The sequence below is a fragment of the Schistocerca serialis genome, chromosome 5 (genome assembly GCF_023864345.2).
Source record: "Schistocerca serialis cubense isolate TAMUIC-IGC-003099 chromosome 5, iqSchSeri2.2, whole genome shotgun sequence".
Taxonomy (NCBI): domain Eukaryota; kingdom Metazoa; phylum Arthropoda; class Insecta; order Orthoptera; family Acrididae; genus Schistocerca; species Schistocerca serialis.
The window spans coordinates 631,160,007-631,448,364 of NC_064642.1; the positions used below are offsets into that span (position 1 = coordinate 631,160,007).

General features: G+C 43.4%; 1 protein-coding gene and 1 pseudogene across 1 annotated transcript; one reads left to right on the top strand and one right to left on the bottom strand.

The window, feature by feature from the left end:
* The first annotated feature begins 28,223 nt into the window (after window positions 1-28,223).
* Window positions 28,224-239,684, top strand: LOC126482148 (uncharacterized). Its single transcript, XM_050106124.1, has 7 exons — window positions 28,224-28,415; window positions 169,201-169,434; window positions 183,251-183,403; window positions 201,347-201,526; window positions 221,649-221,820; window positions 236,008-236,232; window positions 239,449-239,684. The coding sequence occupies exons 1-7, from the start codon at window positions 28,224-28,226 to the stop codon at window positions 239,682-239,684; spliced, it is 1,392 nt and encodes a 463-aa protein (XP_049962081.1).
* On the bottom strand, window positions 37,961-38,077 carry LOC126483000 (5S ribosomal RNA; annotated as a pseudogene).
* Window positions 239,685-288,358: the final 48,674 nt, after the last annotated feature.

Here is a 288,358-nt window from a genome sequence, read left to right on the forward strand (position 1 = left end):
TGCGGCTGAGAGTCAGTGTGGAGGCTGTCTATGTTGTCCACCCATTCCCCCTGTGTGTGGACAGGTGGTCGCTCCTTCAGCACGGTCCAAGCAGGCACACGGGGTGAGGTGGGAGCTCCTGTGTTAGGCGCATTACGGAGGTCCCTAGGGAAATAACGTCCAGGGTAGCAAAGAAATCCAATAAACACTCGGTACGTGTGTCAGGGGCCTCATCAGAGATGTGGAGTCGGCCCTGCCTGCGACTGTCGAGCGTGTAGGGTGCAGTCGTCTGCAAGTCGTGTCTCTCGTCGACACCAGTGACGTCTGTCGCTTAGATTCTGAAGTCATGCTCAGTTCATGTAGGTGGCTCGTGGGACTGGAGAAGACTACTGCTGGCATCGTGTGTGTAGTCAAGGAGAGAGAATTGATAGGAGTTCATTAGTCTGGAGCTGAGTGGAGGATCTCAACCAAAGGTTACGTTGATTCTGTGACGCTGTTGGCTGCCGTTTTCTGGCCCTGTATTACGGTGTAGAGACTTTTAGTACCCCCCACATCTCCTTGATAGGTCAGGAGAGCAGCTACTTGGGTAGCAGAGCACTAGTGGAGTGCACATGGGATTCTGTAGGCTAGGCAGTAGTTTGGGATACTCTGATAAAATCTCGCCAGTTAATATGCAGAGGGCGAAATCAGACCACGTACAAAGTAAAGACACTTCGACAGTCAAAATTTTAACAATCAGTTCTCGAAGTATTCATAACAAAGTTTCTGTATTTACTACATTTGTTTCGGAACCGAGAGATTGCAGAAACGGGAAGTAGAGAGCTCTGAAATATTTAAGGAGGCATAGAGCATATATCAAAAGGACAGATTAGAATTCATATGAGGGGGAGTGTTCACTGCAGTCGACAAAAATATTGTGTCTATCGAGGTTGACATTGAGTCTGACTGCGAAGTTATCTGGATACGTGTAACATGTTTCAGTGAATTCAAATTAACTATCGGATGCTTTTACAAGCGACCCGATTGCGCCGTGACAGTTCTAGAATCATTCAAAGAAAACTATGCATAGTAGCGCGGAAATACTTCGATCATGCATGTCGGTTGGGGGCTGGATGTCCATGGACTCATTGCAGGTCGTACGAACAGACAGTCTTGTGAAGTACTTTTGGACACTTCGAGCAGCTGGTTCGAAATATTTTAGGCCTTGTGGCATCAAACGGCCCTGAGATTATCGAAGATGTCGTTAATATAGAGATAGGGATTTGTGATTATCATGTCATCATAGAGACGATAGTTATTGAAGTTAATAAATCCTTTAATAAGGCTAGGACAGTGTTTTTGCACATAAGCAGTTGTTAGCATCCCACTTAAAAAATGAATCGACGTAATTTAGTACCAGCATAATGGATGTAGATAGATTGTGGGCAAAAATTTAAATGGATGGTAAATCATATTCTGCTAACATGGATGAAGAGCCACCGGTAGATTCCATATTCCCACGTTTCTGGAAAGCGGGAGAACATTTGACACGGTGCCAGACCTGAAACTGTTAACAAAGTTACAAGCATATGGAACAGGTTTCCACATATGTGAGTGGCTCGAATACTTCTTACGTAATAAGGCGCAGTGCGTTGCCCACGATGGTGAGTGTTCATCAGAGACAACGGTATCGTCAGGAGTGTCCAGGGAACTGTGACAGGGCCGCTCCTATTCTCTGTATACATAAATGATCTGTTTGCTGATGATGCCGTCGCATACGGGAAGATGAGATCTAGGAGGATACAACATGATTGCACAAAATTTCTAGTTGGTGTGATGAATAGCAGGTTGATCTACATTTAGAAAAATGTAAGTTAATGCTGTAAGTAGGCTGTTTAGGTTTTTATGTTGGTAACGCCACGAAGCGCTCTGTATGAAAATCGCTGACTGTGCTGTGTGCAGTCTGGCTGGTTGGCATTGTTGCCATATTCTGTATTGTAGTGTTGGGCAGTTGGATGTGAACTGCGTGTAGCTTTGCGCAGTTGGACGTGAGCCACCAGCAGTGGGGAGAGAGATGGCAGAATTTTGAGAGCGGACGATCTGGACGTGTGTCCGTCAGAAAAAGGAAATTTGTAAGACTGGATGTCATGAACTGATATATATATACTTTTGAACACTATTATAAATACATCGTTTGTTATCTATCAAAATCTTTCATTTACTAACTATGCCTATCAGTAGTTAGTGCCTTCAGTAGTTAGAATCTTTAATTTAGCTGGCAGTATTGGCGCTCGCTGTATTGCAGTAGTTCGAGTAACGAAGATTTTTGTGAGGTGAGTGATTCATGAAAGGTATAGGTTATTGTCAGTCAGGGCTATTCTTTTGTAGGGATTATTGAAAGTCAGACTGCGTTGCGCTAAAAATATTGTGTGTCAGTTTAGTGATGATCAGAATAAGTAAAGAGAAAACTGTCTGAGTACGTTGAGTTTTGCTCAGCTGTTTGAAAATCAAATAACGTAATAGGTTTACCAGCACAGTAATTCATAAATTTTTCAAAGGGGTGTTTCATATGTCGACCCTTAGCCAAGGATACCTCACTGGAATCTTCTGATTTTTTCTTGTAGTTTGTGTAATTAGTGTAGCTATTGTTTATTGCTAGCACGTAATTGTAGAGAGAATTTCATTTGTAGTTGTTTTTCATTGTTGTACTGTAAAACAGTTGTGGTATGCTTGTAAATTTGCACCAAGTATTTCGCAGATGCGCCTGCAATTAACTAGATATGATTTTCAGTGCCATGTTAATGTGTTTTCTTGTTTTTGCTCTTCAAATCGTGCTTTTCTTGTTATTGTGTGAAATACGTGATAATTATGGCGTGTGAAAAACGTAACACCAGGCTCCTAAGTAAATTAAGAAATGATAGTGACGACGATTGTAGCTTATCAGCATCACCCGTATAATGAATTAACAAACATTCAAAGTAATAATCTGGTAACTGTGCGTAGGGAAATGGAGCGGGCGGCAAATAATGGTGCAGACAATGACACAGTTAGTGAACAGGGAAGCATTATCGATCGATCCGTCGGCAACAGCTCGCTTCAGGATTCCGAAATAACAGGACACAATCTTGCAAATGCTGTAGATTCATGTTTTGCGTCCTCACCTTTTTCTCAATTAAGTCAAGACACATCATCTGCTTTTCAAAATGCGAATGTTGGCAGTGCAAATGCACTGCCGAAAAGCGTAGAGGAACAGATTACAGACACTAATACATTATTATTGCAATTAATGCAACAAATGAAACAAAATCAGATACAAACACACCATAGTCAGTGATTTTCATACAGAGCGCTTCGTGGCTTACCAACATAAAAACCTAAAAAGGCTACTTACAATGCAGACGAGTAGCAAAAACAATACCGTCATGTTCTAATACCGCATAGTAGTGCACTGTTCGACAAAGTCACATCGATTAATTAGCTGGGCGTGAGGTTGTAAAGTAATATTAAATGGAATGCACAGGCAAGAGTGTAGCAGCGAAAGCGAAAGTTCGATTTTGTTTTGGTGGGAGAATTTCAGGAAAGTGTGGTTCATCTGTGAAGGAGACCGTGTATAGAACACTAGAGCGACCCATTCAAGAGTACTGCTCGAGTGTCTGGGGTGGTGTTCGCACCAGATCGGATTAAAGGAAGGCATCGAAGCAGTTCAGAGGCGAGCTGCTAGATTTTTTACCGGTAGATTCGTTCAGCACGGCAGTATTACAGAGATATTTGGTGAACTGAAGTGGGAATCCCTGGAGGGATACGAAATTCTTTTCGCGGAACACTATTGGCAAAATTTAGAGAACGGGTATCTGAAGCAGACTGCACAACGATTCTACTGCAGCCAACGAACATTTCGCGTAAGGACCAGGAAAATAAGGTAATTAGGGCTCGTACAGAGGCGTATAGGCATTCGTTTTCCGGTTGTTTTATTTGCGAGTGTGAGCTGTGCGCGGCTCGCGGTCATGCCGTTTATTGCTCGTCATCTTGTTTTTATGGTTCTGCCACCTCGTTTTCTTTTAATTCGATTTACTGACGTCGCTAGGTTGCTGGTTTGCTTGCTCGTGAGTGGCAGCAGCAGAGCTTATCAATGAGTGCACTGTCGCACTATCTCTGGAGCAACCGCTAGTATTTCCGGGTCGTCGTGTGTCTGGAGTTCAGTCCTGGGCGGAGCGCCAGTGAGGTGCGGACAGCCAGTGATCGCCGACCGCTGGCGACACACATGATCTGTCCGACGGCTGGAGCGGGATGACCTTTGGTTGGTCGTCTCATTGGGAGACGTGTCTTTGGTCTTTTGATCGTTTCTTGGCCTCGTCAGTTGGTCATCTTGCCGGACGTGGGTCGGTTCCTTCCCTGTACAGAGGTGTCGTGGCCAATGGGCAAGGGTTACCTCTGCATGGCTGGGTCCGAGCCAGTGTGCCCGGGTCGCCGTCTCTCCAAGTTCCGAACAGACATGGAGTTGAGTCGGGTGGAAGCTGCAGTCAGCTTCGGACGGCCAAGACTCGCCCGACCGTTGCTGACACACGTCACTTGAGTGGCAACGACCTGGGTTGGTCGTTCGGTCGGTCGTCTCACCGGACGACGTGTATCTGGTCGCCGACCGCTTGTGGAAACTGTGTGTGTCGAATTGAATCGTGTGGTGTCACCGCCAGACACCACACTTGCTAGGTGGTAGCCTTTAAATCGGCCGCGGTCCATTAGTATACGTCGGACCCGCGTGTCGCCACTGTCAGTGATAGCAGACCGAGCGCCACCACACGGCAGGTCTAGAGAGACTTACTAGCACTCGCCCCAGTTGTACAGCCGACTTTGCCAGAAGGGGATCACTGACAAATACGCTCTCATTTGCCGAGACGATAGTTAGCATAGCCTTCAGCTACGTCATTTGCTACGACCTAGCAAGGCGCCATTACCAGTTATTATTGCTATTATACTTCTGTATCATAAAGAGCGATGTTCAACAATTATGAATTAAAGTTAAGTATTCCAGAAGCTATGTACTATTTTTGGCTACTATAATTCCTTGTCATTTTCCAGACCTCACGCCAGCCTGCGTGAGCTTAAACGCGTGCCTTTCGGCTACCCGTCCTAGTGGATTGGTTGTCAGGTCAATCCACAACAAATCGTCCTTGTTGTTCCATAGTGATTGCTTTTAAAATTGTTCGAGTTCTTGTGCAGATGTGTTTACGTGGAACTGTGTGTAGCTGTTGTGATTTCCAATGAGCAGATGAATGCTGTCTGCGTACTGGAGTAGGCAGTTGGTCAGTTTCGACAGAGGGAATTGAATAGGTTGTTGGTTGGTTCTTCAGCCATCCCTAGGTCGTGCTGTCACCCGATTCTTTAGTGTTACGCTTGGCTGCCTGTCTCACCTAAACTATTGTTGAATTTCCCTCCCCAGGCCGACCCTTGAAACACTTCTGAGCACCACTGTTCTGCTGTTTGTGATTGAGATTTTCTTCTGTCACAAGTACTGTGCTAGGCCTTCAGCCGTGTATTAATTTAGTCTGTTCTATGTTCAGTGTATGGCCTTCAGCCGAACCTTATGTGAAGTATTTCAAGATTAGGCCTTCAGCCGTGTTTTATTTAAAATTCTTGTTTGCTTTGTATTTAGGCCTTCAGCCGCGTTTATTTAAAATCTGTGTCTGTCAGCTCGTAATGTGTAAATTCCTGTCTGTAAGGTTTCTCTTTAATTATCTTGAAATCTTAAAATGGCCTTCAACAGTACTGTGTTAATGTTTATCTTAAGGTTTTTCTTTAATTATTTTGAATAATTGTTTGGGCCTTCAGCCGTCAAGATATTTCAGTTTTTCTTAAGATGTTTTTCTATTGTACTGTGTAAATGCTTGTCTTGAAAGGTTCCCTTTTATTGGGCTTTCAGCCGAGGAATTAATTTAAATTTTCCTAAATATGGCTTTTAGCCGAAATTTGTAAATGCTTGCCTTTTAAGAATTTCCTTTACTGATCTGAAATATTATTTGGGCCTTTAGCCGAGAAGATATTTTAATTTTATTTAAGTAAGGTCTTAAGCCGTTTGCCTAAATTCTTGTGCCTTAAAAGGAATTATTTAAGGATATTTTAATTTTACTTAAGTAAGGCCTTCAGCCGTATCTCTAAATGCTTGTGTTTTAAAAGGAATTATTTAAACTTTATTATTGAGAAGTTACTTGGGCCCTCAGCCGTGAATTGATCCTTGTTGTTTCAAAGAGAAAACTGTGCATTGTGTTTTCGAGGAATAAAGTTGTGTGATCTTGGGTAAGTAACAGTAACTGGTCTTCGCCCCTTTCCACAACCTGATTCGCTCTGTCCTGCAAAACAGATTCCAGAGTGGAACAGGAAAGGAAGTGGCTAGTAGCAGAACAAGGTATCCTCCACCACGCACCCTGTGGTGGCTTCCAAAGTACGTATGTAGATGTAGATGCAGGTTACAGTTTGGGAGGTGGATTTTTTTGCAGTTGCCGGGAGAAGTATTTGCAGTGCTGGATTGATAGTATAGCTAGGAACGGAACGAGACAACGAAATACAGGCACACGGAATGCACAGAGAATAACATGGTAAGGCAATTCGCTGTAGCAATTAACAAGCAGAAAAACTAATAAACAATGTGAGTGAAATGATGTAACCAATAACATGTACCGCACTAAATCCAAAATGAACGAATAAAAACCCACAGTCCGCAAAGTACACATCAGCCAGCACAGTTCCAATAACAAGCGGGCAGGGTGTTAGCAGTCGTCATGTTGCGAAGCGAATGAATTTTATTTCACAGCAGTTAATCACGTAACTTGTAAAACTCTGAAAAACGTACACAGAAACGTATTATAAATTCCGAACGACCTTAAAATTACTCAAATGAGAGAAAAAGGGAAACATGGTCGCTCGTATCCGATTCTTATCATTGGTACTGTGTTTATTCGTTCAAATAAATTCATTTTGTGGAATTTTACTGAGTTTTCAGTTCCGTTGTATAATATTTGAAGTCAACGACACAAAATTACTATTAATAATATTAACATCATCTAAAGAGAAACATTAAAAACTTTTAGTGTTTTCTGTTTTAGCTCTGACTTCGGAAAACAGCTCATTTATAATGCCGTGCTAATTCCTTATCGCTTTCTTTACTTCAAGAAACGAAGAAATGAAAATAATAACGAAAACAAAGAAATAAATTAGAAAAATTGCATTTTTCTTCATCAGTTCTTCACTTTTAAGCCAAAGCAAATTTCTTTCATTTTGTTACTGCTTCACTAGAGAAATTTGGGTCCGCAAAACGATTAAAAAGTTGATATGAGGTATTCTTTGACAAGCAAATTATCGGTTCTACCGATGACTTCATGGAAAACCAGTTCCAATATCTTTAAAAGTATGAAATGCTGTACAAACAAAATTTGGGGATGGAGGCAAGGCAGCGAGTTATTACTTTGTTTCTGCGTATGTTTTCACGAACTAGCCGAGTAACTCTTCTGGTTGTCAGTAGCTGGGGTAGGTCCCAAATGCTACACTGAGAACGAAATTTCTCGGCTGTATGTGTACAGTTAACAGAATGACAGTGGCGTGTCAGGATGGTGCAGATTGGTGGGCAGTTCTCTCTCTCTTTTCCCCTCATCAGTCTTCCCACTAATTTGATGTGGCTCGTTACGATTCCTCTCCTGTTCCAACCTCTCCATCTTGCATGAGCATCTTGAGCCCTACACCCTCCAATATTTTTTGGATTTAGTCCAAACTGTATTTTCCCCTACATTTTTTAGCTTCTTGATCAACAGCTCCTGCTAGTATCATGGAAATTATTCCCTGGTATCTTAACACAAGTCATTCCATCTTGATCCTTCTTCTCGTCGGTGTTTTCCATGTGTTTCTTTCCACCCCACTGCTTATCTATTCAATACATCTAATTTCCAACATCCTTCTATATCACCAAATTTCAATACATAGCACCACATTTCAAACCCTTTGATTCTCCTCTTCTCTAGTTCTCCCACCCTACATGATTCACTACTATTGAATTCTGTGCTCTAAAAGAACATTCTCATAAATTTCATCCTCAAATTAATGCCAATGTCTGATATTTGCAGATTACTATCGACCAGTAATGCTTTCTTTGTCTATGCTAGTCGTTTTCTTGTGTCCTGTTCGCTTTGTTCTCTGTTATGTGTCTCGCTGTCTTCATTTCTTCTACTAATCATTACTTTCGTTTTTCTTATGTTTACTCTCAAACTATATTCTGTGCTCATTTGACTGATCATTCCATTCAACAAGACCTGCAGTTCTTCTTCACTTTCACTGAGCGTAGCAATTTCCTCAGCAAATCTCATTGTTGATATAATCTCATCTCATCGCTGATATCTTTTCTACCTACATTTCAATCTCACTTTTGAATCTTTCACTTCCGTCATTCCTTTTTCGAAGAATAGATTGTACAGAAGGGGCGAAAGACTGCGTCGCTGTCTTATACCACTTTTAATCCAGGCACTTCACTCTTAGTCTTCCAGTCTTACTGTAGCCTCTTCGGTTTTGTACAAGTTGTCTTTTTCTATAGCTTACTCCTGTTTTTCATGGAATTTTAAATGCCTTGTACCGTTTTACATTGTCGACCGCTTTTTCTAGGTAGATATATTTTATAAAGGTACTTCGAATTTTCTGCAGTCTTGCTTCCATCAATAAGCGCAACTGAGAATGCATCCCTGGTGCCCTTACCTTTCTTAATGGCAAACTCATCGTCATCTAACAGATCCTCAGTTTTCTTTTTAGCTGTGTATGTTATTCTTGTCAGCAGGTTAGATGCATGAGCTGTTAAGCTGTACGAGGTGCATTCAAGTTCGAAGGCCTCCGATTTTTTTTTCTCCGTACTGGAAAGAGATAGAAACATGTGCATTGTTTTAAAATGAGGCCGCGTTCACTGTCAATACGTCCCAGAGATGGCAGCACCGTACAGCAGATGGAATTTTACCGCCAGCGGCGAGAATGAGAACTGTTTTAAATACTTAAAATGGCGACGTTTTCCTTACTTGAACAGCGTGCAATCATTCGTTTTCTGAATTTGCGTGGTGTGAAACCAACTGAAATCCATCGACAGTTGAAGGAGACATGTGGTGATGGAGTTACGGATGTGTCGAAAGTGCGTTCGTGGGTGCGACAGTTTCATGAAGGCAGAACATCGTGTGACAACAAACCGAAACAACCTCGGGCTCGCACAAGCCGGTCTGACGACGTGATCGAGAAAGTGGAGAGAATTGTTATGGGGGATCGCCGAATGACTGTTGAACAGATCGCCTCCAGAGTTGGCATTTATGTGGGTTCTGTGCACACAATCCTGCATGACGACCTGAAAATGCGAAAAGTGTCATCCAGGTGGGTGCCACGAATGCTGACGGACGACCACATGGCTGCCCGTGTGGCATGTTACCGAGCAATGTTGACGCGCAACGACAGCGTGAATGGGACTTTCTTTTAGTCGGTTGTGACAATGGATGAAACGTGGATGCCATTTTTCAGTCCAGAAACAAAGCGCCAGTCAGCTCAATGGAAGCACACAGATTCACCGCTACCAAAAAAATTTCGGGTAACCGCCAGTGCTGAAAAAATGATGGTGTCCATGTTCTGGGACAGCGAGAGCGTAATCCTTACCCATTGCGTTCCAAAGGGCACTACGGTAACAGGTGCATCCTACGAAAATGTTTTGAAGAACAAATTCCTTCCTGCACTGCAACAAAAACGTCCGGGAAGGGCTGAGCGTGTGCTGTTTCACCAAGACAACGCACCCGCACATCGAGCTAACGTTACGCAACAGTTTCTTCGTGATGACAACTTTGAAGTGATTCCTCATGCTCCCTACTCACCTGACCTGGCTCCTATTGACTTTTGGCTTTTTCCAACAATGAAAGACACTCTCCGTGGCCGCTCATTCACCAGCCGTGCTGCTATTACCTCAGCGATTTTCCAGTGGTCAAAACAGACTCCTAAAGAAGCCTTCGCCGCTGCCATGGAATCATGGCGTCAGCGTTGAGAAAAATGTGTACGTCTGCAGGGCGATTACGTCGAGAAGTAACGCCAGTTTCATCGATTTCGGGTGAGTAGTTAATTAGAAAAAAAATCGGAGGCCTTAGAACTTGAATGCATCTCGTATGATAGATTATGCACTTACCACTTGGAATTGTGTGAGTGTTATTTTTCTGAAACTGACTTACTGCAAATCTCATAGATTCCACATATCAACTTGATTAGTCTCTTGGTTGCCACTTTCCTCCAATGATTTTAGAAATTCTGAAAGAATGTTATTTATTCCGCGTTCTTTATTTGATCTCAAGGCTACCAAGTGTCTATCGGATTCTTACTACTACTACTGGATCCCCGATGTCTTCGATATAGATTCGAGTTTCTTATTTTGTCACGTCATCAGACAACTCCTCACCCTCATAGAGGCCTTCAGTATAATCTTTCCACCTATCTACTCTTTCCTCTGCGTTTAACAGTGGGATTCCGATTTCACTCTTAATTTTACCAACCCCGCTTTTAATATCACAGAAGATAGTTTTGACTTATTTGTATGCTGAGTTAGCCGATTCAACGTTTCAGCGATCATTTCTTTTTCGACTTCTTCAAGTTCTCCCTAAAACCTTGGCTGCCCTGTACTTTCTATTAACTTCATTCTCAAGCGACTTATATTGCATACTCCTGTCTTTTCCTGGACATTTATGTATTTTCTGCTTTCATCCGTCTGTTAAAGTTTTTCTTCTGTTACACAAGGGTTCTCCGTAGTGACGCACCTTTTTTTTTACCTATGTTAGTCTTTTCAGCATATGTTATTGCACTTCTTAGGAATGTTTTGCTTATTGGGGTATTGCTTATCGCAACATCAACATCGATAGAGAACTTCAAACACGTCTCGTCTTTCCCTAGTACTTCAGTATTCCATTTTCTTCCATATTGATTCTCCCTGACGATTCTCTTAAACGTCAGTCTACTCTTCATCATTGCTAAATTGTGGTTTGAATATACAGGGTGGTCCATTGATAGTGACCGGGCCAAATATCTCACGACATAAGCATCAAACGAAAAAACTACCAAGAACGAAACTCGTCTAGCTTGAAGGGGGAAACCAGATGGCGCTATGGTTGGCCCGCTAGATGGCGCTGCCATAGGGCAAATCGATATAGACTGCGTTTTTTTAAAATAGGAACCCCCATTTTATTACATATTCGTGTAGTACGTAAAGAAATATGAATGTTTTAGTTGGACCACTATTTTCGCTTTGTGATAGATGGCGCTGTAATAGTCACAAACGTGTAAGTACGTGGTATCACGTAACTTCCGCCAGTGCGGCGGTATTTGCTTCGTGATACATTACCCGTGGACAGTTTACAAATTGCAGAAAAGGTCGATATCGTGTTGATGTATGGCTATTGTAATCAAAATGCCCAACGGGCGTGTGCTATGTATGCTGCTCGGTATCCTGGACGACATCATCCAAGTGTCCGGGTCGTTCGCCGGATAGTTACATTATTTAAGGAATCAGGAAGTGTTCAGCCACGTGTGAAACGTCAAACACGACCTGCGACAAATGATGATGATCAAATAGATGTTTTAGCTGCTGTCGCGGCTAATCCGCACATCAGTAGCAGATAAACTGCGCGGGAATCGGGAATCTCAAAAACGTAGGTGTTGAGAACGCTACATCAACATCGATTGCACCCGTACCATATTTCTATGCACCAGGAATTGCATGGCGACGACTTTGAACGTCGTGTACCGTTCTGCCACTGGGCACAAGAGAAATTACGGGATGATTACAGATTTTTTGCACGCGTTCTATTTGGCGACGAAGCGTCATTCACCAACAGCGGTAACGTAAACTGGCATAATATGCACTATTGGGTAACGGAAAATCCACGATGGCTGCGACAAGTGGAACATAGTGACCTTGGCTGGTTAATGTATGGTGCGGCATTATATGAGGAAGGATAATTGGCCCCCATTTTATCGATGGCAATCTAAATGGCGCAATGTATGCTGATTTCCTACGTAATGTTCTACCGATCTTACTACAAGGTGTTTCGCCGGCCGGTGGTGGCCGAGCGGTTCTGGCGCTACAGTCTGGAACCGCGCGACCGCTACGGTCGCAGGTTCGAATCCTGCCTCGGGCATGGATGTGTGTGTTGTCCTTAGGTTAGTTAGGTTTAAGTAGTTCTAAGTTCTAGGGGACTTATGACCTCAGCAGTTGAGTCCCATAGTGCTCAGAGCCATTTGAACTACAAGGTGTTTCACTGCATGACAGAATGGCGATGTTCTGCCTACATGATGGAAGTCCGGCACATAGCTCGAGTGCGTTTGAAGCGGTATTGAATAGCATATTTCATGACAGGTGGATTGGTCGTCGAAGCACCATACCATGGCCCGCACGTTCACCGGATCTGACGTCCCCGGATTTCTTTCTGTGGGGAAAGTTGAAGGATATTTGCTATCGTGATCAAACGACAACGCCTGACAACATGCGTCAGCGCATTGTCAATGCATGTGCGAACATTACGGAAGGCGAACTACTCGCTGTAGAGAGGAATGTCGTTACACGTATTGCCAAATGCATTGAGGTTGACGGACATCATCTTGAGCATTTATTGCATTAATGTGGTATTTACAGGTAATCACGCTGTAACAGCATGCGTTCTCAGAAATTATTAGTTCACAAAGGTACTTGTATCACATTGGAACAATCGAAATAAAATGTTCAAACGTACCTACGTTCTGTATTTTAATTTAAAAAACCTACCTGTTACCAACTGTTCGTCTAAAATAGTGAGCCATATGTTTGTGACTATTACAGTGCCATCTATCTAGTTTCCCCCTTCAAGCTAGAAGAGTTTCGGTCTTTGTAGTTTTTTCGTTTGACGCTTATTTCGTGAGATATTTGGCCCGGTCACGATCAATGGACCACCTGTTCTTGCATACGCCTTACAATCGAAGGTCTGATTTCGGGATCCCTGCCAGAAATTATTTAAACCAGCTGCAACCATCCCATGTCCTCGAGCCTTTTCCAAGTATACCGCCTCTTCTTGCGATTCTTGAACACAACATTCGCTTTTATTAGCAGAAATTTGTTGCAAAACTCATGTAGTGTTTCTCCTCTCTCACTCCTAGTATCAAGCCCACATTCTCCCGTAATCTCTTCTTGTATTCCTTACGCTACAACTTAGTTCCAATACTCCACTATTATTCGATTTTTATCAATATCCTAAAATACACGCATCAAAAAAGTTTTGCATCACTTCGGTTTCGAGAGTTCCGGAAACTGTACAGAAAATTGAAATGGAGAGCAACATAAACATTATTTTCGCCCTTTTTTTTTTGCTCATGGAAACCACACATTGCATATTATACCACCATACAGCGAGACCTTCGGAGGTTGTGGTCCAGATTGCTGTACACACCGGTACCTCTAATACCCAGTAGCACGTCCTCTTGCTTTGATGCATGCCTGTATCCGTCATGGCATACTATCCGCTAGTTCATTAAGACACTGTTGGTCCAGATTGTTCCACTCCTAAACGTCGATTCAGCGTAGATCACTCAGAGTGGTTGGTGGGTCACGTCGTCCATAAACAGCACTTCTCAACCTATCGCAGGCACGTTCGGTAGGGTTCATTTTGGAGAACACGCTGGCCACTCTAGTCGAGCGATGTTGTTATCCTGAAGGAAGTCGTTCACGAGATGTGCACGATAGGGGCACGAACTGTCGTCCATGAAGACGAACGCCTCGCCAAGATGCTGCCGATATGGCTGCGCTATCGATCGGAGGATGACATTCCCGTATCGTACAACCGTTACGGCGCCTTCCGTGACCATCAGCGGCGTACGTCGGCCCCACATAATTCCATCCCCAAAACAGCAGGGAAGCTCCACCTTGCTGCACTCGCTGGACAGTGTGTCTAAGGAGTTCAGCCTCACCAGCTTGCCTCCAAACACGTCTCCGACGATTGCCTGGTTGAAGGCATATGCGACACTCATCAGTGAAGAGAACGTGATGCCAATCCTGAGCGGTCCATGCGGCACGTTGTCGGACCCACTTGTACCGCGCTGCATGGTGTCGTGGACCTCGCCATGGACGTCGGGTGTGAAGTTGCGCATCATGACCCTATTGCGCACAGTTTGAGTCGTAACACGACGTGCTGCGGCTGCACGCAAAGCATTATTCAACATGGTGGCATTGCTGGCTGGGTTCCTCCGAGCCATAATCCCTAGGTAGCGGTCATCCACTGCAGTAGTAGCGCTTGGGCGACCTGAACGAGGCATGTCATCGAGAGTTCATGTCTCTCTGTATCTCCTCCATGTCCGAGCGAGCAACATCGCTTTGGTTCAGTCCGAGACGCCTGGACACTTCCCTTGTTGAGAGCCCTTCCTGGCACAAAGTAATAATGCAGACGCGATCGAACCGCGATATTAACCGTCTAGGCATGGTTGAACTACAGACAACACGAGCCATGTACCTCCTTCCTGGTGGAATGACTGGAACTGATCGGCTGCCTGACCCTCTCCGTCTAATAGGCGCTGCTCATGCGTGGTTGTTTACATCTTTGCGCGGTTTTAGTAACATATCTCAACAGTCAAAGGGACTGCGTCTGTGATACGATATCCACAATGAAAGTCTATCTTCAGGAGTTCTGGGAACCGTGGTGATGCAAAACTTTTTTTGATGTGTGGTATTTTATTTCTGCTTGCGACGTCGGCATATATATCTGAAGTGTTGGTGTTGGTTTGCTGTCGATTCTGACGAGAACACCCCTATCACTGAACTGTTCACAGTAACTCACTCTCTGTCCTGCCTTCGAATCCTATTCCCGTTATACGATTTTCTGTTTCTATTGATATTTACGCTATACTTATTTGGCCAGTAATCCTTGTCTTCTTTCCATTTCACTTCACTGACCCCTCATTCTAACTAGATTGACACTTTGCAACTCTGTTTTCAGATTTTCTAGCTTCAGTACCATCTTCAAGCTGATATTCCAAGCTCCGACTAATAGAATGTTACCCCTTCAGTATTTTTCTCATAGACACGTTCCCCTTGGCAGTCCCCTCCCGGAGATCCGAATGGGCGGCTAATACGGAATCTTTGGCCAGTGGAGAGATCATCATGACACTTTTTCAGTTTAGACCACATGTCCGATGGATACACGTTGTCTGTTTTTAATGAAATGGATTCCATTGCCTGCATAACCATGCCGTTGATCGATGCTGATTCTTTCCCCTGTTAGGAGCAGTTTCCTACCATAAGGGCAGGAGAGTGCCCTCAACCTCTGCCCCCGCCGAAACCTTCTTTGACAAGTCCATTGGCAAAACGAGGGTGACATCTTTACGCTGTAAGTGTTCGGTCGCCATTGCTGGTAATTTGTACTGAAAATTTTTGCAGGAGCTGTATTCTTAAATGCTTAGGATACGGTGATCCATGAGTGGTGAACAACTGAGCCCAAACTTTGCAGAAACGTTTTTACAATTTCATTGTAGCACAAACAAATTTACACAAGGCACACGCTGGTAACTTGGAAAGTTTATTTAAAGAAGTCAGATAAGTACTGAATTGTAAAAGCACAAAAAGTAAAACAGTTTAAAATCGGATATTTTATAAAAACGCCTCCAGTTACATTCAGTGTTAAAGGATTAAATAGCTTAAGGCGCCAACGACAGTTAACATAAAAAAATTATTTAAAGCGCCAATAGTATGAAAATCTTTAAAGACCAAAGACCAAATTAAACAATGTAATTTCAAAATTTTACTGTCGCCAACATTTAGAACGAACGCTGTACCGTTCCTTAGACAAACAGACTTCAAATGACACAGGTTAAATTACAGCTCAGATTTTTTGCCGACGGGGAACGTCAAGGCCGCGTCCTGCAAACTTTGCCTAGAAGCTGGCATTTACATTCGACATCGGTCGCAACAGTTCGTCGCCCTAGTTCTACACAGGTAGAATAAAGTTGTTTCAGAGCTCTAAAACAAAACAAATGTTAACATACACATAACAGCGTCTTACAACAATTAGATATCGGATAAGTGAAGGAGTTAGTTTTGAGCCTGCCAGACAGGCAGATCATTTGAGATTAGATTCAAGGAACACATGGCAGCACTAAAAAACAAAAAAAAGTACCACACATCAGCAATAGCCACTCACCTGCATGAAACAAAACACCATGTTAACAACACAAGTATTAGCATCCTACACATCCAACCAAAAGGCAGAAAACTAGACATCCTTGAAACACTCCAAACATACAAACACCAAACAAAACAACCTGAATCCATCTTAAATGGCAATATTTACCATAGTATCATCTCTGTTTTTAGGAACTGCCTACATCATTAAAAATGCACACACACACACACACACACACACACACACACACACACACACACACACACACACGCTCGCGCGCACCTTAATATTTACCATAAATATTGACAGCCGCCAAGAGTACAAGAGATTGACCTCATTTACAGATAATTTATCACACCAACAGCTTGTACCCCTTGTCAGCTTGAAACTATATGTATATCAACTGCTGGCACAAATTGTGTATCTGTCTGTATATTTTAAAGCATTAACCAATGTATTACCCCACCCTTTAGGCAGCTAATATATGTAACATGTAATCTTAAGACCCCTTGCCATGTAAAGTTTGCTCTCATACAATCACTCTTTTCACCCTCTCTCTCTCTCTCTCTCTCTCTCTCTCTCTCTCTCTCTCTCTCTCTCACACACTTTCTCTCTCTCTTGCTCTCTTCTGCCTCCAGCCTCTCACACCTGTCTATTAATCCCAATCAAATATCTTAATTTAGGTATAATTTTACTGCTGTAGTCAATATGATTATTGTACTTAAAGTCTGTAACATTTCACCTGATTGTTATTAGTAAGTATGAAGTTTAAGCCATTTTAACATTTCACCTGAGTGTACAAACGAGTATGAAGTATAAGCTGTTTTAACTTGTCAAAATCGGATTTATATGCCACCTGAAGTACACACACATGTATTCGACGCCTCAAAACAAATACCTCCAAATCCTTTAAATAATTATTCTGTAATAATGTTGTTACGATGTATATTCTGTGTACTTTGCGATTATGTCTTCTCTTCTGCTATACAAACCTTGCACCAAGCAGATTCCAGACGCCATATTTGTTTACAAATATGACAGTATACATGTGACGCTTTATGACAGCGAAAGGAACCTGTGACCACTGGAGGTACTCTATTTTACTTATTTTATGTTTACCGTTAGATATAAGTTTAATTTTTTGTCAGAAGAAAACCAAAACCATGTTCTGAAATAGTGCCTTGTTCCTCCACTAGACAGTACCACAAGTTCCTCCAAAAAATCGTAACACAACACACACGCAAATGTCATACTAACTAATGTACACTCCTGGAAATGGAAAAAAGAACACATTGACACCGGTGTGTCAGACCCACCATACTTGCTCCAGACACTGCGAGAGGGCTGTACAAGCAATGATCACACGCACGGCACAGCGGACACACCAGGAACCGCGGTGTTGGCCGTCGAATGGCGCTAGCTGCGCAGCATTTGTGCACCGCCGCCGTCAGTGTCAGCCAGTTTGCCGTGGCATACGGAGCTCCATCGCAGTCTTTAACACTGGTAGCATGCCGCGACAGCGTGGACGTGAACCGTATGTGCAGTTGACGGACTTTGAGCGAGGGCGTATAGTGGGCATGCGGGAGGCCGGGTGGACGTACCGCCGAATTGCTCAACACGTGGGGCGTGAGGTCTCCACAGTACATCGATGTTGTCGCCAGTGGTCGGCGGAAGGTGCACGTGCCCGTCGACCTGGGACCGGACCGCAGCGACGCACGGATGCACGCCAAGACCGTAGGATCCTACGCAGTGCCGTAGGGGACCGCACCGCCACTTCCCAGCAAATTAGGGACACTGTTGCTCCTGGGGTATCGGCGAGGACCATTCGCAACCGTCTCCATGAAGCTGGGCTACGGTCCCGCACACCGTTAGGCCGTCTTCCGCTCACGCCCCAACATCGTGCAGCCCGCCTCCAGTGGTGTCGCGACAGGCGTGAATGGAGGGACGAATGGAGACGTGTCGTCTTCAGCGATGAGAGTCGCTTCTGCCTTGGTGCCAATGATGGTCGTATGCGTGTTTGGCGCCGTGCAGGTGAGCGCCACAATCAGGACTGCATACGACCGAGGCACACAGGGCCAACACCCGGCATCATGGTGTGGGGAGCGATCTCCTACACTGGCCGTACACCACTGATGATCGTCGAGGGGACACTGAATAGTGCATGGTACATCCAAACCGTCATCGAACCCATCGTTCTACCATTCCTAGACCGGCAAGGGAACTTGCTGTTCCAACAGGACAATGCAAGTCCGCATGTATCCCGTGCCACCCAACGTGCTCTAGAAGGTGTAAGTCAACTACCCTGGCCAGCAAGATCTCCGGATCTGTCCCCCATTGAGCATGTTTGGGACTGGATGAAGCGTCGTCTCACGCGGTCTGCACGTCCAGCACGAACGCTGGTCCAACTGAGGTGCCAGGTGGAAATGGCATGGCAAGCCGTTCCACAGGACTACAGCCAGCATCTCTACGATCGTCTCCATGGAAGAATAGCAGCCTGCATTGCTGCGAAAGGTGGATATACACTGTACTAGTGCCGACATTGTGCATGCTCTGTTGCCTGTGTCTATGTGCCTGTGGTTCTGTCAGTGTGATCATGTGATGTATCTGACCCCAGGAATGTGTCAATAAAGTTTCCCCTTCCTGGGACAATGAATTCACGTTGTTCTTATTTCAATTTTCAGGAGTGTATATCCACCAGATGATGGAGGTTTAAACCTTTGAAATGCATCGTGGAAATAAATAAAACGGTGACTGGTAACAGTAAACTTGTTGTTTCATGTAACATAAAATGAATTTAGCAAAAGAGTAAAAAGTTTCTAGACGGCCCCTTTCGCCGAATCGCGCACATTTGATCGAGGGCCAGCTCAGGCTGTAAAAAGCAAGCAGTTTATGACGAATTACGTCCAAGCGGCGTAATAGTTACAAACAAAATGAGATCATCCAAAACATGGCCAAGTTATCGCTGGGACTCCCTTGGAATTCTGAAGAAAAGAAGAAACACACAAATGATGGGGCACGGTGAGCTCCCAAGGTGAGGAGTATGTTCACTCACCTTTGGCGCAACTCAGTTTTTCGCAATGCAGCAGAAAGGAGCTCACCATAACTTCCATTATATGATGGTAATAACTGCCAAATAGCCCCGCAGCAGGTAGACCTCGATGAAGTACTTTTGTGGCGGATTTAAAACCTGTCTTCACCCCACTGAATGTTCGACAACAGCAAATGGAGCTAGTAACCATCTCCCAACAGGGAAACTCGCCACCTTTCAATATAAACACTCTACACTGTACTGGGAAACTATCACGTATTCCTGCCTGCCAACAGAATGGCTGACTATATCTTGCATATGCTCGTCTTTCTTCGCACAGCATTTACACATTCGCCTTCCAAGGCAGCACATGCGGAAGTGGCATCATCTCGTGGCGTGCCGAGGAAACTTAAAGTCAAAGCACCGTCAATAGCTTACCAGAAACATCGATACGAACGTATCAGATCCGAATCCAGGACTCACAGTATTTCGACTGCCAGCCACTATGTCGTGGACTAGAATACGAGGGTTGTTTTTTAAGTAAGGGCCGTTCGCGCGTATAGTCCCGTAATTAGCGCGGACGCCGCAACAAGCCACCGCGCCACTTGCCGGCATCCTTCCCGTTCACACTGATGCAAGTTGCAGCTCTGTAGCTGACGTGTACGCATCGCTGTGCTACTTTATAACGTTTACGATTATTGAATCGCCCGCCGCGTGTGAGATACGATCAGTGATACGTTTTTTGACCGCGAGAAGCCTATCAGCTGCAGAAATTCATCGTCAGTTAACAGAAGTTTATGGCTTGAATGCAATGAGTGAAGGTAAAGTGCGTCAATGGGTTTGAGAGTTTACAAATGGCCGTCAAAACGTCCATGACGAAGAACGCTCAGGCTGGCCCTCTGTGATCACTGATGATTTGGTGGCTGCAGTCGAAACAAAGATTCGTGAGGACAGAAGATTCACAATTTCCACTCTTTCTTTGGAATTTCCACAAGTTTCAAGATCGGTTTTGCACAAAATTGTGTCTGAAAACCTAAACTTGTGTGTTCTCGGTGGGTACTCAGACTCCTCACAGAGGACCACAAAGGGAAGAGATTTGCCACTTCATTTGACTTTTTGATTCGTTACGAGGAAGAAGGGGATTACATGTTGAGTCAAATTGTCACTGGAGATGAAACATGGGTATCCCATATCACTCCCGAAAGCAAGCGACAATCGATGGAATGGCGACACACAACCTCACCCGTCAAGGTCAAAACCAAACAGACGCTGTCAAACGTAAGATTATGGCAACTGTGTTCTGGGACCGGCGCGGTGTTTTGCTAGTGGACTTTATGCCACGAGGAACGACAATCAACTCAGACGCCTACTGTGCAACTCTAAAGAAGCTCCGCAGAGCAATTCAAAATAAAAGGCGCGGCATGCTGACAAAAGGAGTTTTGCTCCTGCACGATAACGCTAGACCTCACACCTCTCCAAAGACTCGGGATTTGATTGATTCTTTTGGCTGGTAAGTTGTGGACCATGCACCATACAGCCCCGACCTTGCTCCTAGCGATTTTCACCTTTTCCGGTACCTGAAACACCATCTTGGCGGGCAGCGCTTCAATGACGACGATGAAGTGAAAGCGGCCGTGAACTCTTGGCTGTCGGAGCAGGCGGCCGAATTCTTTGAAGAGGGAATTAAAAACTTAGTTGTATGGTATGACAAGTGCTTAAATAAACAAGGCAACTATCCAGAAAAATAGGTAAAAGTGTGTAGAATCAGAAAATAAAAGTTTTTTTACGAAAGTATTTGTTTTTTTTTTTTTTAATAAAAACGGCCGTTACTTAAAAAACAACCCTCGTAGAATGTTATGTTCCATCTCTTTTGTCGATTACGTTTCTGTTTGATGTGATTTCACTGATTCTCTGTTTGGCTAAGAGTAACAGGTTCTGTCCTCTTTTGGTTGCTGTCAAGTAGCATTAAGCTTTTATTGATTGGATATTGTATATATTTTATTGTACTATTTAATTTAGTGCATAGTTTTATTGAATGTTGCCACCCATAACTTGTGTCAAAGCAGTTAATGCGCCGCTGGCGCCACATATTATTTCAGTTAAAATTTTATCCTTTTATTCAAGTGTTCTGATAAAACAGGTTTGCTTTATATCAGGATACGTGAAGTCTAAAATATGTATATGTCTTGACGATGCAGTGTATGTAATTTATGAATATGTTATTGAGATTTAATTTTTATATATTGAACTGATCTTATGTAAGTGTCAAATGCCTCGAGTTTTGAGAAAGGTTAAGTGCATTGTTATTTTGTGTGCTTAATTAGTTGTTAACTTGTGCTATCCTGAATATTGTACAGGAGCTCCTGGGACAAGTGTAAAATTTTAGATTTTTTGAAATAAATTTTTAAAAGTGTAACTTGCCCAGGAAAATTCCAGCACATTCCATATCATGTACCCATTCTCACTACTGTCTCAAATATTACTTATCTATAGTGGCTTTATATGTACTCAGTTCATAGCTGACCATATGGGAGGTGGGAAGTGTGTTGGTCCATCGTTTGTTCCACGAAAATTGTCTTCGGACTCCGACGAAACAGCGAGTTTGCCAGGAGGATTTTGCAACAGCAACCCACAGTGCTGCCATTCGAGTCACGACTGATGGGAAGCTTTTGGAGACATCCACCAACAGGCCTCCTGGAGGTCTAACTGGTGAGACTAGGGAGCAGCCAAACAATGATTATCGCTTAGGGGCGTGTCGCAGGTGCCGCTTAATTCCTTCCCCATAGATGTACTCCGATACTGAGGAACCCCCACCTTTCGAAGGCTGCATTGTGACCCAGCTCAAAGTCGCACACTCTGTGCAGAGACAATGGGTGCTTACCAGGATGTCGTTTACGATGTAAGTGAGAGCACTCTGGTTACTCACCAACCCAAGCTGCTAACACATGAGGCAGCACGGAAAACACCAATCAAACTGTGGCCAATGTGCCTCGACGTCACAGAGCACTGAGTCCGCATCTTCACAGCTGCAGTGGTGATTGTATCAGCTTGACAGTGCACCCTGCCATGAAGCAGCTTGTTTGAGGCAATGGTTTGTGGCCAATAACATTCCTGAAATGGACTGGCCTCCTCAGATTACCGACATCAACACAGTGAACACCTTTTGGGATAAGTTAGAAGCTCGATTTCGTTCCTGATCCCGGTACCCAACATCACTGCACTCTCCGGTTTCTACTTTTGAAGAAGAATGGGCTGCCATTCCTCGACAGACATTCGTCCAAGTCATTGAAAGTGGGCGTAGCAGAATTCAACACATTGTAAAAGCGAAGATTTTAAAATTTTGTACATGGCTGAAGCAGCAACCGTAGGATGAATTCTTCGTGTAGAAACAGTGAACAGCCAACAATTTGCAAAATGGAAAGTTTGTTAAACCCTCGTTATCACAGTTTCAACGATTATGAAAACGTCTTCTTCAGAACGAAATTTTGACAACCTAAACAAGTTAACAGTGAAAATCTATATATGCTGTGTGTGTTATACAAAAAAACTATTCAGACATATTGGATGATATGTTGTGGTAGACGTAAGTTAAAATATAGCGCAAAGACGTCAGTCAGATATGAAATACAACCTCCATAGCCGGCCGGGGTGGCCGAGCGGTTCTAGGCGCTACAGTCTGGAACCGCGCGACCGCTACGGCCGCAGGTTCGAATCCTGCCTTGGGTATGGATGTGTGTGCTGTTCTTAGGTTAGTTAGGTTTAAGTAGTTCCAAGTTCTAGGAGACTGATGACCTTAGAAGTTGAGTCCCATAGTGCTCAGAACCACTTGAACCTCCATAATAATTAAAACACGCACAAAATGGTTGTTGCCATTTGGTATTTCCTCACCAATGTGCAGCTAGTGTACTAGCGTCACGTACACATCACTTGGGCTAAGCAAAAACCTCTGGCAAGTGAGGGCGTGATAGTGACAAACTTTATCACGCTAAGTTTGATCAAAACGTTCAAATTAAAATTATGACTTAAAAACCAGATCATATGTAGCTGTGTACATATTTAAAATCAATAAAATGACAATAAATAGTAAGTTACCATCTCAGAAAGGTCATTGTGGTAAGATCAAGTAGTAAAACAGTAAGACAGAATAATTTTTTGTATTCGTAATGATATACATATTTCACTGTTAACTTGTTTAGGTTGTAAATATTTCCTTCTGACAAAGATGCTTTAATAAGTGTTGAAACCATGGTAAAGAGGTGTGCTCCCTGCCGCCGTTGGATAAGCAGCTGCAGCAGCAAGTCGTATACTCCTAGCTCACTCATTTGTTACATAGTTTAATTCTTAATTTCTTTGCGTGTTTTTGGTACTTGCATTGTGTAATTCATAAATTTCGGGCGTATTATAGTATTTGAGAGTTGTAGCATCGCGTTTTAGTACCTGAATAGTGTAAATTCGCGTAGTCGTTTGTCTACTGTTTTGTTTTGAACGGCCAGTGTCGGTTGGTCGCAGTCAGTGTGCTCCCTGCCGCCGTTGGATAAGCAGCTGAGCAGCAAGTCGTATACTCCTAGCTCACTCATTTGTTACATAGTTTAATTCTTAATTTCTTTGCGTGTTTTTGGTTCTTGCATTGTTTAATTCATACATTTCGGGCGTATTATAGTATTTGAGAGTGTAGCATCGTGTTTTGGTACCTGAATAGTGTAATTTCGCTTAGTCTCCTTCCGCCGCCGAGCAGTGTCAGCAGTGCGCAAGTAGCAGCATTACTGCATTTACTAGGCAATCTTGTATTTTAATAACCGTTTAAATTTTGTCGATTTGTTTGCGCTCTCTGTAGATTAGTTCAGACGTTCTTAGCAAAACAGTTTTTAGCATGGATAGGGACTGCAACTGCTGTGTTCGGATGCAGGCTGAGTTGGCATCCCTTCGCTCCCAGCTTCAGGCAGTGTTGGCTTCGGTCACACAGCTTGAGGCTGTTGCCAATGGGCATCACTGTGGGGGTCGGGATGGGGGTTTGTCGGGGACGGCCAGCTCGTCCCACGCATCCCCTGATCGGACTACGACTGTGGTTGCCCGGGATACTGCCCGCATTGAGGCTGATCCGTCACCTGTGGTAGAGTGGGAGGTCGTTTCAAGGTGTGGCAGGGGGCGAAAGACATTCCGGAGGGCTGAACGGAAGGCCTCTCCAGTTTGTCTGACGAACCGGTTTCAGGCTCTGTCTCAGGCTGATACTGATCTTCGGCCTGACATGGCTGCTTGTCCTGTTCCAGAGGTTGCCCCTCAGTCTGCAAGATCCGGGCAGTCGCAGAGGGTGGGCTTACTGGTAGTTGGGAGCTCCAACGTCAGGCGCGTAATGGGGCCCCTTAGGGAAATGGCAGCAAGAGAGGGGAAGAAAACCAATGTGCACTCCGTGTGCATACCGGGGGGAGTCATTCCAGATGTGGAAAGGGTCCTTCCGGATGCCATGAAGGGTACAGGGTGCACCCATCTGCAGGTGGTCGCTCATGTCGGCACCAATGATGTGTGTCGCTATGGATCGGAGGAAATCCTCTCTGGCTTCCGGCGGCTATCTGATTTGGAGAAGACTGCCAGTCTCGCTAGCGGGATGAAAGCAGAGCTCACCATCTGCAGCATCGTCGACAGGACTGACTGCGGACCTTTGGTACAGAGCCGAGTGGAGGGTCTGAATCAGAGGCTGAGACGGTTCTGCGACCGTGTGGGCTGCAGATTCCTCGACTTGCGCCATAGGGTGGTGGGGTTTCGGGTTCCGCTGGATAGGTCAGGAGTCCACTACACGCAACAAGCGGCTACACGGGTAGCAGGGGTTGTGTGGCGTGGGCTGGGCGGTTTTTTAGGTTAGATGGCCTTGGGCAAGTACAGAAAGGGCAACAGCCTCAACGGGTGTGGGGCAAAGTCAGGACATGCGGGGACCAAGCAGCAATCGGTATTGTAATTGTCAACTGTCGAAGCTGCGTTAGTAAAGTACCGGAACTTCAAGCGCTGATAGAAAGCACCGAAGCCGAAATCGTTATAGGTACAGAAAGCTGGTTGAAGCCAGAGATAAATTCTGCCGAAATTTTTACAAAGGTACAGACGGTGTTTAGAAAGGATAGATTGCATGCAACCGGTGGTGGAGTGTTCATCGCTGTTAGTAGTAGTTTATCCTGTAGTGAAGTAGAAGTGGATAGTTCCTGTGAATTATTATGGGTGGAGGTTACACTAAACAACCGAACTAGGTTAATAATTGGCTCCTTTTACCGACCTCCCGACTCAGCAGCATTAGTGGCAGAACAACTGAGAGAAAATTTGGAATACATTTCACATAAATTTTCTCAGCATGTTATAGTCTTAGGTGGAGATTTCAATTTACCAGATATAGACTGGGACACTCAGATGTTTAGGACGGGTGGTAGGGACAGAGCATCGAGTGACATTATACTGAGTGCACTATCCGAAAATTACCTCGAGCAATTAAACAGAGAACCGACTCGTGGAGATAACATATTGGACCTACTGATAACAAACAGATCCGAACTTTTCGAATCTGTATGTACAGAACAGGGAATCAGTGATCATAAGGCCGTTGCAGCATCCCTGAATATGGAAGTTAATAGGAATATAAAAAAAGGGAGGAAGGTTTATCTGTTTAGCAAGAGTAATAGAAGGCAGATTTCAGACTACCTAACAGATCAAAAAGAAAATTTCTGTTCCGACACTGACAATGTTGAGTGTTTATGGAAAAAGTTCAAGGCAATCGTAAAATACGTTTTAGACAGGTACGTGCCGAGTAAAACTGTGAGGGACGGGAAAAACCCACCGTGGTACAACAACAAAGTTAGGAAACTACTGCGAAAGCAAAGAGAGCTCCACTCCAAGTTTAAACGCAGCCAAAACCTCTCAGACAAACAGAAGCTAAACGATGTCAAAGTTAGCGTAAGGAGGGCTATGCGTGAAGCGTTCATTGAATTCGAAAGTAAAATTCTATGTACCGACTTGACAGAAAATCCTAGGAAGTTCTGGTCTTACGTTAAATCAGTAAGTGGCTCGAAACAGCATATCCAGACACTACGGGATGATGATGGCATTGAAACAGAGGATGACACGCGTAAAGCTGAAATACTAAACACCTTTTTCCAAAGCTGTTTCACAGAGGAAGACCGCACTGCAGTTCCTTCTCTAAATCCTCGCACAAACGAAAAAATGGCTGACATCGAAATAAGTGTCCAAGGAATAGAAAAGCAACTGGAATCACTCAATAGAGGAAAGTCCACTGGACCTGACGGGATACCAATTCGATTCTACACAGAGTACGCGAAAGAACTTGCCCCCCTTCTAACAGCCGTGTACCGCAAGTCTCTAGAGGAACGGAGGGTTCCAAATGATTGGAAAAGAGCACAGATAGTCCCAGTCTTCAAGAAGGGTCGTCGAGCAGATGCGCAAAACTATAGACCTATATCTCTTACGTCGATCTCTTGTAGAATTTTAGAACATGTTTTTTGCTCGCGTATCATGTCATTTCTGGAAACCCAGAATCTACTATGTAGGAATCAACATGGATTCCGGAAACAGCGATCGTGTGAGACCCAACTCGCCTTATTTGTTCATGAGACCCAGAAAATATTAGATACAGGCTCCCAGGTAGATGCTATTTTTCTTGACTTCCGGAAGGCGTTCGATACAGTTCCGCACTGTCGCCTGATAAACAAAGTAAGAGCCTACGGAATATCAGACCAGCTGTGTGGCTGGATTGAAGAGTTTTTAGCAAACAGAACACAGCATGTTGTTATCAATGGAGAGACGTCTACAGACGTTAAAGTAACCTCTGGCGTGCCACAGGGGAGTGTTATGGGACCATTGCTTTTCACAATATATATAAATGACTTAGTAGATAGTGTCGGAAGTTCCATGCGGCTTTTCGCGGATGATGCTGTAGTATACAGAGAAGTTGCTGCATTAGAAAATTGTAGCGAAATGCAGGAAGATCTGCAGCGGATAGGCACTTGGTGCAGGGAGTGGCAACTGACCCTTAACATAGACAAATGTAATGTATTGCGAATACATAGAAAGAAGGATCCTTTATTGTATGATTATATGATAGCGGAACAAACACTGGTAGCAGTTACTTCTGTAAAATATCTGGGAGTATGCGTGCGGAACGATTTGAAGTGGAATGATCATATAAAATCAATTGTTGGTAAGGCGGGTACCAGGTTGAGATTCATTGGGAGAATGCTTAGAAAATGTAGTCCATCAACAAAGGAGGTGGCTTACAAAACACTCGTTCGACCTATACTTGAGTATTGCTCATCAGTGTGGGATCCGTACCAGGTCGGGTTGACGGAGGAGATAGAGAAGATCCAAAGAAGAGCGGCGCGTTTCGTCACTGGGTTATTTGGTAACCGTGATAGCGTTACGGAGATGTTTAATAAACTCAAGTGGCAGACTCTGCAAGAGAGGCGCTCTGCATCGCGGTGTAGCTTGCTCGCCAGGTTTCGAGAGGGTGCGTTTCTGGATGAGGTATCGAATATATTGCTTCCCCCTACTTATACTTCCCGAGGAGATCACGAATGTAAAATTAGAGAGATTAGAGCGCGCACGGAGGCTTTCAGACAGTCGTTCTTCCCGCGAACCATACGCGACTGGAACAGGAAAGGGAGGTAATGACAGTGGCACGTAAAGTGCCCTCCGCCACACACCGTTGGGTGGCTTGCGGAGTATCAATGTAGATGTAGATGTAGATGTAGATATACCTCCCAATTTGGAACTGATTGGCTATTTACTATTTCTACAAGAAGATAAAAGCAAAGGGTGAGCTCTTGCTCTCGCAATCAAAATCATTCAGCAGCGAGGTCTGATTTCGAAGAGCCTTACCACATTAGCGAATGAAATAGGGAAAGCCGTTCTTGGTTCCCCACGTGTGGTACACAGGACTGCGCTCTTGCTCTTCGAACAGTACTGACGAATTTGGACGAAGACTGAAAAAAGAAAGGCACTCGGAACAGGAATGGAACCTGAGCCCTCTGCTGCTAAGACTGGCGCCAAGTAGTCGCTCGCCACTCAGGATGCCGGCTCCCGACAAGACGGGCGAACTGTGCCCCTGCAAAGTGGCGTGGCGAGCAGTGTATAATCCTCTTAGCGTGCGGCGCGCATCTCCAGCAAGTAGTGCGCCCGCCACTCAGGCAGCGCTCCGGCGCGCCGGCGGCGTCTTACCGAACTACTGCTGCGGTTACACCCGGCAGTGCGGTTCCAGCCAGGTGCGCAACTTCTGACCACTAGTTGCCACCTACTCTGCTCTGAATTCCTGCTGTCTCCTTGTGCAGTTTACCGTTAAGTGGCTTTCCATCTGATCAGATGGCGAATGCCAATGGTAAACAGCTGCCTCATGACACTGATTTCATGCAATTGTTCCAGCGAAGGGAAACTGATAAGAGTTTTTGGAAGGAGTTAAATGAACTTAAATGAAATGAGTGGCTCGATGGAGATGCCACAATAACAGTAATATTAGGAGTTGTTGTTGTGTCACCGCAAGACACCACACTTGCTATGTTGTAGGCTTCAAATCGGCCGCGGTCCGTCAGTACACATCGGACCCGCGAGTCGCCACTGTCGACGCTAGCAGGCTGAGCGCCGCCACTCGGCTGGTCTTACGAGACAAGCTAGCGCACTGGCCAGTTCTACAGCCGACTTTAATAGGAATGGTTCACTTGTTATAGCTTCAGAGATCTCATTCGCAGAGACGCCGGTTAGCATAGCCTTCAGCTAAGTCAGTAGCTACGACCTAGCCAGGCGCCACATACAGTTTATGCATTGACAATTGATCTATATGGGTGAAGCAATCAGAATTGGAAAAAAGTATTCGCAGTTCAGTCTATAACTGCACTTGTAAATATTATTGTACAAAGTCAAGATCGGCGTTCACCGCTGATGCTGAATTAAAGCTAAGTATTTAATTGTATTCCAGTCTACTAACTTTCTAATCATCTAAGATGTTCCAGATACATCCCGTCAAGTATAGTTCATGGATCCTCACGTCAGCCTACGTGATCAACGCGTGCAATTAACGGCCACACCTCGTGGTCAGGCTAAGAGTCAAATTGAGTGACTCAACCAGGTCACCCCTTTTTCCATGAGGCCCATAGTTCCGCCTCATACATAACAATTTTAATAGTGAATATGTGGTACCGCAGTATTGTCAGTCCTGTTATTATTGAGTTCAGTATTTTTTTAATTACACAATGTTCTGTGGACTAGGAACAATGACATGCGGAATGGGCGAAATAAAACTGGTCCAGAAAATACACTCCTGGAAATTGAAATAAGAACACCGTGAATTCATTGTCCCAGGAAGGGGAAACTTTATTGACACATTCCTGGGGTCAGATACATCATATGATCACACTGACAGAACCACAGGCACATAGACACAGGCAACAGAGCATGCACAATGTCGGCACCAGTACAGTGTATATCCACCTTTCGCAGCAATGCAGGCTGCTATTCTCCCATGGAGACAATCGTAGAGAAGCTGGATGTAGTCCTGTGGAACGGCTTGCTATGCCATTTCCACCTGGCGCCTCAGTTGGACCAGCGTTCGTGCTGGACGTGCAGACCGCGTGAGACGACGCTTCATCCAGTCCCAAACATGCTCAATGGGGGACAGATCCGGAGATCTTGCTGGCCAGGGTAGTTGACTTACACCTTCTAGAGCACGTTGGGTGGCACGGGATACATGCGGACGTGCATTGTCCTGTTGGAACAGCACGTTCCCTTGCCGGTCTAGGAATGGTAGAACGATGGGTTCGATGACGGTTTGGATGTACCGTGCACTATTCAGTGTCCCGTCGATGATCACCAGTGGTGTACGGCCAGTGTAGGAGATCGCTCCCCACACCATGATGCCGGGTGTTGGCCCTGTGTGCCTCGGTCGTATGCAGTCCTGATTGTGGCGCTCACCTGCACGGCGCCAAACACGCATACGACCATCATTGGCACCAAGGCAGAAGCGACTCTCATCGCTGAAGACGACACGTCTCCATTCGTCCCTCCATTCACACCTGTCGCGACACCACTGTAGGCGGGCTGCACGATGTTGGGGCGTGAGCGGAAGACGGCCTAACGGTGTGCGGGACCGTAGCCCAGCTTCATGGAGACGGTTGCGAATGGTCCTCGCCGATACCCCAGTAGCAACGGTGTCCCTAATTTGCTGGGAAGTGGCGGTGCGGTCCCCTACGGCACTGCGTAGGATCCTACGGTCTTGGCGTGCATCCGTGCGTCGCTGCGGTCCGGTCCCAGGTCGACGGGCACGTGCACCTTCCGCCGACCACTGGCGACAACATCGATGTACTGTGGAGACCTCACGCCCCACGTGTTGAGCAGTTCGGCGGTACGTCCACCCGGCCTCCCGCATGCCCACTATACGCCCTCGCTCAAAGTCCGTCAACTGCACATACGGTTCACGTCCACGCTGTCGCGGCATGCTACCAGTGTTAAAGACTGCGATGGAGCTCCGTATGCCACGGCAAACTGGCTGACACTGACGGCGGTGGTGCACAAATGCTGCGCAGCTAGCGCCATTCGACGGCCAACACCGCGGTTCCTGGTGTGTCCGCTGTGCCGTGCGTGTGATCATTGCTTGTACAGCCCTCTCGCAGTGTCCGGAGCAAGTATGGTGGGTCTGACACACCGGTGTCAATGTGTTCTTTTTTCCATTTCCAGGAGTGTATTTGATGCCCCTTAAGATACGCTACCCGTCACACTTGTTCTGGCCTAAATGCAGATGATGTAAGTTTGTATGCCTGTCTTAAGGTGTACGAAATATTTTCTGGCTCTTTTTTTTTTTTTTGTCTACCCAGTATAAACAAAATGTGTTGTAACTGTTATGTATGAGGCGGAACTATGGGCCTCATGGAAAAAGGGTGACCTGGTTGAGTCACGCAATTTGACTCTTAGTCTGATCACGAGGTGTGGCCATTAAATGCACGTGCTGATCACGTAGGCCGACGTGAAGATAAATGAACCATACTTGACGGGATGTATCTGGAACATCTCAGGTGATTAGAAAGCTAGTAGACAGGTTGTTGTTGTTGTTGTTGTTGTTGTTGTTGTGGTCTTCAGTCCAGAGACTGGTTTGATGCAGCTCTCCATGCTACTCTATCCTGTGCAAGCTTCTTCATCTCCCAGTACCTACTGCAAACTACATCCTCCACCCTCCACGCTGCCCTCCAGTACTAAATTGGTGATCCCTTGATGCCTCAGAATATGCCCTACCAACTGATCCCTTCTTCTAATCAAGTTGTGCCACAAATTTCTCTTCTCTCCAATTCTATTCAATACCTCCTCATTAGTTATGTGATAGGAATACAATTACATATTTAGCTTTAATTCAGCATCAGCGGCGAACGTCGATATTTGTACAATCATATTTACAAGCACAGTTATATACTGAACTGCAAATACTTCTTTACAATTCTGATTGCTTCACACATATAGATCAATTGTCAATGCATAATCTGTATGTGGCACCTGGCAAGGTTGTAGCTACTGACTTATCTGAAGGCTATGCTAACTAGCGTCTCTGCAAATGAGATCTCTGAAGCTATAACAAGTGATCCATTCCTATTAAAATCGGCTGTAGAATTGGCCAATGAGCTAACTTGTGTGGTGTCACCGCCAGACACCACACTTGCTAGGTGGTAGCCTTTAAATCGGCCGCGGTCCGTTAGTATACGTCGGACCCGCGTGTCGCCACTATCAGCGAGTGCAGACCGAGCGCCGCCACACGGCACGTCTAGAGAGACTTCCTAGCACTCGCCCCAGTTGTACAACCGACTTTGCTAGCGATGGTTCACTGACAAAATACGCTCTCATTTGCCGAGACGATAGTTAGCATAGCCTTCAGCTACGTTATTTGCTACGACCTAGCAAGGCGCCATTATCAGTTGCTATTGATCTTGTGATTAATGTATCGTCAAGAGCGACGTTCACCATTTATGGATTAAAGTTAAGTATTCCACCAGCTACGTCCGTTTTTCTAAAGTCTAATTTCCTTGTCCTGTTCCAGACCTCACGCCTGCCCGCGTGAGCTAAAACGCGTGCCTTTCGGCTTCCTCTTGTATCCCGGTGTTGGCTTTCCTGCCAACCCACAACAGCTTGTTTCGTAAGACCAGCCGAGTGGCGGCGCTCGGTCTGCCAGCGTCGACAGTGGCGACTCGTGGGTCCGATGTGTACTGACGGACCGCTGCCGATTTGAAGCCTACAACCTAGCCAATGTGGTGTCCTGCGGTGAGACCATAGTAACAGTACAGAAGCAATATCTGCAGAAATACGCTGTTTCAGGAAAACGCTGAGAAATAATAGAATAAAGCTACCTTATTACGCGGAAAAGGAGGAGGTAGACATCAGGAAAGCTGCGCACGTCGATGAAGTGGTAAAAATATTGATTCGCTGTTGCAAAGAATGAAGACAGCTGGGATATGATAGAGAGGAGCTGCTTTGATGTTTACAGTTCAAGCTATAAGCTCGTCTTGAGTAAACCGTGGTCCTGGATTGCACTCATGTTACTGGTGTGTTCTAGGATTACAGCGAAGTGCTGGATGTATCAGATCTTGTATTGGAATTATGAATTTATACAGGAAGGGCCCAATAAAGCTGGCCCAGAAGACCTTTCATGCACCTTAAGAAAGCAAATCAAATTGCATCATCTGTATCTGTCGTATGCCATCTTAGGCGATTTATAACACTTAAAACACTTGGTAATGGCACTTTGAAGCCGAAATCATGATTGTGTAAGTGTAAATGTAACGCTGTAAGTAAAAAACAGTCTAATGGTGGTACTGACTTTACAGAAATTAGAATTGTCATAGACAGTAGCTCCATACGGTGTGTTCACTGTGAGATTCAGAGTACAACTGGTCTAGTTCACAGCATCACCATCAGAGGGCAGTGTCGGCCATCCCCTTCTACCGTCCCATGACATAATCCAAGATGGCGGTCTGGGGGAAAATAGTGGGAGATTCGCTCAGTCTGTGTCTAGCTGCTGGACTGGGAGGACGGACGTAATTATTTGCTTTGTTCAATGGATGAGATGTCTGTGCTGGAGGAGGAGTGTAATGGGTGTATTAGCTGTAATCTTCCAGCTCAGGGCTGTGTCGATAGCCACCTGCATAATATTTGGAAAGCAATGATATTTTTGAAGACAAATACGCTTTATGATATACTAAAGATGCAGCAGGATGGGGGTAAGTTGCACTTTGCAAGTCATACTGATAAATGTGTGTGCTGGAACTGTAGATGATTTGATAAAAGTCCAGTCAGTCTTCCAAAGCGCAAGAGGCAAGACATTCACTCCAGTGCGCATGCTCCCTGCCCCCAGCGACAACGCCGTCTTATGGCACCGACACGCTGTAGCCGTATGGGTGGCCACATACTTCCTGTCGCTTTGGAAATACCCGCAACCTTCCTCTTTCCCATCCCCAACGCAAGGATACACGAACTGCTTCAGGAGCTATTACATCTGGTGTTGCAGAATACTGGCACATACATAAATTGAAGATGTCACAGGAGTTAAAAATAACAGTGCACAAAGAAAATGAGAGAGCTTTGCAGACGACCCAAGAATATTTAAACAATTTTCGATGTAATTGCACGTTTTGTTCCGAGGAATGCCACCACCGCACTTGAAAACAGGCTCTAAAAAAAGATCGCGATACGCTTGTCAAATCGTCCCTGAGACACTTCGTGCGCTTTTGTGGGAAATACCACAGTCTTCCCTTGTCTTTGAGCACGTGCTCCCTCGGGACTTACTTAACCCAATTGAATATGTATCTAAATACACTTTCAAAAAAGATCGCTGCTCAGTAGTTTGCATCAATTTTTCGACATATATTGCCGCACTCGAACACTGACTCTAAAAAGACCACTGCACACTTGTGACACCTACCTGAGACCCTTCACACTCTTTTGTGACAAAAAGGTCCCGAAACCGATATCAGCTATAATATCTGATTTTACACTCCAAAATGATGAAATGGAGAAGTCGACATAAATATTTCTGTAACTCTAAACAGGACACCCACCACTTTTCGAGATTTAGCTGCTTGTTTGAAGGCACTAACAGAAAGCTAAAAATTTCTGAGTCCTACAGCTACTGTAGTGTTCACCACTTTTCTGAAATGGTGAGTGGTGACACACACAGTGGTTACGGTTACTACAAGCCACACCAAAAGTTGGGAAACGGGGCCAAACTTCTAATAGTTTACTGTCGAGTTGAGATTTTTACACACAAATGTTTTATTCATATCTTACAGAAACTAACAGTACGGGAATAAACGACCTTTTAAACAGGCCGCTAACGGCAATCAAATCATTTATAGCAATACATCAATCTTGAAGTACGGCAATCAACAACCTTTCAAAACGCGCCGCTAACGGCAATCAAGTCATTTACAGCAATGCAAAAGTTTAGAAATTTCTTTTAAAAAACGGCAATCCAGTCATTTATAGCAATACAACAGTTTAAAATTTCTTTAAAAAAAACAAAAACAAAAACACAGAAGCTAACAGTACGGCAATAACAGCCTTTCAAAACATGCCTGTAACGGCAATCCAGTAATTTATAGCAATACCACAATTAAAAAATTTCTTTTTTAAAAAAACACACAAGCTAGCAGTACGGCAATAACAGCCTTTCAAAACACGCCGCTAACGGCAATCAAGTAATTTATAGCAATACAATAGTTTAAAAAAATTAAAGAGCATTAGTAAACAGGCTACTAAAGTAAATACAGAACTTTGTTAATAAGGTACGGTGAGGCAGTGAAGCTACCAAAACCGCCATTAAAAAAATCAAAGGTCTCAGCAAACACACGATTACTGGCGTCACCACACGAAGTTACCAGATCTCACTTCCTCCATAGCAGTTTCCCGGAAGCAAACGCAGATATCGATAGCAGAGGGAAAAGACAACCAAGCAGCCACTTAATGACAGGCAAAACATGTCAGGGGAAGAAAAGGAAAACCAATGCAATCTAAACACAAGGTGTAGCACGAGTCGATACACGGCTCAAGTGGGGTTAGTTTATATTTTCCGGTTGAGTCAGGGAAGTTATTTTCCTCACTTATCGAAGCACAGTCTAGTGTCTAAGCACAGACGGGAAAATCAGAACAATTACACAAACAGAATTCGAAGGACTGCCCTACAAATGAGAAAAATGGCTGGGCTTTTCGGTGAACTTTCGACGTCCTACAGTTGCTGGTCTGGGGATGCTCTAAAGCCACAATGGCAGGTGAGGGACAACATCCCATCTGACCGAACCAGAGGAGGATGGTCTGCTTGGACGTGTCACTGAACACTCGAACAAATAAGACAACACGTGACTCTCAGATGTCGCAGAACTTTCTTCAGATACCTTGCCCCTGTCTTAATCGAACCAGTTTGTAGAGGCTCCTATGCCCTGCACAAAGGATGTTGTGTGACTGTCTGACATCATGGAACTTCTTATGAATGGAGCAGTCTACTTGGTTCTTACTGAAGTTTAGCTACCAAACTGCTGCTGCTGCCGCCGTTGTAGGAGCACTGTCCGGCATTTTCTGTGGAAAGACAAATTACGAGACTTTCAGCTCCAAATCTCTTTTGTGCAGATCGGATAAAAGCATACAGCAGCATACAGCGATAGTGAGGCTGCAGAATAAAGTGACAAAACTAGGGAACGGGGACCAGACAATTTATTAGTTGTTTTTAAGAAATTTCTAGTTTTACACTGACCCGGAGCTATATTTTAGCCAGTCAACCAAAAAACGAACTGACGTACAAAAATCACAAGACCAAAAAACAGTTAATGTAGTGTAATGAAATTTCGGGAAAACATTTGTCTAGGTAATGTATTGAAGTGACTGTCACTGCAAGATCACAGGTTTATATAAGCCATTGAAAATGTGAAATGCTAGTTCAAATGGTTCAAATGACTCTGAGCACTATGGGACTTGCCATCTGAGGTCATCAGTCCCCTAGAACTTAGAACCACTTAAACCTAACTAACCTAAGGACATCACACACATCCATGACCGAGACAGGATTCGAACCTGCGACCCTATCAGTCACGCGGTTCCGGACTGAAGCGCCTAGAACTGCTCGGCCACACCGGACGGTAAATGCTAGTACATTAGTAGCTAGTGTAATCATCATGTTGTTGAATACAAGTACGAAGACGTGCATGTATTGCGTTGTACGGACGCCAGTTTGTGGGAAGGAGTTCCAAGCCCGTTGCACTTGGTCATCCAATGTAGGTACAGTTAACGCTGGTTATGGATGACACTGGAGTTGTCGTTTGATGACGTCCCATGTGTGCTCGATTGGAGACAGATCTGGTGATCTAGCAGTCCAAGGGACACATCGAAGTTCTGTAGGGCATGTTGATTTGCAACAGTGGTATGTGGGCGACCATTTACGTGTTGGAAAACACCTCCTTGATAGCTGTTAATGAATGGCAGCACAAGAAGTCGAATCACCAGACTGACGAACAAATATGCAGTCAGAGTGTGTGGGATAGCCACGAGTGTGCTCTTGCTGTCATGCGAAATCGCACCTCAGACCATAACTCTAGGTGTAGATTCAGTGTGACTTGCATGCACACAGGTTGGTTGCAGGTCCTCAACTGGCCGCCTTCTAACCAACACGGCCGTCAGTGGCACCGAGGCAGAACAAAGTTTCATCAGAAAAACCAACAGACCTCCATTCTGCCCTCCAGTAAGCTCTCGCTTGACACTACTGAAGCCGCAGATGGAGGTGGTTGGGGGTCAGTGGAATGCACGTAATCGGACTTCTGTCTCGGAGCTGTCCTTGAAGTAACTGATTTGTAACAATCTGTTGTCTCACTGTGGTGCCAACTGCTGCTCAAATTGCTGCTCCATATGCCATACGCCGGACTTGATGGTCTTCCCTCTCGGTGGTGCCAGATGGTCGTCCAGAGCCCGGTCTTCTTGCGCTTGTACATTTGCGTGACCACGCCTGCCAGTAATCATACACACTGGCACGTCTTTCCACAGTATCGCAGAAGGAACATTCAGCACCTTGTAGCCCTATTATACGACCTCGTCCAAACTCAGTGGAGTGTTGATTAAGGCGACTGTGTCGCCTTAAAAAATGGTTCAAATGGCTCTGAGCACTATGGGACTTAACTTCTGAGGTCATCAGTCCTCTAGAACTTAGAACTACTTAAACCTAACTAACCTAAGGACATCACACACTGTGTCACCTTGAAGGTACTCATGACAAACATCAGTTCACCACGTCCAATCACAAAGATAACTAACGCTCACGACCATTACAGCGTGCATTTAAAGCAAACCTGATTTGCATTCTCACAGTGGCACTACTAGCGCCACTCTTACGCGTCTGGCGCGGAAATTTGAATAAACATGAAATTTCAGATGTTGAAACATGACTGCTAACTCTTGTTTATGTCGCACAACTCCTTCTTGGTGCTGAGTTTTTTTCCCATCATTGTATGTAGTTCGCAATACACATTATCCAGAACTTTAGTAATAGCATGTCAGTCCACCCTTTAAAGAAATAGAAATCATAAGAGTAAATCAAAAAAAGCACTCCGTCTTCAGGCCACAAGTGGCCCATCGGGACCATCCGACCGCCGTGTCATCCTCAATTGAGGATGCGGATAGGAGCGGCGTGTGGTCAGCACACCGCTCTCCCGGTCGGTTTGATGGTTTTCTGTGTCCGGAGCCGCTACTATTCGGTCGAGTAGCTCCTCAATTGGCATCACGAGGCCGAGTGCACCCAGAAAAATGGCAGCAGCGCATGGCGCCTGGATGGCCACCCATCCAAATGCCGGCCACGCCCGACAGCGCTTAACTTCGGTGATCTGACGGGAACCGGTGTATCCACTGCGGCAAGGCCGTTGCCAAGAGTAAATCAAAAAATTCATTAAAAAAGTCATGTGTGGAATTCCGTATGTGTTATGAGAATTGAATAAGCGCTTTTAAAGTTTTTCTCAATTTCGTCACTTCAAGGAGCATTAATATGGAATTTTTTGTTGGTTATTTTTCTTGATATTCAACATAATTTTCTCAACTGTTCTTTTTTACAGCTCGGATTTTAAATATTTAGTGTAAACCTAACATCACTGGAATATGATCAACTTTTTTGTGAATGTATTCTAGTAACGACACTGCCGGAAAAAAAATTGTACACCTCGAAAGACGGCATCGATATTGATCCGACGATGGCATATGCCACCTGGGGGACAGCAGATGTACTGATAATGGTTTTAACATTGTCCGCCAACAGAAAGGATACTAACATAGCTACCAGAGCGCCACCGTGCCTATTCTTTAACAGGGAAAGAAGGCTCAGTGTGGTGCAAATGTTCAAGAAAACAGGCAACCACGCCACGATGATGCAATCCTGCTTCCTACATCAAACTGAGCGAGTTTGGAAGGGTCTTCCGAGTAGTCGGATGGTCCTTTCGGAAAACTGTCACTCAGGCTGGATGTGCGGCATTAATTGTGCAACGATGCTGGTATCAGTGATCATATGAACAGTCTCACAACAGTAGACGAAGTTCTGAACGTCCAGGCAGCAGAGACACCCGCCAGGATCGTCATATTCTAAGGGCAGCAGTGGCAGATCGTACAGCTACCACAGCACAGATAAGAGGATGTTTCTAGAATGAGATTTTCACTCTGCAGCGAAAGGCAAAGGTCCCGAGTTCGAGTCTCGGCCCGGACACAGTTTTAATCTGCCAGGAAGTTTCATATCAGCGCACACTCCGCTGCAGAGTGAAAATCTCATTCTGGAAACATCCCCAGGCTGTGGCTAAGCCATGTCTCCGCAATATCCTTTCTTTCAGGAGTGCTAGTTCTGCAAGGTTCGCAGGAGAGCTTCTGTAAAGTTTGGAAGGTAGAAGACGAGGTACTGGCGGAAGTAAAGCTGTGAGGACGGGGCGTGAGTCGTGCTTGGGTAGCTCAGATGGTAGAGCACTTGCCCGCGAAAGGCAAAGGTCCCGAGTTCGAGTCTCGGTCCGGCACACAGTTTTAATCTGCCAGGAAGTTACAGATAAGAGGGTTTGGAAGCCCAGACGTGTCAACACCAATTGTTGCCAACCAGGCAGGTTATTAGCAGTGTGACTGGGCACTCACACCTCCAGCCTGTCTTCCACTCACGCCACAGCATTGACGTCCACGGCTCGATTGGTGCTGTCATAGGATCACTTGGAATGGCGCGAATTGGTCTTCAGCGATGAGAGCAGATTCTGTTTGCACGCAAGTGATGGTCGTTTGCGCGCACAACGTAGACCTGGTGATCGCTATCACATAGAAGGAATTCGTCCAAGACAAGCTGGCTCCACCCCAGACTCTCGTTCACCATTTGTGTTTATTGAGAGCACGCTAGCCAGCGCTCCGTATACTTGCAGAGTTTTCTTATACCCGTTCCTTTGCTGTCTTTGCAACAGGAAGATGATGTGTTGTTCCAACAGGACAATGCCCGCTCACACACTGCCCGCGAAACTCAGCGTGCTCTGCAAGACGTTTAGCAACTTCGTCGGTAAGTACAGTCCCTGGACGTGTCTCCAGTGGAGAGGGTGTGGGATATGATGTGGCGAACAGTACTCGTGCGACTCGTCAACCAACATCTTTCATCACGTAAACAGGTCGAGCAAGCATGGAATAACGTATCCCACGACAGTGTTCGTCATCTATACGGTCGACTGGATGCCAGAGTCAGCATTCGCATTGCCGCGCTTGGAGGCTACACCACTCACTAATATGGGTGTTTCAGCGTGGGCCGAAACCTGTTACCTCAGAACCGCCTGTGCTATTGGTCTGTAAATGTAATCATTTCATGCACTGTGGCAACAATAAATCTTGAGTGTACTAATTTTTTCCGACAGTGCATACATTGTTATCTCGTTGGATACCCTGGGCTTAGTTATTTCAGTATATAATCTTAAGGCCGTTGAATCAAAAAGGTGGCATCCGGATTCATACTAACACAACATAACACCGTCCGATCAGACCTCGAGGGCCCAATGGTACTGACCGGCCGCCGTGTCATCCTCAACCCTTAGGCGTCACCGCATGCATATGTAGTTGGAACTTGTTGCCGTTTAGGTATCAACGTAATCTTTCTTACCGGTACTGGGTGGGTAATTATCAATTGTTAGATACATCATAAGTTTGATATACACTGAAGAGCCAAAGAAATTGCTACATTTGCCTAATAGCGTTAGAGCCCCCACGAGCACGGAGAAGCGACGCAACACGACGTAGCATGGACTAGGCTAATGCCTGAAATAGTGCTGGAGGGAAATAACACCATGAATCTTGCAGGGATCTAAACCCGTAAGAGTACGAGTGGGTGGAGATCTCTTCTGAACAGCACGTTGCAAGGAATCCCAGATATGCTCAATAATGATCATGTCTGTGGAGTCTGATAGCCAGCGGAAGTGTTTAAACTCAGAGGAGTGTTCCTGGAGTCACTCTGAAGCCATTCTGGACGTGTGGGGTGTCGCATGGTCCTGCTGGAATTGCCCAGGTCCGTCAGAATGCACAACGGACATGAATGATCAGACAGGATGCTTACGTTCCTGTCACCTGTCATAGTCGTATCTAGACGTATAAGGGATCCCATATCACTCTAACTGCACACGCCCCACCCCATTACAGAGTCTCCACTAGCTTGAGCAGTCCTCTGCTGACATTCAGGTTCCATGGATTTATGATGTTGCCTCCATATCCGTACCCTTCCGTCCGCTCGATACGATTTTAAACGAGATGCATCCGACCAGGCAACATGTTTCCAGTCATCAACAGTCCAATGTCGGTTTTGACGGGCCCAGGGAAGTCGTAAAGATTTGCTTCGTGCAGTCATCAAGCGTACACGAGTGGGCCTTCGCCTCCGAAATAGCATATCGATGATGTTTCGTTGAATGGTTCGCACCCTGACACTTGTTGATGGCCCAGCATTGAAATCTTCAGCAATTTGCGGAAGGGTTGCACTTCTGCCAAGTTGAACGATTCTCTTCAGTCGTCGTTGGTCCCGTTCTTGCAGGATCTTTCTCGGGCGGCAGCGATGTCGGGGATTTGATGTTCTATCGGATTCCTGATATTCACGCTTATTTTTTGCAGCAGGATAGATGTTCAGATTCCGCTTGTATGGAGAAGTGACAATTTAAGACCCTAGCTCCCTCTCGGTTAAGCTTCTGCGGACGCCAGTGATGAGGAACCTCCTGCTGTGCAGAAGCATCGGGCGACGACATGTTGCGAAGCTGATGAAGTGACAGGGAAGTGTGCTGCCACGTTCAGACGCAGAAGAGCAGCCGAGTGATGGAGGAATTGGCCCGAGATGGGCGCTCAAGAGGTGCGCGATCTGCGGATGACGGAGCCGGTAGCTGACGCTCACATGGCGGACGGGCGGCTAATCCGGCGATCAAAGGCGCGGCCACGTGGGACCCCCCGGCGCGGGCCCCAGATTGGCCAGCTGATCAAACGCCTCGGCCGCGCCGCGCCGCGAGCTGCGCTTTGAGCCGCCAGCGGAAGCCCTACCTTCCCCCCCCCCCCCCCCCCACCCTCCCCCTCTCCACCCCATCCCCGGCCACTTCGTTCCTTGCACGTATGCCCGTCTCGGAACGAGTGCGTCCCCGGGGTGCGTGCAAATGATTACATGCGGGGGCGCCGCGAAAGCGTTTTTATCGGCCGGGTGAGGTGTGGTGAGGTGACGCGGGGGTTAAGGCCATCGCGCTCAGTAGCACACGACGTACCTACGAGCTCTGTATCGCCGATTGTTGTAACCATTCGACGTGATTGGTAGAGGAGAAGGAAGAGATGTAGTTTACATTCAAAGAAATGGTATCGACGGCAAATGAAAGACTCACACCACGTAATAAGAGATGGTACTGAGCCTCCACGGTACACAAAACAGGTCAGAACACTGTGGCATATGCAACGAAAGAAAACGAGCCAAACTTAAAAGAACGCAATGTCCTCATGACTTGTAAAGTCTTACAGAAGCTCGAAATTTAGCGCGAACTTCAGCGCAAGGTGCTTTTAATAGTTTCCACAACTAAACTCTCTCTAGAAATCTTGCAGAAAACCCAAAGAGAGTCTGGTCATATGTAAAGTACACCAATGGCAAGGCGCGATCAGTACCTTCACTGAGCGATAACAATGGTGATTTTACTGATGACAGGGCCACTAAGCACACTTACTAAATACACTTTTCCTTAATTCGTTTATCCAAGAATATTTCAGAATTCGAATCAAGAACAACTGCCAGCTTGAGTAGTACAAGCAGATATCCTCGGTGTAGCAATGCACCTTAAATCACTTAACAAAGGTATGGCTTCCGGTACAGATTGCATAGCAGTCAGGTTCACTTCAGAATACGCTGATACAATAGCCCCTTATTTAGCAATCATATACAGCCGCTCTCTCGTCGAAAGATTCGTAAATTGAAACTTGCACAAGTCACACCAATACCCAAGAAATGGTATATGACAGCATCATCTGTCACATGTCAGTTCTAGTATAATATATTTGTCCAATGAATACCCGTTTATCATCTGCATTTCTTCTTGGTGTGGCAATTTTAATGGCCAGTAGTGTATTTACATTTCTTCGTTTGATCCTGGTTGTCGCTTTTGGGACATGCCCGCGAGCAACAAAGTGTGTGTATACAAGTCGGCTAAGATTCCAGATACTAAAAGGTATCAGATAGATTACATAATGGTAAAACAGAGATTTAGGAACCAGATTTTAAATTGTAAGACATTTCCAGGGGCAGATGTGGTCTCTGACCACAATCTATTGGTTATGACCTGTATATTAAAACTGAAGAAACTGCAAAAAGGTGGGAATTTAAGGAGATGGGACCTGGATAAACTGAAAGAACCAGAGGTTGTACAGAGTTTCAGGGAGAGCATAAGGAACAATTGACAGGAATGAGGGAAAGAAATACAGTAGAAGAAGAATGGGTAGCTTTGAGGGATGAAGCAGTGAAGGCATCAGAGGATCAAGTAGGTAAAAAGACGAGGGCTAGTAGAAATCCTTGGGTAATTTAGTTGATGAAAGGAGAAAATATAAAAATGCAGTAAATGAAGCAGGCAAAAAGCAATACAAACGTCTCAAAAATGAGATCGACAGGAAGTACAAAATGGCTAAGCAGGGATGGCTAGAGGACAAATGTAAGGATGTAGAAGCTCATCTCACGAGGGTTAAGATAGATACTGCCTACAGGAAAATTAAAGAGACCTTTGGAGAAAAGAGGACCACTTGTATGAACATCAAGAGCCCAGATGGAAACCCAGTTCTAAGCAAAGAAGGGAAAGCAGAAAGGTGGAAGGAGTATATAGAGGGTCTATTCAAGGGCGATGTACTTGAGGACAATATTATGGAAATGGAAGAGCATGTAGATGAAGATGAAATGGGAAATACGATACTGCGTGAAGAGTTTGACAGAGCACTGAAAGACCTGAGTCGAATCAAGGCCCCGGAGTAGACAACATGCCATTGGAACTACTGACGGCCTTGGGAGAGCCAGTCCTGACAAAACTCTACCATCTGCTGAGCAAGATGTATGAAACAGGCGAAATACCCCCAGACTTCAAAAAGAATATAATAATTCCAATCCCAAAGAAATCAGGTGTTGAAAGATGTGAAAATTACCGAACAATCAGTTTAATAGGCCACAGCTGCAAAATACTAACACGAATTCTTTATAGGCGAATGGAAAAACTAGTAGAAGCGACCTCGTGGAAGATCAGTTTGGATTCCGTAGAAATACTGGAACACGTGAGGCAATACTGACCCTACGACTTATCTTAGAAGCTAGATTAAGGAAAGGCAAACCTGCATTTCTAGCATTTGTAGACTTAGAGAAAGCTTTTGACAATTTTGAGTGGAATACTCTCTTTCAAATTCTAAAGGTGGCCGGGGTAAAATACAGGGAGCGAAAGGGTATTTACAATTTGTACAGAAACCAGATGGCAGTTATAAGAGTCGAGGGACATGAAAGGGAAGCAGTTGTTGGGATGGGAGTGAGACATGGTTGTAGCCTCTCCCCGATGTTATTCATCCTGTATATTGAGCAAGCAGTAAAAGAAACAAAAGAAAAATTCGGAGTAGGTATTAAAATCCATGGAGAAGAAATAAAAACTTTGAGGTTCGCCGATGACATTGTAATTCTGTCAGAGACAGCAAAGGACTTGGAAGAGCAGTTGAACGGAATGGATAATGTCTTGAAAGGAGGATATAAGATGAAAATCAACAAAAGCAAAACGAGAATAATGGAATGTATTCGAATTAAGTCGGGTGATGCTGAGGGAATTAGATTAGGATATGAGGCACTGAAAGTAGTAAAGGAGTTTTGCTATTTGGGGAGCAAAATAACTGATGATGGTCGAAGTAGAGAGGATATAAAATGTAGACTGGCAATGGCAAGGAAAGCGTTTCTGAAGAAGAGAAATTTGTTAACATCAAGTATAGATTTAAGTGTCAGGAAGTTATTTCTGAAAGTATTCGTATGGAGTGTAGCCATGTATGGAAGTGAAACATGGACGATAAATAGTTTGGACAAGAAGAGAATAGAAGCTTTCGAAATGTGGGGCTACAGAAGAATGCTCAAGATTAGATGGATAGATCACATAACTAATGAGGAAGTATTGAATAGGACTGGGGAGAAGAGAAGTTTGTGGCACAACTTGACTAGAAGAAGGGATCGGTTGGTAGGACATGTTCTGAGGCATCAAGGGATCACCAATTTAGTATTGGAGGGCAGCGTGGAGGGTAAAAATCGTAGAGGGAGACCAAGAGATGAATACACTAAGCAGATTCAGAAGGATGTAGGTTGTAGTAGGTACTGGGAGATGAAGAAACTTGCACAGGATAGAGTAGCATGGAGAGCTGCATCAAACCAGTCTCAGGACTGAAGACCACAACAACAACAAGATTCCAGCCGTCTTCCTGTGGAGTTTAACTTAATTTATTGTTACTGAAGTTGACCAGCGGTATCTTCTGCCTGGTGGCCGTTGACGTTCCGGTTGTCTGCCCTGGTCGTTGACGTAATTTTCGGCAGTGTATTTTCCTCGTCGGGTAGTTGCTGTCCAGTGCGGCGTGTAGTTCGACAACTGAGGTGTTGTTTATCGTTGTGGGCGCCACTATTTTGTGTGTCGTTGTATTGAAATCTTGTGGTCGTTTTGCTGGTTGCATGGAGCGGAACTGATGTTGTTGATTGATCGGTCGGCTGTCTGTCGGTTTGGTTGCCTTCAGATTAAGAAGTCGTTGGGCAGGCTTCCTGTCTCACCTAAACAGGCTTTAGTGTTACAATCCCAGGCCGACCCTGGGAAAGTTCTGAGCGCCGTTCCTTCTGTGTTACATTGTAATTTCCCTGTTTGGGTTTTAGTTATTTAGTTGATGTGTGGCCTTCAGCTGAGTATCAATATTTCTTAAATTAATGTTCTTGTCTTTCCCTTAATGCATCTGATTGTTATTCTTTTATATGGGGCCTTCAGCCAAATTTTACATGAGATGTTTTAAGATAAGGCCTTCTGCCTTTTAAAATTGAAACTCTTCTTTCTAGGGCTTAAGCCGTTAAATTATTTGATGCTGTGCGGCCTTCAGCCGAGTTATAATCTCTCTTTAATTAATGTTCTTGCCTTGCCATTACGGGATAAGATTGTTATGCTTTTGTATGGGGCCTTCAGCCGAATTTTGCATGAAATGTTTTACGGTAAGGCTTTCTGCCTTTTGATTGTAACTCTTCTTATTGCTTAATATGCGGCCTTCAGCCAAGTTCCATTAAAATTAAATTGCTAAGGTCTCAACTATGGTTCTTGTGCTTGCCGGCAGGCTTGAAGCTCATCTGTGTTCTGCTGTTGTAGCGAGCAGCGTAATGTATACAATAGTCGAAAAACTTAACATCGTTTATGGTGAATCTCGCCAAACTATTAGAGCAGCGATGTGGTTGTATGCTGAAGAGTATCACGATCTGTCTATACAGACATTATAAAAACAGTTCTGGAAACTGAAAGTGTAGAGAATAAAATATGCCAAGAAAAAAGAGCAACTGATGAAAGAAATGAAACTGACATTTTAGCAGCAGTGACGTGCAATAGAAAAGTAGTAATACAAGAGGGACCAACCAGAGTCCAGTGCTTAGGCTGCTGTGAAAACAAACAACTGCAGCTGTATTTAGAGTGATGTCGCGACCGAGAAGCATGGGTTACTTATGAATCGCGTCTCATAGTTTTTTTTCCTGATGCTGCTTTTTTCTACTGGAAGCCTCGGAGTTGAAGTCTAATCTAAAAATGAAAAGTTGTACATTCCACACACAGTGTTCCATCCGTTGCCACTGCAGCTACGGTCGAGGAACTTACAGCCAGTCTCAGCACAGAAGCGATGAAGCAACTGATTTAGAAACTCCAATCGGCTCCAGACCAGAGTTCGATCAGTCCTCGGGCCGATGCCGCAGTTCGACATCTGTGCAGAGGCCTCACGACTGAGGATAGCTGCCTACAATCATTTCCGCCTGCCTCAGGAAATTTCCAAGAACGGAGACGACAGACATCGTTTGTGCTTGCGTAGAGCTTCTGCATTCAATTGTTTTTTGGATAGCCTCTTTCACATCATGGACAATTCTTCCCGGGAAACACACTGAGTGCACATTTGATTTGTTTCTCTGATATGGTACTATTTTTCTAAGAGGATCCATGCGCGTCTAACATTGGAACTGTCTACCACTAATAGCAATTTCTTTCTTCAGTGTGGGTGTTCTGATCGAGATGACTTCTCTTAACAATAAACTTTCCCGTGATACAAAATGTCGCTCACCTAGCGTCCACAACTGGAGTTTCGTGAGAATCTTTGATGAGAATCACCATAATGCACTTGCACCAAATTAATGAATCCTTCACTCTTCGTTGAAGTTTCTCTTAACTCTTCTATTAATCGAAGCTGGTAAGAATCCCAGATGGACGAACGAAACTCAAGAACCACTGGAACGAAAGTTTTTCAAGCCTCTTCTTTTGGGACTGTATTAGCTTTAACATTAGTCTAGTTAATCTCAGTCTGGCACCTACATTTCCAACGATTTGTTTAATATTATCATTTTTCTTTAGTGATTTATAAGCAATAATGTAATCCAACAGTAATGAATGCCATCCAATATTTATATGAAACACTTTATTTGCGTTCAGGGTCAACAAACAGTATTTGCACCAGTTTTAGGTATTGTGTAAATAATCCTTCATTTCGGTAGTCTTAAGGCGTTCCAAATTTAGCATGGACAACACGGTCGTCTGAACAGTCTCATAAGGCTTCCGACACTATGTGCTAGATTAATTTGCTATATTATAACGATTTCGTGCCGTCAAGAACGATGGGCTCAGTTCTCTGAGCTAGTAAGTCTAGAATCCAGTCACAAATCCTGCTCCGACTCTCAGTAACTTCATATGTCGTTCGTTAAACAACGGTGCAGGACTGTGGACAGTTACAATGTCAACCGCAAGTCCAGGAGCGAACTCTCAGCTTGGACACCATTTTCTGGATCTCACGGACAATGTGAGATGAGTTTCGCAAGTGCTCTCTCTCTCTCTCTCTCTCTCTCTCTCTCTCTCTCTCTCTCTCTCTCTCTCTCTGTGTGTGTGTGTGTGTGTGTGTGTAACCTGCAGTTCCGTGGGGCCTACGCCTAATGTAACTGCAACCAACACCACATCCAAGTTAAGCGGGAAGCCAGCTTTCTTACAGCCAACACTCGAGGGCTGCCACTTTACATACGGCCACCAGACGCCGACCGAAGCGCCAGCAGAGGTCGCTGGCCCCACAGACCTCGTTCCTGCATCGAACACGTGACAGGAAGCAAGAGCGACTGTACCCAGGCACTGGGGGTTATGTTTAGGCCAGCACACGGGCCCTGACCGGGCATAGCTTCTGGATGGGTTTCCTGGTTCAAGAAATGGCTCTGAGCACTTTGGGACTTAACAGCTGAGGTCATCAGTACCCTAGAACTTAGAACTACTTAAACCTAACTAACCTAAGGACATCACACACATCCATGCCCGAGGCAGGATTCGAACCTGCGACTGTAGAAGTCGCGCGGTTCCAGACAGAAGTGCCTAGAACCGCTCGGTCACCCCGGCCAGTGGGTTTCCTGGGCCAGGCGCCAAATGCTTATGCATTTCTTCAATCAGGAGGTCACTCTAGAGGCGTCACTACGCTGTCACCACCGTCCGAGCCATCTTTCTCATTCCGGATCATGCAACGGGGCCATACAGAAGATGTGATCCTGACGTAGAGACCGGCCAGTGGAATTTTAATATTTCAGAGTTTATCCTTAATTCTGATTCTCCAGACTTAATATTTTTCTCATTGTCAACTTTGACTCTTACTGGTGCATACGGGCTTTTTTTCTGAACAAAGTGTGCCAAGAACTTTTAATCGTGCTTCGTTTCCATACTATTTGTGGCAAAAACTTTTAATTTAGAACTTAGTTTGTTCCATTACCAGGGTACTGCCTGAAGTAGTGCTTTGTGTTCAACCCAGAAGAGTTCATTTTGTTTCAAGCCTCGTTTCCAAGAAGGAAATTTGTAATTTTAAGTCAAATAAACTTGGTGTCTTTTTTCACCTGGACCTCTACTTTTTGACCGCCTGTGGTCAGAATCCATTTTGATATTTATAGGGGAGGTTTTCGCCCTCTAAAAGTTCATAATGCAAGAACATAAAATAGAGTGCAATAGACTTAAGTCAGTGATATAGACCTTCGATTACGTACAACTATATGACGATCCTTCTCGAAAACGGGAATGATTTGCGCTTTTTTTCTTTAGCTCGGTACCTTCCGTTCCTCCAGTGCCTGAACAGATGGTTTAGATCCGCTTACTGACTGGACGTAAGACCAAACCTTCGTAAGTTTCTTCGTCAGATTGCTGAAAGCTTTCGCAATGCTATCCTTATGGTCATTTTGTCTCGGTTCTGCTTTTGTTTGTCAGAAAAGCTTTGCCATCGCTTGCATTTGTGATGCAGCTCCCATTGCTTTTGCAAAAACTATTTAACAAGGCTACTTAATCTCGATAAACGTTTGCCATCCCTCTCTACCTTGTTGCGTACATACTGGTCTAAGCGTGTTGCACAATGCCTTTGTATTTTATCCGTTTGTGCGGTGTATCTTCGTCTTCAGTGCTGAATAATTGATGTTGTCTGTTCGCAGTGTCTGCAATTTGTTTCCTACTTTCATGCAAGACAAATATTTACCTGCCTTTCTTAAAATTCCCTGTTACACATCTTAATTCCATAAAAGCGTTAATAATAACTAAACAGCAAAAACAACTGAAAATTAAATTAAACGCAGTAGTATAGATCATTATGACTCCGAGTAACGTTCAACGACACAACTGAACTACACTCCTGGAAATGGAAAAAAGAACACATTGACACCGGTGTGTCAGACCAACCATACTTGCTCCGGACACTGCGAGAGGGCTGTACAAGCAATGATCACACGCACGGCACAGCGGACACACCATGAACCGCGGTGTTGGCCGTCGAATGGCGCTAGCTGCGCAGCATTTGTGCACCGCCGCCGTCAGTGTCAGCCAGTTTGCCGTGGCATACGGAGCTCCATCGCAATCTTTAACACTGGTAGCATGCCGCGACAGCGTGGACGTGAACCGTATGTGCAGTTGACGGACTTTGAGCGAGGGCGTATAGTGGGCATGCGGGAGGCCGGGTGGACGTACCGCCGAATTGCTCAACACGTGGGGCGTGAGGTCTCCACAGTGCATCGATGTTGTCGCCAGTGGTCGGCGGAAGGTGCACGTGCCCGTCGACTTGGGACCGGACCGCAGCGACGCACGGATGCACGCCAAGACCGTAGGATCCTACGCAGTGCCGTAGGGGACCGCACCGCCACTTCCCAGCAAATTAGGGACACTGTTGCTCCTGGGGTATCGGCGAGGACCATTCGCAACCGTCTCCATGAAGCTGGGCTACGGTCCCGCACACCGTTAGGCCGTCTTCCGCTCACGCCCCAACATCGTGCAGCCCGCCTCCAGTGGTGTCGCGACAGGCGTGAATGGAGGGACGAATGGAGACGTGTCGTCTTCAGCGATGAGAGTCGCTTCTGCCTTGGTGCCAATGATGGTCGCCAATGATGGCGCCGTGCAGGTGAGCGCCACAATCAGGCCTGCATACGACCGAGGCACACAGGGACAACACCCGGCATCATGGTGTGGGGAGCGATCTCCTACACTGGCCGTACACCACTGGTGATCGTCGAGGGGACACTGAATAGTGCACGGTACATCCAAACCGTCATCGAACCCATCGTTCTACCATTCCTAGACCGGCAAGGGAACTTGCTGTTCCAACAGGACAATGCACGTCCGCATGTATCCCGTGCCACCCAACGTGCTCTAGAAGGTGTAAGTCAACTACCCTGGCCAGCAAGATCTCCGGATCTGTCCCCCATTGAGCATGTTTGGGACTGGATAAAGCGTCGTCTCACGCGGTCTGCACGTCCAGCACGAACGCTGGTCCAACTGAGGCGCCAGGTGGAAATGGCATGGCAAGCCGTTCCACAGGACTACATCCAGCATCTCTACGATCGTCTCCATGGGAGAATAGCAGCCTGCATTGCTGCGAAAGGTGGATATACACTGTACTAGTGCCGACATTGTGCATGCTCTGTTGCCTGTGTCTATGTGCCTGTGGTTCTGTCAGTGTGATCATGTGATGTATCTGACCCCAGGAATGTGTCAATAAAGTTTCCCCTTCCTGGGACAATGAATTCATGGTGTTCTTATTTCAATTTCCAGGAGTGTATTATTTTAACTTTTGATCATACTCCTGCCAGCCATATTGTGCATAGTACGCAAAACAGGAGTAATATGAGCAGATAACGTCTGGTTATTAATAAGTCGCAGCACACAAAGCTTAAGTATAAAATTCTAAAACACGGCAAAAAACATTCCATTAAATCAAGAGCAATGTCCAATACTAAGCTGAAAACTGTTCCCAGAGGAATATTTTATGGACAGACACAAATTCCGTGACGAAATACCATGATGTGCTAACGACACCTTCAGTTAACACGTTCCGCTATTATCTCTTTTATCAACTGATTACAACATCCCGCGCGCGCGGGAAGAGTTGGCCCTTTAGAGCAAAATACAGTCCCCTCCAAATATCAGCTCATAACTAGAGTGCTGCAACGCTCAACGTTTGACCGGTCACGGCTAGCCTGTTGACGGGTGGACCGAGCCTCTCGTGTCCTGCCCCACACGACTCGGCTCGGTCACGTACTCGCCCCATGTCTGATGTCCGGATTCCGGACACGCGGATAACCGAGCATGACCGGTCACCGCTGACGTCTCACCTCGCCTCGCCCCGGCTCGCTGCACTCTACTGTGCAAATCCAACGCCTCTCTCTCTCTCTCTCTCTCTCTCTCTCTCTCTCTCTCTCTCACACACACACACACACACACACACACAGACACACACACAATGTATTTATCTCTGTCTCTCTTTCTCTTTTAATACAAAAGTAACGGGTACGTAACACAGCTAAATTCATAGAGCACTTTCTTTTATAGTATTTACTCCCGTCTTCTTAACGTCCGGGAATTTTGTTGTAAATAAAACATTGTTCACAAGAGACCAATCTGTGCTAATGCAATGTGTTGTAAGCGTCAAATAGTGCACCTGATTATGCGAATCAGTCCACATATCAACTGTCGCAGCACATGTTTTATTAACAACTTCCGCAGTAACAGGAGGCAGTATGCTGTTTCGTATTGCATCAGCTTGTTTTTTGACATGTCTGCTTATAGTAGAGGGATGTGGCATGACATCTGCCACGTTAACTCCTCCATAATGCGCACCTAGATGTATTAATTCTTGGCCTAGTTCTCTGGAACCTTCACCGGAAACAGCATTAAAAGGTCTCATATCTTTAGCACACATTGCAACACACTTTGCTGTAATACTATTTTTTATTACTGCCGTTATTCCTGAAGGAACTGTATCTTTGTGAGATTTCTTGCAACTGTGTTTCTTTAAATGAGTGGTTCCCGATTGGAAATACAATAATGTGGAGCAGTTTATGCATCATACGTACCCAGTAGATGCACTGTTTTCGTCTACAACAATGTGCTCCGTACTAGCTTTTTAGACCTTCCCGTCTCTTCAGTGTGTAAACATTGGTTTCAATCTTACGTCTTACTGCACTGGCTTCCTCGCGCTGCATGATTACAGAGACACACACACACACCACAAATGAGAAGCCCGTACTGGCTGCAGTCTCACACGGATAATGACACGTGTAATGTGTTTGAAGTTACGTGCTACGCATTCGGTCACGGCATCTATGCTCGGTCACTAGAACTAGTGCGGGCAGCCTATCTAGTTAGGATGTGCTCGCCCCATCTCGTATTTTGTGCTTTTACTCGGTCATGCAGGACTCTACTCATAACCGTCTACATACTTCAGCTGTACGCAATACTATCAAGATGTCTCCAGGGGGCGACAAGTTCCTTGGTCCGGGATGCTTTTTGCACTGCATGTAATTATATACTGAGGTGGCAAATGTCATGAGATAGCAATAGGCACATATACAAATGGCGGTAGTGTCGTTGACACAAGGTATAAGTGGCAGTGCATTGCTGGAGCTGTCATTTGTACTCAGGTGATTCACGTGAAAATATTTCCGACGTGATTACGCACCACGACGGGAATTAACAGACTTTGAACGCAGAATGGTAGTTGGAGCTAGACGCATGGGACATTCCATTTCGCAAATCATTATTATCTATTAATTTGTTCACATTACAGAGTTTTTAATTATAGTTGGTGATTTGCTACTTCAAACTACACAATTTCCAGAATGTTAGTACTTTTCTTGGTTTTAAATTAAAGAAAGAAAAACAAAACAAAAAACGCAAGATACGTAAAGAACAAATTGGGAAAGGAAGGGGAAAAAATCACTATATTTTTAAGAAGAAAATAACACACGAAAGGGAAGATTTAGACAGCAAAAGAGGTCCCTTTACGTATCTGTTTCAATGGGAGAGCTTCGATAAAAACTTCGAGCCTATCTCATCTAAATTAACATATTCTATTCTGCTACAGCTAATACTGTATGTACGTATGTAGTGATGCTAACTGTACGTGATTTATGTATAAGGTATGACAGTGCGATTTGTTACTACAGTTGCTTCCTCTACTTAACAGCGTTAGTGTTTGATTTCTAGGCCGACCCTCGAACATCTATGCGCCCATGGGTGTACTGCGCTTTTTTTAGTTGTTCTTGTTGTTTGTAGTTGTATGGCTTCCAGCCGGTTTTTTTTTTAAATTAAGGTTGTTTTTCCCTTAAGGCGTAAGATTCTTTAGGCCTTCAGCCTAATTTAAAGAACTGTTTCACGTAAGGCCTTTGGCATATTAAAGGTTTTAATGTTGTTGAATTTTAAGTGTTGGACCTTCAGCCGATATTGAGTTTGAGTTGTTTTGCCCTTAAGGCCTTCAGCCTGGTTCAAAGAACTGTTCCACGTAAGGCCTTTGGCATTTTAAAAATTTTAATGTTGTTTAATTTTAAGTGTTGGGTCTTCAGCCGATATTGAGTTTGAGTTGTTTTGCTCTTAAGGCCTTCAGCCTAAATTAGAGAACTGTTGTAAGATAAGGCTTTCCTTTTAAATTTCTGATTATACTTGCGTTTTAAGTTATGGCCTTCAGCCGTTTTTAAATTAAAGCGACTTTCAGCGGGTAATTAAGTCTCAAAGATTAAAGCTGTGTGTTTAAAAAACAACAATTTTTTGGGCTCTTGTAATGTTTGATCAAATAATAAAGTTGTATGTTCGAGTGTAACTGACAGCCCCTTATTTTGGTCCGTTTCCACAAATTAAACTACCTGTCCTGCCCTGCGGGTTCAACAGGGCGTCTCAAGAATAAAACATTTTACTCTCGCTTTCCGCTTTTAATTATTGAGCAATCAGCTTCATTTTACCCACACATGAAGATGGCAGACTAAGGGTCTGCGTCACAATGCGTTACCAAGTCCTAACTGACTAAATGATCAAAATTACGAAAATTACGCCATGTTCTGATATTTCCCTAGAAACGTTGAATCTAATAAACACGATTCTATCCTGATCGACGATCATATAGCTCATTTTCTTTAGAATTCTCTTATCAAAACGATATATGGCGTGGAGAAAAATGCACACATCAGCTCCCTTCGACAGAGTGATGAACAGGGCTACCTGGCCGCCAACGAACTCTTCGTTCAAAAATGAGAATGGAAGATAGTCCTCATTTGCTGGCAATCTTAAATCCCTCTAGACTATCGATACAACCCGAAGCCTGTGTTAGCTTCTTTGCTCAACCTCCCCTTCTACTCTATCTTTGTAAGCCACGACCTTAGTCGTCTGCTAGTTGACTGCACACATACTTTCATTCATTGATACACCTACCAGAAAGGGGAGGACGGAATGAAAGAATGACAAAAGAGATAAAATAAAACAATGTTTGCAGACATTTCCTCATTCTAATGCCCACAGTGTAATGAAATATTGCTTTGTAGCTTGCTATTTTGCTACCAATATTATTGTCATACAAAATTGCTTGCAAATATTTAAATGGAGTGTATTTGCAGTACCGCTTCAAGCGCAAAGACTGAACATTTTTCTTGTTGTGGCTAGAACGCCTGCAGAGTAATCGACAGTTATGGAGTACTCTTTGCTTTTGAAACAAACAATGGATGCGAATAAAGACATTTTACTAATTCATTAAATTTAAGTGTTTATTTAGAACCCGTAATTAGAAAACCTGTATCCCCGAAATTAGGAACCGTATTTCCGGAGGTAAAAATTCCACATTTTAACTCTTTGTTCAGATATTCGGAAGTAGTGTAGTACATGGCGTTGAATGCACCTACGGCTCAATAAGGAGTTTAACCCGCAATGTATGGAGAAAGTACTTCAGACCGGTGACGGTTATGTGAAGTTTTGGGGGTGCTCGTCGTGTCAGGATTTGAGTCCACTCAAGCAGGCTTCCGTGAACATGAAACAGGTGTTTTCGTCAATATTCTCGGTGTAAATATTGTCCTTTCTTCAACATCTTCATGGTGAAAATTCCACCTTTCAAGATGACAGGGCTGCACGGATTCGGGTACGTTCTTGGTTTACCCAGCACTAGTGGACCTTATAGAACTTATCATACGGTAAAACCGTAGCAATCAACATCCCCACAGTAACTGTACAGCATCGAATCATCAGTGAGCGGCTTGAACTAGGTGTGGCCTAGCTGAAAATCTTGTGCACTCTCTCCCTGGCCTGGGAACATTATCAGATCCTAGTCGTCCTATAATGTATCGAAATTAACACAAATTCTGTCCACACTAGGTGTGTGTATGTATCTTATGCCTTTCCACACAAAGTTCACATGAGTTTTTCTATACGTTGGCATTGTTCGCCGTGAATTACGCCAAGACGCAAATCGTTTTCAGAGAAATACTTTAAGGTCAGACCCAAATTCTGTGAGCAAATATCACTAAACGGTAACCGACACTTTCATCAGTGAAGCGTTGTAGGTCTCTATCACCGAACTCAATAACTTTACTGGTTCAACCATTGTCCAGCACATAAACGTCCCACGTACGAAAAGCATCGGATCTTCGTAGCGATCGGCGCTGACCTCAAGAAATCATCTGTCATATTCCTATTACAATAACAGAAGCTGAACCAAATGACTTTTTTATTCTGAGTCATCAGTCTTCTTACTGGTTTGATGACACCTGCTGCTGTGAATTGGCAGGAGCCAATTCACGGAGTTTGGAGGAAGCCGAAAGGCACGCGTTAAAGCTCACGCAAACTGGCGTGAGGTCTGGAACAGGACAATGTAATTAATATAGCCAATAAGGTACGTTGCTTCTGGAATACTTCACTTTAATCCATAATTTGTGTACATCGCTCTTGATGGTACATAATTACAATCTCAATATAACTGGTAATGGCGCCTTGCTAGGTCGTAGCAAATGACGTAGCTGAAGGCTAAGCTAACTATCGTCTCGGCAAATGAGAGCGTATTTGTCAGTGTAGCATCGCTAGCAAAGTCGGCTGTACAACTGGGGCGAGTGCTAGGACGTCTCTCTAGACCTGCCGTGTGGTGGCGCTCGGTCTGCAATCACTGACAGTGGCGTCACGCGGGTCCGACGTATACTAATGGACCGCGGCCGATTTAAAGGCTACCACCTAGCAAGTGTGGTGTCTGGCGGTGACACCACACCTGCCACGAATTCCTTTACTGTGCAGAACTTTTCATCTCAGAACAGCACTTGTAAACTACGTCCTCAGTTATTTGCTGGATGTATCCCAGTGTGTCTCCCTCTAGAGTTTTTACTCTCTATAGCTCCCTCTAGTCCCATGGAAGTTATTCCCTCATGTCTTAACAGATGTCCTACCGTCCTGTCTCTTGGTCTTGTCATTTGTTTCCCATATTTCTCGCCGATTCTTCGGAGAACCTCCTCATTCCTTACCTTATCAGTCCACCTAATTTTCAGCGTTCATCTGTAACATCACATCTGAAATACTTCGATTCTTTTCTCTTCCGATTTTCTCACAGTCCATGTTTCACTGCCATACTAAACTGTGCTCCGAAATCACAATCTCAGTGATATCTTCCTCGAATTAACACCTGTGTGAAGATAGGTTTCTCGCTGTTCTCATTTCTGCTACTTCTCATTACGATCACCTCTTGTCGATTTAATCTCAAACTATATTCTGTACTCGTAAGACTTTTCATTCCATTCAACAGGTCCTGTAAACTTCTTTCACCTTCTCTGAGGAGCGAATATTAATACTGATATCATTTCACCTTCAATTTTAATACCACTTTTAAACTTTCTTTTATTTCCTCGAGGTATAGATTGAGCAGTAGAGGCGAAAGACGACATCCCTGTCTTACATCTTTTTAATCCGAGCTCTTCGTTTTTGGTTTCAAGTCATATTGTTTCCTCTTGGTTCTTGTAAATATTGTATATTACCCGTTATTCCTACAGCTTATCCCTATTTTTTTCAGGATTTCGAACAACTTGCACCATTTTACATATTCGAATGCTTTTTCCATGTCAACAAATCTTGGTTTTGCTTCATTCTTGCTTTCACTGTCAACCGTAATGTCATAACTGCCTCTATGGTGCCTTTACCTGTCCTAAAGCCAAAATGGTCGTCATCTAATAGATCCTCAATTTTTTTCCGTTTTTCTGTATATTATTTTTGTCAGCCACTTCGATAAATGAACTTTTAAGCTGATTGTAGGTTCTTCCAAGCTTTGGAATTATGTGGATCATGTTTTCCCGTAGTTCTGATGTTACATCGCCAGTCTCATACATTCTACACGCCAATGTGAATAATCGTTTTGTTGCCAGTTCCCCCAATAATTTTACAAATTCCGATTGAAAGTTATCTATCCCTTGCGCCTTATTTGATTTTTAAGTCTGCCACAGTTATTCTACATTCTGTTCCTAATACTGTATCTCTTGTCTCTTGTCACTCCCGCTTCCTCTTCTATCCCCTCGTCAGGTAAGTCTTTCCCCTCATGGAGTCCCTCAGTGTACTCTTTCCACCTATTCGCTCTCTCCCCTGCATTTAACAGTGGAACTTCCATTGCACTCTTAATGTGACAGCCCTTTCCCTTAGTTTCACCGAAAGTTGTTTTTACATACGCTGAGTCAGTCCTTCAGACGATCATTTCTTTTCCGATTTCTTCAAATTTTTTATGCAGCCATTTCGCCTCAGCTTCCCTTTTTTGAAAACGGAAACCACCTGTGTACGTGTACCTCACCCCTCATGGTAATGTACATGTGCGTCAGTGAAAAAGACCAATAAAAAGGTGTTAGCATGTGGACGTAATGTGCTGTTCCAGTCTCTTCTGTACCTAAGGTCCATCACCGTTCCCTTTGGATCCCTACGTAATTCGGTGCTCTCCGATACACACAATCGAACAGCGGAGGAGTGGTACTCAAGCGTCAACTTTAGGTTACAATATCTCCGGATGTAATTAACATTTTACAATGCAACAAACGGCACTGATTACGTATTTGTTTATATGTTCTGATGTGCTAACAAAACTAACGGGGTTCCATTTAAAAAAACGTAGGTTTGTGTTAAAAAACATACTTCCGTGCATTTTTTTATGGTTTGTATTAACTAATTACACTAGCCCCTCTCCTCACGTTCGGTCTGTGGAATCGATCCGTCAGTATTTGATGTGGTTTACGAAATATATCCAGCGGTAATGTTAGGTGACTCACCCTGTATATACAAACACAAGCGCGCAACATAGGTGAGAAGCGCCCTTCGGGTAGACGTGGTTAACACTCGCTTGGGTGACACAGGTAGTCGGCCCAACCATTGTCGACCCGACGACAACCCAACCGACAGACAGTCAACGGACCAAGCGACAGGATAACTAATTCAAACGACACAATGTGACCAGTTGGGGCTGACTGGTAGATTAAGTAGACTCAACCTTCGTGTCCGGGATCGGTGAGCCACCGACCTCGTAGCAATGGGAGCAGCCCCTCACACTCCGACCGCGCGTGGAAGCCGCCAGGCCCCCGACAGACACGCGCCATGGAGACTTCCCCGCTGCTCCACGCCAACCAACGAACTGCCCAGGCCCGGAAATGGTGAAGACCAAATAAACGTCGGCAGAAAAGACGACCAACCGAACGAGCAACCAACGGTCGTGCCGCTCCGATCTCCCTTCGTCGGAGAGTTCGTGTGTGTCGCCAGCGGTCGGCGAGCACTGGCTGTCAGCGCCTCACCGGCGCTCCGTCCCCGACTTCATTGCTGCTGCGTGCCCACTGCACCGCCCGTCCGTCTCGAACTGACTGTCAGACACACGACGACCCGGGAAAATATCGCTCGCTCCAGAGATGGTACGACAGTGCATTTATCGATAAGCGCTGCTGCTGGTGCTCACGGGCAAGTAAGCCAGGAAGTTAGTGACGCCAGTAAATGGAATGGCTGCAGTACAGTAATAGGAGATAATAAACAATAAATGGCATGAAGACGAGTCGTGCACGGCTCAATTCTGATATATGGTTATGTAGGCTTCTTTATCAAAATTAACAATATTTTCATTGTGTAGTTGTGGTGTCATCGCCAGACACCACACTTGCTAGGTGGTAGCTTTAAATCGGCCGCGGTCCATTAGTACATGTCGGACCCGCGTGTCGCCACTGTCAGTGATCGCAGACCGAGCACCACCACACGGCAGGTCTCGAGAGACGGACTAGCACTCGCCCCAGTTGTACGGACGACGTAGCTAGCGATGCACACTGACGAAGCCTCGCTCATTTGCTGAGCAGATAGTTAGAATAGCCTTCAGCTAAGTCAATGGCTACGACCTAGCAAGGCGCCATTAGTAGTTTATTGCCTGAATCTACAGAGTCTCACTTATATCGTCAATAGCGATGTACAACAAGGATGGATTAAAGTTAAGTATTCCAGCAGCTACGTACTTTTCTTTATAGCATTCATTACGTATCCTGTTTCAGACCTCACGCCATCCTTCGTGAGCTTATAGCGTGCATTGCGGTCCCCTCAAACCACACTGTGTCGGCACTTCTGTCGACACATCAGTAGTAGTTGTACATATGTTTGACACAAGGTTACTAAATAATAAGGTTGGGCAGTAAGCGCTCTGCTCTGCCATTGGCTGGCTCAGTGACGTCGGCGTGGAAGCAAGCGCTCACAAGCAGACGACACGGCATGCGCGTTTACGTCAAGTTTTTGGCGGAAGATTTTGTTTATACCAGAAATGAGATGTCTAAACTGCTTTTCTGCTGCTAAAATATTACAGTTAAAACTGATGAGTTATATTCTTTCGCAGCTTATGCCTCAAACATCGGTAAAATGTCAGATCACAACCACACTGACACACACTTGAAATTCGAAACCTCGGCTCAAATAAATCAGAAACTATTCATTTAATCGCATTGAAATGAATTTACTTAAGAGCTCGAAGTTGCACAAACTTGTTTGTAAGAACAGCATTCCTTCTTTCTAAAGCCGCTATAGTATTCATCAAAGTAACTTTATCTGTGTCTCAAAAAAAAAAAAAAAAAAAAAAAAAAAAAAAACTGTCATCTGTACATGTGCTCTTATTATGATGTTTCTTATTTGGTGACAGCTTTTCCAGAGTTTCCAGAGATTTCTTATGTAGTTCTCGTTTCTTATACCGTTTGGTTCTGTCTTCTGTTGCGGGTGACACATTGACAGTCGCACTACTGCACGGCAAATTGCGCGAAGGAACTGCATCTGGCTTGAGCATTCTTTTTCGGGGCAAATTAAGCAATTCAGACTGAAAATCCCTTAAGTAATCTGTTTCTGCGAAATGGCGAGAACGTATTCTTGCATGCGCAACATTTACACTGTCTTTCCCTCAACATTTCGACAACCATGGTTTTTGTAATGTTTCATTACGCGGGAAACTGTGATACATTATGTCAGTTCCCTTTGTGCTCCAGTTGTAGGAAAAACAGCCCGTTACAGCACAGCCTGGCATTGTAAAAATTAATTTTCTCACTCACTTGTAGCTTCTCTAATAAGAATTTCACAGGACGAACCATAAACTATAGAGCTGGCGAACACAATGTTGATTCCGCTGTCCACTATCGCTAACTATTTCAGTTCCGAATCAAATATCAGTTACAGCAAAAACCGTTAACACTCCCGAATTCCGAATGTTTCCGCTGTTGACTGAGTACCTCAGAAGAAAGAATTCAATCAAAATACTCCTTCAAACACAAAACAACACAAGAAAAACAATCACACAATTCGAACTGTGTACTGTTTGGCACAGCTGCTTCCACCGTGACGTCATGCGCACAACTGAGAAAACACGTTGCTTTCTGCGCCCCCCCCCCCCCCCCCCCCCCCCCCCCCTGTGTGGGATTCCTAATTTAGTTACCGGCTTCAAATGTGCATTAAACGTATGGAAACTTTGTCAAAGTAGCGATTCGGGGTAAATTTTCATATTTTTGCAATTTTCTTTGTTCTGGGATATTGTTCAACGTACCACACCACAGAACACGGCTGTAACGGGCAATGAACTTCACTATTATTTGAGATAAAATTGAGTTACCCGCTATGTTAAGCGTTTAGCTGAGCTCAGAGTCATGTGGAATAACTTTGAAGAAATTTTGTTTGTATTTAAAGTTGGTTCTCTTTGTGGAGCGAGGACTTGGACATTTCACGCCAAGTGCGGTAGACACGATTCACTGTAGTTGGTGCTCAGTAAAATGCTTCTTGGCTATTGTGTGATGTGTATGAGGAAGTGGATGCGAAATGAAATTTGAATAGGAATGTTTGTCACAGGTTTTGATATCACGTGCTTGTCCATGTTAGTTCTCGCTACCGTAGTGGGGAGAATAGAAGCTTAGATCTTGCCGTAATAAGTGGGTTATCATACATATAAATTAAAATTATGACGTGTGAAGTCTTTAAGAGCTCGGTGTTAACATAAGGTGTTGAAATCTGGACGTTAACGGAGTTCAGTGAACTGCAACTTGGCATATGTCGAAGAAAGACCCTTGGGCCAGTGGAAGAATATGGTGTCTGGAGGAGGAGATTCAATTATGAATAATATAATCTTTGTAATGAAACAGTCATTGTCATTTACATTAACATAAAATGGCTGGTATGGGCAGCATACATACTCAGCGATAATGACAAAATGATTAAGAAGATATTTAACGAAGTGCCTGAGAGAATCAGGAGATTTGGAAGACCATGTCTAAGGCTCGAGGAAGGTGTCACAAAGGAAACAAGGAAAACTGGAGTTCAGAATGGAAGACCAAATCTAAAGTGTGAGGAAGATGCCAGAAGGAACATATGGACAATTATATTGAAAACCTGTTGCTTTATCAACTTGCCAACAATAGAGTGAAATTAATACGGAAAATTGAAATTCAGAATTTAAGTTAAGCTTTAAACAAAGAATGGATAGTTTCTTCTGCGGATATCAAGGCTCATAAACTACTGCCGTGCCACTGATGATGTGATCATGGCACATCACATTTATCAGCGTTAATAAAATGTAAAAAACTGTTATGTTACAATTATTAAATTTAATCAGTTGCAGGAAGAATAACTATTGTATTACACACTTTGGAAAGTTTTCCTTGGGAAATTATTGCCATAACTTGCAAGTTCTGTACCGAGAGATGAGACCTGGTAGTCAGGAAGAGACAGGATAAGGCGACGATTGTGGATGGGGCCGTAATCAACTATCGTTGGCTACGGTAAACACATACACTTTATTTGAGAAAATAATTTTCAACAATCATTTAGAAAAGGAATTTACTATGCTGACGGCTGAAGGCCTTACCAAGAAAGAATTCAAAATTATTTGTCGGCTGAAGGCCACAAGCAACTTCAGAATACTCGACATCTGAAGGCCTGAATTACGAGAGAGGCAAACAGTTACAAGTTAACAAATACGAAGATAATTTCTTCTTAAACAATTAAAAAACTGTAACAAGCTATAGTAATGGGTGATGGCCTTATTAAGAAAGAACTGCAAATTATTTGTCGGGTGGAGGCCACAAGCAATGTTACAAACAATCAACGGCTGAAGGCCTGATTAAGAAAAAATTCAAAAATTATTCGTCGGCTGAAGGCCACAAGAAATTTCAGAATACTCAACGGCCCAATGCCTGAATTACAAGTGAGGAAGGCAATTACACGTTAAAACATTAAGGTAAATTTTAAACAATTATGACAACTTGAGACGGAGTGATCCACAGACAGTGCTCCACAGATCGACCTGAGGAAGGTCACTACAGCCGTGCAAGCCATGAGACTGGCAGCCCAAGAGTAATGTTCACCCAAGGAGGGCAACTCAAACTAGAGACGGTTTAAATGCCGATCAACCCTCTTACTAAATCCACCAAACGCCAGATAACCAGTACAATGATGGAATAATTCAGTCAAGGGTGAAGTGACAGACAGCACTGCATCTCCAGAATCTGGTGTTTAAAACACCAAACAGCAGAAGGAACCACTATAACCAAGGTAGACAAGAAAAACAATTATCCATACCCCAATCAAGGAAGCTGTCAAATTACACGCCATGCCAGACAGCATCGGCAAGACGATGAAAAGTACGCTGCCGCAAATTACGCTAACCTCCAGGGCAGGTAACTGGGGCATTAGCAGCCACCAGGCAGTAAAATAACGCTGGTTGCACTTCACCAATAACAACACCAAATTCAAACTAATATCAAGCAGTAGAAGGCGGCTAATAGCTTCCGCCAACCTGACTGACTCCACTTGTTGCGATTGGTCTCACCAACCGTGGGAGCAGCAACACGCAAACAAGAGATCTCAAACAGTAGAGGTTTCACTACTGGGTAAGGTTCACTTAACTTCAAACATCCTGGGTTCGGCCATCGGCTACAGCCCCTCGATCCGACAGTGCCTGCACGCCGCCAGCAGTCCCGGCCTGGCCTCGTGCTGTGGACCTCCTCGCTGCTCCGTCCGAAGCCCAACTGCCTGACACACACACGATGACCCTGAAATACAAGCGGTCGCACCAAAGATAGTATCACAGTACTGGCTATCGATAACAGCTGCTGCTGCTGCCACTCACGGACAAACAATACTAGCAAACTCAGTGGCGCCATTAACACAAGAAGGAAACGAGACGCCACTACCGCTATTACAATACGCCAGGTATGGATAGCAAGAAACCGAGCCGCACACGGCTCAAGAGATTATGCCACAGATCCATATACACTTCACTATAACATAAAAATAGACTATCTGTGTCAATTTTGGAACATAAATGCTAAACAGCCTTCAGCACAACAGCAGCAGATCGTGGATGTCACGTTTCGTTGCTGAAGACACTTTAGAATCGCCTTGTTTCCCACTGACAGGAAAAGTTCTGTTCCACTAAATTCTGAAGAGATTTGGACCACTTCAGAGTATCCGCATTGTTGATATCTGCCATTCTTCTTGGTGTTGTAGCTCCCTGGGACACTGTGGGATGCTCTCTGAGTGTCTGCGACGCCCCTGTGTCTATGTGTGTTCTGTGAGTGTGAGTGTGTCTCTGTGAGCCGTAACTCGTAGCAGAGTTAAAGAGGAGTTGTGTTAAGTAGCGCAACCGCTCATAGAAGCTCTTAAGGTAGTGGGACTTAGTTTCTGGCGAGGCAGGGCGTGGCATGGGCCCCAGATGGCTCAAATGGCTCTGAGCACTATGGGACTTAACATCTATGGTCATAAGTCCCCTAGAACTTAGAACTACTTAAACCTAACTAACCTAAGGACATCACACAACACCCAATCATCACGAGGCAGAGAAAATCCGGGCGCGGGAAGCGAGAACGCTACCGCACGACCACGAGCTGCGGACATGGGCCCCAGTATTAACATACCTGTGAAGGAGAAAAATTCATTTCCGGTTGCGCAACTGGCAGGAAGTTGCGACTCTTTGTCGTAGTAGCACTGATCGAGTTCATCATCATCATCATCATCATCATCATCATCATCATCATCCTCGGATTGATACAAAACCCTAGAGCTGTGAACACAGACTCGCATGGGTCTGTGGCTATGAAAGTTGTCAGCCTTCTTTGAAGGTGCAACACAATCGTGAGATAGTGACCAACGCAAGCAACAACCACAAACCGCTGCCTGGATAGGTCGCCATGCTGTTGCAGTCGAGTTCGGGTAAGTGCTTGATGATGTTTCTCCTTGTAACACGAGGCATTGTACACCGAGCACATCGTAACTCCTACACACCTGCGTCTGTCATCCGAGAACAAATAGTGGACCCCCTGCAACATTCTGTCATCTCACATCATTGGTCGGAAAAATGGTTCAAATGGTTCTGAGCACTATGGGACTTAACATCCGAGGTCGTCAGTCCCCTAGAACTTAGAACTACTTAAACCTAACTAACTAGGACATCACACATATCCACGCCCGAGGCAGGATTCGAACCTGCGACCGTAGCGGTCGTGCGGTTCCAGAATGAAGCGCCTAGAACCGCTCGGCCACAACGGCCGGCCATTGGTCGGAGACCAACAGCAGTCGGACTAGGGAACTATCATCCTGTGCGTAGGCTGCTGTCATGATCACAACACAAACGGCTGCATTAGGACTGGTACCGTGCCGGGAAGCACGGGCTACTGATGGACGCCGTCGCACTGCGTTCACCCATGAATAGGAATTCTGTACTATTCCCCACGGCCTTCGCCGGCGAATATGGCGTTCTTCCAATTTTTAGAGGGGCACAGTGATGTTACTACTGGCGTCAAAGTTTAGGGAGCCATCGGGTGTGATTACACGTCACGGCTGGTAGTGACTGAAGAACCTCTGACGTCACAGTGGTACGTTATGAACATCCTTCGTCCTCCTATGTTGCCTCTCAGGAGACAGAATCGTCGTGCCATTTCTGAAAACACAATACTCGTCCACACACGACACGTGTCTGTCTGCATTATGTTGAGGTAATCCCATGGCCAGCAAGATCCGCATACACAACCACGACAGAAAATGTGTGGAACCAGCTAGAACATCATACCCGTCCAAGTGTTAACGTCCGGTATTTCAAGGACTAATTGCAACAGCTGGGGGCCAGCTTACCTCATGAGAGGATACAACGTCTTTAGTGCCAACCTTTTCATCTCAGAGTAGCACTTGCAACCTACTTTCTCAATTATTTGGTGGATGTATTCCAAAATACCCTCTACAGCTCCCTCTAGTACCATTCCCTGATGTCTTAACAGATGTCCTCTCATCCTGTCCCTTCTACTTTTCAGTGTTTTCCACAGATCCCTTTCCTCTCTGATTCTGCGCGGAATCTCCTCAGTCCTTACTTTATCAGTCTTCCGAATTTTCAACATTTGTCTGCAGCACCACATCTCAAATGCTTCGGTTCTCTTCTGTTCCGGTTTTCCCACAGTCCATGTTTCACTACCATACGATGCTGTGCCCCAAACGTACATTCTGAAAAATGTCTTCCGCAAATTAAGGCCTATGTTTGATACCAGTAACCTTCTTTTGGCCAGGAATGCCCTTTTTTTCCAGGGCTAATCTGCTATTGATGTCCTCTCTCCGTCCGTTATTGGTTATTTTGCTGCCTAGGTAGCGGAATTCCTTAACTTAATCTACTTCATGACCATCAATCCTAATGTTCAGTCTCTTTTCTCGTTGTTGACATATCTGCTACTTCTCATTACTTTCGTCTTTCTCCGATTTATCCTCATTCCATATTCTGTACTCATTAGACTGTCCATTCCGTTCAGCAGATCATGTAATTCTTCTTCACTTTCATTCAGAACAGCAATTTCATCAGCGACTCGTATCTTTGATATCTTTTCACCTTGAATTTTAATTCCACTCCTGAACTTTTTTTTTAATTTCCATCATTGCTTCTTCGATGTACAGATTGAACAATAGGGGTGAAAGTCTACATCCCTCTCTTACACCCTTTTTAATCTGAGCACTTCGTTCTTGATGGTCCACTCTTTTTATTCCCTCTCGCCCTCTTGGCCCTTGTACACATTTTATATTTCACGCCTCTCCCTATAGCTTAACTCTATTTTTCTCAGAATTTCGAATATCATGCACCATTTTATAGTGTGGAACGCTCTTTCCAGGTCGAGGAATCCCATGAACGTATCTTGATTTTTCTTTAGTTTTGTCTCCATTATCAACCGCAATGTCAGAATTGCCTCTCTGGTGCCTTTACCTTTCCTAAAGCCAAACTGATCGTCTTATACTCATAAGAGGGCTCAAATTGGCAAGATCTTTCTAAACATAAGCTGATTTTTTAGTCACTTTATTAACATCTCATACCCTCTGAACCAGCGGAGTTTCATTTCGTTTCCCCTCCCCTTCCGGCTACTTCAGATGTTCTTTTCAGGCAGTACATTATGCACTTAATTACTAACGACGTCGGACGGGCAAGTTCGATCAATGTGATACTTTGCTAATTCGCAGTACATGTCAAGATGACTGCACTGATATGATTCCAGAATGAGATTTTCACTCTGCAGCGGAGTGTGCGCTGATATGAAACTTCCTGGCAGATTAAAACTGTGCGCCCGACCGAGACTCGAACTCGGGACCTTTGCCTTTCGCGGGCAAGTGTTCTACCATCTGAGCTACCGAAGCACGACTCACGCCCGGTACTCACAGCTTCACTTCTGAAGGTCTATAAGGGTATGTCCATGTTTTTAGTAAATTTATATTCACTGGTTCCGACGTCGGTCCCGCACGCGGCAGTTCGGCAATGACGTTAAACTGTTCACATCAGTCGCGTAGTGCGGCGTAGATGCGTGCGTCAAGTGCGGACACGATTGGATTTTTGGCGTTCGCTGACATCTCCGTTCTTGTGGTCCCATTACGTAAGACTAGTGCATTTCTTCAGAACCGGAAGCCAGATAGCGCTTAACTTGAGGCGTTTCTACTACCGGTTACAGTTTTCGACGTGCTTAACGAACTGCAGCCGCCTCTCTATACAATCTGTCGTAGAAACCGCTGACAGGACTAACGTTATCTCAGATAAAGCACGCCGACAACTTTAACTGTATAAAAGAAGTCGTCAGACTCACAAAATATGGCTTCCGGTTCTGAATAAGACGAGAAGTCCTCATTGGGATGAGAAGGATGGGCACTTCAGCAACCGTCAACGGTCGAACAGCTTCTGCAGTCAAAACCCACGCCTCCGCACCGTATAGTACGCCACAGAGCATTTGATGGCAGTCAGTTGTGAGTCGCTGTGTGTTGCAGACCCCGTTACGTATATTTTGTCCGCAGACATGGATGACACGTTTGGTTATCTTACATATCCTAGAAGACCATTGAGTAATAGCGCAGAGGATTTTAGTAATTTCGGTTTTTGTCTTTCGTTTTCGTAGTCACTATATTAATCTGGTCAGTTTACTAAGTCAGCAAAACCTAAAACAGCTGAAAATTATTATTATTTATTGTCGAAGTAAATCTTAGTTTGCCTTCCTACCCTACCTCGTTTGTTACGTTACTCGCACATTGGGGGAAGATAAAGGAAAAAAGAAATCTGTTTCCGATGCAACACAATTTTTTAATTCCAAGCTTGGGAAAATATTATTTAAAAAAATACGTTTCATTAGATAGTTCTGAGAAGACTCTGCCAGGAATCTAGCCCCTCAATAACAATATTAAAAGCTAGGTAAAATTCGAAATCCAAATTTCCGACCACGTAATATTATTTTTCTGCTTTTTCGTCCATCAAAGATTTTGTTGTGACGGTAAAGTACTCTATTGGTACCTGCTAGATGTGACTATTTCTACATCTTCTCTGTTTTCCTTCCTGAAGAAACTCCTTAAAAACTTGAAGCGGGTAACGCTCTTGAATATTGATCTACCTGCAGTTTTCCTTACTTGTCATTAGGTACACTGTCTTAATTAATTCTGTCCTGCCTTCGCAAAAAATTTTATAGTAGTTTGCATTAATTTGGTTACTGATGTTATGCAATTCTTCATCAGTATTACGCCATTCGCTGATTTGAGAACAGTAACATTTTCACGCTGCAGTTGAATTTCTTTGCGGTCAGTTTCGCTTAATTCTCAAAGATGAGATTAACAAAAAAGGTGAAATGGCGTCCTCCAGTTTCAGTCCAACGCACACTTTAAAATTTGTACCGAATATGCAGAAATTTATTTGCTTACAATAGATTGTTTAGTCACTCCTCTCTTAGAGCTTATCTAGTTTCGATATTCACCGTTTCATTTTCAAGTGTACTCCGCCGTACGTTTACTGTATCTAAAAGAATTTGTCGCTAAACCGTAAAGTAACTTCAGGGGCAGATACATATCTTCTACACCCGTCACATACACCTCGACGTGACTCAGCCGATGTTCATAAATTATGTCAACGCAGAGATTGCAGCTGGTTTCCACAAACCTTATTACTTGTCTGTATCGTTCGAGCAGACAGCCTCTGCGCTAACAGTATTTATTAAGAAAAACTGGAATAAAGCAACATCCTGTAGTTTATTCCGTCATTTTTCGGTCGTGGATCTGGGGTAGTACTCTTTCTTCTTCCAATATTTATCCTGATAACCTTACAGCCCTCTTCAAGATCAGTCTCTGGCAGAATTTAAGGTTATCAGCCGAAATAGCGGAAGAAGAAATAATACTATTCCGGATTTACGCCAGAAAGATTAAAATCCGCGTGGAAAACTTCAAGAAATTTTGTACTTTATTTGTATCAATGTACCCTTCATATTCAGAACTTTTTGTTGATATTCGTAACGTTTCTGAACTCTGTAGTACATTAGTGTAAAATCGATGAGAGATCCTATTCTAGCAATATAGTTTTTGTAAAATTTTAAACCAGTTTCAGATTCTGTTACATGAGAAACCATTTCCGCATATTACAGATTTTACAGTTTAGTATCCTACTCTTCATTTTTATGGAGATAGAGAGAATTAATCCGTTCAGTTTCCCCTAACAATGACTTTATTGGGCAGTAAGTTTCATTTTATTCTAATTAATTCGATTAACTTTTATACTCTCTAAAATTATTTCTTTACCTTTGGTGGTGTGTGCTGCTCTAGGCGTTTCTGGATTCTACAAACAGTATATATGGATAATTTATATGGAGATTCCCACACTACCTCCGTAATTTCGTCTAAGGCAACAAATGATTCGGGATATGTCTGTTTTTGTGGAACACAAATTGATAGCCCGCAGTTAGCTCTTTAGTTATAGGGATCAGACCATTCAAAGGCAGTTCTACAAGACTGTCAGTAAGTTCAAGAAATGCAATTCCTTTCTTGTTACTGCACACAAACTAAACATTTTTTATGTGGAGCAAATGAATGTGGTTTTGCGATCTGTAGTTATGGTTGCTATTTTATAAATTGCCTCTATTAAGGATCTTAGTTCTGATTCTAACTGTAGCCCACCGTTTCTTTAATAGGTCAACACTTAACCTAGTCTTCACAGAATGTCTTATTGTTCTTTACTTTTTTAATTGCTTCCCATATTTGGTTCAATGAAGATGGGATGGCTTGTGTAATCTGACTTCAATTTTCTATGCAACTGTGAAATCAAGCAGTTAGAACAAAAGCAAAATATTTCAAAAAAACAATAAATGTTAAAGGCAATTCCCGCAGAATTATTGAAATGGCGGAACAAAAGATTATAAGAGATCTACACTTGCTTTTTGATAACATTTCGAAAACAAAAAACATTTCATAACAGTTAATCCACCAGCTACATAAAATGGGAGAAAAACGAAATATCAGCAATAACACAGGAATGCGATTTTTGCCACTAGTATACAAAATATTATCAAAAATTGTCGTCAACAGAGTTGAAGAGACAAACAACCTCGAGAAAATCGGTGTGGTTTTAGAGAGAAAAGATCCTTCACGAAACAGATTTTTAACTGAAAATCAATAACTCACCACAGTATTTTATGAATCACCAAACTCATAATAGTATCATTCATTGATTTAAAGACAGCATTTGATTGTCTCGACAGCGCAACGATAGATAAAATAGATTTGATTTTGGAGAAGGTCTGCCTTGACCAGAACACAATTTTTTGTTTTTCTTTCTATTCCCCAGACAAGTTTAGCTGAAGTTTTAGCATCATTAGTGGGTTTTTTGTTATCTTCTATCAAATAGGAAAAATGCTTTTTACTACTTGAACACTTACAAATTTGAGTTTTTAAGACAGTATTTACATAGTTAGAAATAGACGTTTTGTATATATAACTTGTTACCACGTACTGTAGATTTCTTGGATTTTATCAACTTAATACAGTTGTTTTGTATGACAGTTTGTCGTCTACAACAATATTGAACTTAAAGTAGACAGTCATTTTCTTCGAAAATTTACAACTGGGCATATTATGGTTATCCCTACCATTAAATAATACTAGGAAGATTTTGTGTGTGTGTGTGTGTGTGTGTGTGTGTGGGTGGTTGTGTGTGTGTGTGTGTGTGTGTGTGTGTGTGTGTGTGTGTGTTTGCAACATATTTTACTTACTTTTGCTGGTTTCCTATTTTCACTGTGAAGGCCTGCACTAAGTAATTCTTCGTGTCACTGTTTACAGACTACAGAACCAAGATGGACGTCTTCTGGATCGGAGTTCTGAATCTTTGTGGAATGTATCTGTCATTGTCATCGTGTGTGTGTGTTTGTGTGAAAATAGGTATGAGTTTTATTTATTTTATTATTACTTTCTTTATTTTTATTTATTTATTTTGTGTATGTTTGCGTTTGTTTGTTTGGAAGGGGGGTTTGGGGCGTCTATGGATTGGTGTAGTCCGGTAGTTCTTTGAGGGCAGAGGACAGAGTTCCACTGCAGAGAACTGTGTTTTCATTGCCGGCCGAAGTGGCCGTGCGGTTAAAGGCGCTGCAGTCTGGAACCGCAAGACCGCTACGGTCGCAGGTTCGAATCCTGCCTCGGGCATGGATGTTTGTGATGTCCTTAGGTTAGTTAGGTTTAACTAGTTCTATGTTCTAGGTGACTAATGACCTCAGCAGTTGAGTCCCATATAGCTCAGAGCCATTTGAACCATTTTTTTGTGTTTTCATTTACCACTTGTTTTGCTTCAATTATGGCTTTTTGTATAGATAGTTTTCTTCAATTATTAGTTTTTGTGGGGGCTGTTGCTGCATTTGAGAATTTCACCCTCATTGTTGTTTTTTTGGGGGGAGGGGGGCGCTATGTTTCATGTCTATGAGGTGTTCAGCAGATGTAGAATGAGAGCTGTTACTTTTAAATGCTCTTCTGCGTTCTGCGTATTTGGTGTTAAAGCTACTTGTCTGTCCAACATAAATTAATCTGCAGTTTTGACGTAACATTTGGTAAATACTAAATCTGAGGTCATCAGTCTCCTAGAACTTAGAACTACTTAAACCTAACTAACCTAAGGACATCACAAACATCTATGCCCGAGGCAGGATTCGAACCTGCGACCGTAGCGGTCGCGCGGTTCCAGACTGTAGCGCCTAGAGCCGCTCGGCCACCCCGGCTGGCTGTTTGTGTTCGTTGCTCTTAGTTTTCCCTGTGTTGGATTGTCTCTTTTGTAGGCTATTTTTAATCTTTGTCTTATGAATATGCTGCCTGTTCTATGGACTGCTTTATTGTTGCAAGTGACAACACACAGAAGAAAGAGCTTCAATCTCAAGATGATGAATAGACAAAATCATTAGAGAGCTTGGTGTTAAAGCAAAATTAGCGAACATAATTTGTGGAAATCTAATAAATACGATATCCAAAGTAAAATTTGTGGGAGAAGTGTGTCAGTTATTTGAAATAAAAACTGGTATTAGATAAGACGAAGACTTATCACGTTTATTATTTAACAGAGTTTTAGAAAAGAATTGTAAGGATCTGGCACTTGAAACTAAAACAGTCACAAAATAAAACCAATAATATCGAGAAGAAATTTAAACGGATTTAAGGGAAGCTTACTTGCTTTTGCAGAAGATTTTGGAATAGTTTCAGAAAATGTGACAGAGGCAGCTGTTCAAATAAATGTTCTGAAAAACACAGCGAAATGAACCGGTCTCAGATTTCCAGCTGAAAAAAAAAATCATGATAGATATAAAAAATGCACCAAAATACATGGCAACACAAACAGGTAAAATAGAGTGAGTTAGTAAATTTAAATATCCTGGAGAAACTTTACATCAGAAAGAGTTAGAAAAATTGCAACAGATGTAATAGTTAATAAAATGGGAAGGACATTACTTCAACAACAAAAATCTGCAACAAGTAACGTACATCTAGAACAACAAAACTTTAACACTGTACTACAGTGGTAAACTATGCGTGTGAATGCTTGTAGATGAATTATAAGCTGGACAGTGTAGAGGTACTTGAAAGATGGATTACTAGAAAACTAATGGGTGAAATACAAACAACAGATGGTTGAAACTGAGAAGTAAAGAAAAGCTCTACGAAAGCACAGAGAAAATACCAGAAGTAACGAAAAAGTGGAGATTCAATTTCTTTCGACAACTCCACCAGATGAATGAGAACAGACTAACGAAACAAATATTCATTTATTCCTGTAAACAGAGAAAATACCAGGAGTAACAAAAAGTGAAGACTGAATTTCTTTGGAAAACTCCATCGAATGAATGAGAACAGACTAACGAAACAAATATTCATTTATCCCTGCAAAAAAAAAAAGAAAAAAAAGGCTTTCAAGGTAGAAGAAATAAGAAGTCGTGAACAACGTAGACAGAAGAAAGGAAAAGACAACTTGGAGAGAAGATGAAGGCGTACTGGACAAAGATGAAACAATGACAAAAGAAAGAAGAGGAAGTGAAGCTGTTACGTGATCCTAGTTCGTCAACACGAAGATTAAAGCAAAATGGAAAGAAATGGACGATTTACAGAAATAACGGGAAACATAAATCTGAATTCTTGGCGGGGATATGAAACTTCCCCCCACCCACCACCCTCTCCCAGAGCGAGTCCAGTACTTTATTTTTTGCACGAACTCAGTGTCCTGTCATTTCAAGAAGTGTAGTTTGCTCCTGAACAAAATATCAGCAGCAGAATGGAAACGTTGAGCTGCAGCAGATATTATAAATGACGCGGTATAAATGGAGATTTTGTATCGCCGTAGCATAGAAACAGACTCTTAGGAGGGGCGACAGAAGACTTGTACTCTGGATAATTATGAAACCCAGAACGTGAATGGGCTGCTAATATTTGAGCAATAGAAGTTGTTTCAGTATTTTATCGTGGTCTGAGACTGATTTTATTTCCTTTCTATATTTATTACTTTACGTTAAATGTTTAGTCCCCTTGAAAATAAATAAAAGATAGAAAATTTTGAGGCTTCACATTTAAAATATATAGAAGAATATAGACTGGTAGGGGGTCATTTGCAGATTCTAAGCCTGCTACTACCTCTTGTCGGTCAGACGTTTACTACCAGAAGAGTGAGTAACAGCGATGGGAACAATGCAACATCTTGCGGGTCCTGTTTACTCTTTGTTGCCACGAGTGCCCTGAAACAGAGATCTCTGGAACAGTTGCAACGTTTTAAAAATCTCTGCTCCCGAACGGTGCACTAGTCATTGTGCTTGGAGAGCGTCCTCTCAGAAGAGTTGCGAATCGATTGACAGACCACGCACGACCTTTTGGCGGCTGCGGAGCATTGTTCGCGAAGAAGACACAGACGCCGTCAGAGGCAGGCGGAGCTGTTTTGTTCCCACAATGGCGGCTCGCAGCGGCTGGGTGGTAAGTAGCGAGGCGCTCTCGCGACTGCTGATGCGCTGCAGCGGCTATTAGCACGGTGTGGACACTGCGAGCTGGGGCGCGCGCGGAATTTCGCGCTATTACGGGAGCGATGGACGCTAGGACAGACTCGCTTCTGCGACCACTCGAAATGTTTCCACATCTACCAACCTGTCCACAAGACAACGACCAGCATGGACCAAGAGTTTTGATATGGAGGGTATCACAGTTCGCCACTTCTAATGAACGACGGATACCTATGATTTTACAAATAACAAAAGACTTAAGTCGAGGTCGGGGCCGGCACCAGTCAGGGAAGTGTTTCTCTAGTGCTCATAGGTTGGCAGCGCGTCAGTTTTGCGTAGGCAATGGAGTGATAATTCCACATAACCAATGAGTGGCGATAAAAAAAGGCAACGTACTTCTACGAGCAGCAGTGAAATTTAATAAAAGTATAGACACTGCCTAACACAACAGTCGCGACACTATGTCTCGCTCAAGGAGGTATACAAACCACATAGAGTGGCTATCTGTGAGGTAACAGCGCTCCCAGCGGCAGCAAAAAGCAACACCGGCGGCCGTTTTTTGAAACGTCTACATGTCGGTATATTTACATTTGGTGTATAGTACTGGCGTTAGAAAATCACTGTTTTCCGGTTGTAATTTGTTTTAAAAGTCTTATTGACCGATCGCGAATCATACCCAGTGTATGTGCAGTGTACAATTCCGCTAATAGAAGTGATAAAACAACTAGAATATCATATTTCGGGTGAGTATCTAAATGCGTGTTGTACTTGGCGTCTTGTGCATCATTTTCGTGTTTATGCTGTATACAAAATGTAAATAAGCTACTGTATACACGTCTCTTTATTTTTAGATTTCCTCTGAAAAATAAAGAGCTGTTAAGTCGATGGGTAGCCAATATGAGGCGAGATAAGTGACAGCCAACTCAATATAGCTACATATGCTCGTTTCACTTTGAAGATAGATACATGTATAGTACAAACGAGAAAAGGCGACTTCTGACAAACGCAGTACCGATAATATTTACGTTTCCTGAACATCTGCAGAAAACAACTATAGTATAGAGACAACCAAGGAAACGTCCTGTCAGTGAAGAATGAGCTTCCTTATCAAATGAACCAGGTAAAATAGTTTGCTGTTATTGATTTGCTATATGGGTTATGTGTGAATTTTACTATTAATCAATGTATGTTTAAAGGAAAATAAAGCTTAATGATAATACTTCATTTTTGTAGGTGAAAGAGTGAATCAGAATGATCATACAGATCCTTCTTATTGTTTGCCTAGCCCGAAAAAAATTGAAACAGAATTATGAGGCACTACAGAAAAGGATCGAGAAGCTGAGGAAGCAAGCGAAACATGCAAGGCAAAGTGTTTCAAGAAAGAAGAAACAAATTGTGACATATAAAACAGTGGTTGTAGGCCTAAATAAGAGACTTCAAGAGTGTGCTTCTGAAGTGATAGGATGTGACAAAAATAGTGATATTCTGAAGCAACTTTTTGCAACGCAAAACAAATGTTGAATTCCTGAATATCCTCAATAAATAAGACAGTTTTCCCTTACACTCAATTTTTACTCCTCCAAAGCTTATAATTACTTGAGGAAGTTTGTTAAATTACCCCATCCTCGAACACTCCACAGGTGGGCAACTACAGTAAATGGCAGTCCTAGATTTACAGAAGAAAGCTTAAAAAATTAGCTGATGAGGTTCAACGTAGTTCAGGACCTATTTTAGCTGCACTTATGTTCGATGAGGTGGCTCTTAAAAAAGACTTAATATGGGATGGTAATAAGGTCTGGGGTTATGTTGACTTAGGGCAAGGATGTGAGGAAAGTGATGATAGCCAAATAGCAAAAGAGGCACTAGTGTTTATGGTCACTGGGATTAATAAGAGTTGGAAAATTCCTGTTGGCTATTGTCTTCTTAATGGTTTAACAGCAAGTGTGAAACTTAATTTACTGCAGCAGTACCTCTGTAAATTGAAGGAAACTAATGGAAAACAGGTTTCATTGCAATAAAATGTATCAAAAATAGATTTATACTGCTTCAAAGGGTGTATTCAAATTGTTAACAGTGGCAGAAAGGGTTTTCAGGGACTGTCAAACCTTAATATCGAAGAAGAACTTCCTTCAGTAGTTGTGTGTGGAATTGTTCAGAATGTTGGGTGACAGGCCAAATTTATTTACTCAATTCTGACCATCTAATGGTGCCAGCTGAGTTTGGAGAAGAGTCACATTACTCTTTTCTAGTCAGGATACTGTTAAAATAGTATTTTAATTGTAGGTTACACCATTTGTGCAAAAACCAGGCCAGTGGAAGAAAGAGGGAAACATATTCGCCAAATATATACAAACTTATATTGTTTAAGGGACAATGAAAGGTCCTGCGCTGTCAATTGATCGTTTTTGGACCTACTGAACTATTTGACCTATATGGCATTGCAGCGAAATAAACTGCAACATTTCGTAATAAACATTTCAATTAATCGATGTCAGAAGTGTGTTTCATTTCTTTTAGCCTTCATCACTATATGTTTTACAGTAGAGAAATCAGATTGTCAGTGCAGATTGGCTTTTATTTTACGCCATGCGTAGTAAACAATAACAACATTCAGTATTAGCAGACGACGTGTAGGCTGCGCCTTGACGTTACAAGACATGGCGGCTCAGTTTTCAAGTTGCTTCAAAGATGGCGGTGCCATAGCCAGTCTATGTTGTTTATATAGGTCGTTGGTCTCGCTTTTGTTACCCAGAGCTACAGCAGCGCCCCAAGCGGCCAGCGAGCACACTTCTGAGCGATAGCAGCACCCCAAGCGGTCAGCAGGTGACACTTCTGAATACGATATCGGACGAGAGCGAATACTGACATTAATATTGATATGTAACATAATTTTTACAATAGGAAGGGTATGTAGTGCCTCCAAAGTTGATAATAATTAAACCAGAATGACACCACATTTATCATTATTTAGTTACCTAGAGGCCCAGGGAGGTACGAATCGGTACACTACATTAAAATTTATTTACGATTGTTGTGTAACGTACAGACATTTACAGAATAATGTCGCATTCATTTAATAACAAAAAATTGCAAGCAAACACCAAAAGACCCGACATTTTGCAGAAAGATGTCGTATATCTACCCAACAAAGCAGAGGTTGGTTTGCTAAATTTCCAGCCAAATCAGTAGGAAACCTATATGGTATGTTAATACATGTATTATTTAACGTACCGAACAAGACACTACACTTGAGGCTTAAGGGAAGACCAGAAACACTTGATAACAAATCGTCAAAAGCAATAAAACTGTTACCCAACACAGAAGAAACAAATCCGCAATCGGTCTTGAAGGAAAAGTAATTACATTTACCAAATTATCTGTATATTTAAAAGTCGAGTGAAGTGTAAGAACAGGCGAATCATCAGACTGCATAAAAAATTTTAAGTGTCAAGGAAAGTGTCCATAATAAATGCTTCAAATGGCTCTGAGCACTATTGGACTTAACTTCTGAGGTCATCAGTCCCCTAGAACCCAGAACTACTTAAACCTAACTAACCTAAGGACATCACACACATCCATGCCCGAGGCAGGATTCGAACTTGCGACCGTAGCGGTAGCGCGGTTCCAGACTGTAGCGCCTAGAACCGCTCGGCCACCCCGGCCGGCTGTCCATAATAATAACAACAGATAATAACAGAAATATATGCTTTTCAAGCGTGAAAAAGGTGTTTATATTCTCTTGCTTTCAGCGGGATTAGTTGCAAACATACACACATTCGAAAGATTTTCTTCTTGGATCAATTGTAGCTTATGTCATTGAATCTGTGCGATTCGGCTGTTTTTACATCTATTTCATGATCATTTCTAGATCTACATCTATACTCTGAAAAGCACCGTGAGGTGCATGGGAGAGGGTACGTCCCATTGTACCATTAACGTATGGAGTTTGAATGCCTCTGTACCTGCAGTAAATATTCTAATCTTATCCTCACGATCCCTTTGTGAGCGATAGGTAGGGGGTTGTAGTATATCCCTAGTGTAATCATTTAAAACCAATTCTTGAAATTTTGTTAATAGATTTTCTCGGCATGGTTTACGTCTGTCTTCAAGAGCCTGTCATTTCCATTCCTTCAGTTTCTCTGTGCCACTCTCCCCTGGATTAAACAAACCTGTGCCCTTCTCTGTGCGCGTTCAATACCCCCAGTTAGTCCTATCTGTTACGCGTCCTACACCCTTGGGCAAAATTCCAGGATGGGTTGCACGAGTGATCTGTAAGTAATCTCTTTAATAGACTGATTGCACTTCCCCAGTATTCTGCCAATAAACCGAAGTCTGCCACCTGCTTTACCCACGTCTGAACCTATGTGATCGTTCCATTTCATATCCCTCCAAAGTGTTACACCCTGGTAGAAATTCTTCCAATCCATCTGTGGCATGAATCAGTGTTTAGTAGTATTAGTTGAAAACAGTCTTGGTTGCAATTTTAGTTTTTTTATTTATCAACTACGCGTTTCACCTTATTTAGGCATCTTCAGGCTGATCTAGATAGAAAACAAAGAACAAATACATCTATTTAAGGACCACGATCGCGTTGTGCAGACATGGATAACCTAAAAGCATGTACAAACAGATCAAATACTGAAAGAGCAAATACCTTAATTTGGTATTGCTTAGGTCGATGCTTTAGACAGTGTAGCTAAAGGGCATCGTCGGGTACATCAGGCCAACATCGCCTTCGTTAACCTCAGTAAATACTAGAAATATAAAATAGTAAAAACGGATAAGAGAATTGCCCAGTGATCGGACACTCAGAAATGCAATTATATTGCCGGACCTTTTGATAAGGCCTTACCTTTCTAGATGGACGTGAGTGTCTCCTAGATCTGCATAACGCGTACTCGTTCATAGAAGCAAATAATAGAATAAGATGGGGCTTAAGTAGTTAGCATAATACACCACAGCGTCGTGTGTCAGTACTGACGCCTAATACAGAATCACCTCATTAGATGGCGCTGCCACGTAGCGGCTGGTAAGAATGAAAGATCGTAAACCGGATATCTATTGCCACTAAAACTTTATAAATGTAATGTACATAAAACATTAATAAGACAGAATTACTAGAAGCAACACCTGTGCATTAATTTATCCAAAAATTATGACGGAGTAAAATACAAAAAAAGGCGGTAAATTTAAAATATAATACCAGGGGGGTGTAATACAACACACAGATGCCGTCCCTAAATAGGTATTACGTATCATATATCATTAGAACGAGAACATTACTAACACAGGACCATAATTTCGGATGAAAGAAGTTCACCCGCATTACGTCTTCCTCCCACGCTCGTCTGTATCTTTCAAGCGTAATAATTTTACTATGGTATTTTTATAAAAAGAATTTTATTGTTTAGTTAGAAGATCTTGCTCCGTATGACGCAGTATTGCGTGTTATAGGTGGCGACTGTTCTACTGGGTATATATCTATCCAGTGCATGGTCAAGTATTCTTTCAAACTTGAGACAGAGTTCCTGTACATACTTCTGACCTGTGCTGAAAATTTCAAGTTCCTCACTGAGATAAGACAATACTGATTTTTTATCTAGTGTTCTGAACATATATACTGAATAGCCAAAGAAACTGGTACACCTGCCTACTATAGTGAAGGCTCCCGAGAACAAACAGAAGTGCTGCAACACGACGTGGCATGGACTCGACTAATTTCTGAAGTAGTGCTGGAGGGAATTGACACCATGAATCCTGCGGAACTGTCCATAAATCCGTAAGTGTACGAAGGGGTGGAGATCTTATCTGAATAGCTTGTTGTAAGGCATCCCAGATATACTCAGCAACGTTCATGTCTGGGGAGTTTGGTGACCAGCGGAAGTGTTTAAACTCTGAAGCCACTCTATAGCAATTCTGGACGTGTGGGGTGTTGCATTGTCCTGCTGGAATTGCCCCAATGCGTCGGAATGCACAATGGACATGAATGGATGCAGGTGATCAGACAATATGCTTTCGAACGTGTCACCTGTCAGAGTCGTATCTAGACGTATCAGGGGTCCCATATCAGTCCAACTGCACACGCCCCATACCATTACAGAGCCTCCGCCAGCTTGAACAGGCCCTTGCTGACATGCTTAGTTCATGGATTCATGAGGTTGTCTCCATACCCGTACACTTCCATGCGGTCGATACAATTTTAAACGAGACTCTTCCGACCAGGCAACATATTTCCATTCATCAACAGTCCTATGTCGGTGTTGACGTTCCTAGGCGAGACGTAAATCTTTGTATCACGCAGTCATCCATGATACACTAGTGGGCCTTCGGCTCCGCAAGCCCATATCGATGACGTTTCGTTGAATGGTTCGCACGCTGACACTTGTTGATGGCCCAGCATTGAAATCTGCAGCAATTTGCGGAAGGGTTGCACTTCTCTCACGTGGAACGATGCTCTTCAGTCGCCAACAGTTTTGTTCGGACGGCTCGCTTTAATATGACCGGGAATAGTTCCTACTTCCAGAAAACGTTTTACTGCCTGCTAATACATATTCTTCGTCATTGCATCTATCACTCAAAACGCCAATACACGCTACGCAAAAGTAATTGTAGTTAGCCGGCAGGGGTGGCCGAGTGGTTCTAGGCGCTTCAGTCTGGAACCGCTCGACCGCTACGGCCGCGGGTTCGAATCCTGCCTCGGGCATGGATGTGTGTGATGTCCTTAGGTTAGTTAGGTTTAAGTAGTTCTAAGTTCTAGGGGACTGACTGATGACCTCAGATCTTATACTGATGTCGAGAAAAACATTTGTTCGAAAGGTTTTGTGAAACTCAAGTTTTATGTAAATTTGCTGTAAGCCTATTATTCTCAGCACGCAATACGCGCTTGATACACAAAAACCTCGTTCTTACTACTGCAATGTCCCTGTCTTGTGTTACAAATTTCGTCCATCGTTACACTTTCTGAATTAAAGACCAAGTGCGCGGAGAAGACAGTGCATTGAAGTGACTGGCCAGAACAATCTCTAGCCATCATATACTATCCTCTGTCATACGAAAGTAATACAATTCTACCTTCTAGCTTTTTGTAGAAGTCGTCAAATATCATAGATTTCTATGCTCTTCTCGGAGAATCAGAATAGGTGTTGGGACTGTTCTGATGTTACTGCACTGTTTATACATACAGTCGATACAGAAGCACCACAACGTTTTGTCATTTAATCAACTGCATTACCCTTACTACGAAACAGCCAGTAAATCCTTATATGAAAAAAAGGAGTTAAATTTAGAATGTACAAGTAAACCAAATGCAGTAAGATTATATCCGAATGTAAAACCATTCGATACAGGTTTTTAGGAAAAACTGTTGTTAATTAATGCAGAATTGACAATATTATTTTGATTTATAGTTACTGTCGGGTAAACTAATCGCCACCGCCTGTGATAAATTTATCAGACGTCTACTGTAAGAGAAAAACATTCGCAGTATGTCCTCTATAACTAAAATGAATTGACAATCCTTTAAATCAAGTCAGCTTTTTACGTAGACGGCACTTACCTAAACTGAAGGGTCTTCTGGCTCCTTGTCTTCAGATTCACAGTCGCTTGTTTCATCCAGGTGTTCAAAATGGTTCAAATGGCTCTGAGCACTATGGGACTTAACATCTGTGGTCATCAGTCCCCTAGAACTTAGAACTACTTAAACTTAACTAACCTAAGGACATCACACACATCCATGCCCGAGGCAGGATTCGAACTTGCGACCGTAGCGGTCACGCGGTTCCAGACTGAAGCTCCTAGAACCGCACGGCCACAACGGCCGGCACATCCAGGTGTATCATCACACATTCCACTATGGTGTCTCTTAAATCCTGGTTCAAGAAGTCAGTTTCTTGCAATGCTTCTGCGTGTTTTACGCACCTTTCCCTGTCCTGCTAAGTAACGTTTTCAAGAGCTTCGTGTGTTAGCGTATCGACATCAGCAAGTTTCAAAGTAGTATTTCTTTTCTCTACTTCTCGCTTTACTTGGGCCCATATCAATTCAATGGGATTATACTAGCAGTGATACTGTGGTAGACTACCACATGGTGTCCCATTTTGTTTGCCAGTTGATCTAATTCGCAAATCTTGTTGGCGCCTTCGATTTCTTCCTTAGACTGGAGTTCAGCCTTCGTTTCATCGACTGAAAATGAAACATTCCTTCTCTTTAACCACTCCATAATATCTGCCTTGCGCCAATTTGAACGTTGCAACAAAATGGCTCTGAGCACTATGGGACTTAACATCTGAGGTCATCAGTCCCCTAGAACTTAGAACCACTTAAACCTAACTAACTTAAGGACATCACACACATCCATGCCCGAGGCAGGATTCGAACCTGCGACCGTAGAGGTCGCGCGCTTCCAGACCGAAGCGCCTAGAACCGCTCGGCCACACCGGCCGGCTTAACGTGTCAGCTTTTCTATCTCAATGGAGTGGTAGCTGTCGTTATCCCTCGTGATAACTGACCTTTCTTCCAGCGCAGATAACAGTCGAATAAACCAATTCTTAAAAACTTCTCCAGTCATTTATGAATGGTAATCAAATTGCCAAGAACTTTTCTCACCACGAAAAACAAGTTTGGTCTCTGGTATGAAGCCTGTGGTTAATGAATCAGCGTGGGCGATGATTAATCGGCCACCTCTACCAGTAGGCACTTTCAAACCGCCGTTTCCTTTGGAGTCGTGCCATATATACTTATTGGTGTAGTTCTGTGAAACCCAAGTTTCATCCAAGCACACTAGAGGCCTGGTGTCTTCAGCATGCAAGAAATGCATTGTACGCGAAAACTTTGCTCTTGCTGCTGCAATGTCTCTGCTTTCCGTTAAGAATTTCCGTCCGTCATTACGCTTCTTGAATAGAAAACCAAGGGAGCGGAGAAGACGAAGAACGGAGGTCTCTGAGCCCGAGTAATTAATTTTTTCGCCGAGGTCAGCCTGTATTTTTTTGCCATTGGATACTCTCCTCTGTCGTAATATCCAAGTACAGTTCTATGCATGAGCTCTTTGTTAAAATCGTCAAAGTCGATTGATTTCCGTTCACGTTCGTATCCCTTTCTTCAAGAATCGAAACACTCATTCATGTCTGGAGATTCTGCCAATGACAGATTTGCTAATACGGCCTAAAAAAATGGTTCAAATGGCTCTGAGCACTATGGGACTTAACATCTATGGTCATTAGTCCCCTAGAACTACTTAAACCTAACTAACCTAAGGACGTCACACAACACCCAGTCATCACGAGGCAGAGAAAATCCCTGACCCCGCCGGGAATCGAACCCGGGAATGGTAGAAAAAAGCAATAAAATATTTTTAAGATTAATATTCTAAATGTAGTTTGTGTTATGGAAACTCTAAGATCCGAACATAACCTAGTCCAAAAAATCAGTCTGTCACTACAAATAGGTTATTTTGTTTTCAGATTCGTTGGCTTCGCCAACTCACAAGCACAATTTCACATCCGACTTTAACCAAAACTTCGAAGAGACTGAGGTTAATCGCGAAAAATAGTCAAATATTTGTGGCAAACAATAATATTAATAGAACTCTTGATAGTATTAGGAATAACAGTTAACAGTGAAAAGAAAGCGAAAATGAAAGTGCAACAGATCTTATTCTTTTGGATTGTAGTCTAATACAGCAACCCACAAGAAAACATAAAAACTGGTCTCGCTCATGTCGATTCTGTTTCCTCCTCACATATTCGAAGAGGGAGCTATCAAAGAAATTATTGCACTGTCTTGTGCCATGTAGGGATCGTTTGATCGTAGCAATCCGCCCTCTATGATATTTTCATGGACAGCTGTCTCTGAATCCTTGAAAGTCAGTTTGTGATTGACTCTAAGGTGTTGGAAACCTACGTTTTTTAAATTTTTATATGTAGGGAAACAGTCTAATATATTTGTTATTCCCCGTAAAATATCCTCTTTAATAAGTATGAAGAGAACAACTTTTGGACGCCTATGCACAACATGGAAAAAAAACGCTTATATGTATCTCAGTGAATAGCATCAAACACCCATCTTCCTGCTCTTTCCAAACTGAGATTCATCGATCTTCACAATCTGCCCTTCGCCACCAAGTCTGTCACTCTGTCTCAGGCAATTTTTATACAAACCTCTCTACAGAACTGTCTCCAGACCACCACAGTTTAATTGGCCAAATCCAGTTCTCGAGACAAATTTCGATTTGCGTTCGTCAAAATGGTAATAATTTTCAGCTTGTTCGAGAAAACCCGGAATTCTTTCTGATGGAACACTTGGAAAAGTGGAGGCTTTTGCTACACTTCCAGATGATTCCATCTAAACAAACCTTTGGCCCTTTAAGAGCCATAAAAGCCATTTCACCGCCATATTTGATACATTTCCCTATCTCTGTAATTAATCCATTAGACATGCACAAACGGACAACGTCTCCGCGCAGAAGTACATCATTTAAACCAGCCCACTTTATAGCATTCCCTGTTATAATCACAAAATATTTCTCTCCAAAACTCACTATTACACTGAAAAACAGCAGACAAGACAGTGGTTTCAATGTCTGCGTTATTGTGTTGTCGCACTACTCGCCTCTCATTGGCTACGCGAAGTTGACGTGTTGCCAACCTATGAGCAGTAGATAAGCACCGCCTCGTCTACCGCTCGCTGTGAAATTTATACTGCTTGTACATTTTCTAAGGAGCTTCGCCCTGGTGAGCGATAGGAGTCGCTGCGTCGATAAAAGTCGAAAGATTGTGCAGACTTCGTATTGATAATAATAACACGTCTTCGATCGCTATGAGCCTTAGCTTCCAGTAGCGTGTGATAGTATACTGATATTGTTGTAGACATTTGTTTCCGGGTTAACTTCGCGGCGCCTATTTGAGACTTGTAAAGTGATTTGTATTAGTCTGAAAATGAGTGATGAGTTTGATGCTGCTTCATCGAGGGTGACACCTTCAACTCCTTCCACTCTTGTTCGTAGAAAGAGAGCTGTGTTTCAGAGGCCAGTTCGCAAAATGATGCTAAATGTTATAAGATGCTGCTATACTGTAAAGCATCAGAACAAACTGTTACACCCGATTGCTCAGTCTAGAAATCTAGCTGCTGACTGCACACGAAAAACCGTGGCCAGCCTAAGATCCTGAAATTTAATAACACTCATCCCGGCAATTTGTACAGTACCTTCTATGCATATTGTAGCAAAAGCAGCTTGATTGAATATATCATCAAACTTAAACCGTTTCAATTTAAAATACGTGCAACATTTCAATGATATCGAACTCCATCTGTTACGTCTGCTTTTGTTTACGACTACGAAGACGCACTGAACACACTATCGTTTGCTAACTATGGGTTGTTACACTGTCCGTGCGGAACAGCTGTTTGTACCGACTTAGAAAGTAAACAAGTAGCAGTCTTGGTTCTCAAAAATATTTGGCTGTTTCTTCGATCTCATAGCAAAGCACTGAAATTTATAATCTTGGTTGTTAAAATTATTTGATTGTTTCCTCCGAATATATTACGATTTCCTACATGGTCGTTCGGGTGTAAGCTAAGTCCACATCTGTGTAGTACCCAGTGCGCAATGGTTCACGTATACAGGGTGATCCATTGATAGTGACCGTGCCAAATATCCCACGAAATAAGCATCAAACGTAAAAACTACAAAGAACAAAACTCGTCTAGTTTGAAGGGGGAAACCAGATGGCGTTATGGTTGGCCCGCTAGATGGCGCTGTCATAGGTCAAACGGATATCAACTGCTTTTTTTTAAAAAATAGGAACCCCCATTACCTATTACGTATCCTTGAAGTACGTTATAGTTGGACCACTTTTTTCGCTTTGTGATAGATGGCGCTGTAATAGTCACAAACGTATAAGTACGTGGTATCACGTAACATTCCGCAAGTGCGGAGGGTATTTGCTTCGTGATACGTTACCCGTGTTAAAATGCACCGTTTACCAATTGCGGAAAAGGTCGATATCGTGTTGATGTATGTCTATTGTGATCAAAATGCCCAACGAGCGTGTGCTATGTATGCTGCTCGGTATCCTGGACGACATCATCCAAGTGTCCGGACCGTTCGCCGGATAGTTACGTTGTTTAAGGAAACAAGAAGTGTTCAGCCACATGTGAAAAACGTCGGTGTTGAGAATGCTACTCCAGCATCGATTGCACCCGTACCATATTTCTATGCACCAGGAATTCCATGGCGACGACTTTGAACGTCGTTTACAGTTCTGCCACTGGGCGCAAGAGAAATAACGGGACGATGACAGATTTTTTGCACGCGTTCTATTTAGCGACGAAGCGTCATTCACCAACAGCGTTAACGCAAACCGGCGTAATATGCACTATTGGGCAACGGAAAATCCACGATGGCTGCGACAAGTGGAACTTCAGCGACCTTGGCGGGTTAATGTATGGTGCGGCATTATAGGAGGAAGGATAATTGGCCCCCATTTTATCGATGGCAACCTGAATGGTGCAATGTATGCTGATTTCCTACCGAATGTTCTACCGATGTTACTACAAGATGTTTCACTGCATGACAGAATGGCGATGTACTTCCAACATGGTGGATGTACGGCACATAGCTCGCGTGCCGTTGAAGCGGTATTGAATAGCATATTTCATGACAAGTGGATTGGTCGTCGAAGCACCATATCATGTTTTACCGGATCTGACGTCCCCGGATTTCTTTCTGTGGGGAAAGTTGAAGGATATTTGCTATGTTGGTCCACCGACAACGCCTGGTAACATGCGTCAGCGCATTGTCAATAAAATGTTCAAACGTACCTACGTTCTGTATTTTAATTTAAAAAACCTACCTGTTACCAACTGTTCATCTAAAATTATGAGCCATATGTTTGTGACTATTACAGCGCCATCTATCACAAAGCGAAAAAAGTGGTCCAACTAAAACATTCATATTTCTTTACGTACTACACGAATATGCAATAAAAATGGGGGTTCCTATTTTTAAAAAACGCAGTTGATATCCGTTTGACCTATGGCAGCGCCACCTAGCGGGCCACCATAGCGCCCTCTGGCTTCCCCCTTCAAGCTAGACAAGTTTCGTTCTTTGTAGTTTTTTCGTTTGACGCTTATTTCGTGAGATATTTGGCCCGGTCACGATCAATGGACCACCATGTATACGTTGATGTGATAATATGACAATATTCCTGCGTCTCGTACTTCGAAGCACTTCTTCTGGTCGCTGCTCTCTCATTGGCTGTATAGAACCAGCAGCTGGTTCACAAAATGTTTTACACCGAGGTGACAAAATTTATTGATTTCTTCCTAATATCGTGTCGGACCTTCTTTTGCTCGGCGTAGTGCAGAAACTCGACGTGGCATGAACTCAAAAAGTCGTTGGAAGTCCCTTGCACAAACAGTGAGCAATTGCTGCTTCTACGGCCATCCATAAATGCGAAAGTGTGGCGGGTGCAGGATTTTGTGAACGAATAAACCTCACAGTCATGCCCCATAAATGTTCGGTGGGATTCTTATCGGGCGATGTGGGTGGCCAATCACTCGTTGGAATTGTCCAGAATGTTTTTCAAAGCAGTCAGGAACAGTTGTGGTCCGGTGACATGACATCGTTGTTTTGGAACGTGAAGTCCGTGAGTGGCCGCTAATAGTCCCCGAGTAGCCGAACATAACCGTTTCCAGTCAATGTCGGTTCACATGGGCCAGAGCACCCACCCCATTCCATATAAACACATCACACACATTATGGAGCCAGCACCATGTCGCACAATGCCTTGAAGACAACTTGGGTCCATGGCTTCGTGGAGTCTGCGCCACACTGCAATCCTACTATCAGCTCTTACCAACTGAAATTGGGACATATCTGACCTCGCCACTGTTTCCAGTCTCTAGGGTCCAATTGATATGATCACCAGCCCAGGAGAGTCACTGTACTGCTGACATAGCCCATTAAAGACGAATTTCGCCACAATGTCCCAATGGATATGTTCATCGTACGTCACACTCTGACTTCTGCAGTTATTTCACGCAGTGTTGTTTGTGTGTCATACTGACAACTCTACATAAACCGCTGTTCTCGGTCGTTACGTGAAGGTCGCCGGCGACTGCGTTATCTGTGGTGAGAGGTAATGTCTGACATTTGGTGTTCTCGGCACACTCTTGACACTGTGGATCTCTAAATATTAAATACCCTAACGAGTTACGAAATGGATATCCCATGCGTCTAACTCCAACCACAATTCCTCGTTGAAGGTCTGTTAATTCCCATCGTGTGGCCACAGTTAGACGGAAACCTTTTGACATGAATTACCTGAGTGCAAATGACAGCTCCGCCAATGCACTGCTCTTTTTATGCCTTGTGTACGGCGTACTACCCCTATCTGTATATGTGTCTATTGTAATCCCATGACTTGTCACCGCAGTGTCTTATAGCAATAATAAATCATTACTTGCAATATAACATGCAAAATGTTTTAATACGATAAGCATTACAATATGTTCACATTTGGGCTTAGTTCATCACCTCAACATAACTCCTAAAAATTGTATTTCAGAGCAATTTGGAAAATGTTTGCACGAAAATTTCGTTTAAAAAATACAATAACAAAACCTCTCATAACTTTCACTACGTTGTAATTTACGTAATATAAAATCGAAGTAATCACTCACCATTATCAGTAGCCCATTTAGCACTACGATTTTGAACATGGGCCTATAGAATAAGGCTATGAGAGCGAGTGAATAAAGGAGAATGCTGTCTCTTAAGTACAGTCGTTTCCGCCACCATTCGAGGGGTTAGTTTTTCAGTCATTTTTTTCTTACTGGAGGATTTTTTTCCATTCTGTCTCGCCTTACCCAACTTGCTATGGTTTACTGATGTGCCTATATACTCACGGACCGTGTTGTTGGCAGCAAGAAATTTGGAAATTTGTGGTAAGTTCCTATGGGATCAAACTGCGGAGGTCATCGGTCTCTAGGCTTACACACTACTTAATCTAACTTACGCTAAGGACATCACACACATACCCACGCCCGAGAAAGGACTATAGCCTCCGACGGGGGCAGACGCACGAACCGGGGCAAGGTGCCCTTGACCGTACGGCTACCCCGCGCGGCCAGCAGGTACGGTTAGCCTGTGAATGGGCGACTTTATCTGGCTCCAATGTTACACGTCACACTGCATGTCCATCCATGTGGGCCGGGGTCAGGCAAAAAACTGGAAAGTTTACTTTGTTCATTGTGTACTGCGTTCATCGCAGCTTGGAATTTACAGAATTCCTTACCATTGTCGTAACTTAGATTTCATGCTACCTCACTCTCTGAAAATTAGCTGAGAAATTTGGAAGTTAGTATACGGAACAACACAAATTCTTTTCATCGAAAGACGGTTTTAGCTTGTACGAGTTTTTAAACATTGTATCGCTGCAGTCTTCGAACTGATCATGTCACTCATTAACAAATGCTTTTATTGAAAAGTTTTTTGGGAAACGGGGCTGGGGGCCCATGACGTCACCAAACTTCAGCGATGTATCACTTCTCGCTCCATCTATATTTAAAATGCGCTTAGTAATCGCAAATTTAATTTAGGCTACAGAAATTATTTAGTAGGAGGCGAGGAAGTTACGTACAGGTCAGCGGCAGGAGTATAAGACACGTGATTGTCTTCCTATTATTGGTTGGGAAAATGTTTTACATCGAAATTTATTAGATGATACGAGGGGGTTTTAATAAATAATGCAACACCTTTTTTCTCGGCCAATTTCGTATGAAAAAACGCTGAATCTGTTGGGGGACATTGTTGAATACTCCCACTTCAGCTCCTACAGCTTCATGAAGTTCCCACAGGTGGCGGCGCTTCAAAATGACGTCTGTAACGGAGGTAAATTCCAAAGAGAGAGCTGTCAGTGAATTGCTTTGGTCGGAAAACCAGAGCATCGCAGATATCCACACGACCCTGCAGAATGTCTGCGAATACCTGGCAGTTTTAACATTCTTTAATCTGAATGAAATAATAAACATTATGATTACGTTGAATGTAGTCTGAACTGTGGAATGGATACAGAACTCGAATTGTCGTGTTGCTAAGTGCAAGTGGTGAGCTCGCTCTGTGTTATTGTTAGCAAAACGTTACATGAATCGACTGGGAAATGTAACTCCCAATATCAATAACGAAATACAGTCACTGCAAAATACATTCAGCCCCTTAAGCACTGAATCCTAAGGCCCTGTTCAAAACTAATAAGTTTGGTCCCTGTGCACATAACAAATACATTGAATTGTCTTACCTCTAGAGCAGCAACGGTGGAACGCGATATATTCCTCTCTCTCACAAAAAATATGAATGCTACCTACAGGCTCAGCTGCGTGAAATGCACATGATATTCTTTTGGCTGATAAACGAGAACATTTAAGAAAATTTAACTTTTGAAAATTATATGACCTGGACTGGGAGGCGGTACTGATTATGGTGAATTACTAACACTCAGTTTTTTTAGCAAAATTATATTGCAAGTTAACTTTGGCTTTTCAAAAACATCTGACAATTGAAGCTCCATTACTCACAATTGATTCACAAACAATCATCTAACTTCATTACTCAACATAAATGCAAATCATCAAATTACACATAGCTCTATTAACAAATCTTAAAAGCATTACAAACATGAAATAACTAACTAGTCTTTTTCTCAAAACAGTTTACGTACATTTTGGGGTTATTCAACAATTACAAATTATCAGCCAACTCATGTGTACTAACGCGCTGGCAAAAACAGAAATCATAATTATTGAACATCTTTACCTAAATGCATGAAGACTTCTGCTTCCATGTTCAACAATATTGACATACCTACATTAATCTATCTTTTGGTGGCTTTACACCGCACACCACATAAGCTGGCTACTCCATCGTCTTTCCCTCACAGACAGCTACCTACAACTGTATGCCAAGCGCTCTCTTACTCTTACTTTGGCTCTGCGGTCGCGCACAGTTGGTGACCCGCATTACCGAGCCTATCAGAGACAGTCTTTGTTTATAGTATACTAGTTTCACCTTAATTCATTACTATTCTTACCTTATTCTGCGCAATCTCCTTGCCGTCAGATCACCGTAGTTAAGCGCTGTCGGGCGTGGCCGGTACTTGGATGGTTGACCATACGGGCCGTCATGCGCTGTTGCCGTTTTTCGGGGTGCACTCTGCATCGTGAAGCCAATTAAGGAGCTACTCGACCGAATAGTAGCGGCTCCGGTCAACGAAAACCATCATAACGACTGGGATAGGGGTGTCCTGACCACACGCCCTTCCTATCCGCATCCTCACCTAAGGATGACACGGCGGAGCTGAGGATGACACGGCGGTCGAATGGTCCCGATGGGCCACTTGTGGCCTGAAGATGGAGTACAGTGCAGTGCAGTGTTACCTTATTCTGGTGCCACAAACAAGTGTGCCCCAGTATACTCCTTACACAGTGAACAAAAGCACGGTGAGTCGTCTTTTACCATCCCTACAAAGTCGTGCAAACCTGTCCGGTCTCCCTCTTGCCGCCCAGCCGCACACAGCTGTGACTCCTGCATTGTTGGAACGTGTGGACACTCTTATTCGAGGTGATCGACGGATCACAATCAAACAAGTCGGTGCACAATTGGACGTCTCTGTCAGTAAAGCTCACACTCTCGTTCACCAGTTGCAGTACTCAAAGTTATGCGTCCGCTGGGTTCCTTGCCGCCTAATAGAAAGCATAAAGAGCAAAGAAGAACGATCTGTGCGAATTTATTGCGCGTTCGAGGCTCATCGTGACAATTTTTGTGGATCATTGAGATCATCTATAACTTATTGATGTAGCAAGATGTTGGCTCCGACGTCGACCAGTAGAGTGGTACCATGCGAACATACAGGCCGTCCCAGTAAGATGGCGTCTTATGGAAGGGAGATTATGTTGAAAAATAGGGTTTTGTAGCCAGGGTATATTGGAAACCTGCATAAAATCAATCTGCTTTCAGAAAAGTGTTGCATTACTTACTGAACGCCCCTCGTATAATGAACTTTGTTATAGTTAATAATAAGTACTTGCAATTAAAGTCAATGAGATGGAATGGGAGCTTTCACACGTCGTATCATGGACTGCCTCACTCTTTCGAATGTTCCAGGCTGTAGCCAGATAGCGCCATAGGCTTCACGGTGACTGTGATCAAGGGTCTGCACATCAGCAACTGGTTCAGAAGGAAGCATTTTTAGATGCCCCCACATGTATAATTCAGGGTCGGTTGATCACAATACCGTTGTTGTTCTAGAGCTAATGCGCGGGCTTTCCGCGGCTGCTCTTTGAAAGGATCCATACTTACACAAACGCAGAAAAATGGATTAAAAATGGACGCTAACTTTTTGTGAGTTAGGTGGTGCTCTCTATTAATGTAAGTTACTTGGTAAGTCCGTGCGGCCTCTCGACAGTCTCCACGTGCTTTGACTGTACACGATCACCATCTCGACTTGTTCCTGAATTGAATAACGGGCTATTTTGCTTCGACTTGGTTGAAATCACACAACCTGCAATACAGAGAATAACGTTGTTCATCGGTGCCATGTTTGTTGGTAAAAATGCGTTAGTTAAATAATAAATCAATATCATGTAATGTTGCTGCAATGTATCAGTACGAACTGCAACCTTATAGTCCATTTCCGGACATACGTTCATAACAACTTTTTTGTTCTTTTTGCTGTCAGGAATCACCTCCTGATGCTTGTCCCTGTAATATTCACCATGTATAGCTAAAGTTTATTTTACGATACTGCCTTCGATCTCTTTGCGATATTTTATTTTATATCTTAGTTGGTTTTGGGTATAGTTGTTTGTCCTCCAGCTGCAAACCTGTTTGGCAATACTCGATTCATTTCCATTCGAATCAATAATTAATGTTCCATTTGTTGTGACTAGACGAATCTACTTTAGTCTGGCCGTAACTGTGGGTTCCTTGGTTCGCTGTGGGAGAAGGTTCATTAACTAGAACACATGGAACGTTAGTTCACTTTATTACATAAATTAATAAAAGATTTTCTTAAGTTTGACACAGTTCTTTTCCACAGGAGTAATGGATAATTTACAGCTGTCATAGGCTATGAAAGCATCACTTGATGCACAGAATAACAAATTGTTCTCTTGAGGCTGGCAGGTGTGGCCGAGCGCTTCCAGACGCTTCAGTCTGGAACTGCGCGACCGCTACGGTCGCAGGTTCGAATCCTGCCTCGGGCATGGATGTGTGTGATGTCCTTAGGTTAGTTAGGTTTAAGTATTTCTAAGTTCTATGGGACTGATGACCTCAGATGTTAAGTCCCATAGCGCTCAGTGGCATTTGTTCTCTTGAAGTACTATGTTCGACCTTTATAAGAGTCAGAAACTTTCACAACTGATTGGTCATGCTCGACGATGCTGACTGCTTCAGCTGAGGTGCCAAACTGGGGCTGATCTCTTACATGCTCGAAACTATATTGACCTAGGTGTGAGGGCGATGCTGTGCTGAGAGGGGAGGCGTTGTCATCAGGAGCGCCTCACATACGCCATTGCGGAATACACTGAGCCCTCGTTAATGACTGTGGTATCGATTCGCATTGTCGACTTTCGTGTGGCGCCACGGTCTCTGGTCGATGCCACGCCTTTTGCGATAAACGCTTCAATATACTCCCTGTTCATACATCGTTACTGTGTCTCCCAGTCTCCCCTTGAGCTATACAGAGTGCTTCACAAGCCTTATTATAGGCTTCTAGCGGCTGTGAAGGAGACTTAGTGGATAAAGTTTTGATACGGAATCCACGTCCGGAAATGTGTCGTTTGTATGTGAAGTAAGCTTGAAGACAGGGTAACTTTCAAAACTGCCACTTCACGGTACACATGAAGTGGAGACAATGAGCTCTGACATGTGTGCCCTACAGAAGCCGCTCCACCCCGTTGTTCGTTGCTCGAGACTTTGATATATATGGTCCAAAATCCTAGTGCGCTTTCGTGGAACACCATAGACCAACCTCCTGGCTGCGAACGTACCACTCCCTCGCAGCCATTTTTGTGGTCAGATGAAAACGTTATGTGACGGACTGGGACGATCCGGGGCACGTTCTCGGCGCATGGCGTTGTGCAACTTTGCCATTACGTACTGTGCCGTGAAAGGGACATTTGAAAGTAATCCAATCTTTAAACTTATTTTATATCCAAACGGTACGTTTCTGGGCATTGCTTACGTATCATTCTTTATCTACCAAATTCCCTCTAAACCCCTAGAAGTCTGTAAAAACGAATTGTGAAACATCTTGTACAACTTACGTTAATTAAGAAACACTAGCTTCGATTTCTCTACGACGGTTATTGGTCCAGTTGGAAGGAAAGTTAGTAGTCTTACTTTGTGGTAGTATCGCCAGCTCTTACGGATACTGATTATCGATATTTCGTTCTTGCAGACTTTACCAGACATAACGATTACCACAGCGACACGTAAACACTTAGTCAAAATGGTAATCGATTTTGTTAATGCAAGCCTTTACAAAGCTCACGTCTCCTCCGCTGACCAGAACACATACGTTTGGTATCTTAGGTATATTTCACGAAATCTCACTGCCAGTTGATTTGTGACGCATTTCTCAGGTTTCTAGTTAGTACTAATGAAAGATGAAGGTTACGACAGAACGAATGAAGCTGAACGTGACGTGGGCGCCACATATGTTACTGTGTGGACAGTCACAAGAGAATCGCAGCTACAACCGTACTATTCACAGCATGTGTTGGCTTTGACTGATTCTGCCTTCGGATATCGCGACGAATTTAGGAATAATTGCTGCACTACCCTTCGTATGTATTTTCCTCATCTAAATACTGTTTGACCACAGACGGAATTCTCAACAGTTGCCATAGTTGAGTGTCATAGTGTTAACAATGCTACAGTTGTGAACTGCCAGCAATACTGATTTGCAGTGAGGTTTCAGGTGGGGAGAGGGGCACTCAGTAGTTGTTTAACAGGTCCTTATCTGCTTCCTTTCCGCTTAACTCACCACTGTACACTGTATATCTGAGAGACAAAAAGCCATATTGTTGGGAGACACCCCATTTGATTTACCTGCATGTATGCGGTGCCAGCATGATGGAGCCCCAGTTAACTATGTACATTTCATAAGGCATGCGTGAGACGTACCCTGAAGAGCATGAGAGCTCCACTATAGAAGGTGTGTACACCGCAACAGCCGATTGATTACATTAACACATATCTCGGTTATTTTCGGGAATAGTTAAAAGAGTGTGCTTGTTCCACACCCCATTCTCAATTTATTTCATTTTTTACCTTGCGATGACATGATTTTGTTGCTCTTAATTTGCTACATCGAAGTCATGCTTATGCTTGAGGGCTAATGGGAGCAAGGTAATTTATTTTATTTTTCGTTAAATGCGGCAGTCTCCCTAATGTAGCTATGTTGTTGTTGTTGTCTTCAGTCCTGAGACTGGTTTGATGCAGCTCTCCATGCTACTCTATCCTGTGCAAGCTTCATCTCCCAGTACTTACTGCAACCTACATCCTTCTGAATCTGCTTAGTGTATTCATCTCTTGGTCTCCCTCTACGATTTTTACCGTCCACGCTGCCCTCCAATGCTAAATTTGTGATCCCTTGATGCCTCAGAACATGTCCTACCAACCGGTCCCTTCTTCTTGTCAAATTGTGCCACAAATTCTTCTTCTCCCCAATTCTATTCAATACCTCCTCATTAGTTATGTGATCTACCCATCTAATGTTCAGCATTCTTCTGTAGCACCGCATTTCGAAAGCTTCTATTCTCTTCTTGTCCAAACTATTTATCGTCCATGTTTCACTTCCATACATGGCTACACTCCATACAAATACTTTCAGAAACGACTTCCTGACACTTAAATCTATACTCGATGTTAACAAATTTCTCTTCTTCAGAAACGCTTTGTCCCCGATGTTATTCAATTTGTATATTGAGCAAGCAGTAAAGGAAACAAAAGAAAAATTCGGAGTAGGTATTAAAGTCCGTGGAGAAGAAATAAAAACGTTGAGGTTCGCCGATGACTTTGTGGACTTGGAAGAGCAGTTGAAGGGAATGGACAGTGTCTTGAAAGGAGGGTATAAGATGAACATCAACAAAAGCAAAACGAGGATAATGGAATGTAGTCGAATTAAGTCGGGTGATGTTGAGGGAATTAGATTAGGAAATGAGACACTTAAAGTAGTAAAGGAGTCTTGCTATTTGGGGAGCAAAATAACTGATGATGGTCGAAGTAGAGAGGATATAAAATGTAGCTATAATGGTTTCCTTTTCCCGCCTTGTCTGTTTAGTTTGAAAGAGTGGATGCCGGTCTGAATCCTTCGTAGGAGCCAAAGAAGTCCCTTTACTTTTCTCCAAATTAGCAGAACCAACCGTTAGACTTTTGCTTTACTCGTATATTTGATATCGCAAAGAGGTCTTCCTGAACTACCTTCTCGCCTCGTTCGAGTCGTCTGCTAAAACAGCAAGTACATCAACCGGCTTTTCTACCCATCCTCATTGGCTAGTGGAACAGGCGCAACCACCCTCTCGTAAAAATTCCGGCTTCTGCTCTGAACAAGTGCCAGAGTTTGACTCTGTGTGGTACAGTCGTATTCCAGCTCTTAGTCGGTAAGCATGTGTGTTCCCAGTGGACAGGAAATTAGGTTAAATCGCGATGTGTTTGAGTTAGGAAATCAATAAACTTGAAAGCATTAGCGCTTCTTGTTCCACTGTAAACTCCTTGTGTACTTTTTAATTATTGTGATTGAAATTCAATTATTTTGAGCCGCTTTGAACCCCGTGTTCGTGCTTTGTCCGTTACTCAATTTTCATACAAGTGGACTCATTGGGTATCCACGATAAGTAAACGTCTTTCGCGCGTACTTTGATCAGTTTTTCTCTAGTAATTTTCCCCCCTGTTTCTCAAGTTCTGTGCGAAATAAATACTTCCGAGAAATTTTTCCGAAGACAGAATGTTGTTGCTTTGTGCGCGACCTTGATACCACTTGGCGAGTGTCTAATTCGTTGCTGTAGTGGAGTTCAATGATAAATGTCTGAGTTCGCGACAGCAGTAATAATTTTGCTTCCCAATGATCCGAGCATCGTGTGAAGAATATTCTCTAAAGTTCCATAAAAATGCGAAAGAGAGGTCTCTTTGTTATTTTAACCATCCTGTATCAAGTTCTGTCGATGTAGTCTGCATGCGTATTATTCCCATTTCCTTGTAAGCACTGTCAATTTTCTTCTCGCAACAGCCAAGCTCCATCACATGCTCTCTTTTTCCCATCTAATCGAAAATGATACCATGGCTGAGATGATATCCAGACAAATCAGATTAAATAGTGGGGTCATTAGTGAATTACAATAACTAGCTTTTCTTATCATTTGTATCCAGAAGTAAGATACTTTGTGTAATGAATTTGCCTATGAAATCTCCTTCTCAATGATCGTACCACCCCCTAAGAGAAGTTAACGTATGAGAATTTGCAGAGCACTTGTTAAGAATTTCATGTTACTTGCAAAGGAGATAACGAAAATTGAAGCATATCTGCCTGTGATCCGTCGGATCTAGTGTTACCATTGGGTATTGTTTGATGAATTAGATTCACAATTGGGTTTACGCTTTTCCCTGATCCGCCACTCCCATGGCACTTGCGACAGACATTTGTAGATGAATTACTTGTCATTCTTACTCACAGATTCATATTAGGGCTTAAGTCTCTTATTAATTGGCACTAAACCAAAATTCACTTGATGTGGTGAAACAGAGTGGGTTATTAGGAGAGTTACAGTGAGACGTATTCACTATAGTCATCTCAGGTAGCTACTCTGTCCTTTACGTAAAATTCCGTATCCCTTTTTGATTGAGCAACACCACCCAATGAACATAATCTGTCCTAGGAATCACATTAGGCCTATGCTACTTTTCACTATCAGGCACCTCTTTCACAGTTTCAGTGCCAACATCACTCTACCGATCTTTCCCAGGGTTTTAGAAAGTGGTGAAATTATATCATCTCATTAAAAAAAAAAACTTGATTCAGTAGCTCAATTGAAAAGAGAGATGCGAGGAGTAAATATTCAACAAAACTACGAGCTTTTCTGAGTACTACCATTTGCCGAATATCTCATTTTGAGATCTTGGGCCGTTCGTGAAACGGTTGTCATAACTTACGCGACCCTCGAATCCTGCCTCGGGCATGGATGTGTGTGATGTCCTTAGGTTAGTTAGGGTTAAGTAGTTCTAAGTCTAGAAGACTGATGACCTCAGATGTTGAGTCCCATAGTGCTTAGATCCATTTGAACCATCTCTCTCTCTCTCTCTCTCTCAGACAGACACACACACACACACACACATATATATATATATATATATATATATATATATATATATATATATATATATATATGGGGTTCTTGATTTTCCGAGCTTTTTAAAAGTGTGAATGCAACGCTTGCTTCACATCGCTTCCCACATTAGTGATTACAGTGTGCAATAAGTCAGGAAAATGGTGCTACAGTGGAAGAGATGCTTAAAATGCAAATCGTATAGGTTCGGCACTCAACTGATGTCAGAAACTACACTGCATGTTCTATCAACCTTTTCTAAAATAAATCTCTCGTCTCTCTAAACGTTAAAAAAAACGTTTTCGTTTCTACTCACTTAAGTATGATCACGATACCTATTCTCGACTCAGAATAAATCTGCTGCAACTTATGTTGAAAGGTTGATATATGTAATCGGAACAGTGTAATTAATTAACGAAAACCCACCTATGTTATTAATTTTGTATTTCACTAATCATAAAGTAGGACCGGTTGCCAACAAGTCTACGTCTACATCTGCATGGATACAGTGCAAATCTCATTTAAGTGCCTGGCAAAGGGTTCATCGAACCACTTTCACAATTCTCTATTATTCCAATCTCGTCTAGGGTGGAAAGTATGAACACCTATATCTTTCCGTACGAGCTCTCATTTCCCTTATTTTATCGTGGTGATCGTTCATCCCTATGTAGGTTGGTGTCTACAAAATATTTTCGCATTCGGAGGAGAAAGTTGGTGATTGGAATTTCGTGAGAGGATTCCGTCGCAACGAAAAACGCCTTCCTCTTAATGATGTCCAGCCCAATTCCTGTATCATTTCTGTGACACTCTCTCCCATATTTCGCGGTAATACAAAAATTGCTGCCTTTCTTTGAACTTTTTCGATGTACTCCGTCAGTCCTATCTGGTAAGGATCGCACGCCGCGCAGCAGTATTCCAAAAGAGGATGGACAAGCGTAGTGTAGGCAGTCTCCTTATAGGTCTGTTACATTATCTAAGTGTGCTGCCAATGAAACGCAGTCTTTGGTTATCCTTCCCCAAAACATTTTCTATGTGTTCCTTCCAATTTAAGTTGTTCGTAATTGTAATACCTAGGTATTTAGTTGAGTTTACGGCTTTTAGATTAGACTGATTTATCGTGTAACCGAAGTTTAAGGAGTTCGTTTAGCACTCATGTGGATGACCTCACACTTTTCGTTATTTAGTGTCAACTGCCACTTTTCTCACCATTCTGATATCTTTTCTAAATCGTTTTGCAATTTGTTTTGATCTTCTGATGACTTTATTAATCGATAAACGACAGCGTCATCTGCAAACAACTTAAAACGGCTGCTCAGATTGTCCCCCAAATCGTTTGTATAGATAAGGAACAACAAAGGGCCTATAATATTGCCTTGGGGAATGCCAAAAATCACTTTTGTTTTAGTCGATGACTTTCCGTCAATTAATACGAACTGTGACTTCTCTGATAGTAAATCACAAATGCAATCACATAACTGAGGCGATATTCCACAAGCACGCAATTTCACTACAAGCCGATTGTGTGGTACAGTGTTAAAAGCCTTCCGGAAATCCAGAAATGCGGAATCGATCTGAAATCCCTTGTCAATAGCACTCAACACTTAATGTGAATAAAGAGCTAGTTGTGTTCATAGGAACGAAGTTTTCTAAAAACATGTTGACTGTGTGTCAATAGACCGTTTTCTTCGACGTAATTCTCAATGTTCGAACACAATGTATGTTCTAATATCCTGCTGTATATCGACGTTAACGATATGGGCATGTAATTTAGTGGATTACTCCTACTACCTTTCTTGAATATCGGTGTGACCTGTGCAACTTTCCAGTCTTTGGGCACGGATCTTTCGTCGAGTAAACGGTTGTACATGAATGTTAAGTATGGAGCTAATGGATCAGCATACTCCGAAAGGAACCTAATTGGTATACAGTCTTGACCAGTAGACTTGTTTTTACTAAGTGATATAAGTTGCTTCACTACTCCGAGGATATTTACATCTACGTTACTCATGTTTGCAGCCGTTCTCGATTCGAATTCTGGAATATTTACTTCGTCTTCTTTTGTGAAGACATTTCGGAGGGTTGTGTTTAGTAACTCAGCTTTGGCAGCACTGTCTTCGATAGTATCACCATTGCTATCGCGCAGAGAAGGCATTAATTGTTTCTTGCCGCTAACATACTTCACAAACGACCAGAATCTCTTGGGATTTTCTGCCAGGTTTCGAGACAAAGTTTGATTGTGGAAACTGTTGTAAGCATCTCGCATTGAAATCCGCGCTAAATTTCGAGCTTTTGTAAAGATCGCCGATCTTGGGGATTTTGCGTCTGTTTATATTTGGTATGTTTGTTTCGTTGTTTCTGCAACTGTGTTCTAACCAGTTTTGTGTACCAAGGAGGATCAGCTCCGTCGATTGTTAATTTATTTGGTATAAATCTCTCAATTCCTGCCGAAACTATTTCTTTGAATCCAAGCCACATCTGGTCTACATTTATATTATTAATTTGGAATGAGTGGAGATTGTCTCGCAGGAAGGCGTCAAGTGAATTTTTATCTGTTTTTTGAATAGGTGTATTTTTCGCTTATTTTTCGAGGATTTGGAGATTACAGTATTCAATCTCGCTACGACAACCCTGTGTTCACTAATCCCTAAATCGATTTTGATGCTAGTTATTTACTCAGGATTATTTGTTGCTAAGAGGTCAAGTGTGTTTTCGCAACCGTTTATATTCGCGGGGGCACATCAGTCCTTTTGCTACTGATGATCAGATTAGAATGACTGAGATATACCGTCAGGTGATCGTGTCTCCTGTTCCATGAAAACATAATGGGATGTCTCAGCACAGGATGCTTACGTTGGTGTTGTGTTTAGTCCAATGACTGATTTTGTGTAACTCTCTGCGCTCGCCTTTCCTGTGCAAGCCTCTTCTTCTCTGAACAGCTATTACAGACCTACGTTTATTCTAACCTGCTTTCAGTAGTCAAACGCCGGCCGGAGTGGCCGTGCGGTTCTAGGCGCTACAGTCTGGAACCGAGCGACCGCTGCGGTCGCAGGTTCGAATCCTGCCTCGGGCATGGATGTGTGTGATTGTCTTAGGTTAGTTAGGTTTAATTAGTTGTAAGTTCTAGGCGACTGATGACCTCAGAAGTTAAGTCGCATAGTGCTCAGAGCCATTTGAACCATTTTGAAGTAGTCAAACACTTGTCTTCCTCTACAATATTTACTTCCCACGTTTCCTTCCGTTACGAAATTGACTCTCCCTGCTTTTAATCAGGTTGTGGAATAAAGATCTTTTTCGCTAATTTGATGCAATACCGTACATTTTCATCAGTAACTTGATCCACCCATCTAATCTTCAGCATTCTTCTGGAACACCTTTACTCCTCTTGTCTGTATTGTTTATCGCATTTCCGAACATGACTACACTCCATACAGATACTTCAAAAGAAAACTTTACAACTCTTAGGAGCGGTTCACACTGAGGCGATAAGATACTCAGCACGATGCAAAACAGCCTCATCGGCGAATCGCATGGAAACGTAATGGAAGGGAGTTAATTGGTCCACTCCGGGACGACAGCGATACGACTCCGCCACATATCTCTGTCACATTGCCAGGTGCAACAGGGAGTGCTGGTGGCTCTACGCAATTTGATTTCTACAATACAAGGGGAGGGAAATTTCAAGTCATCAGACGTGCCTCGGGAAAAATTGTTTTTGTGTAAACGAAGCAAAGCTACATCCGTTTCTGTAGCAGAACTTATACTTTTCGCGTAAAAAATTAAAAACAACTTTTTTGGGATTCGTAAATGTTCTCTAGTATTGCAATCTCTCTCATTCAATTTTGAGAAAGTAAAATAAATAAAGTCTGATATGACAGCTTGATAATAAACTAGTTTTCTTGTAGCTATTGTCCAGAGTTATTGTGATACTTCACAGATAAGTAGACCATCAGACGTATTTTGAAAACTTTTCAAAGAAGCCTGTAGTTGCTCGCCATTTTAGGTTTGGTGCGTATGAGTTCATACATTGCTACATCCTACATGTTGCTAAAATATCGAAATTGTTTTAAGCGTGGAAGCAGAGCCATATAGCATACCATTCTCGAGAAAATACATTAAATATATTGGAGGTTGTCCGCGACGTGGTTGGCAGCTACAAACCACGTGCGGGGCTATTGCCACCAGCTATGGCATGCTACGTGGGCTGCAGAGCTGCCCCGTGTTTATCTTTTTCGTATGCAGCCGATACAAGCAGAAGCTCTCCTATTTCAGGAAACTTTGTGACAGTCTTAAAAGAGATCTGAACTCTGACTTCCTGCTACTTCTAAAGTGAGAAGCCTGATGAAGCCGAGAACGACAGATCGGGACGGCTTCTATTTCTTCAGAAATATTGTCTACCTCTACGTGCAGTTCACCAACCACTGCTACACTATCAATGATGTTTGATCTCTTGAAATCAAGTTGTTGTTGTTGTGGTCTTCAGTCCGAAGAATGGTTTGATGCAGCTCTCCATGCTACTCTATCTTGTGCGAGCGTCTTCCTCTCCAAATAACTACTGCAACCTACATCTTTCTGAATCTGCTTACTGTATTCATCTCTTGGTCTCACTCTACGATTTTTACCACCAACACATCCCTCCAATACCAATCTATCCCTTCTTTCGGTCAAATTGTACCACAAATTCCTTGGCTCCCTAACTGTTCAGTATCTCCTCATTAGTTACGTGCTCGATCCACGTAATCTTCAGCATTCTTTTGTAGCACCAATTTCGAAAGCTTCTATTCTCTTTTTATCTAAACTCTTTAACGTCCTTGTTCCACTACCATACGTGGCTACACTCCAGACAAATATCTTCAGAAAAGATTTAAATTTATATTCAAAGTTAACAACTTTTTCTTCCTCAGAAACGCATTTCTTGCCATTACCCTCTCTACTTCGGTCATCGTCAGTTATTTTGCTGCCCAAATAGCAAAACTCACCTACTACTTTAAGTGTCTCGTTTCCTGATCTGATTGCGATTGCATTCCATTATCCTTGTTTTGCTTTTGTTTATGTTCATCTTATATCATCTTTTCAAGACACTGTCCATTCCGTTCAACTGCTCTTCCGAGACCTTTGCTGTCTCCGGCAGAATTACAACAAACCTCAAAGTTTTTATTTCTTCTCCCTTAACTTTAATTCCTACTCCTAATTTTTCTTCGGTTTCCTTTAGTGCTTGTTCAATTTACACGTTGAATAACATTGGAGATAGGCTACAGCTTAGTCTCAATCCTATCTCATCCACTGCGTCCCTTTCAAGCCCCTCCACCTTTATTGCTGTCATCTGGTTTCTGTACAAGTTGTAAACAGCATTTCACTCCCTGTATTTTATCGATGCTACCTTCAGCATTTCAAAGCGAATTCAAGTAGCAAGTCGAAAACATGTGTTCTGCTTTGTCACAGTAGCAGCTAGTAGTTGGTCCACAAAGTGGAGACTGGACCCATTCTGCAGAATTCGTGAAATTTTTGCTCGTTTTGGGAGACCTCACAAGAAACCGCAGCTGATCTGTGCGTTGTACGGATGCACAGACTACCTTTTCTCTCTTTCAGTTTTTTGATCTTTAAATAATAATAAACCACAATAATGTCCTCTCAGAAGAGATCAGGGCTACAACTGAAGTCTAAAAAGAAATGTGATTCGTGTTGTCTTCTTGCTTGTCGTATGGCGAGTCGCAGCGCGTTTCGCATCACGTTTCGTATCAACCCAATGTCAACACGAGTGTCACAGTGATAAGTGAAGCTTCACCCTACCTTTACTGCAACGTGTCGTATCTTCTCACACCCAAACCTCCTTGTGTCAGGCAGTCAGATCGAGTCCAAACGTTGTATATCGGCAGAGTCTCAACAACAAAAACTCCAACATAGTGTGTGCTGTGTGACGTCGTCCAGGAGAACGTGCATAAACGGTAAGTAATCGGCAACAGATGACCTATGAAGCACAGGAAGCGTAACTGTGAGCGCCGGTGTGATAGAGCTCCCGTGGGGAAGGCGGAACAGCGTTAGTTTGCCGTACCAAAGGTCTCGGGTTCGAGTTCTGCTCTTATCATTTTTTGTACTGTAATACATGTAAACTGTTATGTTGGACAACATGTTCGTGGCATGTAAAAGGACTGTTCGGAGTTTATAGCAGTTTTCTATTGGCAGTCTGCTTTCGCTTCGTTTATTTGAATGTAGCCAACCTATATAGCACATTCACATTCTAAGGAAATAGTCGCGACACTCCGTCCCGTTTTTGTTAGTCTTAGCGATAGCGGCGCCCCAAGCGGCCAGAAAGTGACACTTCTTCATACGATATCGAATGAGTATGAATACTAACGTTCATATTGATTTGTAACAGTTTTTACAATAAGGAGAGTATGTAGAGCCATAAAGATCGACAATAACTAAAAAAAATACACTCCACTTGTGATTATTTAGTTTCCTAAAGGATCTGGGATATACGAAACGGTGCATTACAGAGCAGTCCATTTACGATTCTCTTGTAAATAAACAGACATTTAATGAAGACTGTCGTTTTCCTTTAATAACAAAAACTTAGTAGCGAACACCAGAAGACCCGACCTTTTGTAGAAAGACGTCGTCCCAAGCAGAGGTTTGTTCGCTACACTTTCAGCTAAATCAGTGAATGTGGAACGTAGGAAGCATTTAGGAAATGTAATAGCTACGTTATTTAACTTATCAAGCAAGTCACCACAACTGTAGAGTAAGGGAAAACCACACAGACGTGATAATATATTGTCAAACGCAATAAAACTGTTTCCCAGCACAGGAGAAACCAATTTTACACTTGTTAAATCTGACTTACAAAGGCAAGAATCTTCAACACGCTCACTTTTGAAGCAAAGGTAATTACATTTACAAATATATTCGTGTACTAGAAAGTCGAGAGAAGCATAACGCGAATCGTTGGACTCCATAAAAAATGTTTAAGTGTCTATGAAAATACTTATGATAATAACAACAGACATCATCAGAAATATATGCTTCTCAACAAGAAAAGTGTTTATAGCCTCTTGGTTTCAGCGGAACAAGCGGCAAACATACAAATGTTCAGCCATATGCTGCAGCTTATGTCACTGAATCAGTGTGATTTGGCTGTTTTTAAGTGCATTACACGAAAATTCACGTCTCTTGGTAACTTACTAACGCATGGAACACAAAAAATAATCACTATTCCATTCATTAAGTAGAAAATAATTAAAAACAAACATTATCCATACGATGCAATTGGCTCTCTGCTTTCTCACCGCTTGGAGCGCTAGTGTCGCTCCAGCTATCAAAAGGTAACAACTTTCTCACCAGAGAATGTTGTGACTGTATTTATTTAGACTGTGGTACATTTGTAGTTTCAAAGCATAAACACGAACAACTGGAACAGAAGAAGAAAGAAACAGTCGCATCACACGTGCGGAAGTATTAATAGTAATAATAATATCAATAATAATAGAATACTAGATGGCAGCACCGTCGTCCATCTATGAACTCCGAACAATCCTTCCACACATCAGTTTCACACGTACTACGGTAGAAATATTAGTATGACCAGGGCTCGAAGCTAGGACTCGTCATTCGAGATACTTACGCCCTACCGACTTCCCCGAGGGAGCTCCACATGACAGATGCTCAATGTTATGCTTTTCCTGGTCCGTACATCATGTGGTTCTTACTATTTATCGTTTACGTATGTTCGCCTGGACGACAGCGCACAGCAAAAACTATACCGGTGTTTTGGCTGATATCGATCTGACTGACTGATATCTGGAGATTTGGGTGTCAGTGTGAACCGAACATTAAATGTATACTCTGTGATAACAAATTTCTCTTTTTCAGAAACGTTTTTCTTGGTTCCAATAGTCTGTAGTTCGTATCTTCTGTATTACTGCAATCGTTAGTTACCTCGATGCCTATATAGCAAAAAATTTTGGAACTTTAAAAATCTCCCTAACTGTTCCTTGAATAAAATACAATTACATCTAGCTCTATACTCCGCAGGCCTACTTATGGTGTGTGGCTTAGAGTACTTTATGTACCAGTGTCGCTTCCCTCTTTTCCTATTCAGTCAGGTATGGTTCGTTGGAGAAACAATTGCTTGTAAGCCACCGTGTGAACTCGAATCTCTCTAATTTGGTCTTCGTGTTCTTTTCGCGAGAGATACGTAACAGTAAGTAATATATTGGTTGACTCTTCTAGGAACGTACGGTCTCTGTACTTTTAGCAGTAGACCACAATATGATGCAGAAGTCGCTGGAGTTGGCTGAGCATCTCCATGACTCTTTAGCTCTTGCTAAACGCGAAACGTGTTGCTGTTCTCTGGATCTTCTCTATTAATCCTACCTGGTATGGATCCCAGACTGACGAGCCGTATTCATGTATTGGTCGAACAAGGGTTTTATAAGTTACCTGCTTTGTGGATGGACTACGTGACCTGACGATTCTTCCAAAGAATTTGTCTGGCATGTTCCTTACTCACGATTAATTTTAGGTGGTCCGTCCACTTCATTTCGATCCATACGCATACTCCTAGATATTTTATGGATGTGACTGCTTCCAGATATTGCTCTGCAATTTTGTCATCATACAATTAAGTGTCTGTCTATGTATTCGCAGTACGTTACATTGTTTGTGTTGAGGGTCAATTGCCACTTCTTGCACCAGAAAACGATGCTCTGCAGGTCTTCCTGCACTTCGCTATAATTTTATAACCTCGCGACTTCTCCTTACACAAAAGCATAAACCACGAAAAGCCTGACGGAACTACCAACGCCATCTCTCTCTCTCTCTCTCTCTCTCTCTCTCTCTCTCTCTCTCTCTCTCTCTCTCTCTCCCCCCCCCCCTCCCTACCTCGAGTGTCAACAGTCTTCTGACTGGTTTGATGCAGCCCACAATGAATTCCTCTCCTGTGCCAACCTCTTAATCTCACTTGCGACCTACGTCCTCAATTATTTGCAGGATGTATTCCAGTCTCTGTCTTCCTCTATTACCCACTACATCTCCCTCTAGTACCATGGAAGTTATCTCCTGATGTATCAACAGATGACCTGCCAACCGGTCCCTTCTTCTTAGCAGTGTTTTCCAAACATTTCTTTCCTCGCTGATTCTGCGGAGGACCTGCTCATTCCTTACCGTATCAGTTCACCTAATTGTCAACATTCGTCTGTAGCACCACGTCTTAAATGCTTCGATTCTCTTCTATTCCACTTTTCCCATAGTCCATGTTTTACTATCATACAATGCTGTGCTTCAGATGTACATTCTCAGAAATTTCTTCCTCAAAGGAAGGTCAATGTTTGATACTAGTAAAACTATCTTGGCCAGGAATGCCGTTTTTGCCACTGCTATTCTGCTTTTTGTGTCCTTCTTTCTCCATCCATCAAGTGTTATTTCGCTGCCTAGTTAGCAGATTCCATCTTGTTGTTGTTGTGGTCTTCAGTCCAGAGACTGGTCTGATGCAGCTCTCCATGCTACTCTATCTTGTGCAAGCTGCTTCATCTCCCAGTAACTACTGCAACCTACATCCTTCTGAATCTGCTTAGTGTATTCATCTCTTGGTCTCCCTCTACGATTTTTACCCTCCACGCTGCCCTCCAATACTAAATTTGTGATCCCTTGATGCCTCAGAATATGCCCTACTAACCGATCCCTTCTTCTAGTCAGGTTGTGCCACAAATTTCTCTTCTCTCCAGTTCTATTCAATACCTCCTCATTAGTTATGTGATCTACCCATCTAATGTTCAGCATTCTTCTGTAGCACCACATTTCGAAACTTCTATTCTCTTCTTGTGGAAACTATTTACCGTCCACGTTTCACTTCCATACATGGCTACACTCCATACAAATACTTTCAGAAACGACTTCCTGACATTTAAATCTATACTCGATGTTAACAAATTTCTCTTCTTCAGAAACGCTTTCCTTGCCATTGCCAGTCTACATTTTATATCCTCTCTACTGCGACCATCATCAGTTATTTTGCTCCCCAAATACCAAAACTCGTTTACTACTTTAGTGTCTCATTTCCTAATCTAATTCCCTCAGCATCACCCGATTTAATTCGACTATATTCCATTATCCTCGTTTTGCTTTTGTTGATGTTCATCTTATACCCTCCTTTCAAGACACTGTCCATTCCGTTCAACTGCTCTTCCAAGGCCTTTGCTGTCTCCGACAGAATTACAATGTCATCGGCGAACCTCAAAGTTTTTATTTCTTCTCCATGGATTTTAATACCTACTCCGAATTTTTCTTTTGTTTCCTTTACTGCTTATCAATATACAGATTGAATAACATCGGGGATAGGTTACAATCCTGTCTCACTCCCTTCCCAACCACTGCTTCCCTTCCTTAACTGCATGTATTACGTGATCACCAAACCTGATATTAAGTTTCTCGCTGTTCTCATTTTTGCTACTTCTCATCACTTTCGTCTTTCTTCAGTTTACTGTCAATTCACATTCTGCATTCATTAAACTGTTCATTCCATTCAGCAGATTCTGTAATTCTTATTCACTTTCACTGAGGATAGTAATGTCACCAGCGAATATTATCATTGATACCCTTTCCTCTTGAATTTTAATTCCACTCTTGAACTTTGAGAGAAGACGAGTCACTCTCTCACTATTCTCCCTATTCAAGAGCACCATTTAATGTTGATTTTTCACCCAAGACATCGTGTTTGTGACACGACAGGAAGTTATCAGCATAAGCAGGTACTGATGAAAGCGTGTACATTGTTAATGCCTGTGTGGTCTTTATGGTGGCAATCTTATTCGTGACAGGTCTGCCGCTCTGACGTTAGATCTCCTTGTGTGCACTGCCGTATAAGTGAGTCAAATTGGTCCGTGGTATGACCGGCGAACGGGAGTTCACACGCTGGAATCTGCCGAGATTTAAGGGCTCCGTTGCAGAATAATTGCAATTCGTCTAACTGATCGCCAGCCGCGACTTTGCATATTTCGTGCCTGCGATAAGGAATTCCGGCTTCGCACATCCTTGCTCTGCAGACTCTTGAACCGCGACCGTCAAATGAGACAGCGCCGCACATGGAGAAAAGGGGTACTGTATTGCTGCGCGGGCTTGTTAGGGCAAACAAGATCACAATCACGCCACTTCTCAGCTACACCAACGTAGTGTAACTTCTGTGTAGAATAAATCCCTCAAGGCCTATTTAGTGTTAGATAATTTCAGATTGCGTTATCCATATTTTGAGCCAGAGTAAGTAGTTCAGTCAGACAAACCACTATCTTTGCCAACCAGCCACCACACAGAGTTGTTAACAGTGTCGCATATTTCTACTGCCATCGGATCCTGTTTTATTTTTTGTCTTCGCTCTTAACATGTCTTTTTTTGTGCAATTTTTAATCAATAAACTTGTGCCATTACTTTTATAAAGATCAATCCTGTGTTGATATATTAATTACCTATTGACAATTGACGAAAATAATGAGAGGGCCACAATTTCATTTATACCACTTCAAAATTCAAGTTCATTTATATTCTGATAACTGCGATAACCTCTAATGTAACCTGTCAACATCAAAGTAACGGAAAAATCCATTTAGCAGACGCATGGGACAGGTAGTAAGTGGAAGATTTACTAGTTTAAGTGATTACTGTCAGGGAGATAATTCAGAGTCGTTGTCTCACCTTCCAAAACATACCACCAGTCCAGTCTTTTCTACTAGACCTTTATACAGGGTTATTACAAATGATTGAAGCGATTTCACAGCTCTACAATAACTTTATTATTTGAGATATTTTCACAATGCTTTGCACACACATACAAAAACTCAAAAAGTTCTTTTAGGCATTCACAAATGTTCGATATGTGCCCCTTTAGTGATTCGGCAGACATCAAGCCGATAATCAAGTTCCTCCCACACTCGGCGCAGCATGTCCCCATCAATGAGTTCGAAAGCATCGTTGATGCGAGCTCGCAGTTCTGGCACGTTTCTTGGTAGAGGAGGTTTAAACACTGAATCTTTCACATAACCCCACAGAAAGAAATCGCATGGGGTTAAGTCGGGAGAGCGTGGAAGCCATGACATGAATTGCTGATCATGATCTCCACCACGACCGATCCATCGGTTTTCCAATCTCCTGTTTAAGAAATGCCGAACATCATGATGGAAGTGCGGTGGAGCACCATCCTGTTGAAAGATGAAGTCGGCGCTGTCGGTCTCCAGTTGTGGCATGAGCCAATTTTCCAGCATGTCCAGATACACGTGTCCCGTAACGTTTTTTTCGCAGAAGAAAAAGGGGCCGTAAACTTTAAACCGTGAGATTGCAGAAAACACGTTAACTTTTGGTGAATTGCTGCACGAATGCGTGGGGATTCTCTACCACCCAGATTCGCACATTGTGTCTGTTCACTTCACCATTAAGAAAAAATGTTGCTTCATCACTGAAAACCAGTTTCGCACTGAATGCATCCTCTTCCATGAGCTGTTGCAACCGCGCCGAAAATTCAAAGCGTTTGACTTTGTCATCGGGTGTCAGGGCTTGTAGCAATTGTAAACGGTAAGGCTTCTGCTTTAGCCTTTTCCGTAAGATTTTCCAAACCGTCGGCTGCGGTACGTTTAGCTCCCTGCTTGCTTTATTCGCCGACTTCCGCGGGCTACGCGTGAAACTTGGCCGCACGCGTTTAATCGTTTATTCGCTCACTGCAGCCCGACCGGTTGATTTCCCCTTACAGAGGCATCCAGAAGCTTTAAACTGCGCATACCATCGCCGAATGGAGTTAGCAGTTGGTGGATCTTTGTTGAACTTCGTCCTGAAGTGTCGTTGCACTGTTATGACTGACTGATGTGAGTGCATTTCACTTTCTCGGCTCCTGTTGCCATTTTGTCTCACTGCGCTCTCGAGCGCTCTGGCGGCAGAAACCTGAAGTGCGGCTTCAGCCGAACAAAACTTTACGAGTTTTTGTACGTATCTGTAGTGTGTCGTGACCATATGTCAATGAATGGAGCTACAGTGAATTTATGAAATCGCTTCAATCATTTAAAATAGCCCTGTATATATTGTGAAGAGTAATGTCCCTACAACACCCTCATGTGGCACCTCCGAAGTTACTTTTATATCTGAAAACTTGTCTTCGTTCAAAATGTCATACTGTGTTCTATTTCTAAAAATTCTTCAATTCAGTCACACAGTTGGTCTGATGCTCCACAGGCTCGTATTTTGTTCATTAGATGGTAGTGTAGAACTGTATCTAATGCCTTTCGGAAGGCAAGGAAAACGGCATCTATCTGGCTGCCTGTATCCACTGCTTTCTGGGTCTCGTAGAGTAACAGAGCGAGCAAGGTTTCACACAGCCGTTGGTTTCGGAACCCATGTTATTTTCCTACTGATGAGATTTTCGGTCTCTAGAAATGTAATACGCAAGCATATAACACGTTCAAAATTCTACAAAAGATCAACGTCAGAGATATACGCCTAAGTTTTGTCGGTTTCTTCGACGAGCCGTTTTGAAAACGAGAACGATCTGTGCTTTTTCCAATTCTTAGGAACGCTTTTGCCGATCTAAAGCCCTGCAGCACACTGTTGCGCGAAGAGGGGGGAAATTCTTTCGCGTACTCTATGTAGAATCGAATTGGTTTTAGACCATTTACTAGTAAGTCTAACAGAAATATCCCTGTAGAAGAATGGGAGGTGCGCGGGTCGTCACGTACTCCGTGGAGTCGAGGACAACGTCCTGTTAGTACTGTCAGAGCGAACTTTTACAAATAACCGTAGGTCACAAGTACATCGCTATGAAATTATTCCTCAGAAACGCTTTCCTTGCCATTGCCAGTCACTTAGCTCCTACATAATGCACTCGCAGCTACACAGAACACTGTCCTGACCACAACTGACAATTGCAACGCACTGAAGACATTGCACAGGCGCGATTCATGGTCGTAGACAACAAATACAACAGCGCAATCTACAGACTTTGCTAGTAGCCACTTTTATGTTCAAGCACGCATTTCTCGCGGGGTTTCCGTATTTTACGTCCACCCCAGTACTTAGCGGTAATACTCGAACAGTTTTTTTCTGTTTTTTCCCCCAGTTTCGTTTTCTCCGACTTGTCCCCGAGACCCCACGCAGCCCTTGGTGGACGCTGGGGTCATTTGGTGCGGCGTGCGGTTCAGGGGTGGCCGCGCGCGCACGACTAGCTCGTAAAAGACACGGCGGAAGTAAAACAGTGGTCCCTGGGGTCGGGGAGAGCGCCGGAATTAGTGCTCCTCCCGGGGCGGGCGCGGGAAGCAATAGCGACCCCGCGGCCATGGGGCGCCGCACGTGCGCTGCGCGGAGGCAGCCACGAAAATTCAGTTTCCGCGTCTGCTGGGGAGCCGCAGGGCGCTGCGAAATGAGGACGCATCGCCCGCTGCCGCAGCCACCGGCCGGAAGCAATATCCGGAAGATCGGCGCGCAGCGGCACAGGGAAACCGTCACCCCCTTAGCCTGCAAGCTACGCGTCTTGCTGCGCTCTTGTTACTTCTTGCCTTCAGACAGAGCCTGGCTTAAGGTCAGGCTGCGCCTATTTGCTTTCAGCGGTTCTTGTTACTGCAACATTTTTTTCAGTCTTGCGACCAAGTACTTACGATGGTAAATTGGTACCCATCTGTTCCTCACTCGTGGTATACACATCTCGTGTGTCGTCTCTGTCTCTCTTTCTCTCTCTCTCTCTCTCTCTCTCTCTCTCTCTCTCTCTCTCTTCTTTGGCATTAAAGTGTTTCGATTTTAATGTAAGATGTGGCCGCGATTTTTTGGAAAAACGTAAAGGATATTTATTGCTTGGCGACTCCATGGAGTGCTGTGTGCACAACGACCATATACGTGAAATTAGAAGGAAGGTCAGTGTTCGTCGTAATATTGATGGTTTATTGATAGCAAAATCGATTTTCAATCACACAGTGGTCATCTTCAGTGCTGTGGTGTGCAAATTAAACTCATAGGCACTGTCATAGCTTTGATTACTGATAATAACTTGATACCAGTGCCTATGAGTTCAATTTGCACATCACAGCAATGAAGATGACCACTATGTGATTGAAAATCGATTTTCCTATCAATAAACCATCAATATTAAGACCAACGCTGACCTCCCTTCTATTAAAGGATATTTAATATCTACACCCACATCTATATGGAGACTCTGCAAATCACATTTATATGCCTGGCAGAGGGTTCATCACACCACCTTCACAATTTTCTATTACTCCAACCTCGTATAGCGTGCGGTAAGAACGAATACCTATATCTTTCCGTGCGAGCTCTGTTTTCCCTTATTTTATCGTGGTGATCGTTTCTCCATATGTAGGTCGGCGTCAACAAAATATTTTCGCATTCAGAGGAGAAAGTTGGTGATTGGAATTTCGTGAGAAGAGCCCTTCGCAACTAAATACGTCTTTGTTTTAATGATGTCCATTCCAAATCCTGTGTCATTTCAGTGACACTCTCTCCCATTTTTTCGCGATAATACAAAACGTGCTGCCCTTCTCTGAACTTTTTCGATGTACTCTGTCAATCGTGTCTGGTAAGGATCCCACACCGCGCAGCAGTATTCTAAAATAGGACGGAAAGCATAGTGTAGGCATTGCGGTATATTGATAATTTTTACTTTATGGACCGTCTGACAGCAACTGAATGAAACACAATTTCATGCCACATGCGTTTCGCCTTTATTTTCTGCAAGGCATCTTCAGTGGCAGGTTGCGTGGACTATTTTCTACATATTACGCTCCTGTTGCATTTTTGGTGTTGTTCTTCTTGTAAATGCGTTTTTGCGTTTTTTTTTTCACATTTGACAGTACTGTCAACTGAACACTTGTTCTGATCCAATGTTTTGGTTTGCATTGCATTGCATTGCATCAAAACAAGTGATCAGTTCATAGTTCTGTGAAATGTGGGGAAAAAAACGCAAATTGGCGTTTATAAGATGAAGAACAACACCAAAAATGCAACAGAAGCGTAATATGTAGAAAATAGTCACGCAACCTGCCACTGAAGATACCTTCCACAAAATAAAGGCGAAACGCATATGGCATGAAATTTTGTTTCATTCAGTTGCTGTCAGACGCTCGATAAAGTAAAAATTATCAGTTTACCGTAATACTACATGCAACTGAGGAAGACAGGACTACAAAAGTTGAAGATGTTAGTGTGGGCAGTCTCCTTAGTAAATGTTACATTTTCTAAGTGTCCTGCCAATAAAAAGCAGTCTGGTTAGCTTTCCCCACACCATTTTCTATGTGTTTCTTCCAATTAAGTTGTTCGTAATTATAATTCCTTGGTATTTAGTTGAATTTACGACTTTTAGATTTGACTGATTTATCGTGTAACCGAAGTTTAACGGATTCCTTTCAGCGCTCATGTGGATGTCCTCACACTTTTCGTTATTTAGGGTCAACTGCCAATTTTCGCACCATTCAGATATCTTTTCTAAATCGTTTTGCAATTTGTTTTGATCTTCTGTTTACTTTATTAGTCGATAACCGACAGCGTCATCTGCAAACAACCTAAGACGGCTGCTCAGATTGTCCCCCAAATCGTTTGTATAGATAAGGAACAGCAAAGGGCCTATAACACTGCCTTGGGGAACGTCAAAAATCACTTCCGTGTTAGTTGATGACTTCCCGTCAATTACTACGAATTGTGACCTGCCTGACAGGAAATCACAAATCCAGTCACATAGCTGAGACGATATTCCATAAGCACGCAATTTCACTACAAGCCGCTTGTGTGGTACAATGTCAAAAGCCTTCCGGAAATCCAGAAATACGGAATCAGTTTGAAATCCCTTGTCAATAGCACTCAACACATCGTGCGGGAAAACAGCTAGTTGTGTTTCACAAGAACGATGTTTTTTAAATCCGTGTTGACTGCGTGTCAATAGACAGTTTTCTTCCAGGTAATTCATAATGTTCGAACACAACGTATGTTCCAAAATTCCCCTTCATATCGACGTTAATGATATGGGAGTGTAATGTAGTGGATTATTCCTACTACCTTTCTTGAATATTGGCGTGACCGGCGCAACTTTCTGCTGTTGGTGTCGCGTATATTCTGCACTCTCGTAAATACGGCTTGCATATACACCGACGATAATCTAAGTTGCTACGCAGGCAAAAATATTGGTAAAAATGGCCACAGTTTTACTTAAAATGCTTTAATTACTCGCGTCTAGCTCAAAGGCAATCAGAAGTAGCATGAAACTATTGCTGTTATTGCCCGATAAATTAATTGTTGCGAAGAGAGAGGCGATATAAGCATCGCCGTTGCGTGAGGATTTGTACTCACGATGAATAATATCATTTATATCAGACTGGCTTTAGTTTGGTTAAGCGTTGACTTGACAGAAATAAGTTTAATTGCAAACTCAAAGATATCGTGAAGCAAACCTAAGCTTTGTTGCCTATTGCAGTTAAATTATCTATGCAATTCCATAGAAGTTCTGATAAAATTAACTTTCTACATATTAATGTTTGAAAACTATTAATAATGTTAGAAGTAATTATTATGTTAACTTGAGGGTGAAGCCCAGTATTTAATATTTTAATTAAATTCCACATAATGGCCGCCGGTGGGCCATGACCTCAGATGTTAAGTCCCATAGTGCTCAGAGCCATTTGAACCATTTTTTTTACCTTGCAAGAAAAATAACACATTATGGACGAAGCAAGGAGGACATGAAAAGCAGACTTGCACATGCATACGGTGCACTTCTGACCAAGAGAAGTCTGCTAGCATCAATATCGGTCTTAATCTGAGGAAAAAATTTCGGAGTATGTGCTTCTGGAGTACAACGTTGTATGGTTGTGAATCCATGGGCTGTGGGAAAACAGGAAAATAACAGAATCGATGCATTTGAGAGGTATTGCTACAGAAGAATGTTGAGAATTACGTGGACTGATTTGGTAAGGGTCGACGAAATGAACATGTGGAAAACACTGACAGGAAGAATGGACAGGATGATGGGACATCTGTTAAGACCTCAGGGAATAATTTCCATGGTACTAGCGAGAGCTGTATAGGTAAAGCTGTAGGGAAATCCGATAATAGCTGAAAGGTCGCAGTGTGTTCAAATGGTTCAAATGGTTCTATGCACTATGGGACTTAACATGTGAGGTCATCAGTTCCCTAGACTTAGAACTACTTAAACCTAACTAACCTACGAACATCACACACGTCCATGCCCGAGGAAGGATTCGAACCTGCGACCTCAACAGCAGCGCGGTTCCAGAATGAAGCGCCTAGAACCGCTCGACCACAGCTGCCGGCTCGCGATGTGTGACCATGAATTCCTGACGTACAATTTACAGAAATAATAAGTGAATAAATATCATCTGGATCACAGTTTACTTTATTAACGATGACCATGCGGCGCCAGAGCTGAAGAAGATCAGCAGAGTAATCGATAGTAGTTAACAAAAGAAATTGTTATGCAGCTGGAGTTTCTTCATTTATTGTAACAACTGTTGTCACAGTTCCCAAGACATGGAGTTATTCACGAAATTTACAGGACGATATAGGTAAGTTTCACTTACAAAAAGCACAGAAAACACATAGAAGAGAAAATAATTACGTTATGAAGAAGGTATACGTGAAGTAGTTCGTCGAAGGAGGAATGTACAATGCGGTGAATTGTTAGTCGGAAGTCAAACGAGTTACGATACAGATGCAGGACTAAGCAATCAGCAGTTACTTGCAAACCAACAGCCGTAAAGCGCCGAACTGTAGCCTTAGTTTGTCTGACAGTTAGCACAAGGAATAAGGGCAACTGCTGACGATACTTGAGCCACGAAACAAGCACTACCTCTGCAGCGTTGCCCCATGTTGTGGCTTGATTAAGTCTTTAGTGGCTGCAAGTTGGTATCGCAATAAAAAAATTTGTGCTCTACTGTTACAGGAGAGGTGGGCTGATGATCTTCCGCAATACGCGTAGTAGTAATGGAAGTTACCAGCTCTAAAATGTGGCCAATCTCGTAATAGGCTCGGGACAGCTCTTAGCTTTGTAACGACCACGGAAGTCCACTATTGACAAGGAATTAACCTTCAAACACTCAGCGGGAGTTGAAGTCGCTTTTCCGGATTACAGACAAAAGCGAAGAGGGCACGAAATCTCATCTCAGGTCTGAAAGAAGTCTCAGATCTTCAGATATCGTTTGTAAGAGAAGTGAAGATCCGTTTGATCTCTAGACTTCGATAAGACAACGTCAACTGTAGAGGGTTAAAGTTGTAAAGACATTCCCCCTTGCACTCTTCAACACTTAACACAAACCTCCTGCCTTGCCATCTTCATTGCCTAGCGGAGTGGCCGCGCGGTTAGAGGCGCCATGTCACTAATCGTGCTGCCCCTCCCGCCTGAGGTTCGAGTCCTCCCTCGGGCATGGGTGTGTGTGTTGTCCTTAGCTTCAAGTTAGTTTAAGTAGTGTGTAAGTCTAGGGACCGATGACCTCAGCAGTTTTGTCCCTAGGAATTCACACACACATTTGAACATTTTCATCTTCGCTGTTTCGTTATAAATACAATTATCCTCGTATAGTCACTTTTGTCATCATTTTCACAAACTATTATTTTTATTTATATGTGTGGCATCTGTTCTTCCGGACATGTCCGAAAGAACTGACACTACACCTATAAGTGTATACGCCTTGACGGTAGTTAATGATCATTCAGTGCAAGTTCACTCTTCGCCCCATCGCTTGTAGGATTCAATGTGAGGCTGCGAGTAAAGGGCACTACGTCGGTAGTATGCAGTAAGATGGGAATTTGGGTTGGACGTGAAGCGTGCTCAGATAGCCAAACCACTTAAGGCGACCGTTCGCGTAAAGCGGGAAATGCGTGTTCGAATACCGGTCTGCCTCCAATTTTCACTTTTCGCCATTGAATTTATTTCAATGCCCGATTGCAGCTAATGCCGGAATTTCAATTCGTCATAGTGTTTTTATTACTACTGCAACTGAATTAAAAAATTTTCTTAGTCTACCTTACGCCTGTTGCCATGTGTAGGTCAAGTAAGTCTTTTTTAGGATAAAGCCGGAAGGCAGGTTTCCCTGCCTAAAAAGTATCTCCAGTAGTCCAAAAATTTTAAAGTAAGCATTCACAAGATAGATTCTAACACATCAGTTGGAGCACATACTACTCTTACATGTCACGAAGAAAAACAAACCATTCGAAAAAGCAATGTGGAAAATTTAACAGACTTAAGAATTCGTATAAAAACATGGAATCAATACAAAATAAAATACAGCAGTTTGAAGTTGACCTCGAGTCTTTGAACTGCACAGTAGTTTATGTCAAAAAGTGGTGAATGCTGGTCCATGCGCCACAAGCACCCACCGGCGTATTAAGTCTGATTGTCTAGTTCGTTATCAGGTGCCTCCCTGCAACTCTTGATATGCCGATCAAATCAGCGTGGAAAAACCAGATGTGGTTGTGCATTATCTCGAAAAGCAACCAGATGCCGTAGCCCCACTTCATGCGAGGCTGGGCGGTTGCACTCTGTGAAGAGACAGCCCGTGTACCTGGCTGGGCAGGCACTAAACCGCGATGTCACCACGTGGCTAAGTGCTGGCTTCCGATTACCGAGTCGGCATATGCGCGCGCACGTAGCGCTTTGAGCTTGCCTCACAGAAGATGCTACGGGAACTTTTCAAACAAGTATTTTACGTGTGTGTGTGTGTGTGTGTGTGTGTGTGTGTGTGGCCAATGCTGCGCCATACGACGAAGTGCGTTTACAGCCGGTTCGGGGCATCAGGCACACAGTAAACCGAGGCAGCAACGTTCTAACAAATCTGCGGTGAAGTATTCTAGCTTTAAACTTAACCGCAGCACTCTCTTTCAAAATATATGATCTGCAATGCTGAAGAGCGCTGCGCTTTTCTAAATTTTTGTAAAGACTCGAAAATTGCGTTCACTTTTTACTGCAAATGAAGTTAATAATGTTGAAAGAGTGGATTGTTATTTCCGATTATTTTTATTTATTTTTGCAATAAAGGACTAGTTCTCGTCATTATCACCTCTACAAATTTTGGTGTTGCGGTGGGGACTATATGAACGCTGTTTAAGTAATCTAACTCGTTAGAATATTAATATGACAACTACGAGCTGTTATTTGTTGCTTATACGAGTATTTTGAGTCATTCTTCGTGAGCTGCTGCTTCACTATCATCTAATTTGTAGGTAAGATAAATAATCGTCATTTGTATCTGAACTTTAATTTTCTTTTTTATGAAATAGGTTTCAGGGAAGGAGGATCCTGATTTGATGGTATTTTTAGTCTAAAACAACGGGTAGAGTGAGGAAAATCCTTAACTTAAGCCTGGTCTACACGTAACATTTTGTCGTCAGTCTTGCATGGTCATGAAAGGCTGACGACAAGACACACAAATCGCGCAGCTACACTATTCACAATTTCGCTCAGTCTCTTGATCAGTCGTTCCGAAATACCAAGGAAGAAGAACTGTTAACGATGACGGGTGCGTCATGTACTCTTAACCTGAAGCAGAAAACAAAGTCCACACGTAGTTTCCGATGGTACCAGGATTGGTTATTGGACAGATAGACGTTCTCCCATTGTATTTTCAACGACGCCTACGGCAGGAATCAGAAGATTGGCGTAATTATTTATATAAGAACATAGAACGGTACTGTAAACTGTCAAAGCTTGTGGCTTTGAGCACTATGGGACTTAACTTCTAAGGTCATCAGTCCCCTAGAACTTAGAACTACTTAAACCTAACTAACCTAAGGACATCACACACATCCATGCCCGAGGCAGGATTCGAACCTACGACCGTAGCGGTCGCGCGGGTCCAGACCGTAGTGCCTAAAACCGCCCGGCCATCCCGGCCGGCCTCAAAGCTTGTGACCCTAAAAACTGAAAAAGAAGTTAGTGTCATGAGGGCGGCTATCAGACCACATGACTCACCGCAACGTTATGGGCTTTAGCAACTGGCAGGAGCTGCAAGCACCTCAAATTGCTTAGTTTTGCGTGAGGGACTGAATAAATTATAGTTGTTGGCTACGAAGATTTTAAGCGATTTTTATTATTCAACTCCTTTTCAGGATGTTATATGTCAGACCGTGATCTTCGACACTCAAGAAGGAAACTAAATCAAAATACCACAAAGAACGTTTTTAAACTTCTTCCGTTCCAGCTCATGATCTTACAAACACTTTTATTTTCACACTCTCTTTGCTGTAACACGTTCGAAATGAGTTGATTTTTTTGATGGCGAACTCTTTTCTTGCTTCACTATCCACTTCTTTGTCCTTACTAACCATAGTGGCGTATGTCTGGTGTTTCTTGGCTCTGTTACTGTAACCATTAAATTTTACTTGCCAGAGTTAACTTTGGTACAGCTCTATGAATTCCGTGAAAAATTCGTGAGTTCAGTTTCGAAATCTACCATTTTCTTTGGCCACTACATACATTAAAATGACAGCTGGAACATCTAGTGTCACCGATAGTAGACTGCCAGCGGAGTTAAGTTTGAACTATAGGACTGACGTGCATCTACATTCACGACTTGTCAACAGTCTTGGATATACACAATACTCCAGCGCATCAGTCTTGTCGACTGTGTCAAACTTCATTCTGTTCATGTAAGACTCCCAAACTTCCGTCCACACGTAACGTTTTATGTGACAAATCTGGCATGATCCTGCAAGACTGACTACAAAACGTTGCATGTAGCCCAGGCTTTATAAATGCACTGAGCGTTTGTAGATTATGAAAAAGCTGGCCAAGTCAGTTCACACCTGCTGTGGTAGATTATGAAAAAAAGAGGCTTCCCAGCTCATCTAATTATAAGAGTTCTTTACAAAGAAACAAGAATCATAACTGAAGATGGAGATGACTTGTCTAAACAATTAACGATAACACATGGAGTAAAACAAGGATGTAGCCTATTTTAACATGATGTTCAACATCTACATATGTGACCTAGTCAAGACTTGGAAATAAAATATCACCTACAGCGTCAAGATCAATGGGAACAAATATTTTGATAATCTACTATACGCACACCGCCAAATAATAATTGAAGCAAATGAAGATAATCTTCAAAGAGTAATTTGTCACCTCAAGTGTTCAAATGTGTGTGAGTTCTTAAAGGACTAAACTGTAGAGGTCATCGGACACTAAACTTACACACTACTTAAACTAACCTGTGCTAAGACCAATACACACACCCATGCCCGAGGGAGGACTCGAACCTCCGGCGGCAAGCGACCGCGCACGCCTTAATTCGTTGGCTTTTAAATACAACAGGAACATCTCCACTAACAAAACAAAGGTTAAGATATGAAATTATGATGCATAATGTACTACTGGAATAGGTAACCCACTTTCAGTATCTAGGCTGCAACATAGAAAAACATTCGACAGTCAAACTGATAAGAAGATCCTAAAATTTAACACAGTCTGTCGAACAATTATACAGATGAAGTTTCACAAAGTCATGGCAGGGTCTACTAAGATCCATGGATCTGACATCATGGTGCTAACGCAAAATAATATGAGTAAGATCCAAGATGTGGAAACGAAGTTTCTCCGTCGTGGTAAAGGGTGCATCACACAAGACAACTTCGGAAATTAAGACATTAAAAATGAATTAGAAGTTAATTCAGTGCACAATAAAACAGACCTAAACAAGACTAGATGCTGCGAACCTGTAGATATAGTGCATCAAAATAGATTTCCAAAACAAATTCGTGAGAACAAACCGATAGAGACAAGACAGAGGGAAATATCATGAAACAGATGGCTGGAGCTTGCTGCCCCGAGTATGTGAAATCACCTAATCCACGAAGGGAGAAGAATCAGATATTTTCGGAATAATTCTACAAGGAAACGATTATTATTGTAAACATTTGAATATTAAGACTAGCTTACGTAGCTATAAATACAGGGTCCAGGCACATTAACGTGCCCACTGCCTATGTTGCCAAAATATGGCAGAATGGCTCTATCTAAAACAAGCACCGAGGCAACGGTGGTGCACCGCCGGTCAAAGACGACAGGGGTAAACAACGGCTGCGGAGCTGTGTACGGGCGAATAGACATGCAATTCTTAGGCAACTGATCGCCTAGACGAATCAAAAGACTGCAAATAGTGTCTTCTCAACGAACGTTCAGCGAACATTGCTGTGTATGGGCCTTTGCAGCAGACACCTGGTTCTTTCAGCTGTTCATCGGCGGCGAAACCCGGAATTTTCACTCAGACAGACATCCACTGAGTGTCGAAAGGTGGCCTTTTCAGATGAATCGGACAGAAAACAAATAATCTGCAGCAATCGTCGGAAGGTTCCAGGACGGAGGAAGAAGCATTATGGTCTGGGGATTGTTTTCGTGGCATTCACTAGGTGATCTCGTCATTCTGGAAGGGACAATGGGTCAGCACAAGTACGCATCTATTCTTGGGGGCCATGTCCGCCGCTATAGTTGGATAACAGCAGGTACTAAGAAGTCCTCCCAAACACTTAAACACCTCAGTTCCATGAAAAAGAGTCGCAATGATCCAGAATTCTTAAATTTCTGTCATAGATATAAAAAGATCTATAGGAAGATGCTGATTGCTGCAAAAAAGTCATTTAATTATAAAACAATATATAATGCAAAGAAAGAAAGTTGTTAACTTCGAGTATAGATTTAAGTGTCAGGAAGTCGTTTCTGAAAGTATTTGTATGGAGTGTAGCCATGTGTGGAAGTGAAACGTGGACGATAAATAGTTTAGACAAGAAGAGAATAGAAGCTTTAGAAATGAGGTGCTACAGAAGAATGCTGAAGATTAGATGGGTAGATCACATAACTAATGGCTCTGAGCACTATGGGACTTAACTTCTAAGGTCATCAGTCCCCTAGAACTTAGAACTACTTAAACCTAACTAACCTAAGGACATCACACACATCCACGCCCGAGGCAGGATTCGAACCTGCGACCGTAGCGGTCACGCGGTTCCACACTGTAGCGCCTTTAACCGCTTGGCCACACACATAACTAATGAGGAGGTGTTGAATAGATCTGGAGAAAGAGAAATTTGTGGCACAACTTGACTAGAAGAAGGGATCGGCTGGTAGGGCATATTCTGAGGCATCAAGGAATCACCAATTTAGTATTGGAGGGCAGCGTGGAGGGGAAAATCGTAAAGGAAGACAAATAGATGAATACACTGAACACATTTGGAAGGATGTAGGTTGCAGTAGGTACTGGAAGATGAAGAAGCTTGCACAGGATAGAATAGCATGGAGAGCTGCATCAAACCAGTCTCTGGACTGAAGACCACAATAACACAACAAAAGCAAAGCAGTCTGGGATGTTATAAAAAAGGAAAACGGGGAGAGGAAAAGAAACGCAGAATAACATATTGCCAAGGCAGGGGGGATAAAGTAATAAATGATCCACAACACTTAGCAAATTATGTAAATTAGCATTTTTTCAAGTATTGCAGAGACGTTACAGCAAAAATTCCCCAAAACAAATATAACACCTGTAAATAATGTTGCACTAAATACAATTATGTTACTTCCGACCACAGAGAATGAAGTCAATAAAACTGTTCAAAAACTAAAAAATAAAATGTTAGTAGGCTTAGATGAAACAATGCATAGAGATTATAAAAGGCCCCTTAACAAATATAATAAATTAATCCTTCGCATCAGGGACATTTCCAGAGTAGTTAAAACAGGCAAGAGGTGTACCTTTGCTTAAGAAAGGTAACGCAGAAGACATAAAAAATTACTGGCCCATTTCCCTGCTGTCACCGTTCTCAAAAATAGTAGAAGCAATTATGGAAGACAGGTTAATGAATTCCTGGAATAAGTACAATCTTTTAAGCAAATCACAGTTTTGGTTTCCGAAGTGGCAAAAATACGGAGTCAGCCATATTAGAATTCACAAAGGTTGTACTTGATGCTCTTGACAAAGATGTGTGTGTCACAGGAATATTTTTGGATCTTTCTAAGGCCTTTGATACAGCTGACCTCAAGATTCTATTAAATAAATTAGAAGCATTAGGAATAAGAGGGGTAGCTAATGACTGGTTTCGATCATATCTGGCAGATAGGTTACAAAGAATAGAGATAACACATACTTCAAATAGATCTAAACATTTAGTAAAACACTTGTCAGAACCAAAATATGTTAATATAGGGGTTCCGCAAGGTAGTGTATTTGGAGTAATACTATTCCTAATATACATCAGTGACTTTTCCAGTCAGTTTCATGGTGAAAAAATTCTCTTCGCTGATGACAGCAATATTATAGTCAGTGAGAAAGCAAGAGAACTCCTTGCAGAGAAAGCAAATGAAGCTCTCAAGGAAGTTTACGATTGGTCAATAAGCAATAAAGTGACATTGAACATAAAGAAAACTAATGCCACGAATTTCAGTTTGAAGAGAAAAAAATGACAATGTTAAATTAAATGTAAATGGCACCTCTATAGACTGTGTAACAAATGCAAAATTTCTGGGAATGAATATTGATTCTCAGTTGAAGTGGTGTGAACACACAAAGGTACTTGAAAACAGAATGTCATCACCATGTTATGCCCTTAGAATCCTATCATCACTGTATAATATACAATGTCTTTTAGTTGTATACTATTAATATGTACACTCAATTCTGAGTTAAGGCATTCTTTTTGGAGAACAAATACACAAAATAAGAACACAATTTTCAAACTCTGGAATAGAGCCATAAGAATCATAACCAAAAATGGTAGTCGAACTCATTGTAAAGATCTGTTCAAAACACTGGGGAATTTAACGCTCCATGTGAATACATTTACCAGTCAGTTGTACACATCAAAAATAACATTGGTAGTTACTGCACAAACAGTTCTGTCCATGACTATGGAACAAGAGCTAGACTGAACTTACATTTGTCAAGAAAAAATAAACATAAAACTCAAAACAGCATTTTCTATCAAGGAATGAAACTGTACAATAAATTACCAAAAGAGATAAAAGAAATTGCAAAAAAAAACACTTATCTAAAAAGGCAGCTAAAAAGTACCTATTACGCAATACATTTTATACATTAAAGGATTACTTAGATAAAACAGAGCAGGGGTTTGGTAAAAAAAATGTTATACAAATTGATAATAGCAATGACTATAAAACATCCAACATTCCACATAACACCTTCACACTATGTTTTATTCCTTCTTTTTTCCTTTTCTAAAAAAAACTTCCTCATTCTGAGCTCAACATCTCAATCACTGTAGAGGAATGCTGACTCAGTTTGTCAGGATAGCAAACGGAAAGTTATGGTACAGAAAATGGGCCAGAGATCACCAGTGTTTGTGTGTTTGTGTGTGTAGTGAGTGAAGTGTTATGAAACAATGTGTGTGTAGTGTGTGCAGTGACTGATAGTGAGATATGAGTGAACAGTGTGGCATTACATTACTTAATAAGTTATTTGTCAAAAAAGTATTGTATACCAGGAGTAAATCTAATGATTGTCTCTAACTAGAAGTCTGTAAATGTATGCGTATACGAATTAGCTTATTTTAAATTTGTCTAAACTGGTAAATACTTTGACATGTCCTTTCTTTCTTTCTCGGGCCTTTGTCCCGCTCCAACGCGGGATCGGCTTTGTTATGACGGATTTGGCAGTGTTAATGGCAGAGGGTGGCAGGATGCCCTTCCTGCCGGCACCCCGAACCCCCCGGAACGGAAGTAATGTACCCCAGCTGTCTGTGACTAGTGTAAGTCAAGAAATAGTGCGAACGCCTGCAAATGCCTGTGAGCCGTGTAACTGAGGCGGAACTTGGAGACCAGCCCGGTATTCACCTAGCGGGATGTGGAAAACCGCCTAAAAACCACATCCAGGCTGGCTGGCATACCGGCCCTCGTCGTTAATCGCCGGGCGGATTCGATACGGGTCCGGCGATCCTACCCGAGTCCAGGAAGCAGCGCATTAGCCCTCTCGGCTACCCTGGCGGGTAAATACTTTGACATGTCCTATATCCTAATAAAAAGAGATCTACGGATGAATAAAGCTACCACTACTACTACTACTACAAGTAGTTTGTTTTTCCTCGTTACGTTGGCATCTCGCAGCAGCACAATGCAGTGCCACACAACTCGAGAGCACGACGATGAGTCATGCCCTGGTTACCAACCTCCCCGGATTAAAACCCAACAGAGAGTCTGTGATGCCAGCTCGATAGGGCTGTTCGCGCCATTGATCCTCAGCGAGAAGCCTAGTCAGATGGTCACGGTACTGGAGTCGACATGGCTCCACTCCCCGTCGGTACCTACCAGAATCTCACTGACACACTTCCTGCACGTCTCGCACAGGTCCGCACTGCAACAGGTGGTTATTCGGGCTTTTGACAGGTGGTACACATTAACTTGACTGGACAGCGTTATACGTTGTAACAGTTGTGTTACTAAATGTGACACTTCTGTCACTCAATGTAACTGGGTTTTCTCTTTTGATGCTGTCAATTGTCAGGATGAGCATTCTAAAGCATTCTGTCAGGGTGAAAATATTAAATAAATTAACTTTTCTCTCTTAACAACCTGTGGGCAGGGTGGGTCTTCCTTGGCTCGGGTATGAGGTCGAATGAAACATCATTTTTACATAAGATAACTTTTATTGAAGATTTGTACAACTGTATCTTACGGGATGTTCTGGTTCGGAGAGCGGCAGCTGTGTCGTTTGTGAAGTCTTCCGCTGCGGCAGCGGCGGCGGCGGCGGCGGCGGCGTCTGATTACGCGTAGCGGTGTGTATCTCGTGTCGCCGTCTCGCCCAGTTGACTGGAGACGCGCAGCGCGAGGTGGCCCGTTTAATTATTGCGAGCGAAGTCGTGCATCGGATGATGATACCTTGGATGTGGCGTCCCAGTGTTTCTCTTCTCTAAGCGGCCGCGTGTGTTGTGCGTCGACCAGCGGAGCGGCGTGGTGGGGCAAGGCCAGTGTCCCGAACTCGAACCACGGACTCCCGCTTGCCAGTCTTCGGCTGTCAGGTCTTCATCCCAGCTCACAGGTGACTGCTGAGGTGAGGCCGTCTCCTTCCCGTCCTCACGAGTCACCCGGGTACGTAAAAATCAGACTTCAAATACCTTTTAACTTCTGTCTTCTGGCGCCGCGGCTGCTGCTTGCTATTCCATTACAGCGGCGGACTTGGTGCGTCTGTGCATGATGCAGTCTCTTCTTGCATGACGGTCTTCAGCACTGAAACTGACTGAAAACTACTGCTACTCTTCTTTTCTTCCTTCGTCTCTCGTCTTCGTCTCCGTCCCCGTCTCCGTCTTCGTCTTCATCCCCGTCTTCATCTGTCAGGCCCACTGCGTCTCGCGTATTTATTCACTTCAGTTCACTGGAGGTGAACGACTTCACGGCCATTGCCTCTTCTGTCACGTTGAAAAGCTTCTCGAAGAATCTTCTTGACCTCGGTCATTGGCTCTTGGAATGTAGGCGGGGGCCTCTGATCGCATGTGACGACTGAGAAACACGTGAGCCGGTCATTGCCTCTTCCGTCACATTGAAAAGCTTCTCGAAGAATCTTCTTAACGTCGGTCATTGGCTCTTGGAATGTAGGCGAGGGCCTTTGCTCACATGCGACAACTGAGAAACACGTGAGCCGGTCGGGCGATGCCCTGACGGCTGAATCGACAGCGCCCGCTTATGTGGAACTTGCTGACTTCACGGTCATTGTCTCTTCTGTTCTGCTGTTGTGCCCGCTGTGTGCCAGTATGTAACTCTCCAAACTAAACCAAGTTTTCCATTTATATTCTAATTTCTAGTTCACTTTGATTTCACTAATTTATTTACTTAAGTACCACTCAACAACGTGACGCCGTTGGCGCCAGTCGCTTCTCTATAGTCATTTAAAATATCTGCGATCGACTCTGTATCGCGTGGCCGTGGTTTCCCTCTTTGGTCGCTTTTCGGCTATTTAAGAGCACGACGTTGTGGGGAGATGGCTGGTTTAGGTCGGTTGGTTGGCGCTCCGGTGTGCAATCTGGTTGTCGGCTGTCGCTCTTTGCGCATCCTCTGCCTCTTTCTGTCACGTGGGCAGAGGAGCTGCGGACGGAGACGTGCGTGAGATCGGCGAGTGTGTGCTGCGTCTAGTGAGAGTGCGATGGTCTCGTCTGTGCTGCTAAACGGTGTGAACATGTAATGGCTGGCTCTGAGCACTATGCGACGTAACTTCTGAGGTCATTAGTCACCTAGAACTTAGAACTAATTAAATCCAACTAATCTAAGGACATCACACACATCCATGCCCGAGGCAGGATTCGAACCTGCGACCGTAGTGGTCCAGACTGTAGCTCCTAGAACCGCACGGCCACTCCGGCCGGCGAACATGTAATAGTGGCTTTAGAATGTATCAGCCTGCAACCAGATACGCTACAGAATGAAACGGTGGGAATTATTCAGGCTCTTAAAGTCCTGCTGTGTATATGTATATTGAATTTCGTGCTATTTGCAGTTAATTGTTCTCCTGGTGTTTGGACGCCTATGTTATCTGTTTCGTATTGACCACTACTGCACAACTTATTGAATAGTGGTTACCAGCTTGAATGAGGTTTGCCTGTTTTGGACGCACTTGAGATATGGGCAAGGAGTGTATATCTAAGTGCGTGTCTGTGCACTCCGAAATAACCATAGGTTCGATTTTCTGGCTTTCTGCTGGTATTTAGGTAATGTGTTCAGAGGTAAACAAGCAGAGGCTTAATGATGAAAAATTTCTTGTGTGTTAGAATCCTGTCCTACGGTAACTGAGTGTGTGTTTATGGAATATATACAGAGTGGCCCACATAAAACCGGCGCCAGAGCTGAAAGGAATATGAATGAAGAAAATCAACGTACATAATCGCTTTCTTACATTTTTATTGTACAATTCCATTATTAACTATGTAATTAACAGTTTAAGTAACAGATTTACTTTTATTAGTTTAATAAGCATATTTCAGAAAGGAATTTAAAGTCTGTATTCAAAATGTTCTCCGCCAACATCCAAGCAAAGTTGCACACGTCGAGGCATGTTAAGGAAAAAAGTTTTCAGTACTCTTTGAGAAATGTCCGAAATTTCTTCGCATATGTTGCTTTTTAATGTGTCAAGTGTTCTGAGATTGTTGCGGTAGACTAACCTTTAGAAATCCCCAGAGGTAAAAGTCACATGGAGACAAGTCGGGAGAGCGGGGTGGGCACAAGCCCTTACTAATGGTGCTCTCGTCTGTAAAATCAGTATGTATACGAGCTAAGGACAAATCCGACGTATGAGAAGTTGCACCATCTTGCTGGAAATATGCACAACATTTTTCGTTTGGAGTTAACAGAGCCGAAAATTCATTGTAGAGTTGCAAGTAAACATGTGTGTTGACAGTTTCATTGAAGAACAATGGCCCGATAATTCTGTTACCAGATACAGCACACCAAACACCAATTTTTAAATCGTGTAACGGCTTTTGCAGTATGCCATGGGGATTCTCTGTAGCCCATTGTCTTGTGTTTTGTGAATTTACGTAACCGAACAGATTAAACCAAGCTTCATCTGTCGAAAAAAGGAGGAACGGATCAAGATGTCCCCCAGCGACATTTTCCAGCAACCAATTACAGTAATGTGTACGCTTACCCTTGTCCGCTTCTGTTCTTTGCTGAACAACACTCACACGGTTAAGGTTTCATTTTTAAGCCATGAAGGATGCGTTGACATGACCTGCGAGATATTCCACTTTGCTGTGATAATCGTAGTGTTGACTTGTAGGGACTTCTTTCAATGCGTGCCGTAACGTTGCCACAACTCCAGGTGTACGTACTGTCGGTGCCTTTCTTCAAAAAAAATGGTTCAAATGGCTCTGAGCACTATGGGACTCAACTGCTGAGGTCATTAGTCCCCTAGAACTTAGAACTAGTTAAACCTAACTAACCTAAGGACATCACAAACATCCATGCCCGAGGCAGGATTCGAACCTGCGACCGTAGCGGTCTTGCGGTTCCAGACTGCAGCGCCTTTAACCGCACGGCCATGCCTTTCTTCTCTTTGAATTATCAACACTGTCTGTCGCCCGCCACTTTCTCACTAGATCCTGAATCGTTGATTTTGCTGGAATATTACTTTCAGGAAACTCTTCATGAAAAGTGCCACGAACAACTTTAATGGATTCAGACCGCATAGCCGGCCGGAGTGGCCGTGCGGTTCTAGGCGCTGCAGTCTGGAACTGAGCGTCCGCTATGGTCGCAGGTTCGAATCCTGCCTTGGGCATGGATGTGTGTGATGTCCTTCGGTTAGTTAGGTTTAATTAGTACTAAGTTCTAGGCGACTGATGACCTCAGAAGTAAAGTCGCATAGTGCTCAGAGCCATTTGAACCATTTTTTTCAGACCGCATATATTCTTCAACAATGAACACACGTTCTTCAATGGTGTAAGGCATGACAATGAAGTACACGCTTTATAACGACTACTTTCCGTATAAACTACTCACACTCTACTGCTGTAGGAAGGTGGCAAGGAAACTGACAAGCTAGTAATGCTACTCACGCGCGTTCGCATTCCGGTTCGGGCAGGTTTTATGTTCAAAAATGGCTCTGAGCACTATGGGACTTAACATCTATGGTCATCAGTCCCCTAGAACTTAGAACTACTTAAACCTAACTAACCTAAGGACAGCACACAACACCCAGCCATCACGAGGCAGAGAAAATCCCTGACCCCGCCGGGAATCGAACCCGGGAACCCGGGCGTGGGAAACGAGAACGCTACCGCACGACCACGAGATGCGGGCAGGTTTTATGTGTTCCACTCTGTATAATATAATTAATCGACTCTGGGGTTATATCATGAGTTAAGTTACGAGGACGTGGATTAGCATATGACCAGCTTCTTATATGTTTGAGTATATTATCACTTTCTGCTCTGGCAGTAATAAGCCTGTCTGCACGTATTATTAATGACAAAATAGTGCAGATATTTAAAATCGTTAATTCTGAATGTGAATGGCTTGTGGGTTCCTTGTGGCTGTATTCCTGTTTTGGAATTTTTCTAATGTTTTAAGGATTGTATTACTCTGGATACTGCCCAGTTGCTGTGGTTTTATGTTGTTGTTTCAGTGGTATAATCAGTGGTGCGCGTCGTCCTTTGTAGCTGGTCGTTTAACTGGGGAACGACGCCTTGGCGGCGGCCAGTTTGAAATATAACCGATAGCGCGGTCGCTGTGTTTATCAGCCGACTCGAGTTCTTCGGGAGAATTTGAGTATTTTATTATTTTTTCCTGGTGACGCCGAGGCGTCGGCCTTTTCTTCTTCACCGTTCCTCTCAATTTTCATTCGGGCTCGATCTGAGTTGAAGTGTCCGCGTTGCTTTGACGTGCCATTACTTGTCACTGAAATTTTGTATTACCTGAAACATGCCTTCCATTATACTGGGCTTTTAATATCTTGCTCAGAAAGAGAAATTGTGGGTTGTTTCTGCTGTTATATCTTAAAAGGTGTCCTGCTTCTGTGGCAATTTTTCTCAGTAAACCATTTATTGTTTATATCGTTCTTAAGATTTATGAAAAGAAGGTTTTAAAATTATTTATTCTCTGGGGTGGGCTTTGACGCCCGTAGACATTTTGCTTGTTTAGTAATGTTTCAAATTCTAGGGCAATTATGTATATTATTCTGGGGTAACAGCAGTTTGCTGTTGTCGTACAGTTGTTAAATAAAATCTGTTGGAATTTACAAGCCAGAGTTTGTATTTGACTGATAATTATTGCCTTGTCTTTATTGAGTTGAAGTATCCTTGAGCGTTTGTCTCACATCTCACGGCGTATAAACAGTGTCCATAATTCCTGATTCCCAATTTGAAGTGTTATAAAAAGAACAAACTGGGTGCTCTGAGACAGCAAAACAAATAAACTCACCGACCAAATAATTATTCACACGCACGAGACATAGCGCTAATACCCCGTGATGCTGTCTCTATCGTCGATAATGACCTTACTTCGGAGAGTAATACAGTCCACGAGTTTCTTCTTAGTTCCTGTAGAGTCTCAAATATGCAGGGATGTTAGTTGCTATCTTTCACCCACTGTTCCAAATTGTCCCAGGCATGTTACATGGGTTTAAAATCTGGTGTCTTCGAGGTGTTGGTGGGTGCCAGAGTGTTCATCAAACCAGAACCGTAAGGGTGCAGACCTGTGAAGGTGGCTGTTGTCCTCTTGGGGAAGATAGCTGTTTGTCCTCTTGCAGGACAGGGGTGTCCATAGCATACTCATAAGGAAGATGTAGAGAAAAGGACAACACTTTGTAAACGATAACGTTGAAATAAATATCCCAATCGGCCCAATTATGGAGCGACAAACACCGTCAAAACATCACGCAACCAACACCGACCTGAACTATAGCTACCAATGAGCCAGTCCGCCTCGTCTGGGGTACTGTTGTAAGGTGTGGGATCCGCATCAGATGGGGTTGACGGAGGACATTGAAAATGTCCAAAGAAGAGAAGCTCGTTTTGTATTATCGCGAAATAGGGTAGAGAGTGCTACGGATATTACACGCGAACTGGGGTGGCAGTAATTAAAACAAAGGCATATGCCGTAGCGGCAGGATGTCATGAAATTTTAATCACCAACTTTGTCTTCAGAGAGTGAAAATATTTCGTTTGTGGCTAGCTGCATAGGAAGAAATGATCATTGTAATAAAATGAGACAAATCAGAGCTCACACGGAAAGACTAAAGTGTTCATTTTTCACGTGCGCTGTTCGAGAGTGGAAAGGTAGGTTGAAGGTGGTTCGATGAACTCGCTGCCAGGCAGTTAACTGTGAATTGCAGAGTAATCATGTAGATGTAGACGTAGTTGTAGATGGCATCATATGGATGTGATATGGAGGGTCATGGTGTCTACATACCAGTCTCTCGCCCGTTGACGGCTTTTTAGACCGTGGAGCCGCCTCAAGTAGCGCCTCGATTGGCATCACCTCGTTCTTGCCCTCCCAAGAAGGAAAAATCCTGGTAGTACCGGCAAACGAACAAGAGTCCTACACATAGCAGCCAGACACACTGACCACTGAACTGCGGAGGAACACTTCATATTGGAGATTTTTTTAGCTTTGAAATAACTTATAATAAAAATTTCACGTGATGTTTTGTTATTGCGTAGGCATCTGCGGCCAGAGTCAGCCGACATAAAATATTTTCTGGGTATGGTACCGCGTCAATCTGTAAAACTACTGCTGCTGAAGAAAAACCAACGTTTCCGCCACGGTTGCAGCGGCCTTCTTCTGGGTCAACTGGTCTACTTTAAAAATTATGACGCAGTACCATACCCAGAAAACTTTTATGTCGATTTACATGATGTTTGCTTAATTCTTTCACTTGTGGCTCAAATAAAAACGTCTTAACGGAATACACACGTTAGTTCAAGACGTGACCAACTCTAGAATATTGTTCCAGTGTCGGGACTTCTTATCCGACAGACATGACAAAAGACATGGTCCAAATGCAGAGCTGCGCTGCTAAGATCGTGACAGGTCACCGTAAGCTGTACGAGTAATGTCTCTGCTGCATAGCGCAGCCCAAACAGTAAATTTGGCAGACTACAGTGGTTTCGCTTCACACAAATGGGAATTTTTCGGAATCCCGGAATCGCTAGTTTTTTTTTAAATTCAGGATTCCACTCAGGCGACTCCATTCAGGTATGAGCCAAATGCAGGCAATATAAAATCCTTCATTATCAATCATCGCGAGATTCTGGTACACAAAGTCAGCCCTCTGTTGCACATGTAAGGCCTGATCGCTTTGGACTTCGGGTGGAAACATATGTACATTCTGTCGCAGTATTTTCTGCATGCTGGAAGGCTTGAAACCAGTCGCTGCTGCAATCCTTCGAAAGGATTTCCTTGAATTTTACTGAATACTTCCAGAAATCGTAGTGACATTTCCAAGGATAACTACAGTTTGCCTGTGGCCAACATTCCCCGCTAGATCGTCAGCCACGATGCCTGTCCGTTGGAGTTTCGCGAAGAGCTTGTGAGTGGTTTTGGCATCGGGTCCTTTTGGAACGTCAAATCTTATTTGAAACCTGCATCTTGTTGCCACAGGACTGTGTTCTAATCTGTGGTATTCCAGTACCAAAAAATACGTTGTTTAGTGGAATACCTGACTTTGTTGTTGCGCGTAGTCAGCGCGTACACAACTTTCCCACTAGAGCGCGCCCCGTTAAGCACAACAGCGCAGGCACAGCGCTCGTCCGTCTCCGCTCTACGAGATGGCGCTGTCTTAAAGACGGACCAAATTCTGCTACCGCCGATCCGCGTATTAATATGTCACGCAGCCAATGAGATTGCTGCTAACGTAGAACCTTTTCTCCTCGCGGATCACTCTCGCGCAGTGATACCTTAACGCGCGAGGTATTATAACGAGTGTACAGACCTCCGATTAGTCAGTCTGCATTAGTCTGCATCGGTCTGCATTTGTCTGTACCAGTCTATAGTCAAGTTTCATTCTGCGCCTAATAAGATTATCATATTCCTGTACATAGCCATGACGAGAAATGTATAGACACTTTTGTCAAGTATCAGAGATATGTGAGAATAAGATTAACGTACCAAGACCAAAGGAACTTCAGATTGTCAATTGCAAATAGCATCCAGAACTAAGTTAAGTAATGCTTATGTTGGTTATTATTTTAATAAATGTGTGTGAAAATTAATCAAGTTCTGTTTAAAGCTGGTCACCGTCAATCTGCTACTCTAAGCGTGCAAGTGGCATTTCTATCGTCTGACCTAACAGCAGAAGATAAACACGCCACGATAAGACCACGAGACATATTGCTGACACTTGCCTACTTCGTTAGAGCGACAAGTCAAATAATCTGATGGTGTGTGTACCGAAGGTCTTACAGTACGCACACCACAGACTTCAACCTCTTCCTTCGGTAAACTAACCTCGTTTCACGTTTCAGCTGTGGAACTGTTGGTCTGACCTGCGGCGCACAATTTATAGGCACTAAGTACTGCGATTATAGCGCCACCGCTAGCAGCTTTCCTAACTAGTCCGAGGCTTCTGTATACAATTCTCATAGCTTTCGAAGTAAATACAGTGTTTGCTGCACTCGTCTATCGATCTTCTTGCAGTGCCCTACGAAAGAACTCTTGAGACATTCGCGTCGCCAGTGTAGTGGGTTCTAGCAAGCCTAGACTTACTTCTGGAAGACGAATAGATACTAAAACAGCTATAAAATATTAGATCACTTTACTAAAACTTGAACAGTTTGAAATACTTACCTTGGAAATAATCCAACTCCACAGAAACATCGCTTATGTATTTGTTACTGCCGCCGAACACTATAACTAATCACTTGATGCAATGTACACTGAAGCACTGAAGAAACTGGTACAGGCACGCGTTTTCAAATACAGAGATATGTAAACAGCAAAACACGACGCTGCTGTCGGCAACGCCCATATAAGACAACAAGTGTCTGGCGCAGTTGTTAAATCGGTTACTACATCTACATCTACATTTATACTCCGCAAGCCACCCAACGGTGTGTGGCGGAGGACACTTTACGTGCCACTGTCATTACCTCCCTTTCCTGTTCCAGTCGCGTATGGTTCGCGGGAAGAACGACTGTCTGAAAGCCTCCGTGCGCGCTCTAATCTCTCTAATTTTACATTCGTGATCTCCTCGGGAGGTATAAGTAGGGGGAAGCAATATATTCGATACCTCATCCAGAAACGCACCCTCTCGAAACCTGGCGAGCAAGCTACACCGCGATGCAGAGCGCCTCTCTTGCAGAGTCTGCCACTTGAGTTTGTTAAACATCTCCGTAACGCTATCACGGTTACCAAATAACCCTGTGACGAAACGCGCCGCTCTTCTTTGGATCTTCTCTCTCTCCTCCGTCAACCCGATCTGGTACGGATCCTACACTGATGAGAAATACTCAAGTATAGGTCGAACGAGTGTTTTGTAAGCCACCTCCTTTGTTGATGGACTACATTTTCTAAGGACTCTCCCAATGAATCTCAACCTGGTACCCGCCTTACCAACAGTTAATTTTATATGATCATTCCACTTCAAATCGTTCCGCACGCATACTCCCAGATATTTTACAGAAGTAACTGCTACCAGTGTTTGTTCCGCTATCATATAATCATACAATAAAGGATCCTTCTTTCTATGTATTCGCAATACATTACATTTGTCTATGTTAAGGGTCAGTTGCCACTCCCTGCACCAAGTGCCTATCCGCTGCAGATCTTCCTGCATTTCGCTACAATTTTCTAATGCTGCAACTTCTCTGTATACTACAGCATCATCCGCGAAAAGCCGCATGGCTGCTGCTACAATGGCGGGTTATCAAGATTTAAGTCAGTTTGAACCTGATGTTATGGTCGGCCCACGGGCGATGGAACACAGCATCTCCGAGGTACCAATGAAGAGGGGATTTTCCTGTAAGATCGTTTCACGAGTGTGCCGTGAATATTAGGAATCTGGTAAAATATCAAATCTCCGACATCGATGAGGCCGGAAAAAGATCCTGTAAGAACGGGACCAATGATGACTCAAGAGAATCATTCAGCGTGACAGAAGTGCAACCCTTCCGTCAATTTCTGCAGATTTCAATGCTGGGCCATCAACAAGTGTCAGCGTGCGAACCATTCAACGAAATACCATCGATATGGGCTTTCGGAGCCGATGGGCCACTCGTATACCCTTGATGACTGCACTATACAAAGCTTTACGCCTCGCGTCATCACCGACAATGGACTGTTGACGACTGGAAAAATGTAGCCTGGTTGGACAAGTTTCTTTTCAATTTGTATCGAACGCATGGACGTGTGCGCGTATGGAGACAACCTCATGAATCCATGGACACTGCATGCAATCAGGGGACTGCTCAAGCTAGTGGAGGTTTTGTAATGGTTTGGGATGTGAGAAGTTGTTGTGATACGGGACCCCTGACACTTCTAGGTACTACTTTAATAGGTGACACGTACTTAAGCATCCTGCCTGATCACCTGCATCCATCCATGTCCATCGCGCATTCCGACGGGCTTGGGCAATTCCAGCAGGACAATGCGACACCCTACACGTCCAGAATTGCTACAGGAACACTATTCTGAGTCTAAACACTTACGCGGGCCACTAAACTCCCCAGACATGAGCATTATAGAGCATATCTGGGATGCATTACAACGTGCTGTTCAGAAGAGATCTCCACCCTATCGCACTCTTACGGATTTGTGGTGTCATTTCCCTCCAGCACTACTTCAGACATCAGTCGAGTCCATGCCACGTCGTGTTGCGGCGCTTCTGCGTGCTCGCGGAGCCCTGCATGATATTAGGCAGGTTTACCAGTTTCTTTGGCTCTTCATTGTAGAGTGATAGCCTCATCTCAGTGCACACTGACTGTAAAGGTCGATATACAGTTCTCGTTTTTAATACCACTCGCGCTGCTGCAGCCGAAATAAGGTGATGCTGCCACTATAGACGATTACTAGAGAGTGGGCTGAGCGGCGCTGTTCTCTGACGTAAGTAATCATCAGGCAGTGGCGGCGTATGGAACTTCTTGAGAGTATGTCTACAGTGACGTCTCTTATTCGTCCTTGTGTATGGCAGCGAGCGTCCTTGGTTGTGGTTCCGTCTTGAGGTGCCAACTTATGACATGATACTTCGGTCTTTGGACAAAACCACATTCCGCCCCTCTCCCCCCCCCCCCCTCCTCAAACCTTCGACCGTTGTCGTGATTGCTGGGTGAGGGTGAGGAGGGGGGACCCAATGCGGACGTAGATGAGGAGACAGGGACAGTAGCGACGGCCTGTGGTAGCTCCCTTTCTGTACCCAGGTATCCACTTCGAGAGGTACTGGGAAAACTGTCTGAAAAACTGGCCATAGTGTGCATGCTGGCATCCAGTGACGCAGAAGCTGTGGTCGGGTTGAGTGTAAGCGGAACTCCTGAGTCGTCGTTATGGCTGTCTGGGGCTGCCGTCGCAACGGACGTCGGCTCACGCTGTAGGACCATTGGCAGCATTGGCGATAGCAGTGTCAAACGCACAGCATCGGTCTCCATCGGCACCACTCTGGACGGCAAAGACTGTGACGGATGGAGAGACAGATGACTGCTGCTGCGAAGCCCAGCGGCGTGCTGGGTCTCTGAGCATAAGAGTGCCGCAGCTGGCTCTGGTGACGCCGATGCAGCCCAGAGGAGCCTTGAACGACACAAAACGGATGACCCAAGACTTGTGTGATGAAATCGTACTCCCAACGTTGTTTATTGCCTTAAAACTATAAACAAAACATCATTCTGCGGCTGAAACTGTGTCTGACAGGGGGCAATGTACTGTTTCCGTGGCAGCCGCAGAAGTTGCAGCAGGGTACGGCGACGACGAGCGTGTAATACACTCCTGGAAATGGAAAAAAGAACACATTGACACCGGTGTCAGACCCACCATACTTGCTCCGGACACTGCGAGAGGGCTGTACAAACAACGATCACACGCACGGCACAGCGGACACACCAGGAACCGCGGTGTTGGCCGTCGAATGGCGCTAGCTGCGCAGCATTTGTGCACCGCCGCCGTCAGTGTCAGCCAGTTTGCCGTGGCATACGGAGCTCCATCGCACTCTTTAACACTGGTAGCATGCCGCGACAGCGTGGACGTGAACCGTATGTGCAGTTGACGGACTTTGAGCGAGGGCGTATAGTGGGCATGCGGGAGGCCGGGTGGACGTACCGCCGAATTGCTCAACACGTGGGGCGTGAGGTCTCCACAGTACATCGATGTTGTCGCCAGTGGTCGGCGGAAGGTGCACGTGCCCGTCGACCTGGGACCGGACCGCAGCGACGCACGGATGCACGCCAAGACCGTAGGATCCTACGCAGTGCCGTAGGGGACCGCACCGCCACTTCCCAGCAAATTAGGGACACTGTTGCTCCTGGGGTATCGGCGAGGACCATTCGCAACCGTCTCCATGAAGCTGGGCTACGGTCCCGCACACCGTTAGGCCGTCTTCCGCTCACGCCCCAACATCGTGCAGCCCGCCTCCAGTGGTGTCGCGACAGGCGTGAATGGAGGGACGAATGGAGACGTGTCGTCTTCAGCGATGAGAGTCGCTTCTGCCTTGGTGCCAATGATGGTCGTATGCGTGTTTGGCGCCGTGCAGGTGAGCGCCACAATCAGGACTGCATACGACCGAGGCACACAGGGCCAACACCCGGCATCATGGTGTGGGGAGCGATCTCCTACACTGGCCGTACACCACTGGTGATCGTCGAGGGGACACTGAATAGTGCACGGTACATCCAAACCGTCATCGAACCCATCGTTCTACCATTCCTAGACCGGCAAGGGAACTTGCTGTTCCAACAGGACAATGCACGTCCGCATGTATCCCGTGCCACCCAACGTGCTCTAGAAGGTGTAAGTCAACTACCCTGGCCAGCAAGATCTCCGGATCTGTCCCCCATTGAGCATGTTTGGGACTGGATGAAGCGTCGTCTCACGCGGTCTGCACGTCCAGCACGAACGCTGGTCCAACTGAGGCGCCAGGTGGAAATGGCATGGCAAGCCGTTCCACAGGACTACATCCAGCATCTCTACGATCGTCTCCATGGGAGAATAGCAGCCTGCATTGCTGCGAAAGGTGGATATACACTGTACTAGTGCCGACATTGTGCATGCTCTGTTGCCTGTGTCTATGTGCCCGTGGTTCTGTCAGTGTGATCATGTGATGTATCTGACCCCAGGAATGTGTCAATAAAGTTTCCCCTTCCTGGGACAATGAATTCACGGTGTTCTTATTTCAATTTCCAGGAGTGTAATTCTGCTAACAACTTTCCATCACGTGGCAAGGAGTGGCAGGAGGAAAGAAAAACCTGGAAGTCTTGCTCCCATATGTGGGAGGAATGGAATTTCTCGATGTCACTTATGAACATTCGCTCGAACCGTTCAGCTCCACTGTTAGACTGACGATGAAAAGCAGCGGTAGTTGCATGGTGTATACTGTTGTCAACACAAAAATGTTGAAAATCGATTGACGTGTATTGTGGTTCATTGTCCGACACAAAAATTTCAGGAAGACCTTCGAGACACAAAATAGAAGACAAATCGGATATACACTCCAGAGTGAGATTTTCACTCTGCAGCGGAGTGTGCGCTGATATGAAACTTCCTGGCAGATTAAAACTGTGTGCCCGACCGAGACTCGAATTCGGGACCCGATCGCTATTGCCTCAACATAAGAATGATGACATCGTTCACAACATGCCCCTTCGTTGTCTGGCCTGTATTGCTGCTAAAGGTGGTCACGCGCAATGCTGAGCACATAATCAGTTGTCGGAATGTGTGTGCAAATCCGTTAATTTAGAAAAAATGAACGTTTTCGTTTACTATTATGCATTTTCTAGTTGTTTATTCTTTATATTGTTTCCACTTTACTATCACCTGTCTATACTGTATTGTGCCAAAATATACGCAACCTTGCCAAATTTCCGTTTGTTGCTTTAATTTAGGACACCAGTGTAGTACTAGTATAAGTGGTGGATTTGATTGTGACTATAACCGTTGCATGTTCCAAAATGGACCTGTGAAATCAGTATGTATACACCGCCACAGTCCCGACACACATGGCTTCTGAAAAAGTTTTGCAGCAGTGTGGACTGGTGCTCTGCATACACATTGCTGAATCTGAGCATCCATGCCATGCCAAGTAAAATGTCTGTCTAGCAAACTGCTTTTTACAAATTATACCCCAGTGACCTTGGTGCAACAAATGCAAAAGTTTTCGCTGGAGGGAGTGAGAAATCACAGCCTGCGCATTGTCATTCTCTGTACGCAACAGCAGAACACCTGAGTGCACAAAGAGGTTATGATCATGCAAAAAATAGCGACGTGCCCCTGCATGGAGAATTTGTTTCAAACTACATAGCCACTGAATGCACACATATTGCAGAATTACCTACCTGGTTCGGAAGCAGTTGCTCCAGCAATACACCGAAAATTGAGAGGAAAAATTTTGAAGAATTGCAAAGTACTAAGTACTGATTTGATAACTTAATTCCACAGACGAATAAAACACTATGTACCTCTAATTATAGAATACACGGTTTCAATGACTGTTTAGAGAGATTCTTTAGATGAAAAAATTTAAATTTTGCCTCAGCGGCTTGAAGCTGTACTTCATAATGTTCGTCATAAGCGATATCTTCCAGACGAGAATGCGGGCAGAATTTAAGACATAGTCTCTACACGACAGTTCCGAAAGTCTATAGAAGCAAAGCAAGGCACGGCCATACCTTTAATGCTGTATGCTGTAAAGTGGGCTTCGATTTCCGATCAGTTCTCTTGTTTACTGTTACAGCGGCGGAGATGCTAACTGTGACAGTAAGGTTATCATCTGTTGTACAATGAGCAGCAGTCGTTAAACCTGTTGGACCAGAAACTGAGCAACTTCATTTAGAGGCGTTTCTTTTGGGGCCTCAGAGATAGTTTAACATTTTACAGGATGCACGAAGTTGTAGTAACATTATATTCGCAATTGTGACTATTGGACGGCTGAAAATAATCACAAAGTAGACCAGGGTAGAATTCAGCGCTCGGGAATAAACGGGCACACTTCGTCGTCGCCATTGTGAAGTAAATGGTGGTTGGGACAACGTACTGGAGTACACCAGTACCATCCTTGTCATCATTGTAGTGCCGGGCTAAAAAACATTTGAGACATTCGTGTCGGCACTGTAGGTGTCCTAGCAAGGCTATATTTAATTCTAGAGGAAGTCGAGTAGATACTAGAAAAACAAGAAAATACGAGGGGCGTTTAATAAGTAATGCAAGATGTTTTTCTTCTTGGCTAATTTCTGTTGAAAAAATTCGGAATTTTTTGTGGGACATCATGGAATACTCCCGCTTTAGGACTATAGTTTCATGAAGTTCCGATAGGCGGCAGTGCTATATGTAGCCTTCAAAATGGCGCCTGTAACAAAGGTGCATTCCAAGCAGAAAGCTGTCATTGAGTTTCTTTTCGTGACAAAATAGAGCATCGTAGATACTCACAGGCGCTTGCAGAATATCTACGGAGACCTGGCGGTGAACAAAAGCACGGCGAGTCGTTGGGCGAGGCGTCTGTAGTCATCGCAACAAGGTCGCTCAAACCTGTCCCATTTCATGCGTAGAGGCCGTCTACACACACCATCAGGAAATTGAAGAAACGATCTCGGTGTGTTCGTCGCCACGAAAATACAAACGAACTTCTTCTTCTCCAAGACAACGGAAGAGCTCAGACAAATCTTCTCACCCGATAGGAGCTCACAAAACAACCACAAAGGAGACGCGGCTGGAATTCGATGCACTTGGACTGTTCTTCCTCATCCACCTTACAGCCAGAATCTCGCACCTTTCGACTTCCATCTGTTTGCCTCAATGAAAGATGCACTCTGCAGGAAGCAGTACGTGGGTAATGGGGAGGTTCCTCATGCAGCAAGACATTGGCTCCAAAGCCGACCGGTAGAGTGGTACCAGGCGGCATAAAGGCCGTCACATTAAGGTGGCGTAAGGCCTTCGCATTGAGCGGAGACTGGAACCCTGAGTAAAACCATTCTGCTTTCTGAAAATAATGTGTTTCATTATTTATTGAAAGCGCCGGCTGGGGTGGCCGAGCGGTTCTAGGCGCTACAGTCTGGAACCGCGCGACCGCTACGATCGCAGGTTCGAATCCTGCCTCGGGCATGGATGTTTGTGATGTCCTTAGGTTAGTTAGGTTTAAGTAGTTGTAAGTTCTAGGGGACTGATGACCTCAGAAGTTAAGTCTCATAGTGCTCAGAGCCAGTCAGAAGTTAAGTCTCATGGTGCTCAGAGCCATTTATTTATTGAAAGCCCCTCACATTAGATTACTTTATTAAAACTTGAGCGGTCTGAAATCTTTCACTTGGAAACAGTCCATGTCCACAGAAATGGCACTTATGTATTTGTTACTGTCGCTGAACACTAACCTATCACCCGTTACATACAGAATGATACTCTCATCTCAGTGTGCAGTTGACTATAAACTTCGATGTACAGTTCTGGCTCCTAGTACAACTCGCGCTGCTGGATCTTAAATAAAACGATACTGTAGTCATAGGCCATGACTAGAGAGTGGGGCGAGCGGTGGTGCGCTGTGACGTAAGTACACTCCTGGAAATGGAAAAAAGAACACATTGACACCGGTGTGTCAGACCCACCATACTTGCTCCGGACACTGCGAGAGGGCTGTACAAGCAATGATCACACGCACGGCACAGCGGACACACCAGGAACCGCGGTGTTGGCCGTCGAATGGCGCTAGCTGCGCAGCATTTGTGAACCGCCGCCGTCAGTGTCAGTCAGTTTGCCGTGGCATACGGAGCTCCATCTCAGTCTTTAACACTGGTAGCATGCCGCGACAGCGTGGACGTGAACCGTATGTGCAGTTGACGGACTTTGAGCGAGGGCGTATAGTGGGCATGCGGGAGGCCGGGTGGACGTACCGCCGAATTGCTCAACACGTGGGGCGTGAGGTCTCCACAGTACATCGATGTTGTCGCCAGTGGTCGGCGGAAGGTGCACGTGCCCGTCGACCTGGGACCGGACCGCAGCGACGCACGGATACACGCCAAGACCGTAGGATCCTACGCAGTGCCGTAGGGGACCGCACCGCCACTTCCCAGCAAATTAGGGACACTGTTGCTCCTGGGGTATCGGCGAGGACCATTCGCAACCGTCTCCATGAAGCTGGGCTACGGTCCCGCACACCGTTAGGCCGTCTTCCGCTCACGCCCCAACATCGTGCAGCCCGCCTCCAGTGGTGTCGCGACAGGCGTGAATGGAGGGACGAATGGAGACGTGTCGTCTTCAGCGATGAGAGTCGCTTCTGCCTTGGTGCCAATGATGGTCGTATGCGTGTTTGGCGCCGTGCAGGTGAGCGCCACAATCAGGACTGCATACGACCGAGGCACACAGGGCCAACACCCGGCATCATGGTGTGGGGAGCGATCTCCTACACTGGCCGTACACCACTGGTGATCGTCGAGGGGACACTGAATAGTGCACGGTACATCCAAACCGTCATCGAACCCATCGTTCTACCATTCCTAGACCGGCAAGGTAACTTGCTGTTCCAACAGGACAATGCACGTCCGCATGTATCCCGTGCCACCCAACGTGCTCTAGAAGGTGTAAGTCAACTACCCTGGCCAGCAAGACCTCCGGATCTGTCCCCCATTGAGCATGTTTGGGACTGGATGAAGCGTCGTCTCACGCGGTCTGCACGTCCAGCACGAACGCTGGTCCAACTGAGGCGCCAGGTGGAAATGGCATGGCAAGCCGTTCCACAGGACTACATCCAGCATCTCTACGATCGTCTCCATGAGAGAATAGCAGCCTGCATTGCTGCGAAAGGTGGATATACACTGTACTAGTGCCGACATTGTGCATGCTCTGTTGCCTGTGTCTATGTGCCTGTGGTTATGTCAGTGTGATCATGTGATGTATCTGACCCCAGGAATGTGTCAATAAAGTTTCCCCTTCCTGGGACAATGAATTCACGGTGTTCTTATTTCAATTTCCAGGAGTGTAATCTTCCGGCAGCGGCGGCATATGGACCTTCTTGAGAGCGTCTCTACGCCGACACCTCTCATTCGCTGCTGCGTGTGGCAGCGACTGACCTCAATTGTGGTTCTGTCGTGAGGTACCAACATTGGCATGGGACCTCGTACTTCGGACGACACCACGCTTACTTTTCCATTACATCGCTATACAGTCTGTATGTATATACATGGATATAGATATCAGCTGCACTGCCATGCTAACTAGAAACGAATATTTGTCCTCCGATCACTTGCAGGACACAACAAAAGCAGCTACACGGTCCCGCCTCGCGTGTCTGATCGCATTACCTGCGTGCCGCGTGAAGGAGCAGCTACGTCTCCTGCGATCACGCGAGTAGCCTTAATTACGGCTCCACGTGTTTCTATTCTTTCGCAATCGCGCCTCGGCCGCTAACCGTGGAGTCGGGCGTGCGACAGCCCTATTTAAAAATAAAACCCTACTTCCAACGAAGTTATCGGTAACAAGCTCTGTCTGACAGCCCCCTTGGTCCCACTTTCCAACGATAAACTTGAGTGAACGCCGAAAGAAGGTGGCCAAACGCCCGGCGTATCCTAATCCTCTAGAGCAGTCGCCACCATAAACAAGCATCAGCCGCGTCGTCGCCACTTAATTAAGACGCGAGCTCGTTTAAACGCTGATGAGGCGTGCAGGTGTAAGTAGACAGCTATTAGCTACGGGAAGCGTGCAAAACACGTTTCGTCATTCACTAAGAAGATACTGCGTTTCCCAACAGGAAATACATGACTTATGACATTCTTCCTTCTTTTTCTTGCAATAATACTACCAGCTCTGCTTTGTTAATAACAATGTCCTGACATCAGCGGATTTACCACAAAATAATTAATGCAATCCGAACATAGTTCGCTCTGTCCACTGTTCATTGAAGAACGCGCTGCAAAGCAAAGGTTGCAAACTTTGTTAAGTATGGATGAAACAACTGCACGACATATACACAAATAGCGAAACTTCCACCGCGTTTATTTGATCTCAGCAAAACACAAGTACGTATCCTGGAATTTTGCTAATGACGAGACTAATAATTTTAACAAGCCAGAACGAAATTGATACGTGTTACAAACCGGACACAATAGGAAGGACCAGGCCCCTTTGCTTTTTTCTTTTATCACTCGTTTATTACATCACAGAAATACACATTTTAAGACAAAATTTAACTACATGAAATATTGCTCCCAGTAAAGGTTAACATAAGCAGTGACAAAACTTAGTTCTCTTAAGGGTTTCTGCTGGCAACAAATTTTAAGCAGGCAATGTAGGGTTTATATCAATTTAGCTCAAACACGTAGCTAGTGATAGGCCATTTGGAACGAATTAGAAACACCCAGCAACTAGGGGAGTTAATACCAACAGTCTTTAAATGTCTTGCTCCCCATTAAATAAACAAACGTACAGTAATTAAATGAATAACAAATCAAACACCCTACGCTCCACTCAAACTCTTCGGTGGAAGCCAAACAAAAACGAAGATTCCATTAACTGAGTAGCACTGAAGTCACACTAAAGCTCATCTCTGTGTTCCCAGACACACATGGGGCAAACTTATATAAGACAAGATTTTGAAGGGAGCAAATCAGTAAAACCGGTAGTGGAGCTAACTCGTGCCACTGAAAATTAAGGTACTAGACCGGGGCACAAGGTGGTATACAATGAGGTTGCCTTAATGCTATACTGCGCTCCAAAATCTTAATTCAAATGGCCAATTCAAAATTAAGTACACATAAACCAGCATTAATTTACGAGGAGTGACACCAGGTCTCTCGAAGGGATGACAACACTTAATTGAAAAGACGAATGCCGGAGGCGGCAGTAACATGAAACACCTTCTCCGAGTTTTAACCAGGAGTCACTTCCCGCTATACAAGTAAACATTTAACCAAGCACAAGGAAGGAACGCCAAAGAGAAAATTCAAATAAAAGCCCCCAAAAGATTATAAAGGACAGGGAACCCCAACTATTAAAATTTAAAAGACTTAACTGTCCCCAAAGGCAGTGTAAACGCAAAGGCCACACTTAAGAGGCCACCAAAATTGGTTACCAAAAGTCTTATACATTTGCTCCTTTTCTTTAAAAGAAACACAAGGCTGCTTAACTTCTGCTGGACGTCCGGTATGGCTCGTGTAGGATACACCAGGCAGCAACCCAAGCTAGGCGGTCGCAAGACACGGCGAACAAAATCAGGAGAGCAGACAGGCAGGCAGCCAACACATATCCTCCATCCTGAATCGGCCGACCGCGCATAACCAACTCCACATATACGTGGTTGCTTCCCACATCGTACCTCGCGGCGTCTCAGCAGGTAGCCCCGAGCAAACATCAACTGCCCCTCGCCCCGTGAATGCGGAAAACAACAAGGCAAGCAAAGATAAGAAACATCGAAGGATCGATAATGGACATCCAAGAGACTGGCGCGTCAGTAACGAGCTCCACGGCTCAGAAATAATTTCGAAACCTCCTGACAAATTAAGACTGTGTGCCGGACCGAGACGAACTCGAGGCCTTTGCCTTTTGCGGGCAACTCCTCTCCCAACTGAGCTAACCAACCACAAATCACGGCCCCTGCTCACAGCTTTACTTCCTGTCGTCTCCTACCTTCCAGGCTTCACAAAAGATCTCCTGTGAATTTGCGGTACTAGCACGCTTAGATGAAAGGATCTTCCGCAGAGGTGGCTTAGCCACAGTCTGGGGGATGTTTCCAGAATGAAATTTTCACTCAACAGCGGAGTGTGCGCTGATATGAAATTTCCTGACAGATTAAAACTGTGTGCTGGACCCAGGGTCGAACTCGGGACCTTTGTCTGTCGCTGGCAAGTTCTCTACCAACTGGCAACTGGTGAAAGGCAAAGGTCTCGAGTTCGAGTCTCGGCTCGGCACACAGTTTTAATCTGCCAGGAAGTTTCATATCAGCGCACACTCCGCTGCAGAATGAAAATTTCACTCTCGAAATGTCTCGTTTGTCATTACTGCCGCGAACTAAAGATTGAGTTTGGCGGTTACAGTTTGACAGTTCACCTTCGTTCATTGCAAGCGGATATCTACAGGCCAAGGATCCCCCATCAAAAGTTCTAAAGTCACTAATACTCTTTATTCTGAAGATTCACACAGTAGGAAGCGCGTTGTCATAATTTCCTTATAACTCACTTTTGATGCAACAGAATTGCAAAGCAAATGCAAGAACTGGCTTAATGACAGTTGAGGTTGAAAAATGGTTCAAATGGCTCTGAGCACTATGGCACTTAACTTCTGAGGTCATCAGTCTCCTAGAACGTAGAACTACGTAAACCTAACTAACCTAAGGACATCACACACATCCATGCCCGAGGCAGGATTCGAACCTGCGGCCGTAGCGGTCGCGCGGAACGAACATCTTCGGAAGCTTACTTCAACATTTTATTAGACGGTAATGGCCTTCCTCAAATCAAAGATAGATAAAATCTTCGAAAGTAGTTACAGAAAGGTGATAAGTTTCTTAATGCAATAATAATAACCATTCAAAAGGATTATCGCTTCGCTGCCAGTAAACCCGTCTCTACAAATACACTCCGCAAACCATTCTACAGTGCATCGCAATGGAACTTCTTACAAATATCAGACATTTTGCGTGCTTATGAACTTCCAGCTTGCTGGAATAGCTGTGAGTAAGCAACTTCTGTTAATCAGTAAATCGAAAAACCAATCCGAAGTTGCGAATTTTACTTTTTTTTATTCACTCGATCACTAGTTTCGGGCGGAGACCGGTTTTCAAATCATTGTAACATAGTTAAAAATGTTATTTCCGAAGATGTGAAAACCATGTCAAAAATGTGATAAACAAATTATCTGTTCGTTGCACATTTTCGACATGGTTCTCACATCTCCGGAAAGACCATTTTTGACTATGTTACGATGATCTGAAAATGGGTTCCGCCTCGAAACTAGTCGCCGAGTGAATAAAAAAATTAAAATTTGCAACTTTGGACTGGTTTTTCGTTGTACTGGTTTTATGTGCTGTTCCGTTATAAAACGTCCCTACTAATATAGACGAATGCCTTGCACTAATACAGAGACTACATGATTGGGTTTCTAAAGATATGACTTTTCATAGAATTATGAAAAGCGACTCGCCAACCACAAGGGCATTTTGACAGACCACAGGTGCTAATTCTTTATCTTTACGTCTGCTTTATCTCGTACAAAAACAAGCTGCCCTCACAATCATGCGAAGTGCCATCGTGTACAAATGATTTGCCTTCTCATAGGCCCTTGTCTTTATCACTGTCTTCTCACACACTACAAATTCACAAGGCTGAAGAGAAATTGCAGCTGTATAGGATCCAAGCTTGGTGATAGTCTCCGTTGCTTCAGAATATATGAGAAAAAAATGGAACGCCGGCGTCACGACCTCGATATCAGAAAGGCTCCACGACCTGACCGGCTGTTCGAACAACGTTGCAACCTTGTGTTAGCAGTGGAATCCTTACAGTCTCTTCTTCAGTATACCATCCTTGTGTTGAAACCTCTTACATCCCAGTTTTTCTTCCATTTTATTCACTTCATAAACTGCAGTGTACGTTAGGCTGTCTTCTAATTCTTACAATCGTCAAGTTGCAGGAGAAGTGAGCATCTTGAACCGGTAGTACGAGGTGCGTCGTCTTCAAGGTATTGGACATCAAGGTTCTGGAACTGGAGGACGGCTGTTTCACGACGGGGAAATTCCTTGACGGGTAGTGTGCTAGTAGCAGTACACGTTTCTCTACTCGCTGCATAAGGTGGGCCGGCCGGTGTGGCCGAGCGGTTCTAGGCGCTTCAGTCCGGAACCGCGCTGCTGCTACGGTCGCAGGTTTAGCAGGATATCGAGTTTGAGGGTTCGAGATCTATCTATCAGAAATGGCTCTTTTGTTGAAAGTTAGTAATCACACTGAAGTCAGTGCAATTCACGATGATGCCTTCGACACTGCAAAAGGTGTTCAAATGGCTCCAAGCACTACGGGACTTAACATATGAGGTCATCAGTCCCCTAGACTTAGAACTACTTAAACCTAACTAACCTAAGGACACCACACACATCCATGCCCGAGGCACGATTCGAACCTGCGACCGTAGCAGCAGCGCGGTTCCGGACTGAAGCGCCTAGAACCGCTCGGCCACAGCGGCCGGCCCACCTTATGCAGCGAGTAGAGAAACGTGTACTGCTACTAGCACACTACCCGTCAAGGAATTTTCTATTTTCGAGATCTATGGTAGTAAGCAGATAAGTGGAAGCCATTTTGATAGCCGCAGATATTTGCCTGCATCTGGCAGGACCAGGATATCAGCACGTACCCCATTCCTTTGGATAATCGACAGCGAGAGGATATGACTGAAGGTGGTGGCAAGGTTGCAACGTTGATCAGCCGGTCAGGTCGTGGAGCCTTTCTGATATCGAGGCCGTGACCCGGCGTTCCACTTCTTTCTCATATCGAGGCGACGAGGTTGGCGTTCCACCTCTTCTGAAGCAACGGAGACTATCAACATGCTTGGATCCTATACAGCTGCAATTTTTCTTCACCCTTGAAAATTTGTAGTGTGTGTGAGGACAGTGATAAAGACAAGGCCTGTGTGAAGGCAAATCATTTGTACACGATGGCACTTCGCGTGGTTGTGAGGGGAGCTTGTTTTCGTACGAGATAAAGCTGGCCCGCATCTCGTGGTCGTGCGGTAGCGTTCTCGCTTCCCACGCCCGGGTTCCCGGGTTCGATTCCCGGCGGGGTCAGGGATTTTCTCTGCCTCGTGATGGCTGGGTGTTGTGTGCTGTCCTTAGGTTAGTTAGGTTTAAGTAGTTCTAAGTTCTAGGGGACTGATGACCATAGATGTTAAGTCCCATAGTGCTCAGAGCCAGATATAAGGTGACGTAAAGATAAGGAATTAGCGCCTGTGATCAGTCAGAATGTCCTTGTGGTTGGCGAATCGCTTTTCATAATCATATGAAAGATCATAGCTTTAGAAACCCAATCATGTAGTCTCTGTATTAGTGCAAGGCATTCGTCTACATCAGTAAGGGCGTTTTATAACCTACTCACAAGTCATTAAGTAAGATGAGCATTAAAAACGTACTGGACCTTCAAAATGAATAAACAAGCGTGATAAAGATTATTATGAAAGAAAGTAACTTGTAAAGGAGATTGGAATGAATTTAGTAAAAAAAAAGGACTTTTGAAAGTTTACATGTGACCGTATGCGCAGATGGTAAAAAGACGAACTAAGAAACAGTTGTTCCGATTCAAGGTGACCAGTTAAAATAATTCTGATTCTAAGAGAACTCTTGTAAATGTTAATACGTAAGTCAACTTATAAACACAGCGTAACGTTATGAAGTGAGAATTTCACCGAATACAACGTTCACGCAGACGCTCACCACAGTGCAAGTGAAATTGTAAAGTTCGACGATTTTCAGTGGCAGTATTCTACTGGACAATACGTGTGAGAAAGTTCATCGATGTGTTAGACTAGTCATAATCGGTGTCGTTCCACACATGCACTTGCAGCGATAGCTATCACTTACCTGTGAATCCGTAACCGGATAGTGGACAGGAAGTGATTTGAAGCACCTTCAGTGGAAGGAGCTCCCTCCAGCAATTTAAAAAGCACAAAGCCACGATCCGATGATAAAAGTGACGCACGGCACATCAAACGCGATTATCGGCGCACGGCAAATAAGCTCCGGTAACGTGCGCGCGCAGACTTAATTATAAGACCGTTTGCAACACGGGAGGCCAAAAGTCACCAAGTGACGAAATAATGCTAGCGTTCAACCACCAACATCCGTTGCTGTGCGGTACAACCAGCACTGAAAACATTTTTTGTATATACCATGAACATTCTGAGAGATTCTAAGATAGAGAAATTAGCGTAATTAGTCCAATGACTGACCATTCACAGAAATAGGTCACAATGTCACCACAGAACACTGTTGAAATGCAAACTTTAACGAAAGGTCACGATTCAAGTGAAAATAAGCACACGATAAAACGTCAAAGAATCCAGTCCTTTCTACATTCCATCCCACATGTATATAAAATTGGTTTTGTAAGCTATTGTATTATAAGATATTTATTTGGTTCATATGTGAAATAACTCGGAGAGCCACTCTCAAGCCCTGAAAGTGAAGGATACGGACTTCCTTGTCGAAGCCATCAGCAGTGGCCGCTCTACAATCCAAGTCGGTGATAAATAGTGTATGTGCGATGGAAATAAATGTATAATTAAATGCGACCGAGCTAATGAAGCTTGGAAAAACGACGAAGAAACAAATTGATAAGAGAACGAAAATATAATGAATATCATTAAAACAGTTATGTACCATTTGTGATTGTAAAATTGCTTTTGCAGTGACAAAAGATGAAGTGTGATATTTTTTTCTTGTAACATTTGTAAATATGTATACCTATATCATCAAGAAAGACTGAAATCATACAAAGACTGAAACAACACGGAACAAATTCACACTGATCAACGGTCAGTAATTGCAAATTGTTGCATCAATTCTTTTATTATATAATGATTATGAAATGAAAACTCTTTTTAATAACCTGTATGTTACACCCAAAAATTACAAATATTCCAATGGGCATGAGGATGAAAGTAACACCTTCGGTATTCCTTCCCTCCTCATGGGAGGCAGTGTAATAATGGTAATTTTGGCCTCACAAACATTAGTATACGCTCAATAGTAAATGCCTGATGGTCTGAAGTTATCTAACAATTGTAAAAGAAATGAACCGTCGCATAGCAGCGACAGAATCTATTATTCTTTATCTTTGCCGCTCCTGCGCGGCAGCTGTAAAAATAATTCTGTTGTTTCAAGACAAGATCTAAATACTCGCACAACGAAAAAATGGCTGACATCGAAATAAGTGTCCAAGGAATAGAAAAGCAACTGGAATCACTCAACAGAGGAAAGTCCACTGGACCTGACGGGATACTAATTCGATTCTACACAGAGTACGCGAAAGAACTTGCCCCCCTCCTAACAGCCGTGTACCGCAAGTCTCTAGAGGAACGGAAGGTTCCAAATGATTGGAAAAGAGCACAGGTAGTCCCAGTCTTCAAGAAGGGTCGTCGAGCAGATGCGCAAAACTATAGACCTATATCTCTGACGTCGATCTCTTGTAGAATTTTAGAACATTAGAACATGTTTTTTGCTCGCGTATCATGTCGTTTCTAGAAACCCAGAATCTACTCTGTAGGAATCAACATGGATTCCGCAAACAGCAATCGTGTGAGACCCAACTCGCTTTATTTGTTCATGAGACCCACAAAATATTAGACACAGGCTCCCAGGTAGACGCCATTTTCCTTGAATCCGGAAGGCGTTCGATACAGTTTCGCTCTGGCGCCTGATAAACAAAGTAAGAGCCTACGGAATACCAGACCAGCTGTGTGGCTGGATTGAAGAGTTTTTAGCAAACAGAACACAGCATGTTGTTCTCAATGGAGAGACGTCTACATACGTTAAAGTAACCTCCGGCATGACACAGGGGAGTGTTATGGGACCACTGCTTTTCACAATATATATAAATGACCTAGTATATAGTGTTGGAAGATCCATGCGGCTTTTCGCGGCTGATGCTGTAGTATACATAGAAGTTGCAGCATTAGAAAATTGCAGCGAAATGCAGGAAGATCTACAGCGGATAGGCACGTGGTGCAGGGAGTGGCAACTGACCCTTAACATAGACAAATGTAATGTATTGCGAATACATAGAAAGAAGGATCCTTTATTGTATGATTATATGATAGCGGAACAAACACTGGCAGCAGTTACTTATGTAAAATATCTGGGAGTATGCGTGCGGAACGATTTGAAGTGGAATGATCATATAAAATTAATTGTTGGTAAGGCGGTTACCAGGTTGAGATTCGTTGGGAGAGTCCTTAGAAAATGTAGTCCATCAACAAAGGATGTGGCTTACAAAACACTCGTTCGACCTATACTTGAGTATTGCTCGCTCATCAGTGTGGGATCCGTGCCAGGTCGGGTTGACGGAGGAGATAGAGACGGTCCAAAGAAGAGCGGCGCGTTTCGTCACAGGGTTATTTGGTAAGCGTGCTAGCGTTACGGAGATGTTTAGCAAACTCAAGTGGCAGACTCTGCAAGAGAGGCGCTCTGCATCGCGGTGTAGCTTGCTGTCCAGGTTTCGAGAGGGTGCGTTTCTGGATGAGGTATCGAATATATTGCTTCCCCCTACCTATAACTCCCGAGGAGATCACGAACGTAAAATTATAGAGATGCGAGCGCGCACGGAGGCTTTCCGGCAGTCGTTCTTCCCACGAATCATACGCGACTGGAACTGGAAACCGAGGTAATGACAGTGGCACGCAAAGTCCCTCCGCCACACACCGTTGGGTGGCTTGCGGAGTATAAATGTAAATGTAGATGTAGACAAATGAGGCCTTGAGCGCTTAACCTTTTACCGTTTCTATACCAAGAAAGGCGGACGCGGACTTGCTGCGTTCCGCAATCTGTGTTTTATAATTTGTGGGAAATATTCTGTAAACGTGCTAATTGTCTTCTCAATCAGAGAACATATAAGTTTACGTAATTAATTACGAGCAGGCACCATCAAGAGGACATTAATCTCAAGTATTGCGTGTTATGTGCAAAGCTTTTGTTAATATGCACCAGCTGGTGTAACTGTAATATAAAAAGGTACGTAGCATTAAACAACGTGTGTTATATATGAAGTGTGCTTATTTAGACAAATTATCCTTACGTACCTCCATCTCCTCATTACTTGAATGTTAATCTCCAGAACTTACTATCACGTTGATGGACCGACGCTGATGGACCGAACGCAGCATTGAGGCAGAAAGAACGTTACCGTTTTCCTATCATTTCTGAATCAATCCTTTTTATTGTGTAGTGTTGTTTTTCTTTTAATATCAGTAAATCTTTTGGTCCCTTAGTGTCGATCCGGGTATAACTGCATCGCGGTCATGAAAACGCGCGGAAATGATAATGTTGCTTCCTACCAATCTGAAATAAATTAATCTGCTGCTCTATGTCCAAAGAATGTCAGGTATTTAAAAATATTTACCAGGCGAAATAATCATTACAGTGACTTGTTAACAATAAGATGGTTCAAATGGCTCTGAGCACTATGGGACTTAACATCTGAGGTCATCAGTCCCCTAGAACTTAGAACTACGTAAACCTAACTAACCTAAGGACATCACACACGTCCATGCCCAACCTAAGGACATCACAGACGTCCATGCCAGAGGCAGGATTCGAACCTGCGACCGTAGCAGTCGCGGGGTTCCGGACTGCAGCGCCTAGAACCGCGTGGCCACCGCGGTCGGCTTACAATAAGACAATACAATAAATCTCTTATTCTTTGTCAAGTTACACACAAAATTTCGTTTTATCTTCAACACTATCTTTTATAACACTACACTAAAGCAGACTTGCAATACAATTAAAGTAATTACGAACAGCTTCAAGTTATTTTAAAGCACTCTCTACGAATCCATCCCATATGACAACTTCGAGATAAAACAAAGATTTCAGATTTAAGGTTTATTCTGCAAGTTTTCATATACATGGACGGAGATACAGTTTATGTAACAGCGCATTTGCCTCGTGAAGTTGGCAGGCAGCGGTGACGTCATGTCCTGTCTCGCCTCAGCTCCGGTTACCGGCGGCTTTTACACATCGGCGGCGGTTGAGGTGGCTTCACTAACATATTTCGTTTCAGTCTGGAAACGGGATATGAAATAAGCAAGAGTTTTCTACAAGCTGTGGAAACCACTACGGGCGCGTGGTCAGATAGACTCCCCGCCATGACTATTTCCATACGCTGACGCCGCCACCTCCTCCTCAGCTTTCGCACCACTGGCGACTTATACACGGCGGCGACGTCGTAGGAATCTCGAAGTCAGACTCACGTTCCTCTCCCAGCTGAGTTCCTTCCAGACTATTGCCTTAACTCTCCTAGCGCCTTTTCTGTTATAGACTTTCGACAATGCGAACCGTAGTTTCCGTGGAAATGTGACCTGATGTCAATGCTTCTCCCATTGTCTACAACAATTTGCCCTTTAACCCGGCGGTGCACGCACCTGCAAACAGGACGGCAGTACACGCAGCTGGTTTCACAGACCCTTGCAGTTTCTATCTTTCTGAATTTGCATTTAGATGTATATTATGGAGGGAAGCGCTATTAAATGAAGTAATATCATTAAAAATCTGTTTAGTAGATATATTTAAGGGATACATTTAATATTTTGGTCAAAAATATTTACACAAATGGAGATACATAAAATTTAGTTGTTATGAAAATAACGCATGTATTCAATCAGATATTTTGTCGATACAGTCTTGGCACACAGTAACAGAATGTTCAAGGCAAATGTATATCTTGCAGTTCTTACAAGTATATCTAGTTTTTCTGTTTTTGCTTCTGCAGTCCACACGCCGTCCTCGTGAAGTCGCAGTTGATTCCACTTCAGAAATTTTCACACTGCAAAGCTCTCCAATTCTCTGTTATCTTCCTTGGAAATATTTTTGACATTACTCTTTGCTGAAGATGATCATGCAGAAGCGCAAAAGAAAGCTGCCTCAAAAACTCTCTTCTTCTCAGTTGTTCTTTCTGATTTGAGTTGAAAATAATAGCAGCATTTATCGCAGCTGTGTTCATGATGCTATAAAAAACAACCATTGGCCATCTTCTTGTGTTTCTAGCTACATTATGCACTCATTCCGTCTACAACGTCAACTCCACCCTTAGTAAGGTTATAGAAAGTGATAATTTCTAATTTTTTATCATTCCCTGTATTTTCGTCAATGTTTCCATTGTAGTGCATCGTTGACAATAGTAATACCACTCCATTTCGTTTCGGCACATAAGAGACTACGGTGCAATTTTTCTCAAACCCAAACATAGATGACTTTTCTTGTCGATTTTTAGTGTTAATAAATCCCCTTGGGACTTGTCTCTTGTTTTTCCTCAGAGTACCAACGATGGTCGTCTTCTCCGTAATCAATGTGTTTGCAAGCTCGTAACTTGTAAAATAATTGCCGCAAGTTATGTTGCGGCCTGTATTCAGGATAGGTTGGCAAAGCCTCTGAACAAGTCCAACTGGTCTGCTGTTCTGTCTGTAAGTGCCTTCAGGCTGTTGCCCAACATACACCTCCATGTTGAATGTGTAAAAAATTCTGGCATCCACCGCTGCAAAAACATACTTGTTTACCTTATGTGGCATGTACTGTCGGAATCTGCATCTTCCACGGAATGCTTCTAGTTTTTCATCAGCTGTCACATATTCAGAAACTGTATAAGCCCTCTGAAAGTTTTCAACAATTAGACTGAACACCTGTCTTATCGCCGCCATTTGATCTGTTTCCTCCCTTTCCATTCTCGTTTCTTTATCGTCGAATCTGAGGCATCTAAGGAGAAAACGAAATTGTTTATGCCCATTGTGAGATGAAATATTTCAACTCCTGTGCCATCTGTTCGCCACAAATCTTGTAGACTTAGTCGATGGGCACGCATTACACCAGCGTAGTACAATAATCCCAATAAGGCCTTTATTTCAGCTTTATTAGTTTGTTGTGCATCTCTTTCCCTTGAAAAGTTTCCCTGGATACTTTGAATGTACTTATTAGTGCAGTCAACGAGTATGTGTATAATGTTTTCATCAAAAAACAGTTCCCAGTACTGTAGAGGATTTGTAGCACTTCTCGCAGCACCTTCCACACCTGGTAAATGAGTTACGACGTTATGACAACGTGTGCGGGAGTTCTTTGGCGGCGCACGTGAGTTCCATACTGTTCCGTCTTTACCGACAAACGCATCATTGTCAGCACCACAATCACTGTCTTCTGATTCATCACTCGATGTTTTTTGTTCGGTGCCGGAATCACTTGTCCACTCTGGGTCCTGGATTTCTTCAAAGTCGATTTCTCCATCTTCAGAATCACCAGCGTCACTTTCAGCCATCACTTCTTCAACCAGGTTCCTAATTCTCTCCTCCTGTGCCTCGTAAGAATAAGCCATGATGCAGTTACACCACTTACAACACACTAAAATAAGGTAAAAAGCACGAAAAAATTGTTCTACCACTAAACTAAGCAGATACCGCAAATATGCGCGCGCGTGAATAACCTTGGCGCAGCTAACAATAAACTGACACCAGTGCACGCGGCTGGCCTGTGAGACCCTAGACCTCTTTTTTGTGAGCTAACCGGAAGTGCTGTTGTTGAAATACCAGATACACCATACCAAACGACTCCTATTACACTCACTTAAAGACACTGAGAAGATAGCTCCTTGGCGCTACAGTCTGGAATCGTTCGACCGCTACGGTCGCAGGTTCGAATCCTGCCTCGGGCATGGATGCGTGTGGTGTCCTTAGGTTGGTTAGGTTTAAGTAGTTCTAAGTTCTAGGGGACTGATGACCTCAGCAGTTAAGTCCCATAGTGCTAAGAGCCATTTTTGAGATAGCTTCTTGGAAACAACTTTCAGACATTGCATTAATGTGAAAATATTCTCCTTGGTCTGACAGACCACCTGCATGTACCGACGGGTTAAACAATGGTGTTATCGACCAAGTGCCACACAAAGAAAGATGTATAAAGTTTTTTCAGAAAGTTTGAGATTCAGCCCACCACACGTTTCTTACGCTAGCTGTACTCTTTTTTTTCCATTACAACTTTCGACTGCTTCGTGATCATAGGTGCGTCCGATACTACTGCCTTTGACTCCATGGGGAAAAATAAAGCGGCAATCGATTAATAAGTCATTGTACTACCGGAGGATATTAGTAATGAATTTCGTTTTATGACTGTAAATTCTTGTTTTTGTGTAACGTCTTTCTGCAGTCGAAAGAGAGGTGTCAGCTACATAGTACTCAACACGACGCTAAATGAAATTTATGCTTCTTATTTGAGTGAATGATTAGTACCTGATAATTTCTTTGTCACATAACAGCACCACCTGTCTACAAGAAAGTTATCGCAAGTGATCCGCAAAACCATCGTCCAGCATCCACGACAGCCATTTGTTGTAGAATTTTAGAACGTATTCTGGCCTCAAATGTTATGAGGTATGTCGACTGAATGACCTATTGGAGCCCAACCAGCATAAATTCCGAAAACATCGATCATGTATAACTCAACCTATGCTATTCTCCCATGAAATCCTGAAACCCTTGGATCAAGGCATTTAGAGTAGCTGCAACGTTTCTTTACTCTCGAAGATCATTTGACTCTGTAACACATCAAAGTTTATTAATGAAAGTTCGATTATAGGAGTATTAAATAAATTTGTCACTAGAGTGAGAATTTATTGATAGGGGGGACGGAGTATATTTTCTTCAACAGAGTCATCGATAAATGTAAAAGGGTTTTCAGGAATACCCTAGATGTTGGGGTCCCTGCTATTCATTTACATATTAATGACCTTGCAGACAATCGTAATAATAACTTCAGATTTTTCGCAGTTGATGTGGTTATTTATAAAGAATAAAAATTATAAAGATAAGATTTAAAGGAGGTCCAACGATTGTAAACTCGCTTTAAATGTTCAGAAATAAAAATTGTGTACTCCAGAAAATAAACTACAAATGCTCAGTCAGAGAATGCCATCCATACGAGTTCTAGGCCAGAAGAGGTTATGTCAAGACTATCTGGTGTACAGTAACTCTATTAAATTGATCTATCAGGATCCTACTTACAATTACCGCCAGACGAGCAGTCTTACAATTCAGGGATTGCACATGTACTAAAGGTTGCCTTTCGGAATCGCTAGTGTAGCTCTTTCTAAGAAATTTAATGTAGTTAAATTTTTCACTGGGATACGTTTTTGCTAGAGGACGTAATTTTCGAATTATTCGATAAAAACGTACACATGTGATCTTCAAACGCGTTTTTCTCGAATAACGCGAAAACCGTGGCCTCCAGCGAAAATGGATCCCAGTACAAAATTTAACTATATAAAATTTCGTACAAAAAAGTCCTGTTCGTTTTTTTCTGTAGGACTAATAGTTTGGATTAACGAGCGAAAGAAAATGAAATTCTCGTGCGCACTTTTCAAGAGCATTGTGAGGTCTATGAAATCGAGCAGTGGGGACAACTGAATCATCTTGCATCGAATCGTAAATGGCATTAAACGACACAGCAGTATCTGGAAGCTATAAAGACAATCTATGTGCCTATGAACCTAAGAGGCCTTCAGCAATTTCTCGGCTAAATATAATATTATGGAAAATTTATGCCAAATCCAGCCCATATCGCCAGACCCTTTAACAATCTAATCAAGTAAGATGCAAAATATTAATTGTCACAGGAGTGTCAGGAGGCTTTTTACAAGTTAAAATATTATCTAAAATCGGCTCGTTATCTGGAATCTTATGACCCGTCAAAATACCTCATACTGGCCGCCAACGTGTCTGAACATGGCATCAAGGCAGCTCTTTCCAACATAAGCTATGCTGAGCATGAACAAGTCATCGCATACGCAGCTAAAATGCTCAGTTCATATCAGAGCACTTACTCAAAAATCGAAAAGAAGCACTGGCTATCATATTTGGTACCCAAATATTGCACCTCTTAACACACCACAAACTATTTATTTTATATGAATGCGTGGTGTCTATTCTTTCTGACACTTCCGAAAGAACAGACTCCAGGAAGAATCCACTGCTGTGATACGTATTATGTAAATTGAAGCTACATCGGGCTACATCAGGACTTTATGCAGAATCTATGGCGACGAGTGAAAACTGTGTGTCAGACCGGGACTGTATCCGCGATCTCCTGTTTACTAGGCAGCTGTGTTAACCATTGTCACCCACACAAAGTATTCATCGAAAATGCGCAGGCTATCTCGGCACGCTCCCTGGTCGACTCACATTTCCACCTTGCAACACTTGTCTGCAGTCCCCATCCACATCTTCCATGCATTTCGGACATTTCCAAAAGGACAACCACCACACGGGATCGGACATATAAGAAAGAACAAGCACCATACATTCGTATGCTTGATTCGCCTCGATGGGCAATGAATTTACAGCCTTCAGTGTGAATGCACATTTATGTTCGACCCCCAGCAGGAATCTAAAATTAGCGAACATTGGGGACATGAACAAGGACTGGATGGGAGTGTGAGTCGGCCAGCGACCATGTCGAGATATTCCACGCAAAAGTGATAAATTCCTGGTCCAGGTGGCGCAGTGGTTAAAGTAACTGCCTAACAAGCAGGAGATCCTGAGTTCGTGTCCCAGTCCGGCACACATTTTCACTCACCGCTGCTGATTCCGCACAAAGTCCCGATACAGCTGGTATCATTAGTTTCTGCCCTTTCCTTTCTTCTCTCTCCTTTCCTCCTTCAGTTTATGTAACCATTAATTTCCTTGTTCGGTCCTAAAAATCGCCTTCCAAGAAAAACAGCACAGCGTCTGCAATGGTGAGCCCTCTTCTTCAACTATTATAATTATTCAATTTAATGCATAGGTTCATAGGCCTTTTTCTTATTTTTATCAGTAATGTCTCCTGTGAAAATATGGCACACTTTTTTTCAAAGGTCTGAATTTTTAACACATTTCATTGTGTTTTCAGATCCCACTTTCACTTGCGCATTTAAGCAAAACATATTTGTGCTTGACAAGTGGATGTTCAAATTCCGTAGGAGCATCACTTTCAATTACGAACTTATCCGTTTCTCCAATAAAATCTGGAACTGAAACAAAGAGATGGTGTACGCATATATTATGACCGCCGGCGGTTGTGGTCGAGCGGTTCTAGGCTCTTCATTCCGGAACCGCGCTGCTGCTACGGTCGCAGGTTCGAATCCTGCGCCGGGCATAGGTGTGTGTGATGTTCTTAGGTTAGTTAGGTTTAAGTAGTTCTAAGTCTAGGGGACTGATGACCTCAGATGTTGAGTCCCATAGTGCTCAGAGCCATTTGAACCATTTTTTTTTATTGCGACCTTCATAAGAGGTGCTGTTGACTTGTATTTGAGTCAGTGAAATTTGCAATGGATGTCTGTTCCCCAACCAGCTTGTTTTGAAGTAAATCGCCAGAAAATATTTTTCAGTTACCTTCTTCTCTTAAATTGTGTCTCAATAAGTTGCACTGTAGACCACATCCAATATAAAAAACAACCGATTTGCTCCATTTGCCGAAGCTGGAGGAAGTGTTCAATATTCAAATACTCACTCTCTACTGTCGGATAGTTACAGTAAGACTGTCCTTCTGTTAGATGTACAAATGGTCTCTAGCGCAAGGGCTATACAAAACACTTGATCTTACCTTTCTATCACCAACAGAACTCGAGGTATGAGCCCCGAAAAATTTCTATTTTTATGCGCGGCGTTTTGGAACATATTGGTAGAGCATGCTATCGCGTGTGTACCAATTTAAACAGAGAGTTATTCTGATGTTTCTGGGTTTTTTAATTTCTTCATTTTATAAATCGCTATGAAAAGCTATTATATCATTATTGATTCATAGATACAAGATTTCGCGGTTTAATTCTAATATCAGGTTGTATGTCCGTCAGTCAGGCGACAGTACATTCACGCCTATTATGTGAATTTAAGAATTCCTTTGTGAAGTCTAGATTAAGTTCGGAACTCAAACTTCATCGTGTTTGGAAGCATGTACTAGGAACTCTGAATAGGTGTAATAATTTTGCAGAATAATGAGTAAAATTTGACCGTGGAATGCTGCAGAGTAAACGCGAACGAGTGAGAAAAAAGACTGCGTGAAATTTCTGTTTTTCGACGTATACTCTGACTTCTGAATTAATAAATCCCACGTGGCGATTTATGCAAGTCGGGATCGAGCACTAAAGGTTCGAAGGCATCGAGCTGTGGAATATTTGAGCGAGCATTCTGTCACAGATAATCCGTTTTATAATCTTTCCGGCAACAGGTTCGGTTGGATACCATAAGCTGACTACTTCGGGTGACTGTGACGGCGTGTGACTGTCGAAACTGTAAATTAAAATTAGAACGGGCTTGGCAGTGTTTTTCTATCAGACAAGTGACAATGTATTGATGTTTTCGCTCAGAAACTATCTATCGTTTAAGAGCATAATTAACCGAAGATTATAAAAGCAGTAGCTACCCCCTTTAGATCAATGTAGTGTTACTGGTTCTACTATAGCTTATCCAGTAAAGAAACATTATTCGTTTCCTAAAAGGACACACCGAAGAAAGTTGCGCAGTGGTTAGCACACTGGACTCGCATTCGGGAGGACGACGATTCGAACCCGCGTCCGGCCATCCTGAGTTAGGTTTTCCGCGATTTCTCTCACTTGCTTCAGGCAAATGCCAGGATGGTTCCTTTAGAAGGGCACGGCCGATTTCCTTCCCCATCCTTCCCTAATACGATGGCAACGATGACCTCGCTGTTTGATCACCTCCCCCAAATCAACCAACCTAAAAGGACAGGCATATGGACAGGGTTGCAGTGCAGGAGAAGAAATCACCGATAGGTGAGTGGACGTTTTATGCAGGAAGGTCTTTTAACGGCACCGTCGCACACGGATTACTCGGTGCTGGGTTGAGCTCTCGATTTGTTATGTGTCACCACACCATAGACAACAGAGACTTGCGTGCTGTGGAGCCATAGTCAACTGGGACATTGAATGGGATTTTGTGATATCCAGCGAGGAGTATCACTTCTATGTTGTTGTTGTTGTTGTGGTCTTCAGTCCTGAGACTGGTTTGATGCAGCTCTCCATGCTACTCTATCCTGTGCAAGCTTCTTCATCTCCCAGTACTTACTGCAACCTACATCCTTCTGAATCTGCTTGGTGTATCCATCTCTTGGTCTCCCTCTACGATTTTTACCCTCCACGCTGCCCTCCAATGCTAAATTTGTGATCCCGTGGTCAAAATAAATGTTTCGTACTGTAGAAACTTTAATATTGAACTTTGTTATAGAGAAATACGCTAGCTTATGAATACGTTGGATAGTCTGAAATGTAATTCTAGCGGAATCAGTCCATGCCATGGGGGAGCAGTGTGTGCAGCTTATAGCAACAGTGTCATCTGTGACATTGCGTCACGTGCGCTGTGTGACATTACGAGAGTTATGTTGCTTCGGGACGGTTCGGACAACAATACCTTGTGACCATATGCTCCATATAGTCACTCTACTTGACGAGGAAATGAGACAGGTAGGGGCTGCTGTGGACAGACGCGACAATATCCCGTAGACTGATCTCGACAACTTGGTAAGGAGAATGCTTAACCACATTCAAATGCGTCTCCAGTTATGAGGAGAGCCAGTTGGTTCATAAACAACTGTTACGCGAGATGGCAGTGAGAGGATACTGTAGTGTTTGCAGCTGAATATTTTGTAAGGTCTTGTTTATGTTTTTTTGCTTGCGTTTATCAAGTGGAAATGTGTTTGTCTACTTCATTTTTGTTTCTTATGTCTGTACGTGACAGAACAAAATCAGTTGTGATGTATATATGCAGACCGAAGCGACGAATGAAAATTTGCATCAAGGCCAATATTCGAACCCAGGTCTCGTGCTTACTGGGCAGATGCGCTAACCACTGCGCCACCCTGGTGTTTTCAAACAGCTTTGCACAACTTGCTTCAGTCTGCATGTATACGTCATGGATGCTTGAGACTTAAAAAGGTCTCTAGAACCATATAGTTTCATTTGATTAAAATCAGCTTTGTTTCCTATCATGTCTGGTATTGATAAGAAAGCAGTATCAATATTTATTTTGTCCACAGTATTTGTAGCGGCTAGATCGATGCCAGTGTGTCTGCAGACGAGATACTGAAAACTCGCAGGTAGAGGCGAGTCTAGAGATCCGTGCCTGTCCTGGATTCGTGGTGTGGGGAGGTTATTGGATACGACATCAGGACGGACTTGCCCGTCGCTGGTATGAGGCTGAACACCTGACAGTGTGTTGCAGGGATGGTAAAGCCTATTGACACATTATTCGTGGCCAGTGCACGACATGACATATTCCAGCAGCTTAATGCAAGACCCCATGCTGTAGTTCACACCACAAAGGCCTTGAAGTGTATGTAGATCGTTGACTGGCGTGGTCGGACTCTTTGATTTGGTACCATAGGATGCGACAAAAATGGCTCTGAGCACTATGGGACTTAACATCTATGGTCATCAGTCCCCTAGAACTTAGAACTACTTAAACCTAACTAACCTAAGGACATCACACAACACCCAGTCATCACGAGGCAGAGAAAATCCCTGACCCCGGGATGCGACAAGAAGGCTTGTACTGTATTTCAACATCGGTCACCAGCAAGCAGTCTTCAAGAACTGACACAGCATGTGTATCAGGCACTGCAGGAAATTCCAAAGATGACATTCGGGGGCTATTTGCATACTTGTCACAATAAACAAAGTATCTGGGTTTCCTGTTTATTGCGAAGTCAGGCCTCCATGTCTGTCTCAAAATTTCTTTATCACTGATGTTTACACAGATGATTTCTGAAAACTGCTCGAAAAGCATGGGATACAGGTTTAATTTTCGCCCTGACATGGACTTTATTAGTCACCAAGGGAGTGCCTCGTGATGACTGGGTGTTGTGTGATGTCGTTACGTTAGTTAGGTTTAAGTAGTTCTAAGTTCTAGGGGACTGATGACCATAGCTGTTAAGTCCCATAGTGCTCAGAGCCATTTGAACCATTTCACCAAGGGTGAATTACTCTAAGGGGCGATGAAAACGTTTATGTTACACGATGTTGCTGCAGTGTTCGTAGGTTGTCCAGTATGAAGGTTTCGATCAGTCCCGAAATGCAAACCACAGTACAATTAAAAACTTTTTATTTGCAACAGTTAGATATATCTTCCAGTTACTTCTCTACATAGTCACCGCTCCAACTTAGGCATTTGTCACAGAGCTGTACTGACTGTACAATACCTTCGTCATAGAAGGCAGCCGCCTGTGCTTTATGCCAATTCTCGAAGCTGGTCTGCTGCATGTTGTCTATGCCAAAATATTGTCTTCGTAGTCAGTAGTTCGTGTGAGCAGAGATGAAACTCAGGGAACCGTGTCCGGACTGTATTGTGGATGATCAAATACTTCCCATCGAAAGAGCTGCGGGAACGTCTTCATTGCCCCTAAAGTGTGCGGCCGAGGCGTACTAGAGACAGTGGTCAGCACATATGTGCAAAGCTTCATCGTATTTTCGCTATGGTTTCCATTTCGCGACCGATCGGAATTTACTTTCTGGACACCCCTCGTATATACAACGTAGCGCGACTCCGATGAGGGTATATAAGCACCAATATCTACGCAAGGGCAGTCTCGTCTTTCCAATGTGCGTGCGGTAAATGCAGAAACGTGAACTGTGGTGAAGTTATTGCCAATGCGTACAAACAGAACCAGCAGGCTATTATTCTTTGCTTGGCTGCCAAAGGACTCACACCGGTAGACATCCATTGGGGGACAAAGAATTTGTAGGGGGTAGTATGTCTGTCTAAAACCTTCGTTGCGAACGGTACACCAAGTGGTGCTGCTGCTCCATGACAACGCACGTCCCCATATCGCAAGTTAGCCAACACAAGTTCAAATGGTTCAAATGGCTCTGAGCACTATGGGACTTAACTTCTGAGGTCATCAGTCGCCTAGAACTTAGAACTACTTAAACCTAACTAACATAAGGACGTCACACACATCCATGCCCGAGGCAGGGTTCGAACCTGCGTCCGTAGCGGTCGCGCGGTTCCAGACTGTAGTGCCTAGAACCGCTCGGCCACTTCGGCCGGCCCAACACAAGTGGGAGACACTCGATCACCAGTACATTTGTCCTCATCTCTTCCCATGCTTTTATCTCGCTTGTGGGTTCCCTAAAAAAGGTCTTGAAGGTTAGACGATTTCTGTCGGTCAAGGATATGCAGTAGGCAGTTACGGCCGTCTTCATTAAGCAGGACATCGTTTTTCACCGAACGAGTATCTTGAGCATGGTGCTTCGGTAGGATGATTACCTCATGGCGATTTTTTGTTTTGTTTTTTTGATTGGCATACCGCTTCTGGACTTCGAACGGAATCTTTTTGGTTGCCCCCTTTTAAAAGAAGTGTTTATATCTTTCTTAATACAAATTTTCTGCGAATTACCAATCTTTCCCGATGTCCTTATACATTGAGGCAACAAAAGTCATAGGATAGCGATATGCAAGTGTAGAGATGGTGCAAGAATGGCGTACACAAGGCAAAAAAGGATAGTTTACTGGTAGAGCTGCTCTTTTATTCAGATGATTCATGTAGAAAGGGTTCCGACATCATTATGGCCGCATGACGGGAATTAATAGACTTTGAACGTGGTGTGGTAGTTGGCGCTAGACGCATGGGACACTTAATTTCGGAAATCGTTAGAGAATTCAATACTCCGAGATCCACAGTGTCAAGAGTGTGCCAAGAATACCAAGTTCCAGGCATTACCTCTCACCATGGACACCGCAGTCGCTGACGGCGTTCACATAACCTCCGAGCAGCTGCGTTTCCGTAGAGTTGTCAGTGGTAATACACAAGCAACATTGCGTGAAATAATCGCAATGTGGGACATACGACCAACGTATCCGTCAGGACAGTGCGACGAAATTCGGCGTTAATAGGCTGTGGTAGCAGACGACCGACCCGAGTGTCTTTGCTAACAGCACGACACCGCCTGCAGCGCCTCTCCTGGACTCGTGACCGTATCGGTTGGACTCTGAAAGACTGGAAAACCGTGGCCTGCTCAGACGAGTCCCGATTTCAGTTGGTAAGAGCTGTCAGTAGGGTTCTACTGTGGCGCAGGCTCCACGAGGCCATGGACCTAAGTGGGTCAACAAGACACTGTGGAAGCTGGTGGTGGCTCCGTAACGGTGTGTCTGTGTTTACATGTAATGGGCTGGGCCTTGTTTATGTTCGACTACTTGGAGACCATTGGCAGCCATTCATGGACTTCATGTTTACAAACAACGATGGAACTTTTACGGATGTTGATTCTCCTCGTCACCAGGGCACGATTGTTCGCAACTGGCTTGAAGGACATTCTGGGTAGTTCGAGCGAATGATTTGATCACCCAGATCGCCCGTTATGATTCCTATCGAACATTTGTGGGACATAATCGAGATGTCCGCTAGTTCACAAAATCCTGCGACGGCAGCACTTCCGCAATTATGGACGGCTATAGAGGCAGCATGACTCAATATTTCTGTAGGTGACTTCTAAAGACTGGTTGAGTCCATGTCACGTCGAGTTCCTGCACTGCTCCGGGCAAAAGAGGATACGACACGATATTAGGCGGTATCCCACGACTTTTGTCAGCCCAGTGTAGAGTGAGCTACATCTACATCTACATACATACTCCGCAATCCACCATACGGTGCGTGGCGGAGGGTACCTCGTACCACAACTAGCATCTTCTCTCCTTGTTGCACTCACAAACAGAACGAGGGAAAAATGACTTCCTGTATGCCTCTGTACGAGCCCTAATCTCTCTTATCTTTGTGGTCTTTCCGCGAAATGTAAGTTGGCGGCAGTAAAATTGTACTGCAGTCAGCCTCAAATGCTGGTTCTCTAAATTTCCTCAGTAGCGATTCACGAAAAGAACGCCTCCTTTCCTCTAGAGACTCCCACCCGAGTTCCTGAAGCATTTCCGTAACACTCGCGTGATGATCAAACCTACCAGTAACAAATCTAGCAGTCCGCCTCTGAGTTGCTTCTATGTCCTCCCTCAATCCGACCTGATAGGGATCCCAAACGCTCGAGCAGTACTCAAGAATACTGGAAATACCATTTCGTTCAACGTGTTTCCTCAGGTTGGTTATACGTTCCTGTTGGTGGCCGTGTGCGAATCTGCTGGTAACGGAGGAGACCTGGCGGTGGTGACGGAGACTGGTGGGGAGGAGACGACGCCGACCGCTGCCGACAACCCGTCCGTGGACCAGGCGTGGCTGATGGAGGCCATCAGGGACGTGGCGTACGACCTGCGCCAGCACAAATTCTCAGACTTCGACAGGCGCTACTTCGCTAAGGAGGAAGGCGCGCCCAGGGTCAGTACCGCCTTACACCTACCGATACCTCACAAATTTTTAACCCTTGTTGAAGAAATATCACGGTTTGTGACCGTCGCAATTACTTACGAGGCTGACGAACATTTCTTTTAATTTACATCAGTTGTACTTAACGGATCCACCAGATGTGGAAAAAAATCATAGACATTTACACTGGTTGGCCAAAACATTATGATCACGACCCACGGCCACGATGGATGTCGCCTGGTGGCGTTGCGGATACATGACGCGTTAACAAAAGTATGTAAGCGGAGTTGACACGGACGGGGCACCACCATAGCGATGATTTGGGCTGCAAATGGGAAATCCATTAAAATAAGAGACTTTGACAAAGGGAAAATTATTATAACGAAGAGCCTGTGAATGAGTGTCTCGAAAATGGCGAACCTGGTTGTATGTTCACGTGCTACTGTCGTGAGCATCTATGGAAAGAGATAGAAGGACAGTGGAATCACTACTAGGTGCTAAATGGTTGGACGTCCACGACTTTTCACAGAACTTGCTGTTCGCAGGCTTGCCTTCTCTGTAAAGTAGGGCAGATGGTGATCTGTGGCATCTCTGCCGAGAGACAATGCTGGTGCACGCACAAGTGATTCCGGAGCACGCCGTTCATCGCACGTTGTTGAAGATGGAGTTCCGTAGCAGACCACCCCTACGTGTTCACATGTAGACCCAACCACATCGTCAGTTACGGCTGCGGTGGGCACGGGACCATCGGGATTCCACCGTCGATCAATGGAAACGTGTCGGCTCTTTGGCTGAATCACATTTCTGCTACACTAGGTCGCTGGTCGTCTCCACAAATGCCGTCATCGAGGGGAACGGCGACTCGAAACACGTAGCGCGCCTAGGATGCAGGCTGACGGGAGCAGTATTATTATATGGGAAACATTCTTCTGCACTTGCATGGGAACTGTGGTAGTAATAGGAGACAGGCTGACAGCTGAGAACCACCTGCATCCCTGCATGCCTGATGTCTACCACAAAGGCGATGTGGTCTTTCAGCAGTATATAAGGCTGCGTTCACACTGCCGGCCGGGCCGAGCCGAGCCTGGCTGGGCCGCCGCCCGCTTTGATATCAAACACGTGGTTTTGAACTACGGTGTTCACACTGGCGGCCGGGCCGCGCCGACACGGCGTGAGCCTCCCGGAGCCGAGCCGGCGACATCCCGAGTGTTTAATATTGCCGGCGCGAGCCGACCGCAGGCGCGAGCCTGTGGAGCAGCACTACAGCTTCTGCAGTACACGCATCACACGTCTCCCTTCTGCTTTCATCACAAGTGTGACTGCACACGTCTTTTATTTTACGATGTTACCTCACATTTCACAATCAGTGAGGAAAAATTACGTTTATTATAATGACACATGCGAAATTACTTTTATTTCATTTATTTAATCTACCGTATTTACATGCATTTACAACAATAGCTTACCAGCGATCGCGGCATTGCCGCCACTGAGTAGTTCGCATTTACTTGTAAACGGAGGCAGATATGAGTGTCACTGAGGGACGGAAATTTGTCCCTACCAGATGATAGTGCATTGTAAAGTCATTCTGTGGCAGTTCCTTATCAGTGGAAATAGAACCACTGAGTCAAAGAGCATTATCTCAAAGCTCTTCGCCTATCAATCTGTCTATCTTACAAGGTAATGAAAAGAATTCTGTGAGGTCATCAGTGGCTCCACATGATGAACTATCACCACTGCCAAGCGCTGCATCATGAAGGAAAATTCTGAAGGAGTATTTCTGCGATTCTTCGTTGAAGGCACAGCAAGACATTACCCAAAATGACGAAGCTAATTACTTCCTAATGATTCTCAGGAGTCCCATAAACTCTCTTCCCCTCAGAGGTAAGCGTTTGTGAAATTTAAAATACAAAAGCATGACTACAATTAATTGGAGGTAGTGAATGCTGTACAAAGTTCTACTGCAAACCAAAAAGTATGTGCTAACGAATCTTACCTTATCGTTATATACAATTTTTCTTCTGCTGTTATACTTCTGCGAAAATTTGTGTTCTGTTTAGAAATTTTGTCTTGAATGTTCTGCAGCACATACTGAAATGTATTATGATTCATTCTGTAATTTGATTAAAATTTTTCAGGATAGTTTTTAAGTTCTTCATATAAAGAGAAAAAACTCTCCTAAATGTCTGTGGCTATTTATGGGATGAATCCATAACCTCCTAGTTCTTCTGTACTTCAAAACTCGACGAGTTACTGCAGAGTCAAAACAATACCAATAAAAGAGTGAAGACATTGTTCTACACGACAGCACAGACTAGCTAAAGGCGAGCAACTGTTGACTGCAGCTGCGTTTTCTACTGACTTGCTTGTCAGCTGTCGAAGGATGGGGATCTTTTTGAATTTATTTATTTGGCCTCACGCCAGCCATTTAGCCAAAGAGTGGGGATTACCTTGACAGTGCAGCGCAGCCCGCCAAGGAAGAAAAAAAAACAATGAAGAACAATGCAACGCACATCTGTGCCGATCTACAGTAGTTTCATTAACTCTCCATGATTTTTTCTGTCAAAGTAGACAACGAGACTACAGAATTGCGCTTCAGTTATCTTTTAGTTCGAAATACGAAAGGTACATCATACTAATTGTAGGATGTTGATGACAAATAATTGTTTGTCTTTTGTGATGCAACGTGTGGCCAATTATAAAAGCATAGCAGATGATTGTCCAGTAGCCGAGGGAAAAATTCTTATACATTTGGATTTATCTAGAGAATGAGACCATTAAAATAATAAGAGGGACCGGCACTAGGTCTGCACTGATCACTAGTAATTAGTTTTTTTCTATCCTGCATTATATGACTACACCAAACCAAGCTGTAACCGCGCGAACTCCGTGGCTTGCGGACGCGGCACTGACGCCACTGAATGGCTCGCTTTACTTGGACCAGAGACAGATATCAGTATCATTATCATTTCACAAACTTTTTGGTACTTTTAGCTACGTTTCATTCCCAACAATGTATGGTCTAAAACAGATCTAACAGTAAGCTACCCGCTACATAACTTTTTTCACTACAAGATTTGTAAATCAAGTGCAAAACGTTGACAAATAGCATCATTTCACAATGACTGTTAAGAAATATGGAAAGATAAATGATTCAACACGAAGCTAAGATGTTGCACTACCACGTGTACAAAAATCAGATTCTTTAGCCGCATACTTTCTTCAAAATCGGTTGGGAAGCGTTACGAAACTAAGAAATCACGCGAAACGAAAAGTAGACTTTTTCTTTTTTCACGACGTAAGTAAAGCTTTTAAGGAAAAAATAAGTTCATAAAACGATGTGCCGAAGTCTTATATACCGCTAAGAATTTTTAAAACATGAAAATCGGAGAAGTGGATTTTCCCCCATTTCGCCGTCTCGGCTCGGCGCGGCGCGCAATGTGAATGCACTACTCGTCGGCCTGAGCTGGCTAGGCACGAGCCGAGCCTGTACGCGTCAGCCCGGCCCGGCCGGCAGTGTGAACGCAGCCTTAACTGTTCGTGTCTTGGGGCCAGAACTGTTCAAATGGCTCTAAGCACTATGGGACTTAACATCTGAGGTCATCAGTCCCCTACATTTAGAAACTACTTGAACCTAACTAACCTAAGCACATCACACACATCCATACCCGAGGCAGGATTCGAGCCTGCGACCGTAGCAGTCGCGCGGTTCCGGACTGAAGCGCCTAGAACCGCTCGGCCACAGCGGCCGGCGTCAGAACTGTGCTACAGTGGTTTGACAAGCACTATAGTGAACTCACATTGACGTCTCGGCGACCAAATTCGCCTGATATAAATCCTATGGAACCCATCTTGGTCGCTATCGGGCGCCATCATCGCTTACGCGTATAAGCGTACCGTTATTTACGCGAATTACATGACCTGTGCATAGACATTTAATGCCACATACCTCCACAAACTGCCGGATCCCTGATACGCAGATTCAGTGATGTAATTCGTTCCAAAGGCGGACAAACACGCTATTAAGCAGGTGGTCACGGTGTTTTGATTCATCAGTGTGTTTAAGTGCAATACAAAGAAATAATTTAATTTTACGAAGCAAAGCCTGTTGTACTGCTATGATAATTCTAGTTATAAAACAATTTAAATATAGTACGTTTTCGAGTTTCTGTGAAACTTCGAAATGGTGTCAAAGGAACTGCCCTTCAGGAAGTTCGTTAATCCACGACATTATCTCGATGCTGTTTTATGTGCTCTGATAGGTTGTTGAATTACATGTGTGCCCATGTATCATATATCTTTCCGTACAAATTTCAAGCCTTTGAAGTCTTTGTAATGGGTGTCTTTCGTTCTAGTGTTCATTACTGCTTTCACAGTTTGTTCTTAGGAAAGAATATGCAAGGTGATTTCATTATGGTGTTACGAACTTTCAGGGATGATCGAGAAGGGTAAAAGTACCAATTTGAGATAAGGGCCCGGGTCCGGAAACTACCGAGTCGGAGGTTATAAACGAAAATCGTTCTGATAACTCTGACAGCGAACCTCTTCTGCTGATAACTCTTTGCTTCAGATATTTTGGGAGAAGGTGGTATGGACCAAAACAAGAAAAAAAAGTCCAGTAAACATGAGCTGTAAAATACGTACCTCAAGAGCAATGAGCAATATTTCAGTACAAGAAATGGTTTTTTTTTTTCAGTACAAAAAATTGGTTTTCTTGTATTGGCCCATACCACTTTCTCCCAAAGTACCGAAAGCAAAGAGCTTGCAGTAGAAGAGATCCACCGTCAGAGGTACCAGAACGATTATCGTTTATAACTTTCGACTCGGTGGTTTCCTTTACCTCAAACTGATATACTTACGCTTCTTCATCACCCTTTAAAGTTTGTAGCATCATCACGGAATCACCCTGTACATGCAGGGTCGTCAGAAACAGTTGTAAGTGTTTGTAGGGTAGATTGAGATCCGAAATAAATGTTGAGGAAAAAATTCGATACGTTGCGTCGTTTCAGAGTTAATTAGCATTGAATTTAGCCAATAGACGGTTGGGCGCGCAGATTCATGCGGCCTGCCCAGAGACTGTGTCGCCAAACGTGTTCTTCATTTGGTTTACTAAAACCAAACAAGAGAGCGGTACAAAAATACACTCCTGGAAATGGAAAAAAGAACACATTGACACCGGTGTGTCAGACCCACCATTCTTGCTCCGGACACTGCGAGAGGGCTGTACAAGCAATGATCACACGCACGGCACAGCGGACACACCAGGAACCGCGGTGTTGGCCGTCGAATGGCGCTAGCTGCGCAGCATTTGTGCACCGCCGCCGTCAGTGTCAACCAGTTTGCCGTGGCATACGGAGCTCCATCGCAGTCTTTAACACTGGTAGCATGCCGCGACAGCGTGGACGTGAACCGTATGTGCAGTTGACGGACTTTGAGCGAGGGCGTATAGTGGGCATGCGGGAGGCCGGGTGGACGTACCGCCGAATTGCTCAACACGTGGGGCGTGAGGTCTCCACAGTACATCGATGTTGTCGCCAGTGGTCGGGGGAAGGTGCACGTGCCCGTCGACCTGGGACCGGACCGCAGCGACGCACGGATGCACGCCAAGACCGTAGGATCCTACGCAGTGCCGTAGGGGACCGCACCGCCACATCCCAGCAAATTAGGGACACTGTTGCTCCTGGGGTATCGGCGAGGACCATTCGCAACCGTCTCCATGAAGCTGGGCTACGGTCCCGCACACCGTTAGGCCGTCTTCCGCTCACGCCCCAACATCGTGCAGCCCGCCTCCAGTGGTGTCGCGACAGGCGTGAATGGAGGGACGAATGGAGACGTGTCGTCTTCAGCGATGAGAGTCGCTTCTGCCTTGGTGCCAGTGATGGTCGTATGCGTGTTTGGCGCCGTGCAGGTGAGCGCCACAATCAGGACTGCATGCGACCGAGGCACACAGGGCCAACACCCGGCATCATGGTGTGGGGAGCGATCTCCTACACTGGCCGTACACCACTGGTGATCGTCGAGGGGACACTGAATAGTGCACGGTACATCCAAACCGTCATCGAACCCATCGTTCTACCATTCCTAGACCGGCAAGGGAACTTGCTGTTCCAACAGGACAATGCACGTCCGCATGTATCCCGTGTCACCCAACGTGCTCTAGAAGGTGTAAGTCAACTACCCTGGCCAGCAAGATCTCCGGATCTGTCCCCCATTGAGCATGTTTGGGACTGGATGAAGCGTCGTCTCACGCGGTCTGCACGTCCAGCACGAACGCTGGTCCAACTGAGGCGCCAGGTGGAAATGGCATGGCAAGCCGTTCCACAGGACTACATCCAGCATCTCTACGATCGTCTCCATGGGAGAATAGCAGCCTGCATTGCTGCGAAAGGTGGATATACACTGTACTAGTGCCGACATTGTGCATGCTCTGTTGCCTGTGTCTATGTGCCTGTGGTTCTGTCAGTGTGATCATGTGATGTATCTGACCCCAGGAATGTGTCAATAAAGTTTCCCCTTCCTGGGACAATGAATTCACGGTGTTCTTATTTCAATTTCCAGGAGTGTAGGACATGAGACGGTAGTAAGGATCGAACCCGAGACAAAGATTGAGCACCCTTGTGTGCTATCATATGCACTATGAGATCAACTGACACTAATTGTATCTGGCGCGCAGCTTGCGCCCAACGGCCTTTTAACTAACTTCAATGCAAATTAACTGGGAAACGGCGCAACGTTTCGCATTTTTTTCTTAACAATTATTTCTCAGCACAGCCTACCCTGCAACGCTCTCACAAGCTTTTCAGACTATTTCTGACCACCCTATATAGTGTTTCAATGGATGGAGACAATTGTAGGCCACCAACAAATGGGTTACGATGTTACATGACCTCTACAACGCACCCAAAGTTCCGGACATTCTTCCTTAGGGAACCAAATATGCTACGTTGAAAAAGGGCATTGTTCTTGGTTATGATGACTTGTCTGTAAATATTCTGCAATTTGCTGGTGAAAATTCTTACGAGCACATGTTCACAATCTTTACTCCGTCTACTAACCGCACATCCATCCCCGTTTAATGGATTGAAGCAATGATAATACTACTCCACAAGAAATGCAAGGTCGACGATATAAAAAACCTATCGTCCCATAAGCCTGATCTGCGCTTTGTACAAAATTTGTACAAAAATCGTAATATATCGTTTCAGTCCCATTCGCACACAGCTCAGCCCACTGAGCAGGCAGAATTCCGCAGCAACTTCAGCGCACTAGGCGGTATTTTTATTTGCGGGGAACTGACAAGCAGAGCAAACGCTACCGGATATCTCTACGTATAGCTTTTGTTGTGTTAGAAATCCTGCTGTCGTGTAAACTTAGCAAAGCAAGGGGTGGAGGTGACCTACATTAAAATCTTGTAGCATATGTACGAAACTTCTATAGCTTTTGGAAAAGGCAATGTCAAAATTAAACTTTGAGGAAGAATGAATCAGAATCGGCAGGAAGAACCTTAACAGCCTGAGATTTTGCAGATGAATCTGTACTGTTAGCAAATGATTTTGAAGAATTCACCCAGGAATGTCAGGCAGTGGAGACGTAACATAAACCTGTACAAGACAAAAATTATTTCCAATGTATGGTGCACATTAGGAAAAGCACAAATCGAAAATACACGGCATTACACTGTCAGAGAATACATTTATCTTAGCGAACTTGTAAATGTGACTGGAGACATAAAATGGGAAGTCTTTCGACGCATCAATCTAGGCTTGCAAGCGTTTAGAAGACATTCAACCATCTTCAGGCCACATATGGCAGTAAAAAAAAAAAAAAAAAAAAAAAAAAAAAAAAAAAAAAAAAAAAAAAAAAAAAGTTTTTGATTAGCGTGTCTTCCGCGTCTTTACTTACGGTTCTGAAGCCTGGACACTTAATGAATATACATCACGGGAAATTAGAACTGTACAGCGAGCATAGAATGGTCTATGTTGGTATCTGCAAGGAAAGACAAACAAAAAGGGCAGAAGACATTAGCTCAACTACCGACCTCAAAGACATCCTGCACATTCATTGCACTATGAACTAACAATAGGCCGGCCACGTTGCCAGAAGAAATAATTACTGATGTACAAAGGCGTCTCAGAGTTGGATTCCAACAGACGGGGACAGGCCATAAGGAAGACCGCCAGACCGAAGGGACAATGACTTCTGGAAGATCGCAAGAATTAACTACACTACTGGCCATTATAATTGCCACACCAAGAAGAAATGCAGATGATAGACGGGTATTCATTGGACAAATATATTGTACTAGAACTGACATGTGATTACTTTTTCACGCAATTTGGGTGCATATATCCTGAGAAATCAGTACCCAGACTAAGCACCTCTGGCCATAATAACCGCCTTGATACGCCTGGGCATTGAGTCAAACAGAGCTTGGATGCCGTGTACAGGTACAGCTGCCCATGCAGCTTCAACACGATACCACAGTTCATCAAGAGTAGTGACTGGCGTATTGTGACGAGCCGGTTGCTCGGCCACCATTGACCAGACGTTTTCAGGTGGTGAGAGATCTGGAGAATGTTCTGGCCAGGGCAGCAGTCGAACATTTTCTGTATCCAGAACGGCCTGTACAGGACCTGCAACATGCGGTCGTGGATTATCCTGCTGAAATGTAGGGTTTCGCAGGGATTGAATGAAGGGTAAGCCACGGTTCGTAACACATCTGAAATGTAACGTCCACCGTTCAGAGTGCCGTCAATGCGAACAAGAGGTGCCGGAGACGTGTAACCGATGGGACCCCATACAATCACGCCAGGTGATACGCCAGTATGGCGATGACGAATACACGCTTCTAATGCGCGTTCACCGCGATGTCGCCAAACACTGATGCGACCATCATGATGCTGTAAACATAACCTGGATTCATCCGAAAAAATGACGTTTTGCCATTCGTGCACCCAGGTTCGTCGTTGAGTACACCATCGCAGGCGCTCCTGTCTGTGATGCAGCGTCAAGGGTAACCGCAGCCATGGTCTCCGAGCTGATAGTCCATGTTGCTGCAATCGTCGTCGAACTGTTCATGTAGATAGTTGTTGTCTTGCAAACGTCCCAATCTGTTGACTCAAGGGTCGAGACATGGCTGCACGATCCGCTACAGCCATGCGGATAAGATGCCTGACATCTCGATTGCTAGTGATACGAGGCCATTGGGATCCAGCACGGCGTTCCGTATTACCCTCCTGAACCCACCGATTCCATATTCTGCTAACAGTCATTGAATCTCGACCAACGCGAGCAGCAATGTCGTGATACGATAAACCGCAATCGCGAAAGGCTACAATCCGACCTTTATCGAAGTCGGAAACGTGATGGTACGCACTTCTTCTCCTTACACGAGTCATCACAACAACGTTTCACCAGGCAACGCCGATCAACTGCTGTTTGCGCATGAGAAATCGGTTGGAAACTTTCCTCATGTCAGCACGTTGTAGGTGTCACCACCGGCGCCAACCTTGTGTGAATGCTTTGAAAAGCTAATCATTTTCATATCACAGCATCTTCTTCCTGTCGATTAAATTCGCGTCTGTAGCATGTCATTTTCGTGGTGTAGCAATTTTAATGGCCAGTAGTGTAGCTTGGTGTCGCACAAGCCCGTTGCTCATGGAAGAATAAGTTGTAGGCGTACCTCAGTACTTGTACAGTCCACATCATTTAATGACAGAAACGGTTATGGTAATGACGATGATAATGGTGACGTTAACGAGGTGGGCGGATTTCGTGCCTCAGTGATACAAACAGCCGTACCGTATATGCAACCAAAACGGAAGTATTATCTGTTAGGAAGCCAGACAGACGTATGATGCCTGAAGAGGGGAAGCAACCTTTTCTGTAGCTGCAAGAGCAACAGTCAAGTTGATTGACTAAATGGCTTTGTAACATTGAGCAACATAGCCCTGCTATACTGGATGCGAACCATTGAAATCAAGGGGAGACTTCAGCCACTGTATTTCCCGAGAGCAAGCAGCTTTAGTATATGGTTAAGTGATGGTGGTATCATCTTGGGTAAAATATCCCGCCTTCGGATCTCCGGGCGGGGAGTATTTAGAAGGATGTCGTCGACAGAAGAAACAAGACTGGCATTCTACGTGTCATAGTGTGGAATGTCAGAATCGGGTAGGTGGCTATACAATTTAAAAAGGAAAACGGAGAGGTTGAAATTCATATAGTGGAAATTAGTGAAGTGCGGTGGCAGGAAGGATAGGATTTCTGATCAGCTGGGTAAAGGCTTATAAATATAAAAACAAATAAGGGTAATGCAAACATGGATCTAATAATGAATAAGAAAAAAAGAATGTGGGAAAAAACCTATGAACAGCACAGTGAAGATATATACGAAGCCAACGTCCACGCAACGATGGAAGCCTATATGCCAAATAAAAATGATGAAGAGATTGAAAAAATTTATGAAGAGATAAAAGAAATTATTCAGATAGTTAATGGAGACAATAATTTAGTTGTAAAGACACTAGAATTCGATAGTAAGATAAGGACCAGAAGGAAAAATAGTAGGAGATTATGGAACGAAGGAAATAAGCGAAAAAGCTTCGTGGTAGAATTTTGCTCAGCATGTAACTTAATCATTGCTAATACGTGGTTCAAAAATCAAAAAAGGAGGTTGTATACGCGGAAGATTCCAGCAGCCAAACGAAGGTTTCAAACATTTGAAAGCTCCTGATAGGTTAAAACTGTGTGCCGGACGGGGTTTCGAACATGGAACCTTTACGTTTCGCTACCGACTTCTGTATCGAATGAGCTATCAAAGCAGGACTCTCAGCCCGCCTCCAAAACTTTACTTCTGCCGGTACCTGATCGCCCACTTTCCAAATTTCTCCAGCGAAACTTGCAGGACCAGCACTCCTGGAAGAAAGGATATTGCGGAGACATGCCTTAGCCACAACTTGGAGGCTGTTTCCAGAATGAATTTTCTTACCGCAGTGATGTGTACGCTGATTTGAATCTTATTGACGGATTAAAATTGTGTACCGGACCGGGACTCGAATCCGTTGGTATGCAAGTATACAGGAGAATTTATGTGAATTCTGGAATGTTGGAGATGAGGTACGGGCATAAGTATTGCTGTGAGGGCGGGTCGTCAGTCATGCTGGGTAGCACAGTTGGTAGAGCACTTGCCGCGAAAGTCAAAAGTCCGAGTTAGAATCTCGGTCGGGCACACAGTTTTAATCTGCCATAAAGTTACAAATCAGGGCACGCACCTCTGCAATCTGAAAATTCATCGTGGAGGTTTAAAACACTTTACATGATGGTAAGACAGAGACGTAGAAACCGGATTTTAAATAGAAAAACATTTCCAGGAGAAAATTAGACTTCAAGTATAAGTTATTGTTTATGAACTGCGGCTTAAAGGTTAAGAAAATGCTGAAAGATAGGAAGCTGCGGGGAACGGACCTGTATAGCTTGAAAGAGCCAGAGGTTGTTGAGATCAAAGGGGCAATTAGGCAACGACTGTGTGAAACTGGGATAAGATATGAGGCAGAAGACGCTTGGACAGTCTTGAGAGGTGAGTTAGGAAACGCACAAGAGAATCAAATGGGCAAAAAGGCAAAGATCAAATTCTTCGATAATGCATGTGGTACTGAAACAAACAGGCTGGAAATAAGAAAAACGTAAAAAATGAAGCAGTCAAAAGGAATAGAGATGTCTAAAAAAAGAGAGTGACAGGAAGTGCAAAATGGCTAAGCAGTAGCTGCTAGATGAGAAATGTTACGTATAACAAAATTAAAGAGACCTTTGGAGAAAAATAAAGCAACTGCATGAACATCAAGAGCTGAAATGGCAAGCCAGCACTAAGCAAAGAAGGGAAAGCTTAAGGATGGAAGGAATATATAATGGGTCTATATAAGGGAAATATCTTGATGCCAATATTATAGAAACGATAGAGGAAGTGGAGAGAGATGATTTGAGAGATATGACACTGCGGGAAGAATTCGACAGAGCACTGAAAGATCTTAATCGAAACAAGAACCGTGGAGTAGACGCCAGTCCGTCAGAGCTGCTGATTGCCTTGGGAGAGCCACCCATAACAAAACTGTTCCATCTGGTGTGCAAGGTGTATGAGATAGACGAAATAACCTCCGACTTAAGAAATAATGTAATAAATCCCATTCCAAAGAGGGCAGGTACTGACAGTTGTGAATATTATCGAACTATCAGTTTAATAATTTGTGTTTGCAAGGTACTGACACGATTTATTTGAAGGAGAATGGAAAATCTGGTAGAAGAATATCAGTTTGGATTCCGGAGAAATACAGAGGCACGTGACGCACTACCGACCGAACGGCTTACTTCAGATTATAGATTAAAGAAAGGCAAACCTTGTTTATAGCATTGTAGATTCAGAGAAAGCTTCTGTTAATGTTGACTGGAATAAACTCTTTGAAATTCTTAAAGTAGCAAGCGTAAAATACTGAGAGGGAAAGTTTATTTGTGATATTATAAGAGTCGAGTTGCGTGAAAGGAAAGCAGTGGATGATTAGGGATTGAGACAGCCTTTCTCCGATGTTGTTCAATCCGTACATTGGGCAAGCGGTTGAAAAAGCCAAATAAAATTTTTTAGAAAGATCTTAAGTTCAGGGAGCAGAAATAAAATCTTTTAGATTTGCCAATGACATTGTAATTCTGTCAGAGACAGCCATGGACTTGGAAGGGCAGTTGAAAGTCATGGACACTGTCTTGAAAGGAGGTTATAAGATGAACGTCAACAAAAGCAGAACAAGGCTAATTAAAATTAGTCGAATTAAATCAGGCGAAGCTGACGGAATTGGATTAGGAAACGAGACACTTGAAGTAGTAGATGGGTTTTGTTATTTGAGCAGCAGAATAACTGATGAGGGACGAAGTAGAGGACACAAAACTTAGACTGGCAATAACAAGGAAACCGTTTCTGAAGAAGAAAAATTTGCTAACATGGAACATAGATTTTAGTGTAAGGAAGTCTTTTCTGAAAATATTTACATGGCGTGTAGGCATGTGTTGAAGTGAATCATGGACTGGAAAAAGTTTAGACAAGACGAGAACAGAAGCTTTTGAAATGTGGTGCTACCGAAGAATGGTGAAGATTAGATGGGTAGACCATGTAACTAATGACGACATTCTGAATGGACTTTGGACGCAAAGATATTGTGGCGCCACTTGGCTAAAGGAAGGGATCAATTGACAGGATACATTCTGAGACATCATGGGATCACCTATTTAGTAATAGAGGGAGGCGTGTGCGTGTGTGGGGGCAGGGGGAGGGGCTAAAAATCATAAAGAAAGACCAAGAGATTCGAATTCACGAAGGTTGCAGTCGTTATTCGAAGCTGAGGCTTGCACAATAAAGGGTAGCATAGAGAGCTGCATCAAACCACTCTTCAACTGAAGACAACAACGAAAACATATGTACAGTATATTAACGGAAATGGAAAGCGCTTCGACCGACTGCTACCTAATTGATGTTTCAGTATTTCCATGTCTGTAGGATATGTTAATTACAAATCCATGCTTATGCAGATTCGTTTTCAGTATTTTCAGTACTGAAAATATCCATTCCCACAGATCAAGAGTTCTGCGATTACATTATCGCTCTTTTGTGTGTTTAACATCATTGGAATTTTTCATCGTATCATATATGAAACTCATAAGCTCCCATTTTTTACTCTAGCAAAACGCTGTCTGTATTTGCGTCTTCCATTGGCAGTCCAGAATAAGCCTTCCATTGATCACTCAAAAATAGTCACTATGAGTTTTGAAAAACTTACGTAGTATTTGAAAGTGTACTAATTCTAAAGGAAACTTTAATCCAACATCCTTATCTGCACAGGGATTTTTCGGCAGTTTTCCAACGCCGCCTCTGAGGTCATTCCATTGGGAAGTGCAGCAATACTGCGGGACAGACTTCTACGACTGCATCAGATATTTGCAAGAGGTAAGCATAACGTGAACACTGTCATAATAAACAGCCCATTGCGGCAGCTATTGTAAGTGTGAGATGTTACTGAAGAAACTCTTCACCTTTTGTGTTTCTATGATTTAGCACTATCACCTATCGCGAACTTTAATTCTAAGCAGGAAGATGTGTTCCTAACACTGGAAGTGACGAGTGATGCTAGCTACGACCGTCTCTGAGAGGCATGCCGTACAGAACATTAGCCTCGTTCAGTACACATCTCGTTAAAAACGTGTAAAACCATCCTTGCTTTTGAAAATGACCACAGTTCAGTGACAAAGAGAGTCCACGAGTTTCCCCAAGTATGGAATATTCAGCTGCCGCCACTCTACGAACCTACAGAGATGCAAAGTTGCGAGGATACTGAGTGCTAAATTTCACCCGAAGTTCCAAATAGTCCCAGCAAGTGCTGCCTCAACGCGGATAAATTCACACAGGTGAGGAAATGTAAATTCATGTCAAACGTGACAGATGACTGATGAAAAAGAGGGAAGATTTATCTCTACGCGCATTTACACTGTGTTGTGTTAAGTACGAATTGTGTTGTCGGTATTATTGCTTTGTGTTCATGACTGCAGAATGCTGCACACAGCCTACCCCTCGGTAGTAGCAGAAAAAGAGCGTCCTAATGTCCTAACAAGACACGTCAACAGCGTGGTCAAAAACATTGTTCTGTCTATCTGTCCACGCACGACACTGCACGGTAAATGTTCAAAATAGCCGAGCGCGAAAATGTGTTTTTTCAGGGAATCGTAATTAGGTCGGTTTCTGTTGATCACAGATACAAGGGGTCAAGTGCTTTGGATAGCACTTAGCCTAGCGACCACTTGTATACATATCGGAAGAAGGGCATACTGTAACAATCCCTCAGTACAAGGTCAGAATTTAAACATTATATATTTTCTCCAGCCTAGGCAAACTGAGTAAATCGGTTGGTCCTTTTGTATTAGGCGTGGTCTAGGGTGGGCCTTAGGCGGCTTCTATGAGCACCATTTTCTAATGGGCAGTTCCTGAGAAAACTCCGAAAAACCATTATTTTGTGTACGAAAAGTACCAGTTATAGAGATGGCCATTTCTATAATTTTTATTCGTGTCAGATCGTCGAATATTTTACCATATGTAAATAAGATAATGTTCTCGGGAAACTACAAAACTTCTTTTGATATCATTATCCATTACCAGCATTCAGAGGTTTGAAGTTAGCGTACTCATGCAGAAAACCGCAAAAACCGTTGGCCAAAGTTACATTTTTTAGATATTCCTCTAGGAACACCATATGTAATTAAGATAATGTTCTCGGCAAACTACAAATCTTCTTTTGATATCATTATCCATTACCAGCGTTCAGAGGTTTGAAGTTACCGTACTCATGCAGAAAACCGCAAAAACCGTTGGCCAAAGTACATTTTTTAGATATTCTTCTAGGAACACCATTTCGCAGTTCTTGAAAATGATGTCCTTTATCCAGAGACACCCGAAAAACCATTATTTTTGGTCACCAGAAGTAACAATTGCGGAGATTGCCATTTCTGTAATTTCTGTTCATGGCAAATCGTCGAATTTTATACCAGTTGTTTGTAAGATGATGTTCTCATGGAACCTTGGAACTTTTTTCGATATCATCATCCGTTACCGAGAGCCAGAGGTTCAAAGAAACCATACTTATGCATGTGAAATATGTGCGTAATATCCCGTCTGAGATGTAAATATAGTTTTAACCGACGTAGTGAACACATGGCAAGGATTCTAGCGTCATCGCGAAGATTCTGGCGTCATTGAACTATATTTATAGTCTCCATTATTTCATCAATAATACATTATGACGCACTTTCTCTGTAAGATGGGCGTTTCACGCCAATACAAACATGTCCACAGAAGTACTGCAGTGACAAAAAATGGGTAAAAAGAGTATTAATATGCTTCAAAATTCATGGGATAACTGTGTGCACTTATGCAGACACATGCAGATAGAGGTAGTAGCGGCCACACAAGATATAAAAGGACAGTGCATTGGCAGAGCTGTCATTTGTATTCAGGTAATTCATGTGAAAAGGTTTCCCACGTCATTATGGCGGCATGACGGGCACTAACAGAATCTGAAAGTGGAATGGAAGCTGAAGCTATACGTTTAGAACATTCCATTTCTGAAATCGTTAGGGAGTTCAATATGCCGCGATCCACAGTGACAAGAGTGTGCCCAGAATATCACATACCTGGCATTACCTTTGACCACGGACAAAGCAGTCACCGACTGTCTTCACTTGAAGACCGAGCGCAGCGGTGTTTGCGTAGAGTTGTCAATGCTGACAGACAAGCAACACTGCGTGAAATAACAGCAGACATCAATGTGGGGCGTACGACGAACATATCCGTTAGGACAGTGCGACGAAATTTGGCGTTAATGGGCTACGTCGTCGTTGTGCAATTGGTCGTGGCTCCATAATGGTATTGGCTCTATTTACATGGACCGCTATAGACAAAGCCTGCAGCAGCTATAGACAAAGCCTGCAGCAGCTATAGACAAAGCCTGCAGCGCCTCTTCTGGGCTCTTGACCTCTTTGGTTGGACCATAGACGACTGGAAAACCATTACCTGGTCAGATGAGTCCCGATTTCTGTTGATACGGTTCGAGTGCGGCGTAGACCCCATAAAACCATGGACCCAAGTTGTCATCGAGCCACTGTGCAATTGGTCGCGGCTCAATATTGGTATTGGCTCTGTTTAAATGGACGGCTATAGACAAAGCCTGCAGCAGCTATAGACAAAGCCTGCAGCGCCTCTTCTGGGCTCTTGGCCTCTTTGGTTGGACCCTAGACGACTGGAAAACCATTACCTGGTCAGATGAGTCCCGATTTCTGTTGATAGGGTTCGAGTGCGGCGTAGACCCCATAAAACCATGGACCCAAGTTGTCATCAAGCCACTGTGCAATTGGTCGCGGCTCAATATTGGTATTGGCTCTGTTTAAATGGACGGCTATAGACAAAGCCTGCAGCAGCTATAGACAAAGCCTGCAACGCCTCTTCTGGGCTCTTGGCCTCTTTGGTTGGACCCTAGACGACTGGAAAACCATTACCTGGTCAGATGAGTCCCGACTTCTGTTGGTAGGGTTTGAGTGCGGCGCAGTCCCCATAAAGCCACGGACCCTAGTTATCATCAAGCCATTGTGCAATTGGTCGTGACTCCATAATGGTGTTGGCTCTATTTACATGGAATGGCCTTGGTCCTCTGGGTGTTCGGATACTTGGAGACCATTTTCGGCCATTCATGGGCATCATATTCCCAAACAACGATGGAATTTTTGTGGATAATAATTCGCCATTTCACTGGGCCACAATTGTTCGCGATTGGTTTGAAGAACATTATGGACAGTTCGAGAGAATGGTTTGGCCATTAAATCATCCGACATGAATCCCATCGAACATTTATGGGACACAATCAACAGGTCTGTCCGTGCGCAAAATCCTCCACCACCAACACTTCCGTAATCATGTTCAAAAATGTGTGTGAAATCTTACGGGACTTAACTGCTAAGGTCATCAGTCCCTAAGCTTACACACTACTTAACCTAAATTATCCTAAGGACAAACACACACACACCCATGTCTGAGGGATGACTCGAAGCTCCGCCGGGACCAGCCGCTCGTAATCATGGACAGCTATAGGTGCAACGCGGTTCAAAATTTTGCAGGGACTTCCAACAACTTGTTGAGTCCACGTCGCATCGAGTTGCTGCACTGCGCCGAGCAAAAGGAGGTCTAACACTATATTAGGAGGTATCCCACGACTTTTGTCAGCTCACTGTATGTGTCAAACTGTATAAATGTGTCGAAGTATATAAATAAATTGTCAAATTTCAAATTTTACTGACGTATAGAATACGTTTTATTCGTACTAGCAGCACAGAAATTTTGAACCCTTGGATATAGGATAAAAAGGTATGTTGGACCTCGCAGAATTTTTGAGGTGCCGAGGTGTGACAGAGAGAGTGGTAGTGGGAAGAAAGGAGAAAAGGAGACAGTGTAAGTGAGAGAGGAGGCACTGACAACAGCATGTACTGTAAGTCAATGGGAGAAAAAGGAAGCAGTGTTGAAGCAGTGTTGAAATAGACAGTGGCAGAGAGAGGGACTGGGTAAAATGATTTAGATTGGTCTGTGTTAAAAATGTGTGAATATGTTGGCAAGCCCAAATTGTTAATGAGGAAGGCAGAATGAGCATTAAGGCATCTGGATCCCCACTTTTCTGTCACATTCTTTTAAAGAAGAACGTAAGTACCTTTCTTTGCACCGAGAAGAGCATTTTTCCGCTGGTTCTAAGAGTCTGTTTGAAAGGAGGCAGAATGTACAACAGACAAACTAGTCGTGACTACTTACGAGGTTATAAGCTCACCGGACAGTATATTAAGCATACCTTTAAAATACCACACAGGTCCCTTTGCAGCGCAGTAAGTGTTATAGAACTGGTACCTGGCAGTCACATGACGCTCTAACGCTGACGTAAGTCGTAGCAATAAAGCGGTTTTTATGTACCAGTCGATCGTATCGATTCAGCACAATAAAATGGATCGATGCTGAGATGTAACAGAATGTCACATAGGAATTATCGAGTTTGCACGTGCCCACGACCACACCGTAAGTGGAGTTGCTCAGTTTATTGGTGTATCAACGCGGAGTGCGTTAAGCGTCCCAATGAGAAACATATAGTGCTCGCAGCCATGTATCACAGCGTGAGAAAAGAGGTCGTATAAAGATCATAACCGACAGGGAGCAGAGACAAGTGTCACGACTTGGGAATGACAATCGGTTTCAAACCCGACAGGAATATCCGCTGTGAATGAAAGCAGGTCCGTGAACAATATTACAGCTGCCGTACAGGACAACTAATAATCAATTTCTCGTCAAGCAGTGTAGAACAGTGTGTAGATATTTACAAGGATTCTGTCTATATGCATGGCCTGAGTTAGTGATATTAGTAACCCATATTTGCATCCCATGCAGTGTTAATGGATTTTGTGCAAAATGAACCCTCCCCGGGCACGTCAGTGCACTGCGTCATCAGTGATTCATAAGGCGCGCTGTGTAGGGACCCTATAACTTTATGAAATACCCTGTAGTTACTTCTTGTGACGCAGTGGGGTAGATATAGGCTAAATCATTTGCGCGACCTTCAGTTTGCAGACCTATGAAGGAGGAAAGTGGATGAACAGAATCCGGGGACCTACCATCCCTCTAGCTTCTACCCGAGACATCTCCTACCTACACCCTGTTGCACCCCCGGAACACAGTTTATCCCTTAAAAACGCTCTACTGCACTTAGAAATGGTACGCACATTAAATACCTGTGTTTCACCAACCCCATTTAAAGACAAACATTAATTTTATACTGATGGTAAAATAATATTAATAATTTGCGATTTTTTCATCCCTTGAACTCAGAAACTATTAGTCCTGAAAAAACATGAAGAGGACTTTTTTTACATGAAATTTAGGTTAGTTTAATTTTGTACTGGTAAACATTTTCGCCAGAAGCCGCTTTTTGCGATCTGTTCGAAAAAAAGCTATAAAAAACTGACGTTTATACCTAAACCCACTCCAACACTCACACACGGCCCGTCAGGATTTCCAAAATGTTTTTCAGGACACTCCTTCTTAGCATTGTGCAAAAATTTGCGATTATACGATTTTTTATTCTACCTTGACCTTTTTTAGTCCTCGTTGACGGGGCTTGTTGGTACAGCCCATGTGGATGTCCACAACAGTGTCGCGGAGACCAGTAAGACCCGTAGTGACAGAGGCCTAAGTATACAAACTCATATTTACTGCCGAATACGTGGCCTACCAGGGAGAGTAAGCAGTACTTCGACATTCTGTAGCATCGTCGCACGACTTTTACGCAAATTGATTCCTATCCTCAACTTCTTCCTCACGGAACTCTCTACAACCCCTTGAAGTCAAAGCGGTAGGTGAATCAAAACAAAATGTCCAGACACTCTGTGACCAAAATGGTACTGAAACAGAGGATGACAGACTAAAGGCCGAAATACTAAATGTCTTTTTCCAAAGCTGTTTCACAGAGGAAGACTGCACTGTAATTCCTTCTCTAGATTGTCGCACAGATGACAAAATGGTAGATATCGAAATAGACGACAGAGGGATCGAGAAACAATGAAAATCGCTCAAAAGAGGAAAGTCCGGTGGACCTGATGGGATACCAGTTCGATTTTACACAGAGTACGCGAAGGAACTTGCCCCCCTTCTTGCAGCGGTGTACCGTAGGCCTCTAGAAGAGCGTAGCGTTCCAAACGATTGGAAAAGGGGACAGGTCATCCCAGTTTTCAAGAAGGGACGTCGAACGGATGTGCAGAACTATAGACCTATATCTCTAACGTCGATCAGTTGTAGAATTTTGGAACACGTATTGTGTTCGAGTATAATGTCTTTTCTGGAGACTAGAAATCTACTCTGTAGGAATCCGCATGGGTTTCGAAAAAGACGATCGTGTGAAACCCAGCTCGCACTATTCGTCCACGAGACTCGGAGGGTCATAGACACGGGTTCCCAGGTAGATGCCGTGTTTCTTGACTTCCGCAAGGCGTTTGATACAGTTCCCCACAGTCGTTTAATGAACAAAGTAAGAGCATGTGGACTATCAGACCAATTGTGTGACTGGATTGAAGAGTTCCTAGATAACAGAACGCAGCATGTCATTCTCAATGGAGAGAAGTCTTCCGAAGTAAGAGTGATTTCAGGTGTGCCGCAGGGGAGTGTCGTAGGACCGTTGCTATTCACAATATACATAAATGACCTTGTGGATAACATCGGAAGTTCACTGAGGCTTTTTGCGGATGATGCTGTGGTATATCGAGAGGTTTTAACAATGGAAAATTGTACTGAAAAACAAGAGGATCTGCAGCGAATTGACGCATGGTGCAGGGAATGGCAATTGAATCTCAATGTAGACAAGTGTAATGTACTGCGAATACATAGAAAGAAAGATTCCTTATCATTTAGCTACAATATAGCAGTTAATTCCATAAATTATCTGGGAGTACGCATTAAGAGTGATTTAAAATGGAATGATCATATAAAGTTGATCGTCGGTAAATGAGATGCCAAACTGAGATTCATTGGAAGAATCCTAAGGAAATGCAATCCGAAAACAAAGAAAGTAGGTTACAGTACACTTGTTCGCTCACTGGTTGAATACCGCTCACCAGTGTGGAATCCGTACCAGATAGGGTTGATGGAAGAGATAGAGAAGATCCAACGGAGAGCAGCGCGCTTCGTTACAGGATCATTTAGTAATCGCGAAAGCGTTACGGAGATGATAGATAAACTCCAGTGGAAAACTTTGCAGGAGAGACGCTCAGTAGCTCCGTACGGGCTTTTGTTGAAGTTTCGAGAACATACCTTCACCGACGAGTCAAGCAGTATATTACACTCTCCTACGTATATCTCGCGAAGAGACCATGAGGATAAAATCAGAGAGATTAGAGCCCACACAGAGGCTTACCGACAATCCTTCTTTCCACGAACAATACGAGATTGGTATGGAAGGGAGAACCGATAGAGGTACTCAAGGTACCCTCCGCCACACACCGTCAAGTGGCTTGCGGAGTATGGATGTAGATGTAGATGTAGAAGTTTTAACTTATCGTTTTGGTTCATCGTGTATACGTGAATGTAGATGTAGTGATCCACTCATTTAAAGAAACCTGTTGAAGTGGTTGGGTTGGGTTGTTTGGGGAAGGAGACCAGACAGCGAGGTCATCGGTCTCATCGGATTGGGGGAGGACGGGGAAAGAAGTCAGCCGTGTCCTTTCAAAGGAACCATCCCGGCATTTGTATGGAGCGATTTAGGGAAATCACGGAAAACCTAAATCAGGATGGCCGGACGCGGATTGAACCGTCGTCTTCCCGAATGCGAGTCCAGTGTGCTAGCCACTGCGCCACCTCGCTCGGTACTAATTTAAAGCTACGTCCCATCTTCACTAGTCATTACATCACACTTCAGGCATGTAAATGACACTCTGGTTAGAACGCAGGATATACAGCCTGTTCTCTACAAGCTCGGAAACAATATGTTACACGTTGTGGGAACGTCTTTGTTGCCTAGTGTAATGGCACAAACCAAAGACAAGGACTTCACAACGCTGCTTAGTAGTCGCAGCGCGCCTCCCCTGTCGATGACCAGCGAAGTTACCGTAACCAGGGACACTTCAGTTGCAGTGTACTTGATATCTGCCGTTGCCACTGAACAATAAACCCACTCTGGTAAATGTAAACACTGGCCATTTGACCAGGCTGGGCATCTAATCAGCTAGTCAATGAGTCGGCGTCCGCTATATACTGTGAGTCCAGCACCACTCAGCCAGCATGCTGACAGAGCCACCTTGGGGGTCCAACCTCAGCGCTGACGGGCTAAGGCTCCAGCTAAGACCCTCACAGCCACTGGGCGTCTGCCAGCGCCAGACACCGCTAGCTGGATGTAGTTCCGTGGTTCGCACCCGGATGCCTCCACTGCCAAGCGCCAGAGCCTTCCGCCACCCAGCCTCAACTGTGGCCAAACCATCTCGAGCTGCCTCGGCCCACAGCTGAGACAGCATTGCCGGCCACCTGCGGTTACACAAGTCGCAAAATCAACTGGCCGCTGTGATGAGCCAGATGTACTGACTGCTCGGTACATTTCTTCTATATATCCTGTATTGTGGTGCGTGGGTTCCACACCCGGCACCAGTGGCTGGCTGACATGGGTGCAAGTCTACTATTATAAAAGGTTGACTAGTGAACACAGAATTAGTACTGCTTTCGGACATACGTTGCTCACCAACCACCAACAGAGAACATCTGCACCCCCTCTCTAGTAAATCTTCTACATCTACATGGATACTCTGCAAATCACATCTTAAGCAGTACAGCTTGCTGCACTGCTTGCTCAGATTTACAGGTACGTACAGAGTCCATTCTGTCGAAGCTCTTTTCATAACTTTAGGAATCTGCCTCTTGCAACCTTGTTACATTAGAGAGAATGGAGTGCAATATTTATCACGAAGAGGAGATGCAGAAAGAATGACGAAGACATTGGTCCAAAGATCAAATACCAAGGCTGACATCACTTCACGCATAATTCGAGAATAGTAGGAGTAGGATGTAGTTGCAACAGGACGATGAAGGTTTGAATCCTTTCCCAGTGTGACCAAAATACACTCCTGGAAATGGAAAAAAGAACACATTGACACCGGTGTGTCAGACCCTCCATACTTGCTCCGGACACTGCCAGAGGGCTGTACAAGCAATGATCACACGCACGGCACAGCGGACACACCAGGAACCGCGGTGTTGGCCGTCGAATGGCGCTAGCTGCGCAGCATTTGTGCACCGCCGCCGTCAGTGTCAGCCAGTTTGCCGTGGCATACGGAGCTCCATCGCAGTCTTTAACACTGGTAGCATGCCGCGACAGCGTGGACGTGAACCGTATGTGCAGTTGACGGACTTTGAGCGAGGGCGTATAGTGGGCATGCGGGAGGCCGGGTGGACGTACCGCCGAATTGCTCAACACGTGGGGCGTGAGGTCTCCACAGTACATCGATGTTGTCGCCAGTGGTCGGGGGAAGGTGCACGTGCCCGTCGACCTGGGACCGGACCGCAGCGACGCACGGATGCACGCCAAGACCGTAGGATCCTACGCAGTGCCGTAGGGGACCGCACCGCCACATCCCAGCAAATTAGGGACACTGTTGCTCCTGGGGTATCGGCGAGGACCATTCGCAACCGTCTCCATGAAGCTGGGCTACGGTCCCGCACACCGTTAGGCCGTCTTCCGCTCACGCCCCAACATCGTGCAGCCCGCCTCCAGTGGTGTCGCGACAGGCGTGAATGGAGGGACGAATGGAGACGTGTCGTCTTCAGCGATGAGAGTCGCTTCTGCCTTGGTGCCAATGATGGTCGTATGCGTGTTTGGCGCCGTGCAGTTGAGCGCCACAATCAGGACTGCATACGACCGAGGCACACAGGGCCAACACCCGGTATCATGGTGTGGGGAGCGATCTCCTACACTGGCCGTACACCACTGGTGATCGTCGAGGGGACACTGAATAGTGCACGGTACATCCAAACCGTCATCGAACCCATCGTTCTACCATTCCTAGACCGGCAAGGGAACTTGCTGTTCCAACAGGACAATGCACGTCCGCATGTATCCCGTGCCACCCAACGTGCTCTAGAAGGTGTAAGTCAACTACCCTGGCCAGCAAGATCTCCGGATCTGTCCCCCATTGAGCATGTTTGGGACTGGATGAAGTGTCGTCTCACGCGGTCTGCACGTCCAGCACGAACGCTGGTCCAACTGAGGCGCCAGGTGGAAATGGCATGGCAAGCCGTTCCACAGGACTACATCCAGCATCTCTACGATCGTCTCCATGGGAGAATAGCAGCCTGCATTGCTGCGAAAGGTGGATATACACTGTACTAGTGCCGACATTGTGCATGCTCTGTTGCCTGTGTCTATGTGCCTGTGGTTCTGTCAGTGTGATCATGTGATGTATCTGACCCCAGGAATGTGTCAATAAAGTTTCCCCTTCCTGGGACAATGAATTCACGGTGTTCTTATTTCAATTTCCAGGACTGTACTTCGGATGAAGTGCATTCTGTACTCGAGGGGTATGAACCATTTTCTTATAGGCCACGGGCCAAAACCCACGCATCTTAGTAGAGTGGGACGACGACTTAACGGTGACTGCGACTGTAAAGATGCTGGACGCCACTCTACTTTGTCATGCACACAGTGGTGCAGTATTTTATATGACCCACACAAAAAATCCAGTGGTGCTCCATCGGTCGGTCAGAAAAGCTTCATATTGCAACCACCGCGCTCACCCAATCCGTCTCCGAAGACTTCATTCAGATGTCGGCTGGTCCCTGACTGCCAGAGTGGAGTGCAGCGGCGGATGCGGGGAGGAACGTATCCTAACAGTACGGGAAGTTCTACTAGCAAAAATTGTAAGCAACTGAGTAAATTCAGTGAAGAAAGAAAAGGTTCGATCACGTCTTGTGCTCAGACATCCAGTGAAAACCTTTCCTGGTGACAATGTTCTTGAATGGAATGTACAGGGTGATTCAAAAAGAATACCACAACTTTAAAAATGTGTATTTAATGACAGAAACATACTATAACCTTCTGTTATACATCATTACAAAGAGTATTTAAAAAGGTTTTTTTTTTCACTCAAAAGCAAGTTCAGAGATGTTCAATATGGTCCCCTCCAGACACACGAGCAATATCAATCCGATACTCCAACTCATTCCACACTCTCTGTAGCATATCAGGCGTAACAGTTTGGATAGCTGCTGTTATTTCTCGTTTCAAATCATCAATGGTGGCTGGGAGAGGTGGCCAAAACACCATATCCTTAACATACCCCCATAAGAAAAAATCGCAGGGGGTAAGATCAGGGCTTCTTGGAGGCCAGTGATGAAGTGCTCTGTCACGGGCTGCCTGGCGGCCGATCCATCGCCTCGGGTAGTTGACGTTCAGGTAGTTACGGACAGATAAGTGCCAATGTGGTGGCGCTCCATCCTGCTGAAATATGAATTGTTGTGCTTCTTGTTCGAGCTGAGGGAACAGCCAATTCTCTAACATCTCCAGATACTGTCGTCCAGTTACAGTAGCACCTTCGAAGAAAAAGGGACCAAAAACTTTATTGGCTGAAATGTCGAACACATGTACAACTAAATGAAACTTTATAGCTCCCTTAATTCGCCGACAGATAGTGCTTAGCTCTGCCTTTTGTCGTTGCTGAGTTTTAAATTCCTAAAGTTGTGGTATTCTTTTTGAATCACCCTGTATTTTCATACACCCACTGATGACGATTTCAGACAAATAGTATGATCCGTAACTAGGATGAAGTGTGGTAAGTTCATAATTTGGGGCACTGGCACAAGAATTTGGCCAGCCGCAGTGGCCGAGCGGTTCTAGGCGCTTCAGTCCGGAACCGCGCTGCTGCTACGGTCGCAGGTTCGAATCCTGCCTCGGGCATGGATGTGTGTGATGTACTTACGTTGGTTAGGTTTAGGTAATTCTAAGTCTAGGGGATTGATGACCTCAGATGTTAAGTCCCATAGTGCTTAGAGCCGTTTGAACCATCCGAGCACAAAAATTTGCGTGCCATAGACAATCCTCTGTTTTCGATGCTTGACTCCTTTGTGCATGATGATGATGATGTAAACTATTTGTCCAACAAGTGACATCGAGTTCGTGAGCTGTTGCTGAGATGCTGGTTAAAACCATTCTTTGTAAACAATGGAGAATCTGTGATCTGAGGCTTTCCCGGCGAATGTGCTGTATCCAAGGTTATCAGGTGTCCAGCCGGATCCTATCGCCGAAGTTCCACGATATTTCGGCGAATAACCGTTCCGCCATCATTAGGTGCTGCTGCTGCATTCCAGCAGCACCATCTGATGATGGCGGAACGGTTATTCGCCGAAATATCGTGGAACTTCGACGATCGGATCCGGCTGGACACCCGAGAACCTAGGATACAATGCAGAATCTCTTCACAAAATTCCAGCATCCTCCTTGCACTTCGTTATGCTCTATGAGCCGTTTTGGGTTCACTGATGACCAGTTCTCTCCAGCGATTGTCAACAGCCCTAAGGGTGTTGACTGCTGGTAGCATTCAGTTTGGGAAATGTTGAGCATACCAACTTCTCACACCCACAGGACTGAAACCCACTGCTGCATAAGCAATGTGAATGTTGACTAGTGGCGTTTATGTTAGTAGCTCCACAACAGTGCATTTGGGTCTTGTGATTATATGGAAAAAATTTATCGATTAGATGTCCCCTACCCTACTCTGACCAAATTATCATGTTGTTATCCTCCACTCTCTATGTACAGGGTAATCATAAAGAACATGAAATATTTCAAAAAATCGGTACAAATAAATGGCCTAGAACAACATTTTATAAATTTTCTGTGAGTCCACCTTTCGTCATACAGCACACATCTAACGGGTTGTCCAAATCTGCTGTACCCAACCCAGCGTACCAACAGTGATGGTAAGAACAGCAGCTGTAATGGCGAATCACAAGTCTTCGAGGTTGTACGGTAGAGGTGGAACATAAAAATTACCCTTGATGTAAACCCACAAGCCAGTGTAGGTCTCTACATCGTCACGTACCACAAACTGTCCACTGTCTGTTCTGACTCACCCAGATGGCCCGAACGTTTTCCATTTCACAAGCAACCATCCTTCCTGAATCTGATGTTGTACACTGGTGGCGCCTTTAGAAACTTACCACGGAAAGCTCTTAGCACACTAACTAGTGATTGACAGTACGCAAAGACTAGTACAAAAAACGCTGTCTTCGTCTGGTACGCTGCCATTTTCTTCTGCAACGGAGATACACCTGTCGACAGATTTCCAAACTAACTTGCTGGCTCCATGCTATATGTATATATACTCATGCTCATAAATTAAGGACAATGCTGATACATGGTCCTGGTGAAACAACACTCTGGTCACCGGTGGCAGCAGTCCAAATACGCAGAGGTGTGTTGGTGCAGCGAGTAACTGTGCAGACGTTTTGAGACGTGCTAATGGTGACTGTGTGTTGAAAATGGCTCAAAGAACACATATTGATGACGTTATGAGGGGTAGAATACTAGGGCGACTGGAGGCTGGTCAAAAACGGTTGTAGCACGGGTCCTCCGTGTGCCACAAAGTGTGATCTCAAGATTATGGCAACGATTCCAACAGACAGGAAACATGTCCAGGCGCTACAGTACGGGACATCCACAGTGTACAACACCACAAGAAGACAGATATCTCCCCATCAGTGCCCGCAGACGGCCACCGAGTACTGCAGGTAGCCTTGCTCGGAACATTACCACAGACACTGGAACAGTTGTCTCCAGGCACAGTCTACAGACGACTGAACATACATGGTTTATTCGCCCAGAGACCTGCAAGGTGCATTCCACTAACCCTGGCCACAGGAGAGCCTGTAAAGCATAGTGTCAAGAACATAGTATACGGTCGTTGGAACAGTGGTCCCACGTTATGTTCACGGATGAGTCCAGGTATAGTCTGAAAAGTGATTCTGTGGTGTGCGTATTGTAAGACCTTCAGTACACACACCATCAGATTATTTGACTTGTCGCTCTAACGAAGTAGGCGAGTGTCAGCAATATGTCTCGTGGTCTTATCGTGGCGTGTTTATCTTCTGGCGTTAGGTCAGACGATAGAAATGCCACTTGCACGCTTAGAGTAGTAGCGGTGACCAACTTTCAACAGAACTTGATCAATTTTCACACACATTAGTTAAAATAATAACATGCATAAAAATTACTTAACTTGGTTCTGGATGCTATTTACAATTGACAATCTGAAGTTTCTTTGGTATCGGTATGTTAATCTTATTCTCACATATCTCTGATACTTGACAAAAGTGTCTATACATTTATCTTCATGGCTATGTACAGGAATATGGTAATCTTATTAGGCGCAGACTGAAACTTGACTATAGACTGGTACAGACAAATGTAGAACTCATACAGACTGGTACAGACTAATGCAGACTGGTACAGACTGGTGCAGACAAATGCAGACTGACTAATTAGAGGTCTGTACACTTGTTATAATACCTCGCGTGTTCATGTATCGCTGCGCGAGTGTGATCCGCGATGAGAAAAGGTTCTACGTTAGCAGCAATCTCATTGGCTGCGTTACATATTAACACACGGATCGGCAGAAGCAGAATTTGGTCCGTCTCTATGGCAGCGCCATCTCATAGTACAGAGATGGACGAGCGCTGTGCCTGCGCTGTTGTGCTTAGCGGGGCGCACTCTAGTGGGAAAGTTGTGTATGCGCTAACTATGCGGAACTATCTACACAACAGATTCTCGCTAGGTTTCCATCTGGCGTGGACCAGGAACCAGATACCAACGCCTTAATGTCCTTAAAAGGGACCTGCATGGGGGTCGTGGTTTGATGGTGCGGGGTGGAATTATGACTGGTGCATGTACACCCCTGCATGTCTTTCACAGAGGAGCTGTAACAGGTCAGGTGTATCGGGACGTCATTTTGCACCAATATGTCCACCTTTTCAGGAGTGCAATGGGTCCCACCTTTCTCCTGATAGATGATAACGCATGGCCCCACCGAGCTGCCATCGTGAAGCAGTACCTTGAAACAGAAGATATCAGGCGAATGGAGTGGCCTGCTTGTTCTCCAGACCTAAACCTCATTGAGCACGTCTGGGATGCTCTCGGTCGACGTATCGCTGCACGTCTTCAAACCCCTACGACACTTCAGGAGCTCAGACAGGCACTGGTGCAAGAATGGGAGGCTACACCCGAGCAGCTGCTCGACCACCTGATCCAGAGTACGGCAACCCGTTGTGCGGCCTGTGTACGTGAGCATGGTGATCATATCCCATATTGATGTCGATGTACATGTGCAGGAAACAATGGCGTTTTGTAGCACATGTGTTTCGGAACAGTTTTATCAACTTATCACCAATGCCATGGACTTACAGAACTGTCGTGTGTGTTCCCCATGTGCCTATACTATTAGCACCAGTACTGTGTAGTGCCACGTTGTGTGGCACCACATTCTGCAGTTATCCTTAATTTATGAGCATGAGTATATACAGGGTGCTACAAAAAGGTACGGCCAAACTTTCAGGTAACATTCCTCACACACAAAGAAAGAAAATATGTTATGTGGACATGTGTCCAGAAACGCTTACTTTCCATGTTAGAGCTCATTTTATTACTTCTCTTCAAATCCCATTAATCATGGAATGGAATCACACAGCAACAGAAGGTACCAGCGTGACTTCAAACACTTTGTTACAGGAAATGTTCAAAATGTCCTCCGTTAGCGATAATACATGCATCCACCCTCCGTCGCATGGAATCCCTGATGCGCTGATGCAGCCCTGGAGAATGGCGTATTGTATCACAGCCGTCCACTATACGAGCACGAAGAGTCTCTACATTTGGTACCAGGGTTGCGTAGACAAGAGCTTTCAAATGCCCCCATAAATGAAAGTCAAGAGAGCTGAGGTCAGGGGCCGGCCTTGGTGGCCGAACGGTTCTAGGCGCTTCAGTCTGGAACCGTGCGACCGCTGCGGTCGCATGTTCGAATCCTGCCTCGGGCATGGATGTGTGTGATGTCCTTAGGTTAGTTAGGTTTAAGTAGCTCTAAGTTCTAGGGGACTGATGACCTCAGATGTTAAGTCCCATAGCGCTTAGAGCCATTTTTTGAGGTCAGGGGAGCGTGGAGGCCATGGAATTGGTCCGCCACTACCAATCCATCGGTCACCGAATCTGTTGTTGAGAAGCGTACGAACATTTCGACTGAAATGTGCAGGAGCTCCATCGTGCGTGAACCACATGTTGTGTCGTACTTGTAAAGGCACATGTTCTAGCAGCACAGGTAGAGCATCCCGTATGAAATCATGATAACGTGCTCCATTGAGCGTAGGTGGAAGAACATGGGGCCCAATCAAGACATCACCAACAATGCCTGCCCAAACGTTCACAGAAAATCTGTGGTGACGACGTGATTGCACAATTGCGTGCGGATTCTCGTCAGCCCACACATGTTGATTGTGAAAATTTACAATTTGATCACGTTGGAATGAAGCTTCATCAGTAAAGAGAACATTTGCACTGAAATGAGGATTGACACATTGTTGGGTGAACCATTCGCAGAAGTGTACCCGTGGAGGCCAATCAGCTGCTGATAGTGTCTGCACACGCTGTACACGGTACGGAAACAACTGGTTCTCCCGTAGCACTCTCCATACAGTGACGTGGTCAACGTTACCTTGTACAACAGCAACTTCTATGACGCTGACATTAGAGTTATCGTCAACTGCACGAAGAATTGCCTCGTCCATTGTAGGTGTCCTCGTCGTTCTAGGTCTTCCGTGATGACTGGGTGTTGTGTGATGTCCTTAGGTTAGTCAGGTTTAAGTAGTTCTAAGTTCTAGGGGACTGATGACCATCGATGTTAAATCCCATAGTGCTCAGAGCCATTTGAACCATTCTAGGTCTTCCCCAGTCGCGAGTCATAGGCTGGAATGTTCCGTGCTCCCTAAGACGCCGATCAATTGCTTCGAACGTCTTCCTGTCGAGACACCTTCGTTCTGGAAATCTGTATCGATACAAACGTACCGCGCCACGGCTATTGCCCCGTGCTAATCCATACATCAAATGGGCATCTGCCGACTCCTCATTTCTAAACATTGCACTGACTGCAAAACCACGTTCGTGATGAACACTAACCTGTTGATGCTACGTACTGATGTGCTTGATGCTAGTACTGTAGAGCAAAGAGTCGCATGTCAACACAAGCACCGAAGTCAACATTACCTTCCTTCAATTGGGCCAACTGGCGGTGAATCGAAGAAGTACAGCACATACTGACGAAACTAAAATGAGCTCTAACAGGGAAATTAAGCGTTTCCGGACACATGTCCAGATAACATCTTTTCTTTATTTGTGTGTGTGGAATGTTTCCTGAAAGTTCGGCCGTACCTTTTTGTAACACCCTGTATATATATAAATGGTTCAAATGCCTCTGAGCACTATGGGAACATCTATGGTCATCAGTCCCCTAGAACTGAGAACTACTTAAACCTAACTAACCTAAGGACATCACATAATACCCAGTCATCACGAGGCAGAGAAAATCCCTGACCCCGCCGGGAATCGAACCCGGGAACCCGGGCGTGGGAAGCGAGAATTTAGTCTTTAGTGTACTGTATCATTTCTTACGTTATTTTTTTTATCCATTTACTTATGCTCCGATTTATCAAATGATTGATGAACTTAACAGTTACCCTGTATAGTGGCAGTAAATAAATGCGCATGCGCAGGACGCTGTGCTGAGAGTTTGACGGTATGGCCGGCAGAAGGCGCTGCAGGCTGGGCTGCGCCGCCAGGAGGACACGACGGTGCTGATGCGTCTGCACAACTGGACGCTGGCCGACGCCGACGTGGCCGCCGCCGACGCCGAGTGCCGGCGCCTGCGCGACAAGGACTGGATAGAGGCGCAGCCATTCCGTGGCCCACTCGAGAGGTTCCAGTGGCGGGTATCACAGTTTCAGACTCGTCTTGTGACACACAACCGCACGTCAGCGAAATCAGTTTCCTAGATAAAATACATAGTGAAGACATACCCTTCTTCAGGTTTTGGACGAATGTATTTTATATAGTAAGAGTGTTACATAAAAAAAAATAGTGCTTACAACGACTGTAGATTTCCTTGGGCTACGAAGGAGACTCCATTATTTCAACTGCAACATTTGGGCGTCCAGAGTAATCTATGTCCTTGAACTGTCGACAGTACGGCAATATACTATAGTGGGTTAATGGCTGTATACTGTACTATATTCGGAACGCACGCCCCATGGTAGTGACAGAATCAGTCTTCTCACATTGCAACACACTAATTGCTTTCTGTTGATTAGTCGCCATTTTGCAAACTGCTACCCCCTTGGCGCCTAGTGCGTCGCAATGAAACTTGCAGTGGCATAAACCAAAACTTTAAAAACATATTATTTTCATCGGTTATAAGTACAAACGCGGGGGGCGTAGGCGTTATATATTTGAATCCAAACCGTGCAACGCAATTAAAGAGTTGCTTTCGTAATTGTCTCGCATTGCGATGCAGAAGTTTGAAATTTGTCTTACGTGCCTACAACCTTCCTCAGTAACGATAAAAAAGCGAGGCGCCCTGCGCCGTCACCCTCTAGCTTGGGGACAGTTCAGGCATGCTAAAAGGTGCAGGTACTCAGAAGTTCATGTGACGTGTAAGGTGGATCAGTGATGTCACACTGGCACCAAGCTTCGACAAAATTGTGTCCAACGCAGCGTGGACGTGTCACACTGTAGGGAAGCAGCCTACTCACGCCGTAATAAATTCACATCAGTCTTTCCATTGTGTGCCAGCCAGTCCGCTGTAACTAGCTCTGACGTCATAAATGTTGCGCAATACTTTAAAAATCAAGTAAATAACCTAAAATCTTTCTAGCATGTCAGGAGTAATACTAAATTAATATGTGTTGAATATCAGTTCGATAACTTTAACCATTTTCGAAATTTGGACGTTTTTCTGTAAAAATCATTGGCGCAACAGAAAAGAGCTAGAGATTTAAAAATTTATACTTAGATTCCTTTTCAATGATAATTTAATAGAAACAGTCTTCTGGATCTCACAAATTAAGATTTTAGTTGAAATTCATAATTTTCTGGTTTTTGTCTTAAAACTTAAGGAAGCAAGATAGATTAAGTAGGCTAATAAATAAGGCTAGGATGTTTATATTTAAGTAGAATGGAGATCCGCTATAATCATAAAGATGTGAGAAGTTTCATTTAAATAACAATAAAACTATAGCGATAGCGTATCTCAAAAGGGCAAGTTCAGAGCTCGTCTACTGTGTGCAGTGTAATTTAATTAATTCTCTCGCCCAAAATATTTAACTTAGCCACGTCAAACTTTTATTATGATTACTTACCTGCGTGCTGAATGCACATTTAAATTAAGAGAATTAAGAGCTTCATCGGCCATCTGCAAAAGAAGCTATGATTTATTCGGTAACTTAATGTGGTGCATTACTAGCCCAGCGGCTAGTCGGCAGAGCCGATTTGATCAGGTGTCCCCTTAGCCGTCCTCACCGCGGCTTTATACACTCCTGGAAATGGAAAAAAGAACACATTGACACCGGTGTGTCAGACCCACCATACTTGCTCCGGACACTGCCAGAGGGCTGTACAAGCGATGATCACACGCACGGCACAGCGGACACACCAGGAACCGCGGTGTTGGCCGTCGAATGGCGCTAGCTGCGCAGCATTTGTGCACCGCCGCCGTCAGTGTCAGCCAGTTTGCCGTGGCATACGGAGCTCCATCGCAGTCTTTAACACTGGTAGCATGCCGCGACAGCGTGGACGTGAACCGTATGTGCAGTTGACGGACTTTGAGCGAGGGCGTGTAGTGGGCATGCGGGAGGCCGGGTGGACGTACCGCCGAATTGCTCAACACGTGGGGCGTGAGGTCTCCACAGTACATCGATGTTGTCGCCAGTGGTCGGCGGAAGGTGCACGTGCCCGTCGACCAGAGACCGGACCGTAGCGACGCACGGATGCACGCCAAGACCGTAGGATCCTACGCAGTGCCGTAGGGGACCGCACCGCCACTTCCCAGCAAATTAGGGACACTGTTGCTCCTGCGGTATCGGCGAGGACCATTCGCAACCGTCTCCATGAAGCTGGGCTACGGTCCCGCACACCGTTAGGCCCTCTTCTGCTCACGCCCCAACATCGTGCAGCCCGCCTCCAGTGGTGTCGCGACAGGCGTGAATGGAGGGACGAATGGAGACATGTCGTCTTCAGCGATGAGAGTCACTTCTGCCTTGGTGCCAATGATGGTCGTATGCGTGTTTGGCGCCGTGCAGGTGAGCGCCACAATCAGGACTGCATACGACCGAGGCACACAGGGCCAACACCCGGCATCATGGTGTGGGGAGTGATCTCCTACACTGGCCGTACACCACTGGTTATCGTCGAGGGGACACTGAATAGTGCACGGTACATCCAAACCGTCATCGAACCCATCGTTCTACCATTCCTAGACCGGCAAGGGAACTTGCTGTTCCAACAGGACAATGCACGTCCGCATGTACCCGTGCCACCCAACGTGCTCTAGAAGGTGTAAGTCAACTACCCTGGCCAGCAAGATCTCCGGATCTGTCCCCCATTGAGCATGTTTGGGACTGGATGAAGCGTCGTCTCACGCGGTCTGCACGTCCAGCACGAACGCTGGTCCAACTGAGGCGCCAGGTGGAAATGGCATGGCAAGCCGTTCCACAGGACTACATCCAGCATCTCTACGATCGTCTCCATGGGAGAATAGCAGCCTGCATTGCTGCGAAAGGTGGATATACACTGTACTAGTGCCGACATTGTGCATGCTCTGTTGCCTGTGTCTATGTGCCTGTGGTTCTGTCAGTGTGATCATGTGATGTATCTGACCCCAGGAATGTGTCAATAAAGTTTCCCCTTCCTGGGACAATGAATTCACGGTGTTCTTATTTCAATTTCCAGGAGTGTATATAAGAACGCTGCGCGAGCAAGAAAGGCCCAGTTCTCTCCAGACGCTGAACAGCACGCCATCTGTGTCGGGAGTCGCGTCGCGTCGGTATCATTGCTACAAACAGCCTCGGATACCCGTATTAAGTTACTCGAGATATGCGTAACCATGAAACCATTTTCGAGTGAAGTGTTAATTCTGGGATGACTTTAATGATATGTCTTCAGTTTGCGTATGTCGTATTTTCACGTGCCGCCGCGGGACAAACATTCTACCATTATTTAGCGTGGCGTTTGATGAGCATATTCATCAAATTATGGCGAGCATTCATTTAAATATTTGTTTTGGACAGTTATAGTGGCATCAGCGCATTAGACTCTGAACTGCTCTGTTAGTTAGAGTGTGTGGATTCTTTTTTTTTTCATCTGTGACTTTCAGAATACAGAGAAAGTTTTTTTTTTTACGGTCGTTTTTGATTATGAATCCCAGACAATTTCCTAATTCCTCAGAGCTATAAGCTGCAGCTATAAGTGTGTTTCTCAGATTAAGTGGGCACTAGGAATTCTAATTACAGGCTTCACGGTTTGCTAATCACTTTCTGGTTGCCAATATTGTAGTTAGAGAACCAGTGCTGAGAACGGCGAAAGACAGCATAAATAACATTCTAAATAATAGGAACTGGTTTAACATTCTACAAACCTAACATTTATATAAACAACATAAAATTGACATAATTCCACCCGCCGCCCCACAACACGATGGGAAGGTCATCACACACCCTGCTACCCACATCTCATTTCTTGTTTGGTTGCCTATTTTGACTACTGGCCATTATAATTGCTACACCAAGAAGAAATTCAGATGATAGACGGGTATTCATTGGACAAATATATTGTACTAGAACTGACATGTGATTACTTTTTCACGCAATTTGGGTGCATATATCCTGAGAAATCAGTACCCAGACTAAGCACCTCTGGCCATAATAACCGCCTTGATACGCCTGGGCATTGAGTCAAACAGAGCTTGGATGGCGTGTACAGGTACAGCTGCCCATGCAGCTTCAACACGATACCACAGTTCATCAAGGGTAGTGACTGGCGTATTATGATGAGCCAGTTGCTCGGCCACCATTGACCAGACATTTTCAGTTGGTGAGAGATCTGGAGAATGTGCTGGTCAGGGCAGCAGTCGAATATTTTCTGTATCCAGAAAGGCCCGTACGGGACCTGCACCATGCGGTCGTGCATTATCCTGCTGAAATGTATGGTTTCGCAGGGATCGAATAAAGGGTAGAGCCACGGGTCATAACACATCTGAAACGTAACATCCACTGTTCAAAGTACAGTCAATGCCAACAAGAGGTGGCAGAGACGTGTAACCAATGGCACCCCATACCATCACGCCGGGTGATACGCCAGTATGGCGATGACGAATACACGCTTCCAATGTGCGTTCACCGCGATGTCACCAAACACGGATGCGAACATCATGATGCTGTAAACAGAACCTGGATTCATCCGAAAAAATGACGTTTTGCCATTCGTGCACCCAGGTTCGTCGTTGAGTACACCATCGCAGGCGCTCCTGTCTGTTATGCAGCGTCAAGGATAACCGCTATGATCTCCGAGCTGATAGTTCATGCTGCGGCGAACGTCGTCGAACTGTTCGTGCTGATGGTTTTTGTCTCGCAAACGTCCCCATCTGTTGACTCAGGGATCGAGACGTGGCTTTACGATCTGTTACAGCCATGCGGCTAAGATGTCTGTCATCTCGACTGCTAGTGATACAAGGTCATTGGGATCCAGCACGGGGTTCCGTATTACCCTCCTGAACCCACCGATTCCATATTCTGCTAACAGTCATTGGATCTCGACCAACGCGAGTAGCAATGTCGCGATACGATAAACCGCAATCGCGATAGGCTACAATGCGACCTTTATCAAAGTTGGAAACGTCATGGTACGCATTTCTCCTCCTTACACGAGGCATCACAATGTTTCACCAGGCAACGCCGGTCAACTGCTGTTTGTGTATGAGAAATCGGTTGGAAACTTTCCTAATGTCAGCACGTTGTAGATGTCGCCACCGGCGCCAACCTTGTGTGTATGCTCTGAAAAGCTAATCATTTGAATATCACAGCATCTTCTTCCTGTCGGTTAAATTCGCGTCTGTAGCACGTCATCTTCGTGGTGTAGCAATTGTAATGGCCAATAATGTAGTTTGGTGGGCTAATGGCTGTATGCTGTACTATCTTTGGAACGCACGCTCCATGGTAGTGACAGATTCAGTCTTCTCATATTGCAACACACTAATTGCTTTCTGTTGATTAGTCGCCATTTTGCAAACTACTACCACCTTGCCGCCTGGTGCGGTTCAATAACAGTTGCAGTGGCGTAAACAAAATTTTAAAATACAGTATTTTCATTGGCTATAGCCTATAAGTACAAACGGGGAGGGTGTAGGCATTATACTGTATATTTGAATCTACATCGCGCAACACAATTAAAGAATTAGTTTCGTAATTGTCTTGCATTGCGACGCAGAAGTTTGAAATTTGTGTCAGGTGTCTACAACCTTCCTCAGTAATGATAGAAAAGCGAGGCGTCCTGCGCCATCACCCTCGATCTAGGGTACAGTTCAGGCATGCTAAAAAGTGCAAGTCTCTGTAAGGTTGGTCAGTGATGTCACATTGGCAAGAAGTTTCGACAAAATTCTGTCCAATGCACAAAGGACGTGTCACACGATGGGAAGGTTATCACACCCCCCGTTACCCACATTTCGTTTCTTGTTTTGTTGCCTATTTATTTATTTATTTATTGACATTACATAATGACTCACCATCTTGGTAACTATAGTGGGTCGTTTGCTACTACAAAGTAGACAATTTCAAAATTTTAGTACTTTCTTGTTTTTTATATGATTAAAAAGTTAGTTAAAAAAAGAATAACAAAACAAAAAAATAAAAACACAAGATACATAAAGCGCAATTTGGGAAAGGAAGGAAAAAAATCATATTTTACTGTATTCTTAAGAAGGAAATAATACACAATAGGAAAGATTTAGATAGCAAAAGAGGTCCCTTGATCTAGCTATTTCAAGTGGAAGGACTTCGGTAAACACTTCGAACCTGTCTCATCTGAATTAGCATATCGCAGAGGTTGAAAATACCTCTTCAGTTGTAAATTACTTTATTTTCACACGGCCGGTTTCGGACTGTTATAAGCCCATCTTCAGGTGTCGTAGCTGTGCTGTGGTCCCCGAGCGCCGCGTGTACCATTAGCATATTCTAGTCAACTAGAGCTACTACTATAATATATATGTGTATGTTGTTTGGCTCAGTCTACGTGATTTTTGCATAAAGTATGAAAGTATTATTTGTTACTACCATTGCTTCCTCCACATAACAGCGAAAGAGGAGTCTCGGGAGGTGACCTCGAGCCTCGTCTCCCCAAAGGGCGCATCTTATCTGTGTCGTGCGCTTGTGTTTGTGTACTTACGTCTCATTGTATTGTATATAAGCGTTTATGCACAATTTTATAAAGTTCGCATGTTTTACAGTTTGTTTCTCATACATTTCAAAAATTATACAATTGCATGTTTGAAAGTAATGATCCAAGGAACGCAAAGTTATTTGTTTTACTTGTAAAAACAGGAAAATTCGTTGTTATGTTTCTATTAGTAAATTATTTCTAAATTCCATGTACGTATCACTTGTAGTATTGTTGCAGTCGTGTGATGTGCTGCAATGCCGTACACGTATCTAATGATATTGGAGTGCTCACGTCATCATCTGTGTCTTATAAAGCAGTGCAGGTGTGTAGGGTAAGAGCCATGGCCCGTCAAGAAGTGTACCATACAGCGACTTGGGTCAGCGTGTTTGATGCTCAATCGTTCCCGGATTTTCGGGAAGAAGGAGAAAACACGACAGCCCTTGTCAGATGTTTCCCATTCTTTTTGCTATGTCTCAAACTTCCAAATATTTGATTGGCGTTTTTCTGTAATATGCTCCCCTGCTATCTCATATATCTTATCCTGTCTTCCCCTTTTGCGCCAGTATTCTGCTGCTCTGTGCCTTATGGTTATGTCGATAGCGTAAGTTGCAAGTACAACGCATAGGGCTTCCACGGACGTGGTACGAAATGCCCCGATCATTCTGAGCAATACACCTCTTTATCCACGCCTCACAATGGTTTTCTCGGTCGTAAGTTACAGTTGACATTCCCAAACACTTACTGCGATACACATAGATTCAAAGAAGGCTCTACGATACATTCGCAGTGTCTGCAGTGGTAGTTTGTGGAGAGTTGAGTTTAGCGTGGCGAGTCTTTGCCTAAGCCTTGTCGCTTTTTCAATTGTAAGTCTTATGTGCTCGTTGAACGTCAAGCGTTCGTCGAGATGTATTACTAGGTATCTTGGTATTTCCCTCTGTATGCAAGTGTTGTCCAGCCTAATGGTGTGGTTTCTCTGCAAGGCCCTTTTGAGTAAATATACTGTCTTGTTTGCCGCAATTGTGAGCTTGTTATGGCTCCACCGATCACTTATGTTTGTAAGGAGTTGTGTAGCCTTGCTTTTGAGTTTGCATTCCCGAGTTTGCAGCTATTACTACTAGCAAGTCGTCAGCTTAGGCTACTATACTCTTCAACCTATCATCTTCGTCCAGATTGTTTAGGAGCGGGTCTATGGCAAGATCCCAGAAAACTGGCCCACAGATTGAGGCTTGTGGCTATTCTTTTGTTATTTTCTTGATAACATTTTGTATCCCTGTTTGCCCTTGCAAAATCCTACCTTTGCACTAGTCGGGTAAGCTGTTGCATAAGACTGTTGCTGTCTGCATCTCTCGTAGCCTTGTGAGCGATTTCGAAGGCGCCTACTGTATCTATTGCTATTTCTACTCAGTGGACCAGGTGAGTTTCTGTTTTGGTGCGCGGTCGGTCTTTGGGATAGCTAATTGTTGTGCTTTTTGAAGCAGACCAGCTTATAGTTGTGGTGTCACCGCCAGACACCACACTTGCTAGGTGGTAGCTTAAATCGGCCGCGGTCCATTTAGTACATGTCGGACCCGTGTGTCGCCACTGTGTGATCGCAGACCTAGCGCCACCACAAGGCAGGTCTCGAGATACGGACGAGCACTCGCCCCAGTTGTACGGACGACATTGCTAGCGACAATACGGACGAAGCCTTCCTCTCATTTGCCGAGAGACAGTTAGAATAGCCTTCTGCTAAGTCCATGGCTACGACCTAGCAAGGCGCCAATTGTAACAGTGCATGTATCTTACGAGTCTCATTTGTATAGTCAAGAGAGATGTATCACAAGGAGTGAATAAAGTTAAGTATATTCCAAAGCTACGTATTTTCTTGATAGCAGTCATAACGTATCTTGTTCCAGACTTGACGCCAGTCGGCGTGTGTGTACGCGTGCCTTTCTTTCGGCTCCCTTCCCAGTGTGGCGTAGCAAGCTTGTTACGCCACAACAATAGTCTTTGTAGTCTATGCTACCATTGAATGTGTGGAGGGAAAATTCTTCAACCACATCCCTTAATTTTTGTCAGTCTGCCTTGTTTAGAAGAAGTCGTTGTTTTTGTTGACATGAAGTTAGTGTGTTCGTGTTTGTTGGTTGGTTGGTTTTGGGGGAGGATACCAAACTGCGAGGTCATCGGTCTCATTGGACTAGGGAATGTTGGGGAAGGAAGTCGGCCGTGCCGTTTCAAAGGAACCATCCCGCCATTTGCCTGAAGCGATTTAGGGAAATCACGGAAAACCTACATCAGGATGGCCGGACGCGGGATTGAACCGTCGTCCTCCCGAATGCGAGTCCAGTGTGCTAACCACTGCGCCACCTCGCTCGGTTGTTCGTGTTTGTGTGTTGTGTGGATGAGTATTGCGTTGTAGTCACTGTGTATGGCATTTTCTAGTACTTCTCATTTGTTGACGTATGTTATGGACTTCGGATTTACTTGTGAGATGTCAATATTGATGGATTGTTGCAGTATGTAGATGTTTGTCCTGCTTTGTTTAGAACAAAGAGGCTGGATTCATTTATTGTGTCAACTACGATTTACCCCCTATTATCTGTTCTGTGTGCGTGGGATAGAGTCGACCGTGCACTGATGTCACTAAGTATGAGTAATTTTTTGTCCCTAGAAAATTGTGCTATATCTCTGATTTGGTCAGAAAAAGACTCTATGTCATATGATTACTCTGCATACATGTATGTGATAGTCCAAGATTCTCATCCATGTGTAATTTCAGCTATGGCTACACGTTCGGAACAACGTTATGTTGTTTTTGTGACTGTGTAATTTATGTTCGCTTTTACAATTGTAGCCTTGGCATTCTGGATCCTTGTAATGCTATGAGATGTTTGGGGAGGCCCGCCACGCTCTTCGAGACAGATTAGGGTTGCCTGCACTGCGTTCAGAAGTCTATCTAATTCCACTCCAGCCGAAGCACTCCTATTGCAATTTGGCTGTAAGATATTCACAGCGGGAGGTATCTGGTAAAGGCATAGCACTTAGGTGTTGCCTCTTTAGGGTCGCAATAAACGTCTTTATAAACTTTATCTGTGTTTAAACCTTCACCTCTTCGTTCGCATGCTTGTCGTAAGAGTCTGCAGAGTTCATAATGGTCGGTTGGCAGGTCTCTGTCCTAAGTATCGTTCTGTCGGTCTGCTCTGTTATAGGGAAACATTTTTCCCCTTCCGAGTAACTGAGGCGTTTCACCAGACGCAGAGCAGTCTGGAAAATTTCCCCATTTTCTAACCTACTTACGCGTAAGTTACTGTCAAGATTATCATAATCAGTTACGTTATTATTGTGTTGTTTGGGATTTCTGTGTGTGTCCTGTGAAATATCCTGACATTTGTCTTCCTCTATTATTTATGTACAGTCGGAACTGTTTGTGGATGACGTGTTTTTAACTGTATTGTTAGGTAGATTGTTTGTATTTAGCAATGGATTTCCAGTATCTGTGTTTTTCGAATACTGTTTGCCTATCGCGAGGTTATTTGGCAACTGAGCCTTTTCTTTGTGGCTGTTTCCCTGTGTGCCTGTGCTGTGTGTGTGCTGCCACCATTTGTAAAACGTACGGGTTTTATGTACGGTCTGCATTTGCTAGCTTCATATTCTGAGTGTAACTTTAATGGTGTGTTTTGACCTAGTGAATTGTTTGTAGGTGCTGTATCGTCATGTGTTTCTTGTACTGGTGTGTCAATATGACTATCTGTTCCTTGTTTTTTGGTGTTGTGAAATGAATATGTGCTGGTATCACAGAGATGCCCTAGGGCATCCTTTTGCGTTTGTTTTCTGATTGTTTTGTTACATTCCCCACTACATTGGTAGAAAACGTCCTCTTCCAGCTCTTCCACTTGCAGCAGAAGTCCGGTCTGGAAGATAGCCCACTGGAACATTTCGTGTTTTATCTGCCTTCCTCCGTGGTAGTCGATGTAATCACATGTAATCAGTGATGTTAAAATATCTTTTCTGTATTATGTCACACGTTTGCAGCGATGTAAGATTGTTCGTTTCTAGATCTGTTGAAACTTCTTTATTAAATTTTTTACTTAAACTGCTGAGTGAAATTGAATGCAAGTGAACCTACTTTCTCTTTACTTATTCTTATCATGTCAACACTGACCTACAATATTCTAGCGCAACGCAATCTGACTGCTCAAAAAAAAGGATAACCTGACTTCAAGTAATTAATTCAAAAGAATGGCCCTGACTAAAAAGAAATCTTAAAAATAACCTATACCTTTCATTAAGTACTTGCCTCACAAAAATCTTCATTACGCGAACTACCACAATACAGCGAGCTTCAATACTGCCAAGCTAAATAAAATATTCTAACTACTAAAGCCACTAACTACTAATACGCATGTGGTTAGCAAAGGAAAGATTTTGTTGCTAACCAAATGATGTATTTTTTTACCTTAATAATGTGACATCCAGTTCAGACACAAACATAAATCGTCATTGACATCTAGTACAAAGGCATATAATCATGTATAATACTCACTCTCCAAGTCGAACATGTACAGATCGTTAGCGTACGCTAACAGTTCAGACCACTACCCTCCATCAATGCTAACTTCTCACATCTAACATCCATCACAGCCGGCCGTTCACCTCTAACTGCCCAACAGTACTTCCATCACTGCCGGCGACTAACTTCCAACTGCCCAACACTATTTGGCGATTAACTTCCAACAACGAGTCCAACCAGCCACAGAGTCTCTTACAAAGAAAGCGCGGTCAGAGATCCAATGCAAAGCGCTACACAGCGCTGCCAACACAGAAGCAGCCCACTTACACTGTTAATTGTGCTACACCATGTAATGTCACTAGGCGACTGCACGCCGACAGTCTCTCGTTTTAGTGATGGAGACTTATGTTTGCGTTTGCATATATTGCTTCTTTGCGTATCTGTACCTGTATTTAAGGAGGGCTTTAGTGTCTGGCCGTTGAAGTTGTGATCCGTGTTAATAAACTTTATCGGTAATGTCATATTCGGTGTGTTCTGTTTGCCTCTCGTACAACTGCTTGTAGGTAGGGCGGTCAGGTCTCTCTGTCTTATCACATGTCCTGTTTCTATATTTGCATGGTATACATCCAACTGTGGATTCCTGTCAGCATTCTGACTTCACACATTTTCCACAGACTGGTTCTTTATCATAACGTTTTGGAGGGTAACCAAGGTCTGAGCAATTGAACAGACACAGAATCTCTGATGTATAAGGGCTCGAACTGAATATAGACGCTTTCCCTTTGCAGCAGCAGAAAACGAACTTCCGGGATGTTATTAACTATTCGTTTACTTTTGAGCCTGTTTTGAACTTTATATTGACTATGCAATGGAGGTGAGAACCGCGATGCCCTGCGTTAAAATCACGCGGTTTTCTTATGGATAGCCGAGGAAAACATTTTAGCCACACTGCCACTAAGACTCGACTGAAAAGGCCTCAGAAGATAGCATAAAGGGCGTCTATGTAACCACCCCTTCCCGTAGGGTGGTAATTCACACAATTTGCGCGGCTCCCACCATCGGAGGTTCGAGTCCTCATTCGGGCATGGGTGTCTGCGTTGTCCTTAGCGTAAGTTAGTTTAAGTTAGATTAAGCAGTGTGTAAGCGTAGGGACCGATGACCTCAGCAGTTTGGTTCCGTAGGAACTTACCGCCTAACTACCTGCCCCACACGTTTCGCGGTCGAAAACAAATGCTAGCAGTGCGATGAGAAACAGTACGACATTCTTGACAACTTTGAAACCACTGATACCCCCTGGTCGATTCAGCCCTTCTCTAAGGACATCGTGGGCCAGCAACCCCATGAACGTGATAATACTAGACTTGTGGAATAATCGGGTCTACTGCCCGCTCTGGCGCCTGAGACTCAGGTAGCACCTGAAGAAGGCAACGAGTTACGTGGCCGAATTATTGTGCCAGAGCGACACACACATCCGATTATTCCACATGTCAAGATCTCGCCGGGAAAGCCTGAAGAGTTACGTGATAATACTATTTTAAAGTGTAACGCGACCGCAGTTTTTTCTTTGGTGTATAGTGTGGTGTCACCGCAAGGCACCACAATGGCTAAGTTGTAGGCTTCAAATCGGCCGCGGTCCGTCAGCACACATCGGAGCCGCGAGTCGCCACTGTCGACGCCAGCAGACCGAGCGCCGCCACTCGGCTGGTCTTACGAGACAAGCTAGCGCATTGGGCCAGTTCTACAGCCGACTTTAATAAGAATGGTTCACTTGTTATAGCTTCAGAGATGTCATTTGCAGAGACGCTAGTTAGCATAGCCTTCAGCTAAGTCAGTAGCTACGACCTAGCCAGCCGCCACATACAGTTTATGCATTGCCAATTGATCTATATGTGTGAAGCAATCAGAATTGTAAAACAGTATTCGCGGTTCAGTCTATAACTGCACTTGTAAATATTATTGTACAAAGTAAAGATGGACGTTCACCGCTGATGCTGAATTAAAGCGAAGTATTTAATTGTATTCCTCTCTACTAACTTCTAATCACCTAAGATGTTCCAGATACATCCCGTCAAGTATAGTTCATTGATCCTCACTTCAGCCTACGTGATCAACACGTGAAATAATGGTCACCCCTTGTGATCAGACTAAGTAAAATTCCGTGACTCAGCCAGGTCATCCTTTTTCCATGAGGCTCACAGTTCTGCCTCATACACAACATATAAGATGGAATCTCTAGTGCCAGTTCACAAAAATTCGCCGAATTTTAAACGTGATCTGAAGCATGAAAGGGTGCTTAAATGTTTTGAGCCCTCCTCTTTGCACCCTCCACAGGTGTGATCATAGTGAGTGGGTGATGGGGGGAAGACATTTACACATGTGTGTATAAAATGGGTCCCTCTAGGATGCTCCAGTTCGGCAACACTCTCCGTGTCACGTGCAACCCTTTGTTGAGCATCTGCAGGCAGGCAGCGTCCTGGCACCGCTACGATTCCATGTGCCTACTTGGAGGGGCAGTAGTGTAGCCTGCCTAGAGGCCCCTAGCGCTCCGTCACAGGTTGTCTCTGTGCAGGTACATTTTTAAAGTGCTCTACAAACGTGATCTGGTAGCACCAGGGGTATTACCGAAGTGGATGGTCTTAGAGGTTCCTTTGCCGCTTTATTCATGCAAGTGTCAAAAATGGTTCAAATGGCTCTGAGCACTATGGGACTTAACATCTGTGGTCATCAGTCCCTAGAACCTTAGAACTACTTAAACCTAACTAACCTAAGGTCATCACACACATCCATGCCCGAGGCAGGTTTCGAACCTGCGACCGTAGCGGTCACGCGGTTCCAGACTGAATCGCCTAGAACCGCACGGCCACACCGGCCGGCTGCAAGTGTCAGTGTTGCACTTCTCCTGATCACACCATATGAAGGTGCGGAACAGTAGGTCTGAAAAACCAGAAGAACTCTTTGGTGCTTCGGATCACGTTCACATTTCGTCGAATGGCGGTGTACGGTGCCTCTAGGTTCTATCCTGTACACTAGAGCTACTCTCCTAAATAGTACGTCCACATTCATTAGGGTTGCTGGCCCAGAATATCCTTAGAGATAGATTGAAACGTCCGAGTACGTCAGCAGTGTCGAAGGTTGTCATTGCTCATTGCACTGTGAACTGTCATTGTCAACCACGAGATGTGTGGGAATCAACTCTCCAAGGAAAGGGGTGGTTTCATTAGTGCCCTTTATCCCACCTCCTGAGGCCTTTTCGCGCCAACTCTGAGCGGAGGTACATCTGAAATTTTTCCCTCGGTCGCCTGTTTCAACGCTGGGGGTAGCAGTTCTGACGTCCAACGCAGAGACGTCAAACGAAAGGGGCGAAATGTGGATAAAAGTGGCTGCGATGTGCTTCTCATCGTATGACACGTCGCCGGTGGCGTTGGGCACAATTATGGTGAAATTTGGTGCCCACCTTACAGCTCACATGAACTTTCGAGCTGTGGCCTTTTTTCTCAAGTGTCAACATCTTGCTGTTTTAAGCGTCACCGAGGCGGAGAGCGACGTCTCAGTGTCCTTGCACTTTTTCACAATTACAGAGGAAGGGCGTAGACACCTTTGAGCCTAATTTCAAACTTCTACGTCGCAAAGGAAGAGAATTTCGGACTTCGAAAAAACTGACCCTTTACTTTTGTTGTGCAATGCGTAAGACGTGAAACCTTATCAGTCGTTAGTAATCACCAGTCACTCTTGAAAAACGCATACTGCTGCGTTTGGAGCGCTACGTATGGTCTTGGGCCAGTACGAGGTGGTTATGTGCCCCTTCACGTTGTATGTTGTACGTTAACCGGGGACCTAGAAATGACGGAGAGGCTCCGTCCCCACAGCAGCTGCAGTGGTCCACAACCCCACGACGACTACCGCAGTCCACTTCACCCCTCCGCTACCCACACCAAACCCAGGATTACTGTGCAGTTCGGCCCCCAGTGGTAAATGGTGGTGTACGCGTACTTGGAGAACTTGTTTGCGCAGCAATCGCCGACGTAGTGTAACTGAGGCGTAACAAGGGGAACCAGCCAGCATTCGCCGAGGCAGATGGAAAACCGCCTAAAAATCATCCACAGACTGGCTAGCTCACTGGACCTAAACACAAGTCCGCTGGGGGGATTCGTGCCGAGGGCCAGGCGCTCCTTCCCGCTCCGGAACGCCGTGCTTTAGACTGCTCGGCTAACCGGGCGGGCTCCCCTTCACGTTAGTCATAGTGTAAAAGGTTGAAGTGAGTGGAACTGGAGACGTGACGGAATGGTGGAAAGGAAAAATCGTGTTGTACGTGCGCAAGACCACACTGTAAATTGGACGAGTGACGACTGGAACTCATTGTCGGTGACATTCCGTTTCAAACCAGGCAGGAATTTCTGCGCTCATTAAAAGTACGTCCACTCGATGTGAAAATCGAATATTGCTAAGGGAACTACATGCTGTGGACATTTGTGGTCGGGTGCCTCGCAGAAAGCCATTGGCCACAGGTACACATAAAACTGCATATCTTCAATAGGCCAAACAACACAGAAACCGGACAGTAGCTGATTGGGGACGTGTAGTGTGGTCTGACGAGTTGCCATTGCTTTCTTTTTAAAGATGCAAAGCGTCTAGAGCACTGAAGGCGTCCAATGATGCGTTACTGTGAAGAGTGTATTCCGGTGGGAGGCACTTCTGTGGTGTTTTGCGGTGTTTCTCGTATCGTGACTTTGGCTCTCTCATTCATGTTAACCACAAACATGAACAACTTTCTTTTACATTTTGATAATGAGTACGGCGTGGACACTCCTGTCAAAGATGACAAAAGCTGTGTTCATTGGGATGCACGCACACGTCCAAGTCTGACGAACGCTCAGACACCCTGTCGCACGTCGACCGGTCAGCTGAATCACTCGACCTTAAACCCAAATAAATAGTTGCAAACATAATTAATAAAGAAAAATACTGAGTAACTTGTAATGTGAAGAACTTCATAAAAATACTGAAATGTGTTAAAGTTAATTGTAATGAATTCTACAGTATAATAATGTACTTTGGTGAGATACTCGACTTCAAATGCCCATTGCATGCAGTTCTATTAGCAGTGCGCTCGGAAATTGATTGATATGGACCTACATTCACTAACAACAGCAGTTACTGTCTGGTTTGATGCAGATCGCCACTGATAAGGTGAGACATATGCGTCCGGTCCACACCACTTCGGATCGTTTTGCAGTCACTATTCTTACATCTGGTCACATTGCTGCTAATGATGCAGTAGTTCTTCTGGACATGATGGACAGTCACACGTTGATATAGCAACAAATATGTCAACTTCGGTCACGGTGTGAAACAGGTACGTTCAAACTTGATAGCTCCTTTATGCCTTTCTGTTACATCTTCATATCGACCCAGCTTATTCCATACATCCGACTGTCACATACACACCATTTCACTGCCCTGATTTAAGCCAGCTTTGGAGGGTCACTTGACTGTTACCTGTTCTACACGATCTACAGTGCTCCGAAGCGACCACCTCTTCGGCTGGCGAATAATACACTCTAAGACAAAAAAAGATGCACCATCAAGGAATTATCCGAGTGGAACGGATTTCCGCAGATGTGACGTAAATGTATAGGCAAACAAACAACAAGTGTAATATGCTGCAAATACATGGAAATAAAATCATTTATCATTTAGTTACAATATAGCAGGTCAGCAACTGGAAGCAGTTAATTCCATAAATTATCTGGGAGTATGCATTAGGAGTGATTTAAAATGGAATTACCATACAAAATTAATCGTCTGTGAAGCTGATGCCAGACTGAGATTCATTGGAAGAATCCTAAGGAAATGCAGCCCGAAAACAAAGGAAGTAGGTTACAGTACACTTGTTCGCCCACTGCTTGAATACTGCTCACCAGTGTGGGATCCGTACCAGGTAGGGTTGATAGAAGAGGTAGAGAAGATCCAACGGAGAGCAGCGCGCTTCGTTACAGGATCATTTGGTAATCGCGAAAGCGTTACGGAGATGATAGATAGACTCCAGTGGAAGACTCTGCGAGAGAGACGCTCAGTAGCTCGGTACGGGCTTTTGTTGAAGTTTCGTGAACATACATTCACCGAGGAGTCAAGCAGTATATTGCTCCCTCCTACGTATACCTCGCTAAGAGACCATGAGGAGAAAATCAGAGAGATTAGAGCCCACACAGAGACATACCGACAGTCTTTCTTTCCACGAACAATACGAGACTGGAATAGAAGGGAGAACCGATAGAGGTACTGAAGGTACCCTCCGCCACACACCGTCAGGTGGTTTGCGGAGTATGGAAGCAGATGTAGATGATTACAATTTCAGAAAAATTGGATTATTTATCCAAGAGAAAGGGCTTCACCAGTTGAGCAAGTCAATAATGCGTTGGTCAACTTCTGCTCCTTCTGAAAGCAACTACACGGCTTGGTGGATGTCCTCTTGAGGAATATCGTGGCAAACTCTGTCCAGTTTGTGCCTTAAATCGTCAAAACCCCAAGCTCGTTAGAGGTCCCTGCCCATACTGCTAAAAATTCACAATGTCTGGAGCATCTCCAGAGACGTCTTCACTGGTCATCTGTACACAGTTCGAAGCCCAACTCCCCACTGAAGATAATTCTACTCCATTCACTGACACTCCAGGCCGAAAATGCGCCTGGAGACGCCCCAGACAGTGATGGGATACCAAACTGACTGTCGCCTACCATATGACCCAACAACCAGGAGCGATGGTGTGGGGTGCCATTTGTTTTCGTAGAAGGACTCCTTTGGTTGTCATTCACGGTACCCTTACAGCAGAGCAGTAAGTCGACGATATTCTACGCCCCGTTATTTTGCCCTTCATGACAAACCATTCTGGGCTTACGATTTAACGACAAAATGTATGCCCGCACACAGCAAGTGCTTCTATTGCTTTTTCGCGCTTACCGAAGGCTGCCTTGGACATCAAGATCGGCGGACCTCTCCCCGGTTGAGAATGTTTTCAGCATTATGGGCAGGGCTCTCCAGCCAGCCGGAGGTTCGGACAATCTAATGCGCCAATATGATAGAATTTGGCCGATATCCAGCGACTCTACTAATCAATCCCAAACCGAATATCTGCTTGCGTAAGGGCCAGAGGTGGACCAACGCTTTACTGACTCACTCAATTTGTGAAGCTCTTCCTCTTGGATAAATAATCCAGTTTTCCTGAAATTGTAATCATTTGTTTGCCTGTACATTTATGTCACATCTGCGGATTTCCGTTCCATTCGGATAATTCTGAAATTGTAATCATTTATTTTTCTTTACATGTACATCAAATCTACCATTTCCATCTCATTAGGATGATTCTTTCGTCGTGCATCGTATTTTTCAAAAATGTATTTGGTATGGTAAACTTATCTGCAGCGTAAAATACCCCCATTAGTGAATCCGTGAACACCGAACTGTCCCATCCCCTCTTTGCCTCACTTGCAGCTGATACGAATCTGCATAGAAAGATTCAAGTCCTACTATGGACTGAGACGTGAAGCAGCCTACCCTGCCCGTTTGGACCAGGATACAATTGTACACTCATGCTCATAAATTAAGAATAATGCTGATACGTGGTGAAAGAACGCTCTGGTGGGTGGTTTGCTGGTTTAAATCACCAAGGGATATGACCATGTGGTGCATTTGACCTGCCGTCATCGCACGGTGGCGCTGGCAGCAGTCCACATACGCAGAGGTGTGTCGGTTCATCTCAGAGTACGGTGCAGCGAGTAAGTGTACAGAGGTTTTCAGACATGCTAATGGTTACTGTGGGTTGAAAATGGCTCAAAAAACACATATTGATGACGTTATGAGGGGTAGAATACTGGGGCGACTGGAGGCTGGTCAGACACAGCAGGTCGTAGCACGGGCTCTCCGTGTGCCACAAAGTGTGATCTCAAGATTATGGAACGATTCCAGCAGAGAGGGAATGTGTCCAGGCTCTACAGTACGGGACGTTCACAGTGTACAACACCAGAAAAAGACCGATATCTCACTATCAATGGCCACAGACGGCGACGGAGTACTGCAGGTAGCCTTGCTCGGGACCTTACCGCAGCCACTGGAACAGTTGTCTCCAGACACATAGTTTACAAACGACTGAACAGACATGGTTCATTCGCCTGAAGACCTGCAAGGTGTATTCTACTGTCCCCTGATCACAGAAGAGCCCGTAGAGCCTGGTGTCAAAAACACAGTACATGGCCATTGAAACAGTGGTCCCAGGTTATGTTCACGGTCGAGTCCAGGTATAGTCTGAACTGCGATTCTCGCCGGGTTTTCATCTGGCGTGAACCAGGAACCATGTACCAACCCCTTGAAAGGGACCTGTATGGAGGTCGTGGTTTGGTGGTGTGGGGTGGGATTATGATTAGTGCATGTACACCCCTGCATGTCTTTGACAGAAGAACTGTAACAGGTCAGGTGTATCGGGATGTCATTTTGCAGCAGTATGCCCACCTTTTCAGGGGTGCAGTTGGTCCCACCTTTCTCCTGATGGATGATAACGCACAGCTGCACCGAGCTGCCATCATGGAGGAGTACCTTGAAACAGAAGATATCAGGCGAATGGTGTGGCCTGCCTGTTCTCCAGACCTAAACCCCATCGAGCACGTCTGGGATGCTCTCGGTCAACGTATCGCTGCATCTCTTCAAACCCCTACGGCACTTCAGAGGCTCCGACAGGCACTGGTGCAAGAACGGGAGGCTATACCCCAGCAGCTGCTCGACCACCTGATCCAGATTATGCCAACCTGTTGTGCGGCCTGTGTACGTGTGCATAGTGATCATATCCCATATTGACATTGGGGTACATGCGCAGGAAACAATGGAGTTTTGTAGCACATGTCTTTCGGGACAGTTTTCTTGTCACCAATAGTGTGAACTTACAGATATGTGTCGTGTGTGTTCCCTATATGCCTATGCTATTAGTGCCAGTTTTGTGTAGTGCCACATTGTGTGGCACCAGATTCTGCGATTATCCTTAATTTATGAGCATGAGTGTATATTTAAAAAAAGTTCTTCACTTTACATGCTAATAGCGTCGGCACTCCTAGGGCGGCGCAGACTACTCGCTGGCTGTGACTTGTGTGTGCTGCAGACTAGCGCGAGCCTCTACCTGTGCTGGCACACGCTCCGGGGCCGCGCCGAGCTGGCGGCGCTGGGGGAGGCCTGCGACGACTGGGCCTCGTGTCTGCAGCCAGACGGCCGGGGCGACGTCAGAGCGAACGACACCCAGCCGTTCGCCTGCGCCCTCTACTCCTTCTGTCCAGGTAGCGGGCAGCCGAGGATAGAGAGCCTGTATAGGGAGAGAGTGGCCATAGGCGAAGTTACCCGTGATTGGTTGATTAGCTTTGGCGCCATTTTCTGCCAAATGTCTCTCGCGCTTCCTATGTTCGCCGTGCTTTTGAGTTGAAGTTCAGAGGACTTTTGGAAACGATTAAAAGGTATTTGAATTACTGAGAAACTTGTGCGTTGTGCATGCATGTTCGATTTAGTTGTATATCGTGTTCAGTGCGTAATTAGCGTTTGCTATCTTAAATACGAGTTGAAATAAAGAAAGCGTTTTGTGATGAAGTCGGTAGGCCTACTTGTTTGAAGTACGTAGGCCTATTACAATTTACAGCATTTTTAAGCTCTTATTTCTTTAAAAGTTCGTGCATACTGGTAGCATCACAAGCTTTTGTGAAGCCAATATCTGACAGTCCTTGCTGGAAACAGAAAGTTCCTGTAATTGTTGTGCCATGCTCACTCGACTTTATAGCGTCAAACTTTATTTCGTTCCGAATCAGAACACTAGGCATTATTTTGGTTTCAGTATTATTGCCTGACTGTTGACGCAGGCAAGTTGTAAGTACGTTTTCTGCAGTTGTCGTGGTTGCTGAAACATTATTCGTAGTAAATAATTGTAGGTACTCTTGAAGACAGTTTTTAATAGGCCTACTTACTGTGGGGCAGAAGGGATACGGTAGTTTTCTTGTTATATGGTCGTTATTACAGTAGCCTATATTTAACATTACCTGATTTTTGTAATCTTTTTCGTTTGTTATGTACGAGAGGTATTCAGTATATGTGTGTCTGTGTGAAAGAAAGTCGTAAGCAGTTGTTTACTTGGGACATGCGAAAAGTTTGAAGACGTGACAAGAAGTACTAATACGCCTCACACTTTTTGCATGTCACAAGTAAACAACTACTTACGACTTTCATTCATCTGACGTAATACAGGTACGTTAAATCTTGAGCGTCATCACTTCCGATACAAAACAAATGCTATACACTATATTTTTTTTATTTGCGTTACTTTCATTGCAGTATGTCTAGTAAACGAACTTTAAAGGAGATAAATGCAAGTAACGAATAATTTTTACAGCCACTGTATCAAATTTTCCTGTGCTGTACGTAGTAGGCTACTATGAGTATATTATAGCTGTAAAGAAAGGCATTTAACGAATGATTTCGCCATATTGTTTTGTGCTTTTGAATCGGTGAGTGTGTACTCCACTACTCCACTACTGGCCACTCAAAAATCCCGCCCGCAGTTCGGCAGAAAAATGGCCGCCGTATCGTCCGGTTGGCCACACTCTCCCTATACAGGCTCTCTAGCCGAGGAAGGCCAGCAACGCTATTAACGTTATAAGGAAATCGTGGTGACAATTTACAACGTGTCATACCAGAATTCGAGCCCGGAGTATCAAATTTTCCTGTGCTGTACGTAGTAGGCTACTATGAGTATATTATAGCTGTAAAGAAAGGCATTTAACGAATGATTTCGCCATATTGTTTTGTGCTTTTGAATCGGTGAGTGTGTACTCCACTACTCCACTACTGGCCACTCAAAAATCCCGCCCGCAGTTCGGCAGAAAAATGGCCGCCGTATCGTCCGGTTGGCCACTCTCTCCCTATACAGGCTCTCTAGCCGAGGAAGGCCAGCAACGCTATTAACGTTATAAGGAAATCGTGGTGACAATTTACAACGTGTCATACCAGAATTCGAGCCCGGAGTTCCTGCCCATCCAAACAGTCCCTTTAACCATTAGACTATCTGAGCATATCTCAAAGGCTGCCTCAAACTTTCACTGTCTCTGATGCTTCTGCCTATGATTTCTGAACACTGTACCGTAGGGATCTCCATTGGGGTACATGGGAATAGCACCACTGAAGGGGAACTCAGTTGGGTCAGACCCATCTACATCTACATGGATACTCTGCAAATCACGTTTAAGTGCCTGGCAGAGGGTTCATCGAACCACCTCCACAGTTCTCTATTATTCCAATCTCGTATAGCGCGCGGAAAGAATGAACACCTATATCTTTCCATTCGAGCTATGATTTCCCTTATTTTATCGTGGTGATCGTTCCTCCCTGCGTAGGTCGGTGTCAACAAAATATTTTCGTATTCGGAAGAGAAAGTTGGTGATTGGAATTTCGTGAGAAGATTCCGTCGAACGAAAAACGCCTTTCTTTTAATGGTTTCCAGCCCAAATCCTGTACCATTTCTGTGACACTCTCTCCCATATTTGGCGATAATACAAAACGTGCTGACCTTCTTTGAAATTTTTCGATGTACTCCATCAGTCCTATCTGGTAAGCAGTATTCCGGACGAACAAACGTAGTGTAGGCAGTCTCCTTAGTAGGTCTGTTACATTTTCTAAGTGTCCTGCCAATAAAACGCAGTGTTCGGTTAGTCTTCCCCACAACATTTTCTATGTGTTCCTTCCAATTTAAGGTTCAAAAAAATGGTTCAAATGGCTCTGAGCACTATGGGACTTAACATCTGTGGTCATCAGTCCCCTAGAACTTAGAACTACTTAAACCTAACTAACCTAAGGACATCACACACATCCATGCCCGAGGCAGGACTCGAACCTGCGACCGTAGCGGTCACGCGGTTCCATACTGAAGCGCCTAGAACGGCACGGCCACACCGGCCGGCCCAATTTAAGGTGTTCGTAATTGTAATACCTAGGTACTTAGTTGAATTTAGGCATTTAAAATAGACTGATTTATCGTGTAACCGAAGTTTAACGAGTTCCTTTTAGCACTCATGTGGATGACCTCACACTTTTCGTTATTCAAAGTCAACTGCCTCTTTTCGCACCATTCAGATATTTTTTCTAAGTCGTTTTGCAGTTTGTTTTGATCTTCTGATGACTTTATTAGTCGATAAACAACAGCGTCGTCTCCAAACAACCGAAGACGGCTGCTCAGATTGTCTCCCAAATCGATTATATAGATTAGGAACAGAAAAGGGCCTATAACACTACCTTGGGGAACGCCTGAAATCACTTCTGTTTTACGGGATGACTTTCCGTCAGTTACTACGAACTGTGACCTCTCTGACAGGAAATCACAAATCCAGTCACATAACTGAGACGATATTCCATAAGCACGCAATTTCAATACGAGCCGCTTGTGTGGTACAGTGTCAATAGCCTTCCGGAAATCCAGAATTACGGAATCGATCTGAAATCCCTTGTCAATAGCACTCAACACTTCATGTGAATAAAGAGGTAGTTGTGTTTCACAGGAACGATGTTTTCTAAACCCATGTTGACTATGTGTCAATAGACCGTTTTCTTCGATGTAATTCATAATGTTGGAACACAATATATGTTCTAAAATCCTGCTGCGTATCAACGGTAACGATATGGGCCTGTAATTTGGTGGATTACTCCTACTACGTTTCTTGAATATTGGTGTGACCTGTGCAGCTTTCCAGTCTTTGGCTACGGATCTTTCGTAGAGCGAACGGTTGGACATGATTAAGTATGGAGCTAATGCATCAGCATGCTCCGAAAGGAACCTAATTGGTATACGGTCTGGACCAGAAGATTTGCTTTTATTAAGTGATTTAAGTTGCTTCACTACTCCGAGGATATTTACTTCTACGTTACTCATCTTGGCAGCTGTTCTCGATTCGAATTGTGAAGGCAGTTCGGAAGGCTGTGTTTAGTTAACTCTGCTTTGGCAACTCTGTCTTCGATAGTATGTCTATTGTTATCGCGGAGAGAAGGCAGTGATTGTTTCTTGCCGCTAACATACTTCACATACGACCAGAATCTCTTTGGATTTTCTGCCAGGTTTCGAGACAAAGTTTCATTGTAAAAACTGTTACAGGCATCTCGCATTGAAGTCCGCGCTAAATTTCGAGCTTCTGTAAAAGATCGTCAATCTTGGGGATTTTGCGTCTGTTTAAATTTGGCCTGTTTGTTTCGTTGTTTCTGCAACAGTGTTCTAACCCGTTTTGTATACCAAGGAGGATCAGCTCCGTGGTGCACTACCTGCCACAGCCGATATACAAGTTGGGCATAGTCTTTCTCTGACTACAAAAATTTATTATAAGGAGCTACGCTAGATACGTCTGCGCAGTTTGTTGCAAATGGCAGCTTAACTCATAAGTTTTCTTATGAACATACTTCTACATGTGCTGCGTTTGTTAGCCCTAGAACGTCTAGGCAATATTCAATTTTATATTAAAGTGCCTTCGTTATTCCGAATTACGATGCAGTGTTATTTACGACGTGCATGCATACCCAAAGGAACATTGCATCGTAATTCAGAATAACACCGACACCGCGATATTGTATTTTTCCACGACACCGAGCAAGCAACTTTCAAGTAAAATGTCTCCCCTATATGGGAAAATACATAGTGGATGTCGAATACGGGTTGTAGACACGTGGATGACGACATGTGGAAGTTTTGGTCTGGCAATGAGTCGTGCTCGGATAGCCAAACGGTAAGGCGGCCGCTCGCGATAAACGGTACATCTGGGTTCGTGTCCCAGTCCGGCACAAGTTTTCATTGTCGTCATTCCATTATACAGCTTATGACTGTCCGTATACGCAGATGCGATTACATTTCAGACATTCAGTTTCTCTCCGCCTTTTTGCTATCATCTCTACTCTCACCATCTCTACAGCATCTTGTATTCATGCTTTAAGTGTCTGCAGATCAGGAACTGTTGAGCTGGATGCTTTATCCTTAACGTAGCTGCTCAAAAAAGTTAAGAGCTCGTATACCAGATGAACGTGGTGGCCATGACGTTGTACCGTCTCCACAGACCCATTTGTCCAGAAATGTTACATCCAAGAACTGGTGAACAAATACTCCCCAATGCGGCGGTCCATCATCATTCCTATGACTGAGATGCAAAGTATACTTTCAACATGTCCAGGCAAGTAATTGCCGTAATGGTAGGCTCAGTGAAAATGAACAGTCCAATACCTGCGTTGTGCATTAAGCCACACCACAGATTCATTTTCGAGCTGTCCCTTATCTGCTGTACAATGATACGTGGGTTCTCCATCCCCCAGGTAAGGACATTACTTCTGCTGACTTCCCCAGAGATGCGATAAGTCGCTTCATCGAAACAAAAGTTATTAATGTAGTGGTGGTCTCCATATATTTTCACCAGCGCGTTCCTAACAAATCAGAACATCTGAACCTATCATCTGGCTTAAAAGCTTGCAGGAACCGCACTTTGTATGCATGCGATTGCAGCCGTTTGCGTAAAATCCTCACCATAGTGCCCTGAGGTATGCCTGTTCATCTGAAAACATGACGTGTCAATTCCTGCGGACAACGTTGAAATGCTGTGTCTGTGGTATCAATAGTGTTATCACTCACTCCAGGTCTACCGCGTCTTGCATCATCGCCAACACTGTTGGTATATTCAAGCTTCTGATACAATCTTTCGACGCTGGCAGATCTCAACCATAGGCAGTCTGGAACTGTCGCTGAATTGTAAGAGACCACCATGTTTCAAGAAGCCACAAAACACATTGCGCTTTTTCCTGAATGAACACCATTGCAACAGGCAGTACTCCTAAATTAAAGGCATCGCAGGAATCGAACTTGGGTTTTCCTCTGGTAGCGAGAAAGAGGATGATAGTGGTGTGCCCACGGTTGGTGTGCCCACAGTTGGTTCCTGATGACAGAATAACAACATTTATTGATCAGCTGAAATACATTAGCTGTTGATCCTCCGGATATTCTTGGCAGTGACGAAAGTGGCCAGCCAGACGCTCACAACGTGCGCCCGCTGCTGAGACTGTAGCTGCGCTGGAGTTAACTGGAATACGCTGCTCTGGCAGCGGCGTTACATACAGCCTTGCTGGATCGTACCGCCGCGGCTGGAACCACGCCCTCAGGTCTCTGTTGTAATCACTGCTAGGGGGCGTGGCGGCGGCGGTAATGGGACAGCTCAGTGCCCTGTCTCAGCGACCATCTACGGCGGCGGCAGTCTGGCGCCAGTGGGCCAGGGTCCCAGGCTCCAGCCCCAGTCATGGAGGCAGCGTCCCAAGACGATGGCGACAGTGCATTACCTCAGGTGATGATTCCCATTACAGGTGGCTGCCTGCTGACAGCGTCTCACGATAGAGAGGGCTGCATGGACTTATCCTCTTCTGCACCCACTTGCATCCTAGCACTGAGTGGTATTTAGGGCAGTCACTTACTCTTGTACAAAAAGGTGTGCATTATTCAAGAACACATTTTCAATAATTGGCCAGCAGCCATAAAGACTTAACAACCATTGAAATTCAGTACACAAGAAGCCTAAAGAATTTGTTGATGGCCAACTCCTTCTACTCCATTGATATATATATATATATATATATATATATATATATGTGTGTGTGTGTGTGTGTGTGTGTGTGTGTGTGCACAATCTAACATTTAACTTTTGCACCATTTCAGTGCAGTAATGTGTTCATTGTAAATAAGAGTGTGTGTGTGTGTACGTACAAGTACAATCTAACTTCTGCACCGTTTCAGTGCAGAATGTGTTTATTATAAATGAGTATTGTAGTAGTTCTGTTATATGTTTATTACCTTATAAATAAAAAACTTTTTTTAAAATTTTAAATTCACTGCATTAATGCGATCTTAGTAAATGAGTGTCTGTAAAATGATTCTTTCATATAGTGTTCATTAAAAAAAAAAAAAGACAATCATTTCACTTGGGACCTGTGGAAGGTACATTAGCTTACTTGTTTCAGTTGTAAATATTTGTCATGTATTATTGTTTTCTGACATGTTCTACACCCTGGAGGACCTTCTCACTATGGATCAATTGGAATGAAAGTAAATCTAATCTATCTAGGTGTTCCGTCTTCCATCCGCGCCCGTTCCCGCTGTGTTCCTCGCTGGGTACGCGCCAGCCAGACGCGTTCCTAACACTATCAACACGCTGCAGACGTTCCTTATGCCATTGTCGACCGCTCCGGCTTTCTATCGTGCCCTTGTCATTCTCCTGGCATTGAGGGTTCAGTAAGCATCTACAAGGTGCGCTTCCTGGCGAATCGGGCTGCTGTGGGAATTGTATATGCTGTCCGTGCAACCCGCAGCAATCTCTCGTGGCGGGGCCGCCATTTGGAGTTCTGTATCGTGTCTGCTCCCAGGTTGTGTGGTGCCTGAGGTTTCGGGTGGTTGATGTTCCCTCTCTTGTCCGTGAGCGCTACAGTTGTCTCCGGAGGAGGTAGTTGCCACCTGGTGCTCCATAACAGATTCGTTTCATTTGTTTACGCCCGTGGTCGTCTGTGCTCCATTATCGGAGAAGATAACGTTTTTCCATTGTTTCTGCAGCAGTAACAAAGCCGGATTCCGCGCCACACAGAACTGGTATCCTGCTTCCCCATTGATCAGCTTCTCTATCATCTTGATTTCGATAGATTCAATGCTTAGATTGATGGTCAGCTTCCATTTCTGGACATCCTGGTGAAAAGGAAGACAGACGGCACATTAGCCCACAGTGTGTATAAGGAACAACACACACTGACTTATATTTACAGGCTGACAGCTGCCATCATCTGGCGCAGAAGAACTGGGTACTGAGAACACTTGTACACCAAGCCAAGACACTGTCCGACTCAGACAGCTTGGCAGCAGAGATAGAACATCTACAGCAAATGTTCACAGACAATGGGTTCTCAACCAGGGACATCCCACCAGACAACCTGATATAACGGGAGAAGATCAAGAAGAAGAGACCAGGAGGGCAGCCTCTCTACGGTACGCAGGGCCTCTATTTGCTAAGATCAGCAAGATCCTGGAAAAACACAAAATCAAAGTACATTCTGAACATCGAACAAGATCAAGACCCTCCATGAAATGGTCGAAGATGATCTGAAGTTAAGAAAATCTGGTATCTACCACATAAAATTTGGTTTGTCTTACACCGGTCAAACCACCAGAACAGTTGACATAAGATGTAAAGAACACGAAAGACTTACCAGGCTACGACAGGCCACGATACCAGCAGTTGTAGAACATTGCCTGGAACTTGAACACGCCATGAATTATGATAAAACCAGGATCCTGGCTCAGACCCACAGATTCTGAGATAGTGTGATTACTGAATCTATCGAAATCAAGATGACAGAGAACCTGATCAACCGCGAAATAGGATACCAGCTCAGTATGGTGTGGAATCTGGCTTTGGAACTAGTGCACAAACAACGGAAAAAGTTATCTTCTCTGGTAGCGAACCTCAGATGACCAGGGGAGTAATCAAAGGGATCAAATTTCTTAGGGAACACCAGGCAGCAACTACCTCCTCGGGAGACAACTGTAGCGCTCATGGACAAGAGAGGGAACAACATCAACCATCCAAAACCCCAGGTACCACACAACCTGGGAGCAGACACAGTACAGGACTCCAGACAGCAGCCACAGCCGCGAGAGATTCCGTGACAGGGGAAAATAACGGAAACGGCCGCAGATGGAAGACGAACCGCCGAAAGACGAATAGCACCGCCAGACATCGCCCAGGCATAAATATGGGACACAGTCAGCTTGTTGACTTGTCACAGAAAACAGCTGATGAAGACACCGAGTTACAACGTCTAAATATTGTATTGGGAAGACGCAGAACCCCAGCAGTATAACCGGTTCCACGAGATGACACCGAATCGCTGGAGAAGTCTAAGAAAAGACATAAAATAGTAGACTGGGAATCTCTGTACAATCAAGAGAGAAGAAAAAGCATTTTTTACTACCCATTCTTTCCACAAATTATTATCCAAATGCAAGATTTGGAGGCTTTTGTTAACCGTTTCACATTTAACAATCTTAACTCTATTTTTACGGCATATGGATAACTGGTACACTTCGATAAATACAAATGTCATTGTGGAAGTTGTACAGTGTGGGTACAATACAGCTAAGGTGTGACATGGTATGGAACAATAATAATGCTTTACTGCATGAATATTTACACAATTAAAAAAAGTACACACAAGTACAAAAGTACAAAAAAAGTACACACAAAAAAAAGTACACGTCTGTTCTGGCTGGAAGCTAAGAACGCACTAAAGTAAAGTCCGTGGTAAAGACACAGATATTCCACTTATGGTACGTCAGCGATGTGTATCGCAGAGGATGTTCCCACAGAGTCTCTTCCTCCCCCCCCTCCCCCCCCCCCCCTCCCCCACAGTTCAGAGCGCTGAAGGAAAGACAAAGAGTGCAATTAGTGACTGCTTCAATGGTGGGTACTGATATGGATGACCAATCGTGCCATGGCTGGCACTTCTTCTAGGCACAACTGGACGACCTATTTTCGAAGTGATGTTATACAGATGCATGCAACTAGTTGTGCCATGACTGGCACTTCTTCTAGGCACAACTGGACGACCTATTTTCGAAGTGATGTTATACAGATGCATGCAACTAGTTGTGCCATGGCTGCCACTTCTTCTAGGCACAACTGGACGACCTATTTTCGAAGTGATGTTATACAGATGCATGCAACTAGTTGTGCCATGACTGGCACTTTCATCAGTCATGACCGTTTTTCGAAGCGGCTGTTGTTGTGGGTGTGGTATGAGCACTGAATGATTCACATAGCTATAGCTGGTGTGGGAAGCGTCTGATGTCTCCACACGGGTCGCCAACAGTACAACTGAAGGGATGGGGTGGGGTGTTGGTGGCGAGGATGTCGGCATGTTGATCTTACGCACGCCAGAGAAATTTTGATCTGATGAAAGGAGTGGCATATGTTGGGGAGGAAGTGCAGTTGACATGAGCTGGTAATTTATTTGCCAAATCGAACTGCAATGGACGTAGTGTGTGCAGAGGCCATTCATAGCAGAATGGGGGCTGCGGGGAGGCAGGAACACAGGGTACCAATGTGTTTTTGATCGTGGTTGAAGTGGTGTAGACGGAGATGCTATTGGAGAGTCCAGCGTTGTTGTTTTGAACAAGTGTCGGAAAGAGCCATTGTAACTGTCAGTGGTGGTTGAAGACGAACTGTGCAGTTGGAAGTGGTGAAAAAGGCACCATATAGCATTTGATTCCTCTGAATGTTGCGGCATCATAGAGGATTGTCGGAGTGTGGTAGTCGAATATGGAGCCTAGTGAACCTAACTAAATGTGTGTGAAATCTTATGGGACTTAACTGCTAAGGTCATCAGTCCCTAAGCTTACACACTACTTAACCTAAATAATCCTAAGGACAAACACACACACCCATGCCCGTTGTCATGTGAAGATTGGCAATTGACAGCAAAATTGAGCTGCACTGCTGCGGGTCACGTAGAAGAGAGATGGTGACGGTGTGCTGTTCAGCTGGAGAGGGGTGCCTGATGATAGTAGCGACAGCGTAGCCAGATGGTGGGGCATGGCGTGGTGTACAAATGTGTGTGCTTCACTGTGTGCCCCAGGTCAGTGACAGAGGAGGTGCTAGGCAGAGGGGGAAGTGGGCAGAATGAGACAACAGTTGGGCGTGACTGGTTGGTGGTTCTGGGGCCTCACATGCACTTCCAATTGTCATTTTCATGACAGTTGTGTGCCAAGGCCATGGGTTGCTCGTGCACCAGGACAGTGGTAGCAGATATGTCGTTATTACATTGCAGGAGCAATGTGTTCATCATACAGAGTGTGTACAATGATGCACGACAGTTGGCATAGCATTGGTGAATCACCAGGGGCTCGTGAGCAGAGGAGCCACAATGCTTGAATTAGTTGATGGATGTACAACTGTCTTCCGGTTGCTTGTCTTGAACATTTATTGTACCAGGTAGGGATGGAGATGCCAGGGCAAAAGGTCCTGAGATGCTGTGGCCTGTTTCAAAGTAAAGGAGCATGGCATGTTGTATGGCCAATGAGGTGTAGAATTGGCATAAGAAGTCCATCACTAGGCTGATTGTGTGATGTCCATAAATAGAATGTCCATGTGAGGTGGTGAGACAGTAACCTGTTGTAGTGTGTTATGGAGCCCTGCACTTTGATCAACAAGCTGGCAGCCTTGTGCAGCAGCGTCATAGGTTTATCCTTTGTCAATGAGCCAACGTTGTAGATGGTTGATGTCAGGACTTGTTTCTGCCAAAAGACAGTTCACAAGAGGGGAGGTGGCAAGCAGGACTGCTGAAAACGAGGTTCTTGCAAGTGGGACCAGTGGAGATAGAAGCTGCATGGAACACTTGTCAGAGTCCAAGTCAATGAGAAGAATATGTTCATGTGCAAAATCGGAAATGTGAAGCTGGTAGCAGTCATTGTCCTTGGAGTGAGAGAATATTTGTTGCCATGTGGAGCATTTAGAAAACTAGAACAGTCTTCTCAACTAGATGAATTTGTTGTTGACACTATCGAGAAGTCACAAGACAGGCAACAGTCACCTGCAGTGTCACCAAACTGCTCCCACGTGGATGTGGTAGGGCATGACTTAAGGTTTCTCAATGTGCATTGGGTGTAAGGCATAGTCAGTCACAAGTTGCAGATACCTGGGTGCAACACAGTTGACAATGATCTGTGCAGGCAAGGGTGCAGCATGCATATTGGGATTCTGTGCAGGCCGAGGTGCGATGTGGATGATGACAAAGTGGAAGTTTGTTGATGTTGCATTGAAGTTGTAGCTCCACCCGCGGCCAGTGACATCAGAGTCAGAAGCATGTTAAGGCTGATGCTGTGGCAAATGGCTGCCAGCATTGTTATCAACAATATCAACATGTTGTCGATGTTCCATGGAATGTTCTTGAAGTAACTGTTTCTTTGTGATGTCAATCATTACAAATAAGCTTTCAACAATCATGGACCAAGCTTAAAGTTAGTCCAGGCAAAATTGAATATGTTCCTGGTCTGTCTATGATGATGGACAAATGTTCAAAATCTATACAGGCAGCAGTTGCAAAGGCAGGTTGAATTAATTTGTGCTTGGTGCAGAAGAAACAGTATCAATGGTGAAAGAACACGAATCCGAGCAGCTGGAATGTTGCAGTTAATCAGTTGCATAGTGTTTAAGCAAAATGGGAATGCCAACAAGGCCCCAAAGTAGATCTTTTGTTGTTTTCAATTGTTTGGGATTATTGTCAGAAGTTGAACCACGGTGTTGAAGCACATTACTTGTGGAACTGATCACTGCAAGTGGTCAAAGAGTTAATGGAGAAGCACTGCACTGTTAAGAATGGGAAATGTTGGTGTGTTGAGCAAATTTCGGCACATGGACAGCTATACATGGATCACATTGTCGAAGTGTAACATTCAGTTTAGTACATATCTGGCATAATTCTTGGTTGTTACAGGTCACCAATGTGGAAGTTGGTGGTGCGGGTACAATATAATTTAGGTACGACATGGTACAGAATGATAATAATGTTTACTGCATGAATATTTACACAATAATAGGTACACTTCTGTTCTGCTTGGAAGATAAGAATGCACTTAAGTCTGTGGTCAAGTCACAGATATTCCGCTTGTACATCAGAAAATTATATTGCAGTGGATGTTCCCACCTCATCATCTAAAAATTAAGTTAGCAGTATTTGATAAACAATAGCTATTTAACAGAACTTAAGAAAAAAATAAACAGTTTCTCAATGTTATTGTAAATACACAGTATGTGGTTTTAAACTATAGCTGTACCAAGATGATATCCGCTGCCCCTTGTAATACTACATCTCTCCAATTCATTCTACACTCATCATCATGCGCATATGAAAGACATGTCAATTTGGGTATGACTGGCAGGCCCTGCAGAAATGACTGCCCAGTGAAATTTTATATAAGAAGTAATTGGGTTAAACATTTAACACAGTCATTAGTAGAGAAACTTAAGACTTTCAAAGCTTTAACCTGTGTTACAGTTTCATTCACAACAACAACAAAATATCTTATAAATCATGTAAGGCATAGTTCTATAGCTCTTTGACACCAGATAATTGAGCAATGCAGTTCATGGCCAATGGCAAAGCATACATTTGTTTCAACTTGTTCTGTTATACACAGGCGAAATGATTCAAAAGTTCCCTTCATATCATCCACAGGAGGCACTTTCTTAACTTGTTACTTCCTTACACAAGACTCAAAAGTTCCCTTCATATCATCTACAGGAGGCACTTTCTTAACTTGTTATTTCCTTACACAACAGATCATATGAACCGAAACATGGGAGCAGCAAACATACTGACTGGAGAGGCAAATATATCACATATTCCTCCTTTTTTTTTTTTTTTTTTTTTGTGCACCTTTGTGTGTCACCCCAGTCCTTAATCAGTAGAAATCTGATAAAAGTAGAAGCCTTCACTTAAATAACATACTTGTTTTAGCATGTACTCACTGACCTTTGAGAAGCAGTGAAATAGCAGCAGCTCTGTTACTGAACATGTTATGGATTTTTATTTGTACTTGGAAATGATAACTATCAAAATTAGTCATCAATAAGGTATTATTCATCAAATATAGAGGTAATAGGAATTTCATCAAATATATTACAGATGTGGAGCATGTTTTACAAAAGTAAAAATAATTTGTTTTTACAAAAAAGGAATGAGCGATTAAGTAGGCAGCACTCGAGTGTAACAAGCACACTTTGCCATATTAATCATTTTAGTGACAGATGTCTGCTTGTAGGCACAAGATAGGAACATGAGGGGTAGAAGAACTTATATACCTCTATACCTCTCCAGGTTAATTTTCAGACAACCTTATTCTTGCTTTTTTTTCACTCAATTTTTGTAAATACACCCCTCCTCCTCTCAGTGCCTGTACCACTTGTGGGGGGGTCTATCTTCTACCTTGCACCACCTTGGTACAGCTCTGCTGTCATGTCTGCAAACACAATATTAGTGAATACCTAAAATAGCATTTATGATAATGTGCTATCCAACTAACATTTTCATATGGATAACAGTGGACCAATTTATTCAGAGTAGTGTGTAATACTGGCCACTAAGAGAAGAGCTTGATACAATTGCTACTCTGCCCACAACAAAGGAGTTTTAGTTACCATCCAATTGTATGCCACAAAAAGAATGTAGATGTTTAGTGTCAGTTAATAGTTAACACAATGAACAGATTAGTTTTGAGCACCTGCTTTACTTTGTTAATGTATATGTTCTGTTGTGACTGTGTAATAACCAGAGAAGAATATATATTCCATGTACCTGAGATCTCAATTTTGATGTGATTTATGAAAGATGTTGAACAGATGGATGCAGTGTCAACTTAAAAATGCCTGTAACAGATCCCTGTTGCCCACGGCTAAAGCATGTGTCAGCAATAGAGGAGTGCTGGCAAGATGCTGAAGGAAACCCTTGCTGGGAGGAAGCACCAGAGGGCTCTAAAGAGTGCTCACTGCCTTTTGAGCTCAACACTGACCTAGATGAACTGAGACTTAATCACTGGAATCTTTCTTGCCAATGTAGTCAGCCTGGGTTTGTCTGGAGCTCCAGATTTGGCATATGCATTGGTTAGTAGATTTTCCATGTAACCATTTGGGTAAAAATGCATCACTTACTGAGCAAAAGAATGCAGTAATTGTGGCACAAAAATTTTAGTCTGAAATACATGTTCATGCACCCATTCTAATGTCTTTTGTTTCCAAATTATATTACATTATATTATTTTATAATTTTTACAATAAAGAGACTAAAAAGTTGTTGAAAATGCTTTTAGGATTTTTGCATCTTGCTTAGTTCTGGCACAATTTCATTTGTAATTGTCTGTAGATCCAATCAAGAAGGAGATCCTTCAAAGATGTGCAATGAGCCAAGATATATGAATGGTGGACAAAAATTGGAAACACCACAAACACCACACATTACCATACCAGTACCTAATATGCTGTAGGAAAAACTTTGGCATTCAGAACAGCTTCGTCATCTTGGAATAGACAAATACAATTCCAGTTGGGTTTTCAAGGGAATTTTATACCATTCTTCTGTAAAATAGTGGCATGTTCAGGGTACGAAGATCATGAACACTTTTCTCCAAAGTAGACCGCAAAGGCTCAATTCTGGTGACCATGTTAGCCAGGGGAGATATGACAGTTCATCCTTGTGCTCACAAAATGAGTCCTGGATGATGTGAGCTGTGTTAACAGGTGCCTTGTTGTCTTAGAATGCATGGACATTCATGATAAGCTATATAGTCTCATAATCCTTGCCAGTAATGTGCACTAGCAGAATAACCATGGGGTCCAAGTAATAGCATGATAATAAGACTGCCAAAATTATCATGGAACCCCCACAATATTTTACTCTTGGTACATAATCTCAGTGTGAAGTTGGACACAGTGTGAAACAAGACTCATCTGACAATGTTTCTTCTATTGCTCAACACTCAAAGTTATATGGCTTCAGCACCACATTTTGGTATTACAAGCATTTGCTTCATTGATGAGTGGTAATGATAGTCCAGCTCACTCTGCAATTTCCTGCTTATGGAGCTCCCTTCATGTTGTTTTGGTGCTGGCAGAGCTCACAAGTGCAACATTCAGTTCTGCAGTGACTTTTGTACATGTCATCCTCTTATTTTTTGTCAAAATCCTCTTCGATAACTGTCATGCACATGCAACACACACTTTTGTCTGCTTTGTTACTTAGTGGAAGATGTTTCTCCTCCTTCACTGTATGTGGTGTAAATCTTCAATAAGGTGCCTCTTGAAACACCAAACACTTCAGCTTCCTTGGTTACAGAAGCACCCACCATACAAGCACCAACAGTTTAGCCTGTTCACATACACTTAACTCTGACATAGCTACACAGAACATTGTTCTGACCATGACTGGTGTATGCAACATGTTGAGGACATTGCACAGTGCTATTTGTGACCACGTACAGCAGCATAACCTGCGCATCTGCATTTATGTTCAAGCATGCATTTCTCATGGTGTTTCCATATTTTTGTCTAACCCTTTTCATTAAACAAAGACAAACACCATTGTCTTCATATGGAACCTCACAGTCCACATGGACAAGTATATCATTAAAATATAATCTGCCACACGGTATTAATAATATACTATCATTACATTGTTCAATGCTCTTTGCACTTGTGCCAGCTGAACTTAACAAGAAAAATAAGATGGAAAGGTGTTACTTTAAGAAAAAATATAGGAGCTGCTGTTATCTCAGTTGTAGTAAATAGATGCTGGTCATCTTCTGTTGGTAGCAGAATATTAATTTTATCACATTGGTTTTATTGACCGAAAATAGGGTCTTAACTTGATGGGTAATAACATACATAATGCATAATACTGACACTACTTATAACTGGTTTCTCCTAATTTTGTAATACTTCTTTCATCCTATATCATAATAAACAGGTTCTCGTTTCATGGTACCATCTACAGAAGACAATGTAAATAAATGAATGATACATACAGCATTACTTTTAGGCTACAGATAGAATCAATCTTCCTATTTAAAATAACAGGCTTAAAATTTGTCTGTGTCTTATATTTGTTCACTCACTGTACAGTAATCTGCTTGTTGTAACAATGGGAGCTTCCAAACTGTTAGCATTATAACATGCTGTACTGCATCATTGAAAAAATTACCATCAGTATTAACAATTAAACTTGATTCTGGCAAAAAAATAATTAAATACTCTCTGATAACCCAGTCCATTATACAGGGTGATTCAAAAAGAATATCACAACTTTAAAAATGTGTATTTAATGAAAGAAACATAATATAACCTTCTGTTATACATCATTACAAAGAGTATTTAAAAAGGTTTTTTTTTTTCACTCAAAAACAAAACTCTGCGAGTCGATTTTCCTGGGCTGCGAACAAATGCTTGCTGGATGCGTGCTACATTTTCATCACTCCTTCTCGGCCGTCCAGAACTTTTCCCTTTGCACAAACACCCATTCTCTGTAAACTGTTTATACTAACGTTTAATACACCACCTGTCAGGAGGTTTAACACCATACTTCGTTCGAAATGCACGCTGAACAACTGTCGTCGATTCACTTCTGCCGTACTCAATAACACAAAAAGCTTTCTGTTGAGCGATCGCCATCTTAGCATCAACTGACGCTGACGCCTAGTCAACAGCGCCTCAAGCGAACAAATGTACAACTAAATGAAACTTTATAGCTCCCTTAATTCGCCGACAGATAGTGCTTAGCTCTGCCTTTTGTCGTTGCAGAGTTTTAAATTCCTAAAGTTGTGGTATTCTTTTTGAATCACCCTGTATACACTGTGAAATTATCTAGGATAGTAGCAAGAAAAAGAAAATATTATTTACATGTGTGATAAATACTGAGAAAAGAGAGGAGCAGTTTATCAATAATGTTAATGCTTTTTGTAGAAATATTGTTCAACATTATAATAGAGGGAAACATTCCACGTGGGAAAAATATATCTAAAAACAAAGATGATGTGACTTACCGAACGAAAGCGCTGGCAGGTCGATAGACACACAAACAAACAGAAACATACACACAAAATTCTAGCTTTCGCAACAAACGGTTGCTTCGTCAGGAAAGAGGGAAGGAGAGGGAAAGACGAAAGGAAGTGGGTTTGAAGGGAGAGGGTAAGGAGTCATTCCAATCCCGGGAGCGGAAAGACTTACCTTAGGGGGAAAAAAGGACGGGTATACACTCGCGCACACACACACATATCCATCCACACATTGTTCAACATTCATACACCAGTATATTATTATTTGTTACAGATATCGATGAATGTTTGGAGGGTACACATGAGTGTAAGAATGTTACTGAAGCATGCCTAAACCTGCCAGGCACTTATGACTGTACCTGTGCTTATGGTTATATATACAGTGACACAGAGGAATCCTGCATATATAACAGTCTCCTGAATTCTGGCTTAAACAACGAATATTTAAATGCAAAAGTGAATATAGCTTCAGCTTTAAGAGGTATTATTATGTGTGACTATTATCTATAATTTATTCCTACTATTCATTGCTTTATGATTTAAGTGTAACGTCTCTCCTATAAGCTAGTTCATTGTGGTGCTGAACTCAGATCTCTTCAAGTTTCTGTAGGTTAACAAGTGAGTGCACAAGATCTACCATGTCACAATTTCATGTTTATGAGATAGATGAACAAAGACATAACAGCAATCTGGTTTTGCTCCTTGTCAACGTTCCATACATAAGATACCAACCAAACTGTGCCCCAATGGCAGGTTGCATCCATCACCTCACACATTTTAATATCTACTGAACTATTATTTTTTTTTCTTCCTGTACTGGTAGATAGGACAGCTTGGCTGTGGAAATGGAAGGGCAGCCCACAACATAGACAACTGTATTCACAATTACAAGCACCCAAGCTTTAATGATCTTCCAGCAATAAAGGCTCTTAACAAATCTCAATTAAGCAAGGACATAAACTTGGTTACAAACATATGTTAATCTTCAACCAGTGAATAACACCAATAAAGAATTACCAATCAATAAAACTTAGATAAAGGACTGCTTTACAAGAATGCTTAAATTAAATAAAATCATTAAAGCTAAGTTACAAATTTTTTGTTAAGCTTCAACAGGTGAATAACCCCAATAAAGAATTCTCATTTAAATAAAACAGATAGGAAAATGCCTTACCAAAATGATTGAATTGTGTAAAATCATGAAAAGCTCAGTTACAACTTTTCTCACAAACTACTTAGGAATTTACTGCAAATAAACAAATTTTATCTGTTTAATCAGAAGGTAACTGCCAAGTCCAAGCGACTGAAGCCACTCAGAGCGGACGACCGCCCCAACGCTGGTCATCAACCGACATCGTCATGGCCCAGTGGCCACCATGCTAAAACAGACTAATGTTTCAGTAAGCGACCGACAACAACACAGGAGTAACAGTGACTGAAAATCGGTGTACGCCTTACGAAACACAGCACACCCTGAAGCGGGAGCAGGCACAGCTGACCAGCGGCCATACAACTGCGAGCAAACAAATCTCACGCCGCCCGTACTAATGCGGGAAATGATAGCGAGCGACAAGACACCACACGCAAAGCAGCAACCGTGCCTACCCCTCGACCACAGAACGTGTCCTGTCTCCTTGTCTATGGTAATACAATTTTTAGCCCACAAGAAACGATTTAATAATGGCATTAGTTCAACACAAGATCAGTTAACAGTTAGGTCCAGTAAAGATTTACCCACGGATTTACTATCAAACCAACTTCCAGACCACAGACGGAAATTAGTAAACTTGGCATAAGTTTTCACCAGACCGATAAACAAGAAATCAAATTAAACAGTAGCCAAAATACAGTCACGATACGCAAGCCCTTCAAGACCTTGCTATCTTACAGTTATCATTAATGGCGAAACATATGCAAATGAATGACAAAGTCACCATTGAAAACAAAAAAACACACCACAAAGGCTAAATTAATTAATTTGCAGACGAGCCAGTCACTGAAAGCTCAGTTTCACAAGATTAGGGCTAACCTCACCCAGCAGCAATACATTTGTGTCTATGATAACTAGGTTGCCCAAACAGGACTCCAAAACCCAAAACAGGTCGCACGTTAGCTGTCTTGTTCTCAGATACTAGGCACCACCGTGCTAAGAAAATCTCTGAAATTACAGCTGCCTGCAGCAAAACTAATGAGTCAGGGTGTATGAATGTAAAGCACACACCACTGTTCCAGCCAGAGCGTAACCTTTTCAATGCACATACGGACAGAACAACACACGTGGGCATAAAGGGAGCAGCAGATGCATACCAAGCAGACTATACTGCGCCAAAATACAACCCACGTCACGTCCACAAACCAGAGCACTGCTCCCGGAGCTGGTGTCTGCTCGCTGGACTCCACAACTCTCTGTCCCCCGGAAAGTGATGCTGACTGCCGCCTTGCTCAACACTCCCTTCTCGGCCATGCACAACAATTCTTCTCTTGTCGCCTCAGAGTGCGGCCGCAATGTCTGTTCTCCCCTGCTGTCCACCCCAGACTCTCTTTACTCGTACTCACTCCCCGTTAGGACCCGCTCCAACAGGAGGTGCTCGCGATCACACATAGTGCCAACCTTAACCAGAGGAGTAATCGATAGTGTCTTGCACCCGAGAGCTGCGCCATGGCTCACTTCCCTTCCTCCCTTCACCAATTGGAAGACATGAAAGTGCGTCTACATTACATGTTGAGCTGTCGAATGATACACAATCTCATACTGATATTGAAACAACAACAAAGCCCATCTTTGCAATTTTTGGGAAGTTCACACAGGAACCAGCTTCATCGGATGAAACAAGGACTTCAGTGGCTTGTGATCCATTACTAAGTAGAGTTTTTTGCCATACAAATAGTGGTGGAATTTGGTGACACCATACACAATAGCCAATGCCTCTTTCTCTGTTTGTGAATAGATTCACTGAGCTTTGGGCAACACTTATGATGCAAAAGCAATAGGCCTGTCTTTATCACCAAATCTGTGTGAAAGCACTGCACCAATTCTGTAAGAATAAGTGTCAACTTGTAACACAACTGGTCTTTCAGGATCAAAGTGAACCACCCATCAATCACTGAGCAATGCATCTTTAAGTTTTTGAAAATCTACTTGGCACTCATCTGTCCAAACAAAGTGGACATTCTTGTGATGCATGAGATGTAATGGGTCTACGATTTGTGCAGCATTCAGTATGAACTGCATAAATAGTTCATTTTACCTAAGACTGACTGCAATTCTGTGACATTGCAAGGAACTGGTAGGTCACTTATGGCTGACAAATATGACTGAAGAAGATGTACACCTTGACTGATTATGACATGAGCAAGATACTGCAACTCAGGTTTACAAAAATCAAACTTCTCCAGTCTACACTTTAGTCCTGTATCAGGTCACATACAAAACAGAGCACGCAAATTTGCAATGTGTTCTTCAGGTGTACAACCTGCTATGACAGTATCATCCAAATAGCTTGAACAGTTTGGTACTTGAGCAGTCAGCTGTTTCAAATACCATTGGAAAATGGCGGGTGCAGAAGCACTGTCAAAAGGCAAACCCAAACATTGAAACAAGCTGAAATGAGTGTTGACAACACACACAGTTTGAGATTCTTCATCTAGTGGTATTTGAAGATATGAGTCATGCAAATCAATGCCTTATCTGTCTGTGAGATCCTGTGAGCATGGCAGTGGATAAGTACCAACCACAATTTGTGGGTTGACTGTAGACTTACACAGAGGTGAAAGCGGGTTTGGGGAGCAAAACCTATGGACCTGCCCATTGAGTAGTTTCTATGGGCCCAATAGCTCTGCTATGTTACAATACAAGTGAAGCAGCCACATTGCCCCCTAATGCAATGGAAACAGTTGTGGCCTGGCAAAGAATAGATGAAAGAAAAACACTGAAAGCTGGTCAGGTAGCTTTAGAGATGAAACAGTGAAAGCAGCAGAGATAAAGCTAGGTGAAAACACAAAGCCTAACTGGAATCATTAGATAACACAGGCAAAAGGGGATACAGATGTCTAAAAATGTGATTGACAGAAGGTACAAAATGGAAAAATGGGAATGGCTAGAATAACATATCTAGAAAAATTATTGAAACCTCTGGAGAAAAAAGAAGCAGCTCTGGGATTGCCAATAGTTTTGTACTAAGCAAAGAAGGAAAGTTGGTAGATGGAAGAAATATACAGAAGGGAAACAAACTGGTCATCAGTAATGTGGAAAGAGAAGAGGGATTACAGTATCTCAACAAGAATTTGACAGAGTGCTTCAAGATTTAGGTAGAAACTAGCACCTGGAGTAGATGACATTGCCTCAGAATTAGTAACATTCTTGGGAACATCAATAATGATGAAACTGTTCTGTCTGGTTTGTAGCATTTCCTAACAGTCACAAAAGTTTCAAGACTGAATTAATAAAAAATATAGGGAAGTTAAGATGATGGTTTTAATGGTGTAGGTATGCTATGCAAGTAGTCTCCTCCCACTTGAGTACAATGCACAGAAAATTCATATAACCATTTGAAGCTATCAGAAAGGTCTTCTTTTGGGCTGTTGTCCAACTCGTGCATCACATGGACTCAAATGTCAGTTATGTCATCAAAATGTTGACCCTTCTCATAAACTTCTACATTTCATCATTTTTTGGTAGGTGTATACTGGTAACACCAAATCTTATCACCCATGATGATTTTTTCCCAGAAAAGACTTGTACATATTTTGTATTTCAATCAATTTGGGGCATTTGTCCTATTTGTTTTGTTCAGGAGTCAAGATTTATGGCACAAACTTTGCACACACTTTTCCCTTTTACAAGAAAAAAACATTCTGGAGACGGTCCTGAAAACTAGATTTAGAGATGTTGCTCCATTTTGATTTGAGACACAGTAATGTTGGCACAGTACAGCCACAATTCCACTAGTTAACGATGCCTGCTCACAACTTGCTGGACAAATCCATATCTATTGTTTGCAGTTGTTATTCAAGTTGCCAACATAGTTACTACAATGATGTTGCTTATATACAAGGAATAAAATCAGTCTTGAAACTTTTTGAATGGAAATGTAGGAAGATGAGAGGCAATGTTTACCCTATGACTTATCTTGGAAGATGGGTTGAACAAAGACAAATCAATTATAGCATTTCTAGATTTAGAAAAAAATACTTTGTTGACTGGAATGCAGTCTTTGAAAATCTGAAGTTAAACAATGGAAAATCCAGAATGGAATGTAATAATATAATGAAAAGTATAATGGCTACTCACCATATTGTGGAGATGCCGAGTCACAGAAAGGCGCAACAAGACCTTTGTCAAAAATTGATGACGACACACACACACACACACACACACACACACACACCTGAGTTGGGTTTGCATAAGGGTGTGTGTTTTGCCTATTTTTGACAAAGGCTTTGTTGGAAGAAAGCTAACTTTCTGACAGTCATTTTGTTGCGCTTTTCTGTGACTCAGCATCACTGGTTTATGGTGAGTAGTAACTATCCTTTTCATTAAACTCTGAAGTTATTACCACGTAAAATGCAGGAAGTGAAGGGATATATAAAACTTGCACAGAAATGAAGCTGTACTTGTAACAGTCAGAATATTAAAGAAGCAGTAAAGGAAAGTAAGGAAAAATTGTAATTTTGTCAAAGAATGCAAAAGACAGATAATCAGATGTGCACAGTGGACAGCACCTTGAAATGAGGTTATAAGATGAACATCAGCAACACTAAAATAAGAATAATGGAGTGTAGTCAGACTAAATCAGTTGATGCCTAATGAATTAGGTTTGGCAATGAGACACTAAATGCAGTAGATGAGTTTTGTTATCTGAGCAGAAAAATAATTGATGATGACTGAATTTGGGAGGTTATAGAAACCAGGCTTCCAACAGCAAGAAAAGTTTTTCTACTAAAGAGAAAGTTGTTAACAAGTAATATAGAATTAATTGTTGGGCAGCCTTATCTGAAAGTATTTGTCTGGAGTATAGCTTTCGAAGGAAGTGGAGTGAAGGTGATAAACAAGAAAAGAATAGAAGCAACTGGAGTTTTATGTTTCTGAAAAAGCTCATTTTGAAACCTTTTAAAACAACTCATTTCAGCCACATTTGCACTTACAATCAATGCAAATCTTGAGGAGAGACAGACCAATAACTTAATATATTTTGCATATTTTCATTCAGTATTATCATGAGGAGTGACTCATCTTTAAGAGAGAAAGTCTTCATTGCTCAAAAATGCGCTGTATGAGTAATACATGGTGCTCATCCATGATCATCTTGTAGACATCTGTTCAAGGCATTAGGCATTTTGACTATTGCTTCACAGTATATTTGTATTTATTCCCTCATGAAGTTTGTCCACTGCAGTTCAAAACAGTCACTTATGTACATAAGTACAATAACAGAAGAAAAAATGACATTCATATTCTACATTAAGATTGTCTTTATAAAGAAAGTGGTTCACAATGCTGCAACCAAAATTTTTTATCACTTACCAAGTGATATTAAATGTCTCACAGGCAGGAAAGTAAAATATGAAAATAAACTAAAAAGTTTCTCCTCGACAACTTTTTCTATTCCACAGAAGAACTGCTATTATTGTTATGTGTAAAAGTTGGTGGGTAGGAATTACTGACTCATATCTACATGTCTGGTGTTTTTAGTAAAATAAAATAAAAGAAGGAGGACACTTGTAAATTATCAGCATGTAGCCATATTTACAACATAATTTGTAATGTGAATGTAAAATTACTTGTTCCACATCATTACGATTTATCACACAAATAATCCAAGGAACATGAAACTAAATAACTGAAGAATTGTTCATTGCTGCGACTTCCTCTACAGCTGTACAAAATTTTTCTTACTTATACAAATTGGTTTTGGGGTCTCAGCCCCATCTTCAGGTGCAACTTGAGTCAGTACAAGCTGTACATGTCCAAGTTAAGTTAAAATGCAACATACTTACCATACATGGCTCATCAGAGAGAAAATGGAAAAGTAACCTGCTAAAAGTGTGTTTCAGATGTACCTGCTATACATCAACCATAAATTGCAAGCACCAGTGAGGACCTAGAGTACAAGGCCAATCTGTGCCAAGTTTGCATAGTGTTGTCATTGGTAGGTAGCACCTAAATTGACATAACAATTACTCAAAGGAAACAGCAGTGTGTCCCATCTGCCAGCAGCCTGTCTTTTAACTTAAGTTGGACATGAACACTTTGTACTGATTTCAGTTGCAGCAAACATGGGGCTGAGACCCCAAAATCAAGTTGCATAGGACTTCACTAATAAAAATTTTATACAACTGTAGTGTAAGTTTCAATTACAATCAATTTATATAACAGTTGTGGATGTCCTACAAATGGTAATTAATGTTAACCAAGTAATGCTGAAAATTAGGTGGGTCATTCAGATAGCTACTGAAGGGCACTAAGTCGAATCAGGGTGAAAATAAATTTATTTCACAACTTGACTAGAATAAGGAAATAGTTAATAGGATACATCATGAGCCATCAACAAATAGTTAATTTGGGAAAGAAGGGAAGAGAGAGAGAGAGAGAGAGAGAGAGAGAGAGAATGTGTGTGTGTATGTGCGTGTGTGGGGGGGAGGGGGGGGGGGGAGGTGGGAGCATTGGGAGGGATAAAAATTGTAGGGGTAGACCAAGACTTTCCTACAGTAAACAGTTTCAAGTGGATGTATGCTGTACAAATTATGTAGGGATAAAGACTTGCACAGGGCAGACTAGTGTGGAGAGCTGCATCCAGCAAGTCAATGCATTTTTAATTTATTCATTTATTCATTCAGCCATTCATCGTATTCTGTAGACACCATCAAGAAGGCAAATCTTCAAGAATTTGGAATAAGTCAAGGAATACATTAACAAAAACTGAAAAAATCCTAGAAACTTAAACTGCATAGTGTACCAGTATTAACAATACAATATCACTATAATGCTTAATGGTACTCAATGCTTATGCTAGCTAGATTTGATTGGATACATTATAAAGAACGCTGCTACACTGAAGAAAAGCTGCTGTCTCCTCAGTTATACTAAACAGGCACTGTTTTTCTCCTCCAGGGACCTTGTGTCTGCTTTTTCATTACATTAGCATAGTTGCCTCCATGTGTAAATACGAAGCCCTGTTTATGGTATGTTATTATTGTCATGCAGCCTTACAACAACACTGCTACTTGCCAGATGGTTAACACAATTTTTCAGTCCTTGAGCTTAGGCATTTCAAAAGTTTGTAGCAATAGTGGCTACCATACTAACTGTTTGGAATATCCGATTTTTATTTTTGTTGGATGGGTGCTTGTAGAATGTGTTCTCACCAAAGCACAAAACTTCACTCTGAACCCTAGACAAGGAGGCGAATTATATTTATGAACACTGTTTTTGCCCTTTGTATTGTGATGGTGTGCATCACAGTTCAGCTGAAACATATTTCTAATTATAAATAACAAAAACAATTAAGACACAATGTATTGGGAAGTGGGTGCGGAAATTCCAAGATCCTTAAACTGCTTCTCCAAAATGTATGGTTATGTGCTTTATGCAATATTCCAATTGTTCACGTCTTCTGAATAAACACTCCATTTGCTTCAGATGCAATTCCCCAGAAGATGATTCCATAAGATAACAAGGAGTCAAAGTATGCAAAACAAGACAATAGTCTTGTCTTTAAGTCAACAAAATGAGAAATAATTCCAAGGGCAAAATATTCTGAAATGAGTTTTTTGATTAGTTTGTCTTGTGCTGACTCCATTTGAACTTGTTATGCAAATGGTCCTTGAGGAATTTTAGACAGTGTGTTTCTTTTAGTGTATTACCATTAATGTCTACTTATGTTAATACACTCCTGGAAATTGAAATAAGAACACCGTGAATTCATTGTCCCAGGAAGGGGAAACATTATTGACACATTCCTGGGGTGAGATACATCACATGATCACACTGACAGAACCCCAGGCACATAGACACAGGCAACAGAGCATGCACAATGTTGGCACTAGTACAGTGTATATCCACCTTTCGCAGCAATGCAGGCTGCTATTCTCCCATGGAGACGATCGTAGAGATGCTGGATGTAGTCCTGTGGAACGGCTTGCCATGCCATTTCCACCTGGCGCCTCAGTTGGACCAGCGTTCGTGCTGGACGTGCAGACCGCGTGAGACGACGCTTCATCCAGTCCCAAACATGCTCAATGGGGGACAGATCCGGAGATCTTGCTGGCCAGGGTAGTTGACTTACACCTTCTAGAGCACGTTGGGTGGCACGGGATACATGCGGACGTGCATTGTCCTGTTGGAACAGCAAGTTCCCTTGCCGGTCTAGGAATGGTAGAACGATGGGTTCGATGACGGTTTAGATGTACCGTGCACTATTCAGTGTCCCCTCGACGATCACCAGTGGTGTACGGCCAGTGTAGGAGATCGCTCTCCACACCATGATGCCGGGTGTTGGCCCTGTGTGCCTCGGTCGTATGCAGTCCTGATTGTGGCGCTCACCTGCATGGCGCCAAACACGCATACGACCATCATTGGCACCAAGGCAGAAGCGACTCTCATCGCTGAAGACGACACGTCTCCATTTGTCCCTCCATTCACGCCTGTCGCGACACCACTGGAGGCGGGCTGCACGATGTTGGGGCGTGAGCGGAAGACGGCCTAACGGTGTGCGGGACCGTAGCCCAGCTTCATGGAGACGGTTGCGAATGGTCCTCGCCGATACCCCAGGAGCAACAGTGTCCCTAATTTGCTGGGAAGTGGCGGTGCGGTCCCCTACGGCACTGCGTAGGATCCTACGGTCTTGGCGTGCATCCGTGCGTCGCTGCGGTCCGGTCCCAGGTCGACGGGCACGTGCACCTTCCGCCGACCATTGGCGACAACATCAATGTACTGTGGAGACCTCACACCCCACGTGTTGAGCAATTCGGCGGTACGTCCACCCGGCCTCCCGCATGCCCACTATACGCCCTCGCTCAAAGTCCGTCAACTGCACATACGGTTCACGTCCACGCTGTCGCGGCATGCTACCAGTGTTAAAGACTGCGATGGAGCTCCGTATGCCACGGCAAACTGGCTGACACTGACGGCGGCGGTGCACAAATGCTGCGCAGCTAGCGCCATTCGACGGCCAACACCGCGGTTCCTGGTGTGTCCGCTGTGCCGTGCGTGTGATCATTGCTTGTACAGCCCTCTCGCAGTGTCCGGAGCAAGTATGGTGGGTCTGACACACCGGTGTCAATGTGTTCTTTTTTCCATTTCCAGGAGTGTAGTAACTCATTATTACTTGTTTGAAATTATATAAAATGAGTCTTTGTGGTATTAATACTTGAACTGTAATTTTCTAGCTCTCCTGGTGAGGCATTGCCATGTTGAACAATTAGGTTTCTGCTGGTTACTTGCATCTTTCTTGCACAATATTTCAAATTAGTGATTTGCAGTCTTCTTCAGTTGCTGTCAGACACCACCTGAAGAAGACTCTGAGTCATACATTTGAAATATTGTGGAATAAAGATGCGAATAACCAGCAGAGACCTGACTTTCAACATAACAGTACTTGAACTGTTAGCTATAAATCATTTGCTGGTCTGTTACACTATCATCTGAGCTGTATCTGGCAATCCTTGTGGTTGGATCCTTGAGTAGTATGCTTATGTTGTCTGCCAATATTGCAGTTTGTGAACTGCCCTTTAAGATCAGTGGAAGATAATTTATGTAAGTTGAAGACAAGAGTGATCCAGTACCAATCCTTGTGGGACCCCTCATGTATGACTTCCCCATTCTGAGGTTAGTTTCATGTCTATGACAGAGTTTGTGAATGAGCGTTTTTGCATTCTGTTATGAAAGAGAGGTGATGACTATCAACCGCTCAAACAGCACCTTTGTGCTTTGACTGATCACAACATTTAATTTAGCTTCACTTTCATTTTTGAGCTTTGGCTGTTTCGTATAATGTGTTCTTGTATATTTGATTTTTGTGTATAAAATTGTGTTCAATAAGTTAATGTGTGTTGGTGCTACTATTCCCACATTCAGTGAAAGGTAATCATTGAATTTGTGGCCAGGTATTTGAAAACATCATCATTTCTTCCAGAACTACTTTCTGGAGGTTCTGTTTCATTTGAAACACTATTTCTGCTTATTTCATATTTAGTAACTTTCCAAACTGTTTTTGTTTCGTTTTGGAGTGTTTTATTTTTCAGCAGAGTTCATGTGTTTTGCTTTTTTAATGATAGAGCAAAGTATTTCACAATGCTGGTGGTAACAGACTTCCAGCTTTTAACTAGAGTTTTTTCTCTGAATTAGGCATAGCTGTCTTCTTAGCACTAAACAGCTTAATTCCAGAAGTTATCCATTCCATATCCTTGCTTCTGTTGAATTCTTCCCATTATATGTCTGTGACAGACTCATTGTTTATTTTCTGCGATATAATACTTCTTTGTGTGAACTGTAACTAACTGTTTAGCATGTCTTATTGTTAAAATTTGATGATCATGCTTAGATAAACCAGTGACTATTGGTTTTACAGATATATCAGGTACTGGATCTAAAAACAAACTGTCAGTGGCTGTTGCACTGTCTTTCAATCACCGTAAGAAATTTTATGGTGGGAGATAACTCATAGTTTCATATCACCAACTATAAGCATTCCTTATTTGCATTATCTGACAGAAAAGAAGATTGAAGTCTCCAGTTAAACCAGCATAACCTTATTAAAACTCTCTACAATGCCTTTATATAGCTTAATATACATCCTGCTAGTGGCCTACAAACAGTCAGTACTGCAATCCTATACATTTTCTGATTCACTATTATGGTACGGTAATCCTATGTAACAACATTCATTCATCCGAAGAACCTGAAATGCAACTCCATTTTTTTGGATACACATAACCTCTCCCCCTTTCTTCTTACTGATTCTACATTCTTGTCTCCATCAAGATGAATGTTTTCATTTCAATGATTTCCATGTGATGTTCTAATTTGCACAATAAACTTGCTAACATTCTACTTGTCCATTCATTTTCCTGTATGGTTATGAGAAGTTTATTCTTTTTATTAATGGGGCTTTTGATGTTTTGATGAAAGATAATAAATGCTTTTCTTTTATATCCATGGCTTTGTATAAGCCGTAGCATATTATTGTGGTAGTAGCTATTTCAACTGTAACTATAGTGGTATTGCAGCTCTGTATTTAACATGTATGTACCCTAAAAAGCCTAGGGAACACAGTGGAAAACACTGGGATAGGATGGCTACTGCTTTAGTCAGACTGGATGCTACTGCCATTAGCCATACAAGGAGTCTCTTACCAGTAGTTCTCAGTTGTAAACATGGTATGTGTGATGGGACTAAGGGGCAATACATCAGTCATAACCATGTGTGAACCAATTTAATTTATGTTACTGTCCAAGCTGTTGCCTGCACATGATCTATTCCATTTGCTTACCAGAGCCTAAATCTCAGCTGACATCCCCTAACCCTGCAGTTGGCTTCAGAACATTTATTATTTATTTATTTTTTATCTACATCGATCCTTGATGTTAATGTATCATTAGGATGTAGAATGTGTGAGAGTATTACAGTTATAGCCATGTGTAAGTTATCGTAATGCTTGCAGCCTGTGGTGGAGGGTACTTTGTATGCCACTGTTCCAATCACAACACATATGCAGCAAAAGCAACTGTTGGCAAACCACTGCTTAAGCTCAGATCTCCCTCATCTTACATCTCAAACACATTATTACTGCACTTGGCTTCCTGTGGCCATTATTGGAAACATGCAGTAATGTTACAGTAAGCAAATACAAAGGTAACGAAGGAAACTGCATTATGTTATGAATAATTTCAAGATAGTTGAGCATATGCTATCAAGTGGTCAGCAAGTACTTGTGAAATATCATGATAAAAACTCACAATAAGCTGATCACAGCACTCCCAATCCCAGGTGCAATAATGTTGTGGTCAACTAATACCATCATGGTGTTTTCATGAGATGTATGCAGGAAGAAGCAAAATATTAATAAATCTTCTTGGAACACATGCCCTCAGAATTTTAACATCAAACTGCACCATGATATACAAAGTATATTTTATAATGTAAATGGATAGATAAAGAATCCACTCACCAACCATGGCAGGAGAACACACACAAAAATAGTTTAAGTTTTACAAGCTTTCAGAGCCAGTAACTTGTGGTGTAATGCATGAACACCTGCATATGATTGATGCTTAGTTCAGGGGTTGTCAATAAATCTGGAGCGTAAACAGAAGAGTTGAAGGGGAAGGAAGAGGGGTGAAGGAAAAGGACTGGAGAGGTTTAGGGAAAGGGGTACAGTTCAGAAAAGTCACCCAGAATCCCGGGTCAGGTGAGACTTACCGGACGGAATGAGAAGGAAAGACTGATTGTTGGGGACTGCACCAGATGAAATTTGAAAACCTGAGAGCTTAAAAGTGAAAAACTGGGTAATAAACAAGTCAGAGATTACTACTAAACCATCATAATAAGAGTGAAAAGCTAAGTGCATTGTATGTAACAGAAGTGAGAGGGGGACGGCGAAAAATAGACATGTCAGAAAACGAAATACATAGAAGACTAAAATCGAGCGAAGGAAGGAGTAGCTACTGTGAATAAAGACTGAGATGGAAGGAATTAATGTACATAAAGGCAAGGTGGGAGTTGAGAACCAAGGACATGTAGCACTAGTTCCCACGTGCGGAGTTCTGAGAAACTGGTGTCTGGGGGAAAAATCCAGATGGCACGTGCGTTAAAACAGCCACAGAAGTCATGACCGTGCTCTGCAACAGGATATTGTGTGTTGCTGGTATACACCATCTGCCTATGCCCATTTATCCTGACTGATAACTGGACGGCAGTCATACTAATATAAAGGCAGACCAGTGTTTCCATAAGAGCTGGTAAATGAATTGTCGTTTCACAGGTGGCTCTCCCTTTGGTAGTATTCTTTTGCCAGTAACAGGGCTGGAATAGGTGTAATAGGAGGATGCACAGGGCAAGTCTTGCAGCATAGGCGGTCACAGGGCTAGGAGCCATAGAGCAGGGAGATGGGTGCAGAAGGAGGATAGGGTCTGACAAGGTGTTGCAGAGATCGGGAGGGCAATGAAAAGCTATTCACGGTGTGGTGAGCAATATCTCAGACAGAATGGACCTCATTTCAGGGCATGATTTTAGGAAGTCATGGCCTTGTAGAAGCAGCTGATTAATGTATTCGAGACCAGGATAATACTGGGTGACAAGTGGTGTGCTCCGAAGTTGTTTTTTGGAGGGATCAGCAGTACCAGGATTGGATGTGATGGTCTGGGAAATCTGCTGCTGAACTAGGCTGCTGGAATAATTATGTCCAGTGAACGCAGTGGTTAGAGTGGTGGTGTACTGCTGTAAAGAGTCTGCAGCCAAAAAAATACATTTGCCTTGAATGTCAAGGCTCTATGGGAAGGAGCTCTCATGCTTATCAAATGGACCCATGACAAAACTGATAGCTTTTCTTTGGATCTTCTCCATGTCTTCTTTCGACCCAACATGGAGGTATCCCAGACTGACAAACAATACTGAAGTGTTTGTCCCTCAAGGGTTTTATAAGATACCCTTATAGTGGGTGGACTACACTTCCTAAAGATTCTTCCAATGGTTCATGATCCTGCATCTGCCTTATCTACGATTAGTCTTATGTGGTCATTCCATTTTAAACATATCTGTGGGTATTCTGCAAAGCATTTACTGGATGTCACTGTTTTAGCTGGTTGTCCGGCGATTGTATACCAAATGATAAAAGGTCTTTCTGTGTATTTATGCACAACAAGTTATATCTGTTTACGCTCCAGATTTATTGACAACCCCTGAACTAAGCATCAATCATATGCAGGTGTTCATGCATTACACCACAAGTTACTACCATTATGACTTCTAAGTATACATAGCAGCAGCATCTGTGAGCAATCTTATGGAGCTTCTGATGTTATCCAGTAGTTCATTTCCGTAAGAGGGTGGTTTGATAAGTCTGATATAAAAGCAAAGAAAGCTGTTTGTTTTGTACACAACTCACCTTACTTCTTGACATAGTTTCCTCTGAGGGATATATACTTGGTCCAGTGGTCCTCCAGTTTTTTCATCTCACTGTGCAAACTGTGCAAAACACACATTGACTGCAACTAACACTTCCCCAATTGATGTACATTTCTTCCCAACAAGTTTCAGATTAGAGAACAGGAATAAATCACTTTGGACTATGTCTGGTGAATAGTGTGTGTGCCACCTTTGGTCTTTTTTCAGCCAACACAAGTTTCAAATGATCAAACAATGAAGCATAATATGATCCAGTTATGGTTCTGTCTTTTTCCAAATGATCTATGAGAATTATTTCTTGGGAATCGCAAAAAGCAGTGGCCATAACCTTACCATCTGACAAAATGGTCTTTGCCTACTTCTGTGCACTTTCAGCAGCTTTTGCCCATTCTTTTGACTGTCATTTTGACTCCAGTGTGTCATGATAGATCCAGATTTCATCAACAGTAACAAATCAGTGCAAAATGTCTTGTGGATTGTGGTTAAACATTGCCTTTATGATGCTTGTCCAAAAACATTTAAATTTATTAATCCAAAAGTAAATGGTCTTCAATGATGGTGCAGAGTCAGCATGAAATTCATCTGGTTCTGTTTTGATCTGTGTAGCAATTCAAAACTTCAAATGAAAATTTTTAATAGCAGCAGCAGTTTTCTGCATTTTCAATTGCAGTGGACACACTGACCAATTCAGACAGCTGTCAACAATGAAATGTATGCTATGTATTGTTGAAATTCTTTATATGATCCTGAGAATAATCAAGCTTACCAGTCATGAAGCCACAACACAAACATTCCTTTTTTTTTTTCAAGGAGATTTACCATACTTATCAACACAACCTCATATCTAGTGGATAGCAGTTGTCCCGTAACACCCTCTTTGGGGTTTGCCCGATGTTCCACTTTATGTCTAAAGTTAACTCTCCATTACAAATGACATGATATGTTCTGTTTACTAGGAACTCTTCAATCCAATCCCAAAGCTAGTCTGATATCCCTTATGCTTGTATTATGTTTATTAGGTGATAGTGCACAACTGCACTGAATGCCTTCTGGAAGTCAAGAAACGTCATCAACATGAACGCCAGTATCAGCTTACTGCCTTCTATGTCTCATAGACAAACACATTTCCACAGAGCTGGTGTTCAATATCCAAAAAGTTCATAAGATGCATTAAACACAATCCACAATTTGACAAAGTACTGATGTCACTGATGTAAGTATAGGGAAGGTATATTTAAGGTGTCACATTCCATCAATGATAAAATGGACAAGCTTTTTAGAGGTGGGGCATAAGGTTCGATTGCAGCAGGATGGGGAAGGAAGTGAGCCACACTCTTGCAAAGGGACCATCCTGGCATTGGCCTAAATGCATATCCATTGTGCTGACACCGGTGTCACATCACTTGGTATTAGTGATATAGTCATCAGGCTTTCACTCTGCCCAGTACACTGCCATGCTACACCCCTGTGGAGACTTTGAAAATTAGAAACTGACCAGTTTATCAACTTCTAAGCTCAATAACTTATGGGTTCTAAGAAGACAAGTGGTCTAACTCATTTAAAAAGTTTTGTTAAGGCTTTGTGTAGCCTCACGATAGCCAAGGCCTTTGATTATTTTGATCATAAAATTCTACCAGTGAAACCAAAACTGAACTCCATTAAAGACATATCCCATGCCTGAATAGAATCATATATTAAAAACAGATACCAAAATTTCACGTTAACAAATGACACAACAGGAATGTGATTAAATTTGGAGGGGGAAACCTTAAGTAATGTTCTTTTCCTGTGTGAAGGATTTAAAAAAGATGTTGGAAAACTCCTCAACTGTCATTTTTGTTGATGACAACCATATGGAATACTGATAAATTCCCCAAACACATGCATATCAGACACAGCCAGCAGAATACTAGAACAGACTTACAATGGGTTCTCACTGCAAACTGCTTAACCCCTAATCTCCCAAAAATTCATATTACACAATTCCAAATGAATAAAAAATTTCTTAATATCTTTAAATATAGAGCTTGATAGGAACATATTGCATGAGGCTTCATGACTAAAGTTCCTTGGACTAAAGATAAATAATAAACTTAAGTGGCACTAGCTTTGCTTTCTGCTTTGCACTTAGAAATTTCTCTCAATGTGTTGACAAGCTGCATATATTGCGTACTTTCACTTGGTACTGTCTTATGGCATAATCTTTGAGGGCATTCCAGAAGAGTTTGCCGCCTGAATTTATTATCTATATGGATGCTGAGGAACTTCATACATGGCATCTCATCCAGTTTATACACCTTGATCTCTACTTCTGATATGTAAGTCATTTTTATTTGTTTAGAATTACACCATAAAAGTGTTTTTAATATCAAAGGTCAAAGTGTTTGCTGTAAACCAGTTGTAAGCCTGTTCCATTATTCTCCTGGTTGTGTGGTACAACTGTTTTTTGATCTTTTATCAGTATACTTTTCTTCTTGTTATAATTGTACTAAATTTCTTAAAAATCTTTATTTATATTTGAAAATATGTGTAAGTCATTTGAATACTGTTTATTATTTGACATTTTCATAATCTTTTTCATTATACTGTAATGAACTTAAGCGTTTATATTATTTTCTTTTTATGTTTTAGGGACTAAGCTACAGAACACTATTCTGAGCATAACATTGAATCAGTATATTCTAATGTCACCAGCATTCATCTACATTTACAGAAAAGTATAAATGAAATAAATCATGGAAATTATGCAATTTATACCATAGTTCATAGTGTATAGTTTTTAATACCTCTACAAATGAAGTAACCACTCTATAACCTGATAAGAGAGTGTAGATCAATAGGATTTTTAAAATGTTATGATCTTTGCTGTGGATGAAGCCTATATTGAAATCAGGAATAATTATTAATGCGATCAAGTTCATTACACTGATAAATCAAGAACTGTACAATTTATTTTATTCTGCTGCTTTAGCAGTCTGTGTAATTCATATATAAATAGGTCTTCAAATTTGTTCCTCAATTTTCTCCCTTAAACTAAGGTACTTCCAAGTTTAGAAGAGAAACTTATCTCTTGTGTGATTAAAACAATGTTATTAAAAGAGGTGCCACTTCATTCATCTTACTGCTAATGTCTGAAATGTTTCATTTGATATTTGACCTTTTATATTAATAATGATTTGTACATATTCAAGGTGCTAACATCTCTTAATGATTTTCAACTGATATTTAATTTAGTTCTGTATGAAGAATAGATTATGCAATTTCTTATGAAATGTATTAAAATGTAAGCTATGCTGTAGTATTATCTTCTAAACTAAAATTATTGTATTTGATATTTTGACCAACATTAATCTCTATTAAAAAAAAAAAAAAAAAAAAAAAAAAAAAAAAAAAAAAAAAAAAATTTTGACAGTCATTCACATGTGACATCTGCAGAATATTAGAAATGAAATTCTATCTTTGTGCACAGTGATAATTCAATTCTTCTAATTCTTGAGGTCATGTACTGAAAAATGTTGAGAATTCAACAGTAATGCATACTTATACATCATAAGTGTCATAAAATTGTACACAGACCAAATGTAATAAATATATATGAAGATTTCAGAGCCTTGTAAGGCTAACTTAGGCAGTCAGTGTGTATTTATGGTTAGTGTTTTGCTAAGTTAGGGACGAAGTTGGAAATTATGAGCAGTGTGAGAAAGTAGCTGGCAGTAGGTAAAAGACACTCTCCATAAAATACATAATTCATTATTTTGCTAAGGGTCACAATTAATCTGTCTTAGTAATCAGTTAAAAATTCAGTACATATTTCCTGACAGACTTAGTTATGAAGTGCTAAAAAGGTAGATTAGGAAATTGTGTCTAATAATAGACTCATTTTATTCCTCTCAGTTTTTAGATTTTTTTATCAATACTGGTTAATTTTTCACATTATAACTTACTAACAGTCTCTGTGATTTGGGAAAGTATACTCAAACCATACAAGCCATAGGTATAGTATTCTATGTCCTTTCCTACATCTACATCAATACTCTGTAAACCACCATCAGGTGCATGGCAGATGGTACAGCCAACGTACCAGTTATTACGGTTTCATTCCACTCACATATGGAGCACAGGAAGAATGACTGTTTGGATGCCTCTGTGCATTCGGTAATTATTCTAATCTTACCCTCACAATCCCTATGTGAATTATATGTATGGGGTTGTAGTGTATTTCTAGACTAATCATTTAAAGCCAGTTCTTGAAACTTTTTTAGCAGTCTTTCTCAGGATAGCTTTTCTCTATCTTCAAGAGTCTTCCAGTTCAATTCAGTTCCATGGATTAAACAAACCTGTGATCATTCTTTCTGCCTTCCTCTGTACACATTCAATATCCCCTGTTAGTCCTATTTGGTAAGGATAGCACATACTTGAACATTATTCTAGAACCAATCACATGATTGATTTCTAAGCAATCGTAGACTAACTGCACTTCCCCAGGTCTACCATCTGCTTTCCCCACAACTGAACCTATGTGATAATTCCATTTCATATTCCCACAAAGTGTTACACCCATGTTTTTGTACAAGTTGGCTGATTCCAACAGTGACTCATTGCTATTATGGTCATAAGATACTATGCGGTTTTTTGTGAAATGGAAAATTTTACATTTCTGAATGTGTAGAGCATGTTGCCAATCTCTGCAGCATGTTAAAATCTTATCAAGATCTCACTGAATATTTATGCTTCTTTTGAATAGTAACTCCATTATAGATATCTGCATCATCTGCAAAAAGCCTGATTTTACTATCAACATTGTCTGCAAGGGCATTAATACATAGTATGAACAGCAAGGGTCCCAACACACTTCCCTGGGGCACTCCCCAAGTTACTTCTTCATATGGCTATGACTCTGCATCCACCATATCATTCTGTGTCCTCCCTACCAAACAGTCCTCAATCCAGACACAAATTTCACTTGGTATGATCATACTTTCGTCAATAAGAATTTCGAGGCATTTGACTGTGTGAACCAAGAATTCCACTTGGTAGACTAAAATATTATGGATGGTATCTATTGTTGTTATCTAAGTACAGTTTATAATGAATATTCTCATTCAACACATCAATTCAATATTGTCCATAAATTCCAAACAATATTGTTCACTCTATCCTTACAAAGAAGGGTAAAATTACTGTTACATTGAAGGAAATTTCAACTGTCCTTATCTACATACAGGCATCCCGGGTGGAATGATCAGTATTCAGGGATATGACAGGATCATTCAGAACAAAAAAGTATAGCAAACACGGAATCTAAAATGCAAACTTAAGAGCTGTGAGTACTTGTTCTGTAAAAGAGATGTGTCTCACAGTGGTGAAGATGAACAAGTGCTCACAGCTCATGTTTACTAGACTTTTTTGCTTCAAATGGTGATAACTGTCATATCCCTGAATATTGACTATTTCTCCTGGGACATGTTGTATTAATTACTAACTGGCTAATTACTCAATGACATATTAATCATAGTTTTAAATGGAAATCTCTTAAAATAACAAAATAACCCACTGGAATGAGTGCTGTGAGGTGAAGACAGTTTCAAATCATATTTTTCTTGTCAAGATTATTGCTTCAGTTAATCTGTCCAGCACTTCTTACTATCACAGCATTTTTACGTATTGTGTCATATGTGTAGTAAGCATCACAGAAATTTCTCACAGCATTCCAGAATTATGTTTACAAGTCACCTTCTTCCAACCCTACTTTCACACACATCCTCGTGAGTCTTAAGGGTATTATAGCTTCACATTATACTTTCCCAGATGGTAAATTACACATGCACCAAGTATTATTGCAATACCTCGTGGCTTTCCAGAGCTATGATTTTATGTCACCACTCCCAGCCCCCTCCCTGCCCCCCTGCACAAATGGGGCTGCTGGGATAGCCTCACCCCCTCAGAAACTGCCTCCTGATATCAAGTTTGTTATAAACTGATCTTGGCCATCCAGAACTGTGCTGGTAGATACACAAAAGTGTCTATTTCTATAAATATATAAGCCTGACTTAAAAATGATGCACCAGGAGGGGAGGAGAAAATAAAATGAAACTTCATGGGTTGAGAGCGTATGTAATGTTATTTCACTGATTAAAAAATAATTCAAATTTATGAAGAACTCAGTGGTATAAACTTACTAATAGTGTGATGTCGCACCTGTCTCACCTGAAAGCATGCAAGGATTCAGTTGGGAAGAGTGTAACTAAGCAATTGTATCCTTTCATGTGCCAAGCAGGCACACAACTGTTGTAACTGGTTTGTGCTATGCTAGATACTGGTACTGGGACAGTGTTGATGTCTGAACTGTTTCCACACAAGTTCTGTTGGGACATATCTCGGGATATTGCTGGCATAGGTTTCACACAGGTACTTCATAGAGGCATGTTCCATGTGTGGACAAGCATTTTCTTGTGGAAAAATGACACTATGATACAGGTGCATGAGTGTTAACGCAACGAGATGGAGGATGTCCATGAATTAACTGTTGTGTCATCAGTTTTCCCTCAGTCACTACAGCCATGACCTGAACTCATACCCAATTATTCTTCATGCCTACATATTTATTTCTCATCATAGTCACCCTGGTGATGAACACATCTCTCTCAATGAGAGACCACTTAGTTGCACTGGCATTGTAGATTGTTTGACTTTGTTGATAGAGCCACAACTTCACCTCTGCTTGCACCACTTCATCACTATCAAAGTGAAATCCTCAACTGTGTTCTTTAAGTTTTGAGAACAGATAAAAATTGGATGGTGCCAACTCATGACTTTATAGAGGATGATCAGTGACAGTGACCCAAGGTGTTGGATTGTTGTAGATGTCACAGTGCTTATGTGTGATCTTGCATTGTCATGCTGTAGGAGAGAGTGCTTGTTATATGGACAAATTCTTCAAACTCATTCTTTCAGTTTTCTGACGGTCTGTCATGCACTGACTTATTTACAGTACGCACCACCATGTTACATGCTACAATTCAGAGCCCTCTAGTGACAGAGTGATGCAACTTGCATCAGTGAAGTGGTAAAATCAACCTGTTGATATGTGTGACATGTAATACCTCAAGCAATATTGAGAACAGAATAAAAAATTCAGAGGTGTCACTTTCCAGCATGCCCTTGTAGATTAATGTGGCAAGGCACCATCTGTTGTGGAGAAACCACTTAGAACAGGTAGAAATCACAAATGTTTGATGATTGTTTGACAAAATCATTATGAGACAAAAAATTCCTCACTTTTGAAGTACAGAGGAAATAACTACATTTATGGGACGTGTGCTGGAACCACTCCTGTTCACGTTGTGTGTTTATGACCTGTCAGATAACATTAGTGATGACCTCAGACTTACTGCAGATGATGCTGTTACCTATAGTGAAGTGCTATCTGACATAAGTTTCACAAATACCAAGTCAGATGAAAGTTTTGCAGAGAAAGTAAAAATGCACATAAATACAAATCAATTAAATACAAATATCATACTTATACTAACTATTCACAAAAATATAAGCATTATTTTTCTTGCTGTCAAACCTTTAGTATCAACTTATTCAGGGGCAATAAAAGGTTTTAAATCCCAGTGTGGATACAGACCTTTCACCATTAGTGTCCTTGGATTAGCTAGAAGGTATCAAACAAGGTATCAAACTTCATGAGGTTTTTTTCACAATTGCATGTGGCCCTGTATACAACAGTTGCCACTTCTTATTAATTTTCTTTATGCTAGAGGCTTTAGAATTAGTCCTCAATAAGACCAGACTGCCTTCTTGGTACTCATGTATCGATCTCTGGTGCTTATTGTGTTTTTGGCTCCTAAGTTGAGACTGTCTACTTATAGATAGTAACTGGTATGAAAATTGTACACTTCACAAAATGAAAATTCATAGTGTCCTATGACTGCAATATTGCTGTTGTTGTGGTCTTCAGTCTGAAGACTGGTTTGATGCAGCTCTCCAGGCTACTCACTCCTGCACAAGCCCCTCCATCTCCCAATAACTACTGCAGTCTACGTCCTTCTAAATCTGCTTACTGCATTCATCTCTTGATCTCCCTCTACAATTTTTACTCCCCACACTTCCCTCCAATAGTAAATTAGTGATCCTCCGCTGCCTTAGGATGTGTCCTAATAAGAGATCCCTTCTTTTAGTCAAGTTGTTCTGCAAATTTCTTGTCACCTCGTTTCTGTTCAGTACCTCCTCATTGGTTACATGATCTACCGATCTGATCTTTATCATTCTTCTGTAGCACCACACTACAAAAGTAGCTATTCTCTTCTTGACTAAACTGTTTACCATCTGTGGTTCACTTCCATACAAGGCTTCACTCAAGAGAAGTAGCTTTAGAAAATACTTCCTAACACTTAAATCTATATTTGATATTAACAAATTTCTCTTCTTCAGAAACACATTTTTTGCCACTGCTAGTCTACATTTTATATCCTATATACTTCAGTCATCATAGGTTTATTTTGCTGCCCAAATAGCAAAACTTGTCTACTAATTTTAGTGTCTCATTTCCTAATCTAATTACTTCAGCATCATCTGGTTTCATTCTACAAACACTTTTGTTTTGCTTTTGTTGATGTTCATCCTATGTCCTCCTTTCAAGACAGTGTCTATTCCATTCAGCTGCTCTTCCAAGTCCTTTGTTGTCTCTGACAGAATTACTGTTTTGTCTCTCAGCTCACTAGACAGACAATCAAACAACTCATATTAATGAGTTTAATTACAACAAAACAATTACAATACTTAACTTTGATAGATGTGCCACAAGCAAAGAGTGACATACAAAATCATCAGTCTTCTTCAGCATAGGAAACATAAGTCTGTGCTACGTAGAGAATACTAATGATCGATGCTACAATGTGTCATCTAATGAAGTGACTAATGTTGAAGTTGCTATCGAACTAGGGTGCTATGAGTCAGGCACAGTGCTTATATCATCTTCACATAGGGGCCACTGATATCACATTGTTCTCCTGGAGGGAGGTCAGTCAGCGAGCGACTGGCTGACCTCTTCTCACAGCCTTCTCTTCTTTGTCATACCCGACGAGCATGCTGGCACTGACTTTACACCATAACAATTACAATGTCATCAACAAACTTCACAGTTTTTATTTCTTCTTCCTAAATTTTAATTTCTACTAGAAATTTCTTTTTAGCCTCTTTTACTGCTTGCTCAATGTAGAAACAAAATAATATTAGGGAAAAACTATAACCCTTTCTCACTCCCTTCTCAGTCACTGCTTCTCTTTCATGTCATTCAACTCTTATAACTGTCATCTTGTTCCTGTACAAGTTGTAAATAACCATTCCTCTCTGCATTATACTTCTGCTATCTTCAGAATTTCAAAGAGAGTGTTCCAGTCAACTTTTTTTTCAAAAGCTTTCTCTAAGTCTACAAATGCTATAAATGTAGGTTTGCCCTTCTTTAACCTATCATCTAAGATAAGTCATATGGTCAGTACAGGGGTCAATGGAGTTGTCCGATCCTACCCATCGGCTTTGACCCGGGACGTAAGGGTGTTGTATTGTGTGACGTCATGATGGCGCAGAGTTTAGTTTATGAGTGTGTTGTGTTTGTAGATGTCATCTTGTTGCAATTGGTGGTGTCCTCTGGTGGTGTGTGTATGGTCCACATGTTATTTGGTGTATTGGGTTTATTTAGGTGTCAGTGCTTGAAGTGTGCATTTATCGGTCGTGATTGTTATAGAAGAATGGGAGTTAGTTTCAATGAATTAAGAATTAAGTTTCTATTGTGTTTATGTCATTGCAGCGACATTTGATGTTATTGGTTTGTTGTTTGTCACGCGTTAAGTCATTTAATTCAGTTTGTGGCTTCTTTTATTAGGTATGGATATGACTTCTAAGTTTAATAGTGCGCATCCGTGGACTGAAATGTGGGACAACATGTTGTCTGTCACTAAGTCTCCGCAACTTTTTGGGCTTGTGGCAGAGATAGTGAAATGCAGCGTATGTAAGCAGAATATGTGAGTTGGGGATTTGTTTTGGTTGTGTGTGTGTGTGTGTGTGTGTGTGTGTGTGTGTGTGTGTGTGTGTGTGTGTGTGCGTGTGTGTGTGTGTGCCTGCGTGTGTGTGCCTGCATGTGTGTGATTGGGGTGGCTGACCTAGTGTGTAGCACCTGAACTTTTTTGTGGTGAGTAGTCGTTTTTTTGGGTCTAACATGTTATGATGTTCGATGGGGTTTTTATGTGTTGTTGGATCAGTGTTATTTACTGTATATGTTAGTGGTTGATGTTTTGGTATTGGCACTTGTGGTTGATTTATGTATCTTAGGAGACGTCCTCGATTTCAATTTTTTTGGTATCGTCAGTTGTATTTGAGCTACATAAGTCACAGGAAGTGTTCGATTCCAATTTGACATAGCCAGCAACGTGTATCTTGTTATCATGAGCTGCTGTTGACCTGTATAGGTCCTGGGAAGTGACCGATTCCAATTTGTGGTCGTAGCTGTGTTTTGGTATTGTGAGCTACCGTTGCTATATAGGTCAAGGGAAGTGTCCGATTCCAATTTTTGTTGTTTTAGGTGTTGGTTTTGTGGTATCGCGACAGCTGCGGGGTGATAATAATTTTTGGAATAGTTGGTTTTTATTTTGAGGTATCAACAATTGCAGTTGAGCTATGTAGGTGAAGGGAAGTGACCGATTCCTGTCGATATTCTCAGTATAGCGGTATTTGGGCATTTTGTGGTGTTTTTATGTTGTCGTTTTGTGTGGTTTGGAATCGTGGTGTGTGTCTATATGTGTTTATATTTAGTTTGTCCCCATACAAAAACCCCCAATTTCCTGTGCTGGTCCCGTTAGTTTGATTATAGTTTTGGAGTGATATGTGTTTGTTGTGTTTATGTATTGATGTCATAGGTGCCATATTGGAGACGTTGAGAATGGTCCTTTCCGCCAAACTAGTAATGTCAAGGGTCAAAGCAGACGGGTGGAATCGGACGCTTCGGTAGTCCCCTTGTATGTTAGTACATTTTCCGGGAATCCAGATTGATCTACCCCGAGGTCAGTCTCTACCAGCTTTTCCATTCTTCTGTAAAGAATTTTTGTTAATATTTTGTAACCGTGATTTTTTTAAGCTGAATGTTCAGTAAAATACACACCTGTCAGCACCTGCTTTCCTTGAAATTGGAATTATTACATTCTTCTTGAAGTCTAAAGTTAAGTGATTCTTTTGTGTTTATATCGATGTGTATGTCCTTGAGTTGTTAATAATGCATTCCAAGGTCACATAAGGCTACACATAGCACATTCGCTACAACTTCTTATCATGGGCAAGTATTATTACTTTTCATATTGTTAAGGCTTTCTATATCCAAATGCCAAATAAAAAAATCGCTTTGCAATGTCTGAATAGACATTGGAATGACTTGTTGTGAAGCACCTTCATCTTTTACTTTTAGAAATATCTCAGGGTTAAAATGGAATGTCTTTCCACATGAGTGATAATTTATACTTTTGTAGGTTCTAAGGGAGAAACACCTTTTGCACGGCACACTTATTATTAATTCAAAGCTGAGCAACAACTTAATTGTGAAAATCTCGTTACTTGAACAAAAGATAGCCAGGAAGTGGCAACCAAAGGCATGTTTTAATACTGATACGACTCTTTGCAAAATGAATGAAATTAATTTCACTTTCGTATGTTCACTCATTAAATTAATTGTAAACCATCTCCATTTCGCTTTATGCCACTTAATACTGGAGTAATTTGCACAATAATCTGCCGTCTTGCACATGGCAGCCAACAATACTAATTACAGACGATTTTCATGGGTTTGCAGCCGGGTTCCATCATCCCGACGACAACACGATATTTCGGCGGACCATCTGGCCGCCACCTTCAGGTGAGATTGAGTGCACAGTCACGCCGGAACTGAAGAGACCTCAGATTTGGTGGCTCCTTTATAACGCGGGTACTGGCCATTGCACGTGCACAAGCAATGGAAGAGCTGCCCTCTGTGGGGCGAAGAATTGCAGCAGCGCCAGCGGTGAAAACCGTCCAAAGCGAGGAATCGCAAAATTAAAATGGTGCCCCTCTTCGTCTGATCGTTAGTAATCTGGGTGCCCCTACTTATAATTTGGCCAAATATCTTGGTTCTGTTCTGAGCCCACATGTTGGGAAGTGTGAACACCACATATCCAAATCGTTCGATTTTATTCAGTGCCTGACGTCTCTACGCCCTGGAACATCTGACCTTCTAGTGAGCTTTGATGTTTCACTTTTTACGCAGATACCTTTGGAGGAGTCTTTATTGCTAATTGGTCAGCTCTTGGATGATAAAACTAGTGAACTGTGTCGCCATGTATTGACAACGTATTTTTTTATTAATGAAGCAATTTTTCAACAAACTGACAGTGTGGCTATAGGGAGTCCTCTTTCCCCTATTGTCGCCAATCTCTTTATGGAAGGTTTTGAGCATATGGCACTTAGGACATCTTCTCTTAAACCAACATGTTTTTTGAGATACGTGGATGATATTTTCATCGTTTGGCCACATGGAATGGAATCGATTTTTAGATCATTTTAACTGCCTTCATCCACGAATCAAATTTACGATGGAAATTGAAAAAGATGGCAAATTACCTTTTTTGGATGTCGTAGTACATAAGAAAGGGAATGGGACTTTGGGACACAGTGTATACCGAAAACCTAAGCATACGGACCGCTACCTCCACGCCACAAGTTGTCATACACAACATCAATGCTTGGGAGTTTTACGCACACTGGTCAAGAGGGCTTATGCTGTTTCAGATTCCGATAACTTGAAACAGGAGTTGGATCTCCTTAAGGTTGTTTTCAGGCAGAATGGGTATTCTGATCACCAAATTACTCGTGCTTTTCAATTTGGACCCCCACGAGAACCAACGGTGGACACTTCCAAATCAGTTGCTTTTTTACCCTTTGTGAGAAGTATTTCTTCGAAAATTTCAAGAATCCTTAGGAAATATGATATTAAAAGCGTCCTTATGCCTTTGGCGAAAACTAGATCCCTTCTTGGATCGGTTAAAGATGATTTGGGACTGAGAAAGCCTGGGGTATACAAGATTTTCTGTCACTGCGGAAAGGCCTACATTGGACAGACCATTCGTACAGTTCAACATCGATGTGTGGAACATCAACAGCATACACGTCTGCTCCAGCTGGAAAAATCAGCCGTTGCTGAACACTGTCTTAATGAAGGGCACAATATGTCGTATAATGAGACGCAACTTGTTGCCTCGGCTTCCCGTTACTGGGATTGTGTATTGAAAGAATCAATTGAAATACGTCTGTCTGATGATATTATTAATAGAGATAAGGGTTTTCCTTTAAGTAAGACGTGGAATCCTATTTTATCACAGATAAAACAACAACGGTCTGATTTCCAACCGGCTGCATTTTAATTTTGCGATTCCTCGCTTTTGGCAGTTTTCACAGCTGGCGCTGCTGCAATTCTTCACCCCATAGAGGGCAGCTCTTCCGTTGCTCGCGCACACACAACGGCCAGTACCCGCGGTATAAAGGAGCTGCCGAATCTGAGGTCTCTTCCATCTCTGGCGGTAATTAGAAAGGATACCGCCCTTCGATTGTGCCATTCCAGCACTAATCGAAGTGTTAGGGTTTCAGGTGCCAGCCAGCCAGCCAGCCAGCCCTCCAGCAGCAGCAGCAGCAGCAGCAGCAACAGCGGCCCCGGCCCCGGCCCCGTCCGCGGCAGCAGCAGCTTTGGCATTCCTGCCAGCCGTCGCCAGCACCAGCAGCATGGGACTCTAGTCTTCGTCTTCGTCCATCTTCATCCGTCTTTGTCCGTCCCCGGTTTTTTCCTCACCTTTTCGTCCTGTGCTGCTTTTGTTCATCCCTGTCGTCATGTCAGCCCTCACCACCACTGCCACTACTACCCCCACGCCGGGACCTGCCACTTCCCACCACCTCCCTATAGCTCCCGTCCCTCATGTCACCACCCACCCTTCTGCCGCCGTTAAACACCCTAGTGGCACCACCACCTCCTCCGCTCCCAAAAAGGCCCCACCCCATCCTCCTCCCCCCCCCCCCCGGATGCCATGGATGTCTCCCCGCCTGGCCCTGTTCCCTCCACCTCCTCCTCCTCCTCCCCCCCCTCTTTATACAAATACCTCCTCTCCCATCCTGATCCTTCCCTTCTCGAGGCCTAGAACCTCTCCCTCCTCCTCCGCCAACACTTCGCTGGTGCCCCCAACTCACTCTTCACTCCCAGACGGGATTCAGTTCTCATCTCCTCCCCCAGCCTCACCCTCCATACTGACATCCTCTCCCGCCTCCCCATCACCTGGTTTGGCCCCAACCCCTCCCTCACCCATGCTCCTTCTCCATCTCCTACCTGCCAACCCCAACCCCCACGTTGCCCCCTGACCCTCACCGCCGTGATCACTCGGCTTAGTCTGACAATCACGGAGGAGGAGGTGTTGGCAGAGCTCAAGGCGCATCCCTCGCTGGAGGTGCGGGCGGTCCGCCACATTTTTAACTCGGCCAGCCCCACCCACCTTATGCGGGTTTTCTCCGAGGATGCCCCCTCCATTGACCGATTCCTGAAGGAGGGTGCCCTCCTCTTCAACCAGCGTTATAAAGTCGACCCCTCCCGTTCCCCTCCTCAGTCCCTTCACTGCCAGAGGTGTCTGCGCTACAACGCGCACCCAACAGCCAAGTGCCGCGAGGCCCTCACCTGCCCGCATTGTAGGCAAGCGCACTTCCTCCGGCAGTGCCCTAACCTTAAATCCCCTCCCTCCTGTAATACCTGCAATCTCCCCCATCCCACCTACTCCCAAAAGTGTAAAGCCCGACCCCCTCTGACGACTCCTGAAGTCACCATCCCTGTCCGTCCTCTGGACGCCCCCACCCCTTTTGGCAATTCCCTTTGTCCCCCCCTCCCCCCCCCCCCCGCACCGCTGAGGACATCATCAGGTTCCTCACCATTGTCCTGCAAAACGTCCACCCTTTCCAGCGCCCTCACACCCTCCGACAGATCTCCCTCACCGCCCGTTCCGTCTTCCACCTAAAAATGTATGCCACCTACTCCCACAATCAGGCCCATTTCACCTTCTCCTATCTCGACACCCTTGTCTAAATCCCTACCATGGCACGACAGCACCGTGTCCTGTTCAACAACATCCATTCCCTTCCTGCCAACAAGAACCTCTTCATGCACACCCTTGCAACCCACCGCGCGGATGCCTTCCTCCTCAATGAAACCTTCCTCCAACCCCACCACACCGTCCACACTTCGCCCTACCTTCTCCACCGCTCCAATAATCCCCTCCTGATTGCGCGTGGCAGAGTTGCCATTGGTGACCACCGTCAGATCCCAATTCGGCTCCAACCTCTCCTTCCCGACCCCACCGAACACATGATCCTTAGTCTCTTCTTCCCCGGCCTTACCATCACCTGCACCACCATCTATGTCCGCCCTAACGCCCCTATTCCTTTCGACTTCCTCTCCCACATTGATCGTACTTTCTCCTCCTATGTGATCGCCACCGACTTCAACAATCATAGTCGTTCCGCCACCCAGTTACGGCGGTGACATCGGTTCCTCTCCACCCTCGAAGTCGACCTCGTCCCCATTCCCCAGCACACCCGCCCCGAATCCAACTCCACTCCCGATGTCATCCTCTCCTCCCCCAACCCCCTTGGCCACATAGCGATGGATGTCCTGAACCCCATTGGTAGCGACCATCTCCCTGTCCTCCTCACCGTTTCAGATGGTCGTCGCCCCCGCCCTGACCCTCGTAATGACCCTCCCCCAAAGTACGTCCATGACTATTCCCGTGCCAACTGGAATGCCTACCGGGATACCCCCTCCACCCGGGTCGAAGGCCATCCCTTCACCTACCACCACCCTGACAATGTTACCCATGCCGCCTCCTTTCTCCAGCAGACCTTGACTGAGGCCGTGGAGGCTCACGTCCCTACTGTCGCCATCCACCCCCACCGTCCTACCTTACCCCCACAGGCCATCCTCCTCCTCCGTGAATCCCGCCGTCTCTACCGTGCCTTCCTCCATACGTGTGACCCGGACACACTACGACACCCCCGGCAACTCCAGCGACGCATCCAAAACTTGCTCGCGGCTAAGAAACGCTGGGACTGGCGACGGACATGCACCCGTTTATATGCTACCCTACCTATAAACTCTCCCAAGTACTGGTCAGCCTTCCATCGCCTTACTGGAACTAAACCCTCCCCCTACTATCCTCTTCTCCATGATAATCACCCCTTCCCTGACACCCTTAGTAAGGCCAATCACTTTGCCTCCTACCTTTCCAATGTCTTCTCCATCCCCGACGATCCCCAGTTCGATTACTCCCTCTTCCCGGATGTCCGCGATCGAACTGACACCTCTGTCCCTCCCCTCGCACCTGGTTTCCAGTACTTGGACAACATTGCACACATGGAACTCAATGCCCCTATCACTACACAGGATCTCATTGCTACACTCCGCACAAAACGCAACACCGCTCCTGGTCACGATCGTGTCACCTACCGCCACCTTCGTGAAGCTCCTGTCTCTTTTCTCTCCACCCTGTCCAGGCTCTACAATGTAGTCCTGTCCACCGGCTACTACCCTGACCTGTGGAAAACCTCCTATATCCTGATTTTCCTTAAACTCGGTAAACCGCCGTCCGCCGTCTCCTCCTAACGTCCCATCAGCCTTACCTCGGTCTTCAGCAAGGTCCTGGAATCCATCCTCACCCGATGCATCCACCAGCATCTCCGCCAGCACTGCCTCCTTCCCGTTACCCAGTGTGGCTTTCGACCGTCCTGCTCTACCAATGACTTTCTCCTCCACCTCATTCATCTCCTTTCCGAACAGCTAAATTCCCGTCGCTCCGCAATCTTCCTCTCCCTGGACCTCGAACGTGCCTATGACCGCGTATGGCATTCCAGTCTCCTCTTCAAGCTCCAAACCTTCGCCCTTCCCATTAACTACGGCCGTCTGATCGGCTCCTTTCTCTCCCACCGTCCTTCCTACGTCACTGTCCATAACACGGATTCCTACAACTTTTTTCCCTCCGCCGGTGTGCCCCAAGGCTCCGTCCTCTCCCACTTCTGTACCTTTTGTATTTGGCGGACATGCCGCCGCCGTCACCCCCCGTCCACCTTCTCCAGTTTGCCGATGACACCGCCTTCCTTGCCCTCGTCCCCACCCTGCAGCGTTCCCAACACCTTCTCCAATCCCATCTTGACCGGTTCACCGTTTGGTGCAACCAGTGGTTGCTCAAGGTCAATCCCTCCAAAATCCAGGTGATCATTGTAGGCAAAACCACCCCTTCCTTCCGCCTCCTTGATTTCTATCTCACCATCTATGGCCGTCCTATCGCCCTCATTCCCACCCTTAAGTACCTTGGCGTCACCCTCGACCGTCGCCTCTCCTGTCAGCTAGTTATTACGTATTATTCTTCGTGCATAGAATCGAATTGCATACCTCAAAAACCTCTCAGACTATTTTGCTATGAAGAATTAGTATATCAGTTTAAACGAATAGGAGGAAAATTCACAAAAACACTAGAATCTACTGCCTGCAACCATAAGCGGAGGAATAACAAATGAGTGTCATCCAGTGGTAACAAAAACCTATCTTTCTGCTCTGTATACTCAAATTCCACTGGCACATCCTCTGCCTGCCAAACCGTACCTGCCCGTACCCATTCTGCAGTTGTTCTTTCTTTTTATTGGTCTTTGGCATTAATCATTCAGCTAGAGAAATGAATATCTACTTATTTGGTATACAATATCATACATACACCAAAGGCATTAAAAATTACATTAATACCAATTAAACTTCATGGGACACTTTGTACATTTCTACACCCAACACAGTCCATATGTCCAATTTCTCACCCTGGATCCTTGGCATCTGACTTATAACTGGATACCCGCTTCTTGCAGAAACTGGGGAATACTGACGTACACCAGTTTGGACAGCTGCCAAAACAGGCCGGTCACAGACGTAGGTTGGGGAATTCCAGCTCTGGATAAGACCTTGACAAACTTGCAGCGTTGTTTGTCATAGCTTGAACACATGGTAGAGGTTTGCAACCGCAGCAGGATAGAGTTCGCAGTACGGGGATGGCTGAACTTCCATCGTGTAAAGATCTGAAGGATAACAGCCGTGAACCAGCCGAATGCGTGTTGTAGTAGTGGTAAGACGTCTAGATGTTTTGATTTGGGAGAATCAAGTTTTTCGCGAAATACTCGTCTACACTGCAGCATGTCTTTCTCTGGACTGTTGTCATATCACCACTCTTGCTGGACGTTTTGCGCCAACAACAAAATCTCTACATGGAAGACAAGTGTAGTACGTTGGCCATCAATCACACTTTGTTTCGCGAGGTGGTCCGTCACGTAGTGACGTAGATACCAGAGTATTGATCCATAATAACTCGACTCGTTTATGTTGACTTTCACACTGGTAGATTAACTTCATTGTATCGAGCACATGGTGGTTAATGTTGGAGCTCCATTGGTGCTTTTCCGGGTTTTCCAGTGCACTTCTCGAACCTGTAATAGTAAGGATGTCATCAATCTGATTTGCCACATATCGAAGGGCCTCCTTAATTGCAAGAACTTCGGCAATTAAAATGCTGGTTTTCGTCGAAAGCTTAAACTTAGCCCGAGGTAGTGGGTCCCTGCAGAAGTAAACGAATGCAGTGCCTTATATTATTTTGGAGCCGTCAGTGAATATTTTGATCGATGAATGCAGCTGTTCTTACGCTGCGCGCCCGCTAGTGTGGCCTTACAAATCTTTGCATTTACACAACAGAACACAGGGAGAGGTTCACACAACATGAAATAAATAACACGCTATTCTGGTAAGACACATTGTACCTGTTGAGGCGCTATGCTCTCAGATTAGTTTGGTGTACATTAGTCACAAGAAAAACGCAAAGATTCAATCGCCGGACACCAGAATTCACAGAGCTACTAGCACAGACGCTAATTTTGATAGACAGGAAACTCTTTTAAATAAAACTCACTCGCGACTCCCGTTTAAGGTTTAAATCTGCTGCAGCCACGTGGGACCAGTCGTGGAGAGAAGGGCATCAACGGCAAATTAATGCAGCACTAATAATTTTCACATCCATATAACAAGCATCGTCCAACTTACCAACAGTGGCGTGAGAGATGACTTAAGTATAAGAAATAAACTTTGTTCATATACGCTACCAATGTCTAGGTCTGTAGGTATTGTCCTAAAAAAATTAATACTTACAACACGAGTTGTGCCAGTTTTCAGGCCGGCCGGAGTGGCCGTGCGGCTCTAGGCGCTACAGTCTGGAACCGAGCGACCGCTACGGTCGCAGGTTCGAATCCTGCCTCGGGCATGGATGTGTGTGATGTCCTTAGGTTAGTTAGGTTTAATTAGTTGTAAGTTCTAGGCGACTGATGACCTCAGAAGTTAAGTCGCATAGTGCTCAGAGCCATTTGAACCATTATTTTTTTTTTTTTGCCAGTTTTCAGACTTTGTCAACATAAAATGAGCAATTATAAAGATTTTTTCGTCATTGAGATGGGACTGCCACCCGATACAGGTATTGCCTCAGCCAACACCTGACACGTTCTGCCTGCACTATGGTCTGGGACTCCTATTTATAAACTTTCCACCGACTGTGATGACAGGCAAGTACCTTTCCTAGTATTTACACTTTTGATAATATCTGGCCCTAAACTGGTTCTTCCAGTGGACACACTTTTGTCACACTTTAAACAATTTTACGATCAGGCAAATTTCCTAAAAATGTATACCTCTGGATGGATTAATTTTCCTCTTCCGGACTTCAGGCTCGAGGCGATTCCTACTGCTTGTTACTAAGGGGTGTGTGCCTGCGTCTTACTTTTAACTTTTTGCCGTCGCATCCTTCCGCCAAGGCTCCGGAACCCTTCCGACGCCCTGCTCCGGCCTAGTCGCAAGTGGCTTGCAAGTTTCCAGGCCGTTGTCGGCCTTCTGCGCTATAATGATCGTCCTTGTCCAGCACGCGCTCCAGCGAAGTCTAATGACTGCTCTTAACTAAAATTTGAATATCTGCCGATCCGAAGGTCGGATTACAATGCAGTTTGCACCAAACAAACTCAAATTAAATAGAACACACATTAATGATATGCTCCTTTATAATTCATTCTCTTGCTCTTCTGGCCTCACTACATAACATTGTACAAAGTGCTTTATGGTAGTTGTGAAATCATAGTAGCGTGCAGTCGTCTGTAAAATCCAAGGTCTTTTCTATCTTTCAGTAAAAAAGCCACTGATTGTTTGGGAATATTTTGCACATATGACATATCGCTTCGGCATACAATCTCGAAAGAAAGACACAGAAATGTTATAAGCTCAGCCAAGGATACTTGAGCAGTACACAGACAACCCGTATTTTTGACAGGTATACGTGGATAACACGAACATAACACAGGAAAGGTAACAGGTCATTACGGCAACTGTGACGGGAATAAATTAATAGACAATCCTTATTGAAACCCACTTTTCTGTTAGGAATCCATAGGATTTAGTTTTATAGGACTGAAGTTCTGCCAGCCACTAGCATTTACTGTAGTTGGTTGTATAGTAAGGCAATGCAGGTTGCCAAACACAAGAATAATTTCATTAGTGAAAAAGAAAGCGTTACGCGCAGTGGTACAGTCATGACCAAAAGTGTCTTTCCATAACAACTCGTTGGAATCGCAGCTTTGAGTAGACCGTTTTACTTCTCACATTGGTCATTAACTAACGTTCCCTGCTCCCATAATTTCAAACCTTGCAGCTAGTGATTTCCTCTAATGTTAGGTGCGAGTTGCGATAACAGACGAGGAAATTAATGATAAGAAGTTAACGAAATCTTCTTTGTTATCAGCCGAATGACAACGTACTTTTTTCTAACCATGCCTAACTCATCTGAGATAACAAGGGACCACCCAGTCGGTACGAGGAAATGCAGTTGCTCGATCGCGCGTATTTCAGAAAAAACTGGCATTTCAGAGGTAGCTCCGAAAATGTGGGAAAGAAGGTATCAAGAGAAATGTGGAGAAGGTCTTAATGCTCAGCAAAAAGCAATAAGACCTCAATTAAGTACTAAAGATTGAGATCGAGTCGTTTCAAACGCTAGCGACGAGAATCCATTATGTCAAATGCTGAAGGAGGCAGAAATTTCAGTCTTCCAGTGATTGGTGTCTGTCGACTCCTTCATGCTGCTGATTTCAATCACTGTAAACCTACCACAAAAAAGCCCTTTACATTTCGTCATCGAGAGGCAAGCATAACTTTCGGAAAAATTGTCTTCAGTACCTCCCAGCTGGCAAAGACTTCTGGAGCGAATTTTTCTCCTTGTCATACAAGCATAGCAGAATGTTTTCAAGGAGGCCTGATGATTCTCGTTACTCTCCAAATCAAATTGTCTTCATAGCACATAGTGTAAGGATGAACTTGGGTGGTTATGGCTGCATGACTGGATCTGGATCCAGAGAATTAGTTGCAGTATAGCTTCTTTCAGAATGGACTTGGAGGAATACACTCACAGTTTAGAACAATTCATGTTACCAGTTGCAAGAACCCCCCCCCACTTGTACTAGAACTCCAGAAATGTCTCAGTTTAGCCAGTGAGTAAGCAGAGGATGGTATAAGAGGTGTACAGAATGACTGGCCTTGTTTTTCCATCCGAGTATTGCGGAGATTAAGACAATCTGTTCTTGGACTGTCTTAGTGGACTGTCGTGTAGGATTCTTTCTATCTGTTTTGCCGAGAAGCTCTCGAAGTTTATGTCCCTCGCAAAAGCAACATCAGCGCCGTCGGGCTTTCTGTAAAGTGCATTCTACTTCCTGTAATTGTTAGTGATGAAGCGGGAAGCTGTATCATTCGGAATAACGTTCAAAAGCGATCCCGTCATGAAGTATTTGTTTACGAAACACCATACACTGACAATATCTACGTAATTAATAATGATTAACTGAAAACTAATAATTTCCTGAGAGCACGGTCTTACGACAAAACTAATTCGGAAGGGATCCTATAGGCGATTGACTATTATGGCCGATGTTGCAATGTCTATCAGTTAAATTACCCGACCAGGATCGCCAAATTTCCCGTTTTTACCTCAAAATACCCTCTGTTTCAAACATAGTAGCGGAAATGCTTACATACAAGAAAGGTGGCCACAAATTACATTAAAAGTTAAACATTTTACTTACCTGATCCAACTTTACTGGCACTGAGTGTTGTAATACACTGCTTCTCATCATTTCTCTCGTCGGTTCGAAGGAAACAAATTCTCCTTCACCTTCTAGTCCCTCTTTTGCTGCCATCAATGCTACTATTGTTTCAGTTTTCAATGTGTTCCTAAGAGCCGTTTTCAAGTTCTTAAGGGTACTAAACACTGGTTCCACAGAGGCATTGGAAAAGGGATGACAGATGAGATGGAAGATTACTTTTTGTAGATTTGGGAAATTTGGAGTTTTCTTCCAATATACAGTAGCAGATTTAGGTACAACTAATCCAAGTTTCTCACGCTCCAGTATAGCAGGACTTTTCCATTCAAAACCCAGCTGCTGACAGTTGATTCATTTTTGAAGAACAGAAAACTCTTTAGGACAGGGAGCATTTAACCGTGTAAAATTGGGCTACGTTAGGTTTAACTATGGAAATTATTTCATAAATGTCATCTGAGAAGTCAAATCGTTTTTTGACCTGTGATACAAGTTCTACATAGAACTTCAAGAAAATTTTGTATAAACAATTTACGTCTCGTTGCTGTACTTCAGTGTCACATTTGAACCCATCAAATGTTTCCTGTGCAGCGATACGCAAGTACATCGTAACTAATCCAACGACGAGCCTTGAATTTAAATGATTTTACAGCAGATTGGAGTTGTCTTAATAACATCAAAGTTCTTCACGGTAAATGATAAAAGCCAAATAGTTACAGGATAAAGATCTATTGCAATCCTTGACCACGGTTTCGGTATATCTAAATATACTTTCATCAGAAGCAAAAATGCACCTGAATAGGAAGACACCTTCCTTAGCAAAATTCACTTCCATTTGTACAGCATAATTATGAAGATATGGTCCATGCGAACGTAGCATACTATCAGTACGTAGCCTGTGAACTAGCGTGAAGAGGGTGAGGAAGCACTAGGGCAGACAGTTTCATCGAGAGAGGGCACATTAAAACCTGGGATACATACCGTACTTATGCTCGTCAGAATTTTAAAGGTTGTGCTAATCCAAACCCTCTGTCTTAATAAATAAAACATATCAGAACCATTTAAAATACCTGCATACAATAGAAATTATGAACACCAATTTGCCTGTGTCCTAGTGTCAAGCAGGTGAAGCTTGCGCTAAGGAACACATCCAACGAGAGATGGCACTAGTGTTATGCGCGAGAACCTCGCGCAAAATTGAAGGCTAGGATACATACTAACGAAAACGAACAAACTGTTGTCGAAAATCGAAACCATCTGTCATCATAGATAAAAAACATAACAGAATCATTTAAACCACACATACACATCTAAAACCGCGAACAACAATCATCAAAAATACGTAAAATCCCAACGAGACAGGAAAGGAGCATCTCACCAGCATCAACAGACAAGGAAACTGGCTTCTAGTCAGCCAAACTATATTACGTTAGAGCGAGAAGGGATTTTACGTATTTTTGATGATTGTTGTTCAGCGTTTCCGATGTGTATGTGTGGTTTAAATGATTCTGTTATGTTTTTTTATCTATGATGACAGATGGTTTCGATTTTCGACAACATTTTGTTCGTTTTCGTTAGTATGTATCCTAGCCTTCAATTTGGCGCGAGATTCTCGCGCATAACACTAGTTCCCTCTCTCGTTGTATGTGTTCCTTAGCGCAAGCTTCACCTGCTTGACACTAGGACACAGGCAAATTGGTGTTCATAGTTTCTATTGTATGCAGGTGTTTTAAATGGTTCTGATATGTTTTATTTATTAAGACAGAGGGTTTGGATTAGCACAACCTTTAAAATTTTGATGAGCATGAGTACGGTATGTATCCCAGGTTTTAATGTGCGCGAGTGTCTCGCGCATACCACAAGTGCCCTCTCTTGGTGAAACCGTCTGCGCTAGTGCTTGCACACCCTCTTCACGCTAGTTCACAGGCTAAGTACTGATAGTATGCCGTGTTCGCATCGACCATCTCATCAGAATTATGCTGTACAGCTGGAGGTTATATTTTAATTTTAACTACCGGCGACGCCTTTGGCACGAATGTTTTATGTATCTCCACTGCAGGATGTGATTTTAGTAAGTGATTAAAAGTTTTTGTGCTTGTAATTCTTTGGTAATTTTCATGGTTACTTAAAGTTATAAGCGTTTGTTTTTTCTTCTATCTCAGTTAAGTTGCTAAGTTGTTTGCTAGTGAAGGTGTCTTCCTGTTCAGGTGTATTTAGATATACCGAAACGGTGATCAAGGATTTCAGTAAATCTTTATCCTGTAACTGTTTGGCTGTTATTATTTACCGTGAGGACTTTTAACAGTTGCTGCTTCAGCCATGTTTAAAATTTTGAAACATCGAAGTTAATAAAATTAGAACGCAGATCTCTTGGCCTTTTTTCTACTTCTGACTTCTGTTTGTGAAGGATAGAGACTCACTTTGAAAAAAAAACGGAATTAAAATCTGTAAGTATGCCTAAAACATACGACATGAATTCCAGATATGCCAAAGTAAATGCGTCATCCATAGTTGAAGCACATGTTCTGTAGCTGAAGATGAATCTTCCATGACAACATTTTTCAGGTAACCAGTAAGTGCATTAAACTGTTCAAGTACTCCATCCACACATGATTTGACAGACAACCATCGAGCTGCGCAAGGACATAGAGTATTGTGTATCTCAGTACGAAAAAAACACTTGAAATTCTTTAAATGTCTCTCTCCTGATAAAATTTCTACAGAAATGAGAACCTGAGCTCCTCAGAAAATCCTCGAGGCTTCTTGGAAGTTTTAAGTACGCTTTTGAAGCACAATGATGAATCATATGACAAGAGCATTTAATAAATGCTAAATGTGGGAAGTTTCTTTCTAGACTCGAAAAAACTGAATGATGCTCTCCAAACAAGAGTATCAAGATTAATGCTGTTTGATTTTAAAGAATTTATAATTGCCTAGTAGAATGCGTTCAGCAGTACCCGATGAAACTTCAAACATATCAAAGATACCAGTTTTAATGTGGCCTGAAACCATATCAAAATACATGGCTGTTAATAATGCACATTGTGTAGTAGCAGTTAGCTCAGCGGCTAGTCTTCGGCAGTGTTATTGGGCATTGAAGGTATCTTAGAAGTAAATGCAATAGTTTTCATTTGATTAATATGTTTGGATGACTTCGTGTGTCTCAAAATTTCAGATACATGCACTGTTAAAACACTGTCACATACCTTGCAGTACACCAAGTCATGTCCGTCTCCCCATATGTTGCTTCTTCTGTAACCAAACAGTGCGCTAAGGCAAGCTTAATCAGGAATCACAAAATCTATTTTTTCGGATTTCTTTGATTTCCCACTCGAAGAACACGATGGTAAGGTAGAGGTAGCAATGTGATCCTTTTCAGTAATCTCACTTTATAGATTAGGAGGTTCAGGTAAATTAGTTGAGACACGAAATTCCGGAGGAGCATGCAGGCTGTCTACAGATTTCGCACTAACACTTGTTTTACTCAACCACTTATCCATTTTAATGAAATGAAAGCACTATAGTTTAATAACTGTACTATTAGTGACCACAAGTGTAACCCGCACCAGGACGTTCAGTCTAGTAGTCCGCTAAAACTATGAGATACTGTTATCACAATAACAACAAGATAACTAGTGGATAACTAGTGGACTTACGAGTTACGACACACACAAATTCAAACAAACACCCGAAGCAAGAGCAGAGAAACTGGGGAATTCCCAGGGCATTGCACAATTACAATACGTGACACAATTCTGATATTCTCGTACCACATCCGTATTTACATTTAAAAAAATTAAAGAACGTTTTGAATATTAAAAAAAAAAATGTTTGGTGCCAAAATTATCAAGTTACTTGAAAAATACCCGCCATTTCGTATTACCCTCTAAAATATCCATCGCACTAGGTTTTACCCGAAAATCGGGTAATTACCCTCAAATTGGTAACACTGATTGCGGCGCACAGCCTGTACTTCGTACTTACGCTCGTGGAGTTTCGTAGCCTTTCGTACATTTTCGTCGGCTTAAACATTATTCATTTATTTATTTATTTTCTAGCGTTGTAATATTGTTGTAAGAAAGTGCTTATGACCTGTAAGTTTCTCCCAATATCTGAATTGCAAAAAGAGACTTTTATTACCAAATATTTATTACGCAAGGTTACTTGTTTCGCGCCAGATTTACTATGCCGTCCCTACATACCTCGCTGCTGACGTAATGGGCGTTCTCATGTCTATCCACAGCGGCTCACACCACCGCCCATTGGCAACGCCGTACGACCCATTGGCTCCTTCAGCCGGTGTGGGAACTAAACTCTAACTCCAGATTGTGTGTGTGTTTTACAGTACCGCTTTATTCACTGAATGCTACAGGATGTGTGCAGACACAATACAAAATTGTAAAACTGGAAGATAAGGAAATAAAGGTGTAGTTCGAACAGAAGTGGACCCTGCATACTCTTTCGACGTCTTCATTCAGCAGCATCTACCATCTGCTTCTTGCAAGATAATAGCAGCATGTATGCATACGAAACAATAAAAAATGATTAAACAGATTCCTAGAAACGTCAGTGTTGCAATGGCTCGCATGTTTTCCCAGCTGAAAAGTAATCGGACATGTTGGGGCGTTGATGGTTCGAGACTAGCAAATACGTCAGAAACCTTCTCAAGGAACCCTTCAGGCTCCTGCTTTTGCCACAAGGGAGAGCATTGGGCGATGTTAGCATAGTTGCACCTCCCTAGTCTGCTCTATCCCTCGAAGATGTTGTTGAACCGTTAGGGATGGTGGATTTCGTATCAAGAATAAAAAAAAGCGCCCTTTGATAAAAATGTCATTATTTGTGCAATTATTTTTTATTTTGTTCAATGGGGATTCATAATCTTTACATACAAAAGAAAAGGATTTTATTTACTTTCATGTCTCATTTTTAAATCATTTTTAATTTTTTTATGGTTTTGTAATGACAGATCGTGAAATATCAGCTTAGGAGAGTACTTTTCCCATTGCTTTTCACAGTAAAGTAAACATTCCACATTGGATGTTCAGTTTTAGTTTTATAATCGTTTATTTTACATCAATATAATCAAGCCAACAACTGTAAAGTTTCTCGACCCATTTCTCATAGCACAATCTAATCAAACATATGAAACAGGCATTTGATTTCGGGAGAAAACCCCAACAACTTGTAAGGCTTTTTCATTATCACTATGTACTCAGTTCTTCAGATGACACTGACATTTTTACAATAAGTATACATATTACAAGTAAGGTCTCTTCCGTAATTTAGAAGTAGATAGTCTTGGCGTGGTGAAGCAAATTACGTAAGTTAATAAAGGAAAGTTTTATGCTTTATTCTAATATGCAATATGGGTGTATACCAGTCAGATACCTTTCAGAAAATGGTGATGAAATAGCTTCGTTTTTAGCAGTCATATACTACCACTCGCTCGGCGAGAGATCCAGACCTAAAGACTGAAAATTTGCAGAGACAGCAGCATTACAAGAGTAAGGGAATGTAAGTATTCCGCTGAATGATAAACCCATATCAATGACATGGATTCGTAGTAGAATTCTGGAAGACATACTGTATTCCAGCATGACGAAATACCTCGAAGAAAATTATCTGGTGACACATAATCAGCATGGGTTCAGAAAATATCATTCTTGTGAAACACGAATGGCTTTTTATTTACACGAAATAATGAGTGGATCTCAAGTTGATTTAGTGTTTTTAGATTTTCAGAGACGCCTTTCCTGACAAGCAGCTTCTAATCAAATCACAAACCTCTGGAGTTTTATATCAGCTGTGCATCAGGATTCGCGATTTCCATTTTGGGGGGGGGGGGGGGGGGGATAGGGGTGCTAACTGGGCAATTGCCCAGTCCGTCAGGTTTTAGAGGATGGAACCGTTTGTGAAAAACTATATAAAAATCACGGGTGTCAAACGAGTTCCTGAAGTTTAAATATCCCTTTCAAAGGGGAAAATTAACTGATGCATATTAGCAGTGTTGATTAGTTTGCACCCCTTACACACATTCCTAAAATTTAAATCTCCTGCCCACCGGGGAATATTAGTTGGTGCACACGCAGAAATATGTTATGTAATGTCGTTCATTCTGGATGCTATTAGCAAAAGTAAGAAATAATTTGATAAAGTGATGTTAATTAGTTCTTTTTGTAACTTATGAGAGAGCTTTCTTACATGTTTAGTTTTCTATTCATGATTATCTTACAGTGTGGTTAAAATGGTATAAAGCTACGTCCATACCAGTGGGATTTCGTTATCTTCGTAATAAACTCTTCATGCACATTTTTCCTTGTTCATAAACAAAGCGAAGTACTTTTGAAACTTTCTGGGTGTGTTTTATAAACAGTGATTTTTAACTTCTGTGAGTCAAATGATGAATTAAGTTATCATCGCGATTTTGTTAATTTTTTTACATAGCGCAAGCACCTATAATAGCAAAGAGTAACCAATGCAGTCTGTATGGTTTTCATGCGGACGATGAAATACAGTTTGCTTTAGTTCGTTAAATCAAATGGCAAGTGACTTCTAATGTGATTCCTACCCTGCTGCTAACGGATGTTGCTTTGCGATATTTTGATAATCAACGAAGAAAATGACTGTAAGAAAGCGACTAAATGAGGCTCAGAATTGACCTGTGACAGAGTGAGAGAGTGAGTGAGTGAGAGAGAGAGAGAGAGAGAGAGAGAGGAGGAGGAAAGGAAGACGTAGAAGAAGAAGAAAAAGAAGAAGCACTGAAGAAAATTCCAAGCCTTGACGTTTTTGTAAAATCCTCAAGGAATTTAGGTACAGAAGAAACACATTTCCCAAGTGAAACTGTTGACTCGGGTCCTGATACTCCGCACAATGATCGTGCGTTATGTAATAAACTGGGATTACCACAAGTGGGATTACTACAAATATAAAACATACATCATGTTGTGCTGATATCCTAGCGCACTCATTCACGTAACATCACAATGGCGACTGGGCTATACCCTGATCAGAATATTGTAACAAAGTGATTGGCAGCGAAGCACATTTGAGCGTGTAAGGTGCGCTAGTGCGTGGGTGCACGGTACATCTGTAGCAGCAACAGCTGTGCGGTTCTTTACTGGATACCTTCTCACGCCGCCTTTTAATGTGCGGTACTAAGTTCGCTTTACAGGATCATAATATCTTTCTGGCTTACCAAACGCACTCCTGTGTATAAAATGATACAGTTTTCCTATTATTTGTATATCTCAACAAAAGCAACAGAAGCATAATGTTTTTAACATTAATCAGAACTTTTACATTAATCATAATGAAAGGCTTTCATTTGCCGTATCGGATACGGAAGGAGCGTTAAAATGGATCTGAATCGTCCATGTAAATACGGTAACTAACAACATTAAAATAATACAGTATAAACTGCTTGAGTGCTTACTAGCCGCTGTTGTGCGCATGTAGAGTGTCATACTTATGCAGAGGAGAATTCCTTAATAATGAGATGAGACTAGTTGGGCAAATGCAGAACATACCATTCAGTCAAAACTACGAAACACAAACACAAAAATAAAAATCAGTCATAACGAAGGATAAATTTCACTTACTTCAGAATCGTTTTCTTCCTCAACACTGTCATTATTTGAGCTCTGGTCCACGGAAGAGTCACTGGAGCTGCTCAAGGATTTGATAATACTAGGTGATTTTTTCCACCGTGCACAAACTCTAGGGATTGATCGATGAGAGGATCCAGAACAAAAAAAAAAGGTTTAATCAACTTAGTCCAGAAATTCACGGTTTTCCATGCTAGAGACGATTTGCTCAATCATACTTTGTTACAGAGACTGCGGTCTAATACATGCTTTACCAAGCAGCCACAATTATAGCATACGTGGTTTTCTCGTAGAAGGTGGTACTGATCAACATGGGTTTAGAAAACATCGTTCCTGTGAAACGCAACTAGCTCTTTATTCACATGAAGTGTTGAGTGCTATTGACAAGGGATTTCAGATCGATTCCGTAATTCTGGATTTCCGGAAGGCTTTTGACACTGTACCACAAAAGCGGCTCGTAGTGAAATTGCGTGCCTATGGAATGTCGTCTCAGTTATGTGACTGGATTTGTGATTTTCTGTCAGAGAGGTCACAGTTCGTAGTAATTGACGGAAAGTCATCGAGTAAAACAGAAGTGATTTCTGGCGTTCCCCAAGGTAGTGTTATAGACACTTTGATGTTCCTCATCTATATAAACGATTTGGGAGACAATCTGAGCAGCCGTCTTCGGTTGTTTGCAGATGACGCTGTCGTTTATCGACTAATAAAGTCATCAGAAGGTCAGAACAAATTGCAAAACGATTTAGAAAAGATATCTGAATTATGCGAAAAGTGGCAGTTGACTCTAAATTACGAAAAGTGTGCGGTCATCCACATGAGTGCTAAAAGGAACTCGTTAAACTTCGGTTACACGATAAATCAGTCTAATCTAAAAGCCGTAAATTCAACTAAATACCTAGGTATTACAATTGCGAACAACTCAAACTGGATGGAACACACAGAAAATGTTATGGGTAAGGCTAACTAAAGACTGCGTTTTATTGGCAGGACACTTAGAAAATGTAATAGACCTACTAAGGAGACTGCCTTCAATACGCTTGTCTGTCCTCTTTTAGAATACTGCTGCGCGGTGTGGGATCCTTACCAGATAGGACTGACGGAGTACATCGAAAAAGTTCACAGAAAGGCAGCACGTTTTGTATTATGGTGAAATATGGGAGAGAGTGTCACAGAAATGATACAGGATTTGGGCTGGACATCATTAAAAGAAGACGTTTTTCGTTGCGACAGTATCTTCTCACGAAATTCAAATCACCAACTTAATCCTCCGAATGCGAAAATATTTTGTTGACATCGACCTACATAGGGAGGAACGATCACCACGATAAAATAGGGAAATCAGAGCTCGTACGGAAAGATATCGGTGTTCATTCTTTCTGCGCACTATACGAGATAGGAATAATAGATAATTGTGAACCCTCTGCCAGGCACTTACATGTGATTTGCAGAATGTCCATGTAGATGTAGAAGTAGATCCTCATACGTCATGCCCTAGCACCCCCTCCCGGCGTAGTAATTGGTAGTGTTGTATCCGATTCACTTCTCTTGCTGACTCACCTCGTAATGGATGTGATACAGCGTTGTACACAGTGGTTCCGTATTCAAATCGAGAGCTTGCCGACGTGTTGTCCACTTATGGAAGGCAAATGGCAATGTGTTCCAGGCAGCAAGGTTTTATAATGAGCCCTATCCCCGTCGACAACAATGACAGCATTCAATGTTTGAAACAGTGTTTCGCCATTTGCCTGAGACAGGGTCGTTTCAGGAAGCAGGAAGTCATGAAGGATGTACCCGAAATGTTCGGACACCCGACTTGGAGGAAAAAGTGATTAATGCTGTGGAAGACAACCGCCATGTCAGTAGCAGGCAGTTATCCCGTCAGTATAAGGTAAGCCAGACGACCATGTGGAACATTCTCCACGACAATTTTTACTACCCTTATCACTTACAGAGTGTGCAGGGTTTACTAGTGACAGCCTTTCTACAACAGAAGCAGTTTCGCCACTGGTTTCTTCACCAGGATTCTGGGATTTGTGTCATCCATCCTATTCACAGATGTGGCCTCCTTTACACAGAATGGTATCCTCAACTTTCCTAACAGTCATCTGTGGTATGGTACGCAGAACCTCCATGGTATGCTAACAGCGAATCATTAGCAACGATGGAGCCAGAATGTGTGGGCCATGACAATTAGTGACCATATTTTGGGACCAGACTTCCGTCCGCATCGCCTAACAGGCCGGAACTACCAGCATTTTCTTGCGATGACTTTGTCTCCCCTCCTGGAAGAAGTCCCATTGATGATTCGAAGGGCTATGTGGCTGCTACATGATGGTGCTCCAGTCCACTCCGCCGTTAACATCTGGACACATCTCAATCGTGTCTTCCCTGCTCGATGGATCAGCTGTATGGCCTGCTCATTTGACGAATCTCAACCCGTGCGATTTCTGGTCATGGAGCCATCTCAAACGTGTCATGTATGCAGAGCACATTCCAGATGTGGAGACAGTGGAGCAGCGTATTCGTGCTGCTTTCGACTCTGTTCGGATGCAGCCTGGCCGATGTGGACGTATGATACAGAACATGCTACGATGCGTACATGCATGCATTGAGGCACATGGAAACCATTTTCAACACATATTATAACTGTGGCTGCATCGTACAGCGCATAATAGACCGCAGTCTCTGTAATAATGAGTGATTAAATAAATGCTCTCTAGTGTGGAAACCATGCATTTCCGGACATAAGTTCGTTAGACCTTTTCTGTTCTGTATAGTCTCATTGATCATCCGTAGCGTTTGTACACGATGGAAAAAAATCACCCTGTATTTTCAATATTACTTTCTACACTCACTTCACTTTTCTATACTCCCGTAACAACCATTTCAATGTGCTGTACAACATTGCTCCACTTATCTGGCGTTAATTGGGCGACTGCTTCCTCTAAAATTCTTTGAATTTCTGCTTCAGTGAAGCTTTTGTTATTTATTGTCACATAACATCTAATCTGTGCCCAAATCATTTCGATGGCGTTGAGGTGGCAATGGTATGACTGAACCCTAACAACCATGTGGCCATGTTCTTTAGCTACCTCGTCCACAACATACTGTTGAAAAACTGGCTTTTTTTCACAATTTCCATGAGCTCCGCCTTACATAAATTGTCTTGTATTTTCACGTTGTGACGTTTTAACCATTCACCAATGTTGGTTTCTTTCTATACCATCGTTGGAGCTTTACCTTTAATAATTGAATGGTACGGGGGATTATCCATTACGATGACACATCGCCCATTCAATTTATCCAATAGTTGCACCTTGAACCACTTCAGAAAACTATCGTTGTTCACCTCCTCGTGGTAGTCGCTTGCTTTCTTCGATTCGTAAACGAAGTGACAGTTAGCCACAAACCAGATGCAGTTCTAGAAAGCAAGATAATAATTATTGCGTCGTTTCTCGCAGTAACAACAGAACTTTCACATATGCTATCATCTATCCAGTCTTTTCTGACGGAATGATCAGCGTTTAGCCAGGTTTCGTCGAGGTATATAGAGTTTTCAAAAGGGACTTAAATGATATTTCTTAAAAATCAACAGCGCCACGCTACACTGTCACCCCTCTCATAATTTTCCGTCCATTGACTTTATTGTGAAGAACACCGAGGGCTGTGACAATAATTAATGAAGACGTCTTGCTGGCACTGTATAACACTGCCTCACAAAGAGTAAGTCATAGCTTTTTTGTAGTTGTATGTCCCTTTCTCTCTCTCTCTCTCTCTCTCTCTCTCTCTATATATATATATATATATATATATATATATATATATATATATGGCAGCGAACAGCATCTTGCGTAAAGGAGTCCAAGCATCTATCCTTTTCTTTTTACTAGGTGTCTGCCGTTTGGATGAACCAGGCACTTCCACTTCTTCACAGTATTTCTCCTTACAAAATTTGAAGACATAATTTTTATGTATCGTCAAAGCGTCTGCAGTTCTTTCGACTACTGTCGGTAGAGGCAATAGAGTTGCACCATTCCTTCTCGAAATATTCCCTCACCGACTGCAGAAAGTCACCCATGAAAAGAGCAGATCGCTGAACTTTCCATGTAGCAGCCATACTTTTTTGCACGCAATCCACTACAAGCTTCAGACATTCTGTAGCGCAAAATAAACTCGCCGCGCAGGCAAATGGCTCTGAG

Bases quoted from the DNA above. Each gene is read 5' to 3' on its own strand.
- LOC126482148 (XM_050106124.1), top strand. From the start codon at position 28,224: ATGCCGGCTCCCGACAAGACGGGCGAACTGTGCCCCTGCAAAGTGGCG. The intron at 201,527-221,648 runs GTATCACAGTTT...TGTGTGCTGCAG, and splicing joins TCGAGAGGTTCCAGTGGCGG to ACTAGCGCGAGCCTCTACCT. The intron at 236,233-239,448 runs GTTAGTAGATTT...TATTTGTTACAG, and splicing joins CAGATTTGGCATATGCATTG to ATATCGATGAATGTTTGGAG.